The sequence below is a fragment of the Equus caballus genome, chromosome 3 (genome assembly GCF_041296265.1).
Source record: "Equus caballus isolate H_3958 breed thoroughbred chromosome 3, TB-T2T, whole genome shotgun sequence".
Lineage (NCBI taxonomy): Eukaryota > Metazoa > Chordata > Mammalia > Perissodactyla > Equidae > Equus > Equus caballus.
Window position 1 is genome coordinate 62,496,481 of NC_091686.1, and position 288,358 is coordinate 62,784,838.

Consider the following 288,358-nt stretch of genomic DNA (forward strand, 5'->3'; position numbering starts at 1 on the left):
TTTTTTGTTTCTTTTGAGGAAGGTGACAGATAAGGAGGAATTAAGATTGAATACTGTTAATTTTTAATGCACCCAGCATGAAAAACAAGCTGGTTGAAAACTGGAAATGTTTATCAAAAAGACAGTGTAGACAGAAGTACCTTAAAAACTATAAATTGTTATCCAAATTTGTTCCTATTGTTATTTTCCAAGTTTTATCTTATCATCACACCATATAATAAAACAAATATTGCAACGATATTTTCATTCTTCTAAGTTATTTTATATTGTAACCTCTTGGAAGTAGGTATGAACATACAATTTTCATGTTTAAAGTAATCTGGGTGTAGCATATTGAAATATTACTTATGTCCTGTGCAATTTTAATCATTCCCAGCTGTAACTTGTTTTCGAGTTGTCTGACTTCTGTGTCCATAGGTAGCTAAAAAGGTTTGTACTTGTCCTGCATTATTCTCAAAGAAGTAGATTGAACCTCCTCCTTCTTCTCTCCTCCATCTCACCCTCCTTCTCCTGCTCCCTCTCTCTCCTCCTCTCTATTGCCTTCCTTCTTCCTAGTCTTTCATATCTCTTTTTCCTCCAGGGTATCTGAGTTTACCAAGGAGAGGAATAATATCAAATGAGTGTGATGGATAATTTAAAAATTCACAATTTCTTATTTCTTTTCTTCCATTTATACCCTTTTATCATAATTATAAATGCCTGCAAAGTGACTAATTTAAGGTTCATAGAGATTATGGAATGTTGGGACTTGTCACTGTCTTTGAAAACAGAATCTGTTCTAGCTACTTTAAAGGAAAGGGACTTATTAAGGAGGATAAATAGCTCACAGAGTCATTTAGGTTGCTGAAGAAGGAGAGTGAAGGCTGAGCGTTCAGGAACAACTCCCCGGGTACACCCAGCACTGGGCTGCAAGGGGGCTACCTGCTCTGCTGAGAGCAGGGAGGAGCTGAACCACGAGGCCGGCTAAGGAGCCCCAGACACTGCCTCCTACACACAGCCTCCGTCATGACCTGCCCTGCCAAAGGACTCTCCTTGTCCTGCCTCTCTCCTCATGTAAGTTGGTTCTGATTCAAAGTCTGGTGTGAGGATATATGGGTGGATTCTAAACCATGAGGAAACCTACCTGTGGGGAGTGTAGGAAATGCCCATTTTAAGCTTTCTCTAGCAGGCGGAAAGACATGCTAAAGGGAGCTGCATCAGTGTTGGGTGACTTCATTCACAGTGTCCACCATTCAGGCAACTTTTATCTTCTATTCTTTTTGATTCTCACCCCTTCTCCAACTGGGATGCTGATAAACAGCAAAATGACTAGAATTTTAAAAATGACATGAATCAATTTTGTGTAGACGCATCAAGGACCTCTGAGAAGAATTAACTATTTTCCCCTTCCCTTATTTGTAATTTCCTTCTCTGGTGGTGAAAAACGTGGCTCCCCTTGTCTATATTTACTTAACTTATCAATCCCTCCGTGTGTAACCACTCTCTCATTATCCCTGTAACCCTCTCCCCAACACTGACTCCGTCAGCCTGCAGGAGTTCTGACACGATCACCACCCTGTACCCCCACACAGACTCTGATGCTCTGTTCCTGGCTGCCAGCCTACCTGGGCACTTTCTATAACTCATCTGGGCTGTGATATCCTATGGGGGGGTGACCTCTGAACAAAAACCCTCCATATGTTACTTGGGTTTCAATACTGTGCCAGACCATGCCCTGTTCCGAAGCTTTCCTTACCCTGCTTCGATTTAGCCCCACACCAGGCTGGCTCCCTTGTGCAGAATTCCTCTTCACACTGCTCGGGCTCTTAGACCCTGTATGGTGCTGCCCCACCCCTATTCGCCCCATGCTTGTTCTGACATTCTGGACAGCTTTCTTCCAGTGCAGACTCTCTTCTCTCTCTGTTCATGTTCTGACACCCTGCACTGGTGTGACCCTGCACCCCTGCATGGCAGTCCATGCTTGGGCTCCAACTACTCCACAATGAGCTTCCCCCTGTACAAAGGCCTCCTCCCCTCACTTGGGCTCAGAAACTTCACATTGGGCAGTGCGCGTACGCACACACACACACACACACACACACATGCACACACATAACCTCCTCACCAGGCTCACTCGTTGACTCCTCACGCTGGGCTGCTGCCCTCCCATGTGGATGTCTTCCTTACCCTTCTTGGACTCCAATACCCCATGCCAGGCTGTGCCTCCCTGCACGAGGGGTATATTCTCTTTACTCTGCTTGGTCTCTGACACTCTGATCTGGAATACTATAGCTCCTTTCCACCCTGACACCATTTGCTTGGTCCCACCTAGTGGCTTTTTTTTTTTTGCTCAGGAAGATTCACCCTGATTTAACATCTGTTGCCAATCTTCCTCTTTTTGCTGAGGAAGATTTGCCTGAGCTAACATCTGTGCCAATCCAATCTTCCTCTATTTTATATGTGGGATGCCTGCCACAACGTGGCCACTAATAGACAAATGATATAGGTCTGTGCCAGGGAACCAAACCTGGGCTGCTGAAGTGGAGCATGCCAAACTTAACCACTAGGCCAGGGCTGGCCCACCTAATGGCTTTTGACTTGACTTGTTCAGTAAAAGAATGGAAGGGAAGACAAAGTGGAGAATAGAATTTGACACCTGCAACATGGTGTCAGGGAAGTGGTGTATCATGAGATAAGACCCAAAAGTATAATTGTGTTTATGAGGGGCATAGTGACTATCACGGTTTTTCTGGAGCACAGAGTACGTGAAGAGACTTAACTTGTTGTAGGTGGGGCGCAGAGCTAATTTGTGATGCTGGTGTGGAGGGCTCTAAGTTGTTAGGAAATGATGTCTTATTGGCAGTTATTAGGTAGGTGATTAGTGTGATTGGCTTTACACGTCAGAAAACTAAATCACATTGAAGTGTAGAGGACGTATGAGAAGGCAGAATGCTATCAGAGTAATTCCATTGAGAATTGAGAAACTGACCTGGACCAGGGCTATGATAGAGGCCATGAGTGGGAGCAAGGCAGTTACATGAGTTTATCATCCAGGACGCCAATCTGAGCCTGAGCTGGTTTGTGAAGATCTGCCATTGCACATGGGATAAGACTTTTGTTAAACAAGCTGCTAGCTGTCTTGGCTTTTTGTGAATGTTCTGGATGCTATGGTTGCATCACCTAGATTCCTCCTTCAGGACTGAGACGCTCATTCCCCACAGCCAGGAATTTGGTTGCTGACAGCTCACAGCTGAGTTTCTCCCTACAACTGCCCTAAGCCAAAAGGAGCTGCCTTACCCAAGGTTTTGCTCCCTCGAAAGGGGCAGCCCACATGGAATGGCTTGTCCATGAGGGGATACAAAACCCTGGCCCCATTTTCTCACTTAATTCAGGACTACTGTGAAAGACTGTTCCAGCCCCAGAGCTACCACTGGGGTCGGCTGAGGTGTCCTTTGCCATTGCATCACCGTTCCTTTCCCTCTGACCATTCCTGCTTCCCTCGCCCCTCATAGGTTTTGCTTCTGAGAGCATGCTCCAGTAGACCTCCTGCAGGCAAAGCTCAGAGTCTCAAGTCTGTTTCTGGGAAACTGGATTTAAAACATTCAGTCCCAAAAGCAGATGTTGGTAATCATTCTCCGTCATTGGTTGACATTCCCTGTTGTCATACACAGAAATGTTAACTTAGAAGTAATTGCATCTTCCAAAAACATTTCATCCACTCCCAGGAACTAGCTCAGACATTGGGGAAATCTAGTTCTTTAATGACTATACCTGATACAAGTTTAAATAGGCTTTTTCACCTATAGGTACTGAAGATTTATTTCCTCCCTCTGAATCACTTTAGATATCATGGAATGAATCACTCTGTGTGTAATGTGAATATGAATCACTTCCAGGGTGGTACTTAACTTCCGGGAGAGTCAGGTTTGTCATTGTGGATGTCATACAAACATATTTACTTGTAGATAATATAGATTATATGATTTTTTACACATAAAGGGTATATTTATTTCATTTTATTTTCCTAAGTTTATTGTTGTCCCTTCTACTTGTTGTTTGTTGGGGTGGAGGGAGCTGGAAATAAATTGTGATAGGATATTGGAAAGGTGAACTCCTGAGAGGATGGAGTATAAGATTTGTGCTTAGAACATTACCAGATACATAGTAGGTATCAATAAATATTGTTAAATAAAAATCAGTAAATGCACAAATAAAATTTAATATGAAGTCTGTGGGAGCTCTGCAGGTGGAAGAGATGGACAATGATGAAGGGCCTAAGGAACACTTTTAAACGCCAGATGTCAATCTCAAACTATTTAACTATGTTAAACTGAGTTTTACATGTTTTTGAGTTTATTAGTATATTTTGTGTAATGAGGTGATAAATTCTAACATTGAATTAGAGGTGTGGTTTGATGCAAAGAATAATTTTCAAAGAGTAGGGGTTTGCATGGATCGTGAAGCAAAATACTTCAGCAGAAATCCAGATAATTTGATAAAGAGAAATATTTTAGATTTATTTATCTAAATAATTCAGTCTAATCCTGTTCTCTCTCCTTAAAAATCTGCATTCCCTATGTCATTCTTGATTTAAAACTGAAAATTAAATAGAGTCCCAGCATGTCTGCTGTGGTGCGAAACTCAGTTTGCAATCTTACCTGGCTAGTGTCCAGCTGACACAATGCCTGGCTCCTCCCCCCGATAGAGGGGGAGAGAAAATGTTGCTGTTGATACTCTTCCTTCCTCAAAGCTTGGTGAGATTCTCGAGTCTGCCCCTGCTTTCAACTTCCCTCACTGTTTCTTGGGAAGAGGGTGACCAACAGCCTTCTTTGCCAGGGACTATCCCAGGGACTGCCCCAGTTTTAGCTCTGAAAGTCCTTGTCCCTGGACTGGGGCAAATCATGATAGTGGGTTGCTCCAGTAATTAATGACCTTCCCGCTGATCTCTATTAGATAAAGTGATTTGATTAATTATTGGTCTGTGCTAGATGAGGCCACTTCCCTGAGAGAAATGAGAAAAGTTCCAGAACTGGGCTGAATTAATTACTCAAGCAAATTAAAAAAAAAACAAAACAGCAATATGCTTTAGTATGTCAGTCACCTCTGCTGGCCAGTCATCAGGAAAGAACTGAGTGAGATGACTCCAGGAGGGCCTGGGAATTTTGAGGAAGAACAAGTTTTAGATTCAAGATAGTTTGCTTTAGTTCGGGCCTAGGATGAGATGGATTCTTAGATCAGTTTGTGGGGTCCCAGCTGATGAGCAGGCAATGAGTCAGGAAGCAAGAGGCAAAGGAAGCCAATAAATGTGAGTTTAAAATACTTCATCATGAAGTTAAAGTACATGGTTAGCATCATGTCTCCTATTTCTTCGCCTTCTGTCCCCTTCTCACTTGAAACCACTTGTCATACTCTTTGGCAGATTTTTTCCCCCGATTTATGCAGTCATATACTGATATGGTATTAATTGCTAAAGGTATATGCTATCTTTGCTTTTGACTTGATTAAAGTGGAAAAAGGAGACCAGTTTTAACCAACAGTAGATAATAAAAACCTTGAAAAGAAACTTTAACAAGTTTCCTGAAAATGTCAGCCCATTCCGGCTTTCTTATGGGAAGTCAGAGAGATTAATGTATCCACCGTTGGGCCCAAGTGTGAATGAGTGGCAGTATGTCCCTGGAGGCCTGATGGCTGCAGAGGAATCAGAAGTTCAGAACTTCAAGAAAAATTGAAGGAGGAGGAATTATGGTGCTTTTAATATAGCTATCCCTCTCCTTGGGCTTTCTTCTAGAGCTCAATTACTTGAAAACAATGGAGGGTTTGTTTTTCTTTCTACCAGAAGTGTAAAGTATCTGCCATTCAATCAGCCACTTACCCCATCAGCACCCTCCCCACCCCATCAGATAAGAAGTGGTGGATCCACTGGATAGTAGTGGCAGATGTTTATTGAAGTTCTCATGGATTTATAGCTCTCAGTTCAGTTGCTATAGGGATGATGGCCCAAGGTACCATTTTATTGTGCCCTGATAACTGCAATAGTCTAACTTGTCTCCCTACTTTCATTCTTGCTGCCTCCAAATTCATTGTATCATATCAGCCAGAATGATCTTTGAAAAACATAGATCATATCACTTTATCCCATACCCCCCCCCCCCCCCACCTCCCCAGGCTTAGACTCCTCTAATGGGCTCCTATCACACTTAATATAAAATATCTGCATTCTCTATCAGAGTTTACAAAGCATCACATAATCTGGCCCCTACCTACCTCTCTTACTTCATCACACCCACAAAGCTCCAGCCACACTGTTTTTCTTTGTTTCTTGAATGTTCTAAGCTATTGCCTAAGGAGAGTTGCAGTAGCTAGGAGTGGTTCCTCTTTTAGCTCTTGGAATAGCTGGTTTCTTTTTGTTAGTCATCTAGTCAGTCATTTTTTATCATATTACTGTATTTTAAATCTCTGCAAACCACCTTCTAATGCGGTCATTTACTTATTTATTTCTGTCTGTTTTTCCTCCTCAAGCAGACTGCAAGCTTCACCAAAGCAGGGGCTTATCATCTTGTTCTGTGCATTGACTGTGTCAACGAAAATAATCCATAACCAATTTATAAATGAAAATTTGGGAGAGTTTATTCTGATAGAACGTGAGGACCATGGCCCGGGAGAGTCCTTCCACAAAGGGAGGGAGCACTCCAAAGAAGCAGGGGTATACAGGGTGGTTATATACCCTCAAAGAGGACGTTTCACATATGATTGAAATGTCCCTCTTACAACAGTCACAAGATTGCCCTGTCGGCACAGTGTTTGATGGACACAGCAGGTAGTGGGTCTGCTATCTCAGCAGGCACAGCAGGAAGCAAGTCTATTATCTGGAGCTGGGTGGTCACAGGTGAGCACAGCAATCAGTTCCTAGCCTAAGGAAAGATGCTTAATCTTTAAGGAATTGCCAATGTTGGGAGGGGGAGGGAAGCTGCACCTTTATCTCAAGGGCCTTTGTTCTTGCCATAGGGAATGTCTAAAGCAGATATACAATGCATGCTCAACAGCCATGGTCAGGCCCTTTTGGAAAAACAAGGTCAGGCCGAATTAGGTTTACACCAAATGGCTTCCTCATTTACTCCAATATCCTATTGCTTGCCATTTCTATTTGTCAACTGTTAAGTCCTAGAACAGTGCCTAATAGATAGTTGATACTCAGTAAATCTTGTTGAAGTGACGGGGGTCTATCCTCAAAGAGCTTGCAAATCTGGTTGCATATCAAAGATAAAGTAAATGAAAAATTAAATACAGAAAACAAGAAACACAAGAGATGCTAAAAGGCAGTATGTGATTATTATAAAAACTTTTTATCATAAAGTATTGACTTAGTTAAAATATAAAGAGGACGTGACACCTCATATTGCCATCAATCATTGATAGGTATACCAGTGAGACTGTAAGTTCTAAAAGCCAGTTCGCACAAGGAGAGGGCAGAAGTCATAGGTGGAGGTGGCTGGGAGGGGAGAAGAGGGAGGGGGTGTAGAATGAGTAGGCAGAGAATTTGAATGCACACAAACTTCAGCTCCTGCACGTTTGGCAAGGGCAGCCTAGCTTGCTCCGAGATGAAATTCTTAATATCTGGAGTTCAGGGTGAATGAGAGTGGGATGAAATATTTTGAAGTACAACTTTCCACTTCTAAAGAGTTTGCCATTTCTTGGCTTGGTGAAACAAAACTACAAAGTAAGTTTATAAAAAAAAGAGGAAGTTGCCTTTCTTAGGTAGGGGCGTGGTAAGTAAAAACCGTGTACTTGTGGTAGTGGGGGTGGGGCGGAGTGAGGAGGCCATCACCTCCCTTGGAATTGCTAGTCTTTGGTCTCCCAGCCACACAGAGAGCTGTTCTGCACAGCTGCTGAAACAGGCCAGGCCTGCAGGATATATGGGTATGTTTAGTTTCAAGAGGACATTTGTTTTTCTAAACTCCTTCTCCCCTTTCCAAAATCTGGCAAGCGTTAGTCATCTTCAACTCGGCACGAACCCACAAGTGTGCGTGTGTGGCTCGGCGAGCTCAGATGAGGCCCCGCCCTCGCCCTGAGGCGCACACTGACACACTCAGACAAGACTTGGCCAGATTGCGCTCTTGGCCCCGGTCAGAGTGGCTGCTCTCGAGCCTCTAGCCCCAGGGCCGGCTCAGCCTCCTCCCCTGAAGGGACCGCCCGGCTGCGCCGTGCCAGAGCCGAGCACAAGGAGGAAAGTTTGGCGAGCCGGGCGGAGTTGGGCCGCCGGAGGAAGGGAACCAGGAGAGAGGGATCTCCGCTCCAAGTTTGCGCGGCCGTCGCCGAGTCCCGGGGGCCCTGCCCCGCCGCGCACTACAGCCCCCGGACCTCAGCCCTCCCGGCGGAATGCGCCTCGCGGTCCGGGTCCGAGGCAGGCGCTAGAGGCGCGGCCAGAGACCAAGGGGAACTTCTCTTTCGAGCTGTCGCCTTGGGCCCTCATTGTCTGCAGGAACTCTCCGGAATCCGGAGGGGGAGGACTGGATCGCGCTTCCACTGGGATTCGTCAAGAGTTCCGGCGGCAGCTGCGGCGGCTGCAGAGTCTCCCTTTGTCCTCCTAGGACCTCCCTCCCTCTTTTTCTCCCTCCCTCCCTTTCTCTCTCCCACTGTCAGTTAGTGGGTCCCGCTGCCCCAGGCGCCGGCGTCCTAGCTGCCCACTGCCCCTCACCCCGCGGTGTGTCCCTGGTGACTGCTACCCTTAGCGTCCCCACCGAATCGAGCCGAGGGGGCTGCGAGCGGGAGGGAAGTCTCAGGCCCCTGGCCGCAGGATGGTGGCGGGGCTGTCCCTGGCCCGCAGTCCCGGGAGCTGGCTGGTCCCCGGGCTGTGGCTGCTGGTGCTCAGCGGTCCTGGGGGGCTGGTGAGCGCCCAGGAGCAGCCCTCCTGCAGAGGAGCCTTTGATCTCTACTTCGTCCTGGACAAGTGAGTGCCGGAGGGAGGTCCAGGGTCTTCCAGTGAGGGTGGAACTGGATGAGCGTGTCTGGGGAGGCTGAGAAGCGTGTGCGCCCTGGGGAGGGGTGTTAGAAAGCGGATGATAGGTGCCCTGTTGCTATGTCCGTCCGAAGGGCAAATGCTTTCGGATCTGTGCGGGCTGAGGGGCGATGGGAGGAGTCTGGAGCTGCTTGGCTTTCTGGGGAGGTGGGGAAGTCACTGCTTGCCAGTCATGGGGGCGTCTTGGGAAGTGGGAGTGCGACCGCTTGGGGTAGCCTTCTGCGTCCCTGGAACCCAGACAGGACTCATTCTCGGCCCGTTTGTCCTCACCCCCTCACGGTGGCTAAAGTTTGCCTGATTTTATCCTGATCGCAGCGCTGTCATTGTAGCCAAGAAAAGCCTAGGGTTCACAAACCCAGTGTGGTTTGCATTTCCGGCAAAAGAAGGCTGTGTTTATTTTGAAGAGCCAGGATCCTACTCCAAACAATTAACAGGCAGGTGGTCCCCGAAGATGGGTTGAGTGGCTTGATTCTTGTAGCACCAAAGTTTCAGTTACTGATGCTGTTGCTTTGCTTGAAGAAGAGGGTAGACTACCCCCATGTAACTGTTTTGTTTTTCTGATCAGTTCAATTTCATTTTTCAGGTCTGGGAGTGTGGCAAATAACTGGATTGAAATTTACGATTTTGTCAAGCAACTTACTGAGAGATTTGTGAGGTATTTCTCCCACTTTACTTGTCTAAGCAGGGCAGTTTGAGGTGGAGGGAAGTAGACCAAAGTGTGGGTCTCCGTTTCTTTGGGAAATCTTTTGCAAGGAAAGTCTTTCCTGAAATGTTGATTTCAGGAAACTAAGTGCCTCAAGGTCGTTATGACACACGTGCTGTTATTAGGACAGCCTTTCAATTGTTGAGGGCTTATTTCATCTGGATCCCAGACACTTGGCTCAGGCTGGGGAAGCATCTTCAAATACTATTCCAAATGTCTTTTCCTTTCTGAATTTTCATCTGTTTCGAATTTCAGTTATGCTTTCTCATAATTTATCACATTAAAAAAATTTTATGCTAATAGTATCCATAATATATTTTCCTTGCTACGCAATTCTTAGCATTTTAGAGGTCCTCATTAAAAAAAAAAAAAGTGTTGGTAAACTTCAAATGAACATGTGTTAATAACCCACTACCAGAAAAGGCACTTGTGTGTGTGTTTAAAGAAACGACTTGTGTTTACACAATGTGTGGGTGTGTGGCTGGTTTAAAATTTAACTGTTCTATATATGCAATAAGCCTTACTAGGAAAGACCGGTTTCCTCTCCTATAAAAAGCATAACTGCTATGAAATCTAGCTGACTCTCTTATTTAGAGGTAACTAGGAATTAGTGGCATCCCTATTTAAAAATAACCCCAGGACGCCACGCTTTTGAGGGTTTTTTCTTTTTTTTCTGCTCTTTTTTTAAAAAGAAAAAAAATGCAAAAAGCAAATGCAAGTTTATCAAGATAATGGAAAGGACACAAAAAAAGGAACTGTATCATTAAATATTGCTTCTTTCAGTCTTGTTAGCCCAAATGTTTTCTGTAAAACAGGCTTGGATGATCAAAACATTTTGAAAGTCATGTTGCAAGTAACTTCAAACAATCTGTAGAGGCCTAGGCAATCCTTGCTTTCAGTTATTGGCAGCAGTAAACTTATCCCTATAAAAATGTATGCTTGTCCGTGTTTAATCATCAGTCTCCTGCTTAAGAAGCCAAGTATAACACTCTCATTTCTGAACAGGGTCTGGGGTGAAACAGTCTAGGAAAGAAAAATAAACAAGGCCCTATATCCTTAAATGTCAAAGGCAGGAGAGACAGTTGTTTGTAAATTTTCTGACATAATCCAAGAGTGTGCAGAGAGTATGACATAAATTTTGATCAAAAGTGATGGATTATTTTCATACGACATTTTCAAGAAGTGGGGCCCTTATTATTTGGTCTGGTTTGCCAGTTGGAATTCTATAATACATAGTCTCTGGCTCAAGTTTAGTTGCTCAGTTACTTGCTAACAATATATTATAGGAAGTGAATAAAAGGTAATTACTGAGTAGAATGACTTTTAAAATATGTATGAGCCTTTGAGATCATTCCGATCTTCAGTTTATAGATCTTAGTTTTATATTTTTAGTTTCAGATCTTAGGAATAGTTGCACAAGAACCATTCTGTGAGATAAATGCCTAAAGCTTAAAAGATGTAGCTAATGGGGGCATTTGTTGCCAATTGGAAGTATGATGTCTGAGACTTGGAAAACTGAAAATGCCTCATCAAACATGATTTGTTAGTCTCTTTCACATTGTCCATGACACTCTTAAGTGTTCCCACTTTGGGATAACTTGTGTATGAACTCGTATCAGAGTTGTGGTCATTAAGTCAAACTGCCTGCTCCCCAGCCCTAAATATTGCTTGTGATAATCACTGTGAAGGGTTTGGCCTTCTTTAAGGAGATGAGGTAGACCACCAAGGGAAGAAGTGTTTTCTATGAGGATTTTACATTGGCCTAGAATTTATCTTTATAATTCGTCTTTTCCTAAATGACCTGTGGATCATGGAGGAGTGTGTGAGTTCTGGGAAGTACGGACTAAATCCAAAATGACTTCTGCAGTAATGCTAAGCAGAGTTAGTGTACTTACTTAGGGAGCGCCATTCAAAAGAAGCCTGGACCATTCAGTGAGACTGCTTTTAAATGAGACTTTCTAGCTATACATCTGTATTGTATGAGTATTTCTTTTAAAAATGTTTTAACTGCCTCTTTTCTTATTTTGCAGCCCTCAAATGAGATTATCTTTCATTGTGTTTTCTTCTCAAGCAACCATTATTTTGCCATTAACTGGAGACAGGTTAGTGCATTATCTTTCACTGCAGGCTTTTAGTAGAGACTAATCATAAAGGAATGATTGATATTTCCAAGTGGTGATTCAGGCCTCTCAGCGGAACCGAGCAAATGCAAAGACAATTCGGGTCTCTTTACTAACAGAGGGGAAAGGAGGTATGAGTGATAGAAAAGAGCGGATCATCTGGAAATCAATATCGTTCATATTGGCTGTGGAATGTACGATGAAACCCAGATATCTGCCTTAGTTGTATATTTACTGCTTCCTACCTTTCCCCTTCTCTGTTACTGTAAGTAGTTCTACATCTTTCTTATTGATGTACTATATTAATCAACTAGGAATTTGAAGAACATTAGGGAGGAGAAAGATATGGATCTATTTGGATAATTTACTAGATTCAGCAGACATCCTGAATCTCCAGTTTTACTCCGAGGTACACTGATGCTGAATATTTTTACCTTTCTAAAGGCACTTGCTTACTATTTTATATATAAACCCATATATGTGTGTGTGTGTGTGTGTGTGTATTTACCTATATATCATAAAAGATGGGGCTTTTTCCAAGCCAATGTCACAGTATTTCATATGACCATTTCTATAGGTTTGAACCCATTGTGGCAAGTTAGAAGTAGTTGTTGACATACTTTGAAGAATGGCTGCTTTCCGTGGGATCAGTTTTGCTTGCTATACCATGAGTTCCACAGTAGGGAGATTTTCTTCTTCATTTTTGTATCCACTTCATTTAACACAAAGTATGCAAGAAACTTCTTGCTCAGTTCTTGTTGAATGAATGAATGGATTAGCATTATTTTGAAATCAAATTTCTCCAAACTGTAGTTTTAGCAAGGGAGGCTGATGTACTTTGTTTTGCATAATATATAGATTTATGGAAAGTTACGTGTGAATACAGTTTTTTAAATAAATTAATTTTTTCTTTACAAATGTCAAGAGTGGGCTGGCTCCATGGTGTAATGGTTAAGTCTGGTGCATTCTGCTTTGGCAGCCAAGGTTTGGTTCCTGGGCACAGACCTACACAACTCATCAGTTGTGCTGTGGCAGCAACCCACATACAAAATAGAGGAAGATTGGCACAGATGTTAGCTCAAGGCTGATCTTCTTTAAGGAAGAGAATAGAAAGATTGGCAACAGATGTTAGCTCAGGTCAAATATTCCTCAGCAAAAAAAATTGTCAAGAAAGTATAATATTTAAAGGGACTCAGGGAGAGAAGTTATTTATAATTCACAGAATTGATTTGGAAAATTATATGTATATAATCTTTTAATTTTTTTTGTGCTTTAAGTTTCACTTCTTCTGGAGAGGAAATCTCTCTGTAGGTGGGGAGTCCAGCTTATGACCTTGCACTTCTCATTGATACTTCCCTTCCAGACTTTCTTGTGTGCCTGTGGGTCTCATCAAGGGTCAGAGCAATAGTCGTCCCTTATGATCCATATACACCCTTCTATAGCCAGTGATAGAACAGTCCTTGGCTTCATGAAAAGAAATTTTCTCAGTTGCCCAGCTTAATTTCCAGAGAAACAGCTTTGGATCCAGCCTATCCATTAGGAGAAAAAAGGAACAATGTTATCATTTATGGAGTGCATATATAGAGAAAAGCACTTAGCATGATACCAGGCACATAGCAGACTCTCAGTAATTGTCACCTGCATATGTTGTGCCAGGTTCTCTGTTAGGTACTTTACATATGGGTCCTTCAGCACTTTGAAGATACAGTGTAGTCACTGGTTGACAAGATTGGTATTGCTTACACATGCACAGAAAGGATTTAAATCGTTAAACTAAATTAGAGATTCTTCCCTCAGTGTTGGTTGAGTCTGACAGGGGAGAGGTTGGAATGGGATAAAAAGGCTTCTATTTCAAGAGGCAGCATAATGTTGCAGTTAAGTCACTGAACCAGTTTATTAGCCAAATGGTCATGGACAAGTTACTTAACCTTTTAATGCCTCTAATTTTTTCCATCTGTATAATAATGATGATGACAATACCCACTTCATAAGATTGTTGTGAGGATTGAAGTCAGTGAGTATGGAGAATATAGGACAGAGTCTGGCACATATGTATTCAAGAGTTGAAAACTTTGTTATTATTATCACTATTATCTGGAGCTAGGGGATATGTAGTATTTTAATGATCAGGGAGGAATTACCCTTATATGAAGAGATTACTATCCTGCTTGAAAGGATTTATAATATTCCAGGAAGAATTTTAATAATGCTACTTGCAACTTGTTTTATATATAGTTGGCTCCTTCGTCTCTTTTTAAATAGAAATATATTCAGTTTTAGCAAATTGCACCATCTGTGGCATGTTGAGTTGGTTTGGGGTGGCAGAAAGTACACTAAGAAGTTCTGGGTTAGAGTTCCAGTTTTGCCACTTACTGATTTAGAGACCTGGGTAAAATCATCTACTCAGTGCATCTGTTTTTATGTCTATAAACTGCTGCCATAATCTGCCATGTTTCCTTAAGAGAATTATGAAGATTGAAATAAGACAATGTACAGAAAAGTACTTTGTATATCACAAAACAGACTCCACTAAAGGATATTATTTTCTGCTCTTGGTTGTTCTCTTATGAATTTTATCTCATTACATCAGTAACTTCTCAATTTTCTCTGGTCCTCTATATTTGGATATAGGGTCACTTTTCATCCATTACACACTTTCCAGTGTTTGGAAATAATTCACATATTTAGATGCAAGATCACTGAACAAATGTTTCCACAGCTATTGTGGGTCTTTGTTTCCAAGCCTAGAAATTGGAATTCTGCATATAAACTTTCTTGATGTCATATATCACCCTCATAAATAGATCTGAGTGCATGAGAAATGCAAAGGTTAAGTATGGCAGGTTTCACAATTTTGGTTTTATTACTCACAGTTCTTCAATACTTTGGTAAATATGAGAAGTACGCCTCTTTCACGTTTCTCAGTGTTGCTAAATATTCTCAGGAGAGGAAGCAAGTGTGGAAGGCGATAAGTCCGCATGGCAGGGCCATGTCTTCTGTTAGGGTTTCAGCATGGCATCTGATGCTATGTAAATGCATGAATAGAATAATAAACATGGCAAGAAATGATCAGTTGTACATTTTATATACTCATTTAAAAACCATATTCTTTTAAATATTTCCATTTGGAACACTCCCTTTTCTCTTGCCCCCATGATTCTTATCTTCCCTATATCTGTTAGTCCATCCATTCACCTACCTACCTACCTACTTGCCTACCTTATATATAATGTATTAAGCATTGTGGGCTCTGAGGGTAATGCAAAGATGAATAATCTAGCATTTGTGAGAGTAGGGGGTGTGCACATGCACATAAATGGCTCCAGGCTGTAATATAGGATCAGGTAAGAGGTAAGCGCTGAGTCTTGATTCAAGATGGAAAAATCCAGCCTCTCAATATTAGAGAATTTGAATCAAGACTAATTTTAAAGGATATTTTTAGTTATTATATTGCATAATTGGGGATAGTGAATTATGCTCAGTTCTGTTCAATATAATCTTAATGATATAAAAGTGAGGTACTTGAAAACATTTAATGAACAATTATTATGTGTCAGGCAGTGTGCAAAATGCTTTCCATTCATTACCTCATTTAATCCTCATATAAACTCCATGTAATACATATTATTATTATCTCAACTTTACAAATGAGGAGACTGAAGCTAAGAAAGGTAATGTAGCTTGTCCAAGGACACATAGTTAATAAGTTGCAAGCAATATATTAGCCAGAATGGTCTCTTAAATTATAAAGTAGATCATGCCACTCTCATGCTTAAGACAATCTAATGGCTTAGAATACAAAGCACACATCTCCCAATTGCCTAAAAGCCCTACCTGATTGCCTCACCCAGTCCTCTCCTGCCACATCGTGTGCCACAGTCTAGCCCATTGGCTTTCTTTCTATTCCCTGAACAGGCCAAGTTTGTTTCCACATTAGGAACTTTGCTCTTTCTCTGCCCCATGTCTTCCCCTGGCTCGCTCAGTCTTGTCATTTAGGCCTCATCCCATGTATCACCTTTTTTGAGAGGCCTTGCCTGGCCATCATGTCTGAAGGAACTTTGTCCTTCCTCCTCAGTAATCTCTCACAATACTCTATTTGGTTATCACTTTTTGAAATTGTTCTGTTAATTAATCATTTTTAACTCCACGACCCTAATGTAAACTACATGTGATCAGAGGGGCCTTCTTTGTCTTGCTCACCCATATATCCAACACCCAGAACAGAGCCTGGCACACAGTAGATGCTCAATAAATATTTGTTGAATGAATGATTGAGTTGGTCTGACTCTATTAACTACTATCGTATATTTTCTCTCTTTGAGAAATGATAAATGATGACTTGTGTGTGTAATTTTCCCCTTCCCACTCTTATAAATCAGTTATAAGCATTTCCACTTCTCTTTTCAGTTACTTGTCCCCAAATTGAAAAAGTCATATAATTGTTTGACCTGAGCATAATAATCAATTACCAAGAAAAAATATTCGTTAGGGAAACTTGTAGGAAATTAAAGAGAAGTCATTTGATTGTTTAGATAATATACATCTTTCTGTTATCTGAAAGGATTTCTTCTAATTCCTTAAAGTCTGAGTTAGAAATTCACTTGTGATAAAATAGTCTTTTGTGAGAGTTGGTAACTTAAAAATTAGTTCATTCATTTTGCAGGGAAATTTGGCAGTATCTGTAAAAATGTAGAAGCTTCCTATTAGCAATGCTACTTTTAGGACTATGTCCTGCTGAAGTACTGGCACCAGTGTGCAAAGACAGGTATCTGCAAAATTAGACACCGCAGCATTGTTCATAATAGTGAAAACTGTATTCAATCTAAATGCTCATCAATTGATGATACTATAATTAAGTTAGAGTATATACATAGAATGGGATACTATACAGTCATTAAAAGAATTAGAAAATCCATATATATTGACATAAAATATATCTAAGATATATTAATTGAGAAAAGCAAGTTGCAGAACACTGCTAAGTATGATTTTATTTCTGTAAAATAAAAACAAAAAGAATCTTTAAATGTTTTTATGGTGTGTATGTATGTAATCATAAATACGTGGAAGAAAGTCTGGAAAATATGCAACAAACTGCTAACAATGATACTGTTTTAGCAGTGAGATTCAACGTGGAAAGAGCCTTCATATTTTTAATTTCCATACATTTAGGTTATTCAGTTTTAGGTCAACATTAATATACTATTTGCAAAAAATTAAACAAATGCTTAAATTAAAAGGGAATGTTACTGACTTCTTCTGTAGCCAGAGATAGCTATGTTGGAATCAGAATGGAATTGAGGGGTTGGAAAGAGTCAGCATTAGGAACAGAAGATGTCCAAGTATTACCTTGAAGGGTGCTGAAAGCTCCTTGTTAAAATGAAAACATCAGCATTGGACCTTGGGTCAAATAGACATAGGTGCTATCTACTAGCTGTGTGACCTTGGACAAGTTACTTTACTCCTTGCTGTCCAATTCCCTTGCCAGTTCAAAGGAGCTAATGATTCCTACCATACAGCAATGTTGGGACAATTAAATGCATATAATGCATAAGAAGGCCTAGCTGATGACTGGGTAGTAAGGAGGCTAAGGTTGAAATGGGATTTGGAGGTTATCAATGTACACCATCATCATCATTTTCATCATGTGCCAGGATTCTAATAGAAGTTTAGAGAAGTCAAGTGACTTTGCTTGATGTGACAGCTAAGTAGTTAGAGCCAGGATTCACGCTCCGGTCTGCCTCCTGAGCACGAGCACTTCACCACTGCACTGCTTCAGTCTTGCTCTGTTCCTCTTCTCCAATTTTCACAATTAGTCAGAATTTGTCATAATTCAAAGACAGATTCATGCTCTAAATTTATTCTGTTTTCTTACAAACCAGTGAAGTGGAGAGAGGAAGTGACTGTAGTTTATTTTTGTTTGTTTGTTTTTAATTCTATTAAGGAAGCAATTATCTTGTTTAGAAAAGTCGGCTTTGGCCACATATTGTGCTAATCCTGAGAGGTCCGGGCATGGCAGCAGCTCAGAATCTAGTGATGAGTATGTTAATAGTTACTTTCAGTGAAGTCCCACATCTGCTTTATGAGTATGTTCCAGAAAATTAAATACATTGTTACTCATGCCTGGGAGACAGACCTGGCATGCTGAAGGGGTAAAATGCAGAGGTCAATTTCTCATGGCTCAGTCAGGCAGTGAATGGGGAAATGGAGTAAAAGTATACAAAATGCAGCAGGTGTGGACTTCAGGTGTGATCTGTGTACCATGCTTTGGTAAATGTAGGCTAAACTGGTTAACGTTTTTTCACAAAACCCTGATTGTGCAAAGCATTTTGTAAGCAGAATTTGTGAATCCAGGACCGCTACCTGGGATTCATTGGTCTGGACTCTGGACTATAGAGATCTTGACATATGTTGGCTTTAGAGTGACGTGCTAAATAAACAATAAACAGGTTTTTATATAAAGTGAAATAAGAGATAACCAAACCTGCCAGTTCCTAAGATAATAGAATATATTAGCCATGTTTCTGTTTAGAAAATAACCTTCTACTCTTTTGAAACCTTTACAAAATTTTAAGTTGAGAAGCTAGTAGAAAGCAATTACTTTTTAGTAATTTATCCTTCATGCAGTATGTAGTATAGCAGTATATAATAAAAAATAAATTTAGTGAGTATATTTGAATGAATGAACAAATTTACCCTCATATAATTTTTTCTTTTTTTTTTTTTTTCTTAAAGATTGGCACCTGGGCTAACAACTGTTGCCAATCTTTTTTTTTTTTTTCTGCTTTATCTCCCCAAACCCACCCTGTACACAGTTGTATATCTTAGTTGCAGGTCCTTCTAGTTGTGGAGTTTTTTCTTATTTTGTCAGTCTGGTTAATACTGTGGTTTATTAATGGAAGGAGACAATAAAAGTAGTAGATAGAGTTCACTGGGCACTAACTGTGTATCAGACATTTTGCTAATGGGCCGGGCCTATGGCTTACTTTAACAAATAGAATGCAGCAGACATAAACATGAAACTGCCAATTCTAGGCCTAAGCCTTAATAAGGCATAAGAGTTTCTTTTCTTCTGCTCTTGGTAGCCAGCTGCCATATAAAAACTTTGACTACCTGAGACTGCCATGGTAGCAGGAAACTCAGCCTAGCCATGTAGAGAAGCCACGTGGAGGAGAATGAAGACTCTGGTCAATAGTCCTAGCTGAGATCCTAGGCAATAGCCAGCAGGAGCACCAGCACCAACTTGCTGACCCTGTGAGTGAGGCCGTTTCAACACTTCTAGCCATTCCAACTTCCCTGCTGACAACATGTGAAGCATAAGAACTGCCCATGCAATACACAGTATCATGAGAAACAATAAATTGTGTTTACACCACTAATTTCAGAGTAGTTTATTATGCAGCAATAGATAATCAAAAATAGGAATTGTGACTAGGGTGGGAGCTAAATGACCTTGAGGAGATTGATAGTAAAGACTGGAAGGGCCAATTCTTATTGGAAGCTGAAACACAGATGACCATGTATGTAGTGGTGGAAAGTTTGGTAGAATGGTGAAAAATAGAAAATGTACATAATGAACCTGTGGATATAGCTAAGGAGATTTCCAGGAAGAATGTTGAAGATGTCTGTCAGCTTGTTTCAGCTGCTTATGATGGTGTATGAGAGGCATGAGATGAGCTAAAGGAGGCAATCTTCCGTTTTCAAAGAGGATTTAGAGAAAACATAGAGCAGGACTTGATGGATTTGAAAATAAAACACTTTCTTATGCCCAGTCTCTCTTGGCAAAATACTCCCTAATTTAAGAAATGCCCTTAGATCAATGAGCAAACCCAGATTTCTGCCTGTGAAATGAGGCACTAGAGGAAAAATCAGGTAAGGGTGCAGTTGAAAGACCCTTTGTTATGACTTCAGAAAGATTTAAGATGATGCCTTGTAGACCCTCTCATCTAGACAAGAAGGCTTGTAAGAATCTAAAAGATGTGCCTCATAGATACTCTCAGGTAAACATAGGGCGTCTAAGAATCTTTTGGTATATGTCTCACCTAAGTTACAGCCTAAAGTAGAGAGGAGCTTCTTTTGAAGAAATTTTGTGCATGTGGCTTTTGTCCAATAGAGTGGATCATAATTTGATACACAGAAGTCTCACAAAATTTTTTCTTTACAAGATAAGTGTTTTTATTCCCATTTTGCAGATAAGGAAACAGCAACTCAGATCCATAGCAAGTAATGTAGGAAGTGGGATGGGAAACACTGTGATTCCAGGTCTTAACCCTTGCCTCCCCTATCCTGCTCTGAGGGCTGAACGTTGGCTGTAGCCTGGCTTAGTTCCTGGGGGACGAGAGGAGTTGAGGCAGATGCTCTTGTTTGGTTCCACCTCTTCTCATGTCTGAGTGTTCTGGTAGGTGCTGTCCATGTTTGTCAATGGAATCTGAGGACTTTGTTCTTTTTTAAAATTTTTTTATTTCCTTGAGGTCACATTGGTTTATAACATTGTATAAATTTCGAGTGTACATCCTTGTATTTTGGGTTCTGTATAGACTGCATTCTGTTCACCACCAAAAATCTAGTTTCCATCTGTTATCATACATATGTGCCCCTTTTCCCCTTTCACCCTACCTCCAACCCCTTATCCTCTGGTAACCACCAATCTGTTCTCTGTATCTGTGTATTTATTTGTTTGTCAATCTTGCACATATGAGTGGAATCATACGGTATTTATCTTTCTCTGTCTGACTTATTTTGCTTGGCACAATACCCTCAAGGGTATTATGGTATATATATATATACACTGTCCCTTCTTTATCCATTCATCTGTTGATGGGCACTTAGGTTGATTCCAAATCTTGGCTATTATGAATAATGCTGCAGTGAACATAGAGGTGCATATATATTTTCGAATTAGTGTTTTCATGTTCTTTGGATAGATACCCAGCAGTGGAATAGCTGGATCATATGTTATTTCTATTTTAATTTTTGAGAAATCTTCATACTGTATTCCATAGTGGCTGCACCAGTTTGCATTCCCACCAGCGGTTGTACAAGGGTTCCCTTTTCTCCACATCTTCTCCAATGCTTGTTATTTCTTATCTTTGTAATAAGAGTCATTCTGATGGGTATGAGGTGAGATCTCATTGTGGTTTTGATTTGCCTTTGCCTAATAATTAGTGATGTTGAACATCTTTTCGTGTGCCTCTTGGCTATCTGTATATCTTCTTTGGAAAACTGTCTGTTCATATCCTCTGCCCATTTTTTGATCAGGTGGTTCATTTTTTTATTGCTGAGTTATATGAGTTCTTTACGTATTGTATTTTAGTTTTAAAGATTATCCTAGTTACTCAAAAACCCCTTCAATAGAAGGACTGGCAAAATAGGTAAGGTAAAGAGCATTCCAACAACATGGAAAGGTTTTAAATTAGATTAGATCAGAGGTTCTTCATTCTGCCTGCACATTAGGATACTCTGGGGAGTTTCCGAAAAATACCCTGACCCCATCACAAACCAAGTAATTAGAATCTCTTCAATTAGAGCCTTGAAGAGATTTTTTAAAAAGCTCTTGAGGTGACGCCAGGCTGGAGAACTATACTATATCTGTAGAGATGTGTGTGAGTAGCCACTGGACTATGTGTAAGTCATTCTCATGGCACCATATAGAATCACAGTGTCCACACGTGGAAGGTGCTCAGCAGATGTGTGTAGACTGACTGAAATCTGAAAAGATCTTTGAAATCTGGAAAGTTAAGATGATGTGCATTAGGAAGTTCAGGTACTATACAGATACATTGTAGAAACATGTATCCTTAGTCAGAAGTAGAAGGGACTTAAAATTATGCCTTAATTGTGTTTTTTGGGCAAGTTAGAATTCTCTGTCAACCATTTTATTATACCATTTTATTATTATGCCACCATTAAAGTAAAAATTTCTTTACTTTAGTTATGATTTCGTGTACACCTTCCATAATCCAAAGTATTGTATGGATGGAGAAAAGTCATTGATGTGGTACAGTGCGTGGCAGTTGTAGTTGCTATGTTTTCTTCCCTTCTCATCTTTTCCTTTCCCTTCCCTTTTTATCTTTTCCTTTCCCTACAAAACAGAGAGAAATTTGAGAGATACTAACAGAGCTGAGGTGTTAATTTTTTTTTTTTAAAGATTTTATTTTTCCTTTTTCTCCCCAAAGCCCCCCAGTACATAGTTGTATATTCTTCGTTGTGGGTCCTTCTAGTTGTGGCATGTGGGACGCTGCCTCAGCGTGGTTTGATGAGCAGTGCCATGTCCGCGCCCAGGATTCGAACCAACGAAACACTGGGCCGCCTGCAGCGGAGCGCGCGAACTTAACCACTCGGCCACGGGGCCAGCCCCCTGAGGTGTTAATTTTATAGATTAAAAAAAATGTCAGTGTGTATTTGCCTTTTTTCCCCTCTCTCTCTCCAATCAATACAAATATAAACTAAAGAAGAGTTGATTGTAGAATTTGGTCCTCTGATTCTCAACAAAAAAAAAATCAGAAGTTTAATATCTCATTTTATTTGTTTAAATTCTGCCTCTTTTCCGAAATGTATTTGAAGCTATACAGAACATAACAACACTGCAGAAAATAACATATAAAAAGAAAAGTTAAGATCTAGGAAAAGAGGAAGTTCCAACATGATAACGACAGGAACTTAGCAGTATTTTGTGAATGAGTAACAAATTTACTGTGGGCTTCGCGATAGTCGGGGCAAGAAACAGTTTACGTAGTCGTGGTTAGCAGGAAGGAGGAAGTATATAGCGATTACTCAGGGATGACAAGAAACGTGTACCGCAAGACCTTATAGGGCACATTGTGTGTCAGGATAGCGGCATCCTTGACTACAGCTTCACAACAAATACCAAAGTAGTTTCAATATTGCTACTCCTTGTAGTTGAAGGCATAACATTAAAGCCAAACTCAGTAAGGCTGATCTTCTAAGATGTTGGGTTTGAGCTGGTCTTTAGAACATGTACATCTTTTCTTCTTTATTTTATTATGTTCTCCCTTGTTTTCCTTTAGAGTTTTCTTTTAGTCACAGTATAGATGAATGAACTTTGTTTTCAACCTACTACATCCCTTTGTTTTCCCCCCATTAACCGTTTTCTAGTAGAGAAATTTAGAACTTATTTTGGTTGCTTGAGATCTTTCGAAGGCCTGTCATTCGAAGGATCTGTCCTGTCTTGTTTTAGCTTCTGTTTTCCCTAAAGTGACACTTGTTGATGGGGGACAGGCTGACAGACTGTGTAGTTATCCTGGAAGGAGACAAGACCAGGACGCACATGTGTTGATGTTATTGGCTGTGAGCAAGGAACACTTCCTCCTATGACTGTGCAGCTGCAAAAGTAATAATGGGATTCAGTGCAGGTTAAATCTTATGGCGGCAGGTGAATATGGATAGAAAAGCTGGAGGTGCTCTGCCTCTTCCAATGAAACAAGCCAGCAGAGGCCCACCTTCCCCAAAGACTGTGAATCCCACATTTGGCAGGTTCCTTCAGCTTAGGGTCTTCTGCTGGTGTTGTCTTGTCCTCAGAAGTAATGGTGAGCTAAATCTGAACTGAAAGGGGAGGGCGATTTTTACCATACAAAATCTATCTGTGTAAACTTGAATTTCAGTTGTCTTTTTCATTTCCCTTTTGGCAGCAAACATTAATGCTTAAGCACATGCTGCCACTCATTTCTGGAAAGCACCAAATATTTGGTTTTTGTCTGCATTCAGACAGAATCAGTTTCAAGTTGTTTCTGTAGATACTAAACATAAATATTTAGATAAAACAAGCTTATAAATTATGTAATTTACTCCATCATCTTTGGAATTATGAGCTTTTTTCCTGTGGTAGACTCAAAAATTTGTTGAACACTTACTTTGTAAAAGGCATTGTAATTAAGTTTACTTGCAGAGTAGGGAGATATATTATAAATATTAGGTATGGTGATAGCCCACTGTAAACTTCCAGTCTAGTTAAAAAGTAAAAATACTAAATTAAATTAAGTTAGTTAAAATATTTTACAGTAGGATGTTTTTAATCAACATGGGTGGTAGAGATGACTAAATCATGAAGGGGGAAGATTAGGATCATACTTTGAAAGTTGTCTTGTGTTTGCTGGAAACTTCTTGAGATGGAGAACTTATCTGATTATAATTTACATTACAATACTAAAATATAATCAATAAGTTACTTTTAAAATGTGAGTGAGGCTCCAGTGAATGACTCATTTATTTCAAATGTTTGAAACACAACATTGGAGCATGACAAAATAATTTATTTTTTACTATTTTTGACATATATTTTAATAGCATATGATATATACATATATACACATATACATATATACATATATGTGTGTGTGTGTATATATATATAATTTTGTAAGTTCCTTGATGTTCACATAATACACTTTTTATAATTAAGTTCCTTTTATCTATCATCCTCAGTAGTGTGAGTATTCTTCATGTTTTATTTAAAGCATTATACTTCAGTTTACCATTTCAAGATTTTTTTATTTTGCAAGATATTTTTCTTTGTTTCTATTTAAAAATGAAAATTCTGAAAATAATATATTAAGAAGGTCTCTGCTGATCTTTTAAATTTAAAATTTTAAAAGGAAGTTTTGAGTTTATTTTGGATTACTTTTGCAACATTATTGTATTTCTCTTTTAAGATTCTTGTGGTTTCTTTATTTTTAAAGAGGTCATTGGAACCTATATTAAAAAAACTGAAAAATGGGTCTTTTCTTACTCAAACACACAAAATAGCTCAACGTTGTAGTCATACTTCATTTAGACAAACCCCATCGGGACGACTAATTAGTAGCGATGGAAAAGATTATTCTATGGTTTTTCACCTTTTTAATTCATATTGCCTCTCTCAAGAGTCCATTATCATCCATCCACCCATTTATTCTTTTATTTGTTCATCAAGTATGTATTAAGTACCTACAGTGTTCAAGAGAATGAGCTGGTGTCTGGATGAGTGAGGAGATGGTACAAAATGACTAGACCGTGAGACTTATGACTCTGAGAGAATAAAGTACAAACTGTTAATTTCTGTAAGTAAGGGTTAAGTAGTGCTTTAGGAATTTGCAGGTAACAAAGAAAATTTCCAGCTTGTAAGGAGGTGGGGTGAGTGCTTCAAAAATACTTTCTCACTTAAGCCGAACTGCTCAATCCTTGGCTTTTTTTTTTTGGATGAAGGAAAATGTTTTACTCCTTTGCACTTAGTAAAGTAAACATGATCGAAGATATCTGTTCTCAGCTCAAAATGCCTAGAATATACTTAAATTTTTAAAGACATTTCACATTGTTAGTACTTTTATTTTATTTTTTTGTAATTAAATACAGCTGTTATTAAATATTCACTAAAATGACAAGAAGTATGAGGAGCTATCTGCCCTCAAAACCCGTGTTCTTTCCTTCTTACCAAAGACACCTTAGTTGCAATACTGCCATGTTTTCTGAGAAGTGCTTATTGTGATCTTTGCGCATTTTTCTTTTGTTTAATATTATAATACATTATTTTCAGAGGCAAAATCAGTCAAGGCTTGGAGGATTTAAAACATGTTCGTCCAGTGGGAGAGACGTACATCCATGAAGGACTAAAGCTAGTAAGTTCTTTCACATTTATGAGTATGGGAGAGAATGTTTTCTTATTCTGTAATGAAATAAATTATAACTCTCTAGTAAAACTCATAGACTCCATTACATGTTTATTGTAAAAAAAAATTTTTTAAAGGCTTTTAGTGGTTTTAGGGATGAGACTGATAAAAAACGTTATTTACTGTGGTGATAAGAAAAGTTTGTATGGCATTTTGCCTTTTAAGGAATTTTCCATTTTCTCTGTGGTTATATTCAGACTAGTCACCCAAAGCTAAGAATCTATATCGTTTAAACCTAGTAGTAACTACTCTACAATGTGAATATATGCATATTTCAAATAAAATAGTTAACCCAAATACTCTGTTTGAAAAGCCAGTCTATAATATTTTGATTTTATCAGACTTCAAATTCAGCTTGATGGAACATGCTGCTTAAAAGTTAAGATTAAATTGTGAGTTGGATAATTATTCTTCATTTTCAGGCAAATGATCAGATTCAGAAAGCAGGAGGCTTAAAAACCTCCAGTATCATAATTGCTCTGACAGATGGTAAGCTGGATGGTCTGGTGCCATCATATGCAGAGAAAGAGGTGAGTGTTGAACTGAAACTCTTCTTTACACCCCAGTGTACTTTGCTGAGTATCTCTGCATGTATGGCCTGATATCTGAATAATTCACCTCTCTCTCTCTCTCTCTTTCTCTTTCTCCCCCAATCTCCCAAGGCAAAGTTATCCAGGTCACTTGGGGCTAGAGTTTATTGTGTTGGTGTCCTTGACTTTGAACAAGCTCAGGTGAGTACAGCAAATCTACAAACTTTAAGTCACATAATTGTCTTAAGGAGAGTTTATCAGATTCTTTCCACTGATGACTTATTATGACACTAATCACTTGTTAAAAGATTTTCTATAAAAATGGCTGTGTGTCTTGAGCCCCACGTTAATAATGTCTGATTTGATAGGTTTCCTTACTGAAAACAAAACTAATTTTTCAGATGAACATAACTGAAATGTAATGAAGTATATAAAGTGTTGTATGTCTCAACCACCCCTTAATTTAAATTTTCCTCCTTTTTCTAAAGCTCGAAAGAATTGCTGATTCCAAGGAACAAGTTTTCCCTGTCACAGGTGGATTTCAAGCTCTTAAGGGAATCATTAATTCTGTGAGTATTTCTCTGGGGAGCAGGAAAGGCTCATAATTTTAGATACATTTTAAACTGTAAGAAGTAATCTTGATGTCCAGTTCAGGTGGTCATTATCTTGAAGAAAGAGATTAAGAAGGACATTGCTTTGCTGTTTCGAACACAGTATAGTTCTAAAGATCTGGATTTTGTTTGTAAGTGAGACGTAGTAGTAGTTCTTGCAAACTGAGCTCTGTGAGCCTGGGTTTGTGATTTCAAGTTTAAGATTTTCATAAACAGTCTTAGACACTTCCATCCTTTGCGCATAGAGTTCCTCACCGCCTTGATATCGTGAAAGTTTTATAGGCTTTGTGGAAGAAGTATGAAATAAAAATTTGGATTGGAATGTGTGATTACCCCTCCTCCAAATATGGTGTTTCTTAGGGATCAGTCAGGCGACTGGAGCCAGAGGCTGAGTACTCGACGGCTGTTGTTGCTCTTTCCATTTTAATGATGAACAGTTTCGCTGGAGCTCATAATATTCCTGTTTGGAATTCAGTGGAGCTGTCTCTGGTGATCGTTAGAATCTGGGTTAACCTAAACAGGCCATGGGGAAGTGGAGTGATGAAATGCAAAGCAAAACTCCGGGGCTTTCACAGCTGAGGTTTATGTTTCATTTTACTGCCTTTTGCTAGAAGCGCTAGGAACAGTTGCTATTAAGTATTTACGATATTTTGGTAAACACCATCCTAAAATGCAAGGGAATAATATATATTCTCTAAGCCAAAGCTTTTCCTTTAATCGTTAGGTATTTATTGAATGAAAAAAATCCAGTTTCTTCTGACATTTGGTTCTAGCATTTAAAATTTCTCTTTAAATAATATGTTTTTCAGAAACACAGACTGAGATTTATTGAATTCCTTTCTAGTTACACCTGGGCTTTTTTCCCCCCTAATTAATGGAGATTTTCAGAGAAAACGTAGAATTTGGTTCTATCACGTATCAGTACTTCCAGTGGACAGGCCAAATGTAAATGCAGAATGGAACAAAGATTAAATTATTTTAGGAGTTTACATATATTATTGTGTTTAATTTTTAGGAAAAAATTGTAGTGTAAAAAACTAAATATTTTTATAGCTGGATTCAAGATAAATACTCTACAACTGTGATTTGTTTTAAAATATAGGAAACTGAATGGACAGTACAGAAGGGAGGATAATTGGACCCTATAAATAAATCAATGGATTATATTTTAAATGGAATTTATCATGCTTGGGAATTTGCAATTATTTTTATAATTATACTAAGAAGGAGAAAAGAACTCTCTGGGTATTCCCTTTGGATTTTTTTTTTCTGTTTATAAAAGGTTTAATTCAAAATTCTCCAGGTGACTAATTGGCTTTTCAAAACTCTCTTCTTATGGGTTATCACCACAGATTCCTCTTTCAAGAAATTAGTAGTTGACCACCAGGGGAGATAAAGGTGATGTTGTTTTATTACATTTATTTGTTAAATTTCATCTTTTTATTTGTATTAGGGAAACTTTAGAATGGAATTTCTAATTACAATTTTTCTTTTTTTTTTTTTTGAGGAAGATTAGCTCTGAGCTAACTGCTGCCAATCCTCCTCTTTTTGCTGAGGAAGACTGGCCCTGAGCTAACATCCATGCCCATCTTCCTCTACTTGATATGTGGGACGCCTACCACAGCATGGCTTGCCAAGCAGTGCCATGTCTGCACCCGGGATCTGAACCCGGGAACCATGGCTGATGAAGCAGAACGTGTGCACTTAACCGCTGCGCCACTGGGCCGGCCCCCTAATTACAATTTTTCTTGCTGAAGTTATTGATGGACTTTAGCTTGAATAAGTTCTGTTGAAAGATTTAGCATGAAATTGGAAAGATTTGTGTTATTTTAGCCACAAATTGCGAACAAAGCCCTGTGAGTTTCATCTGGAGGGGGCTGATGGTTATAGCTTTCATCTCAATATAGTTAAACTTCAGCTCTTTTGTCACAAAAGGGGGAATAAATTATCCTCAGGGAAGCTAGCCTCTGGGGAAACACTGGCAGTAACATGGCAGGGTCGACAGGCGGACAAACGGAGCCATTACAACCTAAGTCGATCTCACTAATGGTTGAGGTATTTATCAACATGATAGCTTGAGATTTTTGCTCACTTTGTAGAAATTTAAAGCAATTCAAGCACTTGATCTCTCTTCAAGGCAGAGATTGCTCCACCCCGATAATATACAAAAGCTATAATTCTGCCTTAAATTTGAATTGCACTTTATACTTACAAAGTAACGTCTTATCTTGAAAAAATTATATTTGGTATTTAAAACAAATATAGTGTGTCTGTTTCAGAGTAAAGACAGAGAGAAGAGACTACCCCTGTATTCTTGATGATTTACCAAGCTAACAGATAAAATTGTACTGTGGAATGTATTTACATGAAGCTATGCAAATGGAAGAAATCAGGAAACTTAACTTTTTCAGACGTTTGGTACTATGATGGGAAAATATTTGCTAAATTGATAGATTACTTTTCCTGCTAGAAGTTATTTAAATACATCCAGGCTTAATTTCAGTGCATTAATTTCTTTGAAGTTAATCTTTAATTGAGAAAAATTGATAACATGGTTTTCTTGTTTTCTTTGTCTTCCCTCCCTTGCCCACCAAAATTCAGTAACCTCGATGGTCTGGTGCCCTTACTGTATAAGATGTCACATTTCGTTAAGACATAGTTTGTCTAGAATCATCTTCTTCATCAGAAAGGACAGGAGTTTTCTTTTGGAGCCTTTCTTCATTGTAGTTAAAAAAAAGGAGAAACAAGCCAGCCCAGTGGCGCAGCGGTTAAGTTTGCACGTTCCACTTTGGCGGCCTGAGGTTCCCTGGTTCAGATCCCAGGTGTGGACATGGCACCGCTTGGCAAGCCATGCTCATTTCTTGAGCTGTTACTATGCTTAGGGTATTGTGTTAAGCTTGGAAGGCAGGACAGAAACTTAAACAAGACAAATTATTCTAAAAGGGCTTAAAAATAGTGATAATTTGAGGTTTGGAATACAGTAGTCCCCAGCAAGAATTACAAAGTGTGGGGATTTTGGGGAGGAAAATTTCAGTGAGTCACCCTATGTGATAAAAAAAAGTCCTGTAATGCAATTTGTGTTAAAATGCCAATATGGCTAGAGTAAAGTTGACATAAGGATGGACTCAGTTTGGTTATATGAAGTTATGGAAGGCTTTTTGTGGTGGAATGTGAACTGTGCTCTGACGATTGGAGTCGATTTAATTAGAAACAGAAATATACAACTTCAGGAACAGCGTGGGCTGAGTAACTGAGGCACAGGAGGGAGTGTGGCTTGGCTTGAATTATGGAGGGATGTGGGGGATAAACATTGACAGGTGAGCTGGATCCAGATTATGGAGCCCCTCAACTGTTTGGATGGGTAATTGGTACTTATTTCATAAATAATTGGGGAACCATGGAAAATTAATTTAGAGCATGAGATTTATATGATAACAGTGAACATTTAGGAAGAGTACTTGTACGGTAATGAATAGGATGATTTGGAAGATGGAAAGCTGTGTTATACATTCTCACAATAGTCCTTGTGAAACATGGTAAAAGGAAACCTAATATAGTGGAGACAGTATGAGATCGGGAATAGGAAGACCTGGGTATGAATTCCAGCTCTGCCACTGCCTAGCCATGTGACCTTGTGTACATCCTGTAATGTGGTAGGAAGCTAGGAATGGCAGGAAGGTAGGACCACGTAAGACGGGGTTATTGATCCTTCTGTAGGGCAGTCCACTGACAGAGTTGGCCAGCGTTCTAAATGATCAGTTACTTAGGTTTAAAAGGGCACGTCATTGATATATGAGAGGATCAGATCTAGCAAGTGGGTGATAACAACAAGGATTTCCAGATTGAGTAGCTACCCAAAGTCAGGTATTTGGCTGTGCCCTAGTTCTAAATCCTCAGGCCATGGGAATAGGATCCAGCCAACAACTGGGAAAGGAGATTCAATATTCCCATGACAAAAACCATGTAGAATTTCAGGACCCTGTGTTCAAAAAAGAGCCACAATTCTTGTGGGGGAACTTGTAGTGCTAATTAGTGATTCAAAGTAGAAACCTAGTTGTTAAGGGGGAAACAGCATCCCCAGTGGACCATAGTTCCTTAGGGCTAATTTCAGGCACTGGGATTCTAGGTCTTTCACAATGTAACTAGGTCAAGGACCTCGAGGGAAGCACCTAATAAACTCTCTGCCCTGGTCAGAATCATGTCAGGAACAGGGTGGGGCTGAACCTCTAGGTATGAAACTATTTTCTCTTACTGAGTCAGGCTCTGAAGGCTCCGGCAAATATTAACGGATACATGTTAATTGCTGCTGTTATTATTGTGATGGCAGTGAACATGGAAACAAAAAGGTAAATTTGGGAAGCTTTAAAAAGTTAATAGAACCTGAGAACTCACTGGATATAGGATGAAAAGGACAGAGAGGGGAATCAAATGTAACTTGGGCATTCCGTCCCTGACTAATATGAATCACTAGGAGCAGTGAAAGTGAACGCTGTTTTTCTAGAGGGGCCCAGAGTGTGAGAGGACAAAATGGAATTGGCAGAAGGGTGGAAAGAGAAGGCGAATGGGGCTTGGGAAGAAATCCCAGTCGGAGATGTCCCTGAGGGAAATGGAGGTCCAGTGAAATGTTCAAGTCAGAAAACTCCAGAATTGAGTCATTGTTCCTCCTCTTGTTCTTTCTCTCCTCCCGTTGCCCACAAGCACAAGGATGTAATTCTTCTTTTTTTTTTTACTTAAGATTGTCTTTAAGATCTCAGAATGTGAAACAATTGTTTTTGGTTTGTTGGAACGATGATTTTAGGACTTTTATTTGAAAATGAAATTTTATGCAAACTAGCATAGATCAGACTGACGTGAGTACCACGTGGTTTCTAGTTCAGTGTTTCACAATGCAGTGCTGTGGAAGAAAACATTCAAAATAAAACAAATCCACGGTTGGTGAATAATATGGAAAGAATAAAAATCAAAATGCTCTGTGGAAACCCCCTCTCCCACCTTTTTTCTTAAAAAAAAAAAGACATGGACGTTTTACTCTTTGCAATTATTTCCATGTTTTTTTTTCTTTTGGATGGAGTACCTCAGAAAGTATTAAGCTGAAGAGTTGAATCAGTCATGAAGCTGGTTTTATAAATAACCCTGATCCAAAAGAATTAAGAACACTACATCCTAGGTGATGGCAGCTAATGCCAGAGTTCCTAAGTACCTAATGGGGAAGTATTGGAGCATAAATAGAAGGGGAGGATCACTCAAATGTGTACAGAATTTAAATAAAACTGTAATAGATTGTTTATAAATGGAAAAAAGTACAATATACATTTCAAAAAGTATCCTCATTCATAATGCTGGAAATAGAAGCTTCGTCTGACCTTTGGAGCCAAATTGTTTTTCTCAGTCATGTCTATTGTTGTTATTTTTTTTTGAAAAGTATCTAAGAAAAGTGTCTAAACTATGTTTTAATGGAATGAGAAGACATTGCAAAGTTGTTTTCTCTACGGGCAAATCATTTTTGTGCAAGAGGGTAGCTAATAAACATTCTGATAAGACCTTACCTTAAGTGATTTGAGCAGGTTCTACTATGAATGTTGACTGCTTAGTGGTGGAAATCTCTATTTATAAAATCATGATTTGATGAAAAACCTAAAGTCTGAGCTAACTACAGAGATATATTCACAGGCAAATAAACTCAAACTGGTAGGACTTACTCAAAATTGGAAGTCAGTTTCTAGGACTCCTTTAAAAAAGGATTGTCTATAATGTGCAGCTCACTATAAATCAGATTCTTCTGGGCTTCTGTTTATCTGAGGATCTTTAGTGCTGACTATAGATGAGGTATCTCACTATAACGTCTTTCACATTAATGGTAGGAAGGTTGGGACTGTATTTCCTCGCTGCTCCTTTTTCTGCCTAGTGGCTAATGTAGTGTTGGGTAAGTAGTCGTTGCTTAATTCATATTTATTAACGAATGAAGAAATAAAATCCATGCTTCTTGAAAGTATTTGTTTATTTTTTGTAATTTTTATGGTGTATTTAAGCATTAAAAAAAAATCAACTTCTTTTTTCATTTTTGCCCGAAAATACTTTATTTTGAATTGACTTCTGATTCCATATAATTTTGATTTCATCCTCTTATTTATGTTCCACTATATTAATACTTTGGTTACAAGTGACAGAAATCAAGTTCATACTAGCTTAAAGGGAAAAAAAGCAAGTTATTGGCTTATATAACTGGGTGGTCCAGAGGAGGAAACTGCCTCGGTCACAGTTGGGTCCAGGGAATCAATCTATGTTCTTAGGGTCTTCTCTCCTTGTAAATTTTGCATATGATTCTATTCGCCTCATTCTCTCTTTATTCAAATGAATGTCAGATGAAGGTAATTGCCCAAGATTTCAGGCTTACAAGGGCCTTACTTAGCGAGGCCATTGGAAAGGGAAAGCTGTTGTCTCTGGACATCAGGATACTGGGTCCCAGATGAGGACTCTGAGTGACTCAGTTGGGTCAAGCGCTCATTCCTATGACAATTATATTGTCCACATATTTGGACCAGCCTGAGTAACACGCCTACCCCCACGACAAGAGGTTGGGAGCAAGGTGGAGAGGGAGGAGGCGTCATGATTGATAGCCTCACCAGGACCACATAGAGTGGAGAACAGTTTCCCCAATACAAAGGAAGCACTGTTCATAGACACGTAAGGATGAAAAAGTGTTCTGGGTAGGAAAAAAAATCAATAGCTATTACAGTTCACTATATTGAAATACATTTATAAATATTTTGACATATATTCTAATAAGGCATTTCATGCCTTCTAAATTCCAATTAACTCAAGTATACAAATAGAAAATTTTCTTTAAATTATTCTTTTTATGTACTGAAATTTTATAATCTTACCTTGACATCCATTGTCCAATGCTCTATTTGCATTTCATGGTAATTTTACTTAATGATTACATTATTCTTTTATTTTTCTTAACTTGCTTGGGCTCATAGTTTAAGGAGATCAAATCCACTTTGAATAAATAATTACAAATTTGTGATATTTTGTGAGAAAACTAAACTGGTAGCGTTGGGTTACATGGCCAAAATTAAGTGCTAAATGTTGGTTTCTTAACATTAATCTGTTGGGCTACAAGAGCACATCATCTTTGGAGGCTCACCTGTTCTTGAAAGCAAATTCATTTGAGTAGAAGGACATTGAAAAGGAGGATAAAATGGTTAAGATTTATGACTAAATGTACTATTGATATAAATTATAATGGGTAAATGCATGATTTCTCAGTTATATTTGATGCCCCCCGCCATATAGTAATTCCTAATTTATTTGGAAGCATTTTTGGAATACCTAATGTGTTCAAGACACTTTTCTGGTGTTGGGTTACAAAGATGAGTATGGTACCCTTGACTTTTCTGAGCTCACAGTTTTTAGGCATATGTTTTTGATTATAAAATTAATAAAAGAACTGACAAAGGTTTTTTTTTTTTTGGTATTCTTCTTGCATAGGGAAATATTTATTTGCCTCTTTGGAGTTTTGAAAAATCAAATAGGACAAATATAGTCTTAGAGTCCTTGGCAAATCTATTTCATCTTTCAGTTAATAAAAGCAGAAAGTGGGCAAATAGGACTAATATGAAATAGTGTATGCGTCAGAATGAAAAACATGTTGTGACTCAAATTCTTTAGATTCTGAAACAAATAGTACATTTATTACTTTATCCCATAATTTCAGTGCACTTCTTATGGAAAGTCTATTTATCCTTTAAGAAAGCCTGAAGTAATTATCTTTGTGCTGACCAAAAGAAATGAAAAGAAAAGAAAAAAGAAAAACGTAGAGACAGATAAACTTTTGTTTCAAATCACAATCCATTTTGGGCGTATTTCAAGGTTGTAGTGAGAAAGGGAGATCTGCTAATGTGATTTGTCATGCAACGGTGAGATGTGGAGAAACTTAAATGTCATTTGAGTTTTTTGTTTCAAGATTTGTGATATGGGCATATTTTCACCAACAGTATAATCAGAACTATTCCTCTGTTATGTTTGGAGCTGAAAAGAGTAAAAGGCAATGATTATAACTTACATTCTTCCCTAGATTTCTTAAAGTAAAAGTTTGTTTAGAAAGTTGTCACTTGTCCTTATACTGCTCACTTACTTGCAAAAGAAGAGAAAAATCCATATTTAGAAATGGGTCAGTGCAGAAGGCGCTGTATTGAGCAACTGGTATTTTGAAGCTCCAAGCGTGTTTTTAAAATGAACTCAACCAAAACACGTGATTACAATAGTTTTTCATTGAAGTGTTACCTTTTAGAGAAAAATTTATTTGGTAGGGATGTTTGGTAGCCAGAGAGACAATAAAAATCACGTATCTGAATTTTGAAAGGTAAAGAGCAGACAAGAAAAGCTTCTGAGAAACCTCTTTCCAAATTGTTTTAGCTGCTTATTTTATGCACACGCATGGCTAATTTCTAAAGCTTCATTTTGTTGGGACCTTCCGAACTAATGCTGTTCAGTGATTTTTTTCCTTATGAGATTTGAACGTGGAATCTTACATATTTGGGATGAACTCCTGTAGTGCTTAAAGCTGCTCTATGAGTCAGAAAAAAAATGCTTGCTTTTTTAGACTTTATCATCCTTGCTGATATTTTCTGACATGCCATGTGTCATGGAAATTAGCAGTTTTATCTGTGAAGGACACACCTAGCATGCGTGTAAATTATTTGTAACATTCTATAGTAGGCGGTGTTCTGTACCCAAAGTCAGTCTTAGAAAATTATTCCTATGATGAATATTTTGAACTTTTAATAAAGTTTTAAAGATGTTGGAGATGTTTAGGTAGCATATTGAGCTTAAATGTAAGGAGATAATCTATTTTTGGGGAAAAATCCTTGTTATTGAGAATTGACCTTAAGAAATGAGATCACGTAAGATATCACCTTACACCCATTAGAATGACAAAAATATCTAAAACTAATAGTAACAAACGTTGGAGAGGGTGTGGAGAAAAAGGAACCCTCATACACTGCTGGTGGGAATGCAAACTAGTGCAGCCACTATGGAAAACAGTATGGAGATTCCTCAAAAAACTAAAAATAGAACTACCATACGACCCAGCTATTCCACTACTGGGTATCTATCCAAAGAGCTTGAAGTCAGCAATCCCAAAAGTTCTATGCACCCCAATGTTCACTGCAGCATTATTTACAATAGCCAAGACATGGAAGCAACCTAAGTGCCTATCAACAGATGAATAGATAAAGAAGATGTGGTATATATATACAATGGAATACTACTCAGCTGTAAAACAGAACAAAATCATCCCATTTGCAATAACATGGATGGACCTTGAGGGAATTATGTTAAGTGAAATAAGCCAGTTAGAGAAGGATAATCTCAGTATGACTCCACTCATATGAGGAATTTAAAAATGTGGACAAAGAGAACAGATAAGTGGCTACCAGGGGAAAGGTGGGGTGGGGGGTGGGCACAAAGGGTGAAGTGGTGCACCTACAACATGACTGACAAACATTAATGTACAACTGAAATTTCACAAGATTGTAACCTATCATTAACTCAATAAAAAAATAAAAAATAAAAAATAAAAGGAAGACAGAAAAAAAAATGAGATCACAAAGAAAACCATTCAATTGGATTCAGTATCCTTTTCCTCTTTTCACATGTTCTATCTGGAATTAGCCCCCCCTTTTCAAGAAGCTACAAATCTCACATTTGTGTTTCTTTTTGTGTTGTTTTTATTGTTTCTTTTTCTTTAAAAATTTTTTTCTGCATCTGGCTCAATGCCTTATAGGTGCCATTGATTACCAAAATTTGAACTATCTAAGTAAGTTTTCCTGTCATTGTGTGTGACTGAAGTTGTGATTTATTTATTCAAGTAGCTCCTCATTAGGTTCTGTGTTTTTCTATATGTTTACTGTTCAGTGTTATACACCCAATTTATCTGTCTTATTGTCAAAATGCTCATTCTTTTTATTAGAAAGTTTTACTTTTACTTTTCAATTAATTCAGTAAATGTTAATTGAGCAGCTGCTATTTATAACATTTGTGCTATATACTTTTATATTAGGTTGATTTTGAATATGTGGTATTATCATTCATTAAAAAAGTATTTACCTAGTTTCTTCTGGAATGGGCTCCATTCTATTTTCCAAATACATATCCTCCCCACTGTCATTTAAAAATTGGAAAAAAGAGGGATTTAAAAGTGTGTCTTAGCTTATATTAGTTGTAGGAAGTTTTTTTCTTTTTTAAGGTGGATGCTTTATTTTCAAATCATAAGGACTAGCTGTTTCTCTCAAATTCAGCATAAACTTCAAAGACATTGTAAGTCCTAAATCATATATTTTTTTATTGTGGTGTAATTAACATTTAACGTTATGTTAGTTTCAGGTGTACAACATAATGATTTGATATTTGTATATAATGATCACCACAATAAGTCTAGTTAATAAACATTCCTGTACATAGTTACAATTTTTTTTCTTGTGATGAGGACTTTCCTAAATAATATTTTGCCTTCGTCTCCTTATCTTGACCAATTCCATGCTAAATTTTATCTTGCATATATCCCAGCTACAACTCTCCACTAATTAATCCCATTTTATCTTAAATGCCAGAAGAAAAAGGCCATAGTTATATACATTGCTTGCATTTTTCAGGCCATAAAATAGCTTTTGCTACTTTTGGCATGTCCTATATTTGTTATAATAACATGTGTCCATTATGTAAACGTGTTCAGGAATTTACAAGATCTCAATCAAAATACGGTTTCCTGTGTATCTTAAAATCTCCAGGAAAGAAGAAATTAAGTCAAGATTCTCACAAAACTCGTCCTTCCGATGCTATTTGTTTATTTCTGCTGTAGATGGTTCCTTGATAATACTGTCACTTTACCTGGTTTTTATTTAATAGTTATAGAGATCTGATTATAACCCTACAGACAAACCAGATAAGAAATTGCTTTCAACCAATGGGATTCTTGGAAGAGTTGTGTCTCTGACTTGGCTGTGGTTCTCACACTCCCACAAACCTTGCCAATTCTGGCTCCAGAGTGCATGTCTGCCACTTGTTACCTCGTATGCAAATTTGGCCTACAGTGAAATCCGGCAGTCTGACCACATGACAGTAGGTGTAGACTCAATCCAAACTAATGTGGAACATGCCTGGAGTGCGTATCCAGACTGAAGCACCATTCTGATACTTCATTCAAGTTGGGCTTCAGAGAAGGGACAGCATAGTGGAATCTACTTTCATCTCCTGCCAAACATCTGTAATCTCAGAGAAGCCAGCAGGCGGTACATCAGAGCTGAGTCCTAAGGCTGCATCCGGTCTTATTGCTAACCAGAAACTAACCCAGAGGGAGGCATAAACAATCTTATCCTATTCTATCCCCATCCCTTGACAAATAGAGAAATTCCATGAAATTAGTGTTTGCAGTGTTACTGAACTATTGAGAGTATTCCGATGATCTGAACTGTACAAATAATACATCAAAATTGATATGACCAGTTGGAAGCAACAGAAAATAAGTAATTATAATTTGTAAGGGTGAATGCTATTGTTCCACTTGAAGTTTTATCCCAAACAACTTGGAAGACAGGAAATACTTGGATTTTGACCTTCTTACATTAATATATGGCAGGCTTTTCACCATACATATTAAAAGAGGCATTCAAGACAAAAACATTTCAAACAGGACAGGAAGTTTTGATAATGAGAGAGGACAATGACAGTTACAGAGACTAAATATATAAAACCATCTTTAGGCATTTAATTCACAGTTTGGGACAGCATGCTGGAAGGTAGAATTTTTACACAAAGTACCAGAATTTAGAATTCTATGTATTTTAACCTCTTTTCTATTATAGATTTTTACTGGCTTATAAATAAAGTCTTTGCAGATGGTCTTGTGTGTACCAACAGCTCCTCAGTCTAGACTTCTCCCTCCTGGGAGTTAACAACTTTATCTCCTACCCAACACGTGCCCTGTGGTTACAACTGCAGGTTAAAAAGTCTTTTTAAGACCCTGTGGTTCACCAACACAGGAAGGAAAAAAACTAAGAAAAAGGACAACGGAGGAACAGACTTCCCTCAGGCAGACATGCAGGCAGATGCCATTTTCCAATGTTGGCATCCCATTTTGGAGAACATTTTCCCTCATGCTGCTTGCATTTCTTGCTTTACTAATTTCTGCTCCCTGAATTTACATGTATCGGAATTTTCATGGCTTAAAAAAATCCTCTTGAGGCTATAATTCAATCTGGGTTGTTTGAAGGGTCATCAGTTCACATATTCACATTCATATGTTACTGTGAATGAGTCCATGAAATGAGGACAGCTACATTGAAATGGAATATTTTGGGAGGTAGGGCAAACCTGGACAGTGATTATGTTTAGAAAAGGAGTGTCTCTGTGTATCTAGCAATCCAGGTGTGACAATGAGTTGGGGAAGGACAAAGGCTAACTTATTCTATATCAAAAATTTGCCTGAAGTCAGCTCCACATTCAGAAGAAATAGAGAAAAACAAAACGAAACAAAAACCCCCAAACTTCTGCCTCCTGGCTCCGAATGTCCCTTCTGTTCCCAGGACTCAAGCAAGTTCTAGAGTTTTCAAACTATGAAATCTAAAAGACAGTGACATCATTACTTTTATGAAAAAAAGTGTTTAAGATTGAAGAACATTAATTTTTCCAAAGAGTTTGACTTTAGTTTTCCAAGTGCTTCAAATGTCCCCAAACCAGAGCTAAGACCTTTGGTAATCTTTTGTTCTAGTATGGCCGCTCTTGTCTTTTAGGTTCTGGATGATGCTGAGAAGTAAAAAGTACAGGCGTTTTATCTGCACAAAACAAATTTGAGATAGGAAGCAGTAATAAAGTAAGACAATAGAGAAAAAAATAAAAAGAGAGGGCTATATGCATTTGGGTATCCTATATATTACCAATTCATAGGATGATCTAAAACTTTAATTTATGTAAAGTCAGTGGTATTGGAGATTTTAAAACAAACCTATAAAATCCCCAGCAAATAAAAGTAAAAGCTTAGTGACATACTTTTGAAGATAAGAAATTAACCAGGTTTTAGACTGTTTTTGATAGTATGAAAGGAGTCCAGGCATAACAGGCAGAGAACTTGCACTAGTGTGTTCCATACTGGCTTTTATAATGGTCGTACCGTCCATCACAACATGAAGGGTTGCAGTGCGCACTGGGCTCAATGAAACCTGGGGAGAGCTGGCTCTGCTCTTTAAAAACTAGTTGTTCTAGGGCAATTTTTAAAAATCTCTCTAAGCCCCAGTTTTATCATCTATAAAATAGGGATAAAAATAATATGTATTTGTAAGACTTGGGAGGATTAACTGAAGAAATTCAGATGAAGTACTTAGCACAGTTCCTAGAACATAATAAGTAGCCCCAAAATGGTAATCATTATGACCATTGTTAGAAATTCTTTTGAATTTTTAACAACTGATATTTGTACTAAATTTGGAAAGTTTGACTTTTGTCATCCACATTAATATTTGAGGATTTAAAGGTAGGGATGAGGTAATAACGTACATAGTATCATTTATACATATTCCTGAATATTTAGTACTTTTTGAGTGAACAGATGCTTTTGAGTGAACAGATGCTTCAGAAATATACTTTTCATGGTGAGCATCAAGTGCTTTGCCAATTTATATGTATATAAATGGACTCTAAAATCTCAAACGATGCAATTTTGCATCTAGTGTGTGCATGACTTAAAGTGCCCTGGATTTATTAATAGCATTTGGCTTGTCTTTAAATTTGGTCTATGGTGCTATTAGCTCTCTCTGATGTCAACTAAGGCCGACCTTTAGTGGAAACTATTTTCTCTTTCTATTGAGATATAATGAAGACAGATGGCAACACATATTTGAAGAAACATCCTTACAAGATCCTCTGTTGTACAAATGATGGAAGTGTAGAGTATGAAAGATAATGCATCAATTATCATAGATGGGACACCTGATCCAATGTTCAGTCAATCAATAACAGTATTTAATTTGGTAAAAATTAACTAGAGTGTTTAAAATATTTGTCCTGTCTGTCAGTTGTCATTTGGTGATGACAATTTTAATATAATAGACCCATTTTGATACATTTGAACTTGTGCAATTACTTGGTGAGACAGATATGAACTACTTTGTATTTATGGAACCAGTTTAAAAAAATTAACAAACATTAAATTATTTTGACTTCTAGTTGTTGTTTTCTTAATAGAGGAATATGGTAAACTCTAGATGGAAAAACCAAACAGAACAAATTTTATTTTCTGAAAATGCATAAAATTTCTTCTCTCTTCTCTCCCCACCAGATTCTCTCTCTCTTTGATTATTTTCTATTTGGAAATGAGTTTGGTGAACTTAGTCTCAAATTATGGGTTTCTAAATTTCCAACATACACATTTTATTGAAGGACTGGATGCTTTTTCACATAAATTAACTTTATTCTGCCTTATCTTAGTCCTAATATGATTGTCGATTTGCTTACTAGATAATTTTAATATCCTCATTAATTCATGCATTCAGTCTGTATTCCCTAGGCATTTATTGGTTCTACTGCATGTACTAAACAATGTGCTCATCTGAAAGGTTGTACAGTACAATATAACCCTATTTCTATACTTAGTTTATCTTCTAATAGAGGAGGTGATTCATACACTCAAATAATATAATATAAGGTCCAAAGAAATTTTAAAAATCAAAATAAACTTTAGAGAAGGGCAGGAAGTGTTCTAGGGGGAATTCAACTGGATTATATCAGATGGTGATGCCAATTTTATGACTCATAGTCTAAACTGCTTGCCTTTCAATGAACGTGTTACCTGAGTCACTTTTCCATTCAATAATATCATTTCTATAAAACTTATTTTATTAAAATCATAAAGTACAAATATAAAAGTAATATGTGTATTCTTATTTATAAATGTGTATTATACAATTTACTGATAGATATAACCAACTTCTACTCTTCTTAATCTCTGCTTAATCTCAGACTTGAGTAGAACATAAATTGCTAAGTCATCTTGAACTTTTTCTTTAAAATCAAAAAACCTTAACAGGGAATAAAAAGGATCTGGTTTCAGAGAGGTAGACCATCAAGGGTCCTTGAAGCTGTTTATTCTCCTGTCTTAAGGAAAGCTCCATAAAGAGAATTGCTCATTTGATCTTGCTATTGGAACTATTATTTAAAAAATATTTTGACAGATTACATCAAATTAACAGAGGGGTTCAACATACACACATTTATCTTAAATATTATGCAATCTGATTTAATTATGGTCAACACTGATAGGAGGGGGAAACCAATGTAATTTCAGAAATTCGCAGAGCTCATTCTGGGATGCATATTTTTTGACATGGCCTTTGGAAAATCTATTTATAATTTTTTGATTTACTTTATTCTAAGGACTTTTAAAAAATGGTTTCTATTTCCAGTAGATTCAATATTTAAACCTCTCTCATACTTTTCCTTGGTGCTTGAAACGTTTTTCAGTAATGCTGATAGAAGTGTGGCTAAAATAACTAATAAAGAGATTGTAAACTGAAAGATGCAGTCAATCTCCTTAATAGGATCTGTTTTAAAATAAATTCCTTCAGAACTGCTGGCAGACAAAATAGATTTGGGAGCTTCGTGCTTTCCTTCCATTTTTGTGGCTCACTGTTCTCATTTTTATCTCAAATGGGCTGAAGCTAAAGCCCCTTTTGCTGTTAGTTAGAGCCTTTTTAGTTTCATATTCCTTCAGGAAAATTTTTCTGTTCTCTTTCCTTCATAGCTTTGTTATCTGAGTTATGTCAAAATATTTAAAGATGTTAGTGATTTGAACTACTTCCCCTCCAAGAGGGCATATTAACCTTTGAGAGTGGTCTTCAATTCTTAATTGAACAGTGGTGCTCACTCCTCAGAGGAGAAAGTGTTGATGACAGGAGATAAAATAGCAGACCAAGAGATGTTTGGGTGCTGAAAGTTCTTTGGGTGGCTATGGAATCTCTTTGGTCATTTCTGAGTTTAAATAGACCTTGTCTGGAATTTCTCAGTTATAAAATTTTATTATATTTGTTTCCTAATCACTAAAGCCTCAATGGCTATGTGAAAAGTGGATTCACTTGGAAATGATCTTAAAAAGAACAAATGATGTCCCTTTTTAGAGATGCATATTCAGCAACAAAAATTCCATGATTGGACCCAGCTGATTTTTAAAGTCTGACAATTTATATTTCCACTGTTGTTAAAGAAAGCACATCATCGAGTCATGCTGAGGCAGCATCCCACACAGAAGAACTAGAAGGACTTATAACTAGGATATACAACTATGTACTGGGGCTTTCGGGAGAAAAAAAATGAGGAGGATTGGCAACAGATGTTAGCTTAGGGCCAGTTTTTCTCACTAAAAAAAAAAAAAAGAAAGCACGGAAAGCTTATTTCCTGCTCCAGTCCTTCCTTCCTGTTTTAGTAATGAGCAGGAGATGCTAGAAACTACTGTACATCATCCGTCTTCAACTTCTGTCAAGAAAGGAATGTTGTTTAGAGATCATCTGGAATTTGTCTGACTTGGATAATGTAGTGCAGAGCACTTCTAAAAATAAAGACAGGATTGTTGTGTCCATGAGGAGCAGCTTATTTCATCATTGTTGTTTTTCGCTTGTAGTCTTGTGCCTTGTATGGTGGTTTCTACTTCTCGGAACAAGCTAAGAAGAGCCATTCTGTTCCTGTGCTCTGGGAATGCTGGAGTCCAGAGTCTGTGTTTTTGAGAATAATGTTTGGCTCATACAAGGAGCTTGTGTTCTGGAAGTGTAATGTTTGATGCATATAAGGAGGATTAGCATCTATGGGAATTGAGGCTGAGAAATCTAATAGAAATGCCACAGTCAAATAAAGAAGTGTTTATTTATTGATATTATATTGAACTTCTTAATAGAAAACATATTAAATTAGCATAATTAAACAGGAAGTCTGATTTACTGTCTTGTTTTTGCTTGATGGGGAAAGCCAGCATTGATTTTATGGCTATTAGGAAATTTTAGTTATCGTGTCCAAGGCTACCAGACTTTGAGGCAACACACTTTGTGCTTATCTGTATTTACTCTAATCAAATAAGGATTCCTACAGAACACAATCTTAGAATATGTACTGAAAGACAACACAGAAATTTCCTAAGGGCTTGGTAGCTGTTTGTGTGAGAGTTAATAGATTTTCTCTGCCATCTATTGAAGTTAAAGGGAAGACTTCAAGATTATTAGTAGTCTTATAATTCACTTTATATGTTATAATTAGTCCTATATCTTGATCTTTTGTTTTCCTTTTTAGATACTAGCTCAGTCATGCACTGAAATCCTGGAATTGAGGCCCTCAAGTGTCTGTGTCGGGGGTAAGTGGTTAGAATTTAAAAATATCATGTAAGAAATTTTTTTTTTTCTTAGTTAAAATATATGATTTGAATCTCATGTTGGAAAGAGAATAGCAAAATTAACTTTTTTGGCATCTTTTTCTGTAAGAATTTTTAAATAATTCCTTGAAATATTTCTATTTTAAATTCAAATTTTTAAATTGGAGTGTTATTTTAAATAATGAACATATTGTGTGACAGGCTTTTAGAATCTTCTGTATATTTAGTTCATGTTTGAGACCTTTCCTATGACAAGTAACATAAAATATGACATTTTTTCTTTTATCTGATTATACAGTCGTATATTTGTAGCCTTTGCGCCCCATGCTTTGATGACCTGGCCAAAGTACAGTATCGAGCAGCTCGGGGCACGTGAGGAAGTGACTCATGGGTGGAAGGCAGGAAAGAAAGCAGATGGTTTCATCAGCTGGTGCTAAGAACTGACTCAGGTTTTAGCACTTGCACTCCATTCTGACCTAGAGAGTGTGATTCTCTCTGACCTGTTCGATTTCTTCTTCAAGTCTGACCTGGAGTTCATTTTAACCTGACTTTACTTGAAAAGAAAAATTACTGGGTCTGGTGGAGGAGGAAATGTGCTGTGTAATTTACCACGGAGCTTCCCAACTGCTGGACTTGGTACTAAGTTCTCCATCTTTTAGTCTCCCTAACTAGTGATTATTGAGATGCTTAAGAGGAGTAATGCATTCAGACATTCCAGAGCAGGACAGGGTTCTTTGCATTTGTAATTTTACCTAATCCTTATAACAACACTATTTGACAGTTTTATAATCCCTGCTTCACAGGTGGGGAAACTGAGGCAGAAACAGGTTCAGTACTTGCTATTAATAATTGTCCTATGAGACTCTTGTCTGTCTGACTCTAAAGCCCATACTTGTTTTTACTGAGCCACATTTTAAGTTTTATCTGCACCTTATATTAACTTAAAAGCAAAATTTCTTTCATAACACACTTAATGGAGAGTGGCATGGCGGTATTTTCTTCCCCAATTAATTACTATATATGTGTTAGATTATGTTAGATAGGAGGTGTTTGAAAAGAATGAGAGTTAATCACTGTTAAAATAGTTAACATACCATCTTGTAGCTAAGCAGCAAACATTTAGTTGTCAATCAAGATATTTGATCAGTTAACTTTTCTTCTTGCATATTGTTTCGCTCTCTAACACTTAGTGATTGCTCTTCCTATATATATATTGTATAGAATACAATAAATTAAGTCAACCTCTTTTAGTGACTGACCATAGATTATTAGTAGTCCAAATGCGTAACCTCTGATGAGTTGTAAGTTTGCATGCAACAGAAAATGAAACCGAGATTAGCAATGCGAAGCAGCTGTTAAAGAAGAACTCTGTGTGGGTGTCGTAGATTAAAGAAAATACAACACCTGACTGTTCAAGAACCAAAGAACACAAATAATTCATTTTAGTTACATTCTCATACCTCAATACCTTCGAGCAGAAAAAAACGAAGAGCTTTCTTCCCTGCTGCTATTTTCCTAAGGATAGAATTTGGGGACGTTTGTATGGTATCTGTCTGGGAATGACACTTATGCTTCAATTCTAATATCTTGGTCACTATCGGAAAACACTTTGTTTAAAACATAAAACAGTGCTTCCCTACGTGGCAGTGAATGCGATCTCCACTGCATTTCTCTGGAGGGTCTAAGAAAGCAAGTAGATTTGGAAATAGAGCCCTGTCTTCATTATTATTAGTTGGCTGAATAGTATGAAGAAATTCATTCCATGCACCTTGATACTTTCAAGTGATGTCTTTTTTTTCTGTAAACAGTGATTAAAATGTTTATTTTTCCTTTTACTTCTAGAGGAATTTCAAATTGTTTTGAATGGAAGAGGATTCAACTTGGGCAGTCGGAATGGCAGTGTCCTCTGTACTTACACTGTGAATGAAACCTACACGAAGAGTAGGTTCCCCACCATCTCAGTGTTGCTTTCATATCTGCGCAGTGTGTCAGCATCAAGTGTTTCCCTCTTTTTCCTGACTGAAACCAACTATGCTATAGTTTTTAATCAAAGAGGAAAGAAATGAAGTCCAATGATAATACAAATAGTAGTAGTAATTATTTACTAGTTATTTAACGATGGCAACATTTGTTCATAACTTAAATGCTGGACCCTATCCTAAGAAGCCTCATTATAGAGATGATAGTCTTGTGGCTGAAAGAGTCAGATAATTTGCCTGTGGTGACAGCTACTAATGGGCGGAACTGAGAGTTGAACCCAGTTTTCCTGAGCACACTCTGTGGATTCCATCAAATGCCCGATTTAACTGTCTCTTTCTCCAGATTTATTTCTTGCCACTCTTGCCTGAAATCTAACAATCTTGGACTACTCTACTACTTTTTGCCTGATTTTATTGTCACTTGTTTTCTTTATCTGATTTCCCAATAATGTGTCAGTCAGTTGCTTGAAGACAGGCTTTTTGCCCTATAGATATTTTGTATCTCCAATGCCCACTCAGCACAGTGTTTGTTGATAATTCTCATATTTGTGGGATTAGGTTTTATTTTACCTAGCTTGACTTCCACAAAAGCAGATGAATATGTTTTTATCTTCATTCTGAGAAAAGTCCTTTTGAATGGATCTTAGTAGTCTGAGCATTTTGGGTCTCATGAAAACATTATTTTCTCATTAACGATTATATTCTTTTATATTATAAGGCAGATGCTATGACTCTGTGAACTCTGGTAGAATTATTTTTTCAGAGGTTCATCCACAATTTTGCTATTTATCTGATGGTAGTAGACACTCCAATTAACACGGCTTTGGCAACATACACAGTGACTGTTCAATATGTGTTTGTTGAATTAAAGTGGTGAGGATCTCAGCATGGTAAATGTCATAATTAATTCCTCTTTTTCCTATTAAGAACATCATTTTGGTAAGGCAAGACAATAATATGCAAAAAACTCTCTTCATAGTACATTCCACAGTTGAAGAGGACAAAATAATTTTATTTTTATTCGGTAATCATCTGTATCTAAGTGTTACCTTTATCTAACTCCTTTCAATTACATATTTGAGTTGATTATAATATAAACATATTTTATACTTAGCTACATAAGATTAAATTTTTTAAAGTAAATCCTCAAACAAATAAGTTGAGTCAGTTTGTATTGTCATCATTCACATTTTAGGATTATCCATCTGATTGTATAACTTTTCTGAGTATTTATAGTCTGCATCATTTTTCTCATGTATTAGTAAAATTACAAAGGCAAGTTAAGCATTAAGCTTTATAAATAAATACATTTTATAAATTGCAGACAATTATTTTATTAAACTCTTGAAATAAATTCATTCTCCTTTGGACATTCATCTTCTTTTCTCCATCGTTTTTAAATTCTACTTAAAAAATATATATAGGTCATTTGTCCCTAAAAATCTAAGATAGTTGCAAAATTGAAGGGGGAAAAATGATAATTTTATAGTATCTACAAATGTATGTGAATTTGGTCTAAGTCAAAAAAATCATAATTTATAATTTAACAATACTATACATGAATGAGGCACATAATCTCTATTTTTCATTCTCTTTTCCTTCTCCTCTTTCTTTAGATGAGTATCTTTTTAGTTTTTCACGCTAATATATGCAGTGTTCCACACTTGAAACTCTGAGTGCCTCATCCTCTTCATATTATTAGTGAAACTGTGTGAGATACATAAAACCCTTTATTAATTCAGTGACATTTTATTTTCTAGGTGTACAGCCAGTAAGTGTGGAGCTTAATTCTATGCTTTGTCCTGCACCTACCCTGAATAAAGCTGGAGAGTAAGTATTTCATTAAAAACATTTTTAGAACTTTTTTAGCTACAAATTATTAGGAAATGGTGACAAATGTGCATTAGTTTTATTGTATTTTTTTTGATATACAGATTGAATATGAATTAGTAAGCACCAGGCAAACCACTCTGCTTAGTACTTTAACTATACTCTTAGTAGTTGAAATGGTAAAGACTATTTGTCTTGTTTCTTAAATATTGATTAAAAGTCTCTGTAAATATTTATCTGGATGGCTTTGAGAACTATTGTTAGAACCTTTAAATAATCAGAGCCACAGCCATTATTTTGAACTTGAAAGTACTGAATTTACACATGCACAAACACACACACGTGCACGAGTTCCAAAGTGAGCTTTTGACTAATTACTACAGTATTTAAATATTGAGATTAAAGAGCAAAAGGAACGTGCTCAATAAGGCACACGTTAGACTAGGAAATATTTGTGCTTTAATTTGTGTCCCAGTCCGTTAACGTCTATAGTCTCATGTTCTTTGGTGTGGCAGTAAACCATAATGATAGATGGTTAAAATAAGGGATATTTAGTTTGGAAAAAGGGCTTTTATTTGAATTACCTATACACAAATAATTTCACTAGTAATTTAGTATTTCCATTTGTGACTTTTTCCCCTTCCCTCTCTATTATGAAGGAAGTGATTGCAAACAGTTCAAATGTTCTCTCGCCTAGTAGTAGTGGATGCAATATGTTTAGGATAATGAACAGGATACAGTTTTCTAAAATCACCTTATACTGATTTTGCACCTAGAGCAGAGAAAAGTAAAATATATAAGGCCTCAATCCAAAGTCTGGATTAGTGTTCAGAGAATGAAGATTCTATTTTCCTTCACAGAACCCAAGGGAATCGTTTTAGTAGTTTGAAGTTGACTTGAGCACTTAACTTTTGTGGATGCTTAAATATTCAAGATCTCTATTGGGTATCACTTGTGGTCATCTAAGTAAATTGGAGCAGTATCAGCTTTCTATTTTAAATTGATTGAAAGAACTGCATAATATAACATAAATGCAAGACTATCAGAATCTTTTTTCTTTCTATGAAAAAGTATTCATTTTATGTGTCATGTTTTAATCTAGTGTTATTGATAACATGCTTATGGCTAAATTAGACTGGCCTTGGAATTTGAGGCAGGTCCATTTTGCATGGAGCCATCTTAACCCCAAGTGACAGTGGGACTCAAAGGTTTTCTGAGTAATCATGTCTTGTACAGTTATGCACTGCATAATGACATTTTGGTCAACAACGGACCACATATAAGAGTGTGGTCCCATATGATTAGTGCCATATAGCCTATGTGTGTAGTAGGCTATACCATCTAAGTCTGTGTAAGTGCACTCTATAATGTTCACACAATGATGAAATTGCCTAATGATGCATTTCTCAGAACATATCCCTGTTGTTCAGTGACACACGACTATATTAGTAAGGATAAATCCATTGACTTGAAGTTCAGTCCTATTTTATCAAATCTCTAATTCCATATTGATTCTCCTGGTTGTTCCCCTTAGTCTGCTCCCAGAGCTGTCCTCTCTGTCTTAGTCATTGGCGGCTCCATCCTTTTTCTTGTTCAGTTCGAAAATCTTTGAGTCATTATTGATTTCTCTTATATGCAGTCCATCAGCAAATATTCTCAGTTCTAAACTCAAAATATGTTTAGAATCCATTCCTTCCTCATCACCTCCACTGATACCAGACTAGACCAAGCTACTGTCATCTCTTGCTTGGTTTATTAGCCTCTCAACTGGTCTTTCTGCTTCTGTCCTTGGCAGGAGTGATCCTGTTAAACAGATCTGTTTATGTCACCCCTCCACTTAAAATCCTCGATAATGTGTTTCCCATTCCAATGAGAGTGAAAGTCTAATCATTGCAATGTTCTACAAGGTTCTACAAGATCTGGCCCCTTACTGCGTCTCAGACTCCATCTTCTTTTTGCCCCTTCTGTTATGGCCTCACACTGGCCTCTTTGCTGTTACTTAACCCATCAACTTCCTCCTACATCAGCACTTTTACACATGTTGTTCCCACTGCTTTAACTGCTCTTCCCCTTATGGCTCACTCTCTCACCTTCTCAAGTCTTGTTCAAATGCCACCCTCTCAGTCATCCTATTTAATCATACAATCCTTCCTTTCCCTTGAGGTTGGCATTCTCTATTCCTTTTTCATGTTTTATTTTTATTCTGAAGCATTTATTTGTTTGCTGTTATGTCTCCTTCCTGCTAAGATGAATCTTGTTTGTCTTATTTCTTGTTGTATCTCTAGCACCTAACACAATGCCCAATACATAGTAGATTCATTAAATGTTAGATGAAAGGAGGAATACATTTTTTTCAACTGTTTTGTTTTACTAGTTATATAAAGAGCTAAAAGAACGCATTGGATTCCTGGGGGGCAGGGATCTATATCAGATAGGAGAAAAATTATCGGAATCCTATTTTGGGGGCATGCCATTTAAGAAAGCAGAAAACTGTCTTGCCTTTTAACAGCAGTGACTAATTAAGGAAGACAGTTAACTTTCTTCTCCAAAGTGGTTATATAATATATATAATATATTATATATATATTATATATATAATATATAATGCAATATTCCTGTTCTATCCCAGACACTGAATTTGTTTTCTCTAGAATTTGCCTTTGGGCACATTCTTCTTTTGAAGAGACTACCATTGAGACTGCTGATATTCTTTAGAGATTTGTAGATGGGCTAAATACTCAGGAGATGCGATTTTTAAAAATCATATAAGGCATAATAGCTAGCAGACAGGAGAAGTCATCATTTGTTTGGTTTTGACAGTGATGTTTTACCTACAAGCAAACTGAGAATATTTTGGGAAGATCTGTCTAAAATAATTACTTTTGCTTTCCTTTTTTTTCTTGTATCAAGTACATGATGCCACTGAGACAAAAGTTGAGAAGATTTTATTTGTTAATGTATTGGGTATTTGGGGACATCATTATTTGTTCTACTAAGTATGTTGCAAGTAATTTGGACCTTTCTTTTGCCTTGAATTTTCTTCAGATGCTTTTGTAGGTGATGAGCTCTCGTATGAGACTGGATTAAAATCAACACAACTGAAACAGTTTAGCCTTGTAAGGTGACTGATGCTTAATATGTTTGCCTAATTAGCTTTTGGCTAAGGATTCAAACCCATTAAGTAGCTAGTTAGTCTATGTTTCAAATAAACACATCTGGCCCAATAATGAATGAAGGTTTTTCCTGTGTGAGGGTGACAGATGTGGTGATGGTTCCCCCTGTTCTCTCACTTAAATAATTAACAACATGCTGGTGAAGTAACTCTAGACAGACAGCCTCAAAGCCAGATGCAGAGTCTCAGAGCTGGATCCATGGACATGTGCCTCATCTCATTAGCCTGATCTATCAGTTCCTTTCTCCTCTTTATGTTACTTCCTGAATTACATTTTGTTTGAAGATTGTTCTTTTAAAAACCTAGGGCTTGAGAATTTGGGTTTAGAAGAGAGTTAACGTGAGGATGTTTACTTAGAGATGGGGACTAAGAATGTAGCAGAGTAGCTAGGATGTAGGTTTGCATGTGGAAATTGACATCATGGAGTAAACCACACTTAAAGCCATCTGGGCAAGTCTCATCCAGGTATAGTATTGTTTAGCGTTGTTAGAATGGGTCTTTGTAGTACTTTCTCTGAGAGAGATCTCTATTTATTAAATTTCTTTATTTGATATAGCTTTTTAGACTAAGATGAACAAATTCATAGTATTTAAACAGAAAGAATGTAGAAGCGGTAGTATGAGGTGGTTCTTTTCTATTTCTTTCATTGGACACAGTTTAATTTTAAAATGTCGTATGATTAAACAAATTGTGTTACCAAGAAAAATCTGTCAATTGTTAGGGAGTTTATTTCTGCCAGCGGTTTATTTGTCTTAATGAACACCCAAAATGTCTTAGGTTTGAATAGGAAGGACTCTGTGAAGTTCTTTGAATCCTTCCCATTCCAGGGTAATCGCATCATGGTGTCAAGTGCAGGTGTCACCAGTACTTGCTGTATGGGCTTATTCTCTGACCCTCGTTTAGTGAGACATCAACAATAGCACAGCTGCTCTGCAATAGTTGAGATCTCAAACCTGTAATTTGGCAAGAAGAACAGAGCAAATTGGGTAAATATACATAAACACATTGTGAAGAAAGAAAAACAGAACAGAATGAACCAGAGCCTTATCCTACAGCTTGTTTGATAGAGATGATTTAAGGAGGCATATGGTATAGTTAAATGTGCTTTCAAAAACATTGGCCAGAATCTTCTGGCAAATATGAAATAAATATCTAAATCAGATGAAACTGATAGTATTAGTTCTCTTAAAAGGCAGTGTGGGAAGACACTTGACAGAGTGTTTTGAGTACGAAGTGGTGGGACATCAGTGTGTGTGGAAAATTGTAAGCATCTGATACTGAGGAATCATTGAGATGCATGGTGTGGCAGACTTGGGGTTAGAGGCTGACTTGGTAATAGAATCTTTTTATTTTCCTCAACATTGTTATTTTTTCAATATAATCCATTTTGCCTGGAACAAAATTGATTAATTCCATTTCTCTTTCTTGATTGGACAAATTCTGCCTTTAGCACAGCTTCTCACCTGAACACTTCTTTTCAAAAATATGCCTGTGTATGTTTGTCTATGTGTATCTATACAACCCCTAATTCCATGATTTTAGTAGCAGGTGACGCAACCACATTTATTCTTTCTTCCTTTCCTTATGAGGAATGAAATGATTTATGTATTTTTTTTATCATGGATACCAGGACATTAGTTATGTCTTTATTTTGAATGTAAACATTGGAATCTTGGTGAGATGAGTTAAGGCTAGGGACACTATCTGTTTCCCTGTTTCTCTACACCTTTCCCTTCAATGGTGGAACATTTATCTTTTCTTTCATATGGTGCATTGCTTTCTGATTATACCGATCAATGTGATAAATTCACCGAACTGCATTGCATCTCCATCCTAAGTATTATATTCAGTTCTGGAAATTGTCTTTTAAGAGAAGCAACAATGAATTCAAACACATCTAGAGATGGCCAACAAGATGTTGCTAAGTATGGAAATGTTAAACAGGATGCAATTTAAAATACTGACAAAGGTATGATTCAGGTGTGATATGTCAGGTCTCTTCAAACATCACTGCTGTCTTGTGAAAGATTTGACTTATTCTTTATTGAATATTACATGTACTTATATATACTTACACATACATATATAATATATACTTATATCATATATAACACTGTATATTATATATAGGTCTATATATACTTATTGTTTATTGAATATTCTTTATTGAATATTATCCTTTATTGACTCATTCTCCAAGGAGAAAGAAAGAAGGGATAGTAAAGGGAGGCACAATTTAGCTCAGTATAAGGAATATCTGCTTAGCAATTAGAATTATTTAGGGAATGTTTTGGTAACTAAAAGTGTTCAAAGAGGACAGCTATATGATGAGATTGAGGATGCCCTTAAATATGTGTTTAAATCCTCTTATATATCTGCTTCTAAATTTTATGCTGTCAAAATTTTTACTATCACCAAGACATTTGACATTTTTGGGTGAAAGACACTAAAAATTGAGTGATTATTTCCAAGTGTCTTTTTAGTATTTTATTAAAATATGCAATGAAGTTAAAAAGAGGTTCTTTTTGGTGTAATACTGAAAACATTTACAATACAACTTTAAGTGTGATGTCTAGTACATTTCTGAATATAGCTTTTTTTTAAATTATGAAATCTAGCAAACTTCCTGACTACAATGTTTGTTTTGGTTATGCACATTTATTGAGATAACTCAAAGAAATTATTTTATTCAAGAATCCTTTAACTACTTTGAAGAAAACATCATTAGACAAAAGGTTAATTGACATATATACTCATAAGTAGAAGTGGAATCTTTAAACTATTCACAAATATGAAACCTTAATTTTCGACTCATAATCTTTATAATGCATAAAGCTAACTTTTGAAAAGCTCCACACAGTATTAAATAGTAGCACTTTATTTGAAAATCTTAAGTCACCATAATTTTAATAACTTTTTGAGTAGTTGCCAGTTTAATTTTCAGTATGTGCAAATTGGAAGTAAATTATTTATTACTTCCAGCAAATGTCTTTCACAATTTTATTTAATTTTTTCGTCTTTTTTAATGGATCATAAAATGGCAATCTTTTACTGGATATGCATAAAGTCAGTAGCAAATGAATACTTTGCAGTAGGTTACTGTGGATTGAAATGTCAATCATATTTCATGGACTATGAAATTTCTCAGATCGGAGTAGCTCTGACATATGGCACTGAGCTATTCTCCTATTTTGGAACTGTCATACATCTTTCAACATTAAATAATAGCAGTGTGACCATTAGGACTTACTGAATTTTATTTACTTCATTATATGACACAATACTATTTAACAATTTCTCATGTGGAATGAATTTAGTTTTATCACTGTTAATCAAGTACCAAGTGACATTAAAATGCACTTCAAACATCCTTTTGTTATGTTATATTGTTTAGGTTTCTTCTATCCTTCTACTTTGGAAAAAATTTTCGAAGGATGGAGCAAAGAGTATTTTAAGATATTTATAAGCAATTCTAAACAATGTAGAACCAATTTATAGAAAAGGAAATTGAAAGAGTTGTCAATTCTCAGCCTCATCTTCCCTGACTGCCCTGCACGATCTGCACTATGGGCCAGTCTTGTCTCAGAAGGTCCTTGTCTTTCATGACTTCATATTCTCACCTCCCTGGCTGTTTCTTTTCAGAGGTCACCTCAGGCTCCTCTTCTTCCTACAGTCCCTTAACTCGATTTTCATCATGGTTGGATTTCTGACTCATGAACACATCTTCTTTAAGGCTTTCTTTTCTTGCTGATGAGCTTCAAATCCCCGGACAAGATCTTTTCTTTAGCTCTAAACACACTATCCAAATGTCTACTAACTCACTAGGATTTCCCATAGGAACCTTAAACTGGAAGTTCCCAAATTAAACTCATGTACTTCTGTTCAAACCTGCTTCTTCGATGTTTCCCATGTAAGATTACCCACCTATCTGTGCAAGACAGAAACTTTGAAGTCATCTTTAACTCTTCCTTCTCTCTCACCTCCTACATCCAATAAATGTCCAAGTCCTTTTTATTCTAATTCCTTAATATCTCTCAATTTTCATTTTCACACTACTCTCATTGTCACTATTTAATTCAATTCTACTTTGGTTCTTATTTGAAAGACACTAAGACATTCTTGACTGGTCTTTCTACTGTAGACACTTACTGTTCCAACCCATGTTCTACACTATAAGAAGGGTGGTATCTGTAAAACACATTTCTGATCATGTTTCTACCTAGCTTAAAAACTCTTAAGATTAATTCCAGATATCTAAAGACGGCATCCTGGGTTCCTCACGATCCTTTCCCCACTCTCTTTTTTAGCCTCAAGCCATATATTTCTTACTTTCACACTCTGTGTTGCTGCTGTATTGAATGGTTTTAGTTCCTTGACTGTTCTGTGCCTATCTTTCCTTTCAGCCTGTCAAATAGTGCTCCATCTTCTTGGATCCCTTTCTAATCGCTTTTCCTAACTCCTGGTCATTCTTTAGGATTCATCTTAGAGCTGACTTCCTGTAGGAAACTTTTGTTGATGGCCCCATGGCAAGGCTGAGTCAGTTGTGTCTCCCACATGGTCCTCTAGTACTCCTGTGCTTATACCTATTTTAGTTAATATCACACTCTATTGTAGCTGTTTGTTTATGTAGCTTCCTTTCAATTATATTGTAATGCTTTGTTTTATTTGTTATTGCAGCCCTGTTAACAAGCACAGCCTAGCTTGGCCTCTTGTAGGCAATTTATAAATATTTGTTTAATTAACTAGCGATAGAATGATTGACTGATTGAGTGAACCTATTGGCAAACATTCATAAATCAATTTGGGGTGCAGTTTTAGGTTTTAGGTTTAAGCACACAGCTCAACATAGCTATAATGTTGGGTTTCATCAAGATAATATTTTGTAACAGGAAGGAAATAGCATTGAAAAAATTTTTTACACAAACTTGCCTGATATTAAATACTAGGCATTTTTGGAACAATTTAGTTCTCTATATTCTTAAATGGCAGTAAGTAGAATACAAATTCTTTAAATTAAATAAAGTGTTAGGTAATTATGTCATTGCTGCTATACATTTGTCTGTACTATCTCTGTTATTTTTTTACTTGGCTCTAAAAGGTTTATATAAAAGTATCTTGATATTCTGAATAATCTGTTAGACAGATAGGTGCTACAACAATTTATAGAGTACCTGCTATGTTTCAGGCACTGTAGGATGTTTATACATTATTTTATCAAGTTCTCCTCCCCAAAACAACTCTGAAATAGGTACAGTTATCCTCACTTTACAGATTGAGGAATGCAAGATTGAGATTGTAGTGACCAGGTCAAACCCAAAACTCTTAATTCCCCAACATATGGGCTGAATCTATCTCCTTTTTCGATTTTATTTGATTCTTGGGACAAATAAACATGGACTGTCCCCTCATCTCTCACTTATGTGTAGAATTCAGTAAAAATAACATGGCTTTAATACATTTTTGTCCATAATAAAGTCTCTATAACTGAGGGTATGGGTTCAACTGTCATAAATATACTAACCAGAAGTAGAAATTATATAGCAATAGGAAAGAGAAATCCATAGAAACTAGCAGAAGTGACATAAAATATGACAGGAATGATTAAATACATCTACTGAAATCTTGGGGCAAAGAAAAAGAAAGTTATTTGAGTTTGGGTTACAGGGTGATATGACTTTATCAATCTGTATGCCAGCAAGGGAGTGGCATAGCTTTGGACAAAGGTATCAGCTCATAAAAGTGCCAATATTGTATCAATAATTACCAAAAGTATTTTTCTAAAGAAACAACACAATTTAAAAGAAGTAACTTTTAGAGTGTGTTTTTCATGTTTGCAACACTTCTGAAAAATTTTCCCAGCACAAATAAATATCTTAGCATATAGCGAATGCCATTATAGCTAACCATGAGAAATATGTGAATATAGTAAAAAGCTAGAGGAGTGATACTAAGTTCTTGCCAATGAAAGACATTTAAATATAAGACCCTAAAATATTTATTGAGGATTAAGGTAGGATGCAATAGAAGTGAAATCACTTTGACTACAGAGTCAGAGAAGTACAACATCTGGGCAAGTTACCCTTGTAGGCTTCAGTTTCCTTATTTGGAAAGCGGAGATAATGCTACTGCCTATCTCAGTGGGTTGTTGTGAGAATTAAATAAGATGAGTGTTATGTGTCTGGCTCCGAGTAAGGAATCGATAAATGCCATCAATATTAGTACAGCAGTTGATGGTAATGTTTTGATTGACTACTGTGCTCTCAGGAAGGTGAAGATTATATTGTTTCAATTGAGTCCATGTTCCAAAAGAATCATCAGGTGGCTTTCCATGACTGGAAACTTAACTCAGTTTTATTTGACATCAGCCACATTACACTCCACTGAGATTTTGGGGATAATATGCAGTTATTTTGGTTGCCTACAAGATCTCATCAGCACGCATTTCTACTGTAGGAGAGTGAACTTTGTTGTAAAATGTGTCTTCTCTTCTTATTCCATGTGAATAAGCATTAAAAGTTTTGAATGTTTCCTTCATTAAGTAGAGAACTGGTTTATTTCTGGTGAATTCTTAGTCCCAGATTATAAACAGCTTTGGTCAATATCTACTGATCCCTTAAAAGTCGAATCAATAAGATTTCCTGCAGCAATCCTACATTATTATGAATCAAATAATCTTCCCCCAAACTAAAACCATGCCTACTATGTCATATGCTTTCTGGTACATGCTTTGAAGTAGAGGAATTAGGAACTAGGAAAGATTTTTTTTGGATTCAGCTATGCTTAGTCTTCAAAACAAAACACAACAAGGCACTCAGTTTTGCAGAATAAGCAATTAGGTTTAAATTTGCTTTCTGAAATAAGCTACTTGGCATTCTGTGTTGGAATAGTTCAGAAGTTCAGTTACATTGATATAAACACCCAAAGTTCTCATTTTTTTATGGATTTAGCTAAACTTCTTTTTTTGTAAACAAAATGTTTTGAAGGGAATATTTTACAATCTTTGGTATTGGGAAATATTTTTAATAGGACTATTCCTGAATTTTGAAGAAGAGTTTAGCTAGAAGTTTGCTGGTAGTATCTTTCCTGGTGGCTCTATTTCTGTTCAAATCTAACCTAAATATCCTTCTGAGAAAAGAAACACATTAAGGACTTTCATTTCATCAAGCCTCTGTGGTATGATGGAAAGGGTTCAAAATTTGTTAGAATCCTAACTTTACCACTTTGGGCAAGGTAATTAACATTCTGGGCCTTAGGTACCTGATCTGTAAAACTGTGAAACTACTTACTTTAAGGGTTATTGTAAGGATTAAGTGAGATAATGTCCATAAAATGCCTAGGACAGCACCTGGCACATAGCAGGGACTAAGTATTTCCCATCTCTCCTCTCTGGCCTCATTATTGTAAATTTTACCAGTGGCTTGAGATTGCTTCTGTTTTAAAATCCCACGTCTCCATAACTAATAATATTTGGCATTCAATTCACGGCATGAAGAAGAAATCTTTTAAATATAACAAAATTCTACTAATTCAGAGTATTTAAGGCAAAATTTTTGGATATTAATTCCAGGACTTTAGAATATTTTATGAGAATTGGAGCATGGTATCATATAGAAGTCAGATCAACAAACTGTTACTTCCTACTTTTGCTTTAATGAATGGATAGCTTTGATTTGTTGGCATGCTGATTATTATATGATAATATACTTTGTAAATTCTTTTGAAAAAGAGCTATTTCCTTAATACTTTAAAATCTCTTTGTCATTTTTTCCCATTGATATCTTGTTAGAGCTGTTAAAAAAAAATTACCGACTGCTGGCTGACTGATCCTAAATAATAAATTACTAGAAACTGAATAATTGTTTTATAATTTGAAATCGTCTTTTCAAAATGTAAGCTGTATTTTAACTGATATTTCTTAGCCATGAACAAAAATTACCCTCTCTTTTTTCTACCTTTCCCAGGACATTTTAATATCATGGGATATTAAGTATATTAAATATATTAAATATATCCTGGGATCAGTTACAACAAATACCTACAAATAAATCATTCGTTCTTTTCCTTTAGTTTTTCTGTCTTTCATTATCACTTTCTCTATATTTTTTCTGTGAATGGTTTATTGTTTCCAATTTTATATTCTTAAACAATGATCTTGTGATGATGGTAATGTCTAGAGACAGGGAAAATAAGCTAAATGGGATCTAAGGATTTTTTTCCCCCTTTTTGGGTTTTTGTGAAACTGAAACAACCTAACCATTTCTCTAGATTAAGGATTTTTTTTTTTCTAATTTATTTAAACTAAAACAACAACAACAAGAATTTCCCAATGTTTCTATTTACCTTAATGCTTCTTTTAGAAACAATTAGATCACTTAAGGAATTTGCCTCTGGCTACTGAGTAAGGACTGGAATTCAGGAAAAAGCTAGGATAACTGATCAAAAGCTTTGACTTTTTAAGTAGATTTCTAGTTGGTTTTGAATTATGTAAGGAAATAAAAATCTCCCACAATACTCTAGTTTTTATTTTTAATGATTGTTTCTTCATTTTCTTTCAGAACTCTTGATGTATCAGTGAGCTTTAACGGAGGAAAATCTGTCATCTCGAGTTCATTGATAGTCACAGCCACAGAATGCGTAAGTTTGCATAACGTTATCTTTTAAAAATAATTCTATCCAGAAATAGTTTATGGAACCTCAGTGTTGTTGCATACTACAATAAAGAAGGTATAAACAATCACACTGAGACCATTACAAGGAAAGATTTGTATAAAATTTATTTTAGGTTGTTTTGTTTTTTCCTTACCCTCCTTTAAAAGGAATTTTAAGATAGTATATATCTTATTTTGATATTTATAAAATTCAAAAGTCATATTTAAGATCAAAATAAGGTAGAGGAATGATTTCCAAATGAAGCGTTTTTTTCTTAAAACATTTTTCTTAAACCATTAAACATGTAAATAGAATTTTTTTTTTCTGTTATGAAGGCTGCATTATAGTATCTAAGACATTTATCATAGTTTTGAAATTATTAGTGCATCTTAATGAGTGAGCTTATTAATTTGTCCATTTTACTGTCCGTGTTTTCTCATAAGAGTATGGAATTTGATTTTTATAGCTTGATAATATCTTAGTTTGAAACTATATTTTACTTGAGATGATTGATTTGCATTACCTAAGATGCAATATTTTGAAATATAAATTCCATTGATAAGATAGCATTTTCCTTATTTTGGAGGGTTTATGGAAAGTTATGATATTGGATTGTTGAGCATGAAAACAGAAAGAAATAAAAGAGACTGATCACATGGCTATTTTTTTATGAGTATATTTTCTTTGTAAAAAATGTATAAATCAAAGCAAGAATAAAAATTCCTGTCCTTCAAAAGACCAAAATCCCAAACCTAAACATTTTCTTACGTCTTATGTTTTCATGGTTTTATATTTTGATCTTTTAATTTGAAAGACGTCCTTCCTTCAGAAGACAAAATAAAACAACTCACTATTATCTGTATAGAGACAGTTCTGTTTCTCATTGTAGGCAAACGTTCCAGGTTAAAAAGCAGCCATAGGGACCCTTGGGTGACTATTGAATTCCCTGGATAACTGTTTATCAACATCTTGTGTTTCTATTTTGAAAATAGCTAGTTTTTTCTTTTCCTTTTCCTCTGTAATTAATGTTGCAATTTGTAGTCTTGTGGATGTTGCAATTTGTAGGTTTGGTCCCTCAGGATGTGGTTGAGATTACAAACATTTGTGGTATATAGTTTCTCAGTGTTTAGCTACTGAGATGGCATTCTTTCTCCATCCTTCTTCCTATTCTTCACCTCCAGCTGTCTTTTTTCACCTCTCTTCTACGCAAGCAGGAAACCAAGTCTTTGTCTGTATCCTATAACCATGCATAATTTCATTGTGCAGGGATGCTGACGTTAAATGACTCATCTGGAGTTTACAGGTTGTGTGCTTTAAGGAAGTCTTCCTAGGTCTTGCTAGTTCTCAGAAGAGCATAATAGGACTCAAGGTGATTTAAGAGTCAAGTGACTTCAGAAAAAGGGACATTGGTTATGTCAGAAATGGACGGAGAGTGAAGGGGCAAGTTGTAGTTTTAAATAAGGGGTCACAGCAGTTTTCATTGAGAAGAGATTTGAGCAAAGAATTGAGGAAGGTGAGGGAGTGAGCCTTGAAGACCACCCAAGGGAGGAGTGTTTCATGCAGAAGGAGGGGCTAGAAGAAAGCCTAAGATGGGACTGTATCTGACAAGTTTAAAGAAGAGCAGGTGGCCAGTGTGTGGGAACAGAGGTAGCTGTGGGGAGTAGGAGTCTCAAGATGAGTAGGAGGGGGTGGAGAAAGGGGGACTGATCATGTAGGGTTTTGTAAGTCATTGTAAGGACTTGAAGTTTTCTTCTGAGTGAAACAGGGTGACATGTTTTAAAAAAATCATTCTGGCTGATGTGTAAAAATAGACTTTGCAGGTAGGGGCCAAAGTGGAAACATGGAGATCAATTGTGTGGCTGTTTCAGAATCTAAGAGAGGGAACGGTGCCTGCACTAGGGAGATGGCAATGGAGATGTGGTTGGATTTGAATATACTTTAAAGGTGGAGTCCATGGGATGCCGAGACAGTGGGTGTGGCATTAGATATGGGTGTGAGAGGAAAATGTAAAGAATAGTTCCCAGCTTTTTCACCTGAGTAAGTAGAAGGATGAGTTGTCATCAGGTAGAGCAGTTTCTGGAAGAAGATGAGCAGTTCTGTTTTGGAAATGTTGAGTGAAAGATGTCCATTTTGTCATCTCAGTGGAAATGTCAGAAAGGCAGTTGAATATACAATCTGGAGTTCCAGAAAGAGGTCTGGGTTGGAGGTACACATTTGGGAGCTAATGTATGGAATGAAGTAGTCAACCAAATTCCACATGATTTTTACTGGAAAAAAAAAAAAAGTAGCTTTCAGGAAGTAGAGCAAGAAGGGAAAGAGTACCAGTATTTATAGAGGAACCAAGATAAACTGGGTCTTGGAAGGAGAGTAGGACTTAGGAAAGGAGAGAGGAGGGAAAAGCACTTTACAGATAAATAGCAAACAGAAATTGAGAGTAGATGTATTTGGTTGGAGTGAAAATAATGGAAGGAAAGCTTGGAAATAGGAAATTGAGACCAGATTATCAATTGCCTAAAAAACAAACAAACAGAGTTTAGAGTTCATCCTGCAGGTCTGTAGTTCCTAAACTCCAGTAAACAGAGATGTCAGTGTTGAAATGAAAGAAAGGAGAGAAAATCTCCCACATCCATAAGTCCCAAGGGCCAGACTGTGGGTCTCTCCTTGCTCCTGTGGTGCGAAAGCAGAGTATAAGCTCGGGCGGCCCAAGTCATGGCAGACAGGCATCTAGAAAATGTCTTCCCCTTTTTGAGTATTAGCTGAAAGGAGTGCAGCTGAAACGGTAACAAAAGGAGGCATTGTGCTTCCAGAAAAAAATCTCAAGAAAAAGTATTGCAATCGACAGTAGTAGCTGTTGACTTGAGCTCTAATGGCAAGGGTGGAGAGATTCAACCAGTAAGCATGTACGTTAGAGATAAAATTTTCCCAGAATATGGAGGCATCAAAGTAGCTCTGGATGACAAGGATTATTTCTTCTTTAGAGGTGGTGACATTCTTGGAAAGTATGTAGACTGAACTAAGTCACTCTTGAAATGGCATCATGTGAAACTGTCCATTCTACTGAAGTTCTGAAATCTTTCATCCTGTAAATAATTTCCATGTCTATCTTTTATAGTAAACTAATGATATCCAAACTAAGAAAAACAAAGGAAAGGAAGTGGATTACATTTTTCATAATGCTAGATTTATTCAACTTGAAAGAATGCTTTTATTCTAAAATTGTTCTTTCTGCCATTTTAATTTTAAAATATCTTTTGATGGAGGAAAGAGTAACTATAATAACTCATTCAGTCCTTCCTTCCTTCTTTCGTTTTTTTTCCCCTCTCCCTTCCTCCTTTTCCTTTCCTTTTCTCCTTCCCTCTGTGATAAAGAAAAATTGCACTGGACAAAGTTAAACAGGTAAGGAAGACTTTTCAAGACTGTTATAGTAGGGGAGAGAGACAACTCAACTGTGCTGAGACCAAGGGCCGGAGAGTTTTCAAGAGCTGAGGTGGAGGGAATGGCAGGCACTTCTATCTGCAAATTGGCCTTATGTGAAGGAAAAGAAATCTCTCTCCTCTCTTCCCGACAGAAGGTGGTGTTACAACTTGGGGCAAGGCACCAGCAAAGTTGGGCTCCTACCCTCCCACAGAGACTAGGAGTAGGGGTGCCACCTTCTTCGATGACCACATTTCAAAGGGATGGCTCTCAGGTGGACAAAGACATTCCCCCTGGAAGCTGTAAAACTGGAAAGAGACTTTAGAGGAGATTTATTTACATTTCAAAGAGGCAAAGAAGGATTTTGCAGTTATAAGTTTTCTAAAGTAGATTCTCCAAAAAGAGAAGTCAGGAAGAAACTGTTTAAAGTTTAATCAAACTGAGGGAAAATGTAAGGCCTTCTTGGTCAATAGAATAAGTGGAGTGAAAAAGAGAAGAAATAGCTCAAGAAATGGGAAAGCCAGGACATTTACCATATTAAAAAGCCAAAGGAAGATAGAATTCCAACATGAAAAGAAGGCAGCATTAGGTGCCTCAGAGAAGTGAAGCAGAAAAGGTCAGAGGTCACAGTGACTTTGATGTTTCAGCCCAGGTTGATGATTTGTAGTCTTCTGTGTGAATTTTATTATTCCACTAATAAGTATAGAATAATAAATACTATAATCCACTTTATCATATTGATAATAATCATAGGATAATTCTTTCTTTCTCATTAAATTTACTAATTATTTTGTATTCAAACTCAAATAGCTAGTGTATAGTAGTAATATTACTATTTTATAGATATGAAAAGTGAGACTGGAGCTGATGAGATGTACCTGCTGATGTGTTCATTAAATATCTATTCAAAATAGAAGAGGACAGTGGGTAATATTGTGATACATACCCAGGCATTGTATTTAAGTGATATCCAGTCTCTCAGGCATATTTGGATGTGATACTTAGGGGAGATGCAGTTAGTAATATTACTCATTATAGGAGAATGCTTTTGGCTTTCATAGGTATTTGAAAGCCGCACAAAATAAAACACTATTATTTAGCAATTGATTAATCCTTGTGGAAATCTCACAAATAAAGAAGCCCTTCTCTGTGCTCTGAGCACATCCAGGCTCAGGCCTGATAAGGCACTTATGTCACTGGGCTGTAATTTCCTGTTTACTTCTGGGCCTCTCTCAGCTGTCTTGAGACGTTGATGGCAGGGCCTGACCTTGCTCACTGCGTCCCTCCCAGTGCTTGGTGCTTACACAGGGCAGGTGCTCCAAAATCATTTGTTAGACGAATGAATGAAAGTAGTTGTATATCCAGTTTAAAAGTGGGGAGACTAAGGTTTAGATTTAAGAGATTTAAGATTAGAGTGTGAGGAGGGTTTATCTTCAGGCAGTGCCTTGTCTTCGTCTATCTCAAGATCTAAATGTGCCTGTGCAAAATATGGTGAAGGAGGTCTTTTGTTCCCTCTTGGAACCACTGCTCTTCTTCTGACTCTTTTCGAATAATAATACCAAGAACATGTTTTCTGAGCACGAGTTAAGTGCCAGACACTGTGCTAAGCACGATACGTGTGCTAAGCACTTTATGCCTTCGTGTAATACTCGCAGCTCAAGAGGAGGCTATTACTATTACCTTAATTTTACAGATGAGAAGACTGAGGAACAGAGAGCCACCTCCAATCTTCAGTGCACATTTATGCAAACACGTTAGTAGGTGCTTCTTCTTTTAGGTGGACCCAACCCTTGGCAGGGTCCGTGGCTTGATGAGCAGAATAATTGCTGACTTCAGACCTCATTGCCCCTGAGAGAGGGGGAACTTGGAGCCTGGAGGCTATGGAGGTTAAATTACTTGCTCAGTTTCACAGTCAAGGAAATGCTAGAATTGAGACTTGAACCCGCCTGTCTTCCCCCCAGCCTGAAGACTTGTACAATCTCCTATTTGTAACAAGGTCTTAATCACCTTATAAGGGTTGGCAGATTTTTTCTATAAAAGGTGAGATAGTAAATATTTCAGGCTTTGGGGGCTATACATTTCTGTCACAACTTCATGCTTAACTCTGCCATTGTAGTGCAAAAGGAGCTATATACCTTATGTAAACAAATGGGTGTGGCTATGTTCAACAAAAGTATGTACACTAAAATTTGAATTTCACGTAACATTTTTCTTTTCATTTTTTCAGCTATATAATAATGTAAAAAATAAAAAATTCTTAGCTTGCCAGGGGTCTTATGAAATAGATGAGTTAATTTGGTTTTTGGCCCATAGTTTGCCAATTCCTGATATGAGATATTCCAAAAGAATCCAGTAAATGAAATCATCACCTATTCCATGACTATTTTTTCTTTCCTTAACTCTAAGTTCATGGAAACAAAACTGTGGAGACCTAGTTCCCCTTTTCTGTGTCTGTTTTATTCTAAGGCGGTTGCTGTGATTAATTATCTCCTAGGTAGATTTCAACATGTTTTTCATGTAGTTTTGAAATTTTTGACTGATTCCTCTTGCCCATAATTGTTTTGCAAGTGCAGTGACTCTGATTTGCTATTATACTTCTATGATTCTCTTAGCTAGACTTTCACTTATATTTGGCAGAGTAAAGGTTTTGATTATATATTATAACTTGCTTTAAATGAAGAAAAGAAAATTAAATGCAGACAAAGTTCAAAAATTAATTGTCCAGGATGACTAGAAAATATATTCCTTCTACCCTAACATCAAGCTCAAGGTTCTGGTATGCCCCTAGTTAATCCTTAAAAGAATTTTGGCTTCACGGCCTTGACCAGCATCTGGGATCTAAGTCTTCAACTAGACTCCTCAGTTAACTTGTCTTCATGGACATTTGAAAATGCTGCTTGTTCAGAACTATGGGTAGGAAGAATTCATCTAACAAATGGCCAGTTGAAAGGTCATCCAATAAATGGGCATTAATCCAATGACCAATTCTCTGAAATAAAGAGAATTTTGGCTTTTCAGAAGTTTGTATTTCATGCCTTTTCTTAGTTTCTTCAGGTGCTAACAAGTCTCCTCAAACTCTGTGCTCCAGCCAAAGTTGTCTTTTTCTTGTTCTTACAAGAAGCCACTAATTCTGCCCCAACTCCCTCCCCAGGCTTTCTTAAACTTCCTCAAGGAGGTCGTCTCAGAACCTTAGTCCAAGTTAGTTCCCACTTTGACATGTTTCTGTTGTTCTCTCGTTCCATACTCCTCATATTTGTAATTATTTGTTCAAGGTTTGTCTCTCCAACTACCCATGGGCTTCATGAAGACTTGTCCAACATTATAAGTTTGGCACCTGTTTAACTGCCTAGTATTTAAAGAGAGGCATGCATAAGCAGAAGTGAGAAGTTTTTAGTTTCCGCCTATGATACTGATCTATGTGTAATCATATCTAGTTTCATCTGACTCTTAAGTCTGCAGTGTGCAGCATGGTATCTGCTCATAGGACTGAAGTCTATGTGTTTGACCTTTCCTTAATTTGTTTATAAGTTATGTGAACAATGAAATTATTTACTTTTCATGTCTGAAGTCTTTCATGTTCTGATAATGGCCCTGGCAAATCAAAACAAAGGAACTGGGAAAGCCTGGATTTGAATCCAGTTAACCAAGTGAATGTCTGGGACCAGGGCGTCCAGGGCTACATCTTGTACATTTATGGCAAGGTTGAGTTGCATTAAATTCTTTGCTTCTTCTGACCTGTTTTCCATCATGCTTAGCTTAAATCTGAGAAAGATTAGATCCGTAGGTCTTTAGAAAATGTGTATTTTCATTTTAATTTTATTGTAGACAAATCTTTGGAATCAGTTAAGATGAAAATATTTTCATACTAAATGTATATTTGCATCTGGAAGTGCATAGTGTTGTGTCAATGTTCCTAAAAGAGGGATTTTCTGAGGGAAAATCAAGAATTTTAACTGCCTATAACAGCCAGCCCATCTACTTTATATTATATCAGTATGATTTGCCAGATTTCCTGCTCATGACACATTCGTAGAAAGAAAAAACTAACCACTCAGTTTTTAGTAGATTCATACCCTCTAGTTGCATATGCTTATTTCTGAACACAAGGTTTGAATTCTAAGAAAAGGGGAAAACAAATGTTCATAGAACCCTTTTGCAAGTTGTATAGCACAGCCAAATGGTGAACCATTTCCATGAGTGCTGTGGCTAGATCCTCATGTGGAAAGGTCTGGTGGGGAATGTTTTATTCACTTTGTACATGAACAGTCACAGATTGGGGGTATCTTATATATGGCCTGATATTTGAAGGTGGGATCATGAATTTATACATTTGACAACATTTCTTTCATAGACTGGCACAGTTTTCTATGTATGTCTTTGACGTTCTTTTCCTATTATATTCCTGTTTGCCTAGATTTTAGACCTTGGCATGATCAAGACTGTAGAAAGTTGTATGATTTGTTCATGAATGTTTAGAATTCTGTGTAGAAAGATGCATTTTGAGTATTTTCCTAAGAAGCCTGATGTATGCGCTGAATTGTTTTCTTTGGTTCTAAGAACAGAGAACTTAGATATTTGCCTGGAGAATTTCTATGAAGTATTTATCTTCTCTCTGTCTCTGTCTCTGTGTCTGTCAGTCTCTCTGTCCCTCTCTGTCTCATACACACACACACACACACACACACACACACACACACACAGAGAACTATGTGCAAGAAGCTGACTTAGATGTTTAGCATACATCAATAATCAAATGTTGAGCTTACATTTTCATTCTATCAAACTACATCAAGAAGTTGCTAGATAAGTCCACGTCTTTTTATTTCTTACATTTTAAATTAATTCTTTATGGTAAATATCATGTACTAGCATCTTCAAGTGCCTTAAGAATGGATTAATAGTAAATGGTAGAGCGCTATGAAGATAGTGTCTGTGTGAAGTTTTTGTAGTTATTTTCGTTGTCGTCTGAAAGATAAATGAAATGAAATGATCGAGGATTCTAAGTGATGCTTTGGCGGTGTCTGTTTTGGTTAATTTGCAGCCTCAGCTACATAGATAGCTTATATGGTTATTCCCTCTTACATCCAGATGCAAAATTAGAAATCAAGGGCTAGCTTAGTTGTTTATGTGTACTTGATTCTTAATCTTTTCCTGGAAATTTCTGAAATTAATAAATGTTTTATGGTGTATGCTGCTCTGAGAATTATTTTGAAAGTTATTTTTTGGTGGATTTAGTAAAACTGAAAGGCTGCTAGTAATCAATATCTTTGAAAACTGATTTTGTTTTGAGATAGTTTCCAAGCTACTATGTGGTAATCTTTTTCTTTTTTTTCCATTGTGATAATAACAGATTGTATAGGGAAACCATACACATTTCAAGATTTTTCTGATTAGCTAAACCAAGTATATTTTGCTAACACTTCCTTGCTAATAATTTTGAAAACTACCTTCTCTTCTTTTTTCAGTTATTTACAAATAACTATTTGCATAAAGATTATTGTCTCTTTCTGTGCATAGGTCATTATATGTTACACTTCAAATTCCATTATAAAATGTTCTAATTAAATACTACTACCATTGTTGCTTAAACATCAGAAAGTCTGTTAGTTTTGATCAATCCCAACATTTCCCAAAGTAGACTCTAGGGAATCCTAGTTCTGTAGAATATTAAAAATGTTATGAGATGGGCTGGCCCCATGGGCTGGTGGTCACGTTTGGTGCACTCTGTTTCGGTGGCCCGGGTTCAGTTCCTGGATATGGACCTACACCATTCATCAGTGGCCATGCTGTGGCAGCAACCCACATAGAAAATCTGGTTTGACATTATTATGCTTTCTGTATTATTTTCTGGAGTTTCCTTAAAAATACGTATATATTTGGGATTTGGCCATAAGCTTTGCTGACTGCTCTGTTTTTGTCTCCTGCCTCCTCTAGTCAAATGGGATTGCAGCCCTCATTGCTATTTTGGTGTTACTGTTGCTCCTGGCCATCGGTTTGATGTGGTGGTTTTGGCCCCTTTGCTGCAAAGTGGTGAGTAGGAAGGATTTGCAACTCTACTCTTTTTTTTAATGAGTGAGATGTAAAGTAAGACCTGAAATGTGAATCAGTACCACATTGTTCAACAACAGCAAAGTTTCCATTAGCAAAGTGAATTTTAATAGTTTTCATCACTGTAATAAATTCTAGAAAACATGCACGCCAATAAATGTTTATTATAAAACTTCATCTAAAAAACACTTCAAAATCAGATTTGGGGGGCGAGGGAGACGTAAAAGGAATAAAGGGTTTTCCACTCAAGTACAAAAGAATTTCAAGTAAATTGAATGATATTTTCTGCTGGATTCATTGGGAGATGTTGATAACCTACCAGGGGTTTTTTTTTCAGTGCTCATTGAATCTTTCGCTGTTACCTCTTTGAAGGGTCTACTATTTCAGACCATCTCTATTTGCCTCTCAGTAAAGCATTTTAGAAATGTCATGTGCAAAAGTGAGGGTATCTGTTACAGTGAGTGTGAAGTTATGACAGTTGGTTTCAGTTTGTGTCATTTTTCATGTTTGAGCAAAACCTCTGGAAGAACATGGTTTATATTAGTTTTCTATTGCTACTGTAAGCCACATATTTGGTGGCTGAAAGCAACACAAATGTATTGTCTCACAGTTATTTAGTCACAGATCCAAGATGGGTCTCACTGGGCTAAATGAGACTAAAAGGTATTGGCAGGGATACATTCCCCTCTTAACTCTCCAGAGGAGAATCTGTTCCCTTGCCTTGTCCAGCTTCTAGAGGCTACCCACATTCCGTGCCTCGTGGGCCCCTCCCTCCATCTTCAAAGCCAGCAAGCTTGCATCTCTTTGACCACTCTTCTGTAGTCACATCTCCCTCTGACTCTTGAACCTAGCTGGGAAAGGGTCTCCAAGGTTAAGGAACCATGTGATAAGGTTGGACCTTCCTGTGCAATCCAGGGTAATCTCCTATCTCAAGGTCCTTAACTTTATCACATTCGCAAAGTCCTCTTTGCCTGTAAGGCAGTTTATTCATAGGTCTAGGAAATTAGGGTGTGGACATCTTTGTGGGGCCATTAGTCTGCCTATCAACGGGTGGCACGTTGAGTAATAAATTTCAGCACATTTCAAGCAATCCAACTTGGACCGTTCAGGTTTCATAGAAAAGATTGTCCTGAAGAAGAACTCACTCAAAGCATACCTACTACTTATTTTGATAGTATTCCTTTTATTATCAGCACATTGTGGAGAACTTCATATTCTGTGGATCACAGAACAGTGCTTTACATAGTATTTCTAGACTGCCTTTTTCCTCCTCACCTTGGCTGGCTGATTTCAGCCTCCTTGCCACTTCAGGCAGGCCTTTGATTGAGACTCCTGCATTTATTATTAATGATATTTCAGTCTGCTTTCATGAGGCAACTTTACAATCCTTTATCTCCGAGCAGTTGGCCCACGGAGGAGGCACAGAATTAACTCAGACAACAGTAGAGACAAGAAGCATCCTGTCTCTTTGCTGAACTAATCAGTTTCCTGCCACAGCAATTTATGCTCAAACGGTTTCCTGTTACAATCTTGATTATTCTAGATATGGCTATTTCAGGGGGGCTCACATTCTCGAGACTCAAATTAAAAAGCAAAAACGTGACTTAATGTGATCTGTGCTCCTTGGTTTTTTAATTTAAACTCTGCAGTGGTGGATTTCCTTCCTTCATTACTTTGCAGTTTCATTTATTATTGATCAGAGGGCTTGAAAGTGTCAACGTATATGCCTTTTTTAAAGACACATGCGGAAACTGAAATGGGCTTCGTTGGGAGATTGCTAGATGTGCTCAAATACAGGTCTTGACCATCATTTTGGATGTTATGGAGAAGATTCCATCATCAGGTGGTAAGAATAGCTATGTTCCAATCCTGGGACTCTGCAGATTTCAAATCACGGAGTCTATTTCTTTATGTAAGGTATAGAGGGGCCCCTTAAAGGTGTGTTTTCAGCATGTCAGGAGGGCTTCCTATCCTCAGGAATATCATGAATGCTTACTAATTTATGCAGCTTATTTAATAGAGAGAACCACCTTTATTGTACATTTAGAACTATAAATAAAAGAGTTGCTGGCCCTGACTGTGAACTTATTTTTATACCTACGTATAAATGAATCACAGTGAACAAATGTTTCCTAAAGTAGGTTTAAAAGCAGGGAGAAAGGAGAGGCAAAATTCTGTGTTCAGCCCTTGGCAACCTAATATGTGCTAGTCCTGTGCTAGGAACTGGGGGTACAAAAAATGACTATAATGTGATACGGAAACTCACATTTTAATATGGAGACACAGAAATGTGGTCAAAATGTAAATGGCAGTTCACGAGTGCCCCAGTGGCAACATGTGCAAAGAACAGTAAGAACATAAAGGAGGAGAGATTTGCTAGAGGGATTGTTTCAGAGAAACCAGACTGAGCTGATGACTCCAAACCGAGTTTTGAATAATGAATAAGATGTTGGCAATTGATGGGGGACGTTTCAGATGAAGTGTGTGTGCAGTTGTAAGTTACCATGGCGTGCTTTGGGAAGTGCTAGGCCGAGGCTTACCCAGCATGCCAGGGGAAGGGAGCAGTGAAAGATGACTTGGGATTTAGGCATTAGCACCATAAGGGAGGGCCTCCTCTGCCTTTTAGGAAGTCTGAAGTCACCTCAAGGGTGGTGGGAAGCTGCTGGAGAGACCTGATCAATATAATCCCCTGAAAGAAGCTTTCCTTGCTTTACCATGGTGCTGAGGTCTGGTCCTAGTGGTGATTAAGTCTGTATCCAAGTGAGTTCTGTCGACAATTGAGTGGAAAGCCAGTGACAGAGCGCACCTTAGATGTGGCTGGAGCCAAAGTGTCTCCAACAAAGTGTGGAGAGGCGGAGTACAATATGGAAGCTACATGAGCTAGAGAAAAACGAAGAGGTGATCTGAAAAGAAGGGGCAAAGGAGACCAGAACCTCGTGAACAAAAAAGATCTTAAGTGTACCAGAGGGTGTTGTAGTATGATGGCAGGGTATTTGTTTTATTTTGTTCCTTTTAGACAATATATGTGTGCAATGCTGGTACTAAACTATGGTTAGTTAAATAATTCTTAGCAGCATTTAATTATTAGGGGTCAGTGTGACTATCGTTACTAGTAATACTACTTTTTAATGGGAAATGAAATGCATTTATTTCAGTTTGGTGATGTACAAATTTCTTTTTGTCTGAGTGTGTTGTAAGTACTGGAGGCAAATATTTAAATCTAATCTTTCAACTGAAACATGACTAAATAGCTTAAAATGTCTGTTCTCAGGCACATTTAGATTATGTCAGTGATCCACCTCCTTGGGAATCATATGCTCAAGAGCTCTTATCAAAATAGAAAGCCTGGGAAAAAAGCCCTGAACAGAGGCACCAATATCTGTCACATATTCTTCATTCAATCATTTCACATTTTATGAAAATATATTATGAACTAATTCATTCATTGTTCAGAGATTAAAATTTCACAGGTATCTAATCAATGACTCAGAAATGACAGTGTTACTTATATTATATACTTATATTTTCTGCCCCAGATATCCAAAGGCTTTCAGAGCAGTGGCCATCAGATTTCCAATGGTGGTGACTTTCCCTGAGGGGAGAGGGCTAGGTGAATGAGACATCTCCGGGGGTTAATGCCCTTTGGAAAAGCCTCCTGTGGTAGGCTGAATAATGGTCCCTAAAGATATCCAGACCTAATTCCTGGAAACTGTGAATGTTATCTTATATGGCAAAAGGGACTTTGCAGATGTGATTAAATTGAGACTCTTGAGATAGAGAGATTATCCAGGATGACTTGGATGGGCTCTAAATGTAATCACAAGTGTCCTTGTAAGAGGGAGACAAGGTAGATTAGACTGCAGAAGGGAAGAAGGCAGTGTGACCATGGAGGCAGAGACTGGAGTGATGCAGCTACTAGCTGGAGGATGCTCACAGTCACCAGGAGCTGGGAGAGGCAAGGAACAGATACAGCCTGGGGGCCTGCAAAAGGAACCAGCTCTGCCAACCCCTGATGTTAGCCTTGTAAGATCACTTTGGCCTCCTGACCTCAGAACTGTAAGAAAATTAATTTCTGTTGTTTTCAGCCACTATATTTATGCTAATGTCTTACAGCAGCATTAAGAAACTAATATATTCCTCAAATGATTCTGATACTCCCCAGGGTTAAGAATCACTGCTTAGGGCTATTGTTTTTGGGAATTCTTATGTAACGTGTTTTCGGATCAATTCATTACAAAACTTGTTCATGGGGTACAAGAGGTTGTAAGATGGGAGACAAGGAAATATTCTTCAAAATGTTTGCAATAGTTCCAAGGCTAGTAAAATCAGTACACATTTTTTAAAACTGGAATTATCATTTTGTTTTGAGTAAGTTAAGTAAATATGCATAATGCTTTATATACTGTGTAGAATTTACTTACTGTTTTGGAGTGATAAGGAATTTTTGGAAGAAATAAGTTTCTAATTTTCAGAAGTATCCAAAGAGTGTATGTTATTAGAACCTTTTGACGTCAGGGGTCCATGGACAACTTTTTCAGGGTGCTTGTTATTTGCTAGAAGAGGCCAGTACAGTCTCATTCACATTCAGATATTGAACCCTTGAATCTTCTGAAAGCTAGAAATTGACCTTTTTACTCTGCAGGGAACAGCAAAGAACTTGAACATTTAACTAAATACTGTCAGTGAAACTACGACATATACCTCGTTAGCTGTACCAATTTGATATCAGGAACAAGAAACATATGAAAGTCATAAATATCCCCTCTAGAATACTTTATATTAAAATTTTAGCCAAAATCCTTAAAAAATGACTTTGTCAGGTTAGAAAGTAGTATTTTTTTGGTGATACTTAAATGAAATTATGATTAAACAATTATTTATGTGATTATTTGTTGAATATTTCTCTCACTTTATAGTCTAATAATTTCATGAAGGCAAGTACTGTGTGTGTTTTACCCATCACTGTAAACCAGGCATGCTGTATAGTAAACACTTATTCTTCTTGAACCATCTAAATTCTTAAAATTGAGATACTTGATATCTCTTTACCTGGAAGACAACTTCAAAATAGGATAACTTGTTGCTAGTTTTAATCAAAATTCTACCAACTATGGGGAAGTATTGTTGCATGAAGGGATTCATGGTACAATCTTAGTTCTTTGTATGATTTTCATTGCCTTTATTCAAAATGTGTCCCTTATAATGTATAGGCAACAGAAAATGTGGCCTTTGTAATTCCATTCAAAAGGAACTAAGATACAATTATATAAGAATTTTCAATTGTAATAAAACTCTGAAGTAGAAGCAATTTAGCTTTTGTCTAGTTGCTTCTACATGTACTCCACAGGGATTTCTAATGTGAGGATTCTGAACTTGAATGGAAAAGAAAATCTTTATCTTCACTTCTAACTGAAATTTGTCATTTCCTTCACTTAAGAATGTAGGCTACTGTCCACAGAAGTATCGGCAGTTCTGAAGACTTTGTTGCCAATCATAATCACGGATATCCTGTATTTCATTTATAGTTGCTCAGATATTTTGAAATATCTTTTACACATATCACTACCTCAAAATTATGATCGATCCTAGACTTACTATTATATCTCATTATTTACTGATATAATCAACAAGTACATATTTCTATATCACAGACTTGGGTTTTTTCTAACAGATTTAATAATTAGATTTCAATATAATTGGGTTCCTTTAAATCTGCGTATTTTAATTTAGCTTAATTATTCTGGGAAGGGGTCCACTAGTTCACCAGATTGCCAAAGTGGGGCATAGAATAAAAAAAGGTTATGGAAATATCTGGCTACCCAGGATGCTTTTAAGATGAGACCATTTTAAATTTTTCAGTTCATTTTAATGAGCATTTTCAAGGATAAAGGAGAGAGATGATGTCATTTAAAATGTGGCAGAATAGTGTCCTCTGTGTACCTGGTCCTTCCATGACAAATAGAAATCGAAACCAATGATATTTGGAGAACTAGTAATAATCATAATGAAAGAGCCCTCACGCAAAGCTGAAATTTTCAGGCACAACCATTAGTGAATTATAGAGTATGTTGAGTTTGCAAACTATTCCATAAGGGGAAAAGTTCTCATTTGTGTGGGAAGTTATTTCTCACTATCTGTTAAGTATTCATATTCTGTTAAGACTCTTATTCTGCTCCTTGAGTATCCTCACATCCATCCTTCACAACTACTTTTCTTTAACAAAGACATCAGCAGGATCCTTCCTTTTTCCTTAAATTAAAAAAGGGGTCAGGAGAGGTTAAAAAAAACTTAGCATGTATTGAATCATAAGTGAGATATCAGGAAACATGGATGTTTTCATCATTGCTTAGCTTAGAAGATATGTTGAGTTTGTAGCAGGTTTTTTTGTCATCTGGATGGCAGAAATGACAGTCCTATAGTTGCTTCATTTGGAATAACCAGACACTCCACTGAATTACAGATGTAAGGCTAATGAGGTGGCAAACAAAGGCTTTCTGGAGTGTTGTCAATTAGAGTGTGTTATACAGCTGCAAATAAATATCTGAATACGCTGGAAATGATAAATCTTCACTTCGCTCCAGTGTCCTTGGCCAAAGTTCTCCATGCTCCAGGGAAAACTGCAAGCTCATTCTTCCTTAGTACATTTAAGACATTACATAAAGACCTCATAAATCTTAATTTAAAAAGCCATTTTAAAAAATTATCTTTTAAAACCCAATTTGCTTATAAGTAAGTTGAGCTTTTGTGATGAGGATATATCTGACTGGAGCTCTATAGAATCATTTTCTTAGCCAGCAACAGCTGTGCTGTTCTTTCTAAATAGTAATAATGCTTCTACACGGCACTTGTTTTTTATTGTTGAGGAGGGCTCTTAGTGCCTTTATTGAGTTACTTTGCAGCCCGATTTTTTTTTTCTTTGGAATGCACAATAAAACAGAAGTAATTTAAATTTTAATATGCCTTCCTTGCACCATTAATTAAAATGATTTATGTTTGGTTGCCTCCTAGAAACAGAGTGTGATGTTAGTTCTTATTGCTTCCATGGTGATGTTTTCCAACAGAGCAGCATTTACAAAACAGGGTATCAAACTCTTCCTGGTCTTAGTTTATTTGCTTTGACAGCAGCATTTTACTTAACTCCTGGCAGAATACGTTCTCACACTGCTCTTCCCAGACCTCCTTTGGCATTTTAAATTATATTTATTGTCCGACTTCCCACCAGTTATTTATTTGTTCAAAGTAAGAATCTTTGAACATTGATGAGTCTGTCAAGGCGGAAAGGAAAGGGAGGATGAGATAACCCAGACCCTATTTTGTTCTGGATGTTGAAAGCATCTGACTTTGTGGGATTCAGAAGAGGACTTTCCAGATACTCACGTAAGACAACTTTGTGTTGAGGAAAGGCACTACACTTGCTCTCTGATCTTATCAAAAAGAAAAAGGAAAATGAAAGGAAGACCCACATATATTTTAAACAAATTTTTGTAAACAGTAAGAATGGTTTCTCTATTATCTGTGGGCTCTTAGGCACTTAGATGACATCGCTGATAAGTTGGGCATTTGCTTTTGTCACTGGCAGGAGTCAGTTCTGAAATACTAGTTGATGTACGGTCGTTGTATAGTATCTTTAAAAAAAAAAAAAATCCAAGGCAGTTCACTGTTGACAGTTCTTTTCACTCTTTTCTGAATATCGGAACATATGATTGCATCAAGCTGGCTGCAGGCTCCAGTGCTGACATTTTCTAGCGCAAAGAATGTCCACATCACTCGAACATTTGAAAAGTGTTAATGAGCAGATCAAAAGGACTGTTGCCTCAAGCAGCTAACTTTTTTTAAACAAATCGGCTCTCCTCCAAACTGAAATCTTCATTCTAGCAGCTAAGTAGATGAGATGTAATCCTCCCTGATGATGGTAATAACAAATGAAAAAAAAATTGGAGAAGAATCAAACTCTGCATATGGTTCATAAAGTGGTGAAAGTGTTTTCCAGAATCTTCAATACAGAGCTGAAGGATGCTAAGTGGAAAAAATCCTGGCAACTAGGCAATATTATGCCTTTTAAAATCTGCAAATTCTCATAAAATATGGTGCATATGAATTCATCCTTTTCTGAAATGAATGTGTTCTTGCACTATTTAATACGAGAATGGGATTCTCATGACTGTTATTTTTAATGTATTTGGACTAACAGTAAGGTTTCCTTTTCTCCTGCACTAGTTTTATTGAAATGTAGGGATATCTGCTGGACACAGATTTTTGCCATTTTTGGCTTTTGGACTGAATGGCTTCAGGTTATTTTCATCTTCCTTTGTTACTTATGAGGTTGTGTGGTAGGGTAGAGAGAAGGAGCATTTTGAAATGTCACACAAAAAAACATTATTTCCTATTCCAATATTTCTAGGGCAGTGATGTTGGGCATATGAATTCACATGTCATATCTCTCTAAAACAGGGATGATAACCTCTCTCACACACAGTTACCATAAAAATTAAGCTATAGCTATCTTTCTGTCTATTTATCCATTCATCCATCTGTCCATCCATGCATCCTAACAAGTAACAATTACTCAACAAATCTTAAGTCTTTTCTTTTGTACCCTTTCCCTTTGTGGCTCAAACCTTATTTTAAAAAGACGTCATGTGGCAGAAGAAGTTGAACTCAGAGTTTGGAGATAGATGGACTTGGGTCCTGGGTTTGAATTCTAATTCTAAAGTTTTCTGTTTGTATATCCTTGGGCAAGTTATTAAGGTTATAGCCTCCCTCTCCTTATATTTAAAATAGAGATAAGCATAGTAATTGCACAGGGTGATTATGAAAATACGAGAAATATACAGTGTGTGGCATATGGCAGCACCAAGAAAGGGTGGTTATTGTTAACAGTGATAACAGCACACAGATGAGCCTTATCCTGCTTCAATTTCTGATGGTACTGTTACTTGTTGTGATGGTGCTTGTGTCTCTTAATTTAACACATCAAAATTTGATTCAGGTAGAGTTTTAAGGGCTTTGTTTCCATCATTAACAATGTAGAAAATATACTTGCCAGGATTTCAAAATCACTTTAAATTTATAATAAGTCATGCATTTAGTCATATATTAGATTAATGAGACATTATTGGAAAAACAAACCCTAATGTTCTTTTTCAGAATAAGGTGAATACAAATAGATATAGACATACAGCCTACTTAGTTATGGAAAGGCACAGAAGCAAAAAACCTGGTGGAAATATTGTGGTATGTATTTTGTTTTAGTGTTCTATTAGAATTTTCATGTTGGAAAGGGCCTACAATTAATCGAATTTATTTCCCAGATGAAGAAACTTAGGATGGTCTTACATCTTCCCATCTGCCATTGAGTTCATTTGTTCTCTGGCTTTATTGGTTGAAAGAGAAATTTGATGCTTCAGTTTCTTTGGAAGTAGCAATATTTTAGTTTCGTGGAAATCTATCTCTGTTTATTATTTATATATATATTTTTTCCTCAATATTTTTCTTATAAATTTAGAGGTTGGCTATGAGCCTGTGTGAATATTCTCAGCCAGTTCCTTCAGCTCACTTTCAATCATATTTTTAGTACCTGCTGTTTGTAGAGCACTTTATTAGGCACCGTGATACTTGTAAAGAAGGAGAAATGATTATTGCCCTTAAGAAATCTACACTCTTAAGGGATAACTGAAAAATTCCAAAATAAACATGTAAACTCAAGTTAATGAAGCATGAATGGTTCGACTGTGCAGCAGCTATATTTTTAGAAGTTTTAAAGCTTGTAGATAAAGCAATGCAAAGTTGGTGGACTACTCTGTGAAGGCTGGATGGGACTTAACATGGAAATGGTCATTTTATTTGTAGTAAGCAAAGGGATCTTCAGTCAGCCTGGAGTAGAGGTGCATGTAGGGGGATGTTTGTAGATAGGATGTTAGGGCAGCACTACACCATGCTAAGGCATTTGAACAATGAGAATAGAAGAGCTGGCTCTTGTAGACGTATGAAGAAGGAGCTTTGGTTTGCCAGGTTGTGGCTTATGATAACAGATAAAGGGTCTCTGATAAGGAGAAAGAATGCAAAGATGCCTCTCATTATCCTGTTGTGAGTGTGTCAGCAGTGGTCATATGAGGATTTTATATTCAAACTCTGTTTGCTCATATCAATGCTAAAACTAGATGCTATGCAGGATAATGAGTATGACATAAAAAAGAAAGAGTCATGGAGAGGGATGTTCAGTAATTCTCAGAAGGATATAATGTTGAACAGGGCTGGGGATACTGTTTATGTCCTTATAAATTTATATACCAATGCAAGATGTACAGGTAATAAGCAGAGTAAATTTGAACTTCTCACAAAGAAGTGAAAGTGAGTTCAGATGCATTATACTCATTCTTAGGGGAATGAAAGAGGTACCTTGGTCTTTTTCTAGTAAGGGAACTCTAGAAAGAACTTTATGGTAATTTGCAAAACTAAGAGTAGAAGCATGATTTCTAGGGTTCTTCCAATAAAATTCACTAATTTATTGATTTCACCTGTGGTCACTGGAACCATCGATCCATTTTGACCAAAGAAATGATTGATTAAGCTTCTGTTAGAAAAATATTGACATGGCTACATAGGTTAGAATGAGGGATGGGTTAGAGATAAGACAAGAGATAAGAGCTAGATGTCTAATTTAACTACAAGTAGAGCATGTAAACATTGGTGCCCAAAAAAGCTATGGTAATTATAGACTATCAATCAATAGTATCAATATGTTATTAATTAAAATGCATAGAATGGGAGTGAGCACTGCTGGGGGTGCATCTATTTTGTCTGAGCACCATTCATTTAATTATAATGGCTTGGCCACACTTAAAATGCTATTATCAGTTCTGGAAAACACACTTTGAGATATTGATCAAATGAATATATACTAAGGAAATTGACCAAGACATAATATAACTCAGAAAGTAAATAACTTAGAACCATTACATGAAAAATGGTTGCGATGTTTAGCTTTCAGATGAGTAGCCTCAGTAGATATGTGGTTATCATCCTAGTATTCAAAAATAGGAACTGCTCTCTTCTGGAAGAAAAATTAGTTGTGTGTGTGTGTTTCCACACTCTAGGATCAGGACTAAAGAGTGGAAACTACAGAGAGGGAAGCTTTGGCTTCATTTGTGGGAAAAACTTTCAAATGATGTGAGTTCCTTGCCAATGGAATGAATTGCTTTGTGAGTTAGCAAATTTCTCTTTATTGCAGAAATTGAAACATAGCTGGACTACAGCTAGGTGAGAAGATTTTAGAATATTGAAGTTTTGGTTGAATGTGCATTGGAGAAGTTGAAAAATGTTGTACTAGATATTTTTAAGGTCCAGAGAATCTTTGAGTTTATGAGTTTTAGGTGGTGATTGTGGGAATGGAATGCAAAGAATCCTTCCTTCTTCCCCTGTTCCTTCCTGCCTGCCTTCCTTCCTTATTCCTTTTCTCCCGTTGTCCTTTCTTCCCTCCTTTTTTCCCTTCCTCACTTTCCTCCTTTTCCTAACTTCCTTCTTCCTTCCTTCCATCTTCTTTACAAAATAGAAAATCTTTTTTGTGCTAGATACCTTATTAAATACTGAAAATACAGTGAGGAGCAAAGCAGACATAACCCTGTCTTCATGGAAGTTATAGTTTTTTGGAGCTAGATAAAGTTATCAACTCTGATCAGTGCTAGAGAAGAAGGCATCCGTGCATATCAAGGGAATCTGAACTTCTCTGGGAAGATTGGGGGAATTCATGGTTGTGGGGGGCAGTGGGGAGAAGAAGAGAGAGAGAGAAAAGGAGAGAAATATTTCACAGAGTCTATTGGACATGGTAAATGATTTAGGGAAGTCATTTAGAAATGAGGAGGAAATTATAGATTATGAGAAAAATGTGAGGCTGCAACTAGAGTGATTTACTTGAAAGAAACAGGAAAGACAGGAAGAAGAGTCAGCTTATAAATGGAGATGGTTAGGTTGGTTTTGACCATGTTGAATGTGAAATGTTGATCTGCTTTTCATTGATTGATTTTGGACAAGCAGGTTGATAATTATATGAGTTGCTTCCTTTTTATAAAGGAAATGCACCTATAGCGTGACAACCTTAACTTTATTTTATTTTACTACAGTATTATTTTAAATCTTAATCCTCCAATGGCATTTATTTCTGGGCTAACTGGAAAAATTCACAGATTTCTATCCTTCAAAATTACTAAAAAAGAACTGAACTTTTATGTTTGTTGATAAAATTGAGTTAAATAAAAGGGTTACATAGAAATAGCATTTCTTATAGCATTCAAACTAAATTGCTGGCCAGTTATATCTATGTGGCTATAGTCTCTGTATATTTTTTTCCTGAGATTTAGATCTAAATTACAATTTGAATGATGAAAATAATATACATAAAGGAAACTATGTCAGTTCTCTAAACATTATCAATAACATTAAATTTTTTAAAACCTTTCATTATGGAAAATTTCAAACATAAACAAAGAGAAAGAGTAAAATAATGAATTCCTCATGTCTCCTTCACTCAGCCTCAATGATTCTCTATTTACGGCTAATCTTATTTCATCTATAAACCCATCCACTTCCCCATCCCAAATTATTTTGATGAAAATGCTGACATTTTCATATGACATCATATCACTTAACCTGGAAATATTTCAGTATATATCTTTAATAGATAAGCAGTCTTTAAAAGACATATCCATGATAATAGTAATATACCTAAAAAGTAATAATAATTCTTTGATGATATTCATTTTCAAAGTTGCTATTGTTTTAAACTTTTGAAAACTTAATAATATAATTGAAACATCTGATATTAGATAAAGTAAACCAGTTAGATTTTCAAACAGTTTTCTTCTAAGTATAGAGACTTAGATGTGTACCTGAGTTATCAGAAGCCAGTGGCACTTGGTCAATAATTTTCTATCATGATGGTGTGAAAAGTCTAGATACCTCAGTAGCAGTCAAGACCATCTGAATTAGATCTCAGGCTCCATTTCCCTCACAGAAAGAATTGACCATATTAAATTTCATGAAAGAATATATTGAGTGATGATTCACAGGAAAGGAATCTTCGTTAAAAAGTTGATTTATTTCTAGGTTAAAAGGTGGGGAAAGAGAGTATGTTAACTTCCCTATCATCTCATCCAAAAGCAGGCTAACTTTTGTATGTCAATTATGAAAAAGTCAATGAGTCACAGCAGGAGGATTTTGCTAGTAAATTCCTACTCTATTTGAGGGGACATACTGTAATCTAGTGGAAAGTGTTTGCATTTTGACATTAGAAGAACCACTTAGTGAAACTTTGTGCAAGGTATTTGACAATTTTTGTTCTTGTTATTCACTTGACAAATGAAGGTAATAATATATGCATATCATAAAGATAAAATGAATGAATGTGTTTGAAGGAGTTTAGTGAATCGTTAGGTGCTTGTTATCTACTGCTGCCTAACAAATGACTCCACAACTTAGTGTCTTCAAACAAGTTGGTGTCTTCACGGTTCTGTGGACACTGGCTCAGCTAGGACACTCTCACTCTGGGGTTCTCTCAGGTGACTGCCATCAGATGGCAGCTTGACTGGAGTCATCAGAAAGCTCAACAGCCCTTGATGTCTGAGAGAGATTCTTCTCTCAGATGTATGGCACCTCAGCTGGGATGGCTGACATAGCTGGGGGCTGGCCAGGTACCTCTTTCTCATCACCCAGACTTTCCGTAAGGGCTTCCTTACAGCTTCATGGTCTCAGGGTAGACTTCTGACATGACAGTAGGCTTCCTCCAGAGTGACAGTTCCAACTGTGTCAGGGGAAGTGGAAAAGCTTCTTCCTGACCTAGCCTGAGAAGTCACGTGACACCACTTCTACCTCATGCTAGTCAAAAGCTAGTTAAAGGCAACCCCTAATTCAAAGGGAGGGGCATACATATTGGGAGGCAAGGTTCATTGGGGACATCTTTGGTGCTACCACAATATTTTACTAATCTAATTATCATAGGTTATAAAATAATTTAAATATTTTTACACATCCTTATTGTCTCCTCCCTATTCCACCAAAGTTTTTACATTTGATTTTTTTTTTTTTTGGACAGGTTATCAAGGATCCCCCTCCACCACCACCCCCTGCACCAAAAGAGGTAAATGAGTGCCTTATAAGTGACGTTGGTGTTTTTTTCTGTATTTAGATATTATCCCCAAGTTTGATCAATTACATTGTTGTCAGATGACTATGATAACTATGTCTTGACTTTTGAATTTATGAAAATCAATTGTTATTCTTTATCCTCTTAGGATTTCTTTCATGTGCTAAAGGAATTGAATTCTTCACAGACTGATAAACATAGACTGGCCATCAGAATCAACAGTACATAGGGATTTAATTTTATAGCACTATATCAATAGTTCTGATGTCACTTATTTTATTTACATAAAGTTGGAAGAGCCAAACTGTCAGTTTAAAGATGTTATTATTTTCTTCAAAATGATTATTACTTTTATATTACTCTGTTAGCCAAAATTGCATCAGCAACATGAATACAGAATCTACGGATATTGTGCATTTCCCAACTGCCTGTCTTGTTAGTACAAATTTCGCAGAGTTCAAACTTACACATATATAGATGCTTTAAATGATTATTTAAATGTTGTCCTAATTTTAATGATTTATCTTTTTAAATATGAAGTGATGAATAGATTTCCAACAAACAGCTGATCCTCATAGTTAAGGAGTAACTTTTGGTAACCTAGTGAAATAAGGGCAATTCCTAAAATTGTGGAAGGGAAGGAGTCCTCGTATTCTGTAGAACTCCACTTGAAATTTATGCATGTGAGCATAAATGCATCCACATGCCCTGTATATAATTTTCATCACATTTCTTCTATATCAATGACATTATTCATAAAAATGTTTAAATGTGAGCCAGTTCTGAACAAACAATATTTTAAGAACTTAATTAAACCCACTTAAAAAAACTGTATCTACACAGGAGGAAGAAGAACCTCTGCCTACCAAGAAGTGGCCAACTGTGGATGCTTCCTATTATGGTGGTCGAGGGGTTGGAGGAATTAAACGAATGGAGGTCAGTATCTTCAAAAAAAATAGAAGCTGCTAATCTCGAAAATGTATTTCTAGAACTATTAAGCCATGGAAACTGTGCTTTTCACAATTCAATATCACAATAATCATCCATTTTTACTTAACACTGGGTCTTTCGGGGATGATTCCTTTTCAATGGAATCATCCTGGCCGTTTCAAAACTGTTCAAGAACTGACTTCATGAGACAAAGAATTGCATTGATAAGATGCCTGAATTCTAAACGGCAAAACAAAGTTAGGGTTTTTCTCACTATTTTGGAAAAAATTACCTCAGAGAACATCAACTTTAAAGAAGTTGGCCACTTAAAGTTGCAACAATGCTTGTCTTTGAAAAGATCCAGTAGTTATGAACTATTTGAGAGAGAATGTTAAAATATTCAATAGTCTGGATATGACCTTATCACAAATGTAGAGGAAGCACATTTAAGGTTTCTTTTCTTTCTTTCTTTCTTTCTTTTTTTTTTTTTTACAGCTTTTAGTTACCACTTATGAATGATCATAATTAACATTAAGAATCATTTATAGAATGTATTGAATTTTTTGACTGGCTCAAAATGTGGATTGAAATTGAACTTTAATATTATACGTTAAAACTCCAATGAGGTCTTCTTACCGCCATGAAATAGTTTTCAAAGTGATAGATTAATTAATAATAAGCAATCATTGCCAACACTGAGCCCTTAACAACAGTTTAGACAGGCCAGCATCTCACCCCAAGGAGCAACTGAAAGAATTTTCTCATTGATATATTGACTTTATCATTAAACATAAATCCTGGCATTTCCTCCTTATTCGTTATCCTTTAATTTTACTTCTTGATAAGGACTTTTTGTGTGTTGTGCAATCATTGTACGTCTCTTACTGTCATATCTGCTCTGTCCCATTACTGCCAGCAAAAATCAATAAGCTAATTAACAACCTCACAACTGTTGCAATTTTCTCTTTTTATACCTTTCAATAAAATTCAGATTCCCAAGGAGAGTTTCCCCTGTTCAGAATAAATTTCAGTATTCTTCAAAAGAAGCCCAGGCCTACTTAGCATCCCTGTCGTTACCAAAGTGGGTATTCAAGTCATCTGATAGTGATTCTCACTTTCTGGACCACATTCCATCTTAAAATAATGTACATTTCCCTAAGAGCTTGCCACTTTGTTGCTGAAATATCCTCTGACTCATTGCCAATAAGCCATGGAAAGGGCAGGTGCCAGAAGCTATTAAGCTTGTCTGTTGGAGAAGATACTGCGTGTGTGTTTGTTTGTAGGTAACTGAGACTATCAAGGAGTAGAGAGAACACGGGGCTAGGCTGGCTCTTGTTGCTTGACACATAAGGAAGGTCTTTTCTTTCCCCTTGCCTTTGTTGTGTCATTCTAGGCTTGGAGGAATGGGGAAAGAGTGGATTAGATGTTCCTGTGTATATAAAAAATACACTTCTAAATAAAATTGTTACATATGGATATCTAAATATGATCTGTCACAACTTATTTTTAGTTTATTTAGCCTTATTCCAAAATGTATGTGTAAAAAGATCTATGCAAGGAGAAAAAAGGTTTGACAGGATACACCACGTTATTAGTTTTCTCTGGATGGAGTGATTTTCAATTTGTGCTATATATTTCCATATTTTTTCTTCACTTATTTGACAATGAGTATGCACTACTTTATTTTCAGAATAATAAATTTAAGTCCATTTTGAAATCCACACGTAAAATATCACATGACAACAAGATACGGATATATTAGTATGTGATATCTTAGTATGTTTTAAATGAATAAATAATATTAATGCTAAATACACTAGGAATTATGCCAGGTTTTTTTTAGTCCAATATTCCAGTCTTCCAAGATTGAGATCTCTTTCTAAAGAAAAGCAAAGCATGGGCATGAACTCTTCTGAATGGGTCCTGAGTTAAAAGGAATATTATTGGTTTATGCTCAAGAAAGCCAAGGTCTCATGCATGTTCTTGAATAACTCACATTTCAGGTTTTGTTACTGACTCTTAATATGTGAAATTATATCACCCGTCCTTTTCAGTTGAAGAAAATTTATGGAAAGGATTCGCCCACTTTTATTAAATCAGAGTCCATTTAGCCTTGGCTGATTTGGGCTACATTTTATGGAGTATTCCATCAATGAGATGGAAATGGGAATGAGAATGAGAAAAAAAAAAGAGAAAATAAATGTGGGCTTTGAAAGGGGAAACACAATACATAAAAATACGCAATAAAAATTGAACCGAAAATTAAGCATCATTAAACTTTCTCAAACAGGAACTTATTTAAACTTGGAGAGGGAAAAGAGAATACATAATCAGTTTTACAATCATGCCTATTCAAACCTGGAAAGTATTTCCCTTTTAAAAAAATATCTTAAACTGGAGAAAGTAAAAGGCGTCACAGAAATTATGAGCACATCTGAATTACAGAACAAATCTTCCTAAGTAATGTTATTTTAAGCCAGTACAGGGATTTTACCTAGAAATTTTTTCTTACTCCTCCTTTATATTAAATATTTAAGCACTATGGCAATGACAATTTGCAGAAAGCTGGAACCAAGCTGATGTTAATGACAGCTGTTAGCACAACTGATCCACAACACCTAATGACTTCAAATGTGTGTTTCTGCCAATTGAGCGTGAAACTGTTTTTGTTTCTTTTCTCAATTCTGAAATTGCTCCTTTATGATACAACCTCCTATTCATCCGAATATGCTCTAGAAATTATGGAATGTCATTGTTTATAATGAAAGCCAAGCAGAGTTGAAAGAATTTAGCTATGAAGCTTGCACTTATTTTTTATAGTAAAAAAGTCAGACATATTAATTCTCCTAAGGTTCCTTTTAGCAACCTATTCCTGTTACTATTTTATCCTTTTTGACTATCTCGGTGTGATCAAACTAAAATATTAAAATGTATGCATATGTGTTTAATTGCTTTTAAGAGTTTTAGGAAAACTCTATAAAGTGTTTCCTAATTTTAGACTTTGAGACTGATTGAGAATTGTTTGTTGTGCTGTTTGATGATAGTGATAATGATGACGAAACAGTTACCTCATGAACTAACACTAATGAATTTATTTACTGAATTTCCTTTAGACTTCAGCCGCTATCTTTCATAAGCATAGTCCTTTGATAGTTGAGTTCCCCATACTACCACCTTGGTCAGAACTCAGGTTGAACTAGCTTTGTGTTCTGTATCTGAAAACGGTGCCAGTGATACTTGGAGGAAGAATATGATTACCATAACCTCTGCGATATCAACTGTGAAGGCTGGGCTGTTAAAATCTATAATTTCCGAATGGATCTAAATTTTATCTACTTACATTTCAACTCTGCATTACTTCTCTGAGTTATGACATTCATGTTTACTTAACGGTGTATCTTCTTTTGTTTTTTGTTTTTTCCCTTAAAATTGAGACTTTACAACTGCAAGGATATGTTTTAGAGTTTTTTTAGTTCAATTTAGCTATTTTATAAGTTCTAGTTTATCTGGGTGAAGACACTGTAATTTGAAAGAGAAGGTCATTTCTCTGGAAAGAAAGCCAACTATCTAGCTCTAAAAGTTTAATGGTGTTTAAAACAATTTTAACAACCTCATAAAGAACATTCTAGTACCACTGATCACACTGAAAGATACAGATACATTTTAATGACTCAGCAGGGTCCACTTGAAATTGAGAGCCCATTCTAAAATTGCAGTATAAAGAGGTAAAAACATCTAAAGAAGCCTTATCAAAAAGCTGTGAATAGTTCTTTCTATGAACAGTAATCATCCGTATTCCTACCCACTAACTCAGGTCATTACAATGCTTTAAAAAGTATTTAATCGTTCTTCCTTTGTAGAAATCACTTCACTGGGGAGTCGTAGTGAGCCTGGACAGGCTGTCCCACTTCTTTGTAGACCCTCACTGATCTCATCTTTGTCTTCTTTGGTAATGTCCCTGATTTTTGAACATCTCTACTGCTCCTGGTTGGACAATGCCTTCCTTCAGGAGCCACATCCTATTCACATGTCCACACGTGAAAAAAGTCTAGCTAAGATTTAGCCCTGAATTCCTGTTCACTGAAAAACAAAGAAAATAATCATTTGACCCTCTGGTTTTTCAATGTCTAGAGTTTTCAGAGAAGGGAATTCCCTAAAATTTGTAGAATTCCCTGGTGACCTGAATTTTTCTCTTCAAAGCAGAGTCTTTTGAGATTCCACTTCCTCAATGAAAAATCAATATGTCAAATAACCATACTCAAATGAGCAAAGGAACTAAAGACTGAAAGCTACTTTACAATCAAGCTTTACAAAACTAAAGAATATCATATATAATTATTTTATTTCCAAAGGCTAAATGTTTAAATCATACTTTTGCCTTAACCAAATCTGATGCAAAGTTTGGAAGAAACAATTAACTCCTTTGTGTAAAATATATTTGTAATATTCAAACCTATTAACCAATTAACCCATTTCAGACTGCCTATATTCAAATCCCTGTCCTGCTACTTACTAGCTTTGTGGTTTTGGACATGTCACTTAACCTCTCTGTGTCTCAGTTTACTCATCTGGAAGGAAAAAACATAGTATCTGTCTCATTGCATTTTTTATTAGATTAAATGCAGATTGGCACATAGTAATCATTCAGTAAATGCTAATTATCACCATCATTATCATCTATTTCCTCCGGTGCCATCAGTATATATGGGTGTTTGTTTGGCTGCTAGGGGAACATACCCAATTGGAGAACAGAATTGGAGAACACTGTCATGCATTTCATATGTAAACCACAACTTAACTCCTTATTTGAAACAGTGGAGAAATGGTTGCTTCAAATTTAATTGACTCTAGATTTTTACAAAGGGCCTTTTTTTTGTAGGATCTTAATATTAAATATGTAAGGAGTGGTGAGAAATCTATTAAATCTCAGAAGAGGAGGAATTTGGCGTTAGTATACTTACTCATCTTCCTTTTACTCTGAGGTGGTGAACCAAAGGACCACTGGGCACATAAGAGCTTGTTCTTCTAGGATACTGTATGTCTCATAAGAGTAACTCCCCTCTGTTTTAAAGGTTCGTTGGGGTGATAAAGGATCTACTGAGGAAGGCGCAAGGCTAGAGAAAGCCAAAAATGCTGTGGTGACGATTCCTGAAGAAACAGAGGAACCCGTCAGGCCTCGACCACCTCGACCCAAACCCACGCACCAGCCTCCCCAGACAAAGTGGTACACACCAATTAAGGTAACTGTCCACATGTTGTGGAATTTAACTGAAACTTCCTAGGGAAACTATAACTCTCAAGAAATGATAGCTCTTTTAGTCTCCCTCTTCCACCCCCACCGCCCGCAATTCTCTGAAGGAGGACCAAGGTACATCAGATAGCAGACATTCATTTTACATCATAACAACTGAATACTTTCGCAGCAACAAGAAACTCTGTTGTTGTTATTTATTTATTTATTAGTTTAATGAAATGAGAGTAGAGAATAAGGCTTTCCCGTCTTCATTTTAACTCATTTATTCGGCAAATAGAAGTTGAGAACATTGCCTAGGCATTTACAAATCATGTTCCCTGCAGGGCCGTCTTGACGCGCTCTGGGCTTTGTTGCGGCGGCAGTACGACCGGGTTTCCCTGATGCGACCTCAGGAAGGAGACGAGGTTTGTATGTGGGGATGTGCTGGGAAGGGCTGACCTGACCGCGTGGGTCCATATAATGAAGTTTGTGAAATAATCATCAAAAAGAATTTAAAGCCCTCATTACACTTGAGGAAGAAATTATTATTGTCTCGTGCAAATTCCTATTACATAGGGTGCTTAATAAATTATTATCTAGTGTTAGAATCCATCTTCAAGCCACTGTTTAACACAAGTCCCTTTTCAAGGAGTACATAAAAATTAGGGTCCATTGTACAAATGCTTTGATAAGCACACTCACTGCTTCAGCCTTTGACTTGGACGACATCATGTTCTGACGTTTCACCCAGTGGGGAGGACAGACTGGGCGTTAGTAGTTGAAACCTCTCTCTAGCATTTGCTAGCAATGTGCCTGGGGAACATGCCTCAGAGCCTCCATTTCTTTACATATAAACATGTATTTCCTTACCTCCAACAGTTGATTTAATCTCATTTTGTGAATATATGAAAGTGTCTTTAAAGTTATAAAGCGTTATAGAAATCAGCAATGGTGAGATATAGACACAGATATGTATAAAAATACATATATACACACACATATATATATGTGTATGCATTTTCCCTAAAAAGGAAGACTATTTGAGGCTTTTTTGTTTTGGGAAATTTGGCTAGAATTCTCCAGTTTTATAATTTCTTTAAGATACTAGCACTATTTCCTATTGTATCAATGTAAGAAAAATCGCTTAAAACCTTTTCATATGTAACACTGGGCAGGTTTGGTTCAGAGAGACAACACTGTTTATAACAGGATCGTTTCGTTCTGTGTCAATGTGATTATCATTCTGTTTTAACAAGTGCATGAACTTCACTTCAGCTTCAGAGGACTTGAGGTTCATTCAGGTCTGATAGGCTACTTTTTTTAAGGCTGAAATAATTGATTAGATTAATATTTATTTTACAGTGCCAAGCTAAGTTATATTTAGTGTTATATGATTCTAGCTTGGTGTTTAAAATACAAAAACATCAAAATCTTAAGATTTTACTTCTATGAGATGGCGGTAATTTTTAAAACATCTGAGTTCAACCATTTAGGAAATCCTATTTGAGAAAATATTCCTGGAATATTCCCAACAGATCATTTTCCCTTTGCTAGGACCATAGGTCGAGAGAACCAGGTGGTTTCTGAAGCAGCCTTTTCATTACCAGACCACTGTGGTTAATAGAAAGTTCTTATATGTAATGAAATTTGTGCCTCTGTTTAAATTCATGCATGATCTGAGTTCTGCTTCTGGAGCAACATATAACTACTTACTCTTCAACATGCTAAATTTCTACTTTACCTGTTTTAAAATTGCTTTCATGCATCATCTTAGTTTTTTCTCCCCCAGGTTAGACATTAGTTCATTTGTTCAATAATTTTCATCTTTTTAAGTACTGGGTATTGCACTAGCACTGAAGATGTATTGGCCAGCAAAAATAGACAGTGGTTCCACCACTTGCCAACACTTTATATATTCTTTTAACTCTCATGATTAAAATTTAGCTTTTAGCCTTTATCGTTCCCACTAATTTTGGCTTAATTCAATAATTTTTGGATTATAAATATGCACAAATGTCATCAGGTCATACTGGGGGGGGTGGGTACAAACTGTAGCCTTTGCCTTTAAGAAACCTAAAATTTGTTTGGGAAACAACACACATACAAAAATAATATTTATTCCAGAGTGTGATCTGGGCCATATTATAGGTAGGTACCACGTACTCTTGAGTGCATAGAGGAAGAGATGAACTCATCCTGGAGGAATTTGGGGATGCTGCTTCAAAAACATAGGCCTTTTGTCTTTGAAAATGGGTGGGGTTTCATCACGTGGAGTTCAGTGCAATGAGCATTTCCATAGATGAAGCACCATGAGCAGAGTCTCTGAGGCAGCCAAGAATAGTGATCTGTGGTTTATATGATAGTCTGGGGTTGGAGGTTAAACCATAATGATAGGTTGGGAATAGAAGAGAAGGCATCTGAGTGGATAAATTGATACATTTGGTTTTTTAAATAATGCGTTATACTCATTGTTTCATTCACTCAACAACTATTTATCTAATGCCTAACATGTACCAAGCATTTTGTTAAATATCAAATAAATTTAACATTCTTCTTAAATTATAGTGCAAGAATATTCTATGTGTTGTCCCAACAGATTAGAGAATTATTTTTTTATGATTGAAGAGTAATGCCCCATTATTTTGACCAAGATTTACTTTGTTTTTTAGTAATTGGTCACACTTTTGTCTAATATAGTCCTAAAGCCTTTTATTCTAACTCTTGAGGTTAAATTGTTTCAAAATTCAGAATTTTTCAGATTTTACGACTACATATATAGTCCATATATCAGATATTGTATAAAGCAGCATCTCCTGATCACATTATTGAGACATTTTCCTACAGAAATATTAATTCTACAAGTGGGTAGACTATAAATAGTCTCAAGTTAGTTCAGGTCAGGTTTTGCTTCCAAATGACAATGTTTGGTCACAAACTTAGCATAAAACTTTCAGTTTTCAAAGATTTTGTATTTCAAAGATATAAATAAAACAGTAGAACTTTATTGTGTGTTAACTAAAACTCCATTTTCCACTCTTCACCTATGTATGCTCTTTATGATTTTTATTTGTTTTTATTTAAATTCAGGACTTTAAGCTTAGTAAACATCAATTGCTGGTTCAATTAATTGATTTGTTTTCCCAACAAATCTATATTATGATTATATGTGTGCCTGACACAGTCTGACTTACTCTTTCTTCATAATACCTATTCTTGATAGCTTTACTGCTTCCAACATTTTGTCAGCTGCAAATTTTTGTCACTTACTTCAAGCCACTGTCAAAACCTCAATATGGTACTACTCCATGAGAGCTTTTCCCCACAGGTTGACACTCCACAGTTAATTGACATTAATATGGTAAACCTAGCAACCCACCCTTAGTACATACTCAGTTTACGTCTTATTCACAAGGATAATTAATAAATTTTGTTAAATAATTGGCTGAATTTAAGGTCTAATGTATATTTACGTATTCCCCCAACCAACCAAACCAATGACGCAAAATTATTTGATCATGGAAATCAGGTAAGCTTAGCATGATTTGCCCTTTTGCTTCTGTTTCTTGCTAGTGATCCTTTATAATATTATTTTTTGGACTGGGATTTCATGTCAAGTTTATAGTTATCAGCATATAACTTTTTTCCTTTAGATAACTTGGGAAATCTTTGTCCTCCTCCCTTTCTTATTTCCCATCTCCCCATTTTTCATGTTTCACAAAGATTATTAAGAATATGAGTTTCTGTTAACTCCACATCATCAACCAGGTCCTCTTCATTTGATAGAATTAATTCCAATATACACGTCCCATCCCACACATATACTTAACTATAACCTGTATTTTTTCAGAGATTAAGTGATAGAATTACACAGCAAGAATCATTCCAACACTTTAGCAGAATTGGTGTTCTGTACATTATTAGCACAACTGATGAGTCCGGGCATTTGTTATATGTTTACATTATGTTTTAGGAAGTCATCATACTGTTTTGGTTGCCTGGTCTCTAGAATGCTTTACTTCCATCCTTCCTTCACCAATTCCTTCCTTCCTTCCATCTGTCCATCGTCTTATTTTTTTCTCTTTGTTTCGTCTCAAACACATTTATCTCCTTTCACTTTCAGGTTTTCTAATTTCTTATACTAGTTTATGCATTTCTTATATGCTACACTAATTTTCTCTTTGGCTTCTTCTCCTGAAGGAAGCCTCTTAATTGCTCTATTCTTATTCTCACGAGAACAGTAGATATCGTTATTGACAAGGCCAACCATGTGACTCTGTGATACTTGTGCCCAAAAGAATCTGCACCAATCATAGGACACTTAATCATAGTAAATATTTGGTGGATTTTATTTAGAAGGCTTTAAAATTACTGAAATATATCAAATATTATTGTCCAAAAAAGTAATATTTAATTATATGTTTAAATAAAACCATGTTTGCATGGTGCAGTGGCATAATCTGTACTGACACTCTAACATCCTACAAATTTTATAAGAAAAAGAACACACAATATTTCTTAAATTCTAGTACTTGTCTTAGAGTATCTTTATTTGATAAACAAAGTAATTTACCCAGTAAGAAAATGAGGAAGAGGCAGAAGAGAATAAGGGATTCCGAGCATATTTGGCACAACTGATTTTCATGCGTGATGGTAGAATAGGATGATTTGCTGTGGTAATGCTTTATCTGTGCATGAGAAGAAGACCATGGCTCACCATTACCTCTACTTATTCGGGCTAGTTATTTAAGCCCTCAAAAATTAAACTGCCTGAAATCTATGGTTTTCACCAATTTAGTTTAGATAGACATGGTTTGTCTCATAGGATTCCATGGAGTAGAGAAAATTTTAAATTTAGGAGACTGAGATGACCAAGTGGCAGTGTCCTCCACTTGTCTGGCTAGTCTTTGTGTTGAATTTTCTTGGCAAGCCGGGGCATAATCATTGGATAAGAAAATTAGTCTTGGGGTTCTTTTGAGAGCGTTAGATAACCTCCTTCACCTGTGATTGGGCTCCACCGCATAACAAAGGGTAACCTAGGTCTTCAGCCTTCTCCCCTGAAACCAATCAGTACTTGATTAAATTCAGTTAAACACTGAACTGAAACTACTCAGACTACTCAGCACAGATTTCATATATGTGTGCACTATATATACAGTAGATATTCATTGTCCTTTGAAACTGTTTACCACTTGGATATCATAAATCTGTTTTTCTCATTAAATTTTCCCATTAAATATTAGGAAATTTGTAAATTTGTATCAGCTTAGGTGACATACACTGATTCCCCCTGAAAAGGTTTGTCTCTGCATACCAAATAATTCATTGGAACAAATGTTATTAATTATTCAAGGCCAATTCTTTTAAAAAGAAACTTTATCAACATAAATTGGTGAATAAATTTTGCAAATAATTTTATTTTCCTGTGCTTGCAAAGGCTTGTGTGCGCTTACTGTTGATCTGAAGTATTTATATACTGGTATAGGAGGTTTGTGTGTTTGTGTGTGTGTGTGTGTGTAAAGGAATTTGTACATTGTAGAACTTAGAAGACTTTTGGAAAAATTTTCTAATCATTGGACATGGATGCAGTTTGTTTTATATTGTCAAGAATGTCGACAAATGAGAATACCTTCTCATTTGTGAATATTAAAGGAAGCAATAGTCCTCTCTTTTTCCTTTTTTAAAGGCAAAACAAACTTTATGCTGCTTAAGAGAATAAAACAGAATTGTTTTCAGGTTGTGGCTGATGGTTCCAAAATAACAGAACCTCTGCCTACTCAAAGGCGTGTTTTCTACCTCGGAAAACAATCTTGTCATTTATTTATAAATTGTTTACTGCAGATTCTTCCTCTTGAGAGTCTAGTAAACAAATCAGCGTACGTAGAACTAAGCCCAGAGTCACGCACGTTGTTACTCCGCAAGTCCCATCACGCTGACTTTCAAGCCAAACGCTCTCCTTTTACGGCTCCGAGGCCGCACTGGGCTCATTTGCGGAAGAATTCACAGCTGAGTTGAAAGCCTGGCTCAAGTAATTGAAGTTCAGGCATAGAGTATCAAAGCGGCGCGAGAACTCTCGCTCCGCGCCGGCTCGCGCTGCCTCCCGCGCCCCAGCCCCTGCCGAGGCGGCGGGGCCGCGGGCTTTGATGGCGGCCGCAACTCCTCCGAGTCATGAATGTTTCAGCGCGCGGCGCGCGAGGTGAGGGCCGCGCGTCCAGGTGTAAGCTAGCAGGTTGTCGCCGACATCTGTTTGCAGCAGCGGCAGCGGCCTCCCCAGGCCGCGGCGAGCGGCCGGATTGTCAGCGGAGGTAGTTGAGAGCGGCAGAAGCGTTTTGGTCTCACGCTCGCTGCCTGGAGGCCTGAAACACCAAAGGTAGGAGTGGGGGTGGACACAGCTGCGCTCCCAAACTTGCCTTAGGCACAAATAAGGAGATCTAATGCAGTTTGACTCCGTTGCGGTGGGGAGACAAGGACAGAAAGCCACTTCAGAGACAACTTAACGCTGCAACATCTGCCGCCAAGTTTCCAGGGAGTGACAGGGGACAGCAGGTACAGATCGAAGTCTCCACATAAACAACCTCCGCTAAGCCGTGGACCCTTTTGAAGGGCCGCCATCAAACGGGCTGGAGTCCGCAGCAGGAGTTTGTTTGGTTTTCAAAGAAGTGTTTTGTTTTTGCAATAACAAGGTAATTTATAAATGATGCATTACCATGCGTTCTTTTTATTTGAAAAGAGTGAGTTAGAGAAGCAGAAAGACAAAGAAAGAAGAAAGCGCAGCGCAAGTTTTGGAGTTGTTCCACAAACCAATTAAATCTCCGAGGAGCTTCTTGGCTGTAACCGAGGTTATGTTAACCTTCAGACCGCCATCCCTCCTTCACCAGTGAGCAGACATAAATTTGTATTCTGCAATAGAAGAATCCTGGGGTTGGTAACACCCGTGAAGTACATCTACTATTTGTTTTTAAACTTTTATCATAGGGCTTCTTGTTACATGGAGGTGAAATGGAATTACATTTTTTTCCCAGATGAATGTGATTTTTTTTAGTAAAACAAAATTTAGAAAATTGCATTGACTTCAATTTTCTTCGTATTTATAAAGGCGTCAGTACCTGCAGTTGGATGTTAAAAATAAAATTTTAAGTCGAAAGTAAGAATTACACGTTCCTTTAACATTTTCCTCTTTTGAGCGGGCTCCCCCTCTACCACCTAGATTCAGCCAGAAAAAAAATTCAGGAATGTGAATAATTTTCACTAGAAATATTACAAAAACCTAATTGTGCGCGCAATCACATATGTGTGACATAATAGAATTGGTTACAATATTAGCCTAACAAGTAAAGCTCCAGGGCATGGTAAAATAATAGTCCAGAGTAATGTAAACTATTATCATTAATAAAATTTAGGCTCCCTACCCTGAGGAAGTGTCTGTAGGACTACTGTGAGATAAAGGAAGGGTACCTTCTTTAAGGCATCCTTCTGAATGGGAGTAGGGAGGGAGCAATGGCCTGGGGAGAGATGCTAGTGTGTGGCAACGTTTTCATCAGTCAGTGGTGAAGTAAGCAACATAAGTGCATAGTGAGTTCCAAATTAAGTTAAATTTATGTTGAGAAGACTTTTGTTAATTGTGCAGATATAATTTTCATTTTTTTTTGAAATAAAGTCTATTCTGATAGAATTCAATGCCAGTTTTCCCATCTTTAAAAAAATCTGAGAACATAGGTTCATTTCAAAGGCACCAGAGAAGCCTCAGTGGCACATGATTCAGGCTAGAACTCCGGTTCACATCTCTAGTTCTGGATTTATGCTCACTCCCTGCCAGTCCTGCTTCTCAGTTCTCATGCTCAAAACAAACTGGCCTCACCTTCTTCAATGGCGGCCTCTTCAAAGATTCTAACCCTCCCAAGGATCGCTCTGAACTCCCTTATGCTTTCAAGTCATCTTCACTATTAAACCACTCCATCTCCGGACTGGAGAAGCATCTTGATAGCAGAGATTTTGTGCCACGCTGCCTTTAAGTTCCCCATCGCATTTGCAAAATGTAAACCACTGTGGGTGTTTCTGAGCAGATTGAAACTGTCACTTAAATGATTCGAGATTTCAAACGTTTTTAGTGCTTAGCATTATGCTGCTAATGACTGCATTCTTAAACTTAATTTTTAGATTCCATATTGATCTTTTGTGTCATATAGCCAGAGTTTAGAATAAATTTTAAGAACTGTAAGAAAACCCTTTATTTTAGCCTAATCGAGTCAGTCCTATTGTACACAAAATGCACATGGTCCCTTCAAATCTTTCCTTTTTTTAATACTTTAGAGAAAAATATCAATATGTTTTAAAACTGAAAATTGTTTCCTTACGTTTTATTTCTGCAAGATCTGAAATTTTACGTGATCCTTTAGGCCAATTACCATGTGACATCACTGGGAAAGAGTACCACTAGACTTTCCCGTTACTCTTTGTGTCATTACTAGTACCTTTCCTTCTTAGTATCTCTTGTCTTCATATTTCAGGGCAGCCTTAAAATACCTTAAATATCCAATTTAAATTAGTAGAAGCAATTAACTTTGGTTTGTACATATTTGGAAGATAAATTTTTACTAGAACACACATGTCATGAACATGCCATTATTACTACAATCCTGCTGACTGATTTGTGAGTGTGTGTATGCTATGTTTACTATAAATATAAATGTATGTGTATTCCTGTAGAACATGTTTTCTCAGTGTATATCATCAGCCAATGTCCGTTATAGTGGAAAATAAATTCATGAAATAGAGTGCTTTTTTGATACCATTTCTTAGCTTAAATAAAACTATCTCTTAATTATGTATATAAGTTGGCAAGTGTTGACTCACTTTGGTTCCGTAAAGTGAAATACAGAATATGTGACATTTAATCATTTAAATTACCAAATATTAATTTTTTCCAGAGAAAATATAAATAGAACTTGGATATTTAATTGTTTTGTCCCCCCATCCAAATGTAATTTATATTTAGTGGCATCATATGCATTTTATGTATTAAATTGTAAGTTTAGGTAGAGATATTTCTTGATTATAATTGATCAGCAACCTTTTGATAATCGAGACAAATTATTTGTGTAATTTCCTCTTCTCAAATTAACGCACTGATTTTAGAAGTAAACTTTTTTATTCATCATCAGTGGGCTTGGGCACACTGAAAGAATACTTAAAAAATAGCAAGAGTTAATATTGGTTGACCAGGGCTGAGCGTTATTTTCTTAGTCTCAATAAACAGCTTTGATGTAGAGCATTTTGAGGACATCAATTTAAATCATACAATTAGGAGCAAAAATATCAGCACAGATACAGTTTTTAACCTTTTTTCTTCTATCTTTGAATACTTTATGTATAGTCTGTATTTTTAGTTACAGAGGATTAAATATATACTTATTTAAGTAAATCACTTTATAATTTCCAATGTACAAAAATATATATTTTTCTGCATATGTTAAATATTCAGTTTTCGGTTAGAGCTCAAAGGACCCAGTCCAAGGGGGAATAAGTGTATTTCTTTTAGACAGTTTATTATTTTAACAAGGTACATTATGATGGTGCCTTTATGTCTACCAGAACCCCATGTATAAGTTTAGTTTAAGGAAACCTTTATAACTCAGTTAAGGAAATGGGCTTGAATAGTAAGCTTTTATTGTCCCCTTATTCTTAAAAATGAATTTATATTGACACATTATACAAATATATTCTTTTAAGGGAAATAAAGGCCCTTTTTTTTTGCTAAATATCTTTCATTTCCTTTTTTATTTCTAAATGAAACTCTAAGATTTTTATAGTATATACTTATAAGCTCTGAGTAAATCCTCTTTAAAATTGCTTCACAGGATCTAATTATATTTCCCATTAATTCTACTCAGTCAAATTGCAGCCTCTAACATTTGAGAAATTTGAAACTGATGAAACTTTGAGGTATAAAATAAAAGTTATTTACTTTCAAACCTTGCAAGAATTATGTTTAAGAATACCAGTGGACATTCATTTGTTTACTATTTTATTTGTCTGACTTTGGATTAAAAATTGACTTTTTATTTCAAAAGGTTACAAGAAATTTCTCATTTTTTCTCCTTATGGTTTCTTTTTTTTTAAATTAACGCAGTTGGGATAGTTTTTACAAACTCCCATTTCAGAATCATCTTATTCTCTGATATACCTCATATCTCTCTCTTTAGAGAGCTCTTTTCACTTGGAAAATGTGGGAAAAAGATGCTTGTGTTTCCTAAACTTTATATTCCCATAATGATTCTTAGCAAGGAGGTTAGTATACTGAAAATAATACATATTATATATATTTTTCATAATCTTGTCCAGTGCTATGCATATTTTGATTTGAATCAAAATTAGAGATTTCTAACAGTTCTCTTTTTAATCAAACACTGTTTCCTGCTTACAATAAATTTTCTACTACAGGTGTTTCCTTACATGAATGATTTCTTAAAGGTTTAACCTTTGATTGTATGTTTTCTTCCCATCTCACTTTTCTTGGAGACTTTTTTTCACATAGACTTTCACTGCTTTGCTTTCATCATTTGTAGACAATTCTCTCCTCCTTCCTCAATTCTGCTGGCCTGTCTCTGAAAGCTTGCGTGAGTTTTCCTCTTGGGTGGCCTATTGTCACCACATTATCTGTGTTTAATTGGACTTATCCCACGTTCTCCGTGTATGGCCCCCAAATTTTAGTCGTATAACTTTTCTCTCAGTAGTTCTCTCTACCCTTCACCTGCTGTGTCTAAGCTCGAGCCCAGGAGACCTCACGGTTCCCACAGCTGCATGAGCAGGGTGCAGACTTTCACTTTCTAATCCTGGGTACTATGTGCCATGCCAACAAATCACAGTACTTCCCTATAATGTGCAAAAGATATTTAGTGAACAAAATTGTGCCTATTAATGTCCCTCTTAGTTTTATGATAATTGATTAAAAATAAAAATGAGCTATTGAGGAATATACACATTAGCCTCTGGTGATTCTTAAGATACATCTTTTTGACTTTGTAGAATTTAAAAGTTTTTGTTACCATGACTTGTGATTTTACCTTCGTGGCTCTTCCCTGACACTAAGCTACTTAGAAAATTACGACCTAAAAGTGATTCTGAAATTTGACAAATTTGAATTATTTCTTATAAAGATATGACTGAGGATGGTGGTACGTAAAAATGTTATTTATATGGAGCTAAGATTTATCATTTTTGGATGGTGATTAATTTTTAATTTATAATTAAATCTATTAAACATTTTCTGAGTTATAAAAGCATGACACAATCATTTTCCCTTAGCTTGAATTCTGAATAGGTGAAGCCTTGTAATTTTTATTAATTCTCTTGCATAACCACCTTCTGCGCATGCCTGTATGTGGCTTATGCTGGCTCTGAGTGCCTCATTAGTCTGGTTTACAGAAATGCTGGCTCTTCTCAACAAACAGGGAGAAGAGGGCTGACGATTGAATTCAGTTCCTTCCTCTAGAAGTGTGACGGCTTTATCTGTCTTCTGAATCCAGATTTATGAACTAGTCCTATGCTCTTAACTAGATTAGTTCCTTTTCCATTAACTGCTTAAAGTAGGGCAGCTGTCTGAGCTGTTGGTTGTAAATTTGCTAATGTCTACTTTGTTAATCTCAGATACAAAAGGCAACAGATAACAGGATCAAAGTTTCAGGACCTGGGTTTTCACAGCCTGAAATGAGCACGGAAGGGTTGATGGAGTGGGGAATTGAAGAGATGGGAAGTGTTACAATGGGGAAAAGGGGATGACTTCTGTCATTAATCTTAATTAATTGCCAAGAGTTTTAAATCTGAGATGTTAATACTGAAGTTAAGCCCTTAATACACTGTTCATGCTTTGGCATCAGATGCTCTTTTATAAGATAAGAGGTTTAGGAGGGAGAGAAGAGTATGTGTGTGTATCTTACATAAATATTTTCATGTACGTCTTTCAAACATTTCCCTGAGTTAGTATTCAGGCCTTCACTTTTTGACAGTTACTGTAGGGCTGTTAGGAATTATAGACAAGTAACAATAAATCCAAATAAAATCCCTAGGTATAGCAACAGCAGTAAACCTGAATAATATTACTTTCGTGTTTACCAGCATACAAAATACTTCACTGAAGGGGAAATGTCAGATTATGGGCTGAAATAGAAGGAGGGACAATCGGGGCAGAAAGGGGACAAGAAGGGAAGAAAAAGGAAAAAGAAGAATGGGAAGGAGAGATTACTCCTCTGAAAAACTTGCAGGTAATAGGAGAATGAAGTGTTTATTTAAGTAATAAACTACAAATTGTATGTTTGCAAGGTTGCATATTCCACCATTGCAGCCCTAATCATTTGGAATTAAACAAATTGAACCTTGAAATGACTAAGCAACCTTTTCTTAAAGTCTGTCTTTTTTTCCTCCCTCTGTGGCTGTTCCATTCATGTCGGTCAGGTAAATCTCCCTCCACTATTAAATCTATGTGATTATTCTGTGATACTTTTCAATGTGAAATTGCAACTAACTGTATTAATTGTGAGTATTTTGTCTATGGAAAAATGACTTGCAATTCTTCCAGAGGAAATCTTACTGTCTACAAATTTAAAATCACAAGTTTGGCTTTGAGATATATTTCTTCTGTATATATGAGATATATGTTTCTGCTGAGAAAACAGCAATGTTTTCTCCCTTTTATGATTAGCTTTAAATGTAAATGGGAAAAAACATGAAAATGAAATAGTATTTATTTATTTTATTCACCTATGTATTTTTGCACACAGTAACTAATTATTGGAGGGACAATGCAAAAATCTGCAGGTGTCAAGAGATTAGATTTTCTTTTATAGAGAGTGGAGATCCAGTAACGTTTGGGAGCTGGGCAGTAACATGATCAAATGAAATTAGAATTGGGCTCTTGGAAGTTTCTCAAATAAATTTGTGACAGGATTGGAGATAGTATCTGTTTTTCTGTATAGCTCTGCCCTGTATCAATGTTTTTATCTTTCTATATAATAGTCTTTCATCATGAGTCACAAAAAGAATCACATAAAAATTGGATCTGATGGATTGTTGAATGGTCAAGTGGTTTCTTGAATAAAATAGCACTTTTTTTCAATAGAAATGCCATCTTTTTTTTGAACACCAACTTAGTTCATTAGCTAAAAGAAGCCAGAGATTTGTGGCTTCAGATATTTTTCTTGATTTGTTAGGGGTCTTCCTTCTTTTTAGGAATATTTAGATAGATAACTGAAGCTCAGGCTTGCAACACAGATGTGCACGAATGCATGTGTTTGTTCATAGGTGCCTATGTGTATGGAAGGGTATTTATGTGTCTGATGGGAGTGACAGGGCATTGTAGTCATTGAGGGCACTCATAATATCAGGAAAGAGGGAACACTTTTTTTCATTGGTAAGATTTGGAGCTCAAGTTGAGCTAACAGTCATTGAACACCTGCTATGTCTTAGGTGTGTTCGATAGGTAAGTTCAACTCTTAACGGTGCTAAGAGTTAGGGGTCACATTAGTCCCGTTTTACAGATGAAGAATACGAGACAGAGGTATTTAGTGAATTTCCCAAGGTTACATTGCTGAAAAGGAAGAGAGCCTAGATTCAAACTCAGGGTATTTTTTTATTTCCAGTTCAGTGAGTGCTCCATTATCCCATGCTGTTGTTTTACAGTGCCATACTTTATTCTTCTCTCTGTTCAGTCAATAACTGAATTAATGCTATCATACAGGTAGGGAAATACTTTTAGAACTTCAGTTTTGAATCTGATTCTCCTGTTGTTGAGATTATCAATTTTATATCTATATCTATATCGATAAATTAGCATGTATTCAGAATGCATGCATATGACTTGATTAGGTATGTGTACATATATATATAATGTACATTTAATTTTTGTGCATCTATAAATAAAATAATGTTTAGAAGTGGCAATAAATTCCACAGAAAGTTCATAAGCTACATGGAGTAAGAAACTTTTGCATTATAAAGGACCTTAGAAGTTGTGTAGTTCAACCCCTTCGTATGCTTCAGCTTCCACCTCCACTTCAATTCTATGCCCCAGAAGGAAGAGCATGTTCACAGGCACAAGGGGGTGAAATATTTTGCATATTCCAGGAATTACAAGTAGTTTTCTAGGCTGGAGCAAGAGACTGGGAGTTGGGGAGGTAAGTTATGGGAGGAAGGCAAAATTACAGCAATTCCTAGAGCCCTTGGTGGTATACTGGTAAGATCACTACAATGGGAGTCAGGAGACTCGGCATCTCTCTACTGTGATTGGTTAGCGTGAAACCTGGCACAAGTTTCCTCATCTCTCTGCTCCTTGTTTTTCTCAATTGTATATAGAGAAATCAGTGATCACAAAGATTTGAATTCTAGCAATTTTGTCTTTTTATCTAGTTCCAACCAAGCCAGCTCTATGAAGATGGGCCTGCTCCTGTTATGGTCACCAGGGTGTCCCCAGGAACTTGTGTGTTGCCTCTCAGACAATGGGCTTTAACAATCTTTGATGAGTGAAAGAATTTATGTAGGTAGAAAGTTTGGTCCATTGTTTACAAATTTGTTTAAATTAATTCATACTCTTTAGTAATTAGACATTTCATGAGGACAGCAATAATTAATAAATACATATAAACATTTTACAAGTTACTATAAGAATTAAAAAATGGCATATGTTCCTCAATATTCTGAAACATGTTTGCATAACTATAATGATACTATAATTCTAGATCCATAGTGGATATTTTGCTACTATTATGCTGTAAATAAGTTGAAAACAACTGCATATGGAAGAAAGTTAAAGAGGATACAAGTTTAATAGAGCAGCATATATAAATTTTATGCCAGTTTTCTCTCTTTATAAGATGTATCTTTCCTGCTGCTTTTCTTTCAAAAAAAGAGAAGGTATTAATGTGTAATCTTAGGTTATCTCCATTGTCATTTTGATATGTTGCAATTTGCTGCCTTGTGTCACAACTGCAAAGTAATTTAAACACGAAGTTTATTTTATTTAATACTATCACAAGGAGTGAAATACTAATGTGTTCCTGTCATTAAATATCTATAGCTACATGGAACTCTTCTCTCGTTGGGTCATTGTGAAATTGATTTTCCAACTTGGGCTAACAATAGAGGACAAATGTTAAATGAAAATCAATAACTTTGATTTAAATCAGCTAAATACACTCCTGTTATTAAGTGGTCTTTTTCCCTTTAGCTAACTAGATGACAAATAACACTTGTGGTGACCTCTAGCTTTTGAATGCTTTTAACATAAACCTCTAAGGACAACAGCTTGATCATAATTTTATTCTTATATTAGAATTATCTTACTCTTGATGAGTTAGATAAAAGTGTATTTTATATATTATTTATAAATAGAAAAATCCTGAATTAATATTATTTTAATCACAAATTCTTGGACCTTTATCATCTCAAATGTATATCAGAAATATTTCAATACGAATACAATGTGGACAGAAATAGTAACATGTTATTGGGAAATACAGGGATCTAAAGACATGGAAACATAGCGACATTTAACTTCATTTTTAAAACAGGACAAGATAAAAAATCAGGAAAGGCTCCAATGTAACATATACCTTAGATAATTACAGTGATGTTGGGACAGTGTCAAGGTCTAAAACTGTGATAGCCAGCATAGAAAGTAAAAACTTGAAGAATATACTTTTTTTAAAATTCCACACAGACTTTTATTACAGCTGTGTAAATAAAATTGATGTATAGAAAAAAGTGGATAGAAATATACCAGTTGGTAGCAAGAATATATTTAACTAAAAAATTTAGGATATAGTTCCTTAGAAGTTGGAGTGCATTACCATCATTATTAATATCATCAATAACAAAAGCCAGCATAATCTTTAGAGCAGCAGCTATGTGCCAGGCTCTGTACTAGTGACATTACTTATGTTACTCTAAGTCTCAAAACAACTCACTGCAAAGTACTTTTATCCCCATTTTGTGGATAAGGAACCTGAGGCTCAGAAAGTTCAGGGAAGTTGCCAGAGTCATGCATGTAGGTGGTGAATGAGTGGTATTACTTTTGTTCGAACTTTAAATAGGTTATTAGAAAATTTAGTTTACCATTTACATTCTGCTTTAATGTATATTTCAAAATTAATTGGCCAGTTATACAGAAAATGCACTGCAGTTTAGAATTCAGTGTTTTAGTTGTAATTTATAGGCCCATGTGTTGAATGGAGAAAATTATAACAAGGAAATTAAGTTGAAAAGGCCAGCATAGAAATGGGAATTATTAGCAAATGATTTGAATATCATAGGAATCACTAGTGACTATTTAAATATAAGATATCCGAAACATAAATGTTAAATATTTTAATCAATCACATTCTTGTGAATATTGGGGTCAGAAAATTACTTGTGGATTTATCTTTTGACATCTACAGATACTATACAGGGGCCAAGGCTTAGGAACTATTATAAAACATATATTTTCCTTTAAAAAAAGGAATAATAGATAATTAGTGGTAGAAAATAAATCAACAGGTTACTCTTAATATTAAACTTTTAAAATTGTTCTTTCTAATCTGTAAAATGAAACTAAAAAGAAGGGTTCCATCTGGAGGCTAAGATTATGACACAATCCCAGATTATATTTTCCAAATGTGCTTCCTTTCGAAACTCGTTCACTATAGAAAAGCGATAGCTTTTAGTTTAGGATACTGTTGTACAGTCATATAATTTATAATCCCTCTTAAAATCTAGTTTTCATAATATTTCATCATTTTCAACTTCAGTTAAATTTATTAATTTACTTTGAATTTACTGTTTGTTTCCCCTATCCTCCTCTCTTGCTTCAGCTCTCATTTTGATCTATGGAGCAACTGATTCCACTTGTCAAATTTATCCCTCCATCTAGCTGCAAATAGTGTGCCCAAAATTAATCCTAAAAAAAACCCACTGAGGGGCTGGCCCCGTGGCCCAGTGGTTAAGTTCGCGTGCTCCGCTGCTGGCGGCCCAGTGTTTCGTCGGTTCGAATCCTGGGCGCGGACATGGCACTGCTCGTCAGACTACGCTGAGGCAGCGTCCCACATGCCACAACTAGAGGAACCCACAACGAAGAATACACAACTATGTACCGGGGGGCTTTGGGGAGAAAAAGGAAAAAATAAAATCTTTAAAAAAAAAAAAAAACCCACTGAAATGGTTTTCAAAGTGACTCTTCTGGTACATTGGTGAAAATTGAGGCAAACAGGTTGCCAGCCTTTACTTTTAAGACAAATCTCTAGCATGTCAGTAGTGGGAAGTGAAGGTTGAACCTCTGAAGGGTGGCTTCCGCTCCCATCTGCCTGCCGCGGGCGCGGGGGCCGGCAGCGTACGTGATCCTCGCGTGTCCCACGGGGAGGCCAGGGTTTGAGAGCTGTCTTTGATCCTGTTATTTTGATGAGGCATCTTGAAAGACTTTCATGTCGTGGCATGCTGACCTTATGGTTGTTATTCTGCTGAGAAAATACCTTTTACCAAACTGTGAGAGATCATGTCTCCCTTATTCCTTCAGTATCATTTTGTATACTCCCTCTCATGTAAAAATACTAGTATGAAAATTAAGAATAATGATAAGACAATTTATGTTACTGAAGGCGTATAAATTATATTTTAAGGCTTGTTAAACAGTTTCTCTAATCATTTATGAACATTTATTGTCCTGTTTCTGAAATCTCAGGAATAGGAAACAAGGGAAACATTGGAATAATTTGTGGTATTAATGAAATTATATGGTCTAAGATTGTAGGTGAATATCTATTTGAACTTTAAAATTACTAATGCTAGAATTTTCCTTTTTGGTGTGTTGGAAAACAAGCATTTAAACACATTTCTGACTTGTCTTTTCTAAATTTTTTGTTAAAACATTTTTCAGTAAAATGAGAGTGAGAGGAAAATGAACTATAATCTTGTTAATAGACTCTTAATTCAGAGAAATAAACTTTAAAAAAATTTAACGATGACTAGATAGTTCCTACCTGCTAGGAATTTATGATCTAGTTGGAACAGGGGATAAACGAAAGCCTCATAAATTATAATGCAAAGCAGAGCAAGCAAAATTCAATTAAAAAATAAAAACAAAAAATAAAGCCAATTGTACAATCTAGATGCATTCTAATTCCTAATCCAATTTTCTACCATTGTCTGGCCTTGAAATCTGTGATAGTGTTGCTATTGATAAATACTGTATTTGTAAGAATTAAAATAATATTTTTGCTTTATATTAATTCTTAGTAATACCTACACAAATGTACTACAGAAAATCTGTAATAAGTATTAGAAGGCAAGAAATGGTATAAAATATATATATACATGATTATAAATCAGCATCAAACAGTTGATAGTTTAAAAGAATGAACTAGATTTAGGATGTGAGAGGCATAAAAATAAATCATTTTTTCTTGAGCACCCATTCTTTTTAAGCAGTCTTTGAGACCCTAAAATATTTAGTACATAGTCCTCAATAAGTTTATAATCTACTCAAAGGACCAGAATACACATAAAGAAAATAAAATAATGAAATATTTAAATACCAATTCAAGGCAGTAATGAGATTTTGCAAAAGTGTTGCCTAATTAATTTCCAAATGAGTGGTCTAGAAATAAATTGCTATTTGAGTTATCAGGGAAGAACACTTCAGACTAGAAGGTAAAATGACAATTTACAGAGGAAGAAAGATTTTGAGTTAACTTTGAAGGATTTGTACAGGTAAGAGAAGGCAGGAAAGTTCACATTTGTTCCAGGACAATGACTCAGCTATTTTCTTTAGCAACTTCCAAACTACATGTGGGAAATAATAAGGATTAAATCTACGTCGTATCTAGTTCTGGAGGGTCTAGTATATTAGACTAACACTTAGCTATCAATATCCAGCATATATTTACTGCACTGTGTCTCAAGTTTTTAAACTTTTGCCCCATCAGACAAAAATATTTTATTGAATTTTGTTTTCTAGTTTTGTATTGGGACCTCACGAAAACATTTTTTAAAAGGTATTAGCTTGGTGACAAGCAATAAGCTCTTGGATAGATTGAAGGAAAGAACAGAAGAAGGCTGGGCTAATGCAAGAACCACCTGGTGAGGAGCCCCGGGAGGGCAAAGGACAATGGGATTCCATCCAAATGGGAAATATGAGTTGAAAAGGGGCCCCTAACAGGACTTGATGACTAAATGGAATTAGATGTGTGGCAGGGAGGAGAGAGAGAGCGAGGAGCACCTGAGGATGGTGCCAGGAGGATTGAACCTGAAAAAAAATTGGATAGGCTCAGTAGGAAGTTAGAAATATTGGGTTTGGGGGAAAAATGAGACCTGGACATGGAGACTGGAGAGGCTCCTTAGACAACTGAAACTGTGGGAGTATTTAAAAAATTGAGGGTTAGTCTTGTCCTATTTTAATATCAGATATTTTCTCTCTTATGGGTCAAAAGCAGCATCTGTTTTAATTTTTTTTTAGTTAGAAATAGCATCCTGACCTCTCCTTGGCATAATATTCTTGTTTTCCAACTTTTTGCCATTTTTGAAAGCATGAAATATACAAAAACTAAAGTATTTGAATAATGCACAAAGGAGAGTGGATGGCAGAGAGAATGGAGGAAGGAGGGAGAAGAAAGAAGAAATGGTAGCTTTGGTTTGTAAAATTCTGAGGCTGTTAACTTGCTCCAGCTATTTTCAGCAGCTTAATTTCTTCAAGAGATAAAGATTTGTAGCTACTGGAAATGTGGCCTTTTTTCTTTTAAAGCAGTGGGAGTTTCATAAATCAACAAGGGTAATGACTGAGAGATGAGGATCTTCAGGTTCTTGTGAACCATTGTATCTGAAGAAGAAGAAGTGTTAAAGAAGGATGTGAATGATAATATTTGATGTTTTTAAAGGAATGGTACAAATAGTAACTACTGAAGTCTTAAATACACTAGAGAAAGAGTATGAATGAAAGATGTGATAAAGGAATTTTTGGCTGTTTTCTCTACTGTTTCCAAGATTGATGATCCAACAAAGAGTCAGGATGACTGTTTAGTTAAAAAGAATGTGAACACATCCTGAACAAAACAATGAATATTGAGTGGGAATTTTTTCAAAATGGAAGTTTTCTAGACTTAGTTGGAATCGTGCACATATAAAGAGAATAGTACTGGTGCAAAGCTGTTTTGGTCCTTTCCTAATCATAAAATTTTGAATATAGTCATCAGTTGTATGCCTTATTTGTAAAATATTACACCATAATTTATAAATTACAGTATTTGTAAATTGATGTGTTTTCAGCAAAACTTTGTAAGAATGACACATGTTCACTAACAAAGCAATTTTAGTCACGATTTGACCAACTTGTTCAGTGGCTTAGGAGATATCTAAAATTTATCTCATACCTTCTATGTGCTAGCTATCTTACATTGATTTTTTTTAATGTAATCCTCATAAAAAGTAGGTTCCGTACTATGCATGTAGGAGGTTAACAAAGGTCAAACAGCTGGTAAGTGGTAAAGATTAAGCAATTTGGTGACACCAAAGACTTCACTTACATTATGCTGGAGTTAGTAACGTGTAAAGATACAATCTACCAATGAGTAAATTCTTGGGGCATTGAGGATCTTTTATGTCTATGTTTCTGTATAAAATTATTATTATTTATAAATTTTAACTTGCTGTATTGGCCTGCACTTTCCCAGTAAGACTTGCACAGAGCTAAGGATTATGGCAGTCTGGTCCCCCACCTGGGATGATGACAGCTGCTGCATCTGAATCTAGCCCTCGTCATCATTAATGACCTGCATTTGGCACTTTATCCCAGCCATCCTTGTTTAGTGTACAATGTACTGCATTAGAATAATTACTACCTGTCATCCTCTATTTAACAAACAGCTCTTAGTCATCCCAGACATGTAAGTGTCATGTGATAATGGACCAAACCCATGTTAGCTCCTGTGTTCTCATCCTGTGTGTACCTGTGTCCTGTCTTTCCTTTTTACTCACAATATTCAAACACATTTTCTACCTACATTGAGGCATTTTCTTTCTGTCACTCATATTGAAAGGATTCATCTCCTTAGTTTTTAAATAATAGCCAGACATTAACTAAGGGATAATATTTTATGAGTATAAAGCATGGCCAATGGTTTTAGGGTCTCTATTCATCCGGCTAAAAATACTGGAGAGGTAAAATAGAAATCAGAGAAGGGAATAGTAGTGCTGACTCAAAGAAAGGATGATGACCAAATCCAAAGGGTATAAATCGTGTACAGAGGCTATTATAATGCCTATATTAAAAACTTTGGTTTAATTTAAAGATCTGAGTTACTTCCAAGGACAATTTCCCTTTCTTCTTTCTTTTTTCCTTCCTGCCTACCTGCCTTCCTTTCTTTCATTTACTTTGAGGGAGGGAGACACAAGGGATTCACTAAATTACTGAAATGAAAGACACCTCCACCGTGATTTTAAGTCATCATAATGTTGTTGCATATTTATTGAATAGGTTTAGAAATTCTTTTGTCCCAGAGAGTGAAGATTGTGACTTTTTTTAGACTTGTATTATCTTTGTTTTGCTTAAGTCTCTGCTCATAGGCATCTGTTATGGTTTATTTTACTGAGGAGGGTTAATCTAAAATGTGCTACTGAGCTTCTGTGTATCTTAATTTGACACTTTAAGAAAACAAAATAAGTCATGCCTGAAATTTGGAATAACACATGCCTTGTATTCATTATGTGATTTACCCCAGCTTAATTGTCAAAAATCTAGGTTCACATATCAGCTTTTGAATTTACCAGCTGACTGGCCTTGAGCAAGTTATATAGCCTCTCTGAATCCCTTTTTTTTTAAAGATTTTTATTTTTTTCCTTTTTCTCCCCAAAGCCCTCCAGTACATAGTTGTATATTCTTCATTGTGGGTCCTTCTAGTTGTGGTATGTGGGATGCTGCCTCAGCGTGGTTTGATGAGCAGTGCCATGTCCGCGCCCAGGATTCGAACCAACGAAACACTGGTCCCCCTGCAGCGGAGCTCGAGAACTTAACCACTCGGCCACGGGGCCAGTCCCTGAATCCTTTTTTTTTAAACAGAATTTTTCAACAGGGTTTTATCTGAATCACAGAAGAGAGTAATTTAAGGGACTATTTTCTCATTCTCCTAGGGGTGCTACACAACTAGTTTAAGGCTTGGGTGAGAAGTTAGTTTATCACATGCAATAGATGACTCCAAAGGTCTTAACGCACTCATGGAACCTGATTGAGAAAGGCTAATTAGGATAAAAAGAATTTTCTACTTTCCGTATTTTTCCAGTGTTTTTCCATTACTTGAGAAGATGCTTTGGTTTTGCAAGCTAGAGGTGAATGCAGTCAACTAGCAATTTATTTCCTTTGGTTCTCAGATTATTACTGAATGAAAAGGAGATTTCTCGGAAGCTAAAATTAGTTTCTCAAATATGTACCTTCTGAATAAAGTATAATTTTATAACAATAATGAGTAGAGAGGACAGAAATATGTTTTTAGATGGGCTTATTCAAATCTATATTTGTGATATTATGTTTATGAATATATTATGTTACATTTGGAATGCAACCTTTTTTAGAGTTTTGTAATATTTGTGGACAAGACACTTAACAGTAGATAATAATTATTGTGCGTGCCTGTACGTTTTTGCAATAAGTTGTACCATCACTCAAAAGTGACCTTGTTAAGTGAGGGGGAAGGCAAGAGAGACATACACTGCCTCTGGAGAGCAGGTGGAGTGATGCGTATCAGGAGAAGACACTAAAGATTTATTGTCTGTGGCAAAGGAAACACAGATCTGTGCTTGGGCAGTAAGTGTTTTTGACACCGCTCACAATAAAGTGTGATTGGAAGCTGTTGGTTAGAAAATGTTCTGCCGGAGCAAAATAATAAGCATTTTTAAGTTGTTGTTTGTATTATGAGCGTGCCTCACTCTTTAGTATTTGTAGCACTTAAAACATGAATCATGGTCATGCCAAACCAATCCCTGTAAATAGGACCATGCTACTCAAATAATCAGATTTACCTAATTGAACCAATACACAAGAACAGATTTGGTTATAAGAGGGAGCAATGCAGAGCAGATTAATTATTATTTTTTTCTTCCAGTCTCACATTTTGCTTATGAGAACTGTCTTCCCTGTTTACACGTTAGTTTAAAATAAGGCAAATGTGAATCATCCACTTAGCCTGAAATTTGAAAGAAAGAGGACAATTCTAATGGGAAGAATTACAGACCTTGGGGTAGTTGTTCTCAGTGGTCTTAAAACAGCCCCATCTGGCTGAGAAGGAGGGATTACGATTCAGTTATTGTAGCCGATTCCCATTTGCTTCTGGCCAGAAAAAGCAGGTGTGTTGCACCCAGAAGAGATTCATAGCAGTGTGGAATATTGTCTATGTGGTTTATGTAAGTCTTTACTTTCGTAAGAAAGGAAATAAAGTATTGTGCTCTCTTTATTTTGCATGGTGTCTGGATCCTAAGGTTTGAGCATTAGGACTTTAGCTTATAGTATATGAACTACCTGGTATATATCTTCAGGTAGCATTACCCATCCTAAAAAAAAAAGCCTTCAATTAAAAAACAAAAACAGGGAGGGTTTTGTGGCTCATCACCTGTTCACTTTTTTTTTTAAGTTGGACAGTTCGTGAGAACTATAGGAAAAGTGTATTTCCTGTGATGGTTCAGCAGGAACAGAGTAGGGCAGCCCACATTCGATGACTGATTGACATGAGTGTGCAAAGGCTTGGCCTTCTGTCTCAATTCAGAGCAACTTGAATGGCCTTCCAGTTTCGGAGATCCCCATGGGATTTCTTGAGGCCTCTGTTGAAACTGCAACATAATACAAATTCTTGCTTTTCCCAGTTCTACTTCCTTCACAGAAACGGGGGTTTCTGAAAGTACTCCCTAATAAACGTTTTGCACACAAATATTCATCTTAGAGTCTGTTTACAGGGCCACGTGACTTAGTAACCCATCACTGTCTTATCATACCTGAGTTGCATTCCTGATGGTACTGTTTACTAACCCTGTGCCCTTAAGCACATTCTTAGGCTCTCTAAAACTCATTTTTCTTATTTAATATTTAAAATGGAAATTGTTGTATACTAGCACCTACCACACAGGGTTCTTTGAAGATCAAGTGAAATAGTAAAGCACATAGCCAGTGACTTAAAATCAGAAAGTTCTTAATGAATATTTGCTATTTTTTAAATCGTTTATTATTATATTTCCAAAATTGGTAGTCTCTATTTCACAATTTCATGCTCACTCTACATTTCTACCACTTTACATATTCCACTTTGGAAGAGCTTACTTTCTCTGCTTTCAGCTTTTTAAATTTTTAGGTCATTATGAAGTGGGCAAATCTGGGGTATATATTTATGTGTAAGAAGAAACATGTTAAAGTGGGACCTATTTGTGATGACCAAAATAAATTTAATTTAGGTTGTAATTGGTGTAATTCAGAGCTTTTTGACTGCTTGGGGCTCCTTCATCCATCTTCCTATGTCCAAGGTGGGATGGTTAAGTCTTCTGGAGGAGTGCCAAATGAACAGCACAAGATGAATCTGAACGGCTGTGATGCAAAGGTACGAGTGAAACTGAGTATTTTGGTTTCAACTTGAATTAAGGAGCTCAAATCAATAGATAGTAGCTTTGTTAAGGCAGAAAATATAAAATTGCCTCCTTGGCTTTATTTTATGTCATATAAATTTTCTGCTTCATTTTTGTGAAGTTGTATGAGTTAATACCCATGAAACACTTAGAACGCTGCCTGGGCTTAGAGTAAATGTTCAACAAATGTTAACAAATATTTTAGCCATTAATAGCAATACATAGGAAATCAGTGCCTTCCTTCCAGTAAAATGATGTAAGATGGATGATGGTTGACATGAAAATCTGGAAGCTGAAATTGTTAATGGAAATATTTTTTTTTCAATTTTTTTTTATTGAGTTATTGATAGGTTACAATCTTGTGAAATTTCAATTGTACATTAATGTTTGTCAGTCATGTTGTAGGTGCACCACTTCACCCTTTGTGCCCACCCCCCACCCCACCTTTCCCCTGGTATCCACTAAACTGTTCTTGGTCCATAATTTTAAATTCCTCATATGAGTGGAATCATACACAGATTATCTTTCTCTCGCTGGCTTATTTCACTTAACATAATTCTCTCAAGGTCCATCCAAGTTATTGCAAATGGAATGATTTTGTTCTGTTTTGCAGCTGAGTAGTATTCCATTGTATATATGTACCACATCTTCTTTATCCATTCGTCTGTTGCTGGATGCTTAGGTTGCTTCCACGTCTTGGCTATTGTAAACAGTGCTGCAATAAACATTGGGGTGCACAGGACTTTTGGGATTGCTGACCTCAAGCTCTTTGGATAAATACCCAGTAGTGGGATGGCTGGATCGTATGGTAGTTCTATTTTTAGTTTTTTGAGGAATCTCCATACTGTTTTCCATAGTGGCTGCACCAGTTTGCATTCCCACCAGCAGTGTATGAGGGTTCCTTTTTCTCCGCAACCTCTCCAATATTTGTTGCTATTAGTTTTAGATATTTTTGTCATTCTAATGGGTGTAAGGTGATATCTTAGTGTAGTTTTGATTTGCATTTCCCTGATGATCAGCGATGATGAGCATCTTCTCATGTGCCTATTGGCCATCAGTATATCTTCTTTGGAGAAATGTCTGTTCATGTCTCCAGCCCACTTTTTGATTGGGTTGTTTGATGTTTTGTGGTTGAGTTGCGAGAGTTCTTTATATATTAAGGATATTAAGCCTTTGTCAGATATATGACTTGCAAATATTTTTTCCCAGTTAGTGGGTTGTTTTTTTGTTTCAATCCTGTTTTCATTTGCCTTGAAGAAGCTCTTTAATCTGATGAAGTCCCATTTGTTTATTCTTTCTATTGTTTCCCTTCTCTGAGAAGGCATGGTGTCCGAAAAGATCCTTTTAATACTCATGTCAAAGAGTGTACTGCCTACGTTTTCTTCCAGAAGCCTTATGGTTTCAGGTCTCACCTTTAGGTCTTTAATCCATTTTGAGTTTATTTTGGTGAATGGTGAAAAAGAATGGTCAATTTTCATTCTTTTACATGTGGCTTTCTGTTAATGGAAATTTTAAGGAGTAAGATTAGTCCATATTTAGGTTAATTACTGCTGTATAAAGAAACTTTGAGGCATACTCCTAAAAAAGAGATTTCCATATCGGATTTTTGTACATGTTACTTAATGTATTAAGTTGTCTTCTAATGGGGCAAAACATCTCTGTATCTTTGCTTTCTCGTTCCTACCTTCATGGGGCAGTCCTCTGTGGAAGGACTGTGGCAGGAAGGTGAGAGAACTTCATGCCCATCCTTTCAGTAGCTCTGGTGAGGATCAGTCTATGGCCCCTAAAGCTACTTAAAACTAAGTCTAGTCTCATGAGTTAAGTAATTCAGGTAAGGTTTTAAAAACCAAGAATTATCTGTTTGAGAAGCCTTTATGCTTAATTTTAGAAAGCTTCAGAATAGAAAATTATGGTGTCATTAGGCAATTACAAAGCAACTCTGCAATTGAATTGAATTTCTTTATCATCCTGTTGGCAGGAGTCACTGTTTGCTGAAACCTCAAGCTCTAGGGAGAAAACACTGGTCTAGAAGGAAGGGGCACAAAGGGACCGGAGAGCCTGGCAGCAGCGGTGGACGTGCTTAATGTATTTAAAAGATTAGTAGGCCATTGAAATTAAAATTGCCTGCACAAAGCATGTTATACCAACCTCACAAATGTATGTGTAACAACCATATGGGCCACAGCTTAGGCCAATGGCTTGCTTTCGTATTGTGACAGGCGTAGAGTAGGCCTTTCTTTATTGTGAAGCCTGGAAAAAATACCTTTTATTTGTCACACAATTAAAAATATACACAGGTACAAGAACTCATGTTCACATTTTTTTTTTCCCAAGCAGCACAATACATCATCTTTTTGGTGTGGTGCCAGAATACGATGCTGTAAAAATCTGAACGTTTTTCTCCTCCTGCTGCAGTTTAAAACGGTCGTGTGATTTAGCAGTTTTTAATGAGTATAGCAGTAGTAATTATTCCTACATATAACACAATATATTAACCACCACGGATAACAAAGTAGCGGTACTTAAGGTACTGTACTACTTTTTTCAGCATTATTCAGATTTTTCTTTAGCGACTGAATGGTTATAGAGAGCTTGGCATGAAAATGCAGAAGCATTTTGGATACATTTAATGGGCTTGAATTCTAGAGCTCTCTTCTCTTTCCTGCTTTTCCATCGCTGTTCTGCGGTTCACAAAGATATCCTCTAGAGGAAAATCTTTGTAATTTGTGTGAGTAGCAGTACTAGAGATGTTAGACTTTGCAAAGCCTCTGGCAGGTTTTAATTAGCTTGATTCAAACTCAGAAGTGAATGACACTGCCTTCAGACTTAGCAAGAGAACTTTCCATTTCGTTCAGTGTTCTTTCCTTCTGACCATCTCTGCCTAAATGGGCAATAGTTATGTTTATAACCAACCTCATGAGAGCTTTTGCAAAGAGTTGAAACAACAAATTCCTAAAAGTAAGGAATAGGCAAGGCAGTCATTTATGAGTTAAAAACCAGAGTAAAATAGTAACCAGATGTCAAAATATCATTTCTTGTTTTTACTGAAAAACAGTGAATTATTCAATACTATTAGGGGGTTTTAAAAACACCAGCACAGTGCTGGGTATATGGTTGATGCTCAATATAAATATTTGGCTCAAAAGATACTTAATTGCACAGTTGTACTTTGTTAGTGACACAGCATTTTATAATTTCTTTGTTTCTGGGTTAAATAATGAAACAGAAATCAGTTGTTTGAGAATGGCACAATCTAAGCGGTATCTCTTTCAGGGTAGATATTAGCTGTAAATTAGAGTTGAGAAAAAGTGACCCGAATGAGTAGAAGAAAGAGTTACTTCCCCGTAGACAGTATTCTGCGGAGGGACGACAGTGAGAATTTCAGTGAAGATAGGTCCAAATGCAGATAGTCAGAAACTGGCCACACTAGCCTAAACTTTTATGGATGTTGCAAGCAATCTTCCAGAGAATTTCTTCTTCTGACCTATTTTGTGCTGTTGTAGATGTTTGTATGAGATTGGTTTTCAAGGAGCTTAATTGAGCCAAATCTGAATCTTTTGAGGTTTTCCTATAACTGGTAATTGCCTCATTAAGAAACTCAAATGGGCACCTTGTTTTCCTAATGCTACTGTTGAGACTATGGTGATTGATTCATATTCTTTATAACTGAATTAAAAGCTTAATTAAGTTTATGGGTGTTTTTAAACTGTAAAAAATCAAGGCTTATTTGTTTATTAATTTCTTAAGAGTAAAGCAAAAAAAAATTATCAATACATTTTTTCTTCTTTGTAACAAAGATTAAACCGAGAAATGCCTCCAAATGATTGGATGAATGCACAAATTATTCCTTTCTTGCTGACTTTGTGTCTAGAATTGTGTGAAAGAGAGAAAAAATAGAAAATAGAAGTATAGTAGTTCTTACCCTTGTTTGGAACTAGATAGGAATGGTTGTTAAGTGCAAAGTTCATTATAATCTCTAGTGCAATATATAAGCAGGGCTTAAAGTTAATTGTGTTAAATATTGTGCAATAATTTTTAAGTTAATTGCTTGATTATTTCATGTGTCAGTTTCTTTCTCCTTCACTATCTTGTAGGTTTAGTAAAGGATTTTTCTTTCTTTTGCATCATTTTCCGGTCCCTGAGATCAACTTGAATACCATTGAAATATTTCACTATTTCCTTCCATCAGCAATTACAGCTGAACTTGTCTGAGGAAATAAATTATCTTAAAAAGAAAAGAAACTTTGATAGAATTAGAAAAATATGAGAACATTTTGGCTGTTCCTTTAGGTTTTGGATGTGAGATTAAGGGGAAAACTTCTTGGATGGGATGTTTTGAAACAGGGTTTTAAAGTCATGCTACCAATTCTAGCACTGATTTAGGAAAGAGAATGGTAATAGTTTCTTTTTGTTTTGGGGTTTTTTTTTTAAAGATTTTGGTTTTTTCCTTTTTCTCCCCAAAGCTCCCCAGTACATAGTTGTATATTTTTAGTTGTGAGTCCTTCTAGTTGTGGCATGTGGGATGCCACCTCAGCATGACCTGATGAGCGGTGCCATGTCTGCACCCAGGATCTGAACCAGTGAAACCCTGGGCTGCTGAAGCGGAGCGCGCAAACTTAACCACTCGGCCATGGGGCCGGCCCCAGAAAGGTAATAGTTTTGAAAGAGAATAGCCAAGTTCTGATGACAGAATATCTGAAAATAGCACAAACGGCATTGTGTCATTTTAAAATTTATCTGAATAGAGGTTGATTACAAATCCAGGCAAAAAGAATGCACCTACAACTAACTAATTATATCCTCTGTAGTACTTGTTTAAGAGTGATGATTGGAATGACTGAACTCCTTTAAAAAGTAGCATCATAATCCTATCAATGATGTGTAGCTACTCCCTACATTTAGAACTATGAATAATATCTTGGTATTATAATATGTCATCTGTAATCAGGTTGTACATGTGAAATCCTAATAAATCCCATTTTCTTACAACTTTAGAGTGGGATCATAGTTCTTGGTGCTTTTCTTTGGAAGAAGCATTTATAGTTTAAGAAGATAGATCCTACTAGAAGCTAAGTCATCTCCTGAGAGTATGTTAATTTGTGTCACTCTTTAATATGGCTATACAACAGCTAGACCACAATCAATAGAAATGCACTATGTATTAATGCAGTGAATGTGAAATAGCAAATGTTCCTTCCAAAAATAAGTAGCCAACTTGCAAATGGGCACAGCATACTCATCTCTAATTCACCTTAGATTTCCAAGTCCTTTGAATTCTAAACATCTTAAAATTTCTTCACAAGTTCTGTAGCCAAAAGAAATGGCTCTCTTCCCACTTTACTCCACATACAGTAGGCACATGAGCATAAACATCAGCTCTGCACTTGGGTTTCTGCTTTTCTTCCTCGTATTAGCATTTGACCCATCCTTCACCCTAGTCGCTGCTCCCTCTGGCATTTCCCCAGTTTTACATCCCCTTTTTTCTAGTCCAGCTGGCCTTTGAGCTTCTCTTTTTATGGTTAGTATTTCTCCCCAGATAATCTTCCCCCAACTCTTTGTCACTACTTCATTTTCACATTCGTGGTCCATGATGTACCACCACAGGTTATGTCTAATTTCAGGAATGCTGTTTCTAGTTGTGTCCTGTATAAAGATGGAAACTGAAGGAGTAATGGAGTGGTCCCTCAAATCCAGCCCACCTTGTGCTGGCCAAGCTGAGTCAGCCTGGAGGAAAGGGGGCTTGTTCTAATTGGCCAAAGTGGTGCCTTTTTAAAAAGAACAACATTTAGTTTTTAAATTCTCCACATTAGTAGAGGACATGCACTTTAATTTTAGGAGCATTTTTAGCAATGGCCAGCACTATTTAGTTGTTCTCTTAATAGAATACCCCGAGTCAATACTCTGAAAGCGCACAAAATCTCACTTCAATGACTAGTGTGTATTCTTCGTGAAGAAACTCCTGAGTAGATAAGTATTTCTTTGGTTTAGAACTCAGCTAATGTAGTTGGTTTTTTTTCCTCTCTCCAATATCTGCTTTGAAGTTTTATTTAACACAATTCTATGCATCAAACTATTCGCCAGTTCCTTTCTTTTAGACAGAAATAGTAGTAGGACTATCTGGCATTTATTAGTTTTTATCATGTGTCGGGCACTGAGCATTTTGTGCATGCCTGCAAACCTCCTCTTAACTATGAGGCAGTGCTGCTGTTTTCCACATTTTATGAATGAGGAAAATAAGATGGAAAAGATCCATCCCTCCAAGTCAAATGACTGTTGAAGGGTAGATTTAGTTCTCAAAGAAAAAAAGAGCCCACCTTCTTGCCTACTCCTTTCATCTTACTCGAAAGCATTGACAGTCATTTACTGATACTCTTGTCAGAAATACTATCCTATTGTTTTTTCCATGCCCTTTTTTTCTGTGCCACAGTTTATATCTGAGAGAGGACTCAAAACTGTTGACAGCTATTTAGTTTCTTCCAGTAATTTGATTCAATGGTAAGATTACAACCAAGAAAAATTAACTTCAGTTTTTCTTTTTGTGGAAGATGTGAGTCAAAATAAATAACTAACTAGTAAGTTTTCTTTTAATTTTTTATTGCAGAATAAATACATACTTAAAAATTGCAAAAGTTTCAGGACAAAGAAGAAAAAGATATCTTCTCATATCACACAAATTGAAACTGTTAAAGTATTACTCAAAATTTTTTCTGAACCTGTTTTTTAAATATAATTGCAATCATACAATATAAACCAATTTCTATCCTGCTTTAAAATTATATCAGTACTGTTTTGTTTTCTTTTTTTTTTGGTGAAGAAGATTCACCCTGAGCTCACATCTGTTGCCAATCTTCCTCTATTTTGTATGTGGGTCACCGCCACAGCATGGCTGACAAGTAGTGTCAAGTACAGGTAGGCTGTGCCTGGGAGCTGAACATGTGAACCCAGGCTGCTGAAGCAGAGCACACCAAACTCAACCATTAGGCCACGAGGCTGGCCCCAGTACTGTTTTTTATATCCTTTATAGTTTTCATGATAATAGTCACATAACATTTTATCAAGCTTTTTACTATAGTCAATGTAGGAGTCCTCTGTGTTTGGGTATTTAATAGTTTTTCATGGTAGGAAGGACATCATCATAACTAATGCAGCAATGATATTTTTATTCCAAGATGGGTATTTTTGAAGAGAAAAGAAATAGGTTTATAATGAAAAATTAGGACGGAATATCTTTTGCCAAGGAAAATGCATCCCTCCTTTTGCCAGTAAGAGTTGTTGTGAGCTGTTTAAATAATTATGAAGCGAATCCTTTCTGCACTGCTGTTGCTCCTCTCCTGGAAGGCCTCCTTCACTAATCTTCCTGCTTTCTCTGAACTGAATCAGTCATTACATTTTTAACCCTTTCCTCTTCTTGGTGGTCTTCATGAAAAAAGCTTAACTATGGGTGAGGCACAGGTAGGATTGCTAAACAAAGTTAATTTTATTAATATTTTGCTTGTATTTAAAATTTAACTAAATATGAATATTAAAGGCCTAGTTAATTTACCTATATAATGGATATTTTGTGAGCATTCCAAATTTTAAGTGTGCTGATATGACTTGTTCTAAGATGGAAAAGATTAACCACCCTCAAAGTAACATTCTATCAGCAGTTTACAATAAATTTGAATGTACATCAGAATACTGTTATTTAGCATGTCAGCATATGTGACGTATGAGTGACTTTATTCATTCCTTCATTTTTCTTGAACATTCATTCAGTCACCAATTTATGACTGTGCACTACGAGACATCAGTGAACAAAGTAGATGAAGTCTCTCTTGTAGAGTTTCCTCTAGCTCAGGAGACAGAAAACAAATATTTAACATAGCTATGGAATGTGAAGTCCTATGAAGAGAGACGAATGAGAGTAACTGGAGGAGGCGTATTTGGTCTATTAATAGGCAAATAAAGATGCTTTGAAGTAACAAGAGCTATAAAGAAAACAAAATGAGCTAAGGGAATAGAGAATGGGTGGAAAGAGTCTACAGATCCTCAGATACACATGAATATGTGAATGCGTTCAGACAGTTGCACAAATTAGATTACCCTCATTTCGTATTATTTCTAAGAATATATCATTTATCTAAATACCATCTAAATTAATACATTTGTGGCAAATAAAACAAATTAAATATGCTCATTTGCTCGAGGATTTCTTTTGCTGCTCTGGGAACACGTCGTGAGCGCTCACAGAGCAGCTTTAACCTTGCCCGTCACAGCCGTCCTGTAAGCGCACCGCAGTTATTTGGAACCTCGTCTGGGTTGGCGTTGGCATTCTTTTGCTAGATTACATTTATGCATTAAGACCATCTGTGCCTGCTGTACCTTCTGTGAGTTAGCCCTGGCCAAATGACTGGCATTTATCTGGAAGTGGAGAGAGAGAAAGGGGTGGGGAGAAATGAGAGAGATCCTAGAGCATTTATTTTACTCGCTGTTGGCAAAGTGGACTTTAGGAAAGGAGACGCATCAGTAAGCATAAAATATTTGCAGCTGGTGTCCCTGACTTCAACCCTTATAAAGTAAACTCTATTTGTTTGCTTTCTCCTAAAAAATACATATATGTGTAATATACATATAATAGCTATTTACTTTTAGCACGTGCTATGCAAAATAAGTTAAAACCAAGCATTTAAATAAGGAAATACAACAAAGCACATTTGCAACATTTTCAAGTAGAGAAAAATTATGTACAACTTGAATATGTGTGCACTTCTTCTATGACAGTGAATATACATGATGTAAGTTTGGTTTCGTTGATTAGATTTGGTAGGCTGCTTGAATTGGATTCTCTTTTGGTAAATGTGTTGAAATGTAGACTTAAGAATATTGCAGTCGTATGTAGGAAAAGTATGGCTCTATATTCAACATATAATTAGGGTCCTGAATTTATTCTGTAGAATCTTTATGAGATTATATTAAACTATATGGTCCTGCAAAATAGATCAGCAACTCCCATACCTAAAACACACTCTAGAGCTGTAAATGGAAATAGATAAATAGCTCTCTCATCAGTAAAAATAGATGTCAAAGAGTTCTAGCCCATTTACATTATCTATTTTTATCCTATACCTACTTTTGTGGACTTGATTGCCTGGTTCCCATACCTGTGGCAAATTAGAAGCAGTACAATAGAATCGGGGAGGGGGGTTGCGAAAGGTGGATACAACACAGTAACGAGAGGTAAGAGTTGCAAAGAGGATGAGAGAACTGATAGACACAAGACCCTGCCAAACACTGCAACCTGCAGCCATATAATGTAAGAAGAAACATTTCCGCATTCCCAGAATGCCCCGAGGATGTTGCTGGACTACATCCTGCTATAATAATCAATATTCATCATAACAAAGCTTTGTCTTCGATATGAGAACATGTGCAGACAACTCACTTTAGGAATATAGAAACGTGAATGAATTCTTGAAAAGAGTTCCATCATAAATGGAAAATATATGAAGTTTTAGGTCTTAATGTAGTTAATCCATACCTATCCTTATGTACTAGCTTGTATTGTGCTTTAAGTACTGGAGATCTGAGTTCACTTTCTATCGTCTCAAATAGGTCAGCTCTCTCTCATATAAGTTCTTCTAATGTATTTTATATTCCTTTTCATAATGTTCTTCAGACTTAATTTATAATGTATTTAATTTCTGTATTCCCACTGGATTTACGTTTCATAAAGATAGGCTTTTTTTTCCTGTATTCCCATTCAATAATATTTCTTTATTTCCAGAGTAATTTGAAAAAATCTATACAAATATCCAAGATGTAGAATTTTATTAGTGCTGTAATGCTGATTGGAGGTGATTATGGGTATTGAAGCTTGACTATCCTGGGTCCAAATCCCTAGAGCTGCCATTTACTTGCCATGGAATTTTGAGTAAGTGAGTAAATGATTTGCCTTCTCAAAGCATCAGTTTCCTCATCTATAAATTTGGGATAAATAGCTGCCACATAGGACCATGGTGATGATCAAATAAGCCCAGTGCTTATAAAGCCCTTAGAAAAGCACCTGGTAGATAATAAGGACTAAATTCTATAATGATTGGTCATAATTATTATTGCTGTTGTCAGAAAACTATTGCCTATATACATGTGGAATATAGTTGGTTCTGATTCAAATTATATTTTTAAAAAATGGTCGTAACTGGTTTCTCTGCTTTACTCTTTTGTGTATATGTAGCTGTGTATCAGTTTGGAGAAGTCTTCAGAGTCACAGTGGTATTGTGATGTTGGCACTAGGAGAAAGCAATGCCGTAGCATTTCCTCCTGCCTTTAGCACTGGGGCCTGTCTCAGTTGGAGAAAATAGCGGTGGCAGCAATGTTAAGAACGCCCAATGAGAACTTTATTCTTTCATTAACAGCAGTTAGAATCTTCACATTTTTGTCTTTGATGAGCAAGTCTGAAAGCCCAGTAATGGTCACCTAAGTCCTCCAGATGGTAGGCAACAGGGCAGAAGATTCTGCTGCGGCCAACTCGAATGACTGCGGGAACAGAACAGAGGCTAGGTGAAAACCAGCAGCTCCTTTTCCTCCACTCTCAATTATCGGGATAATTGTTCCACTCTAAATTACTTATTCCCAACTATTACTTATAGTTAAGAGCTTGTGTGACTCTGTTAGCATTCTATTTGTATTAGGATACTAATATAACTAAAATAAAATTTTGAGTTAACTTTTGAAATGTCATATTTTCTTGTCTATATGTCTTGCAAAAATACTTATTAAGCAATAATTATTTTTTTATGTGCCATCACTGACTAGCGTGATAGATAAAATAATCATGATAAGTATGTATTGAGACAGATAACCACATATTAGTAATTTACAATAAAAGTCTATGTCTTTTAAAATAAATTAATAAATACTTTTATTTAAACATATCTTCCAGAATATTCCTAACTTAGAATTATTACTGGTATATGGGATCTTTTTGATTTTTTTATATCTTGAATTTACCTTATCATTGTAATTGATAAATTTTTTTTTCTTTTTTTTTTTTAAAGATTTTATTTTTTTCCTTTTTCTCCCCAAAGCCCCTCTGGTACATAGTTGTATATTCTTCGTTGTGGGTCCTTCTAGTTGTAGTATGTGGGATGCTGCCTCAGCGTGGTTTGATGAGCAGTGCCATGTCCGCGCCCAGGATTCGAACCAACGAAACACTGGGCCGCCTGCAGCGGAGTGCGCGAACTTAACCACTCGGCCACGGGGCCAGCCCCAGTAATTGATAAATTTTGATAATATTACTTTTGATTTTAAAATCCTATAGATCATAATTTTTTGTTTTGGTAAAATATATATGAAACATAAGATTTACAGTTTTGTTCTGTTTGTTTTTTGCTGGGAAAGATTTGCTCTGAGCTAACATCTGTTACCAATCTTCCTCTCTCTTTTTTTTTTCCCCCAAAACCCCAGTATATAGTTGAGTATCCTAGTTGTAAGTCCATCTAGTTCTTCTTTGTGAGCTGCCCCCACAGCACGGCTACTGACAGATGAGTGATGTGGTTCTAGCCGGGAACAAAACATGGGCACCGAAGTGGAACGCACCGAACTTTAACTGCTAGGCCATCGGGGCTGGCTCAAGATTTACAGTTTTAACCATTTTTAAGTGTACAATTCAGTAGCATTAAGTACATTGACATTGTTGTGCACCATCACTGCTATTCATCTCCAGAATTTTTTTTTCACCCTAAATTGAAACTCTGTACCTATAAAAAAAATAACTCCCCATTCTTCCCATTCCCTAGCCCCTGGTAACCATTATTTAATTTTCTATCTCTGTGAATTTGATTATTCTAGGTACCACAGAAAAGTGGAATCACAAAAGGTTTATCCTTTTTTGTCTGTCTTGTTTCACTTAGAATATTTTCAGGGTTCATCCATATTGTAGCCTGTATCAGAATTTCTTTCTTTTTACACCTGAATAATATTCCATTGTATGTATATACTACATTTTGTTTATCCATTCATCTGTCGATGGATATTTGGGTTGTTTCTACCTTTTGTCTATTGCAAATAATGCTGCTATCAACATGGGTGTACAAATATCTGTTTGAGTCCCTGTTTTCAGTTCTTTTGGGTATATACCCAGAAGTGGAATTGCTGGATCATGTGATAATCTAAGTTTAATTTTTTGATAAACCACCATACTATCTTCCACAGTGTACCATTTTACATATCCCCCAGCAATGCATGAGGATTTCAATTTCTTCACATCTTCTCCAACACTTGTTATTTTCTGTTTATTGTTTTTTGATAATAGCTATCCTAATGGATGTGAAGTAGGAAAATGACAAGTTATTTTAGCTTCTACCATAAACAGGTAGTATGTACTTCTAACTCGAGCATTTTGCTTAGCAATGCTATACAAAGATAAAAGACTTATGTGGTAAATTATGGCAATCTCATAGCAGCTTTCCCATAAGAAACGTAATTGGACTTCTTAGTTCCTTTAAAAGTATCTACAGACATGTTATGTTCAGCTGTCTCCACATTTGATGAAAGTGATTTATTTTTAAAATAAAATAGTTACTTTTACATGCAGTTCTTTACAGATCTTTATAAATTCTCGTTTTCCTTTCTAAGCTTAAAATTAAATCTCTTTATGTGCTTCAGTATGGCAACAATCTCACTCCTTTTTCCATTCACCTAAGCTAACACAACTTTCAGATGGGAAGTTGACATGTGGTTTGTAAAATGGTAAGGTTGGAATTAGAACCTTCTGACATCAAGTTGGACACATTGCTGTCTCATTGATAACATGGTGTAATAAACATTTTTTTTATAGACGTGATGGAGATTGCTATGTTTTGGTAAGTTAAATATTCTGGTTAGCTAAATTCTCAAAAACATACACAAGAACATATTAATCTTAGTTTATAGTTAAAGAAATTGGATTCAAATTCTCATTCAAGAATATTGGTTTCATCAACACATGTTAGTTACTGTTAATTCAGCAGTCCCATAGCAATCTTGAAAGTTTTCCAAAGCCATCATTTTGAATCAATTTGTAGTCTACAGTTTTCCCAAGATAAAGAACATAGGACATTGAAGTGATTGTTTAAAAACGCGCTGATTGGTGGTAAATAACTTATAAAATCATTTTGTTGGGTATAATTTGTCTTTTTCCTATGAAAGTGAAAAGCAGCAAAATAAAAATGTTTTAAAAATTCTCCTTGTCTGGAGAACAGCTGAATGATGTTAAATTTTTCTTTGTCAGATTTGGTTGCATGACTTACTCATTCAGACACCACCTCTGTGATAATGCAGTTAAGTGGATAAATGGAAGTTGTTACACTGATAGTACTCACTGCTTGCTGCTAATTAATTTATTCACTGGCTGACTTGTAAAGGTGTTATTTTTAATGTTGCCCAATAAGAAATGACCCCAACTCACACAAAGAGAAGGACTCTCTAGATATAATCCTTTTGAAATCCAGAAATGAATTTTGTAGAACCTGAACAATGTGATTTCAACCATGGAAATTTTAAGTCCTGAAGGTTATTATGATTACAGCAAAGAAAGGATGTTTCTATTAGTTCTGAGTCTCAATAATCTGCATGATTTGAAAATACTATAAAGTAGCTTTTCAACCAATATTTGTGCCTGGAATTCAGATTTGCTTTTTCTTATTTCCATATGCTCTGTTTTAAACATATGTTAAGTTGTATATTTAAAGCTAGAAGTACCAAAAAGCCCACATAAAAATATGTTTTCTTCATTATCAAAGTCTTCAATGCCATCATCATTTGGAAAAAAAAAGAAACAGTGAATATAATGGAAGTCTGTAAAACAGACTTTTAATAGCACCAAATAGAATGAACATCTGGCTTTCTTTTTGCAAGGTGCATTGATGTTGTCAGAAAAGACAGAATAAAAATGCTGATATGATTGTTCAGGTTTTGGACTTGCTCATACAAAAATATTTTATTCATTCAGTCTTCCGTAAGTTCCAAAGATAGATGTTGACTTTGATGAAAAAATACAATGATATATATTTAGAATGACCAATCTTTCACATTTAAATCTAAAAATGTGCTGCTGCAGTTGGATTTTTCTCAGAGATGCCATTCAAACAACACGTTACCTTGTCATCTCACATAGCCTTTCTATCTGTGATGATAGGGGCTAGGTGAGAGGCTGACAGCTCGGCACAGCTTTTGTTAGGGCATGTAATGCTGCATGACTGCGAGCACCTCTCTTTTGTTTCAGTCAAAGAAACATTTTCAAGTGGCAAGGTTTTGAAATTGAATCTTCATTGTCATATTTTAAAAGTGTACCAAAGACTGAATGTAAAGAAAGCAAGCTTTATGGACACTAGATTTTTTGCAATTCCTAATGTTCCTGACTCTAAAGTATGTTCTGTGCTCCAGTCCTGCCACAGAATCAATAATTTTTCTCATAATCTCTCACCAAAGGAAGAATAACTCAATGTAGATGAAGGACTTTCTCAGTAATTTTAAATAAGATGTAGTAATTAAAATTGATTTATCAAGTTATGTTTTATTATTTTTAAGAATGTTTCATTCTTTTTGAGCCCAAATCTTTACTTGTTGATTAAGAGTCCAGTATCAACTAAATCTTAAACTTTCACATTCAACAGAAAATGCCATCAATTTGGAGAGCATTTTAAAAATATATGTTTTGGGAAATACGCATGAATTGTGCTACACTGTTTTCAAATTTAATGATGTTAATAATTAATAAATGTAGAATAATTCCTCCTTGCTGCATAACTTGGTGTCTGGAATTTTATCGACACACAAAGATATAGGAAGTGATATGCCGCTTGTAAAGAAACATCATATTTCTTCAGATATTGATTTTTTTGACATGGAATAACAGAGGCATCAAGGAAAATAAATGCCCACGAAATCAGTTAATTAACTGGGCATGATTTAATGTTTCTCTACTTGGTGATATGTTTACATGTGGTTAGGTTGCTCATAACGACCACTTCCTTCTTGTCAAAACATGTATTGTATTTAGATCCAAGAATCATAGTGGATTTAGAATATATACTTTTATCTCTATCTTCTCTGTCTGTTGATGGTTTCAAGCGTGAAACAGATCTCACTTCCCTGCCATCTGCTCTCTATTTAAAATTGACATCAAGTTCAGTTCCTCTCTGATGCCTCCTTGTTTCCCGGCTTAGAACACTTCTCTCCTGCAGTTCAGCCATTTCCCTATTATGCCTGACCATTGGGCAAACATAGAGGAAATCCGACATCTAGAACTGCTTCACTATTCATGTCACAAAATAAACCAGGAAGATTTTGGCCATGGAATGATTGCCATTATTGCTTAATGACAAGCCAGTTAGCAAAAACCGAAGTATAGTTTTGTAGTTTTGTGTTTGTGTGTTTAGACAAGTAAACCATTGTATTTTATTTTATATCTTGCTCATCATTGTGTTGCTAGATTGCATTATGTCAGTATTCATACAAAATATCAATTATATGTTTCAGAGAGATATTAGCTCCATAGATCAAATTTAATATTTCAAACCCAGTAATCATTCATTCAGCAAATATTTTTAAGCACTTAACCTGTAGGGTGAATACTGTTTTAGGTATTTGCAAAATGGTAGTGAAACAAAATCATCACGGAGCTCACCGTCTAGGAAAGTAGGGTTTAAACACATACTTAGATTTGTTTTAAAAAACGGAAGAGCTGTAATAATACTGAACAAACTTTGCTATCATCTAGAGTGTAATTGTATTTTTTGTGGTAGGGTAAGATATTAGGCTAATTATATTATTTTTGGTTTAGAAAATCATTTTGGCTTAGAATATCAGAAGTTGTTTCTCTAAGCTAACTGAAAATTGACTCTTCATATGCACATCCTTGTATCTTATATATCTTCCTCTCTCTCTGTATATGAAACATCTATTTTGCACTGCCGTTATACCCAGTACTTGACTTGTGGATAGACCTAAACTCCAGTTTCTGGTTCTGTGATTTATGTTGAGTAATTACATATAGACAAGCAAAGGGAGATTAAATAATCAAAGCCAATCACTTTTTTATTACGTGACTCCTAAATGTACATGTCTTCAGCATTTTTTAGTTCTATAGTCCAAGAAGCAAACTGTCCTTGGTCCATAGAGATAATTACACATGAGTAAGTAATGAGTATTCTGAACTATCACATTTATGTTTGTTTACTTTTTTGAATGTATCTATATGCTTGTATGTATATAAATATTTAAACTTTGAAAGTTTATTCTTCCCGTTTGAGGGGGTTAATTATATCTCTGGAGATGGTTTAGTATTTCCACAATTATTTTAAGAGTCAGTCTTGTTGGTTGATATGTTATTTAGACTAGGAATGCCTGTGTTGATTAAGGGGCAAAATTAATCCACTTTCAGTTTCTTTTCAAAGTGTGAGCAAGGGGCTCTCATTAAATGCCATTGTATAATCATTGATCAGTGAAATGATATCTGGGTCACAGTGGCATCTATCTTTGCAATATAAATCCCTGTGGCTATATATGAAAGGCATGTTCAGACTTGCATCTGCACGTAAAAGCAAGGATAGTCTTCATGCTGTTATCAGCCTAATTTTAGTATATACGACTTAAGGTGCTGCTTGAAGTGTTTTTCTCCATGGTATAAATTTAGCAATAAATGTAGTCATTTGGCTGCTGCTCTAGCAGTTTGAATGTGGAAGTATAATGTGAAGAATTATCGTCCACATTACTTAGGTGTTATAGAAAACATATATCATTTCACATCATACATCTAAATATTAGTTTATAATAAATATTCAAATTTAAATCCTGACTTTGGGGATTTGGATGTCTTTTTATTAGATATAAAAATGACTTTAGCAATTGTTTAAAATTGTTTTTCCCAAATGTGATAGAAAATATCTAAAGCATAAATTTGTTGTTCAAAAATTAAATACATACGTACATCTTCTCTTAGGACTGAATGCGTGGAATGGCTTCACTAAATATTTGCTGTGCTGTGAGAAAACAGCATCATAGTAACTAATTTTTCAGCTAAGGCTTTAGACAGATTTTTCATAAAAATTTTTATTTTATAATCTAGAAAGTAATCCATAATTGCCCTTCAAAATGAACCTTTAAAAACTATACATTTCTATAAAGTATTTTAATTGATATTATTGATAAAGTATCAACTTAAAAACTTAAAGTGAAGATTTTAATATTTGGTTTTCTTTGAAAGAAACTGTTACGTAATTGTTTTTAGTCTCAAATTAACTGGGAGTTTAGCTGTCTGACAAACGACTCAAAGAGCTGTGGATACTTTTAAGTAGAGACAGCTAATGAAAACCTGTATGAACAAAGTGCAAGCTGAATTCATCAACACATTTTTAGTTATTGATTTTTTGACTGGAACAACATACACTGTTGTAGGGTCCCAAAAGCGAGGATTTAATTCTTAGAAACTTAACTTAGCCGGGGATCAATCATTGCATCCCTAGGGTCATATACATTAGGAAAATCTTTCAATAAACGTTTTGCAGTGCTAATGATTTATAAGCATTCAGAATTTCTCTTTAAATGTGCCATAAGCAGTTTGATGAGACAAATGAATTATCTCAAGCCCTAATTTTCTAGGAAAAAATAAGAAATTGCATGTAAAACTTTTGCTCTGTTAATGATGGAGGTTAAAATTTTAAGTCTAGAAATATTCTTGTGAAAATTAGTATTTTCGTGCAGCATTCCTCCACATTGAGTAAATTAATTTATTCTATTTCCCACCTGATTAAACAGTAGTGATGTAATATGCCCGTCATTTGGATTTTTTATAACATTTTCCTAAATGCATAATTCAAATATAGATTGAGTTTTCAATTAGCCGTTATTTGACCTAATGGTTAGAATTTGGCTTCTTTATTCTGATATTGTCCATTGATTGTGTCTGTGTTTCGGTTCATGTGAATCTTAAGAACTTTGAAACGTAAATCACTTAACATCTCAGCTCAATCTGCTGTAAAAAAGATGAGAAGGAATCTAGATATTAACTTTGTATAATTAGTAACTTTGCTTTTAAAAAAGAGGATTTGTAATAGTTACTGCTACAAGGCTTTGTATGATAGGGTCTCTGCTTCCTCTCTGACCTCATCTTCCACTTTCTGCATTGCTCAATCTAGCCCCACCGCACTGTCTGTATTACTTTTCTACGGATATGCCAAAGACACTTTCACCTCAGGGCCTCTGCACTTGTTGGTTTCTCTACCAGAATTATTCTTCCCCAGATAGTCACAGTTTCGTTGACTTCCTTTGAATCTCTGCTCAAGTGCCAACTGAACACTTTTTGTAAAATTACTACTCCTTCAGCACTGGGCCACAACACACACACTCATATATGCTAATGCTCTGTACCCCTTTACTTGGATTCAGATTCTCCTTTTTCTTTGGGAATGGATTATTCACGAGTGGTGCTGTGCACTTTATAATGCATCATGTCAATTGTTCTACTGTTAGTGATGCCAAGATAGATCAGAGTAAGCAGGTAGTGAAAGCCTGATCCATCATGTTGATTATCATATATTTTTGACATGGTCCACTTTAGTCTTTGATAAATTTCTTTCATTTTGGCGTAATATGTCCCAGACTCATTTTTACATTTTCTGTTTCAAAGCTGGAATAAACCATTCAACTCCAAGGATCCTTAGATGTTTTTAGTAGATAGTGGTATTTAGAGAACACATTTTGGATACTAGGGGTGCTAATTGTTATTGGGTTGTCATTGCTTCTAAGCATTTTCAGCAGGTAGAGCTAGGAAATTCAAGAGTTTCAAAAAAAACACAATGAATGCGTGGTATATTTTCAATTCTAATTTATCATTAAACAGTTTTAGTGAATATTTTTAAGTTTATACTTGTACTTCTTTTCTCTTACATGAAAAATCTTGGCCTTAATATTAAAGTACTTACTTATTTGCTCTATTCTATAATGTGTATAGTTACAAATTAGTAATAAGATAGTATTAGTAAAATTAAGACTGATGAATGAAGTAAAACATTTCTTTGTTGGTCTATTTATTCTTAGATTATATTCTGTTGTTGACATACAAAATATTGTGTTAGGTCACTTGAAATAGTTCTTTTCTGGATGTGATCATGTATCCAATTCATTTGTTCCAGTTTATTTCCAATTCTTATGTCTACTGTATTTGATTTATATTTGGCTTATCCATTCTTTGTTCTCCTGTTTCTCCTTTTCTTTTCTTTCTTTCTTTTTTTGGGGGGAGGAGTGAGGAAGATTGTCCCTGAGCTAACATCTGTGCCAATCTTTCACTATTCTGTATGTGGGACGCCACCACAGCATGGCTTGATGCGCAGTGTGCAGGTCCATGCCCAGGATCCAAAGTCACAAACCCCAGGCCACTGAAGTGGAGCATGCAAACTTAACCGCAATGCCACCAGGCCAGCCCCCTGTTTCTCCATCTTTTTAACTATATTTCTGTGCTGTTTTTCAGTGATTGCTCTAGAGATAACAATATATTTTTTAACTTTTTACAATCTTTCATCAAATATTACACTAAAGAACAATATGTGAACATTGCAGTGACCTAATTTCCTTCCCCCCCGCCTCTGTGTGCTCTGTCATACATTTTACTTCTACATATGTTATGAATTCAATAATATATTTTTTCTTTAAGTAATCAACAGTGTCATAAAGAAATTTTATTTCTTTTATATGTTTATGTTTCTTGTTTATTCAGATATTTGCTCTTCTCTTTCTCTTTATTTCTTCCTGCAGATCTAGACTTCCATCTAGTGTCTTTTCCTTCAGTTGTGAGAACTTCTTTTAGCACTTGTTGTTGGAGTCTGTTGCAGATAAATTATGTCCAGTTTAGCTTGTCTTAAAATGTCTTTATTTTGCCTACATTTTTGAAGGTTGTTTTTTCTGGATATGGAAATTTAGGTTCATTCTCCCCCCATTTGGCATTTTGGAGAGTTCTGTGGTCTCATGTCTTCCATTGTTTCTGGTAAAAAGTTGGCTGCTGTGCTTGTGGACATTTTCTCTGTGTGTAACGTCTTCGGTGGGGGTGGGTGATGAGAGACAGAGAGGTATACTTTTATGATATTCTTTGGTTTTCTTAAGTTTTACTATATGTTCCTTGATAATGATTTTCTATGTATTTATCCTGCTTGAGGCTCACTAAGTTTCTTTGATCTGTAGGTTTATGCCTTTCATCTCTTCTAGGAAGTTCTCAGTCATTATTTTTTAAAATTTTCTTTTCCGTTCTTTCTCCTCTCCTTCTGGGACATCAATTACTCATATAACAGACAATTAAATATTGTTCCATAAGTCTAAGATTCTTTTCAGTTATTTTTTTCTCTTTGTTTTTCAGTTTGAACAATTTCTATTCTCCTACCTTCAAGCTCAGTGAGTTTTTCTTCTGCTATGTCCAGTCTACTTTTACATGAATCAAAACATTCTTTATTTCTGATATTGCATTTTTTTCTCTGTGGCTTTTTTGTTTTATTTATAATTTCCATATTCCTGCTGAAACTTACCATATTTTATTCATGCTATCTACTTTTCTCACCAGAACTTTTAATTTTTTTATCATAGTTATGTTAAAGTCCTTGTCTATTATCTAGATTTGCCTATATTGACTGTGTTTTCCATTGGTTATGGGTCATGTTTTCCTGCTTCTTTGTGTGTACCGTAATTGGTGATTTTTATGCTAGACATTGTACATTAAAAAATAGAGACTAACCCAGATAATATTTACCTCTAGAAACATGTATACCACTTACTCTGTCACATCGCTAATTTATAGTTGAGCTGGGTCTCAGTTTGTTGCCATCTTAGTTATTTTTATTTCACAACTGGCTTCAAAAATTTTGAGAGCAAGATCAGGGATTTTCCTTCAGCAGAGCTCTCTTTCTCTCACTCTCTGTTTACAGCCCACCTGTGAGCTCTGGGCTTGCAGGGGAGTTCTCTTTGCTCTCCAGCCACCAGGATCCTGCCCAAGCCTCCACCACCAGCCCCCACCACTTTCTGTTTGCAAATGTAAAAATATTTACATGGTTGCATTTGATGTCATATAACAAGATCTATTTAAGGGTATGTCATTTACATCCTCAGCCACTCCACTCTGTGCCCCTCCTCCACCTATCAGTAGTGAATTTTGTTTTCAGAGCAAATACTGATTTTTTTCTTTCTCTTTGAAAATATAAGTATATATTAATTCCAGTGTATTTTCCTTCTTTGTCATATAAAATATAGCATAGTGTGTATACTATATGAACCTTGATTTCCTTCCCTTAATAAATCCTGGTCATCACTTCACAATAGTGTATACAGATCTTCCTCATTCTTTCTAACAGCTGTTATATTATTTATAATATTCAGTTATCTGTCTGCATCTTATAGTTTATTCATCTTGTCCCTTACTGGTGGGTATTTGGGTTGTTTTTGATGTTTTTTTAAATACCAGTAATGATACAGTGTGCATGTGCAAAACTTATTTTCTGATTTTATATAGCTTTAAGTTGTATTTTTAAGTAGTTTTTTTTTTACTATTGGTTTAGGACCTCAGACATAATTGCTACTCTAATTGAGATTAGAAGGAGGAAAATCTTTCCTATACGTCCTATGATGTGTCCAACAAAAACAATGTTAACCAATGAAAAAGATATATGAAATTCTGTTCTGATTTTACATATATATATAAATATTGGGCATATATATATTGGGCATCTACTTCCCATTACAACTTACATGAGACCCAAGAGAAGGTATTGCCAACAATGATTTCTGGAGAACTGTCAATATATATACATATTGCTTGCAAGTAATAACTTAGAGGGGTCAATTTCATATCTTATTATTATGAGGTATGGATTTGATATTTCATTAACTTTCAACTGTAGGCCTGAATCTCAAGAAAAACTGAGACCTGGATATTTGCAAAATAAATGTTAATAGTGTGTGTAGAGTCACTAAAATTTCGCTGGTGCCATAACAGAATGAAGAGGGAAAAAAGCATTTGAAGGTAAATTTGTCAGACACACTCAGCACTTCCCTTCATGACATCTCCTGAATATCCATATGCTGTGTGGTCTCCGCTGTAAAATGGGACATTTATAGGTTGAGCTTCCATTAGAAAAGAGTATGTGGAATTTATATTTCAGCTCAAAATCTTGCAGTTTTATTTTTAGTAGAGAATAGCACAGATTCTCTCATATGTATTTTACTATAATGTATATTTTATATGTAAATCTCTGCACATATCTCACATATATAGATAGATCTCTCTCTCTCATATATATATATATATATATATATATATATATATATATATGTATGTATAGGAGAGAAAGATGATAGTATGTACCCTCTCTTCAATCTTGTACCTCCAGTTGCTACAGAAAATCTCCACTCAAAGAGCCTATTGTATCCTCAAGTCGACATTCTTTCCAGATATTTGTGATTCCCTCGACCTCTTGAATTGTCTTGTGTCTGTTCCTATGTGTATCTGCACTTTGTAAACAATTTTAAATTTGAATCACCATTTATTCTTGCACAAAGCATGAAAGTTTAGCAAACTCTTTTTAGAGGTGGAGATATAAATAAATCAGCTACCTGTGTTTGAAAAGTCTAAACTAAAGTGCAGTTGTATGCTTCAGCTTGTCAATGGATATTTATGAGGTGAACATAATACTATAACGGTTCTAGCAGTGAAATATCTCCTGTGCAGATAGCTAGTAAAGGAGCTCACAAGTGTTAATGCCAGCAGAATTTTAATGCTCAAGAGATGGGAAACATGACACTTCCTCTGGGTAATGCTGCTTTTACTGGCTACAGTGAAAATGAATGTGTGAAATCAGTCTTCAAATATTACAACAGGGTTGGGGTCTATATAATTAACCAGTAACAAATACATCCTACTATTGTCTTGTTTTCTTCTCTTGGTTTAATTAACTGCCGTGCAGTAACATAGCACTACAATTTTATTTTGGCATCAACTTCCCATTCCTACTTATTATGAGACCCAAGAGAAGGTATTGCCAACAACAATTTCCAGGGAAATGTCAATGAACTTCTTGCTCTAATAGGTACTTGTTGTTGCCTGGAAATACCCTAAGTAAAGTTAAAGCTGACAGATTCTAATGGTGAAGTTAGCCTTCGCTATGACCAAAGTTTTGTTTGTGACTTATCCTGGGTACATTCTGCTTCTTCTTCTACTGCGGGCAAGTAGATAATGGAGGAAAGCTTTGCACAGAGCTCTGCTCTAAGAGATGAATTGGGATAGTAATACATTTCCAGCTTATAAAGAATCATATTGTGCTTATTTTTCCCAGCAGCCAAAGAAAATGAAGTTAAGCATTCAGTCTCTAGACCTAGGGGATTTATTCTTGTAGGAGAATGTCTGGGATCTTATGAAGAATAGTATAGTTTCAACATGCTTACATGCATAAACTTCAAGTTAACGTTAATGATCTATGTTAACTTAGTTCAGGTTAAATTCCAATTAATCTTCATTTCATATCAGCTATCTGCAGAGTACTTCATTAAGTCTTACCATGTTAAGAAAAGGCAACAAAGGAGGGAAGTAGACATGATAATGATCTTTTTGTATAAGGGAGAGATTGAGATACTACATTTATTGGAGGGTTTCAAAGGTTTAGATGAGTTTGGAATCATTATGATTAAGAAAGTTGAGAATTAAGAAAGAAATATATATTAGTTTAAATTTACTTATACTTAGTCTACTTCTAAAGAAGTATTGAGAAAAAAAACATGTACAATAAAACTTCAGAATCAAAACAGAGAAATAATCCTGGGCCAAAGTCAAGATATAGCTGTATCAGAACATGTGCACTAAGGGTAGCAATTGCTTTTAGAACCTCCTGTAAATCTGAGCTTTTTAAAAGTCAACGCACAAAGAGAAAGTCTGAGTTATATAGTTGCCATTGTATAATAAAAGGGAAGCACCTGAGCTTACCAGAAGTGACAGGCTTTTTCCTAGCTAGCTCTGAACTCCAAGAATTGATCCTTTAGTATCAGTGTCTTCAATAGCAATTTTCCAAAATGCAAAATTCTCTTCATATGACCAAAAGTTGAATAATGCTGTAATATTGTCAAAAATCTAGGAAGGCATTTCTAAAGAGAAGCAAAGAAACCAGGTCCAGGTAGATAGATAGTTTACCGGTAATCTGGCTTAACATAGGCATGAATATCTTGAATAATAGTTATCAAACTACATTTTTAATGCAAACAAAAACAAAATTCTGTGCTGAATTGCAATTTTAAAGGCTAGGTGAGAGTGGAGCTCCCTTGGGTCGAATTAGGATTGAGAGGCCTGCAGTGTGCCTGCTTGCTCTATTCTTGTGCACCACTCCAGCCACAGTGGCCCCTGAGGCACCTTGTGGAACCCACAGGACTTCATGGACTGCGGTACGAAAAACAAACACTGACCTAGAGAAATAGATGGCTAGCATCTCACGTAGAACTTCCCTCTCAAAGATAGTTTGCCAACTGATCTGGAGGGAAAGGATTCCAAAGTTATCACTGATAAATGCCTGAGGTATAAATATTTTATATTGTTGATTGAATAGAGAAATATATGCCCTAGATACTGGGCATGTGGTTAGAAAGTTTGATGTGGTATGAAAATTAAAGCGCTTCCCTTATATTCTTGTTTAAATATAATCAACTCCAGCATGGACAGGGCTTGAGGTGGGCTGGGTACATAGGTAGGTACATGCACACACATGCACACACACACACGTGTATGCACATTTAAAAAAATTAGAGAGGCCAGCCTTGTGGCCAAGTGGTTAAGTTCGCGTGCTCCACTTTGGTGGCCCAGGGTTTCGCCAGTTCGGATCCTGGGCGCAGGCATGGCACCATTCATCAGGCCACAATGAGGTGGCGTCCCACATAGCACAACCAGAGGCACTCATAACTAGAATCTACAACTATATACTGGGGGGCTTTGGGGAGAAGAATAAAAAAAAAGAAAGATCACTGATTGTGACCTGGACAGATGCTTGAACAGGCATTTTATGGAAACTCTTAGAATTGTGTACCATAAAGATGAAAATGCTGACTGTGGATTATAACCTTTATCAATCATTGGCTTCTACCATACCCAAGCACTCTTGAGTAGAACTGCATTCACGTGGGTTCACCAGGATATTAACTATACAATACAACCCAGTAAACAAGTTGACCAATGTGGGCACTGAGTGCTGAAAAACTTTGGCATGGTTGGTAGTTGGTAATTAGAGAGAGTGAGTAGTCAGAGGTTCCTGGGCTGACTTTTAAAAACGTTTAAATACAGATGTTTAGAAAGGATTGCATTTTGCTGATTAAATTTACTCTTTGAAAACTATTTTTTAAACTAACAAAGATATGCATATATAGAAAAGGTATAAAATAGAATGTAAGAAATCATATGCAATTTCATTACTCATAGTATGTTGGTGTACTGTCTGTTGGTCTTGTCTTTTACTCTTTAGACTTTTGTTGCATAATTATAATTATGTATATATAGAATTTGACATTTTTTTCACTGCAGTTTCCCTACATTGTTAAAAATGTTTTAAAAATTTTCTATTTTAATGGATAGATAATATTTAGTTAGATGGATGAATCATAATATAACTATTCTCTGTTGGGCAGAAATAAATATAAATTGACTAATTATATTTTTCATTATTATAAAAATCCCATGGTAAACATTTAAAAATCTTTGTCTAGATATTTTATTGGGCTTACTTCCCAGCTTGAAATTACTGAGTCAAGGAATATAAGCTTTTAAAGACTATTATTATATACATTGCTTACCGTATAGTTTTGGCCAACTTATACTCCCACAAGCAATGCATGAACGTTCTTTTTTTTGTCACAGAAGCTCGCTAATTAGGTAATTTCATCAATATAAGGCTGCATAAGACAGTATACATTAAAAGGAAGGCAGTTTTATTCCTTTTAAGCCATAATTTTTCTTAGGCAAATGCAGTGTTGTCATACCGAGATCGTAATACAGTGATGTCAGTATACAAATACATTTCTAATATGCTACGAAATATTTTATTTTAAGTTGGTAAACATGCCTCTAGTACTCTTGTTTACAATTAACTTGCCTATCTGACTGTTTAATATATTGAGAAGGTAAACTATCACCTAGTCAGACAATATCGAATCACATTTTTGAAATTAATGTGCTTTAAATATATCCGGCTACAATCTAAAATCAGTAGTTAAATTCTGTTTGTTCTGCCTAACTTTAATGTCTTTAAATATTTAAGAAATTTCACTCCTAATCTCTTATGTCATACAGAATGAATAAATTTAACAATTATTTCATTGCATCCAAGGAATGCTATATTCCCAAGGCAAAAGAATGGAATACATTCATAGTTCATTTTTAAATGGATGTACTTCTAAGATATTAATTTAATTCAATTTTATAGTGACTATATGTTGTTATTGTTGAAGTTTATGACCTAGTGACTTATGAAGCATGATACAAATTCAAATAGATTGTATTGATCGCCTAATTGAATAAATAGTACAGGTGTTGCCTGAGGCATCACACCGACAGTGTGCTTTGATTTTATCCATTATTTACATGCATGACTTTAAGTCAAGAAAATTATTTACAAAAAATATTGAATTAAAAATTCAATAAATAGAGAAAATTAAATCAATATTATTTCTTCTTAATAATTATAATTCATAATCTAATACCACATTATATTGTTTCATAAATACTTAGGCCACCTGAGTTCAAATTTCTTGAATTATTTTGTAAAATACAACAAGGGTAATATTACACATTTATTTTAACTCTTGCTTACAGAAATCTTGTGTTCATCTCTTTTAGCATATTATCATCTTAGTGGTTTATTTTAAAGACTGTATTGTCTTGTTACCTAAAACTAGTATTAATCCCTACATTGAGTATAAAGTATTAAAATTATAAGTATATATTTCTATATATTTTTATATATTTAGGTTACATTGAATAATCTTTTAAGCCATTTAATTAACTTTTTATTTCCAGCACTTGTACTTTTGTCATTAAAATGAAATATTCTCAGAAAAATAAACACGATTAACTAATAGTATTTTCTGTTCTATACTATTCTTTGATGAGTTGTATGTTCAAGCTGTCTTATATTGCTTTGCTTGTTAGCTTGATAACATACCTTTATTGTGTAGACATTATCAGCATGAGGATATGAAGTCCTGTAAACATTGTGATATCCCATTTCCTACAATTAAACATTGCTCTGTGGTGTTTTGGCATAGACTGCTTGCCATGATATCAATGGCAGCCCAAACATTCATGACCTTAAACATGATCAGCACTATCATGATGGGTTTTGTAAGATGGTACTGAGTAGTACTCAAAGGGCCACAGACACCTAATCACAGCCTCTTACAACCAGGGTGTGTTGCCTTGATTTTAGAATATTCTGGTAAGTAGAGTGGCAGCCAGCATAAAATAATCCCCTGGGAATGAGATGCCTGATGGACTACTTTCTCCTAGCCAATAGTTTCTTTTTTTATTGATTGTTGCTTTTCTATCTTTTCTCCTTGGGGCTACTATCTTCTCTTTTCTGCATATTTTCTTCTCTCCTTTTCCACTGTTGTATTTTTCTCCTTTCTAATCCTCTTTTTCTCTCTCAAATTCATACTTATTCTATATTCCCATTTTTGAGGTCCAGCTCCTCCCTCAATGGAGGTTTAAGTCGTTATGTATTCATTCATTTATACATTCGTCATCCATCCATTCATTTCTAAGTACGTATTTATTACAAGTCTGTTCTATGTTAGATACTGTGCAATGAGATTGCAGAGGGAAAATGGATAAGTGCCTGTTTTTAATAGAGAACTTGCTGTATGCCAAGTACTGTTCTAAGTGCTTTATATACATTAACAGATTTCGTCTCTGTGATAGTCCTAAGAATAGGTCCAATTTTTAATCCTTATTTTTGTGATGAAGAAACGGAAGCACTCGGTAGTTAATGTTGCCCGTGGCCACACAGTTAATGAGTGGCAGAGCTGAGGTACATACTCAGGATTTAGAGCCCTCCGATTTAACCATTATTGTCTTCGCTTTTGTATATTTGAGCAAACAACTGTGGTGTACTAATGTGGTTTGGCTGGAGTGGAGATGCAATGAGATCTTTCAGGGAAGGAGTTCCATGCCTGGGAGACCTAGGTAATGCTTAACAGAGGAAGTCACTCTGGAACAGAACTCCTCCGAGTTACCAACTTTAAATTTCTGTAAAATAAAAGTACACCGAGACATTATCAGCTCTTGATAAAAGTGAAAAATGCTGAGTTCGTGATCAGGAGGGGAGAAGACATTTGGTTGTTTTTGTTAATGGATGTGTGCTAAAACACACGGGTCTGTATTGCATTTAGCAGGGGTTTTTTTTTGTTTTTTGATACTTGAATCAATAGACAGCTGGCAGCTGATGATCAATACTAATCCTGTGCTTTGGAAAAATTGAAGTAAGGACCTCAGGGTCAAAATCTCAGAATTCTTTTCATTTGAGTTTCCTTGTCTTTAATTAAATCACACCAAATGAAATAGAAAATAACTTAGGTCTGGAATAATTTAGGTGTTGAAGTGATTTTGAGAATTCAGGTGAACTATGAATCTCCATAGATTTTTCAACTATCCAGTTACCTAAAGTAAATGAATCAGAGTCACCAGATTAATCCTGTGTGTAGAACAGAAGTGGTCAGAGAAGGAGCCTTATATCTAAAACCAGTTAAGTAGTGACGAAACTCAAAAGTAGAGATTCATGACAACTTCTTTTCAAAATTATTCAAAAGAGAGAAAATTTTTACTTTTTTAGTTCATAAATATACAAGAAAAAGGTGTCATTAATTCATATGTTTGCTGTCATAATGTCATTTCTCATATATTTGTTTGATTCTGGAAAATTGCCAGAAGATAATATTTTTAATGTTTATCACTGTTTTAATATGCATAGCTAAAATCTATTTTATTGCATAAAAAGTTACAGTATTGTAGCTTAGAAACTCTGCTTTATTGTTTTGCTGAAATATTTAATTATGCCATTTTCCTACCTGCTGCCCTTGAAAAACATGTTTAGAAAAGAGATATGTCATGAAAATAACATTTTCAGTGTTTTCTTGGCATTTGGTGTCATATTTAGCAAAGCTGGAGAAGAGCATCTTTTCACTTAATGTTCATTCTAAAAATCTTGTTTGAGGGTTCTAGATAATACGAAAGTACAGTCTGACTACTTGACCTGTGACAATTGCATTACCAAGGAATTGTGACCTCTTTCTAAAATGGTTTTCTTTCTGCTTTTCTCTCCCTTCCTTTTGCACAGATATTATTTGTAGACATTAGGCACAAAATAAGTAATAAAATTGACAATTGTACTAATAATGTTGCCTCCAAAATTACTTAGAAGACAGATAATTTGATGAATGTTTGCCTGTTAGGCAAAAGCTAATGGAAACTAGTTTGCTTTTATGCTTTTCTGTTTATTCATTAATTTCTGAAATTTTCAAGTTTATTGAGCAGTCATATTTAAGAAGAACATGAACAAAATCCTGTTTTTCTGTTTTAAGCTTTCTTCTCCAACAATATTTGTTGTTCCTTTTGAATATTACCATGTATTGAATATTTAAAACAAATTTATTGTTCACATTTAGAGGAAAATAGAGAAGTTCTTACATCTAAAATTAGAGAGCTGGTATTATGAGATACAGAAAAATCTCAATAGGATGATAGTATTTACCCTGAATTAGAAAGCAGGATGCTAGCTTTTGGCCTATTGAGGGATCTGGACATGATCCATGTAGTATAGTACATCAACAGTGCAATACCAAGGGGAAGAAAGGAGGGGGATCTTTTATCACTAATTGGAAACTTTATTTTCAAATGATTCTTGGCTTATTTATAATTACATATGAAACAATGTGTCTCCACAACCTTCATTGAACTGCTAAAGAATTGAAATGGCAAAGTCTCTTTGGAAATGTGCAATGCAAATAAATAGTCACTATTTGGAGAGTGCATGGTGGTGTGCAGTTGTGAGAAATGGTCAACACTGAACAAGATCTTTAGTAAGTCTCTTGCAAAAGCCTTTTATAAAACAGAATCACAAAGAGATGGCATCTCTTCCCTTTCTCCCTGACTGCTTATCCTCAATCTCTTTCTGTGTCTTAAATGTGCTCCTTATGTATACATTTTAGAAGCACCAGATTGCATGAAGAAATACTTTCATTATAGGTCATTATACAAAGAAACATGTAAGGTGATGGCTTGATATTTTTATTTCTGGGATAGTAACACTATATACTTTAAACAGCAATAACATAGTTCTAATTTCCATAGAGTTTTTTCCACTCTAATTTTGCCCTACCATTGTGTAGGTGAACTTGCTATGGAAAAGAGCTGAATGAAACATCATGCTTTGACTCAAAGGAAAAAAACTTACGCCCTTCATCTTATGAATGACTTTACCTTAGGTAATCGTTTATTATATCATGGTAGGAAAACTGAGAGTGTTCTTATGCTTTTATATACTTACTTTAATATTTCAATAACAATTTGTTTCTTTCCTAGGGCCGGTGCATAAATTTCTCCCGAGTTCCGTCTCAGTAAAAGGAAATCAGGAAGACTAAGAAGGTATGAAGATGGTACATATTCACACTGCTGATTTCCAACCAAATGAAAAAGAAAGTGCATTTCAGAAGTTTTTGGAAGAGCAGCTTTATTCCTCTCAGTCAGGAAATGTTTTCTCTGCCTTCTGCTTTGCTTGCACCAAACATTTTCAAACACTTGTTCTGCCATCTACATGGGCGTTGATGAAACCCAGTGGTAACTCATGATTCATGACACTGAAAATAAAAAGGAACATTAATCTACATGCTACGGTTTACACAGGAAAGTTTGTTTGAATGTGTAGAAGAGGAAAAAGCAAAAACAGCATGAAGGTGATATCAGAACAGGGACCACAAAACAACTGGCCATCATGGATCTTTAATGGAGAGAGGAGTGTTTAACATGGAAACATGGCACTTGTGTTGTTACATGGCAAGATGGTTAGCCACAGGCAGAGTATGAAATTTCCCACCAGGCTAAGCAAATAAAGGAGTCCATTGCCTTAGAGCTGTGTCAGATCACAAAATCCTTCCAAGTCCCCTACCACAATGTGCCTTACGGAAAGCTTCTGACTGGAAAATCTTGTCATTCTAGCACTGCAAAGTGCACACGCATGACAAAATGTAGACAGGATGCCTCAAGGTATCGGTAGCAAGCAAGATTTTGCCCTTTAGTTCTTGAAGACACCTTTCTTTCATTATGCACTCGGGAAAAGAAGAAAATTAATAGAGCGTTATTCCACAGGAAGACGGCTTCTAACCAGCGATCTTAAGTGGAGTTTAAGAGACTCAGGATTTGAGAACTTGTCCCTGTGATTGGTAGATTTACCCCTCTTTTTATGCGTGGGGTTTAGTAGTGCATAAAGCATTAGTATCTGTAAACATACCTAGGAGTTTGTTTTGTTTTTAATTTAAGGGAAGCAGTAACCACAAAGCTTCCGCTCAGGGTTTTTTCTTCCTCCAAGTCTCCAGGGGCTCTTCAGCGTCACAAGCCAGCAACTCTCTTTGCATGAAAATTTCAAAGTTTAATTAATATAATTAAAGGCAACAGCAAGCAGCAGCCTGTGAAGATTTTGCTCATCTTTTTTATGCCTTTTGACATTGAATGACCTATTACTGTATGCGCATTACTTGGATTTTGAGGGGCACTATACCTTGGTTATGATTCAGGAGAGGAAAAAAAGACCTCCTCTCATCAATTTGTAAATGAAATTTTCAGGAGGCTCGGCCACCACACAACATCGAAAATGTATGTATTGTAGTTTTTTAGAAAAACCACCATCGTGTCACGTCGACGATGCCAAATTATGTTAGCGTGAGCGGAAGCACTGTGGGGGAGGAAGAAGGCAGCAGCTGAAGAAAAAAGCTCAAATGATCTAGTCACTTTCGATACTGTACTTCAGATGCGAAATGGATATTCGTCTCGAAACCTGACAAAGCGCGCCTGCTTTGATGTGAACTGGTCTAGACAATGACCAGTGGCTGGGTCAGTGGGATGTCTCTCTGCGAGCACAAAGGCTTATCAAATGACACTAAAAATAAGTTCAACAACCATCACATTGGAAGAGAGAAGGCGAACATTTCATGTTTGGCGGGCATGTGAATGCACCCGATGGAAAGAGCGATTTGGAGCATCCCAATATAATTACCCCCATTGTGCTCTTAATGGAAATTTCAAAGGACGGAAGTGATTCTGTTGGTTGGTGTCCAGATTTGTGGCACTGCTCCAAGAAGCCTTACTCACACACACAAATATATATATGCATATATATATATCCTCTAGCTTGAATCTTTTGCTCAAGTTTATTTATGTCACTGGCTGGCTGGATCCAAAGTCATGTGTCTACATATGCATAAATAAAATTTTACCTGTGCCTCTGCTACCATTTTCTTTAAGCTCACATAAACTCAAGGCTTGTTAGGTTGAATATATGATTGTCCTGGTTAGTTTCAGGGAAGAATTGTATTCAGTTTCAAAATATCCCTTATGTTCACAAATAATACTGTTGGCAGTAATTATCCATGTGTACAAATGTGACTTGGAAGTCTGATGGACACCCAATGAGTTCTTGTAGACCTCTGCATCTGGGACAGGGCCTATTGCTGTTTCCTTAAATTGGCACTTCCTTTCTGACCAGTGCACACCCCTAAATGGTATTTCTGGGCATCAAGGATACTACAGAATCTAGGGCCGTTTCTTTGGTCGTTACTTTGAATTTGTCTAGTATCGTAGGGCGTTTGTATGACACTTGCGTTTTGCTACAGATTAATGTTAGTGGACCTCTGCCCTTAACTGGCAAAATGGCTTTCTGTAGATTGTAAGGCAAGTGGATTTCCAGTTCACTATGAGGAGCGCTCAACGAAGAGGGAGAGGCAATGGTCTATGTGTAGACTAAAAGTGTACCATTCATAAAGTTCAAAGACAGAAGGAACTGCATAGCACTTAAAGATATGAACCAGATCCGTGTTATGATTTTCTCTGATTATGCTAACCAGCAAATGAGAAGAATTTGCTTTAAAGAGTACTGTTTTCTCACCAAAGGATTAAATTAAAAACCTCTACACTTTTCAACCAGGAGAGTAAAAGTTAGAATAAAGCCATTTCTATAAGTTTAATAACATTTTATATTTTATAGAGAGAAATAATTCCTTTTAAATTTTTTGGACATGATGTCAGTCAAGATCTACTTTCTGTGAATAAACAAGTTTTTATCCATAATCCATTTGTGTTGCATAAGGTTGCAAAAACAATTAAGTGGGAAATGACTCCTAACTTATGTGTCTACTCTGCCTGGAAAGAAAGTTTTGAAGGCATCTATATATATTTCATAACAATGTCTGTTCTTTATGGATTTGATCCATAAATATTTATCTATCTGAAAACTTTGATACTTGGAATGTTTTCCCTAAAGCATTTGGTGCTCCAAGAAAAAACATTTGGTGCTAAGAGTTGCAGCACTGATGCCTTCCCCTGAGTTAATTCTATTTTAAAATTTTATATTTCCTTCCCAATGAGATGCAGAGTAAGATTTGAGACCCTCCATTAAGTAGGGAGCAGCATCTGTCATCTATGGATAATTACTATTTTGACAAAAATATGTAAGGTTTAAACCTCCTATATTTCAAATTGTTGGAGAAGAAATGATTTGCTTATATTTCTCTTGAACTTTATTCTAACCACTTCACAAATTATTCAATATTTGATTTTCTAATAAATCCTTACTGCGTATAAGATCTAGATGGCTCTGTGAACTTAATAAGTTTGTTATCTAAATATCACTGACCATTGTTTTACTGCTCAGAGGCAATTTATTAGTTTATTTTTAAAATTAAAACAATCTATATTATGGCCCATAGTGTCTAAAATTTTTTTTTTTTTTGAGGAAGATTAGCCCTGAGCTAACATCCGCTGCCAATCCTCCTCTTTTTGCTGAGGAAGACTGGTCCTGAGCTAACAGCTATGCCCATCTTCCTCTATTTTATATGCAGTATGCCTGCCACAATATAACTTGATAAGTGGTGCATAGGTCCGCACCCAGGATTTGAACCAGCAAACCCCGGGCCACTGAAGCAGAGTGCGCAAACTTAACGACTGCATCACTGGGCTGGCCCCGTCTAAAATGTTTTTTGACTTATCAGCTCGCATTATTTTTTAATTTTAAGAGGGAAAAATATAATTAGGTTACATTTAGAAGTATTGTAACTTCCTCCTCCATTGCAAAGCCTTGTGTTTAACTTTTACTAGATTTTGTACCGTATCCTATTCCTTTAGGAAGTTTATAAGTGTTTTATTGCTACTGGAAAATTTTGGTGGGTGTATGTGCACAGGAGAGAAATATGTACATTTTTTATTTTAATATGAAAGGAAATATATAACCCAGAATGATAGAATCACTCTGGTACATCTGTTGTATGTTTAAGGAAAGAAACAAGCAGGTGAGTCTGGAGAATGTTCGCTGCAGGTAATGAAGTGAGTGCAGCCATGTGCTCTAATCTCAGAGTTAGATTAGTATTTTGCTTAGTGAATTTCTATGGCATATTTCTGAGAACACTTTAGTTTGGGTATATTTCTACACTTACTAGAAGCTAATTCAGTCAAGAAAGGTTGGTTTTTTTTAACGTACTTTATTTTTGTGCTCTTCTGCCCAAAGAAAATGCTGATAAGAACATAGACAGTCTAAGATGCAAATGTATATTAAAATGTGCTTGTTCAGATTGCTTTGCAAGAACTATATTACAGGGAAGTGTGTGAATGTGTGAAAGAGAGAGAGACTCAATGTGATGCATCACAAATTGTCTTGACTTAGGAATCAGGTGATGGAGAACGGAGACCATAGACCTAGCCGCAACTAGCTCGCTGAAATTGAACAGATCAGCTTCTCCACCATAGGCTGAGATGACTGAAGATATCTAAAGTTCCTTCCAGCTCTGACAACATTTCTGTGAAAGTATGGGCCTATTGGAGGTTTTACTATTTATGTATCTCTAATTTTTAATGGCTGGCTTTATTTGTAGAACACAGTAATTTTAGCTCTGTAAACTGCCATTTAGTTACAAAAAAGACATTTAGCTCTAGTACATAATTTGATAATTAGCCATAATAGAGTAATTTCTCAGTTAATTTCTTATAACTAGAATTTGTCAAAGAGGCAACTGATAATAAAGTTTATATGTGATGAAACCTCTCAAAAGATGAGTAAAATATTGGGAAATATATTCGTGTATTTCAGTCTGACTTTACAGTCTTAGCAAGTGTCTCAAAGGCATATATAAAAATGCACAGAAATTGTTATGAGATATTTATGCTGCCAGTTTTAATGATTGAGTTACTTTGTACACTGCAGAAATTTAAATTATTAAACTTTTCTTTCCTTAGTTAAAATTGGGGGAAAAAATCATAATTGACAATAACTATGCCTATGTTCCCCATAGCAAGTATTCAATGAAGGGCATTTTCCATAGTAATTTGAACACAGTTTAGGATATGTAGTATGTTAGAACTGTTAACCTTGCACAAAGTTACCATCATCTTATTGTGAGAGAAAACCGTGAAAGTAAGAATTCAAAATAGAGAACCCTTAGCATTGTCTCCTAATTATGGTAAATTTATTTGTATCTTAGATGAATTATATTTGCAAGATTGTAAATGTCGATGGATAATCCAAAATAGATTGTAAAAGTTGTTAAAATATACAGTTAAGTAGATTTTAATTGATTAGAAATTTCAAGAGTTAATCTTCTAGAATGCAGACTATAGAAAAGAAAAGATGTGCATTGCCTTTATGCACTAAAAGGCAAGGTGATTTTAAACAATTTAGATGCAAAGCAAAGGGACTGAGAGCTTTCAAAGTCATACATGATGGCAAAAGGGAATTGTTATATCATGTGCAAAGTTCAAAGGGCGTGGAACCTCTCCTCATGCTTTGTCCTCCACCGTCTGATTTGTATAATGATTGGGGAAAGAAAATCACAATACAGAATAAGATTGACTAGTTGTAGCAGATGAACCTGTAAATAGAATTTTCCCTAGTTGAAATTCTGTTGTGAAATGAGACTGTTATCATTATCTCACTGAAGTTTTCTTTTTGAATTCTTTTTTTAACATCCTCTGGTTCTGAAAGTCTCTGTTAATTAAACAGAGCAATGACAGACCTTCATCTCCTTTAAATACTTTGTTTGTGTGAGGCTGTCACATAAGAAGAAAGATTGTATTTTAAACAATGTGTTCAAGTGTAAAAAATCTTCAACAAATTCTTAATGTTTAAAAAAATGAGAAAAAGTTCCAGGACTTTTGTAATTAACATCTTAGGATTCTTCATGGGGAGCTGGATATTTCAGAAAGTTTGAAAGGATTTTAAATAATTTTTCAAAAAGGATATCAAAGACTAAAATATGCCCTGGAATATTCAGTGTCCTTTTTCTCATTTTAAGGGGTATTGATATGATTAGAATAATATGACATAGCACTAAAAACAGCAAAAAAATTATGATGGCATTAATGATTGTTCAGTATTTCTGTGTTCCTATGACCACCCAGAAAGCACTGAAATGAAATTTAAAAATTCTAATTCAATGTGATAAAGGCCAGTTCATAAATGATTTTGAAAGTATTAAATCTGTTGAGCTGGTAGAGTAAAAATAGTATAGTCCTAAATTATTCCTTTAAAATCATGGATAAAATGGAAGATATCTCTTTTCTTTAAAAAAATGTTCCCTTCAACTCTTCAAAAATCCAGCAAATCTCAACCCAAGGTCCTTATTGCATATGTTTATAATTTCTGACTTTGAGAAACACTTTTAATATCAATTAAATTGAGACGAGAGGGCCTGTATCAGTTTTCTATTGCTGTTATTGCAAATCACCACAAACTTACTGGTTTAAAACACCACAGATTTATTCTCTGACAAGTCTGAAAGTCGAAATCCGAAATCAGTTTTATTGAACTAAAAAGTTAAGGCTTGAGCAGGGTTGGTTCCTTCTGGAGGCTGAGAGAAGCATTCATCCCTTTGCCTTTTCAGCTTCTACTGGCTGCCTATATTCCTTGGCTTGTGGCCCCTTCTTCCGTCTTCAAACTCTATCACTGACCTCTGCTTCAGCCATCACATTACCTTTTGTCTCTCTGATCTCCTACCTCCCTTTTATAAGGACCATTGTGACTACATTGGGCCCACCCAGATAATCCCTGATAACCTCCTCATCTCAAAATGCTTAACATAATCACATCTGCAGAGTTCCTTTTGCCATATAAGGTAACAATCACAGATTCTCGGGACTAGGACACAGAAATCTTGGGGGGGTATTATTCAGCCTACCACAAAGGTTATAATAATTTTCCTTTCATTAAATACTTTCATTGTGTCTGATACCATAAGAAAATATACCAGTTGAGTTCAACTTTCTCCGTTAGATCCTTGCCTGCGCAAATTCTTTAAGTCTTATCATTCCACAAGTGATTTAGTTTTTGGAGGATTTCTATTTGTCCACATTCTACTGCTTCGTATTTTACTTGAGATTTTTCTCAGAAAAGGAAAAATGCCGGAGGATAAATTCTTGGAAGATTTTGCCAGATGATAAACCTTGCACAAGACTGAAAAGCATACGGGCAGTTTTTGTTGCCTCTGAGCATTTACCTGGTCTGTCTGTGTAAGCCCTGCAGTTAACCTGGATTTAGTCCTGTAATACTTTCTGCTGTCATGCTGAAAATCTGTTTAGAAGCTATTGAAATATCGCCGGAGACAAAGGACAAAAATAAGTTGATATTTTAATGCTAACGTCAGCAATAGACATATAAAAAAGAACTTGATTAAACATTTCTTATTGTATTAACTATTTTGTCCTAAATTATGCGGCATTGACACATGGCACAACCTATGTTTAGCTGAGTCATTGATTCTAATCTTACTACTCATAAATGAAGTTGTATATACATAGTCAGTCATATTGTTTGGTTCCATATATGATGCTGTCACTCCAGAACATAAATCCACAACAGAAAATTCAACAAATAATTGCTGAATGCCTACTAAGGACTAGGCCATATGTGGATGACCAGGGAAGTGCTGATGAATAAGTTGAGCTTACATTCTAGTGGAGAAAAAACACCTTATGTAAATAGGTGACAAGTGGGATGAGCATTTTGAATTTTTAAGTGCTGTGGTTGCGTACAATGAGGATTTAACCGAGTTTAGAGTTTCAGGGAAAACCGAAGAAGCAGGAACTTTGAAGGATAAGAGCACAAAAGGAGGAGGAAAGAAGAATGTTGTGGACAGTGGAAGAGCATGCGCTAGAGTTAAAAGAAACAGACTATCTTTGAGGACTGAGAGAGATGAATTACAGGATGGAGAGCCAGGGAGTGGGAAAAGATGGGGCAGGATGGTTTAGGAAGGGAGCAGAAAGTGTAGGGCCACGTTCACCATTTTGGCTATCTTCAGGATGAAAAGAAATCATTCAACAAATGTTTGAAGGCCTAAAGCAGGAAAGCAATATTATCAGGTTGACATTTGGAAGCAATCATAGATTAGAGAGGAGACCATGAAGGAAAGAACGTATCACAGATAATCCAACATCTCTCCCCAAATCTCACATCATTGCCCATTGTCTGGATATTATATTTCTGAGCTTGTCATAATTCAAAGTCTCTTTAAATTATGGGAGCCTTTATTTTCTATTACCTCAATTAAGTCACATCCTTCTCGGCTTTAAACAGATGTCATGTATTTAAAATTAGAACTAGTCATTCTCGTTTCACAATTGTATTTTTTTCTGTCACTTTTAAAGATTCAAAAAGTACTATTTTAAATAATTTGGCCATAGTGCTATTCCGTCTCCCCCTGACTCCATGGGGCTTCTCACCACTGTGCCCAGAGCTCTGGAATCTGACCTCTGCCCAGGTCTCTTGTTGCCTCTCAAAATCCTTTAGCCTCATCCTCACATTAGGCAGAGGTGACCTGCCAATGCTGGTACAACTAGTTTCAGAATCTCAGCATGTTCTTCGCAGAAGAGCTAGTATAACACACATTAGGATATCACCCCTATTAAATTATTCTTGACTTTTGGGGCTTCTGCTGCAACTAAGACCAAACAGATCCCATTTTAACATTGTTATAATTTATTAAAAAGGCACCATTCTGGGTGCAGGGGGAAGAAGTAGTGAGGAGGGACAAGGTCTCTGGTTCTGCAGATTGTACGTTTAAGAGTGGAAATAGGAAACAAACAATGGGACTTCCAGAAAGTTCCCTCATGAGGTGTCAAATATAAGATGTAATGTATATCATGTATGCTGTGAAGAAAACAAAGCAGTATGAGATAAAAACTGAATGGAAAAGGATTTGTAGTTGAGGTGGTAGGGACGGTCTCTCTGAGGATGAGGATTCCCTCCTCAGAGGGAAGAGCTTATTCCCAGATCCTGAGACAGAAATGAGCTTGGTAAGAACAAGAAGTTGAATGGAGACGGGCAGAGGGGCGGAAGAGAGTGTGTGTAATAAGAGGTGAGGAAGCAGGAACCAGAGCATGTGGGGCTTTGAAAGCCATGTAAAGAGATAAGATTATACTTTGTGATAGCAAGCCAGCTCTTGGAGGATTTGAGTAGGATTGTGATATCTTCCACTTTGTGCTTGAAAAAAAAAGTGACTCTAGCTTCTGGGTAGAGAGTAAGCTTTAGGAGGCAAAAATGGAAGGAGGGAGACACGTGAAGTATTGAAAGATCCTGTAGGGGAGGAAGAAATTTTCCTCTAAACTTCCAGCCATGCTGGCTGGCCTAAGAATGAAAATTGACATGAGACGGAATAATAGTAGAAAATCAAGCAAAGTTCAATAACCTGTATACATGGGAGAAATCCAAGAAAACTGAGTAACTTGCCAAAATGGCCAAAGCCACCACCTTAATTTTATCTTCAGCTAAAGACAGGAGAGGATGTTGGGGGTAGTGGTTTGGGACTGCAAAGGGGAGGAAGGCAATTCACCTGGAGATGGAAAAGCAAATGTTTGGTAAACAAATGTTTGCCATGCCTTGCAGAGACAATGGGACATGGGGAGGACTTTGATCAAAGGAGCCTTGCTGGGTTTCTCTCCATCTACCACACCTAGTTCATAGTATAATATTGCTATCTGTGGTATTAGCTCCTTCCTGAACAGGGCTTCTGTCTTAAATTCTTTTAGGCAGTTGGGGGAAGGCCAAAGTTTCCCCCTGAGTTTTTTGTCCTTAAAAATAAGCCAAAGAGACACATTTTGGGGTAGCAAATTCTGCTCCCCTACAATCCTCTGTTCTTCAAAATTCTGTGTAAGATCATTTATGTATTTTTCAAAGAACAGTGATTAGTAATATAGAGAAACTATATTTTAAGTTGATCATAAAATTATTAAAATAAATACCAGGAAATTAAAAATATCTTGCCCTCTAGCTGCTTGTGTACCTGGGTAACTCAAAAAATAAACTGCCTTTCCTCACCCCCTCTTTGTAGTAAATAAAAGATCATGACGGTATTTGTCTAAGAACCTAACTCAATGGAGAGGGGCTCTGGCAAGTCATACATTCAAAGCTGCAGCTGAGTTCTTACATGTGAAGTGAATCTCAGATATGAGTTCTGCACTCGTGGCTGAACAAAATTCAATTTCTCTGTACAAAACAGATCCTGGAGGGATTTTTTCCCCCTGAAATGGAAGGGAAATAAAATGGAATAAAGGGAAGAGAGAGAGGAGGGCTGAGCACCATCATAGGAGGCTAGCGCATAAGTTGAGAAAATGACAGAGGAAGTTTTTGTGTTTTTAAGAATGGAGATACCTGGTATTCCACTTTAAATTGCATGCATTCCTACCATGTAAATTGTTCTATCTCGTAATTTCAGTTGTCTGCTAACTCAGTTTTTGTGTCACTTAAGGAAGTTGGCTGAGTTCAAGAAAAGCACTCAGGGGGTGGTAAAATGATCCTTAAATTAATATAAAAAATAAGCCTCTCTGAAAATTTGCAGAAATATTGAGAATTGGACAACCCAAAACTGATGAATGGATTTAAGGTAAGATTATATGTATCTTAAACAGCAAGTTGCCCCTCTGTGTTAACATTTTTACCAGAATTAAAAAATATATATATTTTGAAAAAAGGAGAATGATTTTAAGATCAATCAAACTAACATCTACTTCAAACATCATTCAAGTAGTAATCTTGAACAAGACATCAATAAAATTAATAAACTCTGAAATGATGGAAATAAAAGGGGTCAGATTCTCCAGGTAGATTTCCCCTGAAATATAACATCATGTGCCAACGGACTTTGAGTCCTTAGGAACAAATTATTAAATTCTATATATGCAATAGGAATAGTGTTTACAGCTCTCATATTGTTTGTGACTTCATATAGCTACACACATATTCACATACTCTTCCTAGGAAGTACATTTATATATATATTTTTTTATTTTTGAGGAAGATTAGCCCTGAGCTAACATCTGCTGCCAATCCTCCTCTTTTTGCTGAGGGAGACTGGCCCTGAGCTCACATCTGTGCCCATCTTCCTCTACTTTATATGTGGGACGCCTACCACAGCATGGCTTGCCAAGCGGTGCCATGTCTGCATCCATGATCTGAACTGGCAAACCCTGGGCCGCCGAAACGGAATGTGCGAAGTTAACCTCTGTGCCACCAGGCTGGCCCCAGGAAGTACACTTATATTAAAAAATGCTATGAATGACTCACAGTATGAACTCTTCTGTGCTTCATGATCCTAAGGATATCCCTGATTCTTTAAGTGAAGCAATTTGACATCTGAAAATGATTTCCTAGCATGTTTAAAGAAAACCAGGCAAATCACCTGATAACATTAATAACTTGCATTTATATATCATTTTATAATTTTCAAAAGTACTTCCAACACGTATTATTCATTATTTTTATTTAATAAATATGTACTGGCTGCATACTATGTATACAGTGCTAATTTGGCAAAAACCTGGGAAAATTTAGTGTGAAATTGTTGTGTAAGGGCATGGGTGGAAGGTGGAAGAGACAGCCTTCCCATGATACTCAGTAAAATAAAGTCTTACAGCATGAATCCTGAGTGGCCCATTTAAAAATAAACCCTGACCACATAAAATGAGATTTAATGCTAAATGAGGCCTGTTTTATATGGGCAACCCTAGATAAACTCTGTGCCTCTGAGAGTACCTCATTTTGCTGCCACACAATTTCTCGTGTATATTAACAGCCTTCACCAGGAAGCAAAATACTTTTAAATCATTCTATTTGTTGCAAAACATTACTTTGCTCTAAGTCACAGATAAGTTAAGCCACATAAAAATTTAATATCCCCTAAAGGTAAACAAACAAAATACCATAAAAATGATGAGGTTGAGAAGGTTGACGTGATTCCTAGGAAAAAGGGAGGTTTCTGTAGAAAATTGTTTTCAGGGCCAGCTGAAAGACATTATGATAGGGATCATTGCTTTAAAATAATTTCAAAGGCAGTTAATGTTGAACAAGAAAGGAAAGAAAACCCAAGACAGTGAAAGGATAATTAATTCAGGGTCTTAGTTTTAATTTCCAAGGATCATATGGTGAAGTGACCCTTCACAATGGAAAACTGAAGAACTAAATTTATATTTTGCTTTTTTACCTTGTGATAATTAACTGTTTCAGGTATCTATTCTATTTTGACATCAAAGTTTCCCCTCCATTTGACCAACTGACCTACACAAAGCAGGTAAAGAACAATGCCGCTTAAGGTGGAGCCAGGCACCCACCTTTCAGCCACCCTGAATCAGTGTCCTGATTTTCTGACAGCCCCTGGAGAATGGCGGGGATGATGTGTCAGCACTGTAGTCCTGGGGGAGAGGAGGCTAGTTGTGCTTGGTAGCCAGGTGTGTAAAGACCCTCCAGAGGTGTGCAAACCATGCTTAAAGTCAGGGAGTTGGTTCTGTTGCCAGGAGAAAGGAGCCAAAAACTGACCAGGAAGGTCAGAAGCCATGCAGCAATTCTACAAGGGATGAAAAGCAATGGTAAGAACAAAGCCAGAGAGAAGGGAAACTACCTGGGATTTGCACATTCACTAGCTTAATTACTGAATATTGGTGAATGCCTACCTGTGCCACTAGGCGATGGAATACTGCAGTGAGAAGGATAACCTGGTCTTGGCAATCTCATCAGCAAGTGGGGACAGACACTGAACAAGAATATGCAAGGTCATAAGTTCTATAAAGTGGAAAGTGCTATAAGAGCCTATAATGGGAAGGGGTTAACCTAGTCTGAGTCATTAGAGAAAGCACGACATTTTCGCTGAGACCAGGAGGATGGATAGTGTGTCCTTCCTCCCTCCCTGCCCTCTCCCTTCTCTTCTTCCTTCCTTCCTTCTTTCCTACCTTCCTTCCTTCCTTTCTTCCTTCCTTCCTTCCTTCCTTCTTCAGTCCTATTCACTTAGGAACATAAGTACAACATAAAATAGCAGAGTGCCTGGCACATAATAGGCTCTCGATGAATATTTGTTAATGAGTTAAAAAATGATTATTCAGACTTCCAGTTCCTTGAAGACTGAGCAGTCGCATTTCTCCCATGTCCTCCCTATTATAATTAAAAATTTCTGGACATAACACAAGAAAAACATGGGACATCTCTGAAAGGTGGAAAGAAGACACACGGCTTAAGACCCTAGGATTTGAGGAACAACACGCAAGTGAGTCCCTGGGTTTCCTTATTGCCTTATCCCAGAAAGGCTGCTGCAGAAACTTCCAGCTGGGAATCATCAACAGGCACAGCCACAGCTGCAAGGAAAGCCTCTTTCCCCCAGCCAAAGGATGGGGAAAGAGTGGCCTACTAACAGAAAGCCTTTCTGGCAATACTTAGTGAACTCCAACCAAACAACAACAGAAAAATGACACCACCACCCCACCCCTGTGGTTTCAGTGGGGCTGAGTGGGAAGGTGATGCTCCAGACCCTCATGTCTTCACCACCCACCCACCTCACCACTCCATGGAAGCAGGCAGCACTCCTATGTGCCTGCCAGATTCCATCTCCCATCCAGTGGAAACAAGTGGCAGTAAGTCAAGGTGCCACCATCAATTAGCAGCAGTGAGACTTATCTAGGTGTTGCAAGGCTGGACTAGTCACCACTATGATTCATCCAACCCCCAACCCCCCCCCCCCCCATGCAAATGCCAGCAAGGTCCACTTGAACCTCCACAGCCACCCAGCAGCCATGAGACTAAACAAGGTAGTATAAAGCAGGGCTAAGTGGCACTTCTCTTCTCCCACCGTCCACATGGGATTCAATGGGGCCTGGGGGGAACTGAACCTTCCCCCTCTCTCAAAATCAACAAAGTAGAATAGGGTCCTGTGAGGTAGGGCTTGTTGGCACTCCACTTTGGCCCCTTCCTTCCCCTCATGTCAGTGGGGACCTTAGGAATACTGAGCTTCTGTATCCAGGTGCAGGCACAAAGTGGTATGATTCAGCCTTCCACTATCTCTTCTTGGGGACAGGGGACCTAGTGGAGAGCTCATCTTATACCCCCACCCCACTTGGAAGCAATAAGGCAGTGCAAGTTGATGTCCCACTTTTGCTGAGAAAGTGTCAGTGATGCCAAGGGGAAAGTCAACTTCCACCTGCCCGTCTGCAGTGAAGCAGTATAAGTCAGCACCCACTCTTGCTGGCTTGTTATTGTCAGGGTCCAGCAAGAAGCTGAACAAAGACACCCTTGGACTGACTACATCTCAACAGGAGACTGCCTGCTGAAGAAAGGTTAAATAGGATTCAGAGTCTCATGATGTAAAAAACGTATAGTATACAATAAAAATCATTTGCCGCACCAAGAACCAGAAAAATCACAATATGAATGAGAAAAAACAATCATCAGATGCCATCACTGAGCTGAATCATAGCTGTAATTATGTGACAGGCATTTTAAAGCTGCCAGCATAAAAATGTTTCAACTAGCAATTGTAAATTCTCTAGAAACAAATGACAAAAGTAGAAAATTTCAGAAATTAAATATAAGTCATATATACATTATATATATATATATTATATATATATATATATATATATATATATATATATATACACACACACACATATATAACCAAGTAGAAATTATAGAACTGAAGAAGAGAAATAACTGAAAAAAAAATCCTCACTGGGTGGGCTCAAGAGTGCAGTGGGGATGACAGATAAAATCAGTAAATTTGAGGATAGATCAATAGAATTTACCCAATCTAAACAACAGAGAGAAAATAGACTGAAAAAGAATGAACAGTCTCAGGGAACTGTTGGGCAAAAACAAGAGAGCTGTTATATGCATAATAGGAATCTTAAAAGTGAGAAAAGAGAGAGAGAGAGAGTGGGACTGAAAAAATACTCAAAGATATAACAACTGAAAGCTTCCCAAATTTGGCAAAAAACTTAAACTTACTGATTTTGTTGGGAAAAGCAATCTCACGAACGCAGACTTTTGGGCCCCCGCTAAGCTATATAAGCACGTCTTCAGCTTGGAACACTTTCTTACCAAGATATCAAGAGCCCACACAGCCTGTTCTGGGCTTGTCATCCTGCATGGAAATATCTTTCCTTATTTCAGGATCAATGAATACTCTTTTGTCTCTGCTTAAAGTGTGTGTGTCTTATGGAAACTGCCAACCTCACTGCTGTATCTGTCTTCTGTGAGGAGGGGAGAGGTCCTTCTACTGCAGCACAAGAGGGGTGCATGTAGGCAAATTTCCCTGCCTCAGGAAAAGACGCATTGGCCATGGGGGACCGACACTCGCTATTGAAGCTGGTCTTGCTCTGTCTCTTCTCTCTGTGAGTCAAATATTGCTCTGTTCAGTGCTTGTCTGCATTGTATTTTCCTTGGCGATTCCAATACCAAAATGCAATGGGCGGAAGCGTTTAGATCCTCCCCTGAGACAGGCGGCTGGTACTCTGCTCAAGATTTTTTTCATTTTTTTTTGAGGTCAAATATATATGACATAAAATTTACCATCCTAATCATTTTTAAGTATATAATTCAGTGGCATTAATTACATTCATAATGTTGTGCTGCCGTCACCACCATCCATCCCCAGAACTCTTGTCATCTTGTAAAACTGAAACTTTTCTCCCATTAAACAATAGCTCTGCATTTCCGGCTTCCTCCCAAGGCCCTGGCAATCAGCATTGTACATTCTGTCTCTACGATTTTGACTATTCTAAGTACTTCATGTAAGTGGAATCATGCAGTGTTTGTCTTTTCACAACTGGCTTATTTCACTTACTGTAGTGTCCTCAAGGTTCATCTGTGTTGTAGCATATGTCAGAATTTTCTTCCTTTTTCAGACTGAATATGTCCCATTGTATGTATATACCACATTTTGCTTATCCATTTATCCATCAAAGGACACTTGAGTGGCTTCCACATTTTAGCTGTGAACATGGATGTACAAATATGTCTTTGAGACTCTCTTTCAATTATTTTGTGTTTATACCCAGATGTGGAATTGCTGCATCATATGGGAACTCTATTTTCAATTTTTTGAGGAGCCACCATACTGTTTTCCATAGCAGCTATACCATTTTACATTCTTATTAACAGTGTGCAAATGTTCCAATTTCTCCACTTCCTAATTAACATTTCTTACTTTCTCTTTATTGTTTTTGTTTCATTTTTAAATATTAGCTATCCTAATGGTGGAAGGTGATATCTCATCATAGTTTTGATTTGCATTTTCCTAATTATTAGTGATGTAGAGCATCTTTTCATGTGCTTATTGGTGATTTGTATATCTTCTTTGGAGAAATGACTGTTCAAGTCCTTTGGTCATTTTTGAATATGATGGTTTGCTTTTGTTGTTGTTGAGTTTTAGGAGTTCTTTATTTATTCTGAATATTAACCTTTTATCAGATATATGATTTGCAAATATTTTCTCCCATTCTGTGGGTTGCCTTTTGCTAATGTCTCTTGATGCACAAATTTTTTAAATTTTCATGTAGTCTAGTTTGTCTATTTTTCTTTTGTTATCTGTTTTCTTTCGTTTTTTCTGTTTTCTATTTTTTCTTTTGTTGTCTATGTTTTCTTTCTGTTGACACAACAGACATATCCAAGAAATCATTGCCAAATCCAAAAGATTTTGCCCTATGTTTTGTTCTAAGAGTTTTATAGTTTTAGTTCTTACATTTAGGTCTTTGACCTATTTCAAGTTAATTTTTATATATGGTGTAAGGTAAGGGTCCAACTTAATTCTTTTTCATGTGGATATCCTGTTTTCCCAGCACAATTTGCTGAAAATACTGTCCTTTCCCCATTCAAGCTTTTGCACCCTTGTCAAAAATCATTTGACCATATATTTGAGGGTTTATTTCTGGGCTGTCTATTCCATTCTACTGATGTACATGTCTGTCTTTATGCCAGTGCCATACTGTTTTGATTACTGTAGCTTTTTAGTAAGTATTGAAATCAGGAAATGTTACTCCTTGGCTTTGTTCTTTTTCAAGATTATTTTTATTATTCAGGGTCCCTTAAGATTCTATATGAATTTTAGGACAGATTTTACTATTTTTGCAAAAAACATCATTGGGAATGTTGATAGAGATTGTGTTGAATCTGTAGATTGCTTTGAGTGATATTGACATCTTAGCAATATTGTTTTCTAATCAATGAATGTGGGATGTGCTTCCATTTATGTATGTCTTCTTTCAGCAATGTTTTATAGTTTTCATTGTACAAGTCTTTCATCTCCTTGGTTAAGTTCATTCCTAAGTATTTTATTCTTTCTGTTGCTATTGTAAATAGAATTGTTTTCTCAATTTCTTTTTCAGGTTGTTCATTGATAGTTTATAGAAATGCAACTGATTTTTGTCTGTTGACTTTGTATCCTGCCACTTTGCTGAATTTGTTTATTAGTTCCAACAATTTTGTGTGTGTGTGCAATCTTTAGGATTTTCTACATATAAAATCATATCATCTGCAAACAGAGATAAACAGAAGATTTTACTTCTTCCTTTCCAGTTTGGATGCCTTTCACTTCTTTTTCTTCCCTAATTGCTCTCACTAGAATTTCTAGTACTATGTTGAGTAGAAGTGGCAAAAGCAGGCATCCTTGCCTTATTCCTGATCTTAGAGGAAAAGCTTTCAGTCTTTCACCAATGAGTCTGATGTTTGCTGTGGGTTTTCATTATTGAGGTAGTTTCCTTCTATTCCTAGTTCTTTGTGTTTTTTAATCATAAAAGTTGTTGAGTTTTGACAAATGCTTTTTATGCATCAATTGAGATGATCATGAGGTTTTTTCTTTCTCATCTTAAATGTTGTTCTATCAATAAGTTTTAAAGATATATTACTTGTAGAGAAGATTACACTTAATGAAGAGGCTTTTATTTTCAATATTATATCTTTCTCTAATTTTTAAAACCTTTGTTTTAAAATGTTTTACACAGTAAATTTGACATTTTTTGGTGAGTGCACACGTGTGTGTGCACAGTTCTATGAATTTTAATGCATGTATATATGTGTATAACCATTATCACAAACAGGATACAGCACAGTTCCATCACATCAAAAGACTCCCTCAAATTATGCCTCTGTAGTCCCACCATCCCCCAACCCTAAACCCCAACGAGCATGTATTTGTTTTCCATGGTTATATTCTTATCTTTTTGAGAATGTAAAATAAATGGAAGCATATAATATGTAAACTTTTGAGATTGGCTTCTTTCACTCAGCCTAATGCACCCAAATTCCAACCATGTTGCAACATATATAAATAGTTCATTCCTTTTCGTTGCTGTGTAGTAGTCCATTGTACGGCTATACCAATTGTTTATCCATTTGTAAGTGAGCATGGTGAGGCCATCTTGTTACACTAAATGGCCCCAGCTCCTCCTCTGTGTGACTACTCACTGCTCTGAATGTACTCTAAAAAAGATTCACATTCTTTCCTGATTTATGGCCTCTGCTTACATGTGTACTTCCCTATACCTTGATAAATTAAAACTTTGTTCTATGAGTTTTTCTCCATGAACAGGCTGACCACTTGTGGGAAACACACCTACAAGATATCCATCACAGCTGACAGAGGAAGGGAACAATGTGATGCCTGGAGCCCATCACGCCTGGAGACCAACATCCTGGACCCCCTCCTTACTGCTCATTTTCCCTATATAACTGACTCAAGATTCTGTAATCCTTGAAGATGAGTTTTGGGGACGTTAGTCACCCATCTTCTGATTTGCTAGCTAATCTAATCTAATTAAACTTCCTTTCTCAATCTCTAACTCATTGTGATTAATTGGCTCAGATCTCAGTGAGCAGAGCAAGCCCATTCCTTGGTATCACATTCACCTGCTGATAGACATTTGTGTCATTTCCAGTTTGGGGCAATAATGGATAAGCTGCTAAGAACATCTGCATGCAAGTTTTTGTTTGCTTGTGTTGTGTGAACATATGCATCTTTCTTGGGTCAATACTTAGGAGGGAGTCATATGATAGGTGTATGTTTAATTTTTTGAGAACTGCCGTACTGTCCTCCAAAGGAGTTGTAGCATTTTACATTTCCAACATTTTGTTTATTTCTCACTTGTGGCCCTTCAGTGGCTCCAGTTTGTCCATAGATTGAGAAGCTTGAATGCTTTAGCATGGCAGATGTGTCAGTAAAGACCTTAGAGACAAGCAAGAGAAATGGATTCTTTGAATTTGGAAGAAGGATGTAACTGACAAATCACTGCTTCCCAAGCCTGATTTCCTGACTTGGGTAATTGGGTGCCTAGCAAAGACACATGAAAAGACATGAAAGGCACAGCTATGGAGGAAAGATCACCATGTATGGGGTAAACAACCAGGCTGAGAAACCAGACATATAAATAGGGAATATGTGGAGCGAGAACTACAACCAAAAGTCCTATAAGAGGACCAATCTGGGGCCTGCCCCGTGGCTGAGTGGTTAAGTTTGCACGCTCTACTTTGGCAGTCCGGGGTTTCGCCAGTTCGAATCCTGGGCACGGACAGGGCACTGCTCGTCAGGCCACGCTGAGGTGGCATCCCACATGCCACAATTAGAAGGACACACAACTAAAAATATACAACTATGCACCGGAGGGCTTTGGGGAGAAAAAGGAAAAATAAAAATTAAAAAATCTTTAAAAAAAAGAGGACCAATCTGGTGTGTATACTGCTCTTGGCACAACCACACATGTGGGCTTTGCCTTCCATCTAGTCTTATAAGGGAGTGAAATTCCCAAACATATTATTGGGGCTCAGATGTTGGTCAACCAAAAGTGTGACAAAATGTCCACTGAAGCACATAGGATTTTTCATGAGCTGGACCCTGACTCCCTACAAACCTGGCCACTTGCAATCTATTCAAATCGTACAATTAAGCATTTTTGGAATTACTGCAACATTCAAGTGGTTTGACTACTTTTATCATTTTTACAAATTGACTATGTGCCATTTCCTTCTTTTTTTCTTGTAGCACAAGGGTTAAGCTTTCCTCTGCAAAAGACTATAATTAATGCGTTTTTGTGTGTGAACGTTCTTTTGAACTATTTTATCTTGTTCGTTCAGATTCAACATTAAAAGGCCTCAAGGCCACAGCTAATAATAAGATTCACATTTTGGAGGCTACGTTAGTACAGTAATGCATTTCATGCTGTTGTTCCATAATTTGCCTAATCAAATTAAATGAGAGCAAGCATTACATTGGAAGGGTCCAACCTCCCCATTCATATAAAGTTATATTTAGCTAATCACATAAGAAATCACTCTTCTCCCAGGGTTTTGTTTGTGTTTTTAAGCTAGTTGGAAGTCAGAATTTAATCAGTGTATTCTATTCCTCTCCTAAAATCTAGTGAGACAATTTACCCTACTGAGTAAAGCCAAAGTAATAACAATGTCTGGTGCTTAATTAATTAATTAGTTAACTCAATAGATATTTATTGATTACTGGCTATGTACCAGTCACTTTATTGGCCACTTATTCACAGCAATGAAAAAGACACATGATCTTCACTTTTTATGAAGCTTATTTCTAATTTTAATAGTTTTCTATTGCTGCTGTAATAAATTACCATAACTCTCAAGTCTTAAAACAACACAAATTTGTCTTCTTACAGTCCTGTAGATCAGAAGTCTGACTACATTCCTTGTGGAGGCTATGGGGAGAATCTGTTTCTTTGAAGTTATAGGATTGAGGTCTCTGGATTTTTGTGGGCTATCAGCTGACTGCCATTCCCAGGTGCTAGAGGCCACCCACATTCCTTCATCATCTTCAAAGCCAACAATGGCAAGTCAGATCTTTCTCACTTTGCATCTCTTGGACATCTTCTTTTGCCTTTCTCTTCTGCTTTTAAGGAATGATAGGTTGGGCCTCCTAGATAATCCAAAATAATCTCCTCATTCAAGGACCTTAATCTTAATCACATCTGCAAAATTCTTTTTGGCGAATAAGCTAATATATTTACAGGTTCCAAACATCTTTGGGTGAGGGGAGCATTATTCTGCCTACCACACTAATACAGGGAATGAATTTAAGAGTTAGGCCTGTGGAAATATTTTCTTGAAGTAAGTTTATTTCAAGTAACAGTTTAAGTTTATATCATATACTTTGAGAATGGAACTAAATTAAAAATTGCTCAAATTTGTATAATGACGTTTAAAAATTTATGTTAGTTTTAATTTCAGATAAATCCAATTTGTTGATACCTAGGTGGAAAAATTCTGTTTTTCCTCGTGCCAACAGAGGTGTCTTTTCTAATAATTTTGAATGGCTCAACATTTTCAGGTTCTTTGTGAATTGGCCACGTCTCCATACAAATTCCTAATTCTGAACTATTGCTTTTGATTTTCCTGTTAGAAGGCTAAAGAACACTGTTGGAGGATATTGAGTCAGTCAGCAATCAGCACCATTAAAAATTTTTTTTCCAGTATTATATATATCTCTACTACAGTTGAGAATAAACTCTTTTGGAAGGCAATTTTGAAATCTGACATAAAATTCTTAACATGTGCATTCCCTAGAATCAAATGGATCTGCTTTATGTTTCCTAAAAAAGAAAAAAAAATCAGGGACATAAACAAAAATATAGCCATATGATTGAATATTACAGCACCATCAATAGTAACAAAATATTGGAACCCATCTAAATAACAATAATAGGGTACTGGTAAAATTCTGGTACATAGGATACATTGAGAATACTTGATCACGTGGGAAGTGTGCATGCCATATATTACATATATATGTGTATGTATGCATATATATACTTGTTTAAAAATGCTAGGTTATAAAAATGTTGGTACACTATGATTTTCATGATAAAAACAATTAAAATTACATGATAGAAATAAATGCAGATAAAGATTTAGAAACATAGAATTTAGATACAGCAAAGATGTCTACAAAAAAGTTGAGTAATAATACTGAATGGTGGCATTTTAGGTAATTTAATTTTTTTATGATTTCATCCAAAAGCAAATGTGCTTCTAATTTAAAACACATTTTAAAACACATTCTAATTTAAAAATACTATTTGGATTACAATTTCTGATGCAGCCATTTGTAAATATCCATGATAAAAGAAAAGAATGAAATCAAAAGAGAATAGTGTGAGACGCAAAGAATACAGAAGTAAGGGGCTGGCCCCGTGGCCGAGTGGTTAAGTTTGCGCTCTCTGCTGCAGGCGGCCCAGTGTTTCCTTGGTTCAAATCCTGGGCACGGACATGGCACTACTCATCAAACCACGCTGAGGCAGCGTCCCACATGCAACAAATAGAAGGACCCACAACGAAGAATATACAACTATGTACCGGGGGGCTTTGGGGAGAAAAAGGAAAAAAATAAAATCTTAAAAAAAAAAAAAAGAATACAGAAGTAAGATGGAATTGAGTGAGTTAAGGTAAAAATTGGAGAGAAACTAAAATCTTAATAGCTAGAAAAACAAAAATCAACATTCTCAGAACAGATGCTACAGAATATTTAGTCACGTGAAGTAAAAATTAAGAAAAAAGAGACAAAAATCAACAATGATGAGGAACTTGAAAGACCCTGCCCTCCAACTCATCTCCTTCCTGGATCTGGGAACTATTGTTAAAACAAAATTTTCCACAGGCAATTTACTAATCCAGTTGGCTTTTATTCAGTGAAATTCATGAACAGGCAGCATCTGATCTAGCAAATAGAAAGGAGCTCCAAAGAGCTGTATAATCTGAGAGATTTTTACAGATCAAAGCAAGCAGGAACTGGGAAGTGATCTGGACGTTTACTAATTGGTTGGGGCAGGGTTACTTCCCTTACATGGAGCAAAGTGAAGTCTGGGAAGCGGGGTCAGTTAACTTGTGCTGAGCCAGCCAGTCCTGACTGGTTGACCTAGGCCTTCCTTTTCTGGGAGAGCTGAGCATAGGAACCTCAAGTTTGGTTTGCTGACATGGACCCTAGCATGAGTGACTCCATTCTGGGCCTGATTTAGATATTTTAACACTGTTATTTTCATCATCAGACAAGCCTTGAATTGGTTATCATTTTCTCTTAGAAACTGCCCCTGATCCTTCAAGTTTGGGTCTATGTGCCCCTCTCCTGTGCTCCCTTAGTGCACTTTCCTTCTCCTATCATAAATCTCTATTGCATTTTTTCAGTTTCTTATCTATTGTCCCCTGTAGAACTATAAAACATGATCTAGGGGGCTGGCCCTGTGGTATAGTGGTTAAGTTTGGCATGTCCCACTTCGGGGACATGGGTTTGTGGGTTTGGATTCTGGCTGTGGATCTATACTACTCATCAGCTATGCTATGGTGGCATCCCATATATAAAGTGGAGGAAGACTGGCACAGAGTTAGCTCAGGGCTAATCTTCCTCAAGAAAAAAAAGATGAATATTGGCAACAGGTGTTAGCTCAGGGCTAATCTTCCTCAGCAAAAAAAAAAAAAAAAAAAAGCCCCAAAAAACACGATCTCAGGATTTGTGTCATTCTTAGTTCTCCACATATAGCACAATCTCCCAAGATGTATTTGTTGAATGAATTAAAGATATGAAAATGAGAAAGACAATGTATGAAAAAGGAAAAAAAAACAGAAAAAAATGGAACAAAAGCAGTAATTTAAGACATATTTGAAGAGAACTTTTCTCTCCAAAACAAAATCTGAGTATGTGGATGAAATGACCTTATCATTTTCTTGGTAAAATAAATAAGTAAATGAATAAATAACTAAAGAAATGATATACAACTGAACATTTTTTAAATTATGAGGTTAAGAAAAAATTCTATATGTGTCTAGGCAGGAAAAATCCAGTTAAGACACAAGAAGAAAAATCATGTTGGCTTCAGAATATCTGCAGAGTTTGAGGGGAAAAACTTTGGTAACTTCAATTTATAAAGTTCAATAAGCATATTGTCTTAAAGGTGAAGAAACCAGTAAGCTATGAAAGAGCTCATAAACTATAGCAGCCATATTCCCTTCTTGAAAATTCCTTGAGATATAAAGAAAAATTAAGTTTCTAAGAAATGGGAAGCTGAAGAGTTAAGAAACTGGTGATAACAAATTTAGTTATATTTTAAAACCAAGTTGTTGTAAATATAATTATAAAACTGCATGCAAATGTACAAATTATTATTATTTTTAAAACCCGAATGCTACAGTTAGAGCCATATGTCCTTGTTCAGTCCTCAGTGATATGTTTTTTCCTCCCCTAAGCCACAGTGCATGGTTGTATATCCTGGTTGCAACTCTTTCTGGTTCTTCTGTGTGAGCCATCACCACAACGTGGTAACTGACAGACAGGCGGTGTGGTTCTGTGACCAGGAAATGAACCCGTGCCACTGAAGCAGTGAGAGCATTGAACTTTAACCTCTAGGCCATCAGGGCTGGCTCAAAATACTTATTTAATGTAACACGTAATATGAAAATTTAGGGAAAACTGGAAAATAAAGAAAATAATAATCTTTAATAATCTAGTTATAAAGTAGAACTGCAAAATTAATATGAGTTTATTTTTTGAAAAGGATAATAATTATAAATAAATTACTTAAATAATAAATAGATATATATAAATAACATATGAACCCATGATTTATACTCATGAAGCTTTCAACCACAGTGTGGAGAATTATGAAGTAGAGGAAATAAAAACATGTTATGTCTTTGATTTTATATATGGAAGAATAAAAATGTGCAAATTATTTCCTGAGTTTGATATTTAGAACCACTTATGTTGAAAATTTTAAAAAATCAATTCAAAAGCAGGTATTTTATTTCTATAATTAATATAGAAACAAAAGTAAAATTTAGTAAATCTAATTAAATGACAGAAGAATGTAACAAATGGAATAGTTTATGAACTTCTTAAAAAATTCAGTGGCTTATATTGAGTGAGAGAAGACAGAAAATAATGATTCCTCTTACATCATGTCCAAGGACAGGCAAAACTGAATTCAGTGTTAGAAATCAGGGAGTGTTTGGAGAATGGAGGGTTTGTAGGGTATTGAATTTACTGGAAGCAAGAAGAGAAGAACCTATTGGAGAGATGAAAATGCTGTGTAATCAGTGGCTCTTGAAGGGCGGCCCCAGGCCAGCAGCATAAGTATTATCTGGGAACTTGCTGAAAAGGCAAATTCTTGGATTCCACTCCAGACCTCCTGAAACAGAAATAGAAATTCTGAAGGCGAGACCCAGCAATCTGTATTTTAACAGCCTTGCCCAGAGATTTTGATATATGCAAACATTTGAGAATCAGTACATTGTTTGGGGTGGTAGTTACACAGATGTAGTAAATTATCAGGAGAACTAAATATTTAGAAACTTTTATTTTAAGTAAATTATACTGAATTGTTTTTTAAAACGTCAAATACAAAGATTCAGTGTTTCAAAAAAAAAAAATCAGTGGCTTACATTTGGGGATGAAAATAAAAATAACATAAAAACAAAATCCACCAAACAATATAAATGCCATAAGAATATAAAAAATTACCAAAGAAAAAACAAGGTTTTTTAAGGAAAGCTAAGTGAAAATAGAGAAGTAGATTGCCAGGAAGCATCTGAAATTAAGGGACCGTGATGTCCCCTGACAAGTTTAAATGCTCAAAGCTGAAGAAAAGTTAAATGACTGATTTCAGAAATATCTATTGATTAGCATATGATATGAAGTTGATATATAAAGGAAAAATGCAAGTCAGTTCTATTTAATTAATTGGACAGAATTCTGTCTAATATTTAGTGCTCTTTAGAGAACAAGAGATATCAAATATCTCTTAAAACAGGTTTCTTCAATGTCCTCCTCAGGGATTTGGCTTTAAATCAAGGCTGAGTTGTATGGAACAGGGAAAGCCTTTATATTCATATAACTTAACCAGTCAATTACTGGGCAAGTGCTAACAGTGGTACTCCATTATAGACAAAATATGAACTCTAAGGGAATCCATCATAATAAATATTTGTACAATCCCTGAATGCCTATTTACAGGATAAAGTGTAGCAGTCTCACAGGAATGTGTTGAGATATTTAAAGAGTGGTGTGTCAGTGTTGTCAAAGTGGGAGTTAGGGTCATATTCAAGGAGGGAATTTAAAAATCATTTGATGTTCTTATGGGCAATTTTTTTTTTTTGAGGAAGATTAGCCCTTAGCTAACTACTGCCAATCCTCCTCTTTTTGCTGAGGAAGACTGGCCCTGACCTAACATCCATGCCCATCTTCCTCTACATTATACGTAGGACGCCTGCCACAGCATAGCTTGCCAAGCGGTGCCATGTCTGCACCAGGGATCCGAACCAGCAAAGCCTGGGCCACGTGCGAACTTAACTGCTGCGCCACCCTGGGGAATTTTTTAAAAGATTCAAATGCTTGAGAACTTTCTATACATTTCTCTGGATGATACCATTACGATTTTTCCTTACTGGTAAATTTAATCTACAGGAAAAAAGAATACACTTTTGAATGGGGAAAACAAACCAATGGAAACAACTGATTTTCATAAAACGCATTTATTTTAAAGACTTTGTTTTTCCTTTTTCTCCCCAGAGCCCCCCGGTACATAGTTGTCTATTTATAGTTGTGGGTCCTTCTAGTTGTGGCATGTGGGATGCCATCTCAGCATGGCTTGATGAGCAGTGCCATGTCTGTGCCCAGGATTCGAACCGGCAAAACCCTGGGCCACTGAAGCAGAGCACGTGAACTTAACCACTTGGCCACGGGGCTAGCCCTATAAATATTTTTTTCTTTTTTCTTTTTTTTTGAGGAAGATGAGCCCTGAGCTGACATCCTCGGCCAATCCTCCTCTTTTTGCTGAGGAAGATTGGCCCTGAGCTAACATCTGTACCCATTTTTCTCTACTTTACCTGTGGGATGCCTGCCACAGCATGGCTGTAAGTGATGCGTAAGTCCACACCCCAGATCTGAACTGGCAAACCCCGGGTATTTTAAATATAGAATAACGTAAAAACAATGAGAATCCAGCATCGTTTGGGGTCGTTCTCTAAACTAAATAGTTGAAGAAACAGGGAAATTTATGAAGAAATAACACGAGGTATAAAATAGAGTTTTTGATGTTAACTGTGGGCAATAACTTATGAAATATCCACTAAGATGCACCACTGTCATGTCATACTCAACAACAGCAACAATAAAATATAAATCTTTCATCTTGACTTCTACACGGCTTTGCATTTCTTATGTCCTCAATTCATCAACCAATCATGACATCTAGAAACCATAATTAATTTCTTCCTCTCTTTATTTTCCTATTTCTTACTAGTACTAGTTTTTCCTTTCTTGTCTTTGCTATTCCTATTCCAATTAATTTAATCCTAGGCAGTGCTGTCCAATAGAACTCTCTGAGATAACGGGAAACTTCTACAAATCTGCCCTACTCGATGTGGTAGCTACCAGCCACATGTGGCTATTGAGCGGTTGAAATAAAGCCAGAGAGACTAAGAAACTAAATTTTCAATTTTATTTAATTTTAATTAATTTAAATCTGATTATCTATACGCTATGACTAGTGTCTACTATATTGGACAGCACTGACTGAAGGCTTCATAAACTCCCTTCATCCATATATGCATTTAGTTATTTAAAAATATCTTTTGGAGGAAACCTATCAGGTACCCAGGCATAGAGAAGATTCAAATTCCCAAAGGGTCTAGTGACAAAGAAAAGAAAGTGATAGAGGTGTGTGCACAGGGTGTTATGGGAGAATGGACAAATACCAACTTAGGAAAGAATTCCTGAGGAAGGTGGGGCTTGAAATGAGACTTAATGGGTAAAGGGTAAAGATGAGAAGAGCATATAGGGAAGCATGTATAATATTAATGAGGCAAAAGAGAGCCTGCTCCATTTGGGGAGAAATTATGAAGTTCAGAGTAGCTGAAATCTGCAATTTGAAGTAAGGAAAATGTCATGAGATGAGCTTAGAAAGTTAATCAAAGACCCCAGGGTCACATCTAATCTTCTTCTTTTTTTACTATTGTAAGGTGCTTCTAACCTAATTAATAGTTAATGGACTAATTAAGGTTACTTTGCTTTTATTTGTTTATTTTTAAACAAAAGAGAGATATAATTAGAAGTTCATGTTAGAAAGGTTACAAGAAGTAGGATACAGAGTGGGTTGGAGGGTGGAAAAATTGTGAGGATGTCAGTTCAAAGATTGTTACTATGCTCTTAGCCCATAATGGCAGTAGGGAGAGAAAGTAAAATGTATAGGAAAAAACATATCATGGAGTTAGAATCAACAAGATTTGGTGACTGATTACCTGCATGAGGTGAAGGGAGTCAGGAAATCAAGACACCCCATAGGTTTCTGACTCTGGCAGATTTGGCTCAGAAGAGACTGGTGATGTCATTCATTAATGTGGGAAGGTTTGACCTGGGCTAAAAACATTTATAAGGTAACTCATTCACATGGCTGTTGGCAGAGACCTCAGTTACTTGACATATGAATCTCTTGATAGAGTTCCTTGAGTGTCCCCATGCTGTAGAAGGCTTCATCCCCCAAAGTAAGCGATGACAGAGAGAGAAAACACAATGCTTTCTACGCCCAAGTCTTAGAAGTCATGAACTATCATTTCTGCCATGTCATATTTGTTGGAAGGGAGTCACTAAGAACAGCTCACATTCAGTGAAGGGAGGAATTAGCCTCCATCTTTGGAAAAGAGTGTCAAAGAATTTGTAGACGTATTTTAAAACTACTACACTAATACAGGGGAAACATGAGCTTATCTATTATAACAGTTAACCTTGCTCTAATATAAAGAAATTATGAACTTAGTTCTCTTCCCACTAGTTTATCTCCATGGAATGTACAAATGGCAATTTTCAACAGACTGGCAGATGTATGGGTTTTGTTTTTTTTTTTTCTTAATCTCAGGAGATATATTGACTGAAGCCATGGGAATGGATGAAAATAACTTAAAGGAGTTTGGAGAGTGGAAACAGAAGAGGGCCAAAGACAGAACCTCTGCTAGGGAATCTCTTGTAGGGAATGCCTACAGTAGGAAGATATTGATGGAAGTGGAGCCCAAAAATGATTCTAAAAACTGATAGTCAAACTATGGGTGGAGAACTAAGAAAGAGTGGTGCACATAAGACAATGAATCACAGTATTTTGAAAAGGAAGGAGCAGATACAATACACATTGATTTTAGGTTTTAAGGTTTAAGTTCTTCCTACTGGAGAGGAAGAAACAGGGAAAGGATGGGGACGTTTAGGTATTTCTTATGTTTTATTTATTTTTTAACAAGATAGACTTCAAGAAAACATGGCAAATGTCTATATTTGTTTATACTGTATGGTGAGTAATGAATGTCTGTTATATCTGTTATAGGTATTTTTATATTTGAAGTACTTATAAGATTAACAAAATTAACAAAAGGAACTGATTAACTTTGCCAAATCTTGCAGAAGTTTGAGTAGGGCAAAGAGTCAATAATGTCCATTTGGTTTAGTAATAAAGTGGTCACTAGGGGCCTTGATAAAAATAATTTCAGTGAACTGGTGGTAGTGGAAGCTAGATTCCACTGGGATAAGAAGTTAATAGGGAGGTGGCTGGAAAGGTCAGAAATAGAACATTGTAGGATGAAAAGAAATTATTATAGAAGTCATTATACTTTTGTCACTGCTTCCTTCATAAATAAGGTGACTTAAATTTATTCATAGACTAAGGGAAAAAAAGCCTTAAAGAAGGAAAGCATGCAATACTAAACTAAATCCCCAAAGAGCAGACAAGATCCAGAATGCAGATAGAAGCCTTGTCATGGAAAGGACATGGGCATTTCTCTTTCTGTTGGTGCAGTGAGGAAAAAGGGTGAGAAGGGGAAAAGGGAGGTCCTCTCACAGCAGGAAAGTGAGGGAGCCACTGAGATAGAGAGGCATGAGAATGGGTAGGGGTGATGAGAGTGATGAAAGTCTGGATATCTGTTTCAGGAATCAGAAACTAACCTGTCACTGACCTATTCCTAGTGACTGGAGCAACAGCCTTACACAGGCTGGTTCCTCAAAAGCAGATGGTGAGGTGGAGTTTGGGGTACAAATGTTTATTGGGGATCAATACCTATGAAAAGAGGAAATCATATAGCGATTTTTTTGTGGACCACTGGGGGTATAAATGGCAGATCATTCATATAGTTAAAATAAATGTATCAATGTAGATAAATCCCCAAAATGTAACGTTGAGTGAAAAAAGCAACCTGCCAAAGGATATCTGTCACATGATAAAATTTATGTAAATTTTAAAACAAATAAATCAATAATTTTTATTATGTTATGGATAAATAGAGAGTAAAGTACAAAAGCAACAATGGGAATGATACAAATCAGCTTGGTTACCGCTGGTAGGCATGAAATGCGAAGGAACTCGAGGTTCTGTGAGGCAAATATATCAAGCCTCATGCTTGACACACAGTAAACTACATAGGTGTTAGCTACTATAATAATGAAACACACTAACATAGGTTTATTCTTATTGGGGGTATACACAGGTGTCTGTTACATTATTCTATTTTCTTGTATGTTTGAAAGCATTCATACTTAATGATTAAAAAAACCCAAACACCATCAGGGACACTTTCCTCATTACACAAGGCCAATAATGCTGATTTCTAGCACGATGGGCAACTTTAATCTCAACTTTCTGAGGGACAAACCTCTATGAATTGGTGACCAACTGAAATAGTCATCAGTCACATACTATTTGGCTGAACACACACACACGCACACACATGTACACACACAACCATCCTCTTGGTGTAACACAAGCACCAGTAACCTCATTGAAAGGCTAAGGTCAAGTGCATTTATCTTTTCTCTTTATCTGATGAATTCTTCAAGGGCAAGGACTGTGTCCCTTTATGCTCAGCCAGCCGTCCCTGGCATATTGTGAGCACTCAATAAATAATAATTAATTCAGTCTGTTAATAAATAATCATGCATTTACTCAATAAATAATAATTAACGATAATGAAATGACTGAAAATGGCAAAATTTGAAAAAAGTTATAAATGAGGTATACCTGTTTGAACCTAATTAAATGTAATTTTTTGCAGAAGACGTACTTAGAAGTCGAGCTCTATGAATTTGATACAGATATTTTATGCCTTAGAATTTAGGGCACTCTTGTCCTTTTACTTCATATTGTCCCCAATGTCTCAGCTGTATTCATATACATGTATATAAACCTGTATTATACATGTGTGTATATACATATTCCCCTACATGTATACATATATATTTGTATATGCATAAACACACTGGAAGTCTATGAAGCATTACATTTATCTCTGTGTGTGCATGTGTGTTTATGAGAAGAATTTCTTCCACTTTATAACACCATTGACACTGTGGTGGCCTGTTTGTGCCTCAGATCTCCAAGGCCCATGTCCTCGACTATCATAGGTGTTAGCTAATATTACTACTATCAGATTACTATTTAGTTAATCTTAAACTAATTGTAATAAGGTACTAGTAGCTCGATGAATTACTTTCTTCTTTCAATAAAGATTGTTGATACTTTCCTCTGAAAACGTGATTAACAGTGTGAATTCCAGACACACTTGTGTTGGAAATACAATTAAACAGGACCCTTTTGGTGCTATTCAAATTATGGCATATTTACATACTCTTCTACTCAATTTAAGATGGAAAGTGAGAAAAATAATTCACCTAGTCATTAGTTTCCAGAAATCTAGCTTTTTCATCAAATAGATAAAACCATGTAAAATATTGATTTTGCATTATTTTACTTTACTTCTAGGTTGTATGGATATAGTCGTATTAAAATTTAAACCAACTTTCAGAAGTACATTTGGTAAACAGAGCAGCAATTAAAAATCATGTGACATGTTATAAACCAATCTAAGTTGATATGACCACAATCATCTATCCAATTTCCGGTTTGTTTTCCACTTGGACATCTTACCTGAGACTCTTATTCATTTACTCCTTTCCCCTCCATAACTGCAATTGAAATTAAATACTGTTCATCTCATTCAGGATCCAGTATGCGCCTCTTAGAAAACTGAATGAATGTCTGCCTTTTCTGAGCTGGTTCCACAGGGCAACTACAAAGAGCGAGCACCACATCCAAAGAACCATGTAATTCAGACAATGCTTATACTGATGAGAACAATTTTGCTAAAGCATGAAAGCTTTTTTAAAAGAGGATAACATAAGAAATAGGTGTAATAAAAGGAATGAGCCCTTTAGATGACAATGGGGTGATAATAAGCCCTTGATGCTGTGCTTATGAGTTATTTTGTTATTTTAGTCTAATGGCCGGAAAGGTCCTTTAAAAATCATCTAGGTGGATATATATTACATGGAGATAATAGTGTAGATGGTTGTTTCCATTTGACTTTACAATAAACTTCAAAGTCAGAGAACTTTCCGTAGTATGTTGGATTGTCAAATTATGTACTTTTGAGCTGCATAGTTTTCATATGCAAAATATCTTCCCAACATGTGCATGTCTTGAAAAAAATTCTTTTACTTGAAATGTAAAAACATAAAATAAATACCTAATTCAGCCAGGGAAATTGGTTGATGAGTCCTCTAACGGATTAATGAGTCAACTCTGCGCCTTTAAGACTCACCTCTGTCTGTAACGCCTGAGCCATCAGTGAAGATTAAAGACAGGCTTCAAGGAGGGCTATTCTTCATATTTTGCCTGCTCATTAAATGCCAAGATAGTTTTTTATTCAATTATACATCTGCCAATGAAAATGGTGAGCAAAGACAACATCAAGGCCATGTTTTCATTTTGATCATTGTTCCCTAGTGAATTACAAGGTTGTGAGCTCTCCTGCAACAATTTATATTGACCCAGGCTTCATAAATCCGGTACAGTAGACTGAGTTGCTGAGCTATACGTTGTGATCATGTCTTTCTACTAACAACATTAATCACTCGCTCAAGAGGAAGTAGCAGTTCGAGAGTGTTCTGTCTCGTGCTCTCAGCAGAAAGGACATCTTAACAGAAGGGTTTAGTGTCGCCCTTTCTCCTCAGGGGTTTCTACCTCCACTCCTCTCTATAGTTTTTCAAACTCTAACCTGTCTGGTCCTCCTTACTGAGCACTGTCAAAATGAACAAAAATATACGAAGAATTACAAACCCATGAGAAAAATATTCCGTTTATATGCCATAATGTCTAAAGATAGAGAGAAAATTAAAAGGACTCTAGATACATTCGCATATAAAAAAATTAATCTTCCATATCTAGAGTCACTCCAAGTTGGAGATGTATTTGAGAGAAAATGATTTTTATTTTTGCCCTCGTGATGGACTACTTCTAACTTATTTCTAAAACAAATGATTTTCTCCTTAAGGAAATACTAAGCTTAACTGAAAAGCAGCCAACACAGCTGTCTCTGAAATGTTCCAGGGCAAAGATAATAACAATGAGTCCAGTAGGTTATGCAACTGGCCACCAACATTTTATGTGGAAAAAAGGAGGGCTATGACTAACACACAGGAAATTCTGTTATTTGACACTATATTACATTAGAGAACAAAACAAAGCAAAAAATTGGGCTAGTATGAGTGAGATGAAATAAATGGGATTGTTTTAGGTATAATATACTGCACATAGGCCATTTCTTCTATTGTTTTAGTGCATAAACAAAAAAGCATCACTATGTGTTTTTCACTAAGGAATTACTAAAAGTAAGTGTATTCTATGCCCTCTTACAATCTGATTTTCCATTTGTCTTCTGGTAACAGTTATTAGGTAACTCTTATGGGAGATTTAATTTGTTTTATGTGCAAGGTAATCTGTAATCAAGTAGTCAATAATTTTAAAAAGTAAGATACATTTTGTTGAATGCTATTTTCCCCGACACTACTGGCTAGTCCATAGAACATTTCTTTCTTTCTTTCCTTTATTCTCCCATTTCTTTTAAACTTCCATGAAGTACAAAGTGTGTAGGGGACACTTAGTTTTAGTTCTTAAGGCAAATCTGATGGCATCTTATTGGGAGAGACAAAGAGAAGAGTTCTCAGAATTTATTTTTTTCTTACCAGTGTAGAGCACATGTTACACTTTCAGAAAATGTTGTCTCCATCCTTCATTCCATCGTTTGTGATAATTTTAGGAAACCATCTAAATAAGAATTTAGTTGTATACAATTTATCAGGCTGATTTCTTTCACGTTGCTGGCACTTCTAATTACTATTGATAATGTTGATTTGCCAATTATGCTGAGTCTAGAAATAGAAAGGTCAATTGAGTTGACTTTTTAAAATATATAAAATGGTAATAATTGTCCCCAGTACTTTGTGCAAAGGACTAAAGTTTTAATCTCATTTCTGCCACTAACTGGCAGCTTGTAAAGCCATGGATTCTCTCAGCTTTATCTGTATGATCAAGACCATTTTTAACACTAAAATCTCATGATGGATAGAGAACCAGATTGCTGAAAGATTTGTCCACTGCTTATTGAGTCCGCTTTAAGCCATTGGTACCTGGACTACATCTTGCTTTCAGTAAAACTAAAATGAGTCTGTGGTAATAAAGGCATTTAAAGGAATGTTGGATAATGCAATTCAAAGCACTGAAAACAATACCAATGCTAATGTTATTTTGTACAAATACAATGCAATATGGTAGTAAAACCACTGTATCAATATTTATATTTATGATGTAAAATAATGCTTCCAAGTCATAAAAGCACAAAAAACTTAAAGAAGGAAAAAGTCCCTCACGATCTTAGAAGGATTAATGTTATTTTAGAATATTTGCTCCACTTTTTTCCTACTTATACAGTACTTTGTATTGAGTGCATATTTGCAAATTAGGATGTCTATAGAATCCTAATCTCTATTGAAGCAAAAACACTTTCCACGATCAATAAACTCTTCTTGCACACATGAAAATAATTTAAATCACACAAAGGAATATTTTAAAAGGTTATTTCAAAAAGCAGGCCTTTGACAATATCTCTCCTCCTCAACTGTAATCCTGGTTATTTCACAAAACTAAGATCAAGGTCTTTCAATATTGAAATAGCAGCAGGTTTCAAGAAATTAAACAGTTAAGTGGAAGGATTGAGATTATGATGGGCATTTCAAGATTTTCATGCAGATGATTATTTTAGTTTTTTTTTTTTTTATAGAGAGGAGTTAAATGACAAGAAATGAAAGCAACTGCCTCAAGCGATAGCATGGCAATTACCATGATATCAAGAAAATCTAGTTGATCTGTCTTCAAAATGCTAATCTGATGAGAAAGTACAGAAAAAACTTGTTAAAATACCTAAGACATATTCTTTCTGGAAGCTCTTGCAATATCACCCATGTGCTACAGAGTTTAAAATCTTTACCTCCAGTGTGATCTGTCTCCTCACTCTGCATTAGTGCATTCAACTGCCCCGTATCAACCATTTGGATAGTTCAGAGTCAACCTAGACCCAACATGTCCAAAACTGAACCTAGCACATTTTGCCCAAGCCAGAAAACAAAGGGGGAAACACTTTCTCTTCAAACTCCAAATTCAATCAATAGGCAAGTCCTGACATTGTACTATTTAAACATCTCTTGACTGTTTCTCTTCTCTCTATCCCATGATGACTCCCTGCATTCAGACACCACTGCCTTTCATCCAAATATGCTACAATAGTCTCCTAGTGGCCTCCTTGTCTTCTTGTTTTTCTCCAATCCACACTGCAGTAAGAGAGAGAGACAGCAGAAGGGAAAGAGAGAGGGAACTACGTGAAACTCTGATTTTGACTCATCTTTGATAAAATCTTTAAATATTTTCTGAGTCTAAACAGTTGAAAGTGGATTACAGTGGCTCTTCTGACCTGGTTCTTGCTTTCCTTTCCAGCACCATTTCTCAAAACCTCTTGCCTTAAATTCAAAGTCCCAAACTAACTGAAATACTATACTTCAATGAAACATGCCCCTCTCCTCTTGAATCTCTGCGTGTTTTTGCCATTGTTTGAATATTACGTTCCTATCCTTTGCCCGGCTAAGCCCTGCTCATCTTTCTGATATCGTCCTTAAGATCGCTTTCTAATTGTAGCCTTTGCTGGCCCCAAAGGCTTGGTTAGATACCCTCTCCAATATGCTTCCACAGTATCTGTGCTTTCCTCATCAGAGGACCTACCATGCTGCACTGAGATTCCCGGATACTTGTAATGGATAAAGGTAGAAACTGTGTCTTTTTAACCATTGTATCCCTAGGCCTATATTTTCTAATTTCTTCCAGTTCTCCCATCTATCCACTTTGGCTCCATCTAGCTGGACCATCCATAGCTTGATGAACCTGCCCTTACCATCCTTCCTTTCTTCTTTACTTTCCCTTGAGATCACACACATTTACCCAAATCTTACTTGTTCTTCAAAGTCCAGCTCATTTGGCACCCTATCCAGGAACACTTCCCTGGATACAAAGTGCAGAACTCCTCAGAACCTTTGCAATAATTATGTAACACTTAACAGGTCTTGTATGTTAGACACATTTTTGCCCGTCTTCTTCTCTTCTTTATATTACATAAGCAGAGACTAAATATTATATATCTGTGTGCCCTTAACCCCTACCAGTTAACATCAGTAACACGCAATAAGTGTTTGATGTATAAAGAAATTTCCATTAATCTTCATATTTAGAAACTCACACTAGCCAGGTATACTAACCTCTGTCTTGATGTCTCTCTTCCTGGCGCACCTTCTCTTTTTCCCTCTGAAATCCATCTATCCTTTTCCCGATTCACCTCCTTAGAGAGACATTTCAAGCATCATATCCTCCCGGAAGGCTTCTTGAACTCACCTGCCATACTCTGACTTCTCTCCCATTCTCCCCTATCCTGTGTGTTTCCTTAGGATTTTGTTTTATTTTTAGAATATTACTTTGTAGATGCTGATATATCATGTTGGTTGTTTTCAAGTTATTTCAAATACATTATTTTGGTTCCTAAAACAACTTGTAAGTTTTAGAGAGGGCTTTCCAACAAGACTCTCTGCTATGATGGAAATGTTTTATAAGTTTGCTATCCCACAAAATACTCACTAGACATATGTAGCTACTGAGCACTTGAAAAGTGGCTAGCATAACTGAGGAACTAAAATTTTAATTTTATTTACTTTTAATTAATTTAAATGTAAATAGCTACATGTGGCTATAGGCTATAATATTGAGCAATGTAGTTTTCAATGCCAGAGACAGTATATTTTAAATTATTACACTTCCCTAAGGTGTCTGGTACCTAACAGGAAGCAATGCCTCATGTTTATGAGGTACTTTACAATAAATATATAAAATACAATTGAATACAGAACCCTACTCAAGTTTTGGAATCACTCTTTGATGCAGGCATGATAAATATTATTATACTCATTTTTGAAATGTGGTAACCACAAGGCTAATTGACTTATTCAAAGTCATATGGAAACCCCTGGTAAGTTAATATTTGCCATTTTTTTAATTTCCCAATCCTTGTGCTATTATCTTGCCCTTTTTAATGTTATGTTGACACCTAATAAAGTCTATCAATAAGCTGAATTCTTAAAGTAAGAATCTTATTTAGAATCTTCATTAACTGGTCATTTATTTATTCATTCAAAAAATTTTCACGGAACCCCAGTAACCAGCCAGGCATGTAAGGAACTAGCAACAAAGTGGTGAAGGTATGCATCCTTGCTCTGAAGGGGCTGGCTGTGTGTGCTGGGAGGCAAGGGGCAGTGTGTGACAGTAAGTAAGCAAGTGAGTAAGTAAATAAATAAGTAAATGGCTACAGATGGAAAAAAGTGCTGTGAAGAATATAATGTGGATGATGATGTAGAAAGTAATGGGGGAAGTCTCTTTCAGATGAACTTATCAGAAGAAAGTTCTCAGAGGAGGTAACGTGTGAATTGAGATTTAAGGATGGAGAGGACTGGAAGAGAATTCTGGGCAGAGGGGACAACAAGTCCTGATATGGGAAGGATTTGATGAGGAACAAAAAGGAGGCTACTGTGGCTGGAGCATGGTGAATAGCGTAGGGGGCTGCCTTAGTCTGCTAGGGCTGCCATAAGAAAATACAGACCCTACGTGGCTTAAACAGCAGAAACTTGTTTTCTCACAATTTTGGAGGCTGGAGGTCTGCGATCAGGATGCCAGAATGGTCAGGTTCTGGTGACAGCTCTCTTTCTGGCTTGCAGACAGCCACCTACTTGCTACACCTTCACACAGCCTTTCCTTCGCGCATGCTCATGAAGAGAGACAGACAGGGATCTCCCTCTCTTCCTCTTCTCACAAGGGCACCGGTCCTATTGGATTAGGATCCCACCCTTATGACATCATTTAAACTTAATTATCTCCTAAGAGTCCTACCCCCAAATATAGTCCCGTCAGGGGTTAGGGCTTCAACATATCAGTTTTTGGGGTATATGATACAGTCCATAGCAGAGGCCTATTATAAAGAGAAGTTGACTATATCATGCAGTGCCTGGTAAGGATTTGGGGTTTTATTTTGGGAGCAAAGGAAAAACATATAAAAGTCGGAAAATCCTAAATATTAACTCATTTTCTTTCAGCTTCTAGAAAATGTATTCATCCAGTTGATGTTTATTAGCCTCCTGTATAAGAGAGACACTATGCCAAGCTCTATGATTACAAAGATAAATCAATCGTAGACTATCACTGAGGAGCTGACTGTTGAGGAGGCACACAGGTCAAAAATAAACTCATGGGAAAGGAGAGTCTTTTCAACAAAGAGCTTGGGAACAACTTTTGAGTCCTATCTTGCAGCATACACAAAAATTAACTGGAGATAGATCATAGACCTCAATGTAAAAGCCAAAGCTTAAAGCCTATGGAAGCAAACATAGGAGAATATCTTCATGACCTTGGGGTAGCAAAGAGTTTTTAGATAGGACAAAGATGTATAATATAATGTATTGATTGTTAATCAACTATAATATAATATACAATATGATATAATGCACCTTACAATACAATATGAATATAATACAATATATCTCAATAATTAAAAACTGAGCTTCATCAAACTAATAAAAAGTTTTGTTTATGAAAGGACACTGTTAAAAAAATGAAAGGCAAGCAACAAACTAGGAGAAAATATTCACAATACATTAATCTGATAAGGGACTTGTACCCAGCATATATAAAAAAACATCTTACAACTGAATAACAAAAAGACAGTCCATTAAAAAAGTGAGTAAACAGACAGTTCATAAAAAAAGATATATGCATAGTCAATAAGCACATGGTAAGATGTTCAACACCATTAGTCATCAGAGAAATGTGATTTAAAAGCAGAATAGATACCCCTGTGCCCACCGGAATATCTAAAATAAAAAAGACAAGAACACTAAATGTTGGTGATGATGTGGACCAAGTCAGCTCTCACATTTTTAGTGGGATCGTAGAATGGTATAACCATTTAGAAAAATGGTTTAGTAGATCCTAATAAAATTAAATAAATGCCTACCCTACAACCCAGCAATTCTATCCTTTATATTTACCCAAGATATATGAAAACATGTATCCAATAAAATCTTGGACATGCATGTCCATGGTAACTCTATTCACAACAGTCAATAACTGGAAAAATGTCCACTAACAGAAGAATAGATACCAACTTGTGTTATGTTCATTCGAAGGAAAAATATTCAGTAATAAAGCTGGTACGTTCAATGTCAAGAATGAATCACAAAAATGTTACACTGAGCAGAAGAAAACAGCAGAGAAGAATACAGACAATGTGATTGTATTTATGGGAAATTCAAGTGCAAGCAAACTAATCTAGTTTTAAACTTTTTAAGAAAAAGTTCCAGGGACCGGTGAGGATGGGAGGGAGGTATTGCCTGGAAAGGGAACTTTCAGGCGGTAAATGAAATCTTCTATACCTTGGTTTGGTGATAGACACATGGGTGTGTAATTTGTCAAAATTCATCAAAATCTACACGTAAACTCTATATATTCTACTATACGTAAAATATATTAAATAAAAATAAATTTACTAATAAAATGTGATGAGTGATAAGAGGGAAAGGCAAAGAAGGGAATAATTATGGCTCAGAGTCTGAAATGTAAAGGGACCAGGAGTGAAGTCTGCAATTAGCCTGACTTATTTGGGGTCCCATGTTGGGCCCAGACACAGGATTGGACTTACTTGATAACGGTATTTCACTCTACCAGATGCACTGACCAAGCTCAATGACTGGATGCTTCTTCCTTTTCTTCCTATCTTTTAAATCCCAACAAATACTCCAGGAGATTCTGACCTTAAGATGAGGGTAGACTGAAATTTGTGGTGAGGTGTGACTCCTCCCATTAGCAGAACCATTGCCTTTGTCAGGTCTAGAGTTTGAACGGTGCTAGAAGGGTGGAGAACCTTCCATTTTGTTGTTATCCCGTTGCAGCTTGGGAGTGCTAACCTCCAGGCCACAGGGCAAGCCTCATCTGTTTAGTCTCTTTATTAGGGGAAGGGCGGTTCAGCTTCAGCCTTTGGGAAGAGTACAGATGCAATTGTTTTTCTGCTTTTACTTGTTAATTTTAAGCACATGCAGAAGGCAAGTGGTTGAATACTAGCTTTAAGTTCAAAATCAAAATGAGACAAAATTAATAAATCCAAGACTGCAGATTAAAAGATGTACAGCTCTTTTAGAGAGATACAGGAAAATAAAGATGTTAACTTTGCATGGACCTGGATAAATATTCGAATAAGCGCTTTCTTCTAGATACCCATTTACACTCCTTTTAAAGGCCCTTTTACATCTGTTTCCCTGACATGCTTCCTCTTCACCTACCATCTCCTCAAACCTCCCATCTACTGTATTTCTGCTGCTAAAAGCTCAATTTATGGAGCCCAAATACCAGCACATTACCTCTACATTATCATTGAATCTATACAATAGCCTATGATGTATACACTAGTGTTATTTCCTAGTTACAGAAAATTAAAGGCACAGAAAATGTAAGTTTCTTGACCAAAATAACACAGCCTGTAAGAGAGTCAAGATTTTAACTCAGACAATCCAATAGAGATGGGATACTTACCCATCAAGCTAAAGTAATTGTCCTCTCCTCTTTGCTCCTTGTTTCTTTCTTCTTCTTCCTCAAGCACCAGCTTTGTGCTTTCACATATGGTATCCAATTTAATCCTTCCAATGATGTTGAAAAGTAGGATTTAAAATCTTTACTTTACAGATAAAAAAACCAAAACACTAAAGCTCAAAACATTGATTAACTTGCCCAGGTTTGCACAACCAGAAAGTGTTGGTGACACCAGAATCTGAAGCTTTATCTGCCTCCAGAGCTGTGTGTGAGTCTTTCTACCTAAAAGACAAAGTTTTAACATAGAATTTCTTCCAGGCCTATTTGTGTTTAGATAAATGGGTATACCTAAAAGACAAAGTTTTAACATAGAATTTCTTCCAGGCCTATTTGTGTTTAGATAAATGGGTAATCTACAAACTGTGAAGTTTCAGGCATCTGAGGAAATTATTTGGGAAGACAGTTTGAGGTGAAGGCTCCTTAAGTGACACTACATAGTGGCTACTTGTTCCCTTTCTTGTAAGGCTGGTGCCATGCCCATGGAACCCAAGCAATGGAGAATTGTGGCTACTTCTGTCTTCTTCTATGCGCATTGCTCAGTAGTCAGTGTCTGCTTGGCATCTGGTGATTGTTGTCTACACTTGGCATATTGCGTTTGATTGCGTGGCCACTTTATAATATTACCATTCAATCCATTTGGAAATCCTCTAAATTTTGTTCTTCCTTCAGTCTGAGCTGGATAGTTCAAACAAGGTGGCTCATTGACTACAATGTGATCAGTCTTCAGAAAGTGCTGTAGAGAAGGGATTTTTAATGCTTCTTTGGAATACGTTTCAGGATATGGTTTATCTAATTAGGTTTTAATTAGGCTAATTTTTAAAAAGCTCGCATTCTTCAGACAAATATACATGAAGGGAACCCAGAAGTGAGTTGGAGGTCAAGAAAGAACCAGGCATTGTGGATAGAACTGAAACAGTGTGGCATTCACACATATTGTATATGTGTTTTTCAACATCTTGAGACCAAATTACTCTTCTTCTAGTCAATATAATATGTTAAATTTCCCTAAGTCTTATTTTCCTTATATTTAAAATCAAGATATTGGACCTGTTGAGTTTTAAGATCTTTTCCTATAAAACATTTTATCTTTTCTATACTATAATATACCATGCCTATATATTTTTAAGTTTTAAAAATATGTAGAAGTATAAACAGGAAGGATTCATTATTTTGTGTACTTATCTGTTTTTCACATTCCCCCAAATTGACTGAAAACCACTAAGTGCCAGGCCTGTGTTGACTTGGGTGTAACAATGATAAATAGGATGCAGGCCCGGCCCTCCGAGATATCTACGCATAGACATGGATAAAGCTACACAGAAGGCTAATAAAATCCTCACAGGTGATGAACTTCCCAAAGACAACAGATGACAACGGCTCTTCCTTTCATCACAAAACATACAAAAGCTCCCTTTATTGTGAAGCTGACCGGCACATGTCATTCTAGCTATGCTCTACCTTTCTGTAACTTCCTCAGAACCGAGAGGACTTTTTTTCTTCTTCTTCTTCTTTCTTTGGTACATAAAGAAATAGTACAGGAGACAACCAGTAGCCAGTTTATACTCCCTACTGTCCTTCCAAAGCTTCACAGCCCAAAATAAAGGTGCTGCGGAGGTGGAGAACCCAATTTCCATTCTAAGTTTCACACAGTGGGTTTCAGTCAATTAAAATTTCTGTTCCTAAGATACAGTTGCTTATGGAGGCAAGTAGCACCCACATTTTTTGGAAACAATGATCTCGGTCTTGGAGAATTGTCTTCCCCTAACACCTGCTGAGACCCCAGTCAAGGGATTCTGTTCAGCTGCTCCCTGGGTCTTATAAAGCGGATTTCTTCTCCTTTCCAGGCATCAACTACTTCTTATTACCTGGGTTTTGACTCCTCTAAGCAACACAACAAACATCTTGAGGGGGAAACAACATGTTTGTCATTCTTTTTATCCTCACTCATGCGTTGGAACGAGGCCATCTGGCTGCCTTTTGGGTAAATCCATTTTATAACAAGATTTTTTTGTGTGTGTGATTCGGTAATTAAACCCCTTTGGATAGAGTTCAAGATGGACCTGCCTTATGCTGAATTTTGCTTAATAGCAAACTGTTAGTCACAGGTGCCAGTGAATTTATAAATCAGGGTGAAAAAACCTCTTACAGATTTCAGAAAATAAGTCATCTCCCCCAGTTTCCTTTGACTTTAGGTCCACTCTTCTTCAGAGGTGGGAATGTGCTTAGAACTGCCCCTGATCTAGCTTTGTTAAGATTTTATCTGTCATCTTTATCCTGAATCCAACCTCCTAGGGCTGAAATGTGGAAATTAAGACAGGAAGAGTCTTAATATTGTTACTCATTGCTAGAGTATACATACCATAATTGACTCCTCTCTTCCCTCATTCATTCAACAATCATGTGCTAGATGCTCAGCTGAGGATTTGGAAATAACTAGAGAAGGTTGTGGGCTCAGCTTCATTATGACATGATCCATTAGAGACCTAATATTCCTTTCCCGTTGTCATTGTTACATGGGGGCTACAAACATTAGAGTGTGATTTAACATAATATCATCTTTGGAACATTAGAGTGTGATTTAACATAATATCATCTTTGGAATACTTTCTGAGTATAATTCATTTCTTTTGAGCAAATTACCATGCCAACTCAAACTCAAAAAGTATAAAGCAATACAAAAATGGAGTTAAAAGTCAAGTGATCAGTCATGTTGCTCTTGACATCTTGTGGGAAAAATTTCAGCTTTTTGGCTAGCTGTGCTCCCAATTTCTTTTGCCATGAGTCGTGGAAAGTCAATATTCAGTTTGAGAATTTTCTTCTGGTCGCTGAGTCATATGAAAATCCCTTTGCAAAACATCGTCAAGTTGATTGGACTCCTGCTCTTTGCTTTCCTTCTTGCTCTCTCCTTTGTACCCCCATTCTGATTAGTGAGATGAGCCATCTCTCAATGCCTATGTGTTTTCTTGGCTATGGTCTAGTTATAATGTCATTCATGTCAGCAGCACTGAGAGCTTGTTTGACAAGGAAAGCAAACCCTGGTGACAGTTAATTGGGTAACAATTCACTTTTATATCAAGCTAAATTGTTTGAATCTCTTAAATAGATAATGAGCTTGGAATCTCTCCTCAGACATAAGAATATCTTGCCTTGGGAGGAGTGGGCTATTTGAGTTCTGGCACTTTCCTTGTTTGTGCGTAGATTTGTTTTCATTTTTGAGCCACTATGAATGATTAGTGTGGCCTAACCTCCTTCAGGAGAGAAAGAATGTTCCCAAATTCCTGGAAATTCACCTGATGGTACCAGACTTCAGAAAACAAGGTGACTTTGACCTCCTCGTGGCTTCTGTGTTGACTGACATAAACCACATCCCCACAAATGGGTAGCTGATATTTGTAATTAGAAAGGAATGTGCTATACGGCTTAGATCTTGGCTCTGCAAGGACTAAAGGAGTAACTTAATGGGTTTGGGGCACGAGACCCATTGTTGGAATTACATTTGGAGTCACATTTGGGAAAGGTTTTCATCTTGCTCTTACTGAGGTTCTTAAAAGCTGCTTATACAATCTTAATTCACTTTGAAACTTCTTGAAAACAAACTTCATCATGAGATTTTTAAGGCATTTTTAGTTCTGGTTGGGTCTCCAACTGTAAGAGAAAATTATCTAAGTAGAAGCCAAGACATGCTGTCATCCAGACATGTTTACAGAGAGGCAAATTACTACAGGTGCAAAAATCTCTCAAGAGCTCGCTGAGTTTAGATAAAATTAAAAATAGTTAATTGCAATATTGTGAAATGTATTTTTGTCACACATTCTTGTGAGTACTATGGCATGATTATTTCGAAGGATTATCAAACTGATCTTGTATTCACGGGATTTTTGTGTGGTAGTGATTTTTTTTGGCTTGTGGGTTTTCTTCTTCTTGGCCACAGTGGAATGTTCTCAGTATAATGTATGGATATTGGAAGGGACTGAAAGGCATATTGATGAGTTTAGCAACTTGCTAGCTGGAAGCTCTCCTTATTAGTGAGGGGAAAGCTGCAAAGATTCCCCTGCTGAGAGTAAAATCCTGAAGCCATGTGCTTCTTCTGGTTGGTGTAAGACAGCTCTTGCAGACTAAGGCGCCTAGTGTAAATGATCTGGGTTTGCATCTGTGACTCTGAGCTGAAGCCTAGAGCGAAGAGGGGTAAGAGCCCTCTTACCCACAGTGAATATTTGGAACTGCAAACAGAAAATGTACATCAAGAAGATTGTCTGTGCTGGTCGAATTAGTGACCAAAGCAATGAAGCGTGTCACTATGTGAACAAATTACCTGTTTTTCCAAGAGTCAAACCTGCGATTAAGTACCATAAGCAGAATGGCAGGCGGGGTTCCAGTAGAGGACCAGAGGAAACTTTTTTCTCTAGCAGAGTTGGCACAAATTGTGCAATTGGTGGGAAAGTCACTATTGCATGAAGAGAGCAAAAGTCCTTGAGGGTTAACAGATTTTCAGTTTTTATATTTCTTCTTAGATACCTTAAAGAATGCATCTTAATTTTATTTGAATTAAAATATTTACAGAGATTTTATTTAAATGAAAGTGTTCACCTGTCATACCTTTCCCCATCCCTGAGTTACACTTCTGAGTGTGAACCCTTTTAGCTGTTTATTCTGGTATTCTTCGTATGTCTAAATAGCACAATAATATTGTTATTTCTTAACCTAAAATTTTGGAGATTATTGGTTGATTTCTTGCTACAGACAGTAAGTCCTTTTCTGTCTTGGATCCCACACTGCTGGCTTTCATGTTTTCTGCATTATTGATTCCCTGTCTAATTCCATCAGAGTGCATCCTCCAGTAGCTTTCTCAGAAAGGTTGCATGAAAGGTTGATGTTTGAAGCACTGTGTGTCTGAAAACACCTCTATTCCATTTTCTCAATCCTTGGTACTTTGGCTGGCTATAGGATTCTAGGTTGTACTTTATTTTTTCACTGTTTTCTACTTTAGGTCCCAGGGCTGCTGTTGAGAAGTCTGATACTGTCTGTACTGGTTTTCTTTCCTCTGGAAACTTTTGCAATCTTTTCTTTATTCATTTTATCTTTTTCTTTTTATTCCTGGTGTTCTTGCTGAGACCTGTAAATCTGAAATCATAAACACATACTCTTAAGTTCTAGAAAATAAGAAACTCACTAGTATTCTGTCTTCAATAATTTCCTCTTTGACTTTTTTTTTAAATTATTTTTCTAGGGGCTGTCTCAGGGGCCTAGTGGTTAAGTTAAGTTCAGTGTTCTCCACTTCATCAGCCTGGGTTGGATTCCCGGACGCAGACCTGCACCACTTGTCAGCGGCTATGCTGTGTTGGTGACCCAAATACAAATTAGAGGAAGATTCACACAGATGTTAGCTCAGGGTGAACTTTCCTCAAGCAAAAAGAGGAAGATTGACAATAGATGTTAGCTAAGGGCAAATCTTTCTCAGCAAAAATATATATATATATATGTATTTTTTCCAGAATGCCTCTAAGTTGGATGTTGATCTCCTGGATTAATCCTTTTTCTCCTCCACTTTTTTTTCTCTTTTAGTTTTACTTTCTGAGTCAATTCTCCAGCTTTATATTACCATATTCCTATTAATTATTTATATGTCTTCTCTCATATTTTTAAGTTCCAAAAGTACTTTCCCATTATCTGAACAGTTTCCGCTTCTGTTACCCTATTCTTATTGCATGGCTGCAAACTCTCATCTTACTTCTGTGAGGATATTAATTACAGAGTGTTCTTTTTATTTTATTTTATTTTTGCTTCTATCTTTTATAAAGTCTTTTCTCAAATGTCAGCTTTCTTTTTATACTAAAGAGATAAAATGTACACCTGTTTCTGGAAATATGGAAGATTAGATATTCTAAATGTTCCTCTTAATTAAGATAAACAAAATTCTGGATAAATTTTATTTAATACTTTAATTAAATGCATTTCGGGCCTGCATAAAGAAAGAATGTGCAGAATAAAAACAAAGTGGAGAAGAAACCCTTGAAGGTAGGTATCTAAGCTTACCTTTATCCTGAAGAATTCTAAAGAGAGAAAGAGACAATGAGATTGCTGGATTTGACAGGAGGTTGGAATAGTAATTCCAGTCATATCACTCTTTAGATACACCTTTAAAAATATTTGATGTCATTTTTCATTGCATTAAATTTGACTTCATAACATAAAGCTTTTTCCCCAAAATTATACCATTGTGTAAGGCTATGAGAAGCAGACGAATGGAGTGAAGGTTGTGGAAGACAGACAAATATCAGCAGAATTCTTGGTGGATAGGGTTTTGGAGACCTTAGTCTATTGGAAGCAAGGGAAAACTTTCTGCCACCTATCAACAGAAACTGAGCGGGCTAAGAAATATTTCTTTTACTTTCCTTCCTCTCAAAACTTTTCTTAGCAATATACTGAATTAGGTTTTCCATAAGTGATAGCTTTTCTCATTTTCCAACTTGAACATGTCAATATGACATATCCGTGTTTCAATATGGGTTTTTTGTTATAAGGTAATAATCATGAGGCATTTCTTTAATCAATATTATATCAAATCTCCTCTCCAATGCTTGTTCAGCCCTTTCTTACTAACTGACCATTTCTTACTTCCCAATTGGGATGGCATGGCTAAAGCAGGAAGATTTCTTTTCCCCATTTTAATCATAGGTCTCTATTGAATTGATCTTTTAATATTTTTCCTTTAAACAAAATTTAAAATGTTTTATTTCACAAATGGGCTAAGAAAAAGAGAAATTATTCCTCATCTCTTGAGTGTAGAAGAATACTGATGATCTACTACTGAGAGTCCTTACAATTGTGTCTAGCTTAAAAGCATTTCAGAAACACACACGCTAGAAGAGAGGGAAACATATGTCTCAGCAAGCAGGTGGCTGTACAAGAAAAGGAGCTCTATAATGGCTGGTCTGCCTTTCTGGAAGCTTGGAACACTGCAGAAGCGCAGCCTTAATATAACCATAACAGACAGCAGGGTGTGACTTGATCAAAAAATAAAGAAAGAAAAAATGAAGCTACAGGTGTCATATGGTGAAGCATGAAAAGGAAGCCCTGAACCATGGAGCAGAATTTAGCCAAGTAACTTTAGCACTTCTGCAGGATTTTTAAATCTCTGGATTGAACTAAAATCTTTATAAGAAAAGAATTTTTTTTAATGTTTTACTTAGATGTACTCTATCTATTATGGTAGAAATGATTTCTAATTGACTAATAATCATCCATTCAGTTATTTACTTAACAAACCTTAATTGAGTGCCTATTCTGTGCCAGGCCTCATGCTAGACACAGTGGATGCAAAGATGTTTGGAAGTTCATAGTCTAGTGGTTGAGATGAACGGCAACTTTATGATTACGCTGCAGGATAATGAGTTCCGCAAGGAAAGAAAGCAAAGGATGCTATATAACGAAGGCCACCCAACCCAGCCCAGAAGTCTTTCACAGGGAGTTGATATTGAGGCAAAGTGAGACTAATTTGGAAGGGGAGTCCTTTTAGGGAGAGAAAGAAGCACGTGCAAAAATATGACAGGTTTGGCTCAAATCAGTAATTTTGAGCTGAGTATACTGGGGTATAGGGTCAAGGGCTGGGGAGGTACACTTAGAAAACATCACGAAGTGCCTTGCCGGAAGTTGCTGTGAAGCCAAAGTAGGATTTAGAAAGATCAGACTGGTGGCAGTGTGGCAAATAGGTTAAAGGGAGAAGTTAGGAAGACGAGACAAAAAGCCTTTATAGAAAACAAAGTGAAAAATAATAAGGTCCTAAATCAAGTTAATCACAGTGGATATAGGCAAATGTCAAAAATTTAAAAAACATTTTAAAAACTAGAATCAACTGAAATTGATGGCAAATTTGATATGGGGTAGGGGAGTAAGGGAAGGTGAGTCAAACACGATGTTCAGGTCTCTGATTTGAACAATGGATGTGGGTGCTGCCACTCACCTAGACTGGATACTCTGGGAAGACAAGTAAATCTGAAGGGAAACTGATGGGTTCAGTTTGAGGTGGGTTCCATTTACAGTGTCTTTTTAGGCATCCAAGTGGGAATTCCCATAAGTGGCTATATAAAAAAGCCTAGAGATCAGGAAGGAGATCTCTTAATTAATAATTGGGAGTTATTGCACAGAGACACTAGTCAACACCAGTAGCATGAATATATTATCCAGAAGGACCGGCCAAGGGATAAACTTAGAGAAATACCAATTCTTAAGGAGCAGATAGAGAAAGAGGAGATTACAAAAGAGACTGAGAAGGAATAGCTGGTGAAGTCAGATTATTTACCATGTGAGGGTGGTTTCCCAGAGTCAAAGGAGTCCAAGAAGAAGCCTGGGTTACAGAGGCAATTGCTGTGGTGCCGTCAAGCAAGTTAAGGATTGAAAAGTGGAAAGAACGATGATGTAAATTATCATCCAAAATAGAATAAGTTTGAGAATGAAAGGGATTGTGATGGTTGATTTTGTGTGTCAACTTGAATGGGCCATGGGGTTCCCAGATATTTGCTAAACATGATTTCTAGATGTGCCTGTGAAGGTGTTTCTAGATGAAATTAGCATTGAATCAATAGACTGAGAGAAGCAGATCGCCCTCTCTAGTAGGCATGGGCATCATCCAATCAGCTGAGGGCCTGAATAGAACAAAAAGGCAGAGGAAGGGAGAACTGGCTCTGTCTGTCTGATTACTTGAGCTGGAACATTGGTTTCTCCAGCTCCCACACTGGGACTTACACCATCAGCGCTCCTGGTTCTCAGGCCTTCAGATTTAGGTTAGAATTTACCCCATCGGTTCTCCTGGTTCTCAGGCCTTTCGTCTTGGACTGGAATTACACCACCAGATCTCCGGGGTCTCCACTTGCAGATGGCAGAGCTTCCCAGCCTCCATAATCAGGAAAGCTGAATTCTTATAATAAAGCTCTTCTATATCTATATAACTCTCTGTTTCTATCTATGTATCTATCTATCTATCTATCCACACATTCTATTGCTTCTGCTTCTCTGGAGAACACTGACTAATACAGGGGTTGTTATTAATAATTACGGTAGGACAACAAGTATAAACCAGAAGTTCTCCAGGAAAACCAGGATATGTGGTCATCCTACATTTGAAAGAATTATTTCAATGAAGTGGTAGGAGTGGTGGCTGTAGATGGCAAGAGTTAAGGAATGAAGTGAATAATGAGAAATTAAAGTACCTGTGTATAGACTATTTTTTGAACTAGCTTATGTTTAAAGGGGAGAAGCTAAGTAGGAGTTAGAGGCGGATGGAGGTTGAAAGGAAGATATTTGTTTGCAGAGGCTTGAGCAATCTTATACGCAAAAGAGAAAATGTCAGTGCAGAGGGAGCAATCAGAGACTTTACCATAAGGGGGAATAAATGATTGAAAAACTTCTATATGAGAATTGGAAGGGATGGCAGAATAAGCTTCAGAAAGGAGAATAGAATATCTTTTCTGGAAAAACAGGAGAAAAAATAAATACAAAGCTAACATAGCAAATGTGTGGGTGGGTGAGAGTGAAGGTGGGCAAGTTTTCACGTGGTTGTCTTTGTTTTCTCTACAATATTTGAGAACAGGCCCTGTGTTAAGTGTAAATGATGAGTTAATGGGATAAGGAGCTTGCGAAAAGTAGGCAAGATGGGAATGGTTATTCTGGATAGTGAGATACAAGCTGATGAGGTACACACTACAGGATATTGAGGCAATATTAAGGGCCAACTGGATACCATTAACTTAGGGTGACACAGGTCTACACAGTTTTATGTTTTATTCCCCCCTCATCCATATTAGGTAGCAGAGATTGTGGCATTGGCACAATGAAATGAGGCACAAAAAAGTTATTCAAGCTGTGGATTATTGTCCACGTGGGAAATGAGGACGGGAGGAGGCTGACTGATGGGTAAGAACAGAATGGTCAATAAATTTCAAGTCTCACTGAGGTTAGGAAACAAAGCTGTTAATAGTACAAATGATAGCTAGAAAGCAAGATGTTTAGCTTCTTTATGTTTGAACTTTCTCATCTATAAATTATAGGTTATATTAGTTACCATGCTTCAGAATTTCTGGAAGCACCTGGCACCTAGTTGGCACTCAATAAATGGCAACTATTGCTTTTAACTGTTTTATTTGTTGGGAGGAAATATGCTGAGAATAATTTGAAGCTAGAGCTCTGAGATTTCTTACTAGTTTCCAAGAAGAATATTGGTAAGAAATCCTAGAAGGAGTGTGATGGGTTCAGAATTAGTTACGTCACTACAAAGAGAGAATGCCTTCCTTGTGTTTTAATAACTACAAAGTTTCTATCCAGTTACTCTTAACAAGTGCTTTTTTGGGTGCCAACTTCCTGGGTAAACCTTGGATTCCTTGGGCAGAATGATAGGATGCTTTTTTATCCTGTGAATAGTGCAGTTCTTTTTCCTGTTTCAAATCTGCTCTTACCCTGAAAGAAGGTAAAATATTGATGGAAGGAGGGGCTGTGGTTTCTAGTTAATTCGTGCCTTTCCTGGGTTTTCTTTAATGTAAACTCTTGAGTTCAAATAACAATCACTGTCTAAAGTATTCACTATTCCCAGAAATCCTGGGGATGCCTGAGTGATGAACAAGAAAGCTTAACACAAAAGTATTTTGTCATTTAATTAATAAGAAATATTATACTTCATCAAATGTGCACCTGGAGAATTTGAGTGCAATTTCTATCAGCAGATCCATTTGTCTTATCTAAATCTGTTATTTTATTCCTTGTCTGAGTTTGCCTTGGGATCTTGTGTCTGAGTTGCATCTTGGCTTTCTTGACTCTATGCTTTGACTCCATTTCCTTCTCTATCAGCCCTGGAAACATCTTTGTTGGGGATAAGTACTTCACTCCTTCTCTGAAACTCATTCTAATACTCTTGAATGTACATGACTCACGGGGAAGCCAGAAAAATCACTTCCAACACTTTTACCACTGCTTCTGGCCCAGCCTACAGTTTCCTCACTCTGTGATCTTTTTGCTTTCTTGCTTTAAAAATCCACAGACTGAAAAATAGTTATTATTCATCTAAACAAGTTTCCATGCAAGTCATCAAAAATCCACTCTGATCTTACCAAATAAGGGAGGTAACTTGATTCCTTTCAATGTTGGGAACCACCTTGGTGTTCTAGTTCTCTCATTTCCTCCCTCCGTCAGTGAGGGAAAATCTTCTCAAGATTTTGCTCCAATACGAAGGCTCTAGTCCACCCTTCTTGTAACACTTCCTTGATTTATGGTTGTGGGATTTTCCAAGTAATATAAGTAGTCAATGTGAATATTTTAAATTAAGACTGGAGACATTTTTCCCAACAGAGCCATAGCCACAAATCTCTCATGTCTGCTCTTCTGTATCAGTTTGTACCACCGGATATGGAGCCCTCCTAAAAGCCCAGGAAGTCAAGGATCTTAAGACGATGAGGTGACTATGTTGCTATGGTGATTCTGCAGCTGGCTAAGTGCTTACTGGTTGGTTTACCCAGCAGGAGTTTTTGCAAAAATTACTTTGTTGAAAATAAAACTCCTATTTTTTTCTCCCTGGAAGCTGTAGTAAAGATGGATCAATAAATACATTTAGACAAATTAACTTTGAAGAGAAAATGAGTGGAAAGTAAGGAAGATCATCAATAAGGGAAGTTGCTGGAACCCTATGGAAGCAATCGCTGATATTGTTTTCAAGTTCAAAGATTAGAAGACAGTGAAGTTAAACTTGGCTTGTCTCTCAGATGGTATGTGCTAAGAGCAGAGGTCCAGGGAAATTTAACCCCTTTTACACACAGATTGAATATGTGGTTATAAATTTCTAGAGTACTAATTAGCTTTAATCCAATGAGAAATAACTTGATAGAGTAAGAATATAATGGTCAGAACAACCAGAAAACCTGAAAAACTATTCAAGCTATGCTGTGGCTCTAAAGAACACCGTGGTATTATGCAGAATTTGATAGAGTGAGAATATAATGCTCAGAACAACCAGGAAACCTGAAAAATTATACAAGCTATGCTGTGGCTCTAAAGAGCACTGTGGCATTACTCAGAATGAGATGAAAAATTTTACCTGTTTTCTTTCTGCTGCTCGATTTGTTATTCAGTCCTCACAGTCATAAACGCTAAATAATCTACGATGGAATTAGAATTTAAATCAGACTTATGTAATTGTACCTGTAACTGCTAAACTTGTTTGGACACAGATGCAATATAGTGTTAAGAGTTCTTTAAAAAAAATTTTTTTTTTTACTAATTAAAAGATATACACGCACACGCACACAAACATATATTCCTAAATTGATGATTAGAAAAACATTGAGGTATGAAGTTATTAGATTGCTGTATATGAGTAAGCAAATGAGAGGAATTTAAAATCCTGAAGTGGTCTCCACGAAAGCCTAATGTCTTATGTAAATTAACTCTCGAACAATGTCTGATGAATGAACACATATTCCCGCTAGGGTATTGAGGCACAGTTTTACCTGAAAATCTGATGTAAATTTTGTATTTTACTATGTATTTATATTTGTCTTAAACATACTATAGGTGTAAGGTCTTAATTTATAATAATTTCTTAAAAGGAACAAAAAATACTGAAAGGCTTTCTTCCCCAAATCTTTGAGTAAGATGGATTTTCCAGAAAGATGTGTTCAGATTTTATCCTATAGGTTTGTGCCCCCCTGGGCACACTGAGAGTTACCCTAATTCAAAGGGTCATAGCTCTGGCGAAACAGTAGAAACACTAGGGAAACTTTTTAAAAAGACCAACGTCTGGGCCTCACCAAAGTCCAATTAAATCTACTTCTCTGGGATAGCACCTTAGCATTGATATTTTTTATAATCTCACCAGAGGAATCTAACATGCACCCAGGGGTGAGAACCACTGCTGTAGCTGGAGACTTGCTCCAGTTTGAGAAACATGGATGAGGTTTCATCAGACACAATCTAGCATTACACCTGTCTTTGCATCATCTCTCTCTTTGAAATTGTTTCCTTCATCACTGGGACCTTAGAAAAGTTGTAAGTACAGTGATTGCAGGGGAGTGGAGTCTTGGTCCTGACTGAAACCCAGGCCTACTGTGTGGCCCCATGGAATCCTGAAGAGCAGCATGCAAGCTACTGATTCTACAGCAGAGAAACAGAACTACTACTTGCTAACACTTTAGCCATTGGTTTTCTTCCCATAGCAACTTCCTACATTTAAAGAAAATTTTAATTTACAAAAACCAAATTGTTGATTTGGGGAAGTATTTAATAATTATAATTTTATCAGGTTGACTTTTTAAAACCCCACCAAATTCTCCTATAATATTTTCAGTATTTGCTGAAGGATGACATCCCCCTTGCCTTAATCATGTGCCAGATTACTCGTAAACCTGGACCATATGCCGCTGCAATTTGTTGATGGGCCCAAGCTGTTTTGGTAGATAAAAAATCCAAGGGGATTAGAATGGCTCAGTCCTCACCGTGAACAGAGCAACGGCAGGAGGGCAGCTACATGCTCTCCTCCCTCTCCTTGTTTGTCAGCTACTTATATTCTCTTCATTTAGGTCATTGGCAGCCCAGAACCCAGAGATCACATCAATGCAGCAAAAATGTATTTCATCCTAATAAGGTCTTTCTTTAGACATTTAGACAGAAACCAAGTTTCAGAGACACACAGATCATGCAAAGGATGGAATAGAGGTCATTATGTACAAAAGTAGGAAATACTTCCCTAATTTTGTCTTTAGGATGATCCTGGGGGGCGGGGAGGGGGGGAGCGGAAGACTCTTAATTTGACGAGTGACGTAAAGCATCTTTCTCTTTTATTGGGCTCCTATTTTCTGCTCAGCACAGTTAGTAGTGCTACTCCCCATCATCAATATTTGAATGAATAGAAGATTTTCTGTTTATAATAAAATTAACCTGTGTAACTTTTGACTTGAAATCAGAATCAAATGGTTGATTAAAACTTTTAAAATTTAAAACGACCTTTGGGAACGTATAATTTTCTGGAAGACACTTTTCCACACTCCCACTTTTCCTTTCTATTGCAAGTGAAACTTGCTCCAAATAAAGAAGTCATTATGATTTATTCCTTGTGCCTTGAGATCCATTTTCTTGAGAGCAGACACTTACTTTAAATGTCTGACATGGTATCTTTAAAGATAAAGCAAGAAAGCATGTTGATTTGAAGTATACTCGTTATTCATACTGCTAAGAGTGCTTTACACAAAAATAAAACCATGGGAAAATGCTCATTATTCAGATTTCTATGGTACTATTAAACAACTTGCACACTGAACGGTTCTGTAGTTCTGTATGAATCTTGGAGGATAGACTACTTGAAGTTTAGAGTTGGAAACAGCATAGAAGTCATTCAAGCCAACACAGGAATCGTCTTTGCATTTTCCTCTGCCCAATTCAAGAATCCTCTCCAAACTTTCCTGACGAATCTTATTTGAATATTTGCAATGATTAGGAATGCTAGAGAGTCATTCTTTTTATTCATATCCTACTTCCTGTTACTTTCATTCATAGTTCTGCATTTGAGAGCTCAGCAGAATAATTTTAGTTTTGTTTTTCCCCTTGACCACCCCTTAACGACTTGTCTGAAAGATACACCCCTATCCTCAGGAATTTTACAGTCATGATGACCACCTTTATAAATGCATTTGCCTTTCCCTGGAGACTCCATTCCCTAGGGACAAGGAGGGATGTCGTCACTTACCAGCCCAACAGCATTATCACAATATTACAACCAGCCAATGCCCAGATACGTGTTCAAAATGAACCATGCACATAGAGGACACTTGTTCAGTGAGTCACTAACAACTGAGGGGCTCTTTTCAGTAGTCAGAAAGGGATCATGCTCTCCTGGGAATTCTCCTTATTCTCTTTTTTGTTGAACATAAAGTATGGCTTATTTAGAAGATCTGGCATCATGCTATAAAAAGGGACTCATATCCCATTCACATTCCCAGTGGTGGGAAGTTCTTTCTTAATCACAGGAACTAATTAATTAATTAGCTAATGTCACTAACATCTTGCATTGCCGCTTACAGTTTTTTTTTTAGTTGAAAGTGACACAAAAATAAGTCCAACTGCCATAAGAAACAGAGGGATTATTATTACTACAATTATTCTTGTGCAAGCAACAACCCAGGTACAAGATTGCAGGATTCAAGCAATGTACCCAAGACCTTCTTTCCCTTGATGTCTTGCTGTCTGGTGTACAATGGCAGACTGCTACCACACTTACAGCACTTCTGACACCAGATGTGTGGGTTTATTCCCAATTGACCAATTCTCCAACATCAGCTGGGTGTCCTACAATTCGATTCAGTTCTGACACTCTCTATTTGGAGATAGCATCAGATCTGACAGGTTAGGGGCTCAGATTCATAAGACTGCCCCCACTTTAGATGCCACTTACAAGTCCCAGGTTGTCACCTGTACTTCTAACTGACCTGCTATAAATCACCGCTTCCACAACCCCCTCCTTGGGTTTGATAATTTGTTAGAGCACCTCACAGAACTGAGGGAAACATTTACTTAGTTACCGGCTTATTATAAAATGAAGCATATGATAAAAGATACAAATGAACAGGCAGATGAAGAGATACACAGGGTGAGGTCCAGAAGAGTCCCAAGCACAGAAGCTTCTACTCCCATGGAGTAGGGATACGCCACCCTCCTGGCACGTGGGTGTGTTCATACACCTGGAAGCTCTCTGGACCCAGTACTTCAGAGATTTTTATGGAGGCTTCTTCATGTAGGTATGATTGATTATTAACACCTTTTTCAGCCCCTCTCCTTCTCTGGAGAATGGGGGAATGGGGCTAAAGTTCCAACTTCTAATTATGGCTTGGTCTTTCTGGCAGCCATCCCCCACCAAGAGTCACCTCACCAGAACAAAAGATGCTCTTGTCGCTCAGGAAATTACAAGGGTTTCAGGAGCTCTTTGAGGAACCAGGCTGAAGTCCGAATATTACCAGGAACAGGAGGCAGAGATTGATATATACATATCTCCAGGAAGAGGGAGAGCCCTTCGATGTGTCTCGAGAATATTGTCATTGGCCCTTAGATGTGTGTTTAATTAGGAGCCTACCCTTCAGGCCACAGCTATGAAGATAAGCGAATAGGCCTCCTTCTCAGAAAGATTAGGCATGTCACTCTGCTGCCTCTGCACGGGCCCTGAGGTGTAGCCACGGTGAGTCCAGGCAACCTATTTAAGAACTGTTCCTCAGATTGCTGTAGCCTTATGGGTCTTGTGGATGCAAGCTCCACTGGCTTTCAAAGCTAGATGTTTTGGAAGCTTGTCTCTCAGGTGCAGGTCTTAAAGATTAGGGCATCTGATGTGGGGTTAAGCCCTTCACTCCTCAGGGACAAGCTTGGAGTTGTTGAGTTCCTGTCTGACTGTGGGTCCCATGCTGGGGGTGGGGCTTACAGTGAGATTGTGTATCAACCTCTCCTACCCATTTCCATGTGGGTTTTTCTTGTTCACCCAATGTGTAGGAGTCATTCAGGTAGTTTTGAGGTTTCTTTCAGAGGAAATTGTTCTATGTATAACTGTAGATTCAGTGTGTCCCTGGAAGGAGGCGAGTTCATGATCCTCCTACATTGCCATCTTGAACTGGAACCTCTCTGATTACCACATATCTATGCGCAGGCTGGTCCCTGGATCCCCAGCATGTCCATCTGGGGCTGTAATCCAACTTGTATGGGCTGGAGGGAATTCGGGTTTCTCATTCATCCAGATTATTCCTTGATCTGTTGTGTTCCCATTTTCTCCAGTGATGGCAGATGCTGTCATATAAAGGGAGAAGCAACACCGTCTAGGGGAGAACTATTTATTTCTTGTTATTTCACACTTGCCTTTGTTGGTCTCACCCTCTCCTACTCCAGATAGGCTTTCTCCAGGTGGCAGATGATATGGTTATAAATAGCGTCAAGTTCATATCATTCCAATTCAGTGATCTGACAGTAATGAAAAAGTTCCCATAAATCTCTGTATGAAAAGTTCTAGGGATGTTGGGGCCACATATATACACTTGAACTGGAGACCAAGGCCATTGGATGTGATATCACAATTGGTAGGTCCAGAGTCCCGTGTCCCACTTTGTACCCAGGTTCCAGTAACTGGGTTCTCATCTAGTCTCTCCATCTCTTTTCCGTGTCAATATGGAAACCAAGGTGGTGTGGTTAAATGTGCCTGTAATTAACGTGAGTGCATGAGCTCAGGATTTGAACTTTCCTGGTGATTTTTGGAATTTTGCAAGCTGGAGAAACATATTTCTGAAATTACTATGCTTCTACTGCTGAACTTTGTCCCTGAAATGTTCAAAGAAAGTGAATACACTTCTGAAAATAAATTTTTTCATTCTGAGATCAATTATATCATTAAATCCACAAAAAATCTCTGTCATATGGAAAAGATATAAGGTGGACTTATTTACAGTGATTAGAAAACAAAAACCCCAGAATTTATGATGAGTGCCCTGAGTTATGAAAAATGTCTTTCAGCTATCAACTTAAAAAGATTTCAGTCACTTTTTGTTAAATAAAAGTTTAGCAATGCCAAACTGTATAAAGAGGTATTTATTTAGTTTTGAGAGTTAAATGAACTACCATTTAAATTGTTTTAAAAATCTTAAAACATCTTAAGTAATTCTTACAAAGTACAAGATGTGGGAAGTGTGAAATCAAAAATGTTTTCACTCATTAGAGAAGACCTTATATAGTTTCACCACTTATGTGTTATCAGGACATCTGTAACTTGTGAAAATGACTTTCATATCTTATTCCCAAATATTATGTATTTTCTCTTTATTTTTGAAAACATGTAAATATGCAAATGCACATATTGAGAAATTTGTTTTTCATATTTACTTAGTTATAACAAGTCGTTAAAATAAGAGTTAAAAATTCCATTTGTTAAGCCATCCCAACAAAGGCGTAACTAAACTTACTACCAAAATTATTTATGTCCCTGTTCCTTCACAGACGAGGTCACCTTTCCAGAGGCATAACAAACTGGTGCATTGGGAAACAGAGAAACATCAATAACGTCGAGTACATTTTTCACTTCTGTACTGAAGGTACAGTAAAGCGAGCATAAATTTTTAAAAACGAAATGGTGAATGGAGCATCAATGGACTGGATAGAAGGGTTAAGCAGACAGAGAAATGGAAATCTGTTTCAAATCTGTTTCCAAAAATCTCTTCAAAGAAGGGCATGAGAGGCAATGTCTTAAATAGACAAGTTGGGAAAAGCAGGCTGCTGTTTTGGTGTGATTATGCCAATTGGCATCTGCAGTGGGTGCATCACATGCCCTGTCTCCCATCTTCTTGGGCCTCTTTTTCCTCCCGTATTGCTGCCGCAACCAGTGGTGTGCAGTCAGAACATGATGGAACTTTGCCTCGGCTGCCCAGCCATATCTGTGCCTCCATGGAGTAAGGTGAGGCTGAAACGAGGTCAGCTGGTGCTAAGTGCTGTGGTGAAAAGTTAAATAAGGAAGCAGGAAAGGGTGCCAGATTTGGGAGAGGACCAAGATGCAATTTTTAAAAAGGTTTTCAGGGAAGACCTCACTGGGAATATAGTATAACAACAAAGACCTGAAGGGAGTGAGAGAGTGAGTCTCCCTGGGGAGGGGACTTCCAGGGGCTGGAAACAGTGCAGAAGCTCTGAGGCAGCAGCGTGGCTGAAATGGTCACCAGTACTAAGGAAGCCAGAGTTTCTGGAAGAGAGCAAGCCAGAGAGACAGAAAAGCAGGAGACGAAGTGAGAGATAATGGTGCCAGGATGTACAGAGCCTCATAAGCCTCTCTAAAGATGATGGCTTGGACTCTGATGAGATGGGAACTCAATGGAAAGTTGTGAGAGAAGGACCAACACAATGCGGCTGGCTGTTGAGAGTGGACTGGTGACTGTGTGAGCAAGTGTGGAATCAGAGACATTTGTTAAGAAACTACTGCAATAATTCCATCAAAAGATAATAGTGGCTTCGTAAAAGGTGGAAACAACAGATACGGGAAGATGAGGTGAGATTCTGGATATATTTAAAAGGTAGAACCAGTAGAATTTGCTAATAGGCAAGACGGAGATATGAGGAGACAAACAAAGGGTAATTTCAAAGTTTTAATTGAGAGACAGGAGGAAGAAGTTGCTTTTAACTGAGACTGGGAAGACTTTGTCAGTTGGTAGGTTTGGGAAGGAGAGCAGGTTTTGCATGCAATAAATTAGAGATACCTGTTAGACATCAAAATGGAAATATAAATTAGGTGGTAGCCTGGGTATATGTGTCTGGAGTTCGGGAGAGTGCCTATGATGAGCTGTAAATTTGGGAGTCGTTCTCACCTGGGTGGTATTTAAAGTCACAAAGCTGGATGAATCACTGTGGTAGTGTGTGCAATAAGAAAAGAGAAGAGGTCTGAGAGCTGAGCTCTGGGTCACTCCAATGTGTAGAGGTTGAGAGGCTAAGGAGAAGTTTGCAAAGGAACCACAGAAAGAGTGGACATTGAGGTAGGGGGTAACTGGAAGAGTGTGAAGTCTTGGCAACCAGATGAAGACAGTTTCAGTGGTATCACACACTGAAGATTCCTTCTCTTCTCAAGGTGAGGTCAACAAAAGGATTCTTTTGTTAATATGGAAGAGATAATTGTGTGCATATAAGCTGTTAGAAACTATTCAGTAGAGAGGGAAAATTGGTGATCCCAGAGAAGAGAAAGAATTGCCGGAGTGATGGCCTTGAGTAGGCAAGAGTCATGCCTTCCCGTGTATAAGGGACTTTAGATGGAACACAGTTTGTACAAAATGACGGGATGACAGGAAGCTAGGAAGAATATGTGGGCACAGATGCAGGGAGGGGGTTGGCTGTGGTGATGCAAGCTTGTGGGAGTTGTTTTTTCATTGTTTCTGTTTCCTTGTTAAATAGGAAGCAAGGTCAACAGCTAAAGTGAAAATGGGAGAGGAGGTGTTGGGTGCATGAGGCTAGAGAAGGAGATTTGAAATGGTCCCCTAGAAGGGTGAGAGAGTGAAGAGATTAGGGAAACATATGGTCTCCGAGCAACGTTAGGGCCTGTTTGACAGTGGGGCATGTATGCTTTGTCCAGCCATATTCAGCTGGGTGGAGGAGCAGCTAAATTCAACAGAGAGTTGAAGTTAACCAGGGGATAGGGGGTTTGCCCTTCTAATATGAGAAAATGAGAGAGGTATGAGGGAACCGAGAGTGTACACAGAAGTGTTCCACGATAGCACTGGTTTTATACTAGATAGATTCATCTTTTCTTTCATATTAATTCCTCCCTCATCTGACTTTAGCCTTTCTACTAAAGGTACCACCTCTTATTCATCCAACTTCGGACTGCCAGAAATGTGTTTGCATCTTCTTTCCTCTCCCTATCCAAATACACCCAATCACCAAGCAGCAGCTGCCACACCATTCCCACCCCACCAGTGTCACTGTCACAGAAGGTAAGTGACAATGAATGATGAATGGAGGGGATAGATGAAGGTAAGGAGGGAAAAAGCATGCTAGTGTCAGAATATGGAGGTTCTAGAAATCTGAGTTAAAGAATACCAGTCTTCACTAACCAGGGAGACGAGGACTTCTTACCTGGTGACAAGCTTCCCAGAGTAAGCATCCCAGGAGAACCAGGAGGAAGATGCGTGGTCCTTTCTGACCAAACCTCAGAAATCTCAGTTAAAGAGTAACCTGTTTTTTCAAACAAATTTTATTGGAACATAGCCTTGTCCATTTCGTTAGATATTGTCTGTGTTTGTTTTTGCACTTCAACAGCAGAGTTGAATGATTGCAACAAAACTGTATGGCCTGCAAAGCCTAAAAGTGTTACTCTCTGGCCCTTTACAGGAAAAAGTTTCTAACCTCTGTTCTAAAACATAGAAGAAAGTGTCCCAAGTGGGAGCTTTCAAACTCACTAGTCATGGTCTTAGTTGTATAACTGAACTTCATAACATATAATGAAAATCTACAATAGTTATACAGCAATATCTACAAAAAGATAAAATATCTCACTAGATTAGAGGGCAATTCCAACCCCTCATTTCCTCTCTCCAGAGATGTTCCCTAAGACAAGATAAAAATACATGAGCTGCACCCAGATTTAAACATTAATTTTGGGATGTTTGCCAGACCAGATGGTTAGAAAAGCTAAATGCCATTGATTTATTTCTTACCCTTTATGAAGCAACGTTAGAGACAATGGACCTTATCCGAACAAATGAGAATAAACAACAGAATGCAGATCAGAGGAGAATTAGGAACAAGTGCTATTGGATTTTATCATGCTATAATTAATTTTTTACGTAGAAAACCACTAATTATTAGCAAATTGTGAACTGCACCAACCAAGCTTATCTCATGGCAGCTGGGCAAGGATGGACTTTTCTGTTTCATGAATCTCACTTCTCCTTGCATAGTACTGTGACCGTAATTTCCAGTGCCCTGAGAATGCTCTCTTGCTAATGCAATTCATCACCAAATAAATGCCTTTTGAGCACTTCGTACACATTAAAGTCTGGAAAAACAGATTAATAAGACCTGAGCCCTGCAATATGCAGTACAGTGGTGATTTGAACCCAGAACTGAACAATAATTCTTATATTGTTTTTGATCACAGACCCTAATGAGATTGTGATCAAAGCTGCAAATCCTATGTTTAGAAAACAAATGTGCAAAGTCACATAGAAACAAAATTTTATGTGGAATTTCAACAGGTTTTTTTGTTTCTTGAAGGTCGTTTATGAAAGTCTATGTGGGGGTTAATTCCGTTTCTAGAATCTTTGTGGTATTCCGTGGGCACAACTGAAGAAGTGCATCCAGGTGTGTGTAGGAGTGTGTGAGTGTTTGCACATGTGCAAGTGTCTTCCTTTCTTCAGGTGATTAAGATGGAAAAATATTTTCTAAGGTGGGAGGAGTGACTTATGCAAAAGTAATGGGACACGATGCGGTGGGCGGATTACAGAAGTCCAGGCAGTTTGGTGTGACACACCTTCAGGGTGGAAGAACAAAGCTTTGGGAGAAGAGGCTGAAAGAGACTGGAGACTGGGTCACACCAGGCTTGTGTATTGTAGGAGCAGCCCTGTCTCTTTTTCTTGAGAGGTGGTACATCCATAAGGGAGACACTCACTGGGATACGGCGTTTACCACAGAACGCTGAAAACACACATGTATTTGCTTCTGGCTGGTTGTTTATTGCTGATTTTCTCTTTCCTTGCTTTTTTTTTTTGAATTAAAGTTTGTGCAACTAAACAAGGATCTTTATGTAAATTATATCATGCAATTTAGCTTCATTTTGTAGCAATTCTGCGTGGTAGATTTTATTTTACCTGTTTACCCACAAGAAACTGAGATCCAGAAAGGTTACTAACTTGAGCAAGGCCACACAGCCAAAAGTGGCGGAGCTGGGGAGTAAACATCCCTTTTTCTGACCCCAGGGCTTATTTACTGAGCCACATACAATTGTTTTTGAAGAATAACTGATCATTTCTGGCTAATGGAGAATACTCCCTTAGGGTTAGTCAAGTTATTAATTAAAACCATACCTTTTATTTAGCAATTTTATTTTGGCCAAGAATTTTGGAAGGAATAGGACTTCTATTGTTTAGGGATCCTTCACTCTTACCTACCCTCACTTTGGTTTTTATTTCGGTAAAGAGAATGTTGGAGGAAGGCTCATTCCTGGGGGGGGGGAACTGAGCAAACTGGACAGACTGGGGAAGGATGGGAAGGACGAGGAGCTGGATTCCACGGCACTGGGAACTCCTCCAAAACACAAATTTCAAGCAATAGACAAAAACCTGTGCAGCATAAAGAGAATTACACATTAAGAATTTTAAAAAATGTTTTCAGCCTTCTCCAGGGGTGGTGAAAATATATAATCACCAAGTGGAGAAGAGAACGTTGTCCGAGGGATGGGAGAAACGCTACATATTCACAAATGTAGTCCACTCCAGCGTCAAATGTGGCTTGAAATTCTCTCTGCTAGCTTTGTTTTTGGTGATAGATTATTTCTCGAAGGCTTTTCCAAAAGCTAAACTGAATTACCATGTTAACTCCTATTGAGAACTATTGCCAATCAAAGACTACAGACTCTGAGGTGACAGAATAAGAAGGAAGGGACAGTGCACAAGTGAATTTTGGTTGTGAGGAGATTGAGAACATGAAGCCATCAGGGAGATCAGACTTGGGTGTGGCTCTTTCACATCAGATGAGTGCAGTTTAAGGATATTCAAAATCCAACAGAAAAAGCAGACAGTGGTGATCGAAGGTGTCAAAAGGGAGAAGGCTGCAGTGGAGGAATCTGGCTTGCTTTGTAATTATGCTTAGGGACTGCTCTGAGTATAACACAATAAGATCCATCATTTGGTGGAACAATGTATAATGAGACCTTGAATCACGTTTGCAAGAAAGGGAAAAAGTGTCAAAGGCACCTCCCAATGTTGCATAAATGATGGGGAAGCGTTTCTGGAACAAAACATGTTGAGCACTGTTTGTGCACTCCCCTCTGAAGGACAACCTCTAACCCTGTTCACCCAGAGCCAGTCAAGTCACAGTTCTGTTTATGTGGAAGTTTCTGTGACCTTTCCAGCATGCTTCCCCCTCAGCTGGATCCCAAGCACAGTCCCATTTCCCAGCCTTACATCATCTCCTCGGAACCCGGCCAGGTGGAGAACGAACAGCTGGGAAGGGATGATTGTAAAAAGCCCCAAGGATTTGACAGAGGGTCCAGAAATCCCCTTTACCAGTAAATTTAAAGGAGCCTGAGGGCACTTTCATCAAACCCAAGGGTGGTGTGAGAAGAGAGAAACAAAATGCAAGTTGAGGGGCGTGCCCATATCGCAGGCCAAGAGAAATTTGTAACGAGGCTAAACGTTTTGTATATTTTTTAGCATTTGGTAATAAGATGACAGACATGTTTACTAAAGCCCAGGAACAGATGCTCTTGATACAACAGTGGGGCATAAAGTCCCTCAGCAAATACATAAAGTCCCACTGTATTTTCATAATTGAAATATGTGTTTTAAAGATCCTTTCACTTGTTCAGTGTCACTGCACGCATTAAGACTTTTAAAAAAATCTGAGTTTCTAAAATGACTCTCTAGAACTGTCTATAGATCTGTTAATATGAACTGGAACTATTTTAAGAAAGTATCAGTTGTTATTTAATCTAATTTCATTCCTCTAAATTGAAAGACACTATTACTAATGCTCATCTCGGAGAGAGACGAAGCAATCTTTTCTCTCTATTTTGGTTCTTTGAATGAATTTCATTGCTGCTGCATGATTTACAAGCTGGGTATTATTGTGGAACTTTTAAATCTCTCTGTGCCTGCATAATTGCAGCTACAAAATGGAGATAACGCTAGAATCTACCTGATACAGTTGTTTGAGAATTAAATGGAATAATAGATGTAAAGCGCTCAGCAAAATGCTGGGACATAGAAAGTGCTTGGTAAGTGCTAGCTGTAATAATCTTTATCATCACCATCATTATTCATTTAAACTCAGTTTAGTCAAGAATACAGTAATTTTAGAATGATAAATTTTATGTTTGAAGATAGCATATAACTTTTGATCATTAACTTCACATAATTATCACCACCATCTAAGCTGAAAATGCACAAAAACTTTCAGCACCTTCCAAATTTGCTTGGTAAGGGAGAATTTTTTTTTTTAATTATTTCAAATTCTAAAAAATATCCAGGTTTGATTTCCAGGCAGGATAGTGTTTGATTTGTGGCAAATCTGAAAATCTTGATGATTAAAGTTTGTTGACAATCATATTTGTGTTGTAGATTTTGTCTAATCTTTAAATCCAAAGTGTAGCAGAGTCTTTGATGTTTTAAAACTCGTTTATTCAAAGAAAACATGGAAACATTTGTAAACCAATGTGAAATGATTAAAAAAGTGTGCCAAGCAGAGGGAGTTGGAAACAATGTTTGTGAACCTCAAACTCATCTTGTTTGCTATATTTTAGGGCCCCAGATTCTCAAGTGTTATTGAGAAATGTTCAGAGTTCAGTGGAAAGTATTTTGAAATCAGCAAACACAATTTTGACGTGCCTATCTGCCACAGCATGGAGACCTCCTTTTGTTTAAAGGCCAGCCAAGCATTGTCATTGGATCTTCATGTACACATCCCAGTGACATAAATGGGAGTGTCAGGTTGAAATCCTTCCAGACTTGGATACATCAAGCGCGGGATTGTTGAGACCTAGAAATAAAAATAGTCTCCAGGCTTATAATCAAACGTAGTGAGAATTAAATGCCCCCATAAATTAGTTTTCTAAAAGCTTCAAATATAATTTAATTTAATTGGAGTAAGTCCTGATTTAATAAATAAGTAGTTTCCCAGGTTCCAGTGTAGAAATATAAGGCCTCACTGTTATTAACACTTGCATGTTTCAGAAGTTCTTCCATTCCAATTTACTACGGCTTTAAATTCCCTAAGAGTCATTTGTCTTAGACATTCTCTGAAGGCAGATTCCAAGGGAAAGGCTTCTGTACAGGTAGTTTATTCATGAAGCACTGGAAGGCAAGAAGCAAGTGATCCTGGAAAAACAGAAGTGGTGGAGGATTGAACAGGGAGGAGGAAAAGCCAATGTAGGGATGAATTTCTGCATCAGCCACACCAGTGGTGCTCAATTCTGTGGTTCCTCCAAAAGAGCCTTACGGCATGTGGTTCAGAATTGACCAACTGGGTATCAAAATGATGGCCATCTATCCTTTAGCTTCTGCCTCTCATTGGCCGAGGGACCCTTACCGATGTGTATTCCCTTGCTCTTCTGAATGATGCATAGGTTCTTACAGATTTCCCAAGAAGGTGCCTCAAAACCAAAATCAAAGAAAAAGCGAAAAACGTAGGCAAGAATTGAGAGAGACTTGACACAGGCCTGAGTGCTGTCAGGTTGTACCTGAGGGAAGCTGGTGACACCTTCTAAAAACTGGTCACCACAGCAGTCCTGGAGTAGGATGTGGAGAGGATTTGGGGTAGAGTCCAAGAGGTATCTGCTACAATTTACCACTTTCACCTCTCAGTTTCTCATTCCCATTACAGTGTCCCTTTCAAGGCAGTGGCCAAACTTTCAAAGACTCAATAAAAGAAGGTTAGTTGAGTAAGCTGCTGTCCTCACTGCCAGAACAAGTTGTAAAGCCATAGTCAGTATTTTCTCTCCTCTACCATCCATTTTGAATTTTCCTTATATTTGCCTGGTAAGATGGTCTAGTTGTGTGCCTGGTGGAGTGACTCCAGACCTTTCTCCTCAGGGGTCTGAACCCTTAGTTACCTTGCCCTTCTTGGGCTCTGATTGCTGCAAGTGCTGATTCTTAGTTACCACTCAGTGTGGAAGCACCAAAAGACATCTCAGTGAGTCTCCCCTTTTTCAGATATATTCCTCCCTGACTCTGATGTGTGGCAGCAATTCTAACTCCTCATAGTAATTAGGGTCCATTACTCGTCCTAGCATAGTTAACTTTTTTCTCGTTGATCCTCTGGCATGATGAGCTCAACATGACGAGACAGCAGTTGTAGCTTCAAGTATTCTAGTATGCTTCCAGTGTTCCCAGATGGAAGTTTCCATCCTGGGAAATAGGGCTTCTGATACAATGACCTAAAATGATGGTGGCAGGAATCATACATTCTGAAAGCAAGTCACTGGGAGTGATGGGGAGAAGACCCAATCTTACTTCTACCATTGGTGCTCAGACCTGTATTTTCTATCTACTGGGGACACAGAACCAGAAATGGGCCATTGGTTCAGAATATAAACCACATTCTGGAGGCCTGCATGCCATCCTCACAGGATGCTGTACCTGAGCTGATGCCTTTACCAAGCTTGTCCACTGTTCTGTTCTATAGTTAGCTATTCTACTCAGGTTGACTGCTTCTGAGGGATGAGGTATGTAGTAAGTCTAATGGATTCTGCGGATATGTACTTATTCTTATATCTCTTTCACTGTAAAATCAGTCTGTTCTTCTCAAGAGAGAGGGAACGTATATGAGAAATACATGTGCAGCTTTCTATTCAATTTAAGTAACGATTTTGTGGTGGATGCAACCCACAATGGTAACAAAATTCATTTTGCAAATTATTCAGTAAATCCAAACTGCTATGCAAAAGTTATGATGGTTAACGGCAATCACAGCATACAGAGTTTTGCTAAAAGAGCCCTTCAGACTGGTGAAGAGCTGTTGTTTGATTAGTGATACAGCCAGGCTGATGCCCCGACGTACGTGGGCACTGAAAGAGCAGTGGAAACCCCTTGAGGTCTTCTGCCTCCTTTCTGGAACAGCTGTCTTAGCTTCAGGAACCTCAAATACTGTGGGCAACTTCGAAAAAGAACATGCAGTTTGAAATTCTGAATTTGCAAAGTACTGTAAGAATAGTTTATGATAATGAGTTTAAAAATCAACTTTTTATTGCCTTCTCATCGGCTGCGAAGTGTTTTATGCCAGTGAATTTTTGCAACAATGCAGTATGGTAAATTTTTAACTTTGAAGAAAGAATAGTTGAACTTCAAAAACAGAGAGAGAGAGGGCAAGGGGTGTGTGTGCAGGCCCTGGGGGAGGCACAGCACAGCAAGTCTGAGGAGGTGGGAGAAGTAGATCTGTGCTGCTGCTGAAGCTCAGACAGCAAGGGATGAAGTTCTTCACCAAGAATCCAGAGTAAGGACTGGGCTGCCAAGGCCATGGAGCAGCTGGAGTGAAGCAACACCCTGTGATCAAGGACATTAACTTTCAGGAGACTGGAAGCATATATGTTAGATCCCCTTTCTATCCTGATCCTCATGCAGTTTATTGTAAGGCTGTCTTGGAGTTTCCTTTTTTTAACAGGTTTTTTTTTTTTTTTTTTTTTTTTTGGTGAGGAAGATTCACCCTGAGCTAACATCTGTTGCCAATCTTCTTCTTCTTTTTCTTCTTTGAGGAAGATTTGCCCTAACATCTATGCCAATCTTCCTCTATTTTATATGCAGGATGTCTCCACAGCATGGCTTATGAGTGAAGTAGGTCCGTGCCCGGGATCTGAACCCACAAACTGCAGTCATCAAAGCGGAGCACACAGAACATTAACCACTGGGTCACGGGGCCAGCCTCAGGATGTCTTGGATTTTAAGCAGATCTCCATGGTAAAAGGGGTCTACCTGGACACCACAGATGACACCTTCTCCACTCAATTCATTACAGGGTGTGTCTCTATCCCCTGGCAGAACAAGATGATTGTTTATATATGTATAAAACAAATCCAATATACCATATACTCCTGGTATAAAAATATGGAAACTTGAGAGAAAATTAACCTAAATTACTATGCATATCTCAAATGGGTAGGACTATGTGGTGGTTTAAAAAAAATTGTTTGAATTTCTTCCCTTCAAGATTTGGGGTTCTCTCCCTTTGAATATGGACTAGCTTCAGTGACTCTCTTATAATTAACAGAATGTAACAGATCAGAAAAAACCATGAAGCTTCTACCTGGCTCTCTTGGGAAGCTTGCTCTGGAAGAAATCGGACACCATGTAGTAAGTCTGATTATCCTGATACCAAGTTGATGGAGAAGACACAAGCAGACGCTCTAGTCAACAGCCCCGCTAAGATAACAGCCTTAGGTCACACCAAGGGTCAGCATTTGAGTGAGTCACCTTGGACGTCCAGCCCATTCGGAGTTTCAGACGATTGCAGCTCCAGCCAACTTCTAAGCATAACCAATCAGAGACCCTTCGACTGAGTGTCTCAGCCAAGCCTTTATCACATTCCTAACCTATAAAATGAGGAGCAAAGGAAAATGTTTGCTGCCAGGGCCTCTGGGTAATTTGTTGGGCAGGAATAACAGCCAATTAGTTCATATATGCCAGGTACTCTGCTCCACGGCTTATCTCAATCAACTCCGTTAATCTGGACAACACTGCAAAGTGGGTGTTGTTTCATTTTAGAGATGACGAAAGTGATTTTCAAAGTGGTTAACACTCTCCTAATGTCATGCAGCTGGGAAGAGGCAGTCGGAATTCAAACCCGAGTCTGCAGGACTAACTGTAACCTGAAAAATAAGATCAAAAGAATCTTAAATGTGTAGAATAAGGCCACTCTTCAAGTAGCAAAAACGTTGGCAACATATCTGATATTAATTGATTTAGAAGTACCCATATTCAAATAAAATAATTAAGACACTTTTTAGAGTTCAGTACGTACAAGCTGGAAATGAAAAATTTGGATGAGAGGGCCCTAGTGAAAAACAAATTTAACTATTACCATATGAACATTGTTGCCTGAATAGTAATGATGCCAAACGGCTGAGCAAAAGGTATTGGAAATAATCTGTAACAACTTTTGTGAAGATGTTTTGGCGTGAAAATGAAGTGCAATTTCATTTTGAAATACTGAAAAGCATGAGTGAAAATATAATTAGTATCTGTAAAAAGTGAACAATTATAGTGTTTTGCTTTAAATGACTTTTGATGAAATTCTAGTTCTTCAATATGCCATTACCCATTTAACCTAACACGAAAAAAGGAGAAATCAATTTTTTTGCTTTTCGTCCCCTTAATAGGTCAACTGTCAAGATGGAAATATCCAACTTAAACTACTGTATCATGTGCCAAGACGGACTGAGGGACTATAATTATGCCACTTATGCACAAGACTAAAAATATTTTTTATTTGTTCTGATTGCATATGTGGTTTGTAATTTATTTATACCAAATTAAAAACATTTTCCGTTTTTATTCTGTCTGACTTACACAGTTTTTTACATATTAACTCTAAATCCTGGCAAAGAAAACTTCATCACAGATTACTCCTCCACCTCTCTACTCTTGTATCTTCTTCAGGGGTTCTTTACTTTATCTTTCTATAATATTTGATATTTTGGGAATAGGTTGGATGTTTAGGGTATATTTATTAGAATTTGATTTGTTTGAATCATGGTTCTCCAGTATTAGAGTGCCAAAGAATCGTCTGGGGAATGCATAAGGAAAAAACTAGATTCCTGGGCCACATTGCCAGAGCTTCTGAGCAGAAGGCTGCAGTGTGGGGCCTAGAGATCTACATTAGTGAGGAGGACCCTGGAATTTCTTTAAACATCTTCCTTCTTTAAAAGCATTCTTTTAAACATCTTCCCAGACAAACTAGTGAACAATATTAGAAAACAATGATTTAAAGTCGCTGGAAATGGACCTGAGGGCATAGAGCAAACGAGGAAATATTTATTCAAGAAAACCTACTAAAATGTGGCAGGAATAGTGAGAATCAGTTGTATTTGAACCAAGATCTACTCTCTCCTTCACTTTCCCTTCTCAGTGAGATGGAAACGCCAATCAGAGTTGTGTAAGGAGTGAGAGCTGTCCTTGTCCTTGCTTGTAAGGTGGAGGTTCCATGCTGAGAGAGGCAAATTGAGAAAACTGTCACGCCCCCTTCCTCTCAGCACTCTGCAACCAAAGCAGGATGTCTTGGAGAGAGATTACCACCGATCCCAAATGGAGCTCTAGAGCTGTGGTCGGATATTTTGCCTAGAGGGAGAATCAGCCTACATAGTAGAGAGCTCTGATCTCTTCCCAAAGGGACTGACCTCATTTGCAACAGAGTGTGGAGAATTGTGAGCCTAAGGTATACTCTTAAAAACGGGCATGGGGTGCGGGGGTTGGGGGGTAACAAACAATTGGTAGGAGATTGGTAGACTGACTGGGGATATAAGCGAAACTGTTGGCTGGCTAGTTTGCCAGAGAGAGCCAGGGAAAGACACAGCTGGGAGGAGTGCTCCTTAGGCTAGAACAAATCTCAAACACTGAGCTCAGGAGCTCTCCCTTCAAAGGAGCTCAAATTTGACTGGCCCAGTCTGTTGAATAATTTCTGCTCCCAGGACATTGTTGAACACCATGAAGCAATTAGCTGGCAATTAATGCAGTTTGACAACTGGGTGTGGTCAGGGAAAGAGACAGTTAAAAAGAGTCCTGTCATCTCAGAGTGACTGTGGGCTAGCAAGTTGGTGTCTCTTGAAGAACATCGTCAGAGGCTTCACAAAGTGGTGAGTGAGGGGGTGGGTGGGATGAGAGAGATACTTCACTGAAATGATCCAGTCAGTCAGTAAACAAATAAAAAAGCAATAACAATAACAAGCCCTGGAGCTGATGGATCAATACCAGTTGCTGCAATATATCATCTATAATGTCATTTCCAACAAAAAAATATGAGACATGCAAAGAAACAAGAACAGTGACCCATACACTAGACAAAAAGCAGACTGTGTGAGTGACTAGATGTCAGATTTAACAAAGACTTTCAAGTAGCAATTATAAACATGTTCAAGGAACTAAAGGAAACTATACTTAAAGAAATTAAAAAAAAGGTGTAATGACAATGTTGAAGCAAACAGAGAACACCAATAAGGAGATAGAAATTATAAAAAAAGAACCAAATGAAATTCTGGAGGTAAAAGTTTCAATAACTGGGGGCCGACCCCGTGGCACAGCAGTTAAGTGCGAACCTTCCACTTCGGTGGCCCGGGGTTCACTGGTTCGGATCCTGGGTGCAGACATTACACCGATTGGCAACCCATGTTGTGGTAGGTGTCCCACATATAAAGTAGAGGAAGATAGGCATGGATGTTAGCTCAGGGCCAGTCTTCCTTGGCAAAAAGAGGAGGATTGGCAGCAGTTAGCTCAGGGCTAATCTTCCAAAAAAAAAAGTTTCAATAACTGAGATGAAAAATTCATTGGAGAGCTCAACAATAAATTTGTACAAGCAGGAGAAATAATTAGCAAACTTGAAAGTAGATTGATAGAGATTAGGCAATCTGAAGAGCAGAGAGAAAAAAGAATGAAGAAAAAGAAACAGACACTCAGAGAAATATGAGACACTACTAAGTACACCAACATGCAGGCACACGTCATTTTATTGCACTTCACTGTTTTGTGCTTCACAGACATCATGTTTTTTACAAGACCCTCCACCAGCAAAAAGATTATGACTTGCTGAAGGCTCAGATGGTTAGCATTTTTTAGTAATAAAATATTTTTAATTAAGTTATGCACATTGTTTTTCTAGACACAATGCTATTGCACACTTAATAGACTACAGTATATTGTAGACATAACTTTTATATGCACTAGGAAACCAAAAAATTTGTGTGTCTCACCTTATTGTGGTGGCTTGGAACTGAATCCACAATATCTCTGAGGTATGCCTGTACACATAATGTGAATGCCAGAAGGAAAGGAGAGAGAGACAAGAGCAAAAAAAGCATTTGACATAATAATCATTGGAAATGTGCCAAGTTTATTGGAAAACATTAATCTACACATCCAGGTAGCTCAACAAACTCCATAGGATAAATGCAAAGAAATCCACAAACAGACAAGTCATAGTAAAAATGCTGAAAACCAAAGGCAAGGAAAAAGTCTTGAAAGCAGCAAGAGAAAAATGACTCATCACTTACTGGGAACCCCAATAAGACTAATAGATAAATTCTCATTAGAAATGAGGGAAGCCAGAAGGAAGTTATGGGATAACATATCCAATGTGCTCAAAGAAAAAACTGTCAACCAAGAATCCTATATGCAGCAAAGCTATCTTTCAAAAATGAAAGTAGAAAAAAGACATTAAAAGATAAAATAAAAGTGAAAGAAAGCATTATTCACAGATCCACCTTCAAAAAATACTCAAGAAAGTTTTCCAGGCTAAAAGCAAATGATATCATTTTTTCAAATCCACACAAAAAAAACAAAGAATGCCTATAAAGGTAATTAGGTAATTATGAAAGAGAGTATAGATGCATATTTCTTCTCTTATCTAATTTAAAAATCAATTGTGTAAAACAAAACAATATGTATATAATGAATTGTTGAACCTATGACATGTAGAAATGTAATATATTTGCCTTTAACTTCACAAAGGAGGTGAGTGGGAACACAGCTCAAATGGGCTTAAGAAATGACTCCAGTTGGTAACTCAATCCACAGAAACAAACAAATACATCCAGAAATGAGAAATATTTTATCAATAATATTAATTATTAACATTTCCTAGCCAAATAAAAGGCAGTTTGGAATAGAGGAATTGAGTGAGAGAACTGTGTTTTAGTGCAGTTTTCATCATAAATATCCTGCTGTCTTTGGACTAGCCTTTTAAATTCTTTGAGCATCAAGTTTCTCACCTATTAAATGATGGGGATGTTTTGGTCAGGGGTCCTGTGGATAGAATTCAGCAGGTCTATGAACACCCAGAAATTGTATGCACAACTTTCTTAGTATATATGTTTGTTTTCGTTTGGTTTTCATCAGAAAAATTGTGCAGCTTTCAAATGATTTTCCAGTGAATGATTTCCTTCAAAAGAATAAAAAACTTCAGACTAAGTGTTCAAGATCTCTTATAGCTCTAAAATTATATAATACCATTAACTAAACAAACATTTTTCCAGTCTTGAATATTATCAATTTGCTTACCTCTTGCCATATAAAATGTGATTATTTCTCAATGTATTCAATGTCCAGCTGTCTATACAGAACTGGTTCAAAGATTACAAGCATATTTTCGGGGTCTCCTATCGTGTATTTCTATCTCTATGCTCCTTCACTTCACAAAGGATTTAGATGACTGCTCTTGTATTGGTATCAAGAGAGAAGTACCACCCCGTTCTGGTCTTTTTGTTTGTTTATTTAGATCTATTTTTTTTTCCAGCTGGAGAGTCTTAATAGATGATTCAATCCAGCCCCGAATGTTGAAGATGAGGAAACTGAAGGAAACTAACCATTTCACTGACTTACTTCAGACTGCACTTCTAGTCCCGAACAGCCCTGGGGTTAGTACCATTCCACCACTCTTTCCGCTCCTTCTAGAGCCTTGTTTTGATTTCTGCTGAGACTTTACAGCTGTTTTATACTCAGATAGTCATGAACTATACTATGTCAGTTGGAAAAAGTAGGGGACAGTGGAAAATATGATAATGTGATTCAGTCAGTAGTCGATGAAGTAAGAAAAAAGATTCATGCAAAAGGCATTTGTGCTGGCACAGCTTTGAAGTTGTTTCATTTCTGGTGAAGAGGGTGAAATAATTTAGATGGATCTTCTCTGTTAACTGCTACACAAATTACACTTGTCGTGCTTGAGGGAAGAGACTGAGCGTAGTCACAATTTAACTCTAATTCTTGTCTTTAAAGTCTTAGCTAATACTTTTTCTACAGTTGCTTGGGATGTGACTGAGTTCACAAAATAAAGAAGGAAAGTAGAAAGCTTATGTTATGTGTAATGTTAAATGCAGAGAACACATTTTTATTTTCCTCAATGTCTGTGGCTTAGTCAGAACCACCTCAAAGTTTGAGGACCTTTATTCATCCGAGGTAAAATCTAGCCAGTTTGGGCAAGCTCTACGGAAAGCTAAAGCACATTTCCCAAATGAGTCGGGGGAACACACTGTTTGAAAATTGTTTATAGAGAAAAATGGAGTATTTTCCAGATGATTGTTTCTAATATAAACCTATAGAACTCATAAAAGAATAATCAACATACATACCCAACTTTTCTATGACCAACTGTGGAAGAATATAAAATTTATCCTCAGTTTAAGAAGGCATATCAGTCAGTATCCTGCCAGGAAAAAGGAAACCATTTTAAGTCTTTCAAACAGAAGAAATTCAATACAGGGAGTTGCTGCTACAGGAAGTGAAAGAACTGAGAAGCCAAACAGGATTACATTTGGGGCAACCCAGAGATTAGCAACAGCAGGGAGCCCTTACTTTCCTAAAGGATAGAGAAACCGCAGGCAGACAGGCTATTACCAGAACCCAGAAACTGGGGCACTGGGGGAGAGGTGGAACCAGGGCAGGGACTGTCTGGCAGGACTTGGGGCCATGAATAAAATACAGGACCTGCAAGAAGAACCACTGCAAGCAGAAATATTCCAGCTTCTCCTCTCCTTCTTCCTAATCTTCCATGAGTTTCTCCCATTGCTAAACTTACTGCAAAGCTAAAGAGGAGGGAAATATAAATTAACATAATGCAGAGTAGAGCCAAGAAAGAGTGGAGAATGGATCAGAGTAGACAGGCGGAGGACAAACATTGGAGGATACAGTCTATTTGCAGAAACAATACGAAATGCTAAGACAATTGGATGGCGACATGTGAAAATGTGTGACCAAGTGCTCAAAATTATACAGATGGAAACTATGAGAGAAGTTATGTATAAGAAATGTCTCTTGTTGGAAGGGACATGGGTGCAGATATCAGAAAAGGCTGAGATGAGATGGGCCTTGTGCTGTGGGCTGATTTGATGCGGAGAGAAAGACAGGAGACCTTTGAGGGTAGAGGTACAGCATAAGGAAAGGCAAAGTTAAGAATTCTCCTGAAGTATGTGTGCGAGGTGGGGGTGGAGAAGGGGGGGGGGTGTGGTCATTGAGGAGACCAGGAGAATGATCTCTTCCTCCCCCTTCCCTCTCTTCCATCCTTAATTCCTTTCTCTGTTTAGTCAGCAAATGTTGACGGCCCACCTTGTATTTGCCTGGTACCTGCAGTGGGTACAAGATACACAGTGAATAAAAAGGTCTAGCTCTTGCCCTTGGGAAGCTTATAGTTTCATTGAAGAAGTAGAAAATAAATCAGTAAGCAAAGATATATGTAATTTCAAATTGTGGAAATGCTATAAAGGAACAAACAGGGTGACAGAAAAATGTTCAGTCATAGGGATAGATCAGGGTTTTTGACCACTTACATGGAACATGTTAAAAATTATTTTGCTTATATTTTCTGGTACTGTGGAAAATGATTCATTGCAGATCCTTGACCAAGGAAGTGACATGGGGAAAATGATGTCTTTTGCTTTTTCTGATAGGCAGACTGGACTCAGTATATGAGCCTGTGACAGCAACATAAACAAAAATTGAGTTTAGGCTGCGTTAGCGGTTGTGGATACAGGGGAAAACAGCTAACCAAAATATCAAGACTAAATGACAAACTTGACTCTTACTTAAGGAGAAGAAGTTGGAGTTTGATTAACTTAACTGAGGAGGCCAGAATAATAATGACATCATTAATAAAGGAAGAGACAGATGTTGGGAAAAGAAGCAGATTTATAGGGGAAAACAACAAATTTTGAACACGTAATCTTAAAGATGATGTCCATTCAAGATAACTTGCAACTTAGAAAAGTGATGCAGCTACTCCTCTTGATGTGATTGATCTATTTATTGATAGTTAATAAAGAGAATTCAGGGGTATGGGGATGGTCAGGGTATGTCCTTAAAACTTTGGAGTTATGTAGTATTCTTTCAGGGCAATGACAGAATACAAAATGGGATTGTTCTCATACAATACGAGAATCCATATGGATTTTTTAATTTTTATATCCACTCAAGTCTAAAAATGTGTTATATACCTTGGATTCTCAGAGATTGTTCCTGGAACACAGTAGGTACTCACAGTTTAGTGATGATTAGATTACTAGAATTATGCAGATCTCTGAGAAGGCAAAGACGCTTTGCAGGAACGTTTGAGCACTGATTCTGCTTTCTTCCCCCGATTGGTATGTGGCCGTGCAGATGCTGAATTAGATACAAAAACAAGAAAAAGTCTAATTTTTGTTAACATTCACTTAAGTGAAAATGCATAGATTATTAGAAAAACTCACTGGCACAGGCAGCTGTACAGAGACTGCTGGGACTCGATCTGTCTCCCCGCAGGTGTCTACCATCTCGGAGATACAAGCTCTCAGTCAATGTTTATTTCTAATAGCCAGCACCTGTGTCTCCTGGTACACAGATGCCCTCAAACTTTCAGATCCCACATTCCAACCTGCACAGAGATCTAAAAACGCCTGGGAATGTACTCCTCTAGCCTCAGCACCTTGGGCTGTGTATAAGGAATGTCTAGTCAGAGGGATATTAATAACTCAGTCCTGCTGCCATTTTGATTTAGGAATTCTTTGAGAAATGACCCACACTATCTCCAGAGCTTCCCCATGGAATTGAACCAAAGTCCTCCATGGGATTTGGCTTGCTATGATACCCTTGCATGGCCTCCTTTTTCCTAATCCCATTTCCCTCCTCTCCTAAGCAATTTTTCCTGGGAACACTTCCTAATAAAACACTATTATATGAATCCTCATTTCAGAGCCTAAAACCAACCTAACTAACGTGTATTAGTTTTCTATTTGCTGCTGTAATAAATTCCCACAAAATCAGTGCTTAAAATAACACGCATGTGAAACCAGCAGAGAGTTAGCCATTGATGATTAAGTAGCTAGAAACTGAAGTTTTTTTCCTTTTTGCAATTAGTGATTATAGCTTTTAGCTGTTTAACCCACCCATTGTTAACTGTGCTGCTTAGGCAATATGCTATCTGACTCCCACTAGGTTCCTATAGATAACATCTCCCTGGAGCCTGGGTCACCATGGTAATGGATGTGTTAGCTGTTTTTCAGGAATTAGAACTCCTTGTCCACTCCAGGCCGGTTGAGACCACCAACTCATCAACTGGGCCCGCAGAGATATCCGATAGGTGACCTCTTGATGTAAAGAGGCTAAAAACTCAACCCTCAGATCATGCTAAAGCCGCCATTTTGTGAACATGGGTCCTATGATGAGGCATGAAGTCTGACTATGCTTGTGCAGACCATCAATTACCTCACCCCTTCTCACCTCCAATAACCTCTCTCCACATTTCAGACTACCTTGCCCCCTATCCCATAAATATCCCTGAGTCCCTATATTCAGAGAAGCAAATTTGAGGCTCATGCTCTTGCTTCCTCACATGGCTGCCTTGTGAGTAAACCCTCTCTCTGCTGCAATCTCGTTGTCTCGGTGTTTTGCTTTTTGGGCAGCGGGTAAAAACAAACCTGGTTCAGTAACACATATTATCTTACAGTTCTGTAGGTCAGAGGTCCAATAGAAGTTAAAACCAAGTCACTGTTGAAACCAATCACTGGACTAAAACCAAGGTGTTGCAGGGCTGCATTCCTTTTTCAAAGTTCTAGGGGAGAATCCATTTCCCTGCCTTTTCCAGGTTCTAAGGGACACCTACTTCCTTGGCTGATGGCCCTCTTTCTCCATCTTCAAAACAAGCTAATGCTAGTCAATTTCTTCTCACATCCTGTCACTTGACTTCCTCTTCTGCCTCCCTATTCCACTTTAAGGGACTCTTGTGATTACCTTGGGCCCACCTGGCTGATTCAGGTTCTCTTCATTGTTAAAAGTCAGCTGATTAGCAACCTTAAGTGCATTTGTAACCTTAATTCCCATTTTTCCAGGGAACTTAACATAGTCTCAGGTTCGGGGGTGTGTGTGTGGGGGGTCATTCTTCTACCTACAGCAGATGGTAAACCCTGAGTATAAAAGGCTCATGGTAACAAAAATTAGAGTGTCTTCTCAGATCAGGCATTATTCTACTGTGTTCATAGTGTTAGTTTCTGCCTTTTTAGAGAACTGGAGTCCCAGGAAAAGTCACATTGAGATAAATTACATCTGTTTCTAACTAGTGTGGTCCATCTTGCTTTTGTTAATTATTTGTGTCCTTGGTTAATTAAATTTGGAATTTAATCTAGTCTGTGTATCTGGGGAAGGTGGAAGAGTCTCTTCTTGCCAATTCACAACCTACACAAAAGCCCAGAAGTTCAGCAATGATGAAGCTGTAATACACTGTTTTTTTCAAATAATTTGGAAATTAAGAATGAGTAGTATGAGCAACACTTCTTTGCTGGTGAATTGCTTTTCAATCCCAGTGTTCAAGAAGAAACTGAGCATCACTTCTTAAGGACATTGTAATAAGAATTCAAAGTACGATGGGGATTAGATGAGGTTGTGTCTAAAATATCTTCTATCGCATGTTTTATTATTGTAATTATATCAACACAATGAAGTTAGTAATGATTTGGGAACTGTCTTTATGTCACAGCATAACCCGACCAAGTCACCATCAGCCGGGCAAAAGAAAGACTGATTCGCAGCGGCAATTGCCGGCATTCTGACCATTGAAATAATGACACACACACTGGGAAAGGACAGAATTCTGAGTCATGTTATAAAGGAAGCTTTTAAGTTTCCAGGAAACTTTGGAAAACTCTCCTTGAGAGGCTCTAGTAAGGTAGACAGAGCCATGACTTAAGTGCTCATGTGAAAGAAGATTTTGGAAGCCAGAAGAAGATAGATGTTTAAATATGCTTATGCTATTTTATTTGAAGCCAAAAAAGGAGACATTAGAATTGTTTGTCGTATCTGAACTGTTGCTGAGAAACTAAGCAAGGTATTTCCACAGTAGGATGCCAACGAATGCTGAAAAACCTTGGGGGCTGCTTGCCAAGACTGTAAACTCCATTTGTCACAGAGCCTGTGTACTACAGAGTTTCTTCTAAATTTATCTTCTCCATTTGTTTTTGTCATAGAATCATAAACAATGTGAGGTTAGACACATGAAATTGCTATATGTGTTGCTTCTTTTAGTTCTGTCAGAAGCAGCTTTGTTTAATATCAACTGCACTGTTAAAATCTATGGGGACTCAGAATCATTAGATCCTAAAATTTTGAGGGTGAGGGCTGCTATGTTGTTCCTTTCCACATGCTCTGAATTGCCCAGCTCAGTGGCCAGTACACACTAGGTATTACATACTAGCCCAGACATGTGAACACATGAAAGAACGAAAAAAGAGAATGAATGAATTTTTGACTAAAAATCAATGTAGAATTTTCCTTCAATGTTTTCTGAAATGTAATATTGAGCAGTTATGGTAAGTAGAACCATATGAAATAGTTGATATATTATTTTTGATCTACAAAAATAGTAATTTCTTATGGTTCTACTGAGTAGATGACTAGTTAGTAGTTCACTTGTCTCTCCTGTCCCCAAATATCATATTCAGAATAAATCACAACTTATTAGGCTCCTATTAAGGACCAGGTATTCAGATAAGTGTTTTTCCATGTTATTTTATTTAATCCTTAAAATAAACCTGTAGTAGGCAGAATTCTGAAATGGCCTCCAAGATCACCACACCTGGTGCACATTTTTGTACCTTTTCCCTGAGACTGTGAATCTCATAGATTTTTGTTTCCATGATTAGATTATGTTATATGGCACCATTGACTAAGAATGGAAATTATCTGGGTGGGCCAGACCTAATCACATGAACTCTTTAAGTGTGGGACCAGAAGTCAGACAGAAGAAGTCAGAGATTAGCAGTCAGAGAGTGCTTTGATGTGAGGGAGTTTCTCTGTTGCTGGCTTTGCAGATGGAGGGACCACATGGCAAGGAATGTGGGCAGCGTGTAGGTGTTAACAGTGGTCCCACACCTACAGCTAGTAGGAAAATGAGGACCTCGGTTCAACAACAGCAAGGACACGAATTCTGCCAACGGGCTGTATGCTTTGAAGAGGACCTGAACTGCAGATGAGAAACATAGACCCAGCGGACCCTGAAGAGAGAACCGAGTCATGTGTGATCTATAGAAACAGAGATGTTAGATTCACGTTGTGTTTAAGCCCCTATGTTTGTGGTAGATAATTGGTTACTTAGCAATAGAAAACCAACACAAGTCCTCTAAGCTCTTTCACTTCGTTTTACAAAAGAGGAATGGAGACTCAGTATTAATAACTACTTCTCTCAAGGATGAGCAGAAAAGATTTTAACATGACACTTTCTACTCTATGGTTAATATTTTTTCTAATGTGCCCCACTCTTTTTTTAAAAAAAAAAGGGGATTGGAAGAAGAAGTGAGAATTAGAGAATTAAAGTTCTATCAAGTCCACGGTAAATTCTCATCGTAGATGAGAGGTCACAAAAAAGTCATAGAACATTTCTGCCTTCCTTGTGGCTCTGTTAAACTTTTTCTATATCTGGGTGTTTTAATGAGGAACATAAATATCGTCTGTGAACTCAATTTGGGTTCAATCAAAAGATGTTTGGCAAGAAAGAATCACGTGGTGTGGGTAAGATTAACTGTCTTTCTGAAGTGAGAGATGCATCTGTGGTTCGTGGCAACTTCCAGAGTTCATGTGATTCCTCCTTATTTATTTCTTCCTGCCTGAGAAAACAGCACACCAAGCCCAACATTTTAACATTTTTCTTATGAATCACATTATGCTATTTCATCATGTGTTGCTACGTTTTCTCTGGATTTCTAAGACCAAGAAAAGCAGCATATAGCAAGATTGCCAAAAAGGTTCATCTTACTACCTTAAACAACGTGTGTGTGTGTGATATCATTGTGACTTCCAAACTATGCAATTTACTTAGAATTTTATTTCACTTTTAAAAATAAATTGATTTTATTGTTTTATTGTTTTTAGCATGTGATTGTCGTATTTTATACAAATCATGTAACTAAGAAAAGCCCTGAGAAGATTTTCTTAAGTTAGTCATAATCCTAATACCTAGAAATAATTTTACTAGTTTTTTATTAGCTTTATTCTATACATAGTTCTATGTATTTATGCAAATAAGGGTAGACAGAACAAAAATGAACCTACTATAATAATGTTTTTACAATAAATAAAATCGAATTTTACTTGGGACAAAAGAAATTAAAATTAAAGGTATGCTGAACTTCAGAAAATTTCCTTACCACATGCCATTAGTTCTAGAATCCTCTGAAGCAGATGTGGGAAAACTTTTCCTGTAGAAGGCTGGATATTAAATATTTTAGGCTGTGGGCCGCACACGGTCTCTGTCACACAGCCTTCTGTGTGTGTAGGCGGAGGGGTTTATTTTACAACCCTTAACAAATTCAAAAACCATTCTTCGCTCCAGGGCTGAACAAAAACAGGCCATGAGCCAACTGGTCCAAGTAAGAATAAAATATTATGCCAAACATTACGAGATTAGAGTGATTTTTCAGTAAATTCTTTTATTAAGGTATAATACACTACAGAAAACATACAAATCGTGAGCATACGGCTCAAAAAATTTTCACGAAGTGAACTCTCTTGAGTAATAAACTGAACTGGCATAAGGAAAGTTACATTTTAGCAGCTCAGAAGTCCTCCCTCTGCCTGCGGCGGCCATGGAGGTGTTGCTCTCGTCTCTCTTTGAAAAGACTTGCCATCCAGCTGCCAGGAGTGCAATGAGCTGACCGCCCTGAGCTGCCTTTCTTTCAGCCTCTGTGGCTGTTGAGGTCCTGCTTTTCTGTGGCGACCTCTGGCTTATAACAGCGCTGTGGGCTTCCTAGGGCCTGGCCGTTTCTGCCCAATGCAGAGCTCTTCTATGTGGGAATCTTTTTGGAGAGCTACAAAAATTTTTGTAGAGACTTTCTCAAATCTGCATTACACTGAGACTTTTCTTGCTCAACGCTGTTTCCTTTCTCAGGTGTCAGAGCAGCATCATGTATAAAGAATTTCCCTTCCCACTTATATCTCTCAATAAACCTTCTGCAGTCCTAATCCATCTCTGCATCTGCTTCCTGGAGGACTCAATTGACACCTGTCCCCTGCCATCTGCTCCTGCACCCACTCAAGCATAACCACTGCCCTAACTTTTAACAGTTTCCCAGATTGAACTCGGTATCGATGGAATCATACGCTATGTAGTCTTTTGTAACTTGCTTACTTTGCTAAATATTTCGTTTGTGGGATTCATCTTTTTTATTCTTATAGCTGTAGATTGTTCATTCTTGTTCTTTCGTTTTCTATTGTATGAATAGACCACAATTTGTTTATCCATCCTGCTGTAGATGGACATTAGGCTGTTTCCGGTTTGAGGTTACTGTAAACAGAGCTCACATAAACATTGTTGTGCACATCTTTTGGTGAACATTTGACTCACACTTTTTGCTTGGGTTTATACCTAGGAGTGAAATTGCTAGGTCCTATGGTATGCATAGGCTCAGTTTTAATAGATTTTGCCAAACAAATTTCCAAAGTTCTTTTATGAATTTACACTCCCACCAGCAATGTATGATACTTCCAGTTGCCCCACAAAAAAGTCTTTTTTATTTTAGCCGTTCTGGTGAATGTAAAGATATATTATGTTGCAGTTTTAATTTGAATGACATTGGAAAACAAATGCAGTTGAGTACCTTTTCATATGTTTGCTGGCTATTTGGATGGTTCTGTTTTGTAAAGTGTCTTCAGGTATTTCGCACATTTTTCATTCTATTGTATTTATTGTGTGCATTTTTCATATCTATTTTTTGATTCTTTATATATCTGGATAGGAATCTTTCGTAGATTATATATAGTTCAAATATATTCTACTGTTTTTACTCTTCTAATGCTGTCTTTTGATGAAAAGAAGTTCTTAATTACAATGTAGTCTAATTTATTCTATTTCTTTATAGTTAATTCTTTTTGTGTCCTGTTCAGGAAATATTTGCCTACCCCAAAGTCGTGAAGATATTCTCTTATGTTTTCTTCTAAAAGTTCTATTGTTTTTACTTTAACATTTACCTTTGGACTTTATTTTTGAGTATTAAATGAAGGAGTGGTCATGATTCATTTTTTTATATGAATATTCAGTTTACCCAGTACCATTGATTGAAAAGGCCATCTTTTCAGCAATGCATTGAATAGTCATCTAGATCATAAAGGAGATGATAATTTCTCTCCCCTCAATTCTGCTACATTGGTTTATTTATTTTTTCTTGCACTGTTATCATACTTTCCTAATTGCTGGAACTTTGTAATATATCTTGATATCTAGCATTGTAACTTTCAGCTTTATTCTTCTCCAAGAATGCCTTGGGTATTCTTGGGTCTTTACATTTCCATATAAATTTTATAATCATCTTGTAAATTTTCACTCAGTGTGATTAAATCTATGGATCAATTAGATGACAATTGACATTTTTACAATACCGAGTCTTTAAACCGTGAATATGGTATAGCCTTGCATATATTAAATCTTTAATTCCTCTTAGTACTATTTTGAATTGTTTTTGTGTGTGTGGAGATCTCATATATATTTTACTGTATGTATTTGTATATATTTATTAATTCAAATAATTTTTCTGTAGATTCTTTTGGTCTTTCATATAGCCAATCGAGTTGTCTGTGAATAATTACAGTTTCAATTCTTCCATTACGATACTTATAACTTTATCTCTTTTTTTGTCATTTTGTTCAACTCTTAGGACTACCAGTATGTTTAGTAGTGCTAAAGTGGTGATAACAGGCATCCATAGGTCTTTGTCAACCTTAGGAGAAAAATTTTTGGTAATTTATTATTAAGTATGATGCTTGGTGGATTTTCATAGCTAATCTTTAAAAGATTAAGGGAGTTATTTTTTATTATATGTAATTGTTGAATTTTGTAAATACTTTTTGCATCTATTGAGATTATACCTTAGTTTTTCTCCTTTTGTTTATTCATTTATTTTCTAATGTTAAGCTAACTTTATATTCTGGAGTAAGCTCCTTTTCCTGTATTGCTGTATTCAACTTACTAAAATTTTATTTAGAATTTTTGTATTTATGATTATGAAAAAGAATGATCTGTGGTTTTTTTTTCTTTTAATATCCTTTGTCAGTTTTGGTATAAGGATTATCTTGTACCCGTAAATGAGTGTTCCTTTTTTCTAATTTCCGAAATGATTGGAGTAAGCTTATTTTTCTTAAAAGTACAGAAAAATTGGGTCTGGCCCCGTAGCCAAGTGGTTAAGTTTGCGTGCTCTGCTTCGGCGGCCTGGGGTTCACCGGTTTGGATCCTGGGTGCAGACCTAGCACCGCTCATCAGGCCACGCTGAGGCAGCTTCCCACATAGAAGAGGTAGAATCACCTGCAACTAGGATACACAACTGTGCCCTGGGGTTTTGGGGAGAAAAAAAAAGAGGAAGATTGGCAACAGCTGTTAGCTCAGGGCCAATCCTCACACGTACAAAAAAAATTGTGGAAAAATTTACCAGAGAAATCACCTGGATCTTGTGGTTTCTCTGCAGGAAGATTTATAACAATGGATTCAATTTCTGTAATAGATTTAGGATTATCAAATTATCTATTTCTGTTTGTGTCAACATTGGTAATTTGCTTATCTAAGGAATGTGTTCATTTCAACTATGCTATCAAATTTGTTGGTGTAAAGTTGTTTCATTACAGTCCATCTTTAATTTTTTTTTTTTTAATTTTAGTGTTTTCCTTTTTCTCCCCAAAGCCCCCCGGTACACAGTTGTATATTCTTCGTTGTGGGTGCTTCTAGTTGTGGCTTGCGGGACGCTGCCTCAGCATGGTTTGATGAGCAGTGCCATGTCCGCGCCCAGGATTCGAACCAACGAAACACCGGGTCGCCTGCAGTGGAGAGTGCGAACTCAATCGCTCAGCCACAGGGCCAGCTCCGCATCCTTAATTTTTTATTACATCTAGGATTTGACTCTTGCCTATTCTTTCATCATTAGTATTGGTAATTAGTGGTTTTTTTCCTTTCTTTTTGGGCATTCTTGCTAGGAGTTTATCAATTTAATTAATCTCTTCTAAGAACTGACTCATGACTGTTGATTTTTCTCTACTGTAATTATTTCCTCTATTTCATTGATTTCTGTGTTTCTGATTTTATTTTATTTTTCCTTTCTTCTACTTCAGTTGGGTTTGATTTGTTGTTCTTTTTCTAGCTTCTTAAGGTGAAATATTAAGTTATTGACTTAAACCTTTCTTCTTTTCTAATGTAAGCGAAGTTATAAATTTTTATGACTTTAGTTGCATCCCACAAATTCTGATATTTTCTTTTTCTTTTCTTTTTTTTTTTTTGAGGAAGATTAGCCCTGAGCTGACTACTGCCAATCCTCCTCTTTTTTGCTGAGGAAGACTGGCCCTGAGCTAACATCCATGCCCATCTTCCTCTACTTTATATGTGGGACGCCTACTACAGCATGGCGTGCCAAGTGGTGCCATGTCCGCAACCGGGATCTGAACTGCCTGGGCCACCGAGAAGCGGAACATGTGCACTTAACTGCTGTGCCACCAGGCCAGCCCCTGATATTTTCTAATTCAAATTTTTTCTAATTATCTAATTTGTTTCCTATTTCTTTTTTGAACCATGGGTTGTTTAGGACTGTGTTATTTACAGTATTTGCAGCTCTTCTAGGAATATTGTTGTCAGTCATTTCTAATTTAATTCTATCGTGATAAGAAAATTTACTCTGAAATATTTCAGTTTTCTTGATATTTATTGAGAAGTTTTTCTTGGTCCGGCATTTGTTCTATCTTGATAAACATCCTCTGTACACTGGGAAAGAGTATATATGCTCCATTTGTTAGGTCAAATGTTTATTAATGTCAAGTAAAGTAAGATGTTTGACAGTATTATTGAAATATTCTCTATGCTGTTTGATGTTTTGACTACTTATTCCATCAATTACTGACAGACCGCTGTTAGGGCTCCACCTATGAAGCTGTGCTTGCTTCCTTTTTCCTTTAGTTCTACCTGTTTTTCCTCCCTATATTTTGAAGTTCTGTGATTAGGAATATATACATTTGTGATTTTTATGTCCTTTCAGTGATTTGACTCTTCTACTATGAAATATTTCCTTTGTCTCTGGTAATTTAATGTCTTTAAAGTCTATTTTTTTATATTAATATAGTGTTGAAAATTTTCTTATGCTTACTGTTTTCATGATGTATGTTTTCATATTTATTTATTCCAGTTTATCTCTTAAAGTGAATCACTTATAGAAAGCATATAGTTGAATCTTACTTTTTTATACAGTCTGACAATCTCTGATTTTTAATTGGAATGTTCAATCATTTTATATATAGATCAATTAGTTCATTTAGTTTGATTTATGTCTGTCTTTTTGCTATAGGATCTCTCTGAATGTCATTTTACGTAATTTCCCTGTCTTATCTACCATTTTCTGTTTGGAATCACATATGTTCTATTTTCTTGTTGTTATTGTGATTCATGGGGATTTCTTTTCTAAATGTATTTTTTTCTCCTACGATTTGTTTTAAAAGTTTGCTTGTCCAACCTCATCTCTTGATTTTGTATAATTTCATGTTTGAAAGCTTTGTAGTATTTGTGGGGTTTTTTGGTCTTTACCATATACACTGATGTCTGTGAAAAACTACTGTTGTGATTTCCTTTTCTGTTTCCTCACATATTTACCCTTGAGATATGTGTCTTTTACTTATGTTCCAGTCCTTTTTTATTTAGTCCCTTCCAACTAAGAGTTTTATGCTGATTCCGTTGTTATTATTACTTTGAATGAAGCTAATTATTTGTTAAAGAATCATACAGGGAGAAATGCGGATAGTGAAATGAGCCAGTCAGCTTCTTCTTGGAATTATTGTTGCAAGCACCCTCAGTACATTTATTTCCTTTGCCCTGGGGATGATTTTCTTGTCATTGTTATTGTTGTTGTTATTGTTCAGGAGGCTTACTGAAGAAGTCTTTAGGTCACATCTCTCTGTGTTGCTTCCAGATAATCACTTTAGACGTTTTCTCTGTGACCCTATTTTACTCTCTTGGCTCCTCAGGCCAGCACGATGAACACAAAAGTACCTGCTCAGCACACTTTCTCCTTCAGCTCCCTCTCCCTTTGCGTTCTGTCATCTCAACAAGGTCTCTACAGGGTTTTATCCATTCTCTTGTGTGATCCACATATACCCCTACTTCTTGTCTCTCTCATCAAGGGATGTTGGTACAGGCTGTTTGAGACAATGTTCCTTAATTTTAAGAAAAGTCTGAGAAAAGATAGATCAAATCTCATCTTTCTCCTGCATTTTCATCCAGATTTTACAGTATTTTGCAAGTATGCTGTAGATTTCAGTTTTCCTATATTTTTAATATACATTATTTCCCATGAGTTTCAAAGAAAAGGAATGAGAAAAAAAACCCACTTTACTCTGTTGTATTTAACTGAGATTCCAGCCAGTTCTTTTTGAAGCGTTCCGTTTATATTGCACCTTTCAGATGAAGGTGGCAGAGTAACGTCAGAGATTTGTGATACTTCCTTTGTGCTTCGGGTGTTTTAGGATTTCTTGAATCCTACAGTACAAATTTTACTGCATCCTGAATAAAACCTTCAGTTAAGCGATACTTATTAAAAGAGACAGTGTCATATAGAGGTTAATGTGATGGTTTTGAAGTTACACAGGCCTGGGTTAAGTACCAGGCACCTGTTACATGATAATTGAGAAAATTGCTTTATTTCCCTAAATCATAATTTCTATTTCTGTATGTTGGTGATGAAAATACCTACCTCAGAGTGATATGGTAAGGATTAAATGAGGTAACACAAAGAGAACAATTGGTACATAGCTATTGCTGAGTAAGCAGTAGCAATTATGATTGTTATTCTAGATAAAGATGTTTGATTGAATCGAATTGTGATATTAATTGTCGTAAAGTTTTACTGCAGAATTCCACCTTCCATAATCCTTGGGTGGAAAGATGCATGTAACTCTCCCCATACAAGTAAAATTATTTTGCTGGAGAAACAGATAAATGGTTAACAAGGATTCCCACGTCCTAGGACCTTGCTATCTGAGGGTTGAGCTTACTGGGAGGAAAGCTTTGCTCATGGAAGGGTTGACCAGCTGGTGGCATGTTATCTTTTGTCTTGTCTACACCCTGACCTTTCAGCTTTATAACTTCCAAATGTTTATGTACTGAGAACTGCCCTTTTAAAATTGACACAGTGATTAAAATTGAAAATGAGAGCTGAGACTGTTCTCTAATAAATAGACTGGATCTGAGCATACATCTGTCCAGCAAAAATCTTCTAAGCAAGCAGACACACATTTCTTTGCTTGTACCGAAAAAGTGAAGGTGACATTTATACCGTTCAATAATTTTTCTCTTCATCTGTTTATTCAATGGTGAGATTTAAGTTGGCAAATGTTACACTCACATTGTTACCACTCCTCGGCTATCTTTCAAGTATTCATGGTGGATACATCCAGAGCCTTGTTGACACATACATTTGTTATAAATTTCAATTGATAAGAAAACACCCCTTCAAGAAGAAAACTATAATCAAAAAGGAGCCCACTCTATTCTGGCAGTGCATTTTGCTAACCGACTCGCCAGTTCCATCAGAGTTTCCCAGATCCTCTGACGGGTTGTTCTAACTACTTTTCTCACTTCTGATCACATATAAATAACTTTCTTCATACCTGGTAGAGATGAGTTGCAATTATTCAAAACCATCCTTCTCAGTGACTAATGGGGAAAAAATCCCCGAAGCATTATAGAACACCTATAGTAACTTCAGCTTTATGCTTTTCAAAGAACATAGGGATTCACAGGAAAGATTTAATAGCAATACAGTATTTTTATTAAAAAATAATTGAATCAAGTCAGATGGGAACTGGACACTGGGATTTTGATTTTTCCTCTTCCTTACCTTGCTTTCCTCTGCCTAGATTACAGTCACTGTGGCCTTCTTCTTGTTCCTTGAGTGTGCCAAGTTAGATCCTTTTGACTAGGTTTTAGGACCTTTATCATTAGCTGATCTCTCTCCTTGGAATACTGTTCTCCGTATTTTAATTCGACGGACTCCTTCTCAATTCAAAAGTCACCCCTGCAAGACACCTTTCCTGACCGTCACTCTTTAACTCAGTGCCTTCTTTTATTTTCTTCAGAGCTCTTAACACTATATAAAATTGTTTTACTTGTTTTTTAAATACAAATCTTCTCCCTCCACTGGAATGTAATCTGCATGATAGCAGGGACTTTGATTTTCACTATTTCCCTGCGTGTGGAAAAGTGCTTGTAATATAGTAGGTGCTCAATAAATAGTCGTTGAAGAGATGAACAAATGAATAGTAGTTGCCAACCAGATTTCAGCTTTCTTCTCAGCTTTATTGAAGTTTGATTCCAACACCTTTTGTCTTAAGCGAGGATCTAAAGCTAATCACCTTAAGTCATGGTGACCACACTTAGTTCATCTGTGCTCTGCTTTTCAGGTAAATAGAAAGTGGCTTCTTTTATTTCAAATGCCTGAATCTCCTTCTTGTCGTTCCAATAAGTCCTGTATCTGAATTTGACGAATGCATCTAAATTTTACTCATTTGCTAGGAAAAGAACATGGACATCACTGAGTCACATAAATTTGACTCATTCTTCATTTGCAAGTTGTTCTACTTGTCTCCCTCCTGCAGCAGACAAAATGCTTATGGCATCTGAACATGCCAATTTAAAATATTTAAGCATTTAAATATTCGAGTAATAATAATACTGGTTTTTCTATCATTCAGGAATCTGCAAAAATCCTGAGAAGATAGGAAAGTCCCATCACGTTGTAAATGTACTTTACTGAAGCTTGACACCATTTTATGTGCTTAGGAAAGGACACTAACGGTTAGAAGGTGAAGGGTATAAGGGATCTCAAAATCATCCAGTGCAACTCCTCTGCCAGTGCTTGCGTTCTCTGGGTAAGACTTCTTTCAAGTTATCGTCTTGTGAGCCTGGGCCTGAACACCTCTAGTAACAGGATTGACACGATAATTTGAGACAGTAAATTCTATCTTTGGACAACTCTGTAAGTGGTTAAATATTTTTCTGAGGTGTCCTTCAATCAGTTCCATTTGTATTCCATAGTACATACTAAATAATTTTATTTCCAGTTACCAAAATAACTTTCCTTTTAATATTTCTATTGTGTAAACAATACAGGCTCATAATAAAAATTCAACTAATATAAAAGGATCTAAAATTAAAAGTATCTTTTTCTTACTCCATCCCCTTAGCTTTACTCTCCAGAAGTTGCCACTATCAAAATTTTCTTGAAGCTCTTTTGAGAAAATTCTCACCTAAAAACACATACATCTACTGATACAGATACGAATTATATAGATTTTTAAGTACAAGTTGGAGGTGTAAAATACACATTATTCTGTCTTACTTTTTGATTTTACAACTGATTTGTATTTCCCTATGAAAATGTATGGATCTACTTCCTTCCTTCTCTTAGCCGCAGAGTTCTCTATTGGAGAAATCCTGATCGATATAAGTTAACATGCATGTAATGTGAGAATACGCGTAGGATAAACTTTTCAAAAAGGGTTTCTTGGGCCAATTTTTCTTTTATTTCTGAGCAAGCATTTTGTTCTTTTTAAAAACAATTAATTAGTACTTTGTTTTAAATTGACATGGTGCAAGACTTTCTTTTCAAGTTTTATAGCAAGTTTTCTCTTTGCTAGGAAAAAGCATGAAATAAGTATGTTGTGCCTGACATTCAAACTTCTTTCATTTTTAGAAAAAGATGAACTTCTCAATATTGCCTCTGGTTAGTACCTTTAAACCTGGAAAATGAGTACATAATTTTTTTTAAATTGTAAAAATAGCATGTTTTTGCAGTAGAATTGTGAGAGACTAGCTGTTAAAGAAGTGGTTGATACTTTCTTTTATCAGATTTCAAAGATAAACTTATAGAAATGTATCCATATTTATAACTCTTCTTTAATAAAAATTTTTTTATTTTGAAGTGAATTTAAACTTATGGAAAAGTTGCAAATATAGTACACATATACTCTTCACTCAGGTTCCCATAATGTGAATAATTTCCAAAGCCATTGTACAATTATCAGAACCAGGAAATTGACGTTGGTCTGCTACCGTGAGCTGAACTACAGACATATTCAAATTTCAGTGTTCCCCTTCTGTCCGTCTTCAGCCCCACAATCCAGTCAGGATCCCACATTATATTTAGCTGTGTCTCCCAGGTCTTCTCCAAGCTGTGACAGTTCCTCAGTCTTTCCTTATCTTTCACGATTTGACATCTTTCATGAGTACCGGTCAATTATTTTGTAGAATGTTTTTCAACTTGGTTTTGTCTGATGTTTTCTCATAATTAGAATGAGGTTATGCATTTTGACAAGAAAACTATAGAAAGGATGTATCCTTTTCACTGCATTATAACAAGGGGGGATGATTTTCATATGCACTTTAACTAGTGGTGTCAACCCCAAGCGCATGGCTAATGTGGTGTTTGCTAGGTTTCTCCAATGAGAATTTATTATTTCCCCTTTGTAATTGATAAATATCTTGGGGGAGCTATTTTGAGGCTTTGCAAATATTGTTTCTCCTCAAACTTTCATCAGCTGCATTTTCATCCACTGGTGCAGCAATTATGGCTATGGTTTTTACCCAACGATAATTTTGTATTTCTCTCAGTCCCTCTACGTTTATTTTATCTTATTTTATTTTTGGTGAGGAAGATTGGCCCTGAGCTAACATCTGTTGCCAACCTCCCTCTTTTTGCTTGAGGAAGATTGTGGCTGAGCTAAAACCTGTACCAATCATCCTCTATTTTGTATGTGGGATGCCACCACAACATGGCTTGATGAGGAGTCTGTAAGTCTGTGCCCAGGATTCAAACCCGTGAACCCCGGGCAGCAGAAGCAGAGCGTGTGAAGTTAACTACTACGCTACTGGGCTGGCCCCCTTCTACGTTTATTAATTGGAATTCTTTTGTAAAAAAGAGCTACTACTTCATTTGTTTACTCAATTACTTATTTATATTAATACGGGTTCAGGTATACGTATTTTATTCTATAGGTTATAATTAAATGCTATCATTATTTAGTTATTGCTCAAATTGTTCCAAATTTGGCTATCAGGACTGTGACAAAATACCACAGACTGAGGGGCTTAAATAACAGAAATCAAGTTCTCATGACTCTGGAGGCTGGCAGTCCAAGATGAAAGTGTAGGCAGGTTTGATTTCTCCTGAGGCCTCTCTCCTTGACTTGCAGATGGCTCTTCCCACTATGTCCTCACATGGCCTCTTCTGTGTGCACACACATCCCTTTGTCTCCATCTCTCTTCTTATAAGGACACCAGTCCTAGGGCCCCACCCTCAAGATCTCATTTAACCTTAATTCCCTCCTTAAGGGTCCCACCTCCAAATAGAGTCAAATTGGGGGTTAGAATTCAACATATGAATTCAGTGCACAACAGTATTTCTTTATCTTCAAGTGTCTTTGATTAGCAGTCAAAGTTGGCTGCCGCTCACAGCCTCTCCTATACTGGCAGTTGGCTTCTGCTAAGGCTGTCTTGTTTCCCTGATTCCTCATTCTGCCGTCTTCCTCTGCTTCTCTGTAGTATGAGAAGAGCTATGATGTTCTCACACTTTCCACTCTCTTCAGACATTCTTATTGCAAACAGAGGCATCGCTTGAGCCCTTCAGGCCTGGGTGATCGTAGGGAGACTACATGATGTGCGAGATTGATAAGTGTTGATGTCCTCTCAGAAAACTTTCCTCATTTGCTACAAATTCCATTGGATTTGGTAGCTCTCCATCATAGTGTGGGGTTTCACTGTGCTTTCCTAGTTTTATGGTAAATGAAGTTTCCCTTCCCTTTATTGTTTTTAGTTGGCTTTAAGAAGAGGGAGGTGAAATGCCTTTATTTGATCATTCTCTTTAATTACTGATAAACTAAGTTATTCATTGTTATTAATATGATGGAAATTCAAGACAGAACTGTGGACATTAATGGAGATTATATAGTGATAAATTTAAAAGCTTTCCTCAAAATATTTGTTTGTTATATATAATAATAATAATTAAAATAAAAGCCACCAACATTTATTGGACTGTTATTCTGTGCCAGGTATTAAGCTAAGTGTCCATAAAGAAAATCTGATTTCCTCTTGTATCCACTCTAAAACAGAGGTACCAGTATTAAATTTTACAAATGGAAATATTTGTTCAAGGCCACACGAGTGATAAATGTTAGAGCTGGATGTTAAGTACAAGTCTACCTACCTAAATCACATGTTCTCAATCACTGTGTTGGAGAGACTATCTTGGGAAGGAAAGAAACAAAAACAAAAAATTAATACAAAAAAACCAACAATAACAACAAAATGCACCTCAATATTTTATAATGCTATTTTCTTTATTGATTATTCTGTTTCCAATAACATCACTGCAATATATGTTAACTCATCTTAAATGTACTCATAAATTTATAAATGTACTCACAAACACATATACATCATGGTCGCTATTATATATAATTTTTCACTCGCAAAACCAACATATTGCCTCTACTGTGAGTAGCCTGTTTGTTTCATAGTTATTTACTTCTTTATACACCAAATCTACACAGGAAATGAAACCCTGGCACTGGTTACTTTACATTAATATAGCCAATACAGGCTGATGCAGTTTTCTCTCCATGCCCAAATATCTATTAACATGAAGAAAATCTGGATTATCTGGTACTGAATGTGCAAAAATGAGTTTAGCTTTCTGTGCTGGATGATTGAATGCATCTTTGGATCAGCCAATCAAGGTTTAATTGAACTACAAATCCAATGATAATTGGAATAGAACTCCAGTCCAAAACAGGACACAAATATTCTAAGCTTTAGTTAATGAGCAGAGGCAAATGGAGACTTCTGCTTATTTCATGGCATCCTTTGACTGTATCAGTCATTCAAAAAATATGGTATTACAATATTTAAAATGAAGAATTAGATAACAATAATTATGCAGTAGCCACTTTGTGCTCAATAAATGAGACTAGAAAAGTAAAATGTTAACAATAGAATATTTTAAAATAACTTAAGTCTCCATTTGTATTTTAGGTTCTTCAAGGCTATATGTTTCTTCATATAATATTAATGTAGTATTGGGTTGCTAAATACATGTTTTATTTGTATGCATGAATGGTTAGTCTTTGAAGGAAATAGATTAGTAGATGAACTATAATAGATTGTATTTATTATAAAGGTCATATTAGTTGATAAAAAAGGTTTGCTTCCTAAATAAGAGGATGCATACTAGTTAGTACTGCAGTTGCCACTGTCAACCTCTTCATCTGGTGTATTGAGTGAGCTCATTGGTTTAGAATTATCAAACTTAGTTAAGGCATGCAAATTCAGTTAAGAGTGTTGCCTTAACAGGGTTTGAGAGCTGTGATGTTTATTTCTGAAATATTTTTGAAAGTGTTGTTACTTTCAAAATTCACAATTACAAATGCACACAAAACTAAAGTAAAGGTGATTGAGTAAGTAAAAAACGACAAAATTATAGAGATGGAGAAGAGGTTAGTGGTTGCCTGGGGTTAGAGATAAGAGAGAGGAGGGGGAGGGCTATGATTGTTAGGGGTAGCGTGAAGGATATCTTTGTGGTGATGAAATAGTTCTGTATCTTGATTGTGGTGGTAGTTGTAGAAATCTACACACGTAATATACACATTATAAATTGCCCATGTAATAAAATGGCACAGACACATTGTGTCAATATCAATTTTCTGGTCTTGACATTGTTCTATAGTTAAATATGATGCAATCATTGGGAGGAACTGGATGAATGATACAGGACATCTTTACTATTTTTGCAACTTCTTATGAATCAATAAGTCTTCCCAAGTAAAAGCATGAAAAATGATTGAGCAGAGTTAATCTTAGTTTGTATAATAGGTTGTACATTTTTTTCTCACTGCTTACATTTAAATGTTTTCTACAATTCTAGTTTGAATGATGCTATTTACAAACTGTACATACTTGGGCTTTTGACAAGTAGTTGCAGGTGGCATGTCAACTCATCAACTACATCGTGTACTCTTGCCGTTCAGTAATGAACACATGGCATTCAATCTGATATTTTCCTTTGGAGGGCAGAATTTCTCAAGTGTTTTGGTCGAAACACTGTTGTGACACTTGCTCGTTTCTACCTTTACTGCAAATATGGTTTAATATATTTCACCAGTACAGTAAAACAATGTAAAATATTGAGTTATCCTGATTTTATAGTTTCTTTGTGATATCAAGTATACTTTGAAACAATATATCAATCTTCTGTCGTTCACTGATTCTGTCTCCTGTTTCTATTTACTAAACTTAGGTGAGTGGTGTCCATCTTCCTCACAATGCATAAGCAATGCTGCGAGACACTTCACTGGCATCTCAGTATATATGTATAAAAGCAGATGAGGAAGATGTTAGAATTCTCCTGCCCTGCCTATCTCTGTCTATGCTAGGATTGACAGAGGCATCTCTGCCTCTGTCAACTCCCTCTGCCTTTACCTGTGATCACTCCACAGGCAAATACCCCATCTCATTGTTTCGATTTGCATTTCCTTAGGAACTGGCAAAACTGAACATCTTAATATTTATTTCCATTTGTGTCCTATTTTATGAATTGCCTCTTTGTAGTGATTTGCCTATTTTTTCTACTTAGATAATGTTTTTTCCCCAGTTGATTTAAGGAGCGGCTTCTGTCTAATTATACAATGCTTTTGCTGCCTATGTTACAAACATTCCTCCTTAGCGTATCTTCAATGGGAGGAAAGCAAACTGCTGTGTTCAAAAAATGGAAAAAATGGCAAGCAAACCTGGTGTGGCCGGATGCACAGAGAGTGAAGGGGAGCAGGAGTGAAAAACCGTCAGAGAGAGAGACACCCAAAGGCTGCGTAAGAATTTTAGTTTTTATTCCTAAAGCAATGAGAAACCATTGACATGTTTTAAGTTGGGGGTATGGGTGGGATGAAGTACGAAGATGATAATGATGTTGTAATTGAGGGTTATTATGAAAATCCTTTTAAAATAATCTACCTAAAACTCTTAGCCAAGAATGGAACATGTAAGTACTTAACAAATATCTGAATTCATTGTTAATATGAATATAATGATTACTATGAACATATCTGTCACAAAGAGTCTGCTGAGGTTAAGTGATTATTCTAAGACCACAGCTAGAAAGGGTCACAGATTGCTGTTTCTAGGCTGGATCTCATTCTCCTTCTGATATCCAGAGTGTGAGTATGTTTACAGTGAGCAATTCATGAGCTCACAACACAAATCGAGCCAGGGGAGTGACCCTGTTACAGACCAAAACATTAGGAGTATCAACAACAAAAATTGAATCACACAGTGGGTTGCTTTGATGGGAGTCAGGCCACATGCGTGTGATTAATGTCTTGGAGGCCAGAAGACTCAGTTGCAATAGCATTTACACAGAATAGATTTTGGGAAACAATATTATCCTCATTATAGGGTTAATCTGCCAGGATTTACAAGTGCCATTTTTCAAAATTAAATAATCTACAAGCTCCATGGTCATAGACACGCACATACTCTGTGGGGTCTCAATAAATACTTGCTGACTGACTGACAGATAAACACCACCATAAATAGATAAACACTTCTAAGTGAACTGTAGCCATATATTTAAAGAGGCAGTATCAGATCTGTGTATAGACTAGAGATTAAATATATGAGAAACAACAAAATGCAACGGCAAAAATCTTTCTAAATTATGAGTTCCTTGAACAACAGATGAAGATAAAATCCAGCTGTTATGAAAGTATCCCAAATGAAAGTCTTACAAAGTAACTTTACTCCACAAATTGGGTGCTATTTAAAGATTATAAACAAGTCCATTTTTGTAACTTCAAATCTTTACCCTGCCTATTAATTAATTTGTAAGCAATGGAGACAGTGATCTTGTAAGTATGTGTGATATTTCTCGAGAAGGAAATATGCAAGGAAACAGATGAGACAAAACTAAAGATCAAAAAATGGATGTTTGATTATACCCTTTCCTCTCAGTTTTCATTATGCTGAAGTCTCACTAAATGTCCTTATCTAAAACAATGAGCATATCCTTAATAATTTAACTGAGATGTGGCAACACTTTGACTAACAATCTTGAGTCTAATACTTTCTACTTTATGAACTTTGGCAAGCCTTAATCTTTCAGAGTTTAATATTTTCATCTCAATAATGAAGAATAATTCATTACACAATTTCTTTAAACAAAATATTTTTAAAAATTTGTTTAATATTTGGTACAGCGCTGGGCATTTAATGGGCCTGAAATGAGTCCCATTTACTGATATTATTTATTAATTAATAATGGTGGTGACAATTTCCCCAGTAACAGAGCTTCATTTAGCATAAACTCTCTTGGCAATGGGACTGTAGTGGGGAGTTCTGGTTGTGGCAGCTGAGCTTACAGGATGAGACAGCAGAGCAGCCTCTGGAGGACAGGACATATCTGGCTGAGGGGAGGGTCCTGCTCTCTGCGTTGGCGTAGGCTGGATGCTTGAAATGTGTAAGTTACTCTGGTCAGACGCCAAGGAGAAAGTGAGGACCACAAAACTACCACAAGCTCCCCCTAAACAGAGGTGGAGGGAGTAAATAACCTTGCATAAGAGGTAATAGGAAATCCAGACCCTGGAATGAAGACATGACCCAGCCTATCACATTAAAGTCCAAAGAAGAAGATTTTGTTGCTGTTGTTATTTGTTTGTTTTGTTTTAAGAAGTTGGAAGCCCTGTTCCTTCCAGTTATGTTGCATATAGATTTCAGTCTCTCCTGAGGTGAAAATGGTTCAGCAATGTCACCATCACTCCATGCACTAATTCATTTTCTACAGAGGTTAAGAGGTTCTTTGTAAGAAGGACTATAAAAATACAGTGATGTATTTTTTTATTTATATTTTTTATTGAGGAAGATTAGCCCTGAGCTAACATCTGCTGCCAATCCTCCTCTTTCTGCTGAGGAAGACTGCCCTTGAGCTAACATCTATGCCCATCTTCCTCTATTTTATGTGGGACACCTTCCACAGCATGGCTTCACAAGCAGTGCTTAGGTCTGCACCCAGGATCCAAACCAGCAAATCCTGGGCCACCAAAGCGGAATGTGGGAACTTAACCATTGCGCCACCAGGCCAGCCCCTACAGTGATGTATTTTAAAGGTTGATCCAAGTAGTACAATTTGTGAATACCATATTAATAGGGCATTAATGAAAATTATTATTAGGGTAGAAAGTGGATCATAAATGTCTAAAATTATGTCCTTTCTATATTCATTCCCTTCTTTCACTGGAAAGGGGGCTAAGATTGAATGAAAGGTAGAGGCCTGCTGTCCTAGGCATCAAATTTGCCTTTTTATAAAACTGCTTCAAGTGTTTTCTTCTAAGAGTTCTTAATAATTCTGTAAGAAGCTATTTTTAGACCAAATTTAGTTGAGAAAATTAATATTTAGAGAAGAAAAGTAACAGGCTTAATATTAAATAACAAGTAAGAGGTGGAATTTGAAACTAAGAATGTTTAAAATTCAGAAAGACATATACCGTTTCTATTTGAAAAAACTTACTATTATAAGGATGTAAAACAATCCATATATATATATATATTTAATAAAATTGTGATTGGAATTCCAAGGTATCTTGTTTTAGCTGTTCAAAATAATTAAAGCATATATATGGAACAACGAGAGTGTAAGCATCGTCAAGAACTTTTGAAAAAGAAGAATATTAGGGAAGAACTTCCCCTATCAGCTAATAAAACTTATTATAAAGCTGAAAACAGAACAGTAAGACAGTGGCATAAGAATAGGTAAATCAATGGATGCTTCTGGCCATAGTTAACCTCCTAGCTAAAACTACATGCGAAAATAAAGTCCTTAAGGACTTCACACCTCTACCTCTCTCTATCCTGTCTCTATTTCTAACCCCATCCCTAACCTTATCACTACTATCTCTATCTATCTGCCACAACCAGAACTCTCTCTCTACCTCTCTCTCCTCATCTACCTATCTATCAATCATCTATCTAACTAATCTATCTTATCTCTATTTATCAATGCCTAAATATGGAGTAGGGAAGAACATTTTATCCAAGATAACACAGAAGATATATTGGTAAAGACTCAGAGGCTTGATTATAGAAAATATTTTCAGTCTTTAGAGAAAATATATCAACAACAGAATCAAATGACAAATAATATAATTAAGAATGTTTCCAACACACTTGATAATGGGTTATTCCTATCCACAAAGAGCTTTTACTAATGAATAAGAACTAAATCAAGCAGTTCAGTTGTAAAATACATAAAAAAATAAAAATCTATATGGAATGTTACTGTGCAATAATGTCAGTTAAAACCTCTGTCAAAAATTAAGTAGTCAAAATTCTACCACCTCTATTCTCCACAATTTTCTTTTAGTTTCTCCTCTTAATCTGTGACTAGAGAATTTAATACTCTATCAAATTTGCCCTTTCCTAAAATTTTTCCTTCTCCAAAATTTCTAGACCTTTCAATTAAAATCCCCAGTTGATTAGAGCTACTAATGTCAGCGAGAAAATGATTTTAAAAAATAGTGAAAGAAGGTTTATACCTTTTAAGACATCTGCATTTGCACAAGTAAAAGACACAAATGTTATTAATCCTGTTTTACAGATTGAGAAGGCAGAAAGATTCTACTGATTGGTTATATAAGATTCTGGAGAGGGCTACATTTAAAATTAGAATTAAAATTCAGGGATAACTATCTTTTAAAGAGGTTAATCTTCATCTTCAGAAATAACATAAATACTCAACATAAAATACTCAAGCTTGTCTTTTAAAAACATGCAAAAATTATCAGACAAGACTCAACCCAGGAGAGATTTGTGTCACACGTTGGATTGACTTTAAACTGTGGCCCGGAGGAAAAACTCCATAGCAGTGATGGCTGATATCGCAGAGGATAATAAAATCAGAAGAACAGTAAATAATAAAGAGCTGTGTAGTCAGACGCAGAAGCTGGATCACTTACATACTTGGACTAAAAGATGGCAAGTGCCAGAATCAACACTGATCAATGCTGAACGCTGAATCTTGGGAAGAAAGAGAGTCAGTGTTTGCAAAGGTAAAACAAATAAAACAGAGCAAAAACACACGGCAGCATATTGCCTCAAGAACAGATTTGGGAGTTAGGGAAAAATTCTCCAAAGCAGGCAATACATTGTGCAGCTCTCCAACGATAAAGGCAAAAAGGACAGTGATAGAGTTCCCTGAAATACAGTACAAATCGCAGGGAAGAGGGGGGTTTCAGATGCTCTCTGAAGAAGCAGTCAAATCTCTGGAGTACATTGCTGGTCTCGTTAGCCAGATCTATGGTTGGAAAAGCAATGAGTGGTGGACAAGAGATAATAGACGATTTGAATAGCATCGGAAATTAGAATTTAACTTTCTTCCACTATTTTTGTCAAAATAGCTTAATGAATTCCCCACAGGGAGTAAACCAAATATTATTTTAAGAATTTGAATATCTGTCAATAACTTTGTTATTGAAAAGAATCAACACTTTTACATGAAACTAACCTTCTAACCCCAAAATCCCTCTCAAAATATTGAATGGAAAGATGTACAAACCTTTTCTACTTTGGAAAAACATTACCTTGAAAATAAATGCTGTTGACAAATGCTGATTTCTTCCCTCCCTAACTCACACTTCTTTCCCTCCCTTGCTTTTCTCTTTTCTCTCTAATAGCTGCTGATAGAAAAATTTTTGTTTTTTCTTTTCCTCAACTTTCTGTTGCTGCTATCTTTAGGAAGAGCCTAAAAATCTATTTACGTTCGTTTTTCTTCCCTTCAGTATTAAATGCTTTGGTATCTTTGCCATGATGGACATACAGTTAACATTTTGGTGACAGCAAAATACATTTTACAAGGTTAATAACCCGTGATAGTCTGAAGAATTATTAGGTGCTCACCCAATGCCAGGGATTATATTAAATGCTTTGCTTTTTTATTTTTATCACAGTTTTATGAGCTAAATCTTGTAATTACCCCATTTACGAAGGAGGAAACTGAGGCTCAGAGAGATTAAGATCACAGGGCTAGTAAGAGGTAGAGATGAGGATCCTGAAGGCAGAGGTGTCTGAACCTAGAGTACTACTTACACCCCACCTGCCACTGCCCCAAAGGTCCTGCAAACAATACTTTCAGCTCTTGTGGGGACGCCATGTTCGTTAATAGTTTCTAGACAATTCAAGGCCTTTAGACATAACGTTAAATCCTGTATTCCCACAATGAGTGAGGAGCTGTGCCAAGTCCTGGGAGAGACATGATGTTCCCTCTCACTGCCTCGATCTTCTCATTTCCTTATACTTGTTCGTAAAAATCAAATGGAAATTTATGAATTATTTAGTGAACAACCTGGCTTTATAAAGAACATATGCAGCCTGCTGGTTTCATAGATTTTCCAGACTGTAATAGAATCATTTTAGCTTACTTACTTTTTTCTATTTCAGTGGATAAAAGTGACCAAATTGAAACTCAGCCCTCGTCTTTGTCTCCTGGTTGCAACTATGGCAAGTATACCTTCAGACGTGATTCATCAGAAAAGGCACATCCAACTTCGTTTCAATAATCATCTGAGCAACTATCAAAGATACATTACCATTAGAAGGAGAGGTAAGAAATGAGTGTCAAATTACTAAAGACATGACATCCTAATTAAAGGAGTCCTGTATAGAACACCAGGGAGTGTATAGACAGAGCCAAAGTGATTGTGAAATCTTGTCTCTGCAGATGTCAATGTCCTAAGAGCTGGTCCTTTAATTAGAATCTTTTATTTTGTCTACAATCAAGACAGGAAAATTCATTGCAGTCACCCTGCCTAGAAACTGAGTTGCTTAGAACAAAAGGATTTGTCCTGGAAAACGAAAATCAGGGTTGTAACAGTCCAGATATATAAATATGTATATGGACTATCATTTTCTGGTAACAAATGGTAAAAAGCTATGCGGATGACAGTCAGGGAGTCATGTGGAGGGCCTGCTTTATCACCTACCTCTCACTGTGTTTCCCGAGCAGCCCTCTCTCCAATCCGGAGCCCTGGGCCATCATTAGTCCTTGCACATGGAAGCAATGAAGGTGTCTCTTAAAGTAAATCATTTGAGGATTTTTATAATCTCGAATAAAATTTTCTAATATTTTTTTCTAAGTTTTCCAGGTTTAAGGTTTTAATCTTTCATTATTTATTGTGCAGCAGTTTTGAAGAGCATGGGGAGAAGCCCTGGATAAATAGTTGGATGGCAAAATCTGTGCTGTACAAAGCTCTATTAAAAACTAATGAGTTCTTTCTTTTTCATATTATTGCTGTTCTGTCCTCTGATGCTTAAAAATTTAATAGCATGCGGGTTTATAAACCTTTGGCTGTTGATCAGTAAAATTGCTGATAAATATATTTTAGAGATTGCATGGGAAAGAAAGTCTGCATATAAATTTTCTCTTCAGCCACCAGAAAGACCATAGGCAGCCATTTCAACAGAACATATTTTCCAATTTTTTTTATGATATCAGGATAATGAAAATTACATGTCAATAATACAAAATAAATCTGTTTCCAACTGAAACTTTAAAACTTCGTGAGAAAATGTGTTAATAAGGCAGGTACTATGGAATAAAAGTAAATGTTTCTTCATTGCTAATGAAGATTGGATAAAATAAAATATTGGAAATTATTTTTGTAGGATTAATGAGAATAAAGTCAATAAGGGAAAAAGTACACTGTTTAAATTTTGTTTTTGAAAGTCTTAAGCCTCTATTTATTTCTGGTATTAAGTAGCATTGATTTGTGTCTGCCTGTCTTAGATATGGACTTGGTTAGAAAATTATGAAACCTGAAAGGGTCTAACCCTTATCTAATGAGGGGAAAATAGAACGAACACAGAGTGAGAATCAGTACAAAATCTGAAGTCATAATCACATCGACAATTGAATTATTCTTGCATATTTATGCATTTGTAAGTTTAATATATGTAGAACGAAGGCAGGAAGAAGGAAAGAAGGCAAGAATGAGGGAAGGAAAGTAGAAAGAAAAAGAGGAAGGATGGAAAAAATGAAAGAAGAAAAAGAAAGAGGAAGGCCGATGATTACTGGTGAGTCTGTGACGAGAAGTGAAAAAAATACAGAAGGGCTTGAAGTCCCATGCTGCTGCTTTAACACAATTCCAGCTGTATTTTTTCTCAGTGTTTACAACAAAATACCATATCTATCCTTTCAAGATAGGTATCATTCTTCCTTCTCTTAGACTGTGATTTTAAAAAGGCTTTACTCTAATTTTGGATTATGTATGCCATTTGGACCTTTAATTTATTCGTGGCAGCAAACACTCTGATGAGTGTACTTTGTCCTATAATTGCTATCTTCCACTGAGCATTTTGTTCTATTACCATCTCCTAGGACATTTTATTCTCAAGAAGACGTGGCGCAGACTGATTCTTCATTTTAAGGATGCTCCTTTAACTTGTGGTTTTAAAATATTTAAAGCTACCTTTTGAATGATAAAAAGTGGCGAAAAAAAGAATGATCAGAACTGGGACACATTTTTAAATTCATTTTGAATATTTCTACTTTTATTTTGGAACTGAAATGTGTTATGGAATATAGCTTGACATTTATAGACAACCCATTCATGATATACAATAATAATATAAATATATGGATGGAAACAAATTCAGTTGTAGAAACAGTAATTCCGAGTGCATTATAGTAAACCGTATTTTTTTAACCTTTCGTCATGCAAATTTCATCATAAATGCAGTAATGCTGATTTATAAATAAAGACTATCCGTTCAAATATTGCCGGTTTTTTTGATAAGTAAAAACTAATGACTTTAAGTGTTTTATGAAGTTACCTTTTGCCCACACACCGTCTTTGCGATTTTTGAAAATGAGCGATGAATGATTAGGAGAGAAGATTTTGAGTATATTTAAGTAATTTAAAATCTCATTAATATTGTATCAGGGCCCATATGAAAATATCTTACAAGAATTTAGTATGGAAATAAATGTTTACAATGCATATATACTTGTAAAAAGTGGTCTGAGGCCACACACGGAGTAGCAGCATGGTTATAAATAAAGTTAGAGAGGTCAAAAGACATATTCTTCAACCAAATGTGGTTGACAAAAAAAATTATAACAGGAACATATGAGAAGGCACTATGATTTAGATTTAAATATAGTTCTGGGCTTCCAGATTGCCAAGTTAAATAAGAGTGTATTTCTGGTTATATGACAAAAGAAAACATACCAGATTTTCTGACAAGAAAAGGTAGAGTTTCACTATGCAAATAATATGGTAAGCAATTCTGCTAGAAAAAAGCCAGTTCTCAAGACACAGTTGATAGAAGGACTTTGGCAAGTATGTGGATAGAAATTTCCTAGATGTTTTGGGAGGAGGAGGGACTATTATTACTTCCCATGACTATTAATTTTTACATCCGTTTACAAACTTATTCCATAACAACATTGTATACAGTGGGGCGAGCAGCACCCTTTCCCACTTGCAGTTCTCTGCCCGAGATGCTCTCCTCCCTGCTACGTTTAAGTAACTCCTACTCATTCTTTAAGCCTCATTGCAAATTTCATCTCTGAATGAAGGTTTCTCTAAGCATCCCTAAGCTGTCTCCTAGCACCCCATATGGCACCTTTCATTCTGTGTTGTTGTAGTTGGTTTCTTCTCTCCACTAGACAGTAAACTTCCCACAGGCATGGAATATATTAGTATTATATTCCTAGTACCTAATATGGTCTTTGACATCTAGTAGATGCTCAATAAATCTTTGGTGATGGGATGAATGGATGAACGAGTCAATGTAGGGTTGCACTGGGGAGTCTTGTCGTTGGGGAAAAACCCTTGTGATCAAGGGCGTGGAGTGAAGCAGTTGAATGAGAAGCGAAAGATGGGAAAAGATAGCATCATATATGGAGAAGGGGGGGGGGCGTGTGTCTCGGCCTCAGAGCTCAGATTTCACTTGCTTTCTTGAGCAGCTTCCCAATCATTAAAAGTCAGCATGGGTATTGATTCTTGTGAGTAGAATTTGATGAGGGAGGAGAAAAGGTTTGGTTTAGTCACATTTCCAAAGCTCAAGCTGCTGTATACTCGAGGGCTGAAGGAGAGAACCAGAGAAAATCTTGATACAATTCTATACTATAAAATAGATTTTCATGCATTCATTTTTAATGTCTTTATCATAGTTGCCTTTGAGGAAGGCAATTTATATTTAGCAGGAACTGCTATTAATTAGTATTCATGGGCATAGCCTTTCTTTCTGTTTGTTCCGATGTTCCAAAATTGCAAGGAAAAAATGCCTGCCATTTAATTATATTAAATTGGATATGTGAACAAGAGAATTCTGGCGTCAAGGACTGTATTAGCAAATTGGGCCAATTAGAAACACACAGCAAGTACCATGCACTTTCCTTTTGCATTAGTGGCTTTTAAATCATATAGCGGCAGAGTAACAAATACAGCTAGCGTGGTATGACTGTCACATTTTCCACACATTCATTTTTAGCTACTTTGCCTTTTAAAGAAAACATACAGTATGCTGTAGGCCTACACATAAAATGCTTCCCAAAATACAAGAGATAATTATATGCTTAAGGAATAATAGGCAAACACTCTTCTTTGGATAATTATGAACACTTATTTTTCCACATGGGAAGCTAGCCAAGAAGTAAAGACATACCACACTTCGGGAAGTTGTTCGTTCTTAATACATGAGACAGTGCCCTATCAGATACTACAAAAAGAAAGTTATCTGATTTCTTGTGATCCAGTGAACAATCAAAAGTAAAAAGAAATTCTAAAATGACAATAGCATCTGCTACACAGTGCCGCATTAAAAAACAATCCTATGAAGGAACAAAATCTCCTATGAGAATAAGTCATTAAAAACATTCAATTTTTACTAGATTCTGAAGATATTTATATGTATCTTCCTTCAAGAATATTCCTGAAAAATTAATGGAAATTGAAAAGCAAATTTGTGTGAGCTGTGCTTTTGTGTATCTTCATTTACACTTGTAAATGTTGATTAATTATGGTAAAGGGTGGTGGTTATAGCATTTAATGAAGAAGATGGATAATTGAAATATCCATCATGCTAAATTATATTTTTGTTCATTGCTTAAACATTCTAAAATCTAGAATTTTACCATATCTTCATTAAGATTTTAAATGGTTGAGTATTAAGCATCTAAATACTTGAGTATTAAGAAACTTTAAACTAGATTCTGTTGCTTTGGAAATTTTATTTAAGTGTAAAATAAGTTGGTGATTAATTTTTGTTTCTTTTAAAGTGTTTTGTACATACTGAGTTTATTGTCCCATTTAAAAATTTTGACTAATATTGTAATATCCTCTAAAGAAATTTTAACATTCTTTTATTATTTTAGGTAAAATTTACATATGGTTAAATTCACAGATATTAAGCATATACTTTACTGAGTTTTGACAAATTCACACAAATGTATAACTAATACCCGAGTCCAAGAACACTACTATACCCCAGAAAGTTTCCTCATCCACTTGCAATCAGTCTCCATTATCCGTAGGGAAACGCTGTTCTGGTTTCCATCACTAATAGTTGGGTATGTTCTTGAACTTCAAATAAATGGAACTATCCAGTGTGTATTTATTTATGATAGGTTTTTTTTTTCTTTTTAAAGATTGGCACCTGAGCTAACACTGTTGCCAATCTTCTCTCTTTTTTTTCTGCTTTTTCTCCACAAATCCCCCCAGTACATAGTTGTATATTTTAGTTGTGGGTCCTTCTAGTTGTGGCATGTGGGATGCCGCCTCAGCGTGGTCTGACGAGCGGTGCCATGTCCGTGCCCAGGATCCAAACCAGCGAAACCCGGACTGTGGAAGCAGAGGGCTGGAACTTTACCACTTGGGCACGGGCCGGCCCCTATGATAGGTATTTTTGAGAGATTTATCTATCTAGTTGCATGTATCAGTAAATCTTTCTTTTTTAGTACTTAGTAGTATTGTATTCTATGATACACAGCAACTTATTGATCTTCCCTCCTTTTGGTATATGTTTGGATTGTTTTCAGTTTGGAATTATTATTAATAAAGTTCAATAAAAATACTTTTACAAGTTTTGTGTGGACACATGTTTTAATTTCCTTTGGGTAAATACTGGGAGTTGAAATGTCAGATCACAGGGAAAGTATGTTTATGAGAAAATGCCAAACAGTTCTCTAAGTTTGGTCAGTTTATACTCACTATCATTATATAAACAGAATCCGTTTGCTCCAAACCCTTGCCAACATTCTGTGTTATCAATGTTTTCAGAAGTATAGTGTTTAATTTTCAAATATTGGAGAAATTTCTAGATATCTTTCTGTTACTGAATTCTAGTTTAATTCCATTACAGTCTTAGAACATATTTTGTGTGAATTATGTTCTTTCATGTATGGTAAAGTTTGTTTTATAGCACAGAGTATTGTCTATCTTGATGAAGGCTGAAAATCATGTATATTCTGATGTTGTTGGGTGGACCTAAATGTCAATTAGATCAAGTTAGTTGATAGTGTTCCTTATGTCATCTGTATCCTTACTGATTTTCTGCATACTTTTTCTAACAATTACTGAGAGAAGAGTGTTTAAACTGCCAACTGTAGGTGGTTTTGCCTATGTCTCCTATTAGATCTATTAGTTTTTTGTCTCATGTATTTCAAAGCTCTGTTGTTAGTTACATATACATTTAGTATTGTTATGTCTTCTGGGGAACTGACCTCTTTATTATTTTGTAATAACATTCTTTTTTTAAATCCTTGATAGTATTTCTTGTTTTGAAGTCAACTTTGTCTAAAATTAGTATAGGTGCCCAAGTTTTCTCATGGTTAGTATTTATATTATGCATTTCTCCATCCTTTTAATTTTTTTTTTTTTTAAGATTTTATTTTTTCATTTTTCTCCCCAAAGCCCTCCGGTACATAGTTGTGTATTCTTCATTGTGGGTTCTTCTAGTTGTGGCATGTGGGACGCTGCCTCCATGTCCGCGCCCAGGATTCGAACTAACAAAACACTGGGCCGCCTGCAGCGGAGCGCGCGAACTTAACCACTCGGCCACGGGGCCAGCCCCTCCATCCTTTTAATTTTGACCTCTTTATATCTTTGTATTTAAAGTGAGTTTGTTATAGAAAGCATACAGCTTGGTCATGCTTTTTCATCCAATCTGACAATCTTTGTCTTTTAACTGGTGTGTTTACACTATTCAAATTTAAGGTGATATTGATACAGTTTGATTAAATTCTACCATCTACTGAGCTGTTTTTATTAGTTCTATTTATTCTTTACTTTTAATTTTCTTCATTTTAATTTTTTTCCTTTTCTGGGCTTAACTGGGCTTTTTTATGGTTCTATTTTATCTTTTATACTAATATAACATATTTTTTAAAAATTAACAGTTGTCCTAGGATTTCTATAATATATATGTGCATATGTGTATGTATATGTATGTGTGTATATATATATTTGAGTTTATGTTCAAATATTACACTACATCAAATAGTATAAGTAAGGGCCTTATAACCGTGTATTCCCAATTCCTTCCCCTAATCCTTTGCTGTACTGTTATCCTATATTGTAACTTTTACATATGTTATAAACACACAATACATTGTTATTTTTTGATCTAGTCAGTTACTTTTAGAGCTGTTAAAATTAATAAATACACAAATTTAATTTATCTTAATTTTTTCAGTGCTCTTTATGTCTTGTGTAAATCTAAATTTCTTATATTCTTTTTATCTGAAGAACCTCCTTGAACATTTCTTTTCAAGATAATCTGCTAGCAATAGATTCACTCAATTTTTGTTTCTTTGAGAAAATATTTATTTCTCTTTATCTTTTGGATGACGTTTTACTGGATATAGAATTTTAATCGGCAGCCTTTCTCTTTATTACATTACTTGAAAGATATCACTCTATTCTATAACTTTCTTGCGTGGTTTCTGATAAAAAATCTACTGTGATTCTTATCATTATTTGTCTGCAGATAATGTGTATTTTTTTCCTGATTGCAAGATTTTCTCTTTGTCTTTGGTTTTTGGCAATTTGAATATGATATGCATGGTGTTCCCTCTCTCCTCCCAGATCCACGCTTTTCTGAGCTTCTTAAATCTGTGATTTGGTGTCTCTTCATTAATTTTGGAAAATTCTCAGCCATTATTTTTTCAAGCAATGCTTTGGCCCCATTTGCTCTCTTCTCCTTCTAGGATTCTAATTATTCATATTTTAGACTGTTTGATATTGTCCCATTTTTATATACTTTGTGATTTTTTGTTAAATGCTAGATGTATTGTACAGAAAGTAGATCCTGAGATAAATAATTTTTACTTGGATATGTGTATGCCTATTCTTATGCTAGGCTTTTAGTCTGGGGGGTTGTGTTAATATACAGATCTTCCTCAACTTACAATGGGGTTACGACCTGATAAACCCATCATAAGTTGAAAATATTCTAAGTCAAAAATGCGTTTAATACCTAACCTACTGAAAATCATAGCTTAGCCTAGGCTACCTTAAACATGCTCCGAACACTAACATTAGCCTACAGTTGGGCAAAATCACCTAACGCAAACCCTATTTTATAATAAAGTGTTGAATATCTCATGTAACTTATTGAATACTGTACTGAAAGTGGAAAACAGAATTGTTGTGTGGGTACAGAATGGTTGTGAGCGTATCAGTTGTTTCCCCTCGTGATGGTGTGGCTGACTGGGAGCTGTGGCTCGCTGACACTGCCCAGCATTACAAGAGAGCATCGTAACGCATATTGCTAGCTCAGGAAAACATCAAAATTCAAAATGCAAAGTACAGTTTCTACTGAATGTGTATTGCTTTTACACCATCATAAAGTTGAAAAATCATAAGTTGAACCATCGTAAGTCGGGGACCATCTGTATTCAGGATCTGGGCTGGGTTTGCAGTTTGTTGCACAAGCTTCAAATTCCTCTAGTTGTAGGGTGTGGATGAGTTTTCCGGAGGTTTTTTCTCAATATTTTCTCCCCAGAGAGAATACAGCTCTCCAGCTGCATCCCACTGTTGTAATTACCAGCTGCTTGCTGGATGGTGGTGGGAGGTGAGGGTGGGGGTTATTCTCTGATGTTCTGATTGAGCCTCATTCTTGGGCAGGGTGAACTTGGGTCTCAGAGTGGTGTGGCCCTCGCAGGTGCTCCAGCTCTTACTCCAGCTACAGCACTTTGCTTAGTACATATTCCTCTCCCTTCCCCAGACATAGAACTTTATTTTTCCCCTGTTTCTTTTCTCTAGACTTAACAGGTTTCCAACGGTGCCCTAAGTGAGAGTTTTGTGTCTCTTCTTTCTGCAGACAACCCTAAAGGGGAATTAGGGGTCATGGGTTTGAACGGCGTTTTGACAGTGGCTGCTGTTCTCCTACTTGTCAGGGAAGTTTCCTCAGGATTCTAAACAATCTTCTCTGTGAGTATCCGGCGTGATTCATAGAAGAAAAATATGTTAGAGGGTGCAGAGCCCCCCATATATGCAGGCACAAATGACTTTACACTCTCCCATGAATACACATTTGACCTTTAGTAATTCATTAAAATTTTATCTGGCTCTTCTTACTGATTTATATGGCATCTGGTGACATTTGACCCAGGTATGCAAATACTTCGTTCCTTTTTATCCATGAAATTTCTGCCCTGAAGTTAAAGTTTTCTGATTTATTCAAGAAAAAGTCATTTATATGAAGTTGGATAATTTTTTTCATTGTAAGTGTAAGATCAATATTCTTTACTGCTTTCTATAGCTCTGAGATGAAACAAAGTTTATCAATGTTTTTAGTATATCCTTTCTAGTTGGGGTGAAGTGGTATCTCGTTGTGTCTTTCAGTTTCATTTTTCTGATGACTTATGATATTGAACATCTTTTTATGTGGTTGTCAGCCATTTGTATACTTGTAGTGTAGTTGAAAGAACTTTACACCCAAGTTTTTTACACATTGCTTAATTGGATTACCTATTTATTATTGATTTGTAAGAGCTCATTACATATTTTGTATACAAGTCCTTTGTCATATAGATGCATTGCAAATATTTTCTCCCTGGCTGTGACTTGTCGTTTTATTTTTCAATTGTGTCTTTTGATGAAGAGAAGTTTTTCATTTACATGAGTTCAATTTATCAATTTTTTATGTTTCTTGTTTTTTTGTGTCCTTTTTTAGAAGAAAATCATTGCCTACTCCAATAACAAAAACAAATTAAAAAATTCTCATATTTTTTGTAGGATCTTCATGGCTTAAGGTTTCATGTTTAAGACAGTGATCCATCTCAAATCAATTTTTATGTGTGGTACAATATAGGAGTCAAGGTTCAATTTTGCTCCCTAAATATTTACATAGTTAGTTGTTTCTAGCACCATTGGTTGAAAAGTCTGTTCCTTATCCTATTGAATTATGTTGATACCTTTGTTGAAAATCAGTTGGCCACCCAAATGTGTGCCTATTGCTGAAATCCGTATTCTTTCCACTAATATATTTGTCCATCCTTAAGCTAATACCACACAAACATGATTACTATAGCTTGATTGTACTATAGCCTGATTGTACCATAGTTTGATTGTCTTGTCTTTTCTCTTCTTTGATGAGGTACTGAAGTTGGATGGTGTTTTATGTTGAGGTGAGAGGGAACTGGAGTTGGGCTTAAGAGTCAAGGTCTGGAATCTGTTTTCACTTCACTAGCCAAGACATGAAACCAAGACTTTGAAACCTTCTGAGCTTTTCTACCTTCTCTCCCTCTCTTCTTCATTTATTTTCTTCTCTTTATTTCTTTTAGAAATTAACAATATAACATCCACCTTGCCTACACATCATGTAAAAATGCTTTGAAACAGCATTGCTCTACATAGAGTTATAAAAAGTTTTATAATTACCTTATGTGAAAAGTCATTTATACCTCTTTAGAAGCTTTAGATTTTTTTTATTTCTGATTTTGACTTAAAGACAGGGAGAACCAGGGACACGAAGCTATAGCAGAATGACTATTGTATTTCAATTAAAAGAGGGCCTCTTTTCTTCTCAACACCCAACACCTCTATCTATAGTCAGACAAAAACCCAATTAGTTATTAATTGATGTGCATTAAAATTCATTAACTCTGCATGTGAGGCCTGGGCTATAATTAACTGTCTTTCTTACCTTTTGTTCTGAAGTCTCTGGGTAAAAGATCCCATTGCTAATAAGAAGGAGGAAAACAGTGTTGCCGTCTGTAGTTAGAAGCAAGCTCTTCAGAAGGCTGGGTGACTGGGTGGCTAAAATGTCTGACCATAACCAAGTGGTACTGTCAAATCCCTAAAAACTATTTTCCTACGTGAAGTTTATCTTTGAAGTATTTGATAAGGGGGAAAAAGTAGTAATATTTTACAATGTTCTGATCTTATGATATTTGCATATTAAATTATACTTTGTATATGTCTTCAACCAAATCAACAGTTACATTCAAACTTGTGATCCAAAAAACTACTCCCTGAATGTGCAATTTCAAATAAATAGTTTGAAAATTATCGATTTTCAATTAAATGTATTGAAGTCACTATATATTTTCTTAAAAGACACTTTACAAAGGAGTGATAGACAAAATAAATTACCTCAGACTCAACTGAAGTAAAAATTTTCCTAAATAGCTGCATCTAGCTTCCCAGCATGCTATTTGAACAAATTTACAGTAACAGTTATACTGGAGCTTTGGTATCTGTAATCTACAAAAATAACAAAAAAAGGTAACTATTCCTTATGATCTCAAATTTCTTAAAAGCTGGGTATGAGGAGAATTATGCACAGATTTTATTTAAGTGAAGATTTTTAACACATTTTGCAGTGGATTCCATCCATGGGTAGACTCAAAAGAAGAAACTCTTGTGAAATGAGAAGCAAAGAAAACTTAAAAATCATAACACTTAGAAAAAACCATTAAGAACTTTGAGTCTCTCCACTCTTTAAATTGGACAACTGGGGCTCATAATTTAAATGACTTTTCTAAAGCCATCATTCTGATAAGTGTAGGAATTGTAAGACAAACCTGTTTTCTACCCGATTTTTAACTAGTTCTCTCCAGGACATAATGAACTTAACTCTCACTTCATGCTTGAATCTAGAAAACTCATTTTTACATGAATCTGGACACACTGTAGAGGGCTCAAGCTCCCAGAAGATAATAACTATATGTGATGCTCATAGTTGACATTTATCTTAGTGCTATTATGCTCTGGGCACTGTTCTAAGTATTTACATCTATTAAAGAATTTAACCCTTAGATTAGTCTTGTGAGATAGGTCCTCCTGTTGTTATCATCTCCATCTCACCGATAAAAACACTGAGGTTCAGAGAAGTTAAGTAACCTGCCCAAATCCCACGACTGGAGAGTGAAGGTCTGTGCTCTCTGCATCTGAGGGCTTACACAGAATAATAGCCTATCGTGGAGAAGTGATACACAGGAGTCCAATTCTGTAATACCAGCACTATTTGGTAATTTCTCCAAACTTTTAAAATATTTTCAAATAATTACTGATAGAGTTACAATTAGAGAATTTCCTCTTAGATCTTACTGCGTTAGATTCTGACTAGTGCTGATGTGAGAAATGATTGAAAAGCAGGATTCTGTTTCATTATGCATATATTTAAAGCATTGCAAAATTCCTGTATAAGGTATATTCTGATTCTTCTTGGTCTCTTTGCTGGCTCCTCCTTCTCTCAATGTCCGTTGTCACAGAGCTGGGTCCGAGGCCAGTCTTCTCCTTCTCCAGTCTCTCAATAGCTTTTCCATTCAAGCACTGGGCTATAAATCCATATATATGCCCATAGCAACTAAATTTCTACCTCTAGCCATGGCCACTGAGTTCCAAATTTAAATATTTGTTGATTTGCCTTTTAATATCTCTGCTTGAATTAACAAATATCTCAAATTTAATATAACCTAAATAGAACTCTGTAGTCCCTTCTGCCCTCCAACACAGATTAGGAAACAGAAGCAAAAACAAACAAACCTACTCTTAGTTCAATATTTTCTGTATTAGTTGGCACCACCCCATCCATCTCATTGTTGACCCCCAAATTAGAAGTCATTATTAACCTCTTGCCTCTTCATCCTCTGCGTTCAGTCCTTTAGCACGTCCTCTTACTTCTTCTGCCAAACCATATTTTATATCCATATCCTGTATTTCTTCTCCATTGTTATCATCCTAAGCCAAATCACTTACATCCTCTCACCCAGAATACTAGGGAACCTGATATTTGATGTCCTTGCTTCCATTCTTTCCCCTTTATAATAAATTCTCTCTATACCAGCTGGAGGTACTTTTTTTTTTTTTTTTTTTTTTAGGAATATCAACCTGTCTGGTGGGGCAAGTTATCCTCAACAGTCTATGTGGAATGGACTGCTAAAAGCCGGGGGCTGAGGAGCTGTCACAAACATTCAGCTGGAAGGGACATTTCCCATACCAGGAAATCCTTAGTAAATGGTTAACAGCAAGAACGGTGCTATGGAATGAATTGTATCCCCCCAAAATTCATCTATTGAAGCTCTAACCTCAAATGTGATAGTGTTTGGAGATGGGGCCTTTGGGAAATAGTTAGGTTTAGATGAGGTCACGAAGGTGGGACCCTCATAATGGGATTAGTGTCCTTTTGGGAAGAAGAATCAGAAAGCTCTCTTGCTCTCTCTCTGCAACATAAGGACACAGCAGTAAGGTGGCCGTCTGTAAGCCAGGAAGAGAGCTTGCACCAGAAACCAATCTTGTTGGCACCTTGGTCTTGGACTTCCAGCCTTCAGAACTGTGAAAAAATAAATTTTTGTTGTTTGCCAACCAGTCTGTGCTAGTTTGTTATGGCAGCCAGAGTTAACTAATATAAAAGGTTTCCAATTTACTGACAAAAAGTTTCCACAAGAGGAAGAATCCATTCCTTGTCACTTGCCACACTCAAAGGGACAATATCACATTAAAACTAGAAAAGCATCTAAGATTTTACTCTTTTCATCTAGTCTCACCTCCCTTGCTTCATCTGGCTGGGCTTGAAACAGCATCTAGTGAGTTGGGGAGGAGATGGTGCATGGAAAAGGAAGAATCTGATCAAAATCCCCCAGGTTTCTGAGGCTAAGTCAGGCCCAAGCTAGAGGAAAAGAGAATCTTTAAATTGGGTAACAGATTAAAGGATTTAAAAAAAAAAAAATTAAACAGCAGTGAGCTTTCCCACATAGGAAAAAGATGAGAAAAAATAATGAGATCCACCCAAGATTTAATCCAGAGTCAAGGAAGAACTATTTGACAAAGTCAGTTTGAAGGGATCATGATGAAATAGAATAAAGTTGCTTTCTGTTTCTTCTGTACAAAATACATATTAATTAATTAACCAGATACACAATTAAAACAACGCAATACCTGCCATAGAAAGGCATGCCCTATAGGAATAAATGGAGGTGGTGAGGGTGGGGGCATGGAGCAATTCATTTTTCCTATTGGTTCAGTAAGGCTACAAAGAGAAAGGGGACTTTGAGCTGGGCCTTTAAAAATGAATAGAACATTCTAAGATACAAAAGGATGAGGGGGGAAGAGAAAGACAAGATGAGTAAATAAGATAGGAAAAGGAAGATATACTTGAAAGTCCTTGAGGGCTCCAAGAATGGCACTTAGTTAAGTAAGCCTAGAGAATAAAATGTAGAGAAAAATGGAAATGCTTCTACAAGGTAGGCTGGGACCGCGTGTGCCTTCGTAAGTAAACTAAGCTTGATCGTAGAAATAATAGTGAGTCACTAAAGGTGTTTGAAACAGAGAAATGACTGAAAATGTTGTACATGTAGTAAAAGCTATTACTAACGAGACTTGTATGGAAAGCTTAAAATGAGAGGACTTAGAATGGAAACTGAGAAAACACTCATGTGTAAGGGGGAGCAGAAGAAGAGGATGAAGTGAAAAGTCAAGAAGGAGTAGTCACAGAGGGAGAGAAAGCCCAGAAATACGGCATGGCAGAAGCCCAATGAGAAGAATGTGTTAAGGAGGGAGAGGACAGTTGTCAAATTCTGTGAAGAGATCACAGGAATGAGGAACGAAAAGAGACCACAAGTTCCAAAGTTATTGTGTTTTAATTTCCATTTTAGAAAATAAAAGTGATACTTCAGGTAGTTGAGATGTTCCCAAAAAACAAAATGAAACCACACAAGAGTAAACACCAAGTATTACTTCTAGGAAATCCAGATTTTTAACAGGTGAATAATAAAGATTTAAATTATGTGTTGCACCCTTAGAGAATCCTATCAGGCTAGTGAGTTGTGAAACTCAGAGGGTTTTTTTTCTTTACATTGTTTTAGGTTTTTCAATTTTATTTAATTAATTAATTAAATTTTTTTCTTTTTGAGGAAGATCAGTCCTGAGCTAACATCTTCCACCAATCCTCCTCTTTTTTTGCTGAGGAAGATTGGCCCTGAGCTAATATCCATGGCCATCTTCCTTTACTTTAGATGAGGGAGGGCTGCCACAGCATGGCTTGACAAGCGGTGCCATGTCCACACCCGGGATCCAAACCAGTGAACCCCAGGCCGCCAAAGTGGAATGTGCACACTTAACCGCTGTGCCACTAGGCTGGCCCTGGTTTTCTTCAATTTTAAAGAATTGTCCCCATAATTTGGTAACTGAATATCTAATGAATTTTCTAAAGGTCATGCAAAATTGTCCAGTTTCACCAAAAGTTATATTAAAATAGTAGAAATAAAGTCCTTTCTTTATATGTAAATACAATCAGAATTTTAGAGCCAGGGGACCTCGTACATTCCCCCCTTCCTCCATTTTGCAGATGAGGAAACTGAAGCTCAGAGAGGTCAAAGGACTTCCTCAATGCTACTTGGATAGCTATTGGCAGAAATGGGCATAGAAATCAAATCTCGCAACACCTCTTTAAGGGCATATTTTCACTATATCACACTGGTGCTTCTTAAAAATTAGTGAGTGGAAAGTAGAAAATGATCATTAGCAACGGGATGAAGCCCAAGCAGATGCTCTGGTGAGGTAAAGCTTATGGCACGGAGCGGAGACACAATTCACAAATACTGTTGGATTTGCCACGGAGCAAGTGAGTTTTATGATTCATAACAAAACCCCACAAAGGAGAATTTTGGCAGTTTCAGGTCAACTTTCAGCAGCCCTTGCTTGAGACTCAGCTTGCTTAATGGGCTGAGCTACCCTAGGTCCTCCTGGGGCTCATTAGATAAATGACTATGGTCTTTAGACCTTGAGATTTGGAGCTGAAGCTGCTTGTGCTGCAAGAGGCAGACTGGCAGTGACTGTTAATATTAAAGAGCAATAGATCATTAGGATTTAAATTAGGGGAAGCAATTCCAGTTCGCTTTTAAGGACATAGAGATATCATGCAAAGCATAAGATAAAAGTGTGTTGTCAACTATATTTTACACACAGAAACTGGAATAAGCAAAGTCATAAATGAGCTGTATCTCCTTGTGGTTTTGCCCCTTAATTCTGGGTCGCGCCAATAAAAGTATTATTTTCTACCTATTGGCCAAGAGGCAAATGCTGTAGTGAGATAAAACAAATAGTAAAAATGGGACAGTTATTTGTTTCTCTGAGTACAAATAACCAGAAAAATGCAATGAAATCTAACTCACAAAGATACAGGGCAGGTAAATCACACGTAATTAACTCAGGCAGCCCTTCTAATGGTTCTTACCAAGTTAACATCCAAACCACAGTGCCTTAAATTTGTGGCTTTCTTCCCAAGAGCTCTAGGAGTTCTGGAAAATTAAATAATAAAACTTTTAAAAAGAGAGAAAAAGTCTTCTTTAAAAGATAGGAATATATAAATAAACAAAGGCATCTTTCACCAGCCTCACGACCTCATAGCCTCGTACCTGGTGGCAGTAAGATGTTCTGGTCCTGTGAAGCGGGGAGAGTAACTTTGGGCTTGCTGTCTGTGTGCACGACCTTCCAGAGTTTAACCAGTCGAAAGAAATTTTCACTGTCAATGATATTTTTCAGATTGGGTGTGTTTGAATGAACTCATTTTCTTTTGCCTCCTCGAAGACATTCTCCTCAAACAGGCTGTGTTTAGAAAACATTGCAAAAGTGATGCTAATTCAAGTAAACTTTCATTTCTTGCAAAGCCCTCTGGGAAACTTAGATTGTTCCGTTTTCAATTCTAAACTGAAGATGAGAATTAGTGAAGATGAGGAGATGGGGTGAGCCTTGCTGGCCTTGTGGTGAGGCGGACTGAGAGGTGTACACTAACTCTGCTGACAGCTGGTGCCCCTAGTCACGTAGAGCTCTCCATGAACAGTGTGTTCAATCGTGAGTTTGCTGCCTATATCAAATTCTAACTTTCATTCTGCCGGGGAATTTTCACATTGGACTGGGATCAATATTTTGCGCCGTCAAGAATGATTGCTAAAGAAAGTACTGCATGCAGACACTGTAATTTCATTTAAAAATATGAATCCTATAGGCTCGCTCCACTTAAGATTGTTTTTAAGAACTCCCACAATATTATTTTCTCTTGAGTGATGGATCCCATGGTAGCACTCTGGAAGTGAAGAAAAAAGTATTATTGTGGAAGAAGCTTTGAAAATGTAAAGCACACAAAAACCCTTAAAAATATAAATCTATCATTATCTTTCTTATTCTCCTAATCATGCGCTTTCTAGCACTGCCTGTAACTTTTTCCTCTTTTGTTAGCTGGAAGGAGAAAGCCAGAGTTAGAACAGTAATTGGCAAAGTGATGAAGGCCATAGTTTCTCATAAGTTGCTATCAAAATATTTTTGTTGGGGCCAGCCCGGTTGGAGTAACGGTTAAGTTTGCATGCTACACTTTGACAGCCCTGGGTTTGCAGGTTCAGATCCCAGGCACGAACCTAGCACCACTCGTCAAACCATGCTGTGGCGGTATGCCCCATAAAATAGAGGAAGATGGGCACAGATGTTGTCTCAGCAACAATTGTTCTCAAGCAAAAAGAGGAAGATTGGCAACAGATGTTGGCTCTGGGCCCATCTTCCTCACAAAAAAAGAAAAATTTTGTTGTTAGTGCTGTCCAGTCAGTTCTGACTCCCAGCAACCCTGTGTACAGAGGTGCTGAACCCTGCTTGGTCTTTTGACATCATCCTCTCACCTTCCAGGGCTGTATTAGACAATGCTCCACTGCCATTCATGGAGTTTTCATGGCCAGTTTTTTCAAAAGTGGGGGGCCAGGTCCTTTTCCTTAGTCTGTCTAGTCTGGAAGCTCCGCTGAAACCTGTCCACCGTGCTGCATCTTTGGAATAGCCAATATTTATTACTTGTGGCTCTTTCTTTTTTAAACACTGGACGATGACATTGCTTCACTGGGCTGGAAAGATACTTTCTAAGTTTGTCTTTTTTCCTTCAGAAGGAGGTTGGAAGCTGTCCACCTGCTGGTATTTGAAATATAGGTGGCCTAGCTTTCAGCATCACAGCAATGTGCAGCCGCTGCAGTATGACAACCGACAGACAGATGGTGTGGTTCCCTGACTGGGAAATGGACCTGGGCTGTGGCGATAAGAGTGCCGAATCTTAACCACTAGACCACCAGCAAATATACCCATCTGTTTTCCTTCGTTTGCTTTTCTGTACCCTCCACCATTTCTGAACCTGAAAGTTTGAAAACAGAGGAAGGCTTAGATGGACTTTGTGGCTGAGGGAAAAGGTTAGGACAGCAGTGGGCCTGAGCTTGCCGTGGATAGCCACGCAGAGAGCTCTGGAATAATGGCTTCTGTTCCATGCTCTGTCACTGTCCAGTGGGACGACTTCACCCTCTATTTCCCAATTACAGTTTGGCTGCTGTAAAAATGATGACAAATTATTGACTCATATTGATTGCTGCTCATTTGCTTTGAGACACATTGTACAAAGCATACTTTCCCAACCTGTAAGTTATATTCTGTGAGAGGTTACCCCAGAAAGTCACCCTATTTGGAATGTGTCAACTGGAGGAAGGAAGAGTGGGTAGTGCATTCACTCCATGGTTCTTTGCAAAACGAAATTGCTGCCAATATGTGTCACTCCGACAAATTCCTAAGCAGATTTTAAAGCTTCTTAGAGATGTTTAAGAGGCTGCATTAGCCAGCAGCTGCGAAGATCACCAGCAAGCAGCTGAATGACTCTCTGCTTAAATTAGGCATAAGCCCAGTTAACAGAAAGATGGGAAGTGGAAAAAATGGACATTTTTTTCTCCACCTCTATGACTCCTTAGGGATTATGGAGGCACCCCAGGAAGACAGAGAAAGTGTGTGGGGCATATTATTCTTGTCAGTACTGTCTATAAATGACGAACAGTCCAAAATGACAATCTCCTTCTGAAGGAAAAAAAGCAAATTTAAAAATTTTCTTTTCATCCCAGTGAAGTAATGTCATCATTCAGCATTTAAAAAGAAACAACCACAAGTAATAAACATTGGTTATTCCATATATGAGGAATGTGGAGGCTGAATATTACTGCCTTGAAAGCAGAAAAGTTTTCTTCTTTTCTGAAATCAGTGACCCCCAAACTCTGTCATTAGTAACAATAATTAAAAGGTGCTCGAAGAGGGAATGGATGGATGATTGCCACTAAGAGGCACATTCTCATTAATTTATTACCAATTTTTAACTTTGCTTCATTAGGACATGTCTGCTGAAGGCCATTTAGGACTCGGGGGATTTGCCTGCACTTCTCATTGCCTCCATATTGGTTCCAGGGAAGGAGGATCGTTTCAGTTTGTTGTCCTCCATGGACCTATACGGACAGGGAGGTGGAGGGAAATCTACTGCCTTGTAAATCTTCCAATCAAGGAAGTGGTCAACTTCTTTAGGATGTTCTTGGGAGTGGCTGAGTAGGCTTTCAGGACTCAGTTCTGGGAAACAATCATCAGCTAAGCAAATTGTGAAGCAATTTACACGTCATTGAAGCTTCTGCCACAGCGAGAAGTATGAATAAAATTTGACCATGTCCCAGATAAGTTAGGAATCTGGTCTCAAGGATTCTGAAAGCACCCTAGGCTAAGTTCCCCCAGTATCTTTTGCTCTTTCTGTGATTCCTGCTGTCACATACTTCATGAAGATTGCCTCACGGGAGAGGGGCAGATCTCCTAGATGTCTGATCTTGGAGCCAGGGTGCAGGTGCCACCACACCTGACAGTAGAGAGTTTATCCTAGAGATGCTCTCTAAATTAGCTTACTGATCAGATGACTTTTTTCTTTTTTAAATATTTCTGGTCAAGTAAATTATTCCTATCATGTCTCTGACTTATGGCTAAACATCTAGATCTACGTCTCTTGGTTTCCCCGTGGATATCTCTTGTGATGGGGCTGTAAAGCCATAAATTGAACTATCCTAGACTTGGGCTACCACCAAGGAGACTGGATTTAGGCCTTTGTTGGCTGTCTGTGGCATAATTTACTAGAGCTTGTCTTTGTCTCCTGTAGAACAGCAAATGCCATACCAATGCCCTTGAACTTTATCTGAAAGGATCAACTATTTAGGAGTCTCTAGGGTGAAATTTTCCCCATCGGTACCACTGCTTTCATCTCCACAAGTCTAACACAAAACCTGGTATAAAGTAGACCCTGAGTAAATGAATAATTAAATAAAGTGTTAGTTCATGTCATGAATGCAATGGCCTTTTATATTCTCTTCCCTGTGGTATTAGGTATAGAGAATATGATCCAAGATCATCTGAGGTAAACTCTTGAATAAAAACTGGAAATTACATTTGCTTTAGTCATATAAATAAAGGAAAGTATAGTTTCCTTTAATTTGGTATAAGGCTTGGGAATCTGGATTATGCTTTTAGATATTTTTTACACAAACCTATTAAAAACAAGAAAACACCCAAATTGCCATGGTAAAAATAAATGCGCAAAATGAATCCATTATCTGATACTCACAGAGCTCTGTTTACCAATAATTAACAAATCCTACTGATATTAAGAACTTAGCCCCCTCTAATGGAGCAGACCACAGGGAAATATCAAAGAAGTGCTAACAGCTGGCTTGTTAATATTATCAGTCTTTTTTCTTTACAAGAGAAAACAAACGGGAACAAACAAAAGCAATTATACAGTAGTTCTGTTTAAGATAAACCATAAGAAGCGAAAGTACCAACTGCATTGATAGCATTACCATAGAACGGTTCATAAATTCTAATACTGGATATCAGGAATATAATATGTTATCAGCTTAAGAAGCACTAATATACAAGCAACTGATTTTATTCTTTGGTAAATACTTTGCTAAGAGAAAGACCCAGTCACAGATTCTAGTGGGGAGAAGCATTTATCTCATTAAGTCACACTACACGCCATCTGTTTCCAAGTCAAACCCATATAAAAGAACCCTTCAAATAGAAAAAAGACCATAAAGAATGCCAAATTTCTCCTTGCCCTCTTGTTTTATTTTTTATATCTTAGTTTATTTTGAACCGTTGTGAATGTAGTTATGTGAACAGGTGAAAATGAAAGCTAAATACAGAGCTAATATTTCAAGAAGGTGCTATCCTGTCTTTTGGAATCCCTCTGCCCTTTCTCACTCCCTCCTGGACACACGAATCAAGTCTCATCTCACAGGTCGCTTGGTCGAAGAAGCCAACCCTGACTGTTAGACATGGAAAGCTCCCTGGCCATATCAGTGCATGTGGCCTGAATCAGCACACTCACCATATGTAAGTTTCCAGGGTGCCAGGACAACATGTGTCTCTGGCATAGGCCCATTCTTTTCAGTACTCAGTGGAATGCCTGGCACATGGTAGATAGTCAATCCATATTTGTTAAATGAATGAACAAGTGAATGAATGAAAAGCTTAAATGGTAAAGATATAATTGTTCCAGCATCACCCTAAACTAAGAAGACATTTTTAAGTAGTATTTTATGGGTATCACCTGGAAAGACACATTTAGAAACACTTTTTAATCAGCAGAACTTTATACTTATTAAGCCTAATATACATATCCTGTATTAAAGAATGGGTCTCAAAGATATGTCTATTTCAGTAGGACCCAACTTATTTAATCTGTGTATGTGTGTGTGTGTGTGTGTGCGCGTGTGCGTGTACATATTTCAGGCAGAGGGAACAGTTAGATCCCCTACAACTTCTTACATTAAGATACTTAAATTCCTAAAGGGCCATTTGTGGAGGATAATCTTTCTCTGAGGCATTGTAAGCTCCAGTTCTGAAAGACTACTTGGATCTCCTGAAATTTTAGACTCAGTTTTAAACCAGAAGAGAATCTAACTAATTACTATTAATCTGGAACTCATTCTTTGGGCCCTCTTATTCCAGCTGCTTGAGGTAATAATTTTCCTAATCATGTTAGACTCTCTCTCCTAATACAACAAACTACGCTGAGACTCAGACACATGCTGAAAGAATCTAACTACACACGAAAATATTTGAGGATATTATAGTCCAGCAAATAAAATTTAAGACGAAAGACTGGTAAAATCCATTCTGCTAAATGGAGAAGCATTATGATTTACTACCTTATATTTTTATATTAGTAATCAAATTCTTTCAGTTTAAGTATGTCTGAAACAAGTATATAAAAACGAAAATTAACGTTCACACAGCTTCATGAATACTAAATGGCTTAGACAGTGAAATAAGAGAAGGAAGGAAAAAAATAAGTTTCAAATACCATTAACCTTTACTTCAGTTTCGCTCTTTGGACTCTTGATGTCGTTTCCAGCTTTTAGCTGTTCTGGTTTCGAATGGTGATAGCACAATGAATGAAGAAGCTACTGTAAAACATCTTATTAGCCTTGTGTTGAAATCAGCATGTGCATTTATACTTAATTGTGCAATTTTTAACTTGAAAATGTTTTAATTGCTCTAGTTATTTTTATTTAATTCCGAGAAAAAACATTTGAACTTTGTAGATACTTCATTTTTGTGTTTACGTATACATTTGTGCATGTGACAATTGCTGTCTTATTTTATCTTACTTCTGTCTCTTTTGTTTAGATTACAAAATAAGTAAATTTAATCAAAGATTACTGGAAATAAGGGTTAAACAAATTTTTTTTTTTTTTTATGAGGAAGATTGGCCCTGAGCTAACATCTGTGCGAATCTTCCTCCATTTTGTATGTGGGATACTGCCACAGCATGACTTGAGGAGCGGTAGGTGTGTAGGTCCATGCCTGGGATCTGAATCTGCGAACCCTGGACCACTGAGGCAGAGCATGTGAACTTTACCACCATGCCACTGGGCTGCCCCTAAACCTACTTTTTAAGGGAAATAATTAATGATATCTTTTCCTTGTGTCTATTTTCAATATATAATGTTAATACGAATTCAGCATTTAAAAAATTGTGCTTCCAATTCATATTGTAGCATGAGAAATTGCTAAACATACAGACTCGAGCTTCTATTCCACTCAAGCTAATATTCTTCATATTAAATGCCTAATGATCCCTAAAGGAAAATTGTAATGTATCACAGCATATTTGCACTTAAAACACTCTCCACTGGCAATATGTTATAATGATATATAATGTAGTTAATTTCAATATGATTTAAGTCTGTTCCTATCATTATTAGTGAAAGTTTTGCTCTCTCAATACGCATCATATCATGGTAATCTTTTAATCAAATTCAGGAAGGATAGAGAAAGGAGGAATTTGCATTGATATGGATTGAGGGGTTTTAGAGTGAGTATAGCAGAATGAAAAGGGGATGAGGCTGTTGAGAACGTTTGTAAATATTGGTAAAAGGCTGAAGTGCATAGCTGATGAGAGAAGGAAGTAAATCCAGGAAGGCTTGATGGATTAGGAAAGTGTCTTCATTAGGTCTAAGGCCTAATGTAATAGGAGTAATGCAGTAAAAACTGCATTAAAAAGAGTATTTTCAAAGTGGGCTAATTAAGTTTTCAGAGATGGAACAGCTCCCGGTAATGATTAGATCAGGGAGAAATCATGAGAACGTCCTATGGAAATGAAGAAAAGATCACAGAATTTTGAGACTACTCAATTGACAAAGTAGTACCAAGCTGACGGCAGCATTTAGGGCTGGAGGAAACCTGTGACCTAGATGCCACAGTTATCCATGAATTGGTCAAGAGTCCCTCAAATGTAGGTAAAACTGCAGGAGGCGTAGATGGCAACAGCCGGATAGCCAGAGCTCAAAGAGCAGAGACTTCACCTCTAGGGGCAGAGCATGGATTTATGATCTGAAAGCCACACTGAAGAACCGTAGAAAGCCAGTTTTGTCACGGGCAGAAAAAGCAAGCTCCATTGTGAGAACTGCAAAGAAGCATGGGTTCTTTGGGGATGTGCCAAGTTTCCATAATGGAAAGGAAGTGGAAGGAGCATTGTGTGAAGAAAATGAGAGAATACAGGATGCCAGCAGGCATTGTTGGTATTCCATTTGTATCCCATTCAATCCCTTTAACCAGTTCTGTGAGCCCCCACTGCCCATATCCCCATCGTCATACCCCCCCCCCCAACACTTAATATGAAAAGCCCAGCAACCTGGCCTCTGTAGGGTTTCCAAATTTACTGATAAAAATACAGGATGGCCAATTAAATTCCAACTTCAGGTAAACAAATAAATGTTTTTGGAATAAGTTTGTCCCATGCAATATGTGAGACATACTTATACTAAAAAGAGTTTATTGTTTATCTGAAATTCAAATTTAATTGGGTGTCTTGTATTTTATCTGGCAATCCTATGAGGGGGACAAACTTACAAGTGTAATTTAGGCTCCAGAGCCCCTGTGTGGGATCAGGTGAGGCCAAATCTTTGCCAAAGTGGATCCTCGTTCGACTTCTTCCTTCTCCCTGCCCGCTTCTCTCTCTCTTACAGGGCTCTCCTGGTGCCACAGTGAGTCACTTCTACCCCATTCCTTGTCTCTCTCTTGGTTTGCTCCTGCAGAATCCAAATTACGACAAGGAGTTTATTTAAAGAGAAACTGAGGTGAAATCAAAAGAGTTTGTAGGGAGGTCAGCAATGGGACAGAGTCAGGAAGAAGGCAAAAGGGAGGAAAATCATCTGAGTTCTACAGATCAGGAAATCGTCACTTGGAAAAGTTTCTTGACTTGCTAGGCTAATACACTTGGAAAGTGGCGGTGCTGAGGTTCAAATGTAAATTGGTCTGGTGCCAAAACCTTTGCACATGTCTGCACACAACACTCCCTCTCTAAGGCAGGGTGACGAACTGGTAAGGGACTGACTGAGCACAGGCCTTGACAATATGCCATTGAGGGCCATCCATGCAGTCAATGATATGCTGATGTCGAAGGAAGGAGCCCAGTTTGTACTTTGTGTGATGCCTCAGAGAAACAGAGATCAGAGCAACGGATGGAATGAAGTGACTTCAGGATGTGAGGCCTGAAAGGAACACTTTGGTAAAATTATGAGAGTCCAGACCTCAGATGCCCCCAGGTGCTTCCTGCTGAAGCCATTGGTGGCATCTCCCTGTGGCAGTGGGAGGGCCAGAATTGGAATGGAAATGAGCTTTCCAAACACGCTTAATGGTAGAACACACAAGTGCTCTCAGGGACTTTCCAATAAGAATCACTTATGTGCTTGTAGGGACACTTTTCTCTCTTATTACTTAAATTTTCATTATGAAACATATTCCAGGTTAAAAATCACAAACATTTCCAGGTGAAAACATGAGGACATTATTTTTAAAGTAAAATATAGTTACTCAAACTTGCCTTAGTGACACATGTAATGGTTTATTTGTGATGTCTTTACTATGAGGTATTTTTTCTTTTATTCTGATTAACATACATTCTTTAAATATGAAATACTAGTGATATTTAATAAATAGTAATAGTGTTTTTCAATTGGAGGAAGTTAAAAGTTTGCGGAATATGTGGCTGGGGCTGTGGAATCTATCTCTGGCATTTAGACAGCTGTGACTCCAAAATTTGAAGTTAAGAGGCAAGCAAAGAATGTTTTATTGCTAGTATCTAAAACAAATTTTATTGGAAACTTTTATGTTTGTAGGTTTGAGTAGTTTTTATAGTGAAGAGTTCTGAAAACTGCCATAAAATTTTGCCTAGGGGGTTATGATTGCATTTGTATCTTTCCCAAACTTATATAAATAAAAAAGACAGTTTTTACTGTGAAAGCTTAAAAGGTTAGAGAGGTATTTGGTCTGTGATGAACCTTTTATAGGTTTGATGTTATAGGAATTTATTTTAAAAATATCAGTAAAAATACAACTTTAGAGGCCCTGATAAAGAAATTGCAGGAAACTTGACGTTGAAGTTTCCATTCAAATAGACTTACTAAAGATCACTTAATTAATTTATTGTACTATGCAAACTATCTTTAATATTAGCTGATGCTACAATTTTACATGGTTGTGATAGGTAATTTACAATGTTTTCTGATGGCTAAACGTTAATACGAGGTAGAATTTTCCTTGCTAGAGCTGTTTAAGCATAAGCTGGACAATCACGTGGCTGGGAAATTATGGAGGAAATTGATAGATCTTAGAGGAGGCCAGATGAGCCCTAAGACCCCTGTCCAAACCAACCACTGTGATTGTTAATCCATAAGGGGGATAGTTTAAAATAACAAGTCATGTCCCCCTTTCCTCCTCTTCCTTCACACCAGAGGTTTCATCTTGCAGAAACAGGTTCTATACAAGAGAAGAAGAGGAGGAGGCAGAAGGAAGAAAGAGAGGGAGGAACAATTTACGGTGTAAATCGTGTATTACAGATGATCTAAAATAACTACGTAAAGAAGGATTTCCTCATTTTCTAAATGAAGTAACCGAGTCAACGTAGAGCTAGAATTCAAACCTGAGTCTCTTTGATACCCAGACCTGTACTTTTCCCCATTATACCAATTTTAAAATTTTGCTACTTAGTGGAAAGGTGAGGTGAAAAGTGAGGAAGTGATTGTTAATTTATTATGCTCTATAATATATAATGGATAATACAGATTTGAGCTTAAAAGGCAATTCTGGATACTTCTTAAAAGGCAAGTCTGGATACTTCTGGGTCAGTCAGTCAGACAATCAACAAATATCTATTGGGCACCTGTTATAAGTCAGACACGGTTCTAGGCACTGTAGATACTGCAGTAAACAAAGTAAATGGAGTTCTCACCCTTAGAAAGCTTACCTTCTAGTGGGAGAAGAGACCAACAATACACAAAAATAAGACAATTTCAGGCCTTGAGAAGTACTTTGAAGTAAAAAATTTAGTTAAAAAGCAAATTTGGTTTGGCTAAGAGTGGAAGTGGCTGAGGATGGTGAGAAAGGTTGAATATAGTTTGTTGAGAGCATTGAAAGTTATACTAACAAATTTGGGCTTGATCTTGCAGGCAGTGGGGATCCTATGAGAACTTTTTTCCACGAAATCACATGATTAAATTTGTGTTTTAGACAGTTGTCTCTACTGACAGTGTAGAGACTGGAATGGAAAGGGAAGACACAAAAGGCAGGAAGAAAAAACAAGAGGTTCTGATGGTAATTCAGGAAACAATGATGAAATTATCCAAGTAATGAGGATAGATTCATGAACTATTAGTGAAATATAAGGGCAAGTATTAGCGACTGGATATGGAACATGAGGAAGATGATGAGTTTTACAATATATGGATTTGCTAGTCTTGGGTAAAAAGATAGCTCTCCAAGTCTTAGAGAGATGAAGGATGCAGGAGGATGTAGGAAGAGGAATAAGATGTTTTTCTAGAGATTATAAATTTGGTTTTGGGCAGGTTGAATTTAAGGTACTTGTGGCATCATCCAAGTTGATTTTTTTCAGTAGGCATCTGGAAATATAGCATTTTCCTGAGAGCAGTTGGGTCTGGAGATAAAAATTAGTGAGTTAGCAACTTAGAAGTGCTAATGGAAGCTATGGGATGGTTTGAAGATGATGTTACAAAATTTAGGGGAAATGAATGTTGGATATATAGTAAGAAATATCTGTGACTATCATGTTTTTCCCTGCATAATATCTTTAGAAACTAATATAATAGGCACCAAGTGTACTTGAAAAATACTAACAACCAAGGAAATTACCCTGGAGCGTGCCTGCATCTTTTGTTGTCCTGTTACCACTTTCCCCTCCTCTCTTTCACTCTCTTGCTTCCCCTATTACCATGCGAATTCTTCATTCAACTTGGTGCTCCCTCTCCTCTTTAATCTCCTCTCTCCCTCCTCCACATGCATACCACTTGTCACTTGGTTCTCATGGCAGTTTAGAAGATACTCGGCCCTTTCATTTCCTTTGTGGTAAAAATGACTTTCACTCAAAGAAAATTAAGGTTACAGGAAGAAGAATGCCCTTGCATCAATCTTATACAGATGAATAGGAAAGTTAGCATGGTATACTGGAAAGATCAGGGCATATGCTGCCAACGAACCTGAATTTGCAGGCCAGCATTTCTCCTTACTAGCAGTATGAGCTAGTTCATTTACATTAACCCCTGTGCATCTCTGTATTCCTCATAAGAAGGCACACCTCACAGGACTGTAACAAGTATTAAATGAAGTGATAAGCGTAACTCTGTTATATAGAGGACTGTACAGATATTAGGTTTTCATCTACAGTCTAGCTTACTCAATAAATGTTTGTTGAATGAATGATCACCTCTATTAAGGATTCTTGGATCTACCGCTATAGATCTGTCAATCTCTATAAAATTGTTTCTTTAAGCACTTATAGCTGCCAGGATTTCTGGCCTCAAGTATGTTTTTACTACCCTCCTGTACTTTGGGTTGCATTGGCTTTATCTTAAATAGAAAATGTATTAATTATGTAAAATGAGTACATAATAATAGTCATATAATTATTATTAAATTATGCTAACAATAATATTAAATTTTTCCTTTTGATTATGCCTTTTCCATAATCTTGATTTCTCTTTTTCTGTAAATCTTTTCCATTCAGTTCTCAACTATACACAAAGGACATAAAAATATTTAAAATACTCTATAAAACTAAACATAAAGGTATAGCAACTAGAGAAGGCTATGGTTTAGTTAAGTCCTCGTTCAGCCATGATTTTTATATTGCCCACTAAATTGTGTTTACCTTCTAACATTTTTCCTTACTGTAAAATATTCAAAATCGACTTGGAGGCTTGCCTTCAAAACTTGAAACTTGAAAACGGCGATTATTTCTTAGACTCTTTTATGAACCTCTCTATATAATTATATGACCTCAGAAGGGCACTGTACTCCCGTCTACAGCCTGCTTTCTTTTCCATCAGAGTAAAGAAACATGGAATTCCATGCTATGTTGATAAATTTGGCTAGATTGCAGTCCAAGTCTAGTACAAATAAACGGAAGATTAATAATGATGAAAACACGATGCTAGACTATAGGCTTTATGAAAAAAAGGCAAAGCCTGATATTTTTAATATTATATTTTAAGATCTAGCATAGAAATTACTCATAAAAGCTTAGGTTGAGTAATGAATGTTGTATGCAGCAAGTTTTAGATTATGATTTCATAAATATTATTTCACATAATTAAGAATTTCTTTCTAACTAAATTAGAAAGCATGCGCTTGTCCACTGGCTTCCTGCTGTTCCTTCAACATACCAAGCTTGTTTCTTTCTGAATGGAATGCTCTTCCCCATAGATCTTTACATAGTTTCTTCCATCACTTTGTTCAGGTCTCTCCTCAAATGTCCTTCAGAGGGTCATTCCTTGACCGCCTCATTTAAGTAATCTTTGCCTACCTTGTCCCTAATTGCCAGTCTCTGTCTTTTTCCTGATACATTTCTACTGATAGAATTTATCATTATCTGAAGTCAAACATTGGTTTCTACACTCGGGTATCATCTGTCTCCCTTCTCACTCTCACTAGACTATGAGGTCCGCACAGACAGGGATCTTGTCTGTAGAGATCTTACAATCCAATAGCAAAATTTTCCACAGTCTTCCTAAAAACTAAGCCTGCAATTCAACGCTGCACCCAACAAGTCAGCCTCATGTGAATGCTCTCACACTGGGAACATGTTTGCCAGCACCTAAAACTCTCAAGCTTCAGACATAGCCTCCCTGGACCTAAAGGCCCCCAGATTTTCCTCTATGGAACAGCTGGAGTTCAGTGAGGCTACGAGGCTACAACCGTGCGCTGAAGGGATGGGGCAGTAAAGTCAGAAAGGGAGCAGGGATTCCTATGCGTTAAGGATCCTATAGACTCTAGGGGAAAACGGCGAAGCGAGGGGAACTATGAAGTGGTTATTGAGCTCAATCACCTTTTAAAGCAATTATGCATTATAAGAGCAAATACTATTTTGTCTGTAGATTATTGCATAAATTGCATGTTTTATTAGTTCTCATTTTGAGTGTAACATGTTTGTATAAGAGCTCATCTGTAATTTTGAGATTTTGATGAAAGCAGCAAATTAATTCATGAGACAAAAATCGATCACTCAAATAATAAAAAGTCTAATTATTTTTAGGAGATTTTAGTGATTTTTTTCACTTCTTAATAATTGATTTGTCATCCTATTAGTGAAACTGACTTTGGTTGTTTGACTGTCACAGTATCATGAAAATGATACATGCCTCAGCTTCCCACATAAGACTCAAGAATCACTTTCTTTCAATAGCACTATGCTGTTATCTCAAGAAAAACACAAAGACACTGATCCATAGTAGAGGCATTATTATTATCCAGATATTTGGATAGAAATGCTTACCATCTATTGGTGCCACCCTATGCACACCCTTTTTGACTTTATACTGTGGTGCCCAATTCTGAATCCATATCTTTATTATTTATTTTTGTTAGTAATGGAAGAACATCTTCTGATGTCCCTGGGATCTTTATATCAAGCACATTAACTTCAGAGTCTCTTGCGAAATGAGGAAGATGTATTTACATGAGTTGCAGAGTCTCCACCACCAACTATTCTATGATTTAATGTAATTGTTTACGTAGATAAAATTTTTCTGTTTTGTTACAGATGAGCTGTAGAAATCCCAAGGGATTAACCAGACTCTCATAACTTGGCAGGGTTCAAACCTTAAACTCTGTCTTCCTTGCGGATCTTGTCAAGACTTTAGGATTAGTTACAGCTGGTCTAGAGTAGTCCTTGTTCTGGGAGAGTATGATACTTAATCCCAAATCCTGGCTTTTCTGCCACCTTAGCTGGATGCTTGGGCATTTTAACAAAGTCTCTCCACTTTGGCTAGGCTGCGACTCTAAAATCTCCTAGCATTGTTTGACTTCAGTATCCCCATGCTATTCCTAACCCTCTGGTAGACCTTGGACAGTCTTGCCCTGTGCATGTGAAATCTAACTCTTGGCCAAGGGCAGTGAGAAGCCCACCCGGACTTTGGGGACCCCCACCCCCATCCTGTGTATCCACTTTTCTACCAGGTACCCTGCTCTGCTGAATCTAATCATTTCACCAGCCCCAAACTATGATTTTTGCCTCCTTAGCTTGTCAGGCTGTTGGCTCTGTAGTCCTATGCCATGGTGGGGGAATTATCCACATGCAGAGGATAGAGTGAATATGGGGCTCGCCCTATGAGTTTCCTTTCTCTCAGGGATCAGAGTCGTGTACAGTTTATTGTTCAATACCTGAAAACAGTTACCTTTATATAGCACAGTTCTGTAGTTGTTTATGGAGGAAAGGCTAGACTAGTACTCTCTTGCAGAACGAAGTAAAAGACTTCTGAGAATAGTGGTTTTTAACCTTCTTTTAGTGCACTTTGAAAATATGCTGAAAGCTATAGACTGTTTCCTCAGCATTGACAGTTAAATTGTTTAGTTCATCTATAGCTTCTATTTTGACCTTGTAGGGAAGGGAGTAGAAGGATTGGAAGGAGGACTTCGGTTAATTTTTTTTTTCAGGAAGATTATCTCTGAGCTAACATCTTCTGCCAATCCTCCTCTCTCTCTCTCTCTCTCTCTCTTTCTTTTGCTGAGGAAGGTTGGCCCTGAGCTAACATCCGTGCCCATCTTCCTCTACTTTATATGTGGGACATCTGCCACAGCATGGCTTGATAAGCAGTATATAGGTCTGTGCCTGGGATCTGAACTGGCAAATCCCAGGCTGCCAAAGCAGACTGCACAAACTTAACTGCTGTGCCAGCAGGCTGGCCCCTAGTTTTTAATTATATCTTAAACAATTTAAATAATATGTAATTCGTTGCATATAGTTTCCCGATATTTTCATTATGCCTCATGCTCCTAATTACTGAAAAAGGACTCCATCACATTTAATGAAGTCATCTTTGTCAGCTATTTACATTGTAACCTGTTTTCTTTTTCTGGCATTTTCTTTTATGCTATTAATTATTTCATTAAGTGAATTATTCAACTTCTTTTAGGTAAGCCTGTAGTATTTAGTTACAATGGGATTTCATTATATTTCATTTTAACCAAATCCAGAAGTCTGTTCCATTTAATTTATGAGTTTAATACATTTAGATTAATCGTTATAATAGAATTTTTTATTTTACTTCTACTATCCTATTTTATTTGTGTGGTGTATGTAAGAGTTTGTTTCTCTAATTTATTATCTTTGCTTAGTTGTTTTGGGTAATTAGGAAAAGATGTAGTTATCTTTTTGATTCTAGTAGTGGTTACTTTTGTAAACTTAAACAATAATGATAAAACATATTTCTTAATCTATCACTCTCAGAAATGAGGCAGTGAGTATATCCACTGTGAAGTATGAATAAATTGATACGCTTACACACACTTTTATTCCCTTTCTGTTTCTTCTCTGTTTCCCGAATTTTATTAATTTGCTCTGATTTATTTTCCTCCAATCAATTTTAGCAAACGTATAATTTGTTACACAGTTGCTTCAATGATAGCCTTAGGTCGATGTTTAAAGAGAGTCACTGGGGGCCTGGCCCGGTGTCGCAGTGGTTAAGTTCGCACATTCCGATTCGGCAGCCCAGGGTTCCCCGGTTCCGATCCCAGGTCCGGACATGGCACCGCTTGGCAAGCCATGCTGTGGTAGGCGTCCCACATACAAAGTAGAGGAAGATGGGCACGGATATTAGCTCAGGGCTAGTCTTCCTCAGCAAAAAGAGGAGGATTGGCAGCAGATGTTAGCTCAGGGCTAATCTCCCTCAAAATAAATAAATTAATTAATTAAAAAAACCTAAGTAATATTAAAAAAAGAGAGAGAGTCACCGACTTCTGCCGTTCCTTTCATACTACACCTCATAGTTGGTTAATTTATACCCCAAGGTGAATTGAGAACTTAGTTTATTCCAGACAATGTGCCAGGAACTAGGGATTCAGCAATGGGGAGGGTAGCCACTAAACCATCCTACCTGATGGCAGCTCCCTGTGTAGTAAGAGGAATTTCCATATGAGGAAAGAAAAGTTGTGTTGTCTTTCTTGTAGTTTCAATAACGTTCATTCAAAAATTTTCTTTCATTCCATTCTTTTACTTTTCATTGAGATCTCAACAAAACCTCTATGAGCACTCCAGTCTCAGTATTCCATTTCTGTTTCTAGGCATGCATACTTGACATTTTAAATTTCTATTCTACTTAATTCTCATGGCTTCACTAGTAACTCTTCGGTTTACCTCTGAGTAAAGAATTTCCCCCATCTCGTCTGCTTCATTCGCCCTCACATATTTGTTTTGAACATTTGGATTTGTGCTTGTTCAATGATGTGTGAGTTTGAAATGCTGGGGGAAATAATTGGGCAATGCAGCCTACTCAGAGTTTAAAAGCTTAATTATGTTTCTAATGTTCTATCAGTTGTCAGAAGGCCACCATGCTGAATCCAAGGCAGTTATCAGGAAGTTCCTTTCTGAAAAAGTACCCTGGGAATGAATTTTTAAAGCATTGTCTCAACTCATTTCCTTACAGATCTCTTTCCATTCACAAATCATTACCACTGCCTTTCCAAGCTTCTTAGGAGAAAGAAATCCTTGAGAGATAGATTTTTAAAAAAAGGTATCTAAATTGTCAAATGGAGTAACAGAGAAGTTCTAAAAAGTAGGAAACTTTGTTTCAATTCTAGATTCTGCCTTTCAGTGGTGGTCTATGACATTATTTTACTAATATATTCCTTTGTGAAATGAAGGGAGGGGAGGGAAAAAAGTTGCAGTAGTTACCCTTAAACTACCGTCCTGAAAATTCAAGAGGTTATCATGGTCTGGGTAAGCCGACTTGCAAAAACATCTGGAAAAAAGGGCCACTGAAGCTGACTTCCACAGAACATATTTTTCTTAATCTATTCAATCTTCTGCATAAACACTTCATTTTATATTTCTGAAAACTTCACAATGTATATTAGCATATAAAATGTTCTAGTACATCTTGTGAACTATAAAGACTTTTTGATTTTATCATTTATTTTTTATTGAGCTTATCTTTTTCCAAACTGAATTCATTCCTTTTCTCCACAAAACATCTAATAACAGTTTGTTGTTGCTGTCCTAGGAAACATAGTTTGGGAAAACTTGCCTTAGGGAAATGTTTCTTGTGAAGCCAGTGGCTTTGAGATTCAAGTTAATAGTTTAAAAAGGAATAAAAAGGGCAGCAGAGATTCGTTTGATTTTACCCTCGACTCTTGACCAACTGAAACACACAAACACACATGTCCATAAAGAAAGAACGCTTCGTTTAAAAATTTTGTCTCCATGCTTAGTCCCACCTCTAGGAACAGGATGAATATGTGTCTCCTTGTCTTCCAATATTAGCTTCACTCCTATCATTCCCAGATGCTAACACTACTCTACCATTTTAATGCTTAAAAATGAAATCCCACTTAACTAATATTATTGGATGTAAGTTTACTCTAAAGTATTAGTTATTAAGAAATTCCTTAATTCCCAAGTAATTCCTTAAAATGAAAGGTAGAATGGAATGCAGAGTTCAGGAGATCATAAGGCAAGTGAACAACTTTGGTGGGACTTGAAAGAAGAAATTTCCTGAAGACAGAGGCTGAGAGACTGCTACAAAGATGAATTTTTCTGCCTTGACGGTTTGGTCAACTGCCTCCTCTAGCTGGGCTACAAAATGATTCCCAAAAGCACATTTCTAAAGTGATTTCTGAAAAGAAAGTGCCAGTTATTATTCAATGGTGTTGTGTGACAGAAATATCTCATTGTATCCTTGCCAGCATTAAGTATTATAATTTTTCATCTTTGCCAGTTTTATGCAGAAAAATATCCTATTATTTTTTCATTAGAAGTTCTTTATTAGTAAGGTTAAATATTTTTAATTTTTCTGTGAACTATATTTCTATCTTCTCATGCAACATATATTGGCTATGTAAGGGCTAATGATTTAATCTGTAATAATTCTGTCCCCTTATTTCACTTCCATTCTCCCAATTGTTCTGCTTTATGAACATATTCAATGAATATGAGGTCTAAACAAAACCAATCAGTTTGTTGTCTTATCTCAGTAACCCTACAGTGTCATTTTATGATGAAGTTGCTCAAAACTGTCATGACGATACAGTGAAAGATTGTTTGTGCATTCTATTTACCATGCTGTTTTACGTTGGCTAAATATCAGGAATGTCAGAAGGAAGACAAAGATGCCTGCTATCAACTTGATTAGTTAACACTGTTTAAAAGAGCTAGTCCACTGTGATATAACAAGAAAAGGAAATTATGTAAAGTTACGAGAAACAGAAGATAAATAAGATCATTTTAAAATATAAAGACATCTGGGTTTGAATTATAGAATCAATGGATTATCCCAAATTCCTTGGAAATCTTGGATTTTGTATATCATCTGTGTTGTGGAATAAAAAGTCTATCTTCCCCACTGAAAAGGTACAGTTTGTCATTTTCCTCCTTGTACTGAAATCTAGATGAAACCCAGCTGAATTATTTTACACAGAAAACTAAATCTAATTTCTTGATATTCAGGGAATATGTGTTCAGTTTTATTCAAGGAAAGTCCCACCAGTGGAAACAATTTTCACATATAATAGCAATATATAATAGCTCTACTATCTATTTCATAGAATAGCAATTTTATAGAGTAACCTAATTGTTTAATAATGTGACCACGTTAAAAAAAATGACAAGGTTGGTAGTTAGATACATTTGATACACACCGTTTCTTACACTAATGATCTAGGCATGTGGCCACTTTGTGGACTTGTCTGAATAGCCAAAATATCCCACACTCGAGATATGGAAAGACATGAGGAGGAAGGAGGAAGAAATTGGAAGGACTATTGCAATTGATAAACAGTTTTGCAAGATATGGAAATGAGAAGGATAGAGACAGCTAATAATATTAATGGTTAAAATTTACTACTTATTATTCACCAGGCATTGCTTCCCATAGCGTGTAGGTTTCAGCCTTCAAAACAAATTTACGAGGCAGCTGACTTTTTTATCCCCAAACGTGTGAATAAGAACTGAGGCTTAGAGGGGAGAAGTATCTTTTCCAAGATCAAAAAACTTAACAGCAGAGATAGAATTAGAACACAAACCTATATGATTTAGAAACTTTGAAATTAATTAACTTAAAGTGATATATATACATATACCTAATTTAAAAATTTAAATAGTTTAACAAGACATGAAACTGAAAAAATCAGTTCCTTACCAAAATCTGAAGTCCCACAAACCGGATGCAACACACTTTCAATTATTTTACCTAACCTATGTTCTTTGATCGTTTATCTCAATATTTCTAAATATCAAAGGTTATACCATTACTTTTTGTAAATCAAATTAACTGAGCTATAATTTGTTCTATCAGAAGATGTGCTGTTCAGTGAGCTTAGGTAAATGTGTTCATCCATATAATCACCACGCTAATCAAGAGATGGACATTGTCATCACCCCAGAAAGTTTCCTTTCGCTCTTTTCCAGTCAGTCCTTCCACCCACCCTGATCCAAGGCACCAATGTAATTTTTGTTGATATAGATTTACATAAGTTAGTTTTACGTCTCCAGAACTTCATATATAGTCCGTTCTTTTTTGTATCTGGCTTCTTTTGCTCAGCAAGACATCCACGTTGTTGCATGAATCAGCACTTAGTAGCATTTCATTGTATACTTACGCCACAATTTTTAAAATCCATTTTCCTCTGATGGATATTTGAATGTTTCCAGTGTTTGGCTATTAGGACTAAATCTACTACAAATATTTGTGCACATGTCTCTGTGTGAACATCCATTTTCATTTATCTTTGTAGTAGAATGAGCTAAGTGTACTTTAACTTGATAAGAAACCGCCGAAAGATTTTCCAAAGTTGTACCATTCACACTCTCACTAATAGTGTATGAGAGTTCTAGTTCCACATTCTCACTGACGTTTATTTTTGTCAATATTTTTCATTTTAGCCATTCTCTCAAATGTGTAGTCATATCTCATTATAGTTTTAATTTACATTTTCCTGAAGAGTAATGATTTTGAGCATCTATTCATGCACTTATTACTTATTCATATATTTTCTTTTGTGAAATATCTGTTGAAGTCCTTTGCAGAAGTTATTAATTTGGTGAAGTTCAATTTATCTATTTTAATTATATTATTAGTGTTTTTTGTTTTCTAAGAAATTTTTGCCTATCCTCAAGTTACAAAGATTCTCTAGTCTGCTTTTTTAAAGAGCTTTTCTAGTTTTAGGTTTTTCATTTAGGACTGTGATTCATTTCAAATTAATTTTCGTGGACAGTGTGAGGTAGAGTCAGGGATTATCTTGTGAACTGATACTCAATTGATCCAGCACCATTTGTTTAAAAGCTACCCTTTCCATTAAATTATTTCGGCACTTTTGTTAAAAATCAATTGACTATATACATGTGGGTCTCTTTCTGGAGTCTCTTTTTTGATCCATTAATCAATTTTGTGATTTTTATGTCTATAGTACACTCTCATAATTATTATAGCCTTGTAGTAAGTCTTAAAATCAGGTAGTGTTGGTCTTCAGGGTTTTTTTTTTATATTTTTCACAGTTATTATAGCTATTCTAGGTTTCTTATTCTATTGTTTCTTTTTATATTTCAGTTTTAGACATTATGTATTTGACTACTTAATTCTCAACATGATAGTTTAGTTATTTTCTCCTTTCCTCAATGTAATTTGATAAAATTTTTGGTTAAATCAGTATTCAGTTTATTGTTCAGTTATTATCAAGAGGTAATATTAATTACAAATGATTTACATAATGTATAATAATTTACATTCTCTTTCTTGTAAAGAAAAGTTTCCTGTAAAATTTTTGTTTTCCCTGGAGTTGATATTTGCCTTGTATTTCCGTTTATTTAAACTTAGATGTAGCTTTCTCTAATTCTTCCTTAACTCTATACCAGAAATTCAAATCTCTTTGCAAAATGTTCAAATATATTATTAGTACTCCGTCATCTTCCTGCTCTAATAGTAATGTTTTCTCACTAAGCCTCATAGACAGTTGTCATCCTAGAATTTATCTTCATAACTTGACATTCTCTTCATTTATCTCCCATTAGGGAGAAAATCCCACTAGGATTTTCAGTTTCCTGCACCCGGCATCTTCCTTTTACCTAGTAAGGAACACATCATCCAGTGGCTAAGAAAAGATGCATAGCAGCTAAATTTTTTGAGGAACTGTGTGCTTGAATAATGTCTTTACTTTTCCCCCAACTGACATTGTGAGTGGATAGAACATTGTAGGTCAGAATTCATTTTTTTCCCTCAGAATTTTTTAAGTATTGTTTTATTTTCTTTTAGTTTCCTCTGTTCCTGTGGGTAGGCCTGATGTCATTTTGAGTCCAGATCCTTTTATGACTGTGTGTGTGCACACATGTGTTTGGATGTTTTTAGGTTCTTTTCATTCCCGTTTATCTGAAATTTCATGATAACATTCCTTAGTTTGTATCTATTTTATTTTTTGTGCTAGGTACTTTTGGCACACTTTCAGTTTAGACATTCAAGCTCTTCAGTTTGAGGATATTTTATGGAATTTTAAATATAATTATATAGTTTTGTTTTCTCTGTTTTTTTTTTTTTTTCTTTTGGGAAACCTATTATTCAGGTATTGGATTGCTTGGCTAGGTTTTCTGATTTTTTCATGTTTATTTTCCTATATTTTATGTCTTGGGGCTTTTGTTTTGACTTCTGGATGTTTGCTCAAATATATCTTATTCTCTTTATTCTTGACTTTTTTATCGTGTTAAAAAACACACAAAATTTATCATTTTTATGTGTATAGTACAGTAGTGTTAACTATAGGCATATTTGCAACATATTTCTGGAAGTTTTTCATCTCACAGTACAGAAACTCTATACCAACTGAACAACAACTGCACTTTCACCTCCCCCCCAGCCCCTGGCAACCACCATTAGACTTTCTATTTCAAAGAGTTTGACTGCATTTGATATCTTAAATAAGTGGAATCATGCAGTATTTGTCTTTTTGTGGCCAGCTTATTTCACTTAGCATAATGTCCTCAAGGTTCCTCCATGTTGTAGCATATGACAGGATTTTCCTCTTTTTCAGTGCTGAATAATATTTCAGTTTCTGTATGTGCCACAGTCTGTGTTTCCATTCATCCATCAAAAGACATTTAGGGTGCTTTCACTTCTTGGTTATTTTGAATAATGCTGCAATGAACATGGGTGTGCAAATATCTCTTCGAAATCCTGTTTTTAATTCTTTGGGATATATACCCAGAAGTGTCATTGCTAGATCATATATAATTCCATTTTTAATTTTTTGAAGAATCTTCATATTGTTTTGCATAGCAGCTGCACCATTTCACATTCTCATCAGCAGTGCACAAGGTTTCCAATTTTCCACAACCTTGCCCACACTTCTGTTTTGTTTTTTGATAGTGGGCATCCTAATGAGTGTGAGGGGATACCTTATTGTAGTTTTGATTTGCATTTACCTGATGATTAGTGATGCTGAGCATCTTTTCATATGGTTCTTGGTCATTTGTATATCTTTTTTGGGGTAAATGTCTATTCAAGTCCTTTGCCATTTTTACATTGAGTTATTTTTGTTGTGGTGTTTAGTTGTAAAAGTTCTTTATATGTTCTACATATTAATCCCTTATCAGATATATGGTTTGAAAATATTTTCTTTCATTCCAGAGATTGTCTTTTCACTCTGTTGCTTTTTTCCTTTGCTGTGCAGAAGTTTTTAAGTTTGTTGTAGGCCATTGGTCTATTTTTGCCTTTGTTGATTGTGCTTTTGGTATCATACCCAAGAAATCACTGCCAAATCCAATGTCATGAAGATTTTGCAGTGTTTTCTTCTAGGAGTTTTATAGTTTCAGGTATTACATTTAGGTCTTTAATCCATTTTGAGTTAATTTTTATATATACAGTGAGAGTCCAACATCATTCCTTTGCATGTGGGTATCCAGTTCCCCAGTGCCATTTGTTGAAGAGGCTATCCTGTACACATTGTGTCACTTGGCACCCTTGTCAAAGATCATCTGGCCATACAGATGAGGGTTTATTTCCAGGCTCTCTATCCTGTTCCTTTGGTCTATAACAACATGCTGTTTTGATTACTGTAGCTTCATAATATGTTTTGCAAAGAGGAAGTGTGAGGCCTCTGGGTTTGTTTTCCTTTCTCAAGATTGTTTTGGCCATTTGGGGTTCTTTGAAACATTAAGGGTAATGTTCTTTGAAATATTAACATAGGGCTAAAGGGAGTCTCACTTTTTGTATGTAGCCTTTCATATACCCTTATGTTTTCGCTATAGCCTCTCTACCCTCAGCGGGGCTGGGAGGTCCTATGTTCAGGACCCCTTTGGTTCAACACAGAGTAAATCTCTAGTCTTCTACTGTGATGCTGATATAAGGGTTGGGATGAGTAAGAGTTCCTTTGCTGTGTGGCGGATGGACAGCATCTTGGGTCTCCAATGATATTCTTTATTGCCTCAAAGTAAAGACTCAGTAAATGGTTATTGCTTGATTGACCTTGTCTTTCAACATTAGTGGACTGATAGCTGGACTGAGGCTCAGACTATTTATTTATTTATTTATTTATTTAAAGATTGGCACCTAGGCTAACAACTGTTGCCAATCTTCCTTTTTTTTTTTTTTTTTTTAAGGATTGGCACCTGAGCTAACAACTGTTGCCAATCTTTTTTTTTTTCCTTCTTCTGCTTTATTTCCCCAACCCTCCCAGTACATAGTTGTATATCTTAGTTGCAGGTCCTTCTAGTTGTGAGATGTGGGACACCGCCTCAACGTGGCCTGACGAGCAGTGCCATGTCGGCACCCAGGATCTGAACCCTGGGCCGCTGCAGCGGAGCAGGCGAACTTAACCACTCACCACAGAGCCGGCCCCTGTAATATAGAAACTCTACTGTCAGAAGCAGAAATATTAGAATTTTAAGTGGCTAATCACTGAAATGAATCTGCTTAGTTTTTGCATGTAGAATTCTAAATA

At 36.7% G+C, this 288,358-nt stretch overlaps 1 protein-coding gene and 1 pseudogene across 2 annotated transcripts; both read left to right on the top strand.

Annotated features, from left to right (window-relative positions):
- The first annotated feature begins 7,766 nt into the window (after window positions 1–7,766).
- Window positions 7,767–146,547, top strand: ANTXR2 (ANTXR cell adhesion molecule 2). 2 transcript variants are annotated; one of them, XM_003364684.5, is made up of 17 exons: window positions 7,767–7,896; window positions 9,579–9,650; window positions 11,729–11,800; window positions 25,347–25,428; window positions 25,902–26,009; window positions 26,142–26,210; window positions 26,498–26,578; window positions 43,952–44,012; window positions 45,873–45,971; window positions 47,770–47,839; window positions 59,567–59,645; window positions 69,009–69,104; window positions 83,209–83,253; window positions 84,103–84,195; window positions 89,262–89,429; window positions 89,767–89,847; window positions 144,636–146,547. In XM_003364684.5, exons 3-17 carry the CDS (start codon window positions 11,736–11,738, stop codon window positions 144,672–144,674), a joined length of 1,236 nt encoding a protein of 411 aa, XP_003364732.1. In that variant the 5' UTR covers window positions 7,767–7,896; window positions 9,579–9,650; window positions 11,729–11,735; the 3' UTR covers window positions 144,675–146,547. The 2 variants fall into 2 exon arrangements, with proteins under 2 accessions (XP_003364732.1, XP_001492635.1); XM_001492585.6 differs by having other exon boundaries at window positions 7,786–8,926.
- LOC102149560 (10 kDa heat shock protein, mitochondrial pseudogene) lies at window positions 61,501–62,805 on the top strand (annotated as a pseudogene).
- Window positions 146,548–288,358: the final 141,811 nt, after the last annotated feature.

Bases quoted from the DNA above. Each gene is read 5' to 3' on its own strand.
- ANTXR2 (XM_001492585.6), top strand. From the start codon at position 8,775: ATGGTGGCGGGGCTGTCCCTGGCCCGCAGTCCCGGGAGCTGGCTGGTC. The intron at 8,927-9,578 runs GTGAGTGCCGGA...TTCATTTTTCAG, and splicing joins CTCTACTTCGTCCTGGACAA to GTCTGGGAGTGTGGCAAATA. The intron at 84,196-89,261 runs GTCAGTATCTTC...TCTGTTTTAAAG, and splicing joins GAGGAATTAAACGAATGGAG to GTTCGTTGGGGTGATAAAGG.